This window comes from Acipenser ruthenus, chromosome 25 (genome assembly GCF_902713425.1).
Source record: "Acipenser ruthenus chromosome 25, fAciRut3.2 maternal haplotype, whole genome shotgun sequence".
Taxonomy (NCBI): Eukaryota; Metazoa; Chordata; class Actinopteri; order Acipenseriformes; family Acipenseridae; genus Acipenser; species Acipenser ruthenus.
In genome coordinates, this window is record NC_081213.1 from 18,118,757 (window position 1) to 18,394,923 (window position 276,167).

At 38.2% G+C, this 276,167-nt stretch overlaps 2 protein-coding genes across 4 annotated transcripts in view; both read right to left on the reverse strand.

Moving 5' to 3' along the window:
• Window positions 1-7,056: 7,056 nt before the first annotated feature.
• LOC117413995 (plexin-A1-like) lies at window positions 7,057-212,607 on the reverse strand. 2 transcript variants are annotated; one of them, XM_058999470.1, is made up of 32 exons: window positions 212,421-212,607; window positions 189,862-191,183; window positions 170,227-170,409; window positions 108,272-108,409; window positions 95,470-95,570; window positions 92,881-93,004; window positions 92,075-92,228; window positions 91,638-91,737; window positions 83,153-83,267; window positions 67,957-68,157; window positions 51,128-51,224; window positions 49,069-49,259; window positions 43,275-43,426; window positions 42,289-42,409; window positions 40,798-40,934; window positions 39,597-39,764; window positions 37,795-37,888; window positions 36,843-37,082; window positions 36,175-36,318; window positions 33,893-34,127; window positions 31,462-31,604; window positions 30,415-30,671; window positions 28,034-28,100; window positions 24,173-24,319; window positions 23,664-23,823; window positions 23,179-23,285; window positions 22,040-22,136; window positions 19,598-19,788; window positions 15,602-15,771; window positions 14,989-15,201; window positions 13,711-13,861; window positions 7,057-10,841 (listed from the first exon to the last, which is right to left on the reverse strand). In XM_058999470.1, exons 2-32 carry the CDS (start codon window positions 191,029-191,031, stop codon window positions 10,746-10,748), a joined length of 5,664 nt encoding a protein of 1,887 aa, XP_058855453.1. In that variant the 5' UTR covers window positions 191,032-191,183; window positions 212,421-212,607; the 3' UTR covers window positions 7,057-10,745. The 2 variants fall into 2 exon arrangements, with proteins under 2 accessions (XP_058855453.1, XP_058855454.1); XM_058999471.1 differs by having other exon boundaries at window positions 23,179-23,282; window positions 212,421-212,606.
• Window positions 212,608-271,469: 58,862 nt separating this feature from the next.
• Window positions 271,470-276,167, reverse strand: part of LOC117413862 (MICOS complex subunit mic25a-like) — a 108,293-nt gene continuing 103,595 nt past the window's right edge. For both annotated transcript variants that reach the window (XM_059000172.1, XM_059000173.1), the window contains one exon: window positions 271,470-272,325. In XM_059000172.1, coding sequence (XP_058856155.1) covers window positions 272,302-272,325 — 24 coding nt within the window. In that variant the 3' untranslated portion in view covers window positions 271,470-272,301. The remainder of the gene's footprint in view (window positions 272,326-276,167) is intronic.

Genomic DNA, 276,167 nt, shown 5'->3' on the forward strand with positions numbered 1-276,167 from the left:
AATGTCAGTTATTGATGATACAACCTGCTAGTGTGTGTTAAATATTGGTCATGTGTGTTCAGTATCCAGTGCAAAAGAACAAAATAAACATTTATACCTGTGAACGCTGCCAGTGACGGTTACCTGCATTTTAAATACCTCTGTGTTCCTTTGGAGGTGAAGTAATTGAGGGTGGGGGTAAGCTCGCACCTTTCACCCAGTTACACACACAAACAAATAAATACGGCATGAGGCCCAAAACAAATGTTCAAGCAAAACAAAATAGAGGCTGAGCATTCACCTTCACTATAAAGTTTCAAAATAATAGCAAAACTGCATGTCAATGTATAAATTAAGCGAAAATGTTAAGTGTCTGCATATTTAGTGGTATGTTCAGTGGGTATCTTCTTATGGTCAGCAGTTGATTGAATAGGGCCATGGAAGAGGACAATAACCCAGGTTGTAAGTTGTGGTATTTTTATTTTATTGAATTTAAAATTAAGTTTCTCCTTTAAGCTGTATGTAGTTCAAAATTAATGTAATGAATCATATTTTACCTACCAGAAGTAAAGAAAGCTTTATCTGTGACAATTACTTTTTATACCATTCAAGAATTATGTTGACAAATACCTCAGATATACATACACAACATTTAATATTTGCATCCTTATTGAGTTACAGAGGTCCTGCGGTATAATTTGATGCCTGTAGACGTGAGACTAATTCTTTCAGAGCCTGTCGAAATTATCTGTAGCCCATGTTGACAGCACACAATCATGGAGAAAAACTTGGGAGTTACTAAAATGACAGTGTAGTAAGATTAATTCAAGAAAGAATTAGAAAGCCAAACACTGCTGCTTGTTTCTCTACTCTCCAGTTGACAGTATATCCTAAAGAAAGACTCCGTACTGATCTCTATGGGACATAAAAAAGCTCAATTTATCAACAACTGACAGCGTAAAAGGACACAGACATCGTTAACCATGGCATAACACAACACAGGATTTATGCTGCATTTCTTCTATTTATGTTTATGTTTCTATCTTCATCGTAAATCCCTGGCTGTATTGTAGGTCACACCGCGTTCCGATATCAGATTGGGTCGTTAAACAAAACACAAAACACAAGTCAGAGATTGAATAAAGAGGCTTGTATGTCCAAATGGTTTTCGGTTGCTTATTTCTGGTTTGCGGACTTTTTCACACACATACACAAAAAATCCTTTAGGGTTCACATCAAACTGGGCAGAGACACGATAAATAAAATCTAATGTCAACAAATGGAAAGCGTTATATGCGGGTCACAAAAATGTTGGCTCCAAAGAACAAATGGGTGGTTCAGAGCTAGAACAGGCCCACCAAGTGAAATACCTTAGTGTTGTTATAGACTCATCGCTGTCAGCATCCAAACAGTGTGGGAAACAATCAAAAAGGCAAACAGAATGCTTGGGTATATACTGTAGAAGTGTAGAGTACAAATCAAAGGAGGTTATGATGAGACTATACAATGCACTGGTGAGACACACTTAGAATACTGTGTTCAATTCTAAGCACCACGTTACCAAAAGGACATTGTGGCCCTGAAGAGAGTCCAACAAAGAGCAACTTAAAGGACTGAGCTACGAAAATAGGTTGAAATAACTGAATCCGTTTATCCTACAATAAAGAAGAATTATGGGAGTTGATTGAAGTCTGTTAAATCTTAAAGGGAGTTAACCTTTAACTTTAATTGCAGCACAGAAACCAGAGGACACAGCTGGGAATTAACTGGAGATAGACTTAGGACAGAGGTTAAGAAAGTCTTTCTAAAGAGAGTGGTGAGAGTATGGAATGGGTTACCTAGTCATGTTATTAATGCTGAATCACTGGGATCCTTTAATACCCAACTTGACAAAGTTTTGAGATCAATTGGCTACCAAGAACAGAATGAGCATAGATGGGCCGAATGGCCTCATCTCAGTCATACGTTTTCTTAGGTTCTAAATCAGTTTAGACACAATCCTAACACAGGGACCTTTTTTAATATCACTTTAATGTAATTCAAATATAAATACATCATAAGTTAATATTTTCTGAATTTGGGTTTGATGGTAAAAACAGGGAGCATAGATCTCAAAACATTCCAGGTGGTAGATTAAAAGCAGCATTACTCTACTTGTTAATGATCATTAGTCATCTTGTAAAGGTAAGGTGACATTACAATCTCTATGATATAAAAATAAAACCTGCAGAGGATGCTCTTCTTTTAATTAAATATATTTAAAATGAATTAATATGGACAGTTAACCCTGTCTTTATGGTACACAATCATCTTTCTCTTGTCAAGTCTTATACCAGGGTCAGAGATGCATATTAACCTATAGGATGGTGACCCGATTGGACCTTGTTTTTTTCTTTAAAGTAGATTTCAGAATTAAATCTACTCAGCAGAGTATGCTTAACAATGCCCCGTGGCTGCTTTTCATATATGTTATGGGAAAATTAAGTTGCAATTTGAGGCTTTCCTTCAGTATGGGTTACAAGAAATTACTCTGCCTGATAATCACAGAGACATTTGCTTTGCCCACAGGAGGTCAACCCCACCTGCCAGCAAGCCACTTAACACTGGCCATGTTGAAAGCCCTTTGATTCAGTTGACTCTTGGTCCCCAGAGGTTGAAGGCAAGCACAAAGATGACTTTGTCAGTGTACCATCTTTAAGGAGTAAGATAAGCACTCTTTTACAAATTCTTGGAGAATGTATGTGTTCTGTACTGGAAACGTGGTCTATATGAGGTGTGCAGTATAGTAAGTGTTATTGCTAGGTAATAGAAAATGAGTGCATTACAAGAGATAGTTCATCTGCATGTGTATTAACAGCCCAGCCCTCCTCATGGTTGCCTTTCCACATTTTTATTCTTTTTGGCGGTGGGGGGGGGGGGTTTGGGGGTGGGGGGGGGGGGGGGGGATTAAAGGAAATATACCCTAGGAACACATTTTAATTATACTGCTGTTTTCATGCGGCTTTTCAAAAATAACTGAAAAACAAAAGCCATGATAACTGTAAAGAGGATACTTCATGGAGGCTCGCGGAGTAGTTTAGTTATTTCATGAATGACGATGGCTATATAATAAAGAGCCCCTCAGTTGTTTACAGCCATCCTCGTGAGTGAAATAAACACAACTTCAGCTCTGAAGCTGCTGGTGTTAAAAAGAGATTGTCTTGGGGATCGGAGGACGTCCATTCATTCCCTGTTCTCCTGAGCTGTTATAGGGAGTTGCTGCGCTTAGAGAACATAATTGGACATCCTAAATTGAGGTGACAAAGGGTAGGGGGGGATTGTATCACATACATCTATATAATAAATGCATGCAAGAAGAGTGCACAATAGAAATAAGTCTGTTCATGTACTGTAACACAAAATAAACATGTAGCTTCATTCCACCCTCTCAGTTCAGGCATATACCAAAATGACTTGTTTATTTTAAAACTGGAGAACACCAATTTGTTAAAACTAAACCATGTGTCATGTGACTCTTATTAACTGAGCGCTTACTCACTTTACAGCTCTATGGGGAACAATAGTGTTCGTTGTTTTGTTTTTTTTTTGATTGATGACCAGTTTGTCAAATTGATCTATCCCTTCTGGTCATTTTCATTTCTCCCTCAAATACATTTTAACTGTAATCAATGCCTTTTACTAATGGACAAGAACAACTCCAGGGAAAACATTTTACACACCATTAAATACTCTGTAATTTGGTACCGTATGTAAATGGAGCTAACCCAGGAACTGATCTCATGGAAGCAAGATCTGCTTGGGACCATATATGCTGGAGATGGGAATGTTCTGCTGCTTAGTCGATAGTGTTGGTCACTCACTTCATTTCACCCCCCCTCCCGCCCCTCCCTTATTATTTGTTTATTTAGCAGACACCTTTATCCAAGGCGACTTACAGAGACTAGGGTGTGTGAACTATGCATCAGCTGCAGAGTCACTTACAATTACGTTTCACCCGAAAGTCGGAGCACAAGGAGGTTAAGTGACTTGCTCAAGGTCACACAATGAGTCAGTGGCTGAGGTGGGATTTGAACCGGGAACCTGCTGGTTACAAGCCCCATTCTTTAACCACTGGACCACACAGCCTCCTTCTCCCTTCCCCCTTGTTGCTCTGTTCATGTCAACATGCCTATTGTTCTGTAGGACAGACAATAAGGAATGTGTATCAGTTATGTACATGTGGTGTTGACACCTTTGCATTACACGTGCACACTTGCATTTGGGCTATTAGGGTTCCTATATAGGCCTATGTTTTGGGGTTGACCTTTATATAGGGGATACAGGAAGTGGAGATAGACTCGTAAATAATAAACAACACTATGCCTTTTGCTTTGTACTCCTCCTTATACCACATACCAATAAAACCTTTTAAACCCACTTACTGTGTGTCAACAATAATACACAAGCTTTATATTACCAAGACCTATGAAGCAATACTGTCTGCTGCGGCCTGACAATTGTTTTGTTTCAAATTTGATTTCACCTTGTCTAATGAACCTAGTTTGAGCCATGATTTCATACCGTTTTATGTTTTTATTAAAGCCAAGTTAAAATCTCATTAATGAGCGGAATATCTTTTAGGCTCTTTAAATGCATTTTATAAACTTCACGGATCATTTTCCGATTGGAGTGGTCATTATCCTATGCCTTCAAAAGCAAACAGCAAGTCATACTATAGGGCTACAATTCAGAGAGCTTAGTTTGTTCGATTTAAATAATATCACACATTAATACTCTTGTGAGCAGGCATTAACCGCTTCCAGGGCCCTGGCCTAGTAATAACACACTCAATATAAAACCTTTTTTTTACTCCTACTACATTTACCGAGCCATTTCTGTAAAAGCTACTGAAAAAAAAAAGTTGACCTGTACTTATGGATTCAAAACTGAAAAATAAATGCCACTGAAAACCCCAACACTGTAGGTTGGAAAAGCATTAAGCACTCAGAAGTTTTCTAAATTAATGAGATGATGTGGTTAATGAGTGAGGTTATAAAGGAATATTTGTGGATCCTGGAGATATTGAGAAAAACTTCTAGTCGAAACGTTTGTTGCTTTTAGTATTTCTAAAGGAGATCTTGCAATGTACTGTAGTTCATGTTAGTACTTGGCTCACCTCACCTTAATAAAAAATAATTGTTTAACACAAACAGTAAATGATAGATCCTCATTCATTGCATCAGTCAGAGGTTTATGTACCCATCCTGTCTGTTAAAGTAATGAATCACATTCCCTTCCCCTGCTTGGGGTTTTTTGAACTTTAACTTTAACCTATATCAAGGATGCATTGCAGTTTGCAAAACATGGACATAGTTGCATTTACTTGTACTGACATTTGTGAAAGAACTTATGCTTTCTCCTTGAGGCCTCATTGCAGGACTACAAGATGCTGCCAAATCCACATTTGTTTCAGACTGAATCACTTGCGGATTCATTGTTGCTGTTCACTGAAGGAATTTTAATTGAAGTGATCTCTGTTCATTTTCTGGTAACATACACGTGATAACAGATGTCATGAATTAGCCCACAGAACTGTCAGTTTAAAATAGAACATACTTACTGTGTTTTGACCATGGAGTTAACACACTTCAAAAGAGGGACATGGTATCTTTAATGTCTGTCTACAAATCAGATAAGAACTGAAAGATTAACATTTCAACAGCGAGGTGGACCCTGACCCCATGCTGGGGCTGGTACGCCATCACGCCGTGTATACCGGCGTTGTTGTCCCCCCTAATGCCCTGTCCACCACAGAAACAGTTGTGTGCACATAATTTTTCCTTAAATAATGAGATCATTTAACATTTTGATTTCATTTTGCTGTTGGGTCGTTAATGGGGAATTTTACATACTGCTACAATACGTCCAGGATTTAAAAGTATTATTTGTTTATTTAGCAGACGCCTTTATCCAAGGCGACTTAGAGACCAGGGTGTGTGAACTGTGCATCAGCTGCAGTCACTTACAATTACGTCTCACCCGAAAGACGGAGCATAAGTAGGTTAAGTGACTTGCTCAGGGTCACACAATAAGTCAGTGGTCGAGGTGGGATTTGAATCGGGGACCTCCTGGTTACAAAGCCTTTTCTTTAACCACTGGACCACACAGCCTCCAATATGATTATGGGTAGTCTTTGTGTACTGTATTACAGCCGATGTGTCCACAGTCGTCTTTTGGCAAGTGATATTTTCAGAATCATATCGTTCTGAATTAAAATACTACTTCTGTTGAAAATAGTACTGTAGCAACAAAACCAATTACATGACATCTAAATGGAAGCCTTCTTATTTTAAAAACACAGTCCTTTCAGCTATGTATTTTTGACATTGTATCTTTTTTGTGTTCCATGAAAAACGGACAAGGGTTGGAATGGGCCAAAGGGAAATAATCAGATAAGCGTCACACTCGTTTAACCATCACTGTAGTCAACATTTTATAGGGTTGGATATGTGAGTGCTGACTGTAATGTAGAAAGATATGCATACCAGAGCCCGCTCCTTCTCCACCCTTGCTCCGCAGTGGTGGAATGACCTTTCTATAGATGTCAGGACTGCCCAGTCCCTGACCACATTCCGGCACCTCCTTAAGACTCACCTCTTCAAACAGCACCTGTAGAACTCTGTTTGTATCCTGGGACACTATCACCCTTCATTTAAATGTGCTTTATTATGCTCTTATCTGCCCCCTGTTTTACTGCATTTAATCCTGTACTTCAGAATACTGTAATCTGCCAAGTGTTTAACCTGTAGTATTTTATATTTAATCATATCCTGATGTAACTATCACTATTATCTGCTGTATTATTGAATTGTGTTTTGTCACACTTGTACTTTACTTGAACAAAAGTTATTGTATTTCTTGTACTGTATTACTTGAAATGTATTTGCTTACGATTGTAAGTCGCCCTGGATAAGGGCGTCTGCTAAGAAATAAATAATAATAATAATAATAATAATAATAATAATAATAATAATAATAATACTGAATTTCATCCCAGCCGGCCAATCCATTTACCCCCAAAAAAGAAAAAAAACTAAATGACAGACAAAATGCTTTATTTAGCAAAAAAAAATTTAATCTCTCCTTGATGCGTGTGTTTATTTACAAGTAGTAAATCTGCAAAATAGGAATTAGCAGGATATTTACACAACGAGCGTTAAACAGCCAACTTGTCACAGTTGCTTCAAGACTGAAACAATCTTCTACATTTAACCACTATTCTTATAGTAATAAAATCAATTTGTTTTATGTATTTTATTTTGTTTCTATGTTTAAAAAGGACTGCCGATTTCAAATAGACATGATTAAAAAAATGAAAGGATGCACACTGTTGCAAATTACATTTGTGATATGAAGACAACATGACAATAATTGTCTAAGAAACCAAATTCTGTTTCAGGTAGGATTATCAAACCCCATTGGAGAGAACAAGAGGTAATGATTTTATGGTTAGGGTTAGGAATATTTAATGTGAACATAATATGGGAGATGTGCTGTAGTTGCACACTGGGCAGAGCTAATGCTAATGCTGTAAGAAAGTGGTCAAGAAAAAAAAAATGCAACTGTGCATTGCCATTAAATGACACAATTGCTCACTACAATGGCTGCTTCTACCATGAAAACCAATATTTGTTAAAGTTGCCATGGAATTATATCTTTTGCAGTTAATCCAACAGCATTGTCCTTTCTTTTGAATCATTTCAATTTAAAAAGACATCAAAAACAGCTGTTCTTGTATTATACACAATAGTTTAGTACCATTCAATGAAATGAGTTGCACCATTAAGTCTCTTGTTTTATATAGTAGCGACAAATTAAATGAAAAAGAACTGCCTCAACACTTACATTTTTTATTATAATAATTTCTTTCAAAAGAGTAACTCTTACTAAAGTCTAAAGCATTCATGCAGTTTTCCACAGGACCTCCAAAATAAATCCTGAGACATTGAAAAATTACAATTGAACCAGTGGTTTTTTACAATCGTTAAACTGTTCTGCAATGGATAGGCAGCTAAAAAAAAAAAAAAAAAGTGAACCAGGCATTCCCAATGTCAGTTTCCATGTTAAAGATACAAAGTTTGAACTTGGTGGTGGTGGCCAGCAAAAAGCTGCACAGACGTTTTTACTGTATATGGGGAATAATAAATGTACTTTGTGTGGCTATTGTTGAAAAGCCATTTAACTCAGGCAGGTGCAGCATCCAACTATTGATTCTAGGACTACCACCACCGGCCATAGAGGGCGCTGTAGCTAACACCTGTGCTTTATTGCTGCTTAGTATGGCAGACATGCAGTTATCTTGAGGGTGTTATATCGAAACACAAAGCACAATAATGCAGCATTTTCAAAGTCACACATTTAATGATGGATGACATCATTCAATCTGGTTTGCAGCACAAAGTGGACTTTATAAAGCTGCTGTGTTTACTCTGCCCCCAACCATAATGGCTGTAAACTAATTAAAATCTGGTCTACTTGAACAGGGAGATGGCCACCACAAGAATTCTAAGAGGTCCATGGGCTACTTGGGCCTAAAGTAAATAACTACATTGACGTAATTTGAATAACAATATCAAACCAAGACTCATTCTTGTACACCCTTACTCTGTAGAAGCCTATCAGTCACAGTCTATGGCACACATTCAGCCTTTCCAAGAAGAACTGATATCAACTCATATTTTATCTACTTGTTGAACTGTAGGTCATTTGGAACTTGAGAGAAAAGCTGGGTCCAAAACCAAATGTATTTATGTAAATTTTTTGGGGGTGGTATTGTTTGAAAGCATCCCATTCTGAAGTTACTGGGTTTAAAAAAAAATCACAAGATGTAACAGCAATCTCCATTTATAACACAAACATATGATCTAAATTCTCAAAGTAAAAGCAGGATGATAAATATATTGACAGCAAGGAGAAGCAACTCAACTTCAAAAGGACCTTAATAAAGAAAACAAAAGTTGTATGCCTGCATGTGCCTATTGTTTGTGTAACTTTGTGTACCTGACATCTGAGCATCGGGATAAAAGTGGACAAATGCAGCTTCACATATTAAAGCAAAACTAAGATTCACTACTATCAACCTCAGCAAAATTTAGGCAAGGAGGATAACCTTCAAACTTTCAAGTCACAAAATGTGACTTAACCCATGACGATGAAAGTCATCCTTTTAATAATGGGCTGCTATTGAGCTTATTAAATCTCAAGTTGATAAATAGCAACTACTCTCAAAGCTTGTCCTCTTCAGATCATCCTACTTGCAATCAGAATCTCTTTATGTCTTTGACTGCACTCTGCAACCTAATCTGTATGATATCTGGAGAAAAAAAAAAAAATCACGCTCCTTTGGGATCTTCCCCTTCTGTTCAAATAAGCCAAATGCCCTATGTGACCTCATTAGATTGCTGCAGAGGAAATAATGGCTGTTGCATTCTTATGCAATAAAACTGTAAGTATCTAATGCTGGGGCCTGAGAAGAATAAGGGCAAGAAATTCATATTGAAGTAACCCTACAGCAAACTAGACTGAACATGATTCGCCAGATGATAGTATTTTCATAAGTTTAATCTTCCTCAGAAGCAGTGGTTTCTGATAGTGTTCTAGGAATGGAAAGCAAACATTGCAACACCTGGTCTTCCCAAGCATTCTCTTGTTTGTATATATATATATATCTATTTGACTCATCTTGTATTGTGCTACTGGAAAATGTTGTGCATACCAGCTTGTAAAAATGGAATGCAAAACAAATACACAACTTAAAAAGCGCTACTAATACTCGAGCATGAAGATGTTCTGAGAGATTGTCAAATAAGTTATTTTGTAATTAGAAGCACTGAATAATGTATTTAGCAATGTTGTGAAGGTGGCAACAGCATTCTTTGAAAATGATTTTCAGTTGCTGATAAAGTCACAGACATTTTAGTTCCTTCATGATGGTAATGCTCTTGCTAAGTAACAACGAAGAATTTCTAGTACCGTAATGCAGAGAGCTGCTGTAAATACAGTACAACTTACTTTACTTTTACAATTCCTACATTTTATCAAGTCAGGGCCTTACCATGTTCTCTCAACTTCCATTGTCATTTTTTGTATTCATTTTTTTATTAACTTCAGGTCACTAGGCATGTTAACATTTAAATTAAAGCACATTTTTCATCTAACAAAATGTCTTTGCACTAAACAACATTCAAATAAAACATGGCACAGGACTTTTTTTTTTTTCTTTTTTTTTTTGGAAATATCAAAGCTTATGGAACTCCTTATATTGATTTTTTTTTTTTTTTTAATTGAAAACACTATTTTTTTTAGTTTGTTTCTTTAAAAATGCATTTTTATTTTTTTTAATTCTGTAAATTGTGCAAATGTAGCAGTAACACTGGTGGCAGGAGGCAGAGAGAGTCAAGTACATTTAAAAAGAAAAGTCCTTGAGGTTAACAAAAGTCTCATCCAGAATTTGTCATGTGACAAGTCACGTGATCAGAGGAACTGCTCCTAAAGCCACAAATTTGCTGCTTCTCTGTTCCTTTTCTCTCTCTCTCTTGATTCTTCAATGTTTATATGTTTGTCCATGGTAAGTTAGTCTGTTTTTTCCAAAATGTCTTAAAACGACTTTAATTGAGACAGGCTACGCATGCCCAGTCCTGCAGGTTCCACAATGCACTGCTTCGGTCCCCCCACCCTCAATTTTTAGTTCAGAAAAACTCTCCTTTCAGTCCAGTGTCTGTGGAGCTTCAGCTGCCAAGAGCCATGGTGTCAATCACCTGCTCCAGCTTACTCCTCAGTCTCTGCCGTCTGGCTTGTTCATCTGTTTCCAAGGCAGACAGTATCTACAAGGAAAAAAGGGGGGAGAAAAGAAAAGATTAAAAAGGGAGGCTGACAAACTATTTTGTCCAGAAGAGCCATATTGATGACTAGAGTTCTTAGAGGCACAAGAACAAAAACAAATAATTACAAAGGAAAATAAATAATTGGACTTGCAAAGCTCTTAAGTAGTTTTGTGTTCATTAAACAGGTTATATTTTTAACGTTGAATTGCTTCGATCAAAAGGTACTGAGTGTCCAGCCTTCAATGCCAAATAGATGCATATTGGAGCTCAATGGGCCATACAGTGTATGGCCCAAGAACCATCAACTGGACTCTGTGCTGGAATCAATCTTTTCTGTTGCTGACTGAGGTAAGTGAGGTAAATAAGCACAGCCAGTGGAGATAAACAGTTTTATAAGAACCAGCCTCTTCAGCATATAATCAAAGAAAGAGTGTTCCTGCTTCTACATGCAGTATATGGCAATAAATTACTTCTCCAAGCTCGGTTAGGTATTCAACAACAGTCTCCTGAATTGTTAAATTTAAATAACATAACTATAAAAAGTTGAGGTTCAAGTTATGTCAGACCCTACCAGAAGAGACGACTGCCATTAGCTCTTACTGAAAGATATTTATTTGGCTTCTGTGATGATTGTTTAATATCCCCACCATTCCATCAATGTCATAACACAGTCATTTAACAGATTACCTTCCTGCTCGATGAGGATATTGTCCAATTAGAGATTGTAATGGCCCTTGGAACAGCAGTGCATTGGGTACGTGGGGGGCGCAAGCAGCAGATTATATTAACCATTTCATTAAGTCTATGATTTGAAAGCACTGGTGCATAATTATACAGATGAGATGAGATGAGAGAGACGACACAATCACACTGTGTCAGTACCAGTCTAGTGGTGAGATGTCTGCCTGCACTTGAAAAGGGTTGCACACTGCCTTGAATGATTTTAAAATTAGTTTTTACATGCAAATAGTATCAGAAGCAGGCTTGTTTGACGAACAGACTCATAATTGGGAAGCAGATTTTAAGGTGTGGCAGCAAGAGCTTAACAAATAAACCTTCCTATGGCGAACTGTATTTGGAGAAAATTATGTTTGTGTAGGACATTTCAGCTTAAAAGAAATTGGACAAGGCAGAATTTTGAGCATGTACATCTATGTCCAAAGGTTTTGCATCACCCTATAGAATTAACTAATTTTGCAAATGAAAGTCAAATGAAAGCTGATGAATTATGTTATGTTATCATATGGAATTTAACTGACAAGTGACATTTTGAAATCTAACATGAAATACTGTACTACTATTGTGGTTTCTGGTACACTTCTGCTATATAATTTTGTAGTTTTTGATTACATGACGTTAATTAAAAGACCTAAATGATGTTCTTATATATATATATATATATATATATATATATATATATATATATATATATATATACACACTATATATAAACTAGGACAAACATCAGAGTCACTTTGAAAAGAGTTCAGCATTGTTTGCAAGCCAGATGGAGCCTTGGTTTGGAATATCATGTGAATTCTGACATCCCCAGCAACCTGGTGCCCTCTCACTGCGGGGTGCTGGTAGCTTGTGTGGGGTCAGGTTGCTCCAGTCAACTGCAAGACCTACTGACCTAGAACTAAATGCCTGCTGAGCCACTGCTTGCTTTAGAAATCTCTAATTGACTGAGTATTTATTTTCTAGTTGCATTTATACATATATCAAAATGTGTGAAAACATAATAGGCTTGATTTAAAGGCTTTTGTGCCAATGCAAAACTTGTACGCATCTTTAGAGGATTCAATTTGCAAGAATTCTCTTTGCTTAAAAAAAAAAAAAAAAAAAAAAACAACAACTCTTAAATAAAAAAAAAAGTCATACAAATATATGTATTCATAATATGGACTCTTTTCCAAACACCAATAATCCATTTTTAAAATGAAGGCATACGGAAGGTGTCAGCAAAATATGGACAGCTCTCGACTGATTCAGCAACTATCAAGCTACCATTTCTGCTGTATGCATTACTAATGAGTCAGAAAATGACAGTATTCATTCAAAGATTTAAAAACTAAATTCAGCCTGGCCAATGACATGAGTGACACAGGGAGGCATCTCAGTGTGCAATTACCAAGATATGGGAATAAATGACAGTCTCCTTTCGCAAGCACCGTTGCACTAGTACAGAACGGCATCATGGAATAATCATCTCTTTCTATAATTTCTTTTGAATTTCAGCAAGAGAGGGTTGTGCTGTATCTCTGGAATTGCATTTAATGGCTATTACCCAGTAAACGGAGGCAGCTGCGATACATTAAAGAGAATAACTGATGGAGGACAGGGATGAAGGGGGAGACTAAAAGAGGAGCTGGGCAAGGGCTGGTAGTTTAGCTCTCAAGAGTGCTACGGAAAAAAATGCTTATAAAATTGCTGCACATGTATTCAAAATCAGGTCCAGTACTTTATCATCAGGATTGTGTTTTGGCTGCCAGGATTTTAAACTGTGCCAAATAGGCAACCCAAAGACACTTCACAACATTCCCCAGACATTTTCACAGCCTTCATGGGTCAATAACTCCTTCCATGGCAAGCTTTGCAAAAGCTTATTTTAAAATTTGAGTGGAGGTACAAAGCAAGTCATAAGCAGACACTAATCTTTGTGACCAATGTATAGCACTATGGCAGAGATTCGGTCATTTTTTTCTTATTTTATCTCCCCTTTTTCTAATTAGTGTTAGTTAAGTTTGACCTGGATGATTCTGATTGGGCCGTTATTCATGGTATTTGATCATTGTGATAAATTGCAACAGGCACTATAAATGTAAGAATAAATGCATAAAGCCCTTATGATACCAAAGAACATACACACCTCTTCTTTGTACTTGACAATGTAGTTGTAGATCTCATGCAGAGCACTCATGCTGTTGAACTGACTCAGGTGGAGCCGGGACTGTTCCGCTAGGTAGGCGCTCATGTCCTGGTCGCTGATTGCTGACATTCTAGAGATATCTGAATAGTACCTGCAATGGAATAATAATGGGTTTGAACAAACTGCAGAATAAAGATCAATGCTGCATACTTCACAACTGATTCGCTGGGACCATCCCTTTTTTTTTGGCTCTCTCGTGCATTTCATAATATGCCACTTGTGCAAATGTATGAAATATTACAAAATAAGAAAGGCAACATCGACAGTTTTTAATTTCTAGTCTCAGTGTTGCTTGGGGTTGGGAGCACTTCTGAAAGCATCCCAGTTCGTAGTACAATCCTATTCAACCTGGATTAAGTCACAACCATTACAAGAGGTGTTGCATCTCAAGGTGACAGCATCTGGGGACCTTATCCCAGCTCAGCCTTTTAAACCTTGTTGTTAACTTCGGAACGGCATACACTTCAAAACACTGCTGGAGTCCGGACTTGCACAGCTTCTAAGTCCATGGTGGCTGTCCGACAGCTACATGCCCTCCCTCTTAAAGACAGAAGGCAGAAGGGCTCTCCTATAGATCTGTTTACAGCACTTTGTCAGTGCTAAGCCACGCAATGACCAACTGTCCGAGAAGCTTCCCTTGAGTGCAGTAACACATTATCTTCCCATTAATGGCCTGCTGTTTGAGCCAAAAATAGTATTTCGCAATCCTAATTTCAAGTAAACCTTTGTCATATAGCAGTCTTCTCCCAGCACAGAAAGCAATAGGTAGACTCGCCGAGGAGAATGGTGCCATACTGAAGGGCTTATTAAGACTATTGGTCACTTTATTAAAGTGATGATGTGCCTTTAAGAAGGGAGCAGGAGTTGTAACTCCACCCCTGGTGATGAATTGCTGTGTATGCTAAAATTCAATTACCGGTCTATTAGCTTGTGTTAATGGCATGTGTGCCTAAGCTAGTTAAACTGATGCAGTGGCATGTTTGCCTGCTCCAGACCAGTTCAGTTTTGAAAGATGTAGGCAGGATATGCAGTTTTACTGTAACAGAGTTATCGGTTGTGAGCTGTAACGTGCAATTGAATAAAGAGATGCTTGCAACCTGTGTGTCTCCAACAATAATACTCTAACTTTCCCCTAAATATGAGAAGCTAAACCTTTCAAAGACCATTAACCAAATTGCAGCAAAAAATATAAAAAATACAATTCAATTTGAAGCATACCTCTCTACCCAGTTTTTGTAGTTGGGAATGTCTTTTGCGTACAGCAGCTTGTTGGAGGGAGAGTCCTTGCCTAGCTTGTGCTCAGACGTGGAGCAGGAGTCCATGAAGGTTTGAGCCACCACCGAGAGGCAGGCATCTGTAATACTGTTCTTGTGGATGTCAAACACGAACTGGGGGTTCTTGATGACATTCACCCAGAAACGTAGAGGTAGGCTGAAACAGAGCACAGTGCTGAGTACCGTTCTAACAAACATGACAATCTATACAGCTCTTTGTCTCTCTATCAAAACCCAAATGGCATATGAAGTTACCAAGTCAAAATGTTTGATTCAAAATCCATTCAATAAAATAAAAGATATATGCATATACTTTAGTATTTTGACGGGTTAACATGCAATTTAACCTGACAATGTCAAATAAATGCATTCATAATAAAGTAACTAATGCAGCTTACTGAAACAGTTCAACCTGCCCTGACCACCAGGTGTCACTACTGCGCCGTTGTACATGTTAAGACAATTGGATTGGGTGTAAAGGACTGCTGTGTTCACTATGGACTAGCAGTTGAAAAGCCCTGTTGCAATGGTCTGTCATGGGTGAAGAAACTGCTTACCAGTTACTCTTCCATGTATGCCGGACATCAGAGTCACTAATCTGGTGTTTGTCCGCTTGCTCGTCCAAGAAGTCGAACATGTACTTAATGGCTAGTGGAAGAGCACTGCCGCGGTGTGCGGTGCTGAATATCGTCTCGAAGAGGTCATCAACAAACTTCTGTAATGTACCCTGGGGTGACAACCAAAATAGTGATTAGATTAGGAAAGAGTGTCCGTTTTGAGCTAAAATGCCCTAGACATACCAGTGTAGAACTGAAACAGGTATTGTGACTAAATTTGAATATTAATTCAAATATAAATACAGCTTCCAAATTTTGTTAAAAATGGTGCAATATAAACAGGGATCCTAAATATCCCCCATTTTAAGATGATATTGTGGAAATTTCAAATCTTTTAGAGAAGGGAAGGGAGTTGAAAGGAAACTAGCACCACACACAGTCCCCTGGAACTCTATTTTACAAGATCTGGCGAGTGGTTTTATCAGTTCCAAGTAATTGAATAAAACCAGCATATAATAGTAAAATACTTATTAAAGAAAGAAAAAAAAAGACCCTCAAATCATTTGTGATCCATTTCTATCTCAGCGAGGGCTTGGCAGATTCATGCCAAATGGGATTATATGTATTTAAAATGCAAGGAAAGCACACATTTATTTATTTATTTATTTTTTAAATTTTGCACCAAATTAAGTGCTAACCAGACAGCCTGGGCTGATAAATGAAAAGATGGTTACTGACAAAACCATACCTTTAATGAAGCATGTTAGCACGGAGATGAGGCAAATATAAATGCCTTTTTCTAGTTCTGTAATATAAAAGCTCAAGCAAACTATTCTGTAATGTAATATCTGTGTAACTGCCATGTACCCCATGCTATTAAAAGATCATGTAGGTTCAATAGTAATTTTAATTGCTTTTCCACATTTCCCTTAATATTTTATGGTGTTTGCTATCATTTCAAATGGTTGTGGGTTCCAACATTGAGTTATAATTTCTCTCTAAATCTGCTTTTACCGGGCTTGGAGCTTGTGCGGAGAATCCTAAGTACAGGGACTGAAAGGCCTCCCTGATTAATTCAGAATAATGTGACAATGTGTCTATACAACTCTGCCAGCCCCATATACTTCCTCGGTCTGTGTGTGTGTGTGTGTGTGTAGAGTAGGTGGCAGAGTTTGAAAGATTTCAAATGGAACGAGGAAGTCTGTTCAGAGCCAGGCAGTGTCAGGCTTTCCAGAGAAGCTCAAAGCCAGGTAAAAGTGAACAATTGAATACTGGATCAACAGAACGCCTCTGTATAATTGCAAACATTGTAAAAAGACAAGGGACAAGTGATCAATAAGTGACATTTGAAGCTACTTGGTCTTTATACATAGACGTATTTACACTACAATGTACAGACGTGCTCAAATTTGTTGGTACCCCTCCACAAAAAACGAAGAATGCACAATTTTCTCTGAAATAACTTGAAACTGACAAAAGTAATTGGCATCCACCATTGTTTATTCCATATTTAATAGAAATCAGACTTTGCTTCTGATTTTTTATTCAACATAATATAGTAAATAATAAAACAAATGAAAATGGCATGGACAAAAATGATGGGACCGCTAACCTAATATTTTGTTGCACAACCTTTAGAGGCAATCACTGCAATCAAACGTTTTCTGTAGCTCTCAATGAGACTTCTGCACCTGTTAACAGGTAGTTTGGCCCACTCTTCCTGAGCAAACTGCTCCAGCTGTCTCAGGTTTGATGGGTGCCTTCTCCAGACTGCAAGTTTCAGCTCTTTCCATAGATGTTTGATAGGATTCAGATCAGGACTCATAGAAGGCCACTTCAGAATAGTCCAAAGTTTTGTTCTTATCCATTCTTGGGTGCTTTTAGCTGTGTGTTTTGGGTCATTATCCTGTTGGAGGACCCATGACCTGCGACTGAGACAGAGCTTTCTGACACTGAGCAGTACGTTTCGCTCCAGAATGCCTTGATAGTCTTGAAATTTCATTGTGCCCTGCACAGATTCAAGGCACCCTGTGCCAGGCGCAGCAAAGCAGCCCCAAAACATAACCGAGCCTCCTCCATGTTTCACTGTAGGTATGGTGTTCTTTTCTTTGAAAGCTTCATTTTTTCGTCTGTGAACATAGAGCTGATGTGACTTGCCAAAAAGCTCCAGTTTTGACTCATCTGTCCAAAGGACATTCTCCCAGAAGGATTGTGGCTTGTCAATATGCATTTTAGCAAATTCCAGTCTGGCTTTTTTATGTTTTTCTTTCAAAAGTGGAGTCCTCCTGGGTCTTCTTCCATGGAGCCCACTTTCGCTCAAAAAGCGACGGATGGTGCGATCAGAAACTGACGTACCTTCACCTTTGAGTTCAGCTTGTATCTCTTTGGCAGTTATCCTTGGTTCTTTTTCTACCATTTGCACTATCCTTCTGTTCAATCTGGGGTCGATTTTCCTCTTGCGGCCGCGCCCAGGGAGGTTGGCTACAGTTCCATGGACCTTAAACTTCTTAATAATATTTGCAACTGTTGTCACAGGAACATCAAGCTGCTTGGAGATGGTCTTGTAGCCTTTACCTTTACCATGCTTGTCTATTATTTTCTTTCTGATCTCCTCAGACAACTCTCTCCTTTGCTTTCTCTGGTCCATGTTCAGTGTGGTGCACACAATGATACCAAACAGCACAGTGACTACTTTTCTCCATTTAAATAGGCTGAATGACTGATTACAAGATTGGAGACATGTGTGATACTAATTAAAGAAACTAATTAGTTTGAAATATCACTATAATCCAATTATTTATTATCTTTTCTAAGGGGTACCAACAAATGTGTCCAGGCCATTTTAGAATATCTTTGTAGAATAAGCAATAATTCATCTATTTTCACAGCTTCTTTGCTTTATTCTATGACATACCAAAGGCATGCAAGTATACATGATAAAATAGCTTTTAATTGCATCACTTTTCAGGAGGAATGAAGCATTATTTCAATGAGCTGTAAGGGTACCAACAAATTTGAGCACGTCTGTATATCTTTGTGTGTAGAGATAGGGTGGGTATGTTTTATATTTCTGACAATTTAAACTGTTTTAGTTGAAAAATAATAACCCTCATGCCATTGTGGACTCTCTTTTGCCTAAAGAAAAAGTAAATGTAAGCAGAATAGCTAGATACTTAACATCTGCAAATTGCCCAGTGGAGCTTGGAGGCCAATAATGCAAATGACCCATTCAGGGGTAGTAAACGGTCTAGTGCACATTACCAGCAAACAGGCTTAATATCATTCCCCGGAAGCAACACAAGAACAGTAAGAGTTTTATTGACGACCATATTATAGATCCACTTCATAAAGGCTATTACAAACAATAGTGTTTAATTTGTGTCACAGGCCATTGATTGGGCAGGCTCCCCAGGTTAGTTTCAGCTGACACAGGGAATCGGTTAAAATTACAATGTCAATCTACGCAGGAACAGAGGCTCGGGAGATCCTGTTTTTCATTCCAGTTACCAGGAGCACATTTCTGCCTTGTCAATAGAGTAGACGCAGGAAGAAAATTGTGCTTGGGCTGCTCTCTGCGGGATATATTAATTTCTAAATTGCTTATTCAGATTAACATGGAGGGCCAGGCCGGCTGACGCAGTGCCAGACACTCATTTTGGCACTTTTCATTCCCACTGGTCTATGGGCATTCAAAAAAAAAAAAAAAACACTAAATATTTTTATATTTGCTTTAAGAAAACCACCCAAGAGGCTTGTAACACAATCTAATTTCATTTTTTGGAATTCAGTTATGAAGAAAGCTACTTTTCTCAGTTACAGTAACTTGCTAAACATGGGATAGAGCGAACGTCCCCCATTGCACAGCATTATAGCTGCTTTAAGCATACCATATACATTTGTTCCCCTTAAATAGGAGTGTGTGTCCAACATGGATTTAAAACACCCAAAATCCTATTTATGAAATGGGCAGTGGTGGGCGAAAAAAACCTAGCCTACCTTTGTGGCGAGTAACCGCGTCAGGTATATCTCAGAGACCATCTTGCTGCCGCGGTCGCCCTCTCGCTGGTCCGAGTGGTCGTGGTTCTTCACCAGGTGCCAGAGCTTGGTGCCGCTTTCCAGGTCTGGTGTGATCATGGGCGTACGTGACCGCAGGCTGTCTGGGCTGCTGGCTGTGCGAAGCATGCTCTCTGAAACAATGGAAAGAAAAACAGGTCTGCTTTTAAGGTACATGCAAGTCCTCTCCTTATACTGTCACAGGAGGGACGCAAACAGTTCTTTGTAGTATACCCAATACAAACATTAAGAAGCTCTTTTCTCTCAGGTCAGGGCTGAAAGTCATTTCTAAGGATATACAATTGGCAGTGTGTACTCCATGTCAAGAGTATTTTAAGGTAGTAGAAGGTTTAGAAGCAAAAGACTAAAGTATTGTTCATATGATGGATATGGGCAAACAGCCTAAAACATGGTCAAGTAACTGCTTTTATGCCAGAATATTCATTTGACCTACTTTTACTGTAGAGGCAGGTTAAATAATCTCTTATGGTGGTCTCAGACATCAGTGTCACGCAACAAGCCTGATGCCTGCATAAGCTCACACAGAGATACGTAATAGGGTCTTCTCATAATATCATACCCACTTGTTGAAATCCCTCATAGTTCTACTTTGCAAAAAACAGACTAACAGACTCATCAAATGGAGATTCCAGAATTCAGGTTTTGCGAGTGAATTCAGAAACTTTTCCCAATCTAACATGACAGAAGCTAAACTTTAGTGGTGCCTGCATGGATCAAAAGCATGTCCCTCCCACTCGGCTTAGTTTACGAAAATATCCCCATTTTCAGTTCCATACCACTCTGGCATTGTTGCTGTAGCAACCCAAAATTGATTGTAACATGCCTTGAAGGTACAAAACCAATTCTGACAGCTGAGATTTGAAGGCTTTTAGCAAGGATGCACGAGTCATAAAAGCATTCTGTACTGTATGTGTGTCTGTCATAGAATGAGTGATTTTTATTATTTTCCAAAATTAGGTGCCGGATTTAATGGTTGTCATACCAATACATGATTGAAATGGCTTTAATATTGTAGGAAGGGTATGTGTGACAGTTACAGGTTTAGTGGAATATTTCAGAACAAAGAAGTACTCAGTAGAAATGAGGGAGCAGAACGTTAGGATATTAATATAACCTGAAATAGAAATGTAACCATTACTGTATGGGTATCTAACTCTTAAAGACCCGCAATCTGAATAAGATATATCAAAGCCGCTTGCAGGCCTGCGACGCAGTCATGGCCCTGCCCCTGAGGGCATAAAAATGCAACGCTGACAAGATCTCAGTGTCACCTTGAAGGTTAATGGTTACATTTCTATTTCAGGGAACCAGGGTTATGATAATAATTAGTTAATAATATAAACGTCTCATATTTTAAAAACGAGAAAATAAATTAACTCCAGCCGAAGATATGCAGCCTGGGGGGACAGCACAAAGTCAGCCAACTTATATTGCTGGATCCCTGGGAAGGATCGACTCAAGCTGCTGGCTTCATGCGGGGCACAAGGCCACAGTGGGAGGTAAAAAGCAATAGGCTGTAGTGTACAATATATGCAAAATTAGTAATACTAACACAGCATATAATATCGCTTAACATTTGTGTAAACACAATAATTTGCGAAAAAAAAAATTAGATAGGCAACAAGTACTTATCTGAACCAGGTTCTCCTGTCAGGTCAGTCTTTAAAGGAAAAATGGCGCTGAGATCTGTGATCACAGTACTTTTATGCTGTCGGGGCGTCACAGGCTCTGCGAGTAGCTTTGATATATCTTATTCAGGTCTTTAAGAAGTAAATACCCATGCAGTACAGATTACATTTCTTACTTGAAAGGGAACTTTTAACATGACAAGCTTAAGTAAGTTCAGAGCTTCTCAGATCAACCTGACAATTGAGAACTGTATCAGTTTCTATTATTACGTTTAGTATTACTGTAATTTGAATGTTGCATGATCCAATGGTTACAACAACAAAATTGTAAGATCTATGGCAAAGCGGCATTGGCAGAAACATACCAAAGAGTATCAAACACTGAAAGGAAATTCTCACAAAACATAAATCATGTCTGAAGTAGCCTGCTAGGGGCATCACACATTACACATTACAATTCAAAATGTTTAACTGCTGCAATTGAATTGTTTTCCATGACTGATGACCACTAACATTGCAATACAACATTTGCTAAAAATCATTTTCTAATAACACATTAGTTCAGGTTTTGCACAGCTAACTGAAATAGCATCTTCGCCCGTATGGTCCCGTATGTACAAAGATCAGTGATCACGACATAAAATGTCAAAACAAATGATGTTACATGTAAAGAGACTGCAATATATAAAAGGAAATTGAAGTGCTGATAATTGGATGCAAGGAGAAAGTGGTTTACCATATCTGCTAAGTGATTTGGTGAAGGTAGAGGAGTTGGAGATGTTGTATGCAGAGTTCTGCTTGGGTACCAGAGCAATTAGAGACCCATCAGTCACCTGAAAAGAAAGGGAAATTGCAATAAATGTATTCAAATATAGGAAAACTAAATTTTAAAAAGCCTGCAATTTCATGTTAAAATAAAATTAGCAGTAACCCTTTAATCCCACCCAATATGTAAAAAAAAACAAAAAAAAAACACAACAATCCCAGATATTCTAAATATAAACCTATGATGTCATCTGCCTCAGGACACAAGAAGAGCATTAGTAGGTTCAGTGGCCTTTACTTGCTTTAGTAACTTCTACCACAAAACAATTAGTTGACCAAGCTATTGGGGCTAGTGTGTTAGGGTCCATATACATTTGGAAACCACTGTGAAAAAGATTGTCTTTGGTTCTCTCTTGCAGCATCTGATACAGATATTTATAAACAGGGCTTCATACCTCTTTCAAAATCTGGTCCCTTGAAACTCAAGCAAAAACTAGGTTTGTTTTCGTTCAATAAAGTGTATGCATTTGGTCTCTTTGGAATGGGCGTTTCATTATTTATAAAATACAAAAATAATAAATTTTTAAGGATTATGATGGTTAAGCAAACCCAAAGGTGGTGGATGTTAAATCGACCTTTACCCCCTGTACCATAATCATTACATAACTCTTCACTTTCCTGTTAATTATTATTTGTTTATTTAGCAGTCGCCTTTATCCAAGGCGACTTACAGAGACTAGGGTGTGTGAACTATGCATCAGCTGCAGAGTCACTTACAACTACGTCTCACCCGAAAGACGGAGCACAAGGAGGTTAAGTGGCTTGCTCAGGGTCACACAATGAGTCAGTGGCTGAGGTGGGATTTGAACCGGGGACCTCCTGGTTACAAGCCCTTTTCTTTAACCACTGGACCACACAGCCTCCCCAAGGAGATATTAAGGAGATATTGAGCTAGATATAGTACTCGTGTATTTTGCCCAAATCACCTTCATTGATTTTTACATGTATTATAATAAGCTACTAAAAGCAGCTGTTGTACCATGTCTAGTAATGTCCACTTCTCATAGCTGTGCACAATAAGCTCGTCTCCGGGTGAGCACCCTGGCTTACCTGGTAGTGTGCCAGGGTGTTAAGTCTCTTCCAGTCGTTGTCGATCTTGGTGGTCACATCCTCGTCCTGCAGGATGATCCTTGCCATCCGGCCCTGCCGCCACTCTGCTCGGGGGAGAAAAGCACCAGAGAAATGTGTGAAAGGAACTCTGGGAGAGGAGGGGGGGGGGTGATGATAAATGTTTCCTCAACGACACCTGGAAATCATTTCAGCCTGGGACAGACACAGGAATTAAATGGGTCTTGATCCTAAACTCTTGTTCAATCTCAAGCCAAGCCATTCCCTGCTTCCCTGTAGGACACTCTGAGTTTGGAAGTTGAGATAAATGGGGTTCTTCAATTAACTTTAATGCTAATTACAATGAATACAATTACCTGGTCTTTTATTGTTACTATTAATTATAAAACGTCAGGTCACTAATACAATGTAAACTGAGTTTTTTATTTTTATTTATTTATTTTTTTTAAACTCTCAACATGGCTTACCAAGATCCATGTCCCCTGCTTTGGGTCTCTGCGAGTATGGCATCCCTTTGTATACAGCATCTAGCAGCTTTTCCTTCACCTGGGTGACTGTGTCGCAGTTTAGACCCTTCACAGTGACTTCCGTGGCATTTTCATTCTCTGGATTCAGGCAGTGGAGAGTCTGATAGAGAGAGGAAAAAAGGATACAGACACTCAAACACACGGAAAGGGAAAACATCTGTGAAGACTTCAGTGCGCTTATAATGTATGATTGATGAACTGCCAATGACAAGGGAAAGGATTTTTGATGACAAATGGTTGTCAGCTTTCAAGTCCTTAAATTCGCCTTGGTGCTTGGCATACATTTTGTTTAACTGTTCTTTCACAAAAAAAAAAAAGGAAGCAGGACTTTGAGATCATGCTAAGCGCTATAATCAGTTTATTTTTTCAAGGTGCCTTGAGAAATCTTTACTATCAGGTTTGTCTGTATGAAAATAAGACACCATTTGTGTCAACGTTGTTCTACTGACCAGGGTCTTGTAGTCGATTTGCTGGCGGATCAGCTTGTCCTCACTCAGGGAATATCGGGCTTCGCCTGTGATGGAATCTATTGGTCCCTTCTCCATCTGCTGCTTGATGGCACAATACAGCATGAACAGAGGCTCTCCGGCACACTCCTGAGAGAAAACAGACAGAGACACACCTCCAGTTATCAGGACTAATTAGTCTTCGGATCACATGCGCCACCACCAGGAATTCAGTTCCTAATGACCTCCTTCTCTTCCCTCATATAGGGTGAAACATGTCAGTCTTTAAACAGCATTAGTAATCCATATAGCAACACTCAATGAAAACAATATTTGATAAGGATGTCTTGTACACAGTTTTGAAATTAAATCAGACTCTTCCTATCTAAAACCAATAGTATGTCAACCTTCCAAAAGACCTCAAAACACAAACCTGTCTACTTTTAGAAGTTGTGCCACAACACAGCTCATAGCCAACATCACAAACATTACAATATAATTGACATTCAAAAAGGGCAAACACTAAATTAGCAACAATGCATTACATCTTAAATATCCTGAGAATGCAACTCTGTGTCCAAGTTAAGCCTGACCATTTAGAAACCAGAAACAGATTACCATTAAAAGACAACTGAAGCAGAGGAATTGACAATTCATGTAAAAGTCAATATGGTGTTAATCATATAGAAAGACTTTGAAAGTAAGGCTAAACGGTGCCCACATACAGCACAATTGTAGTTTCATTTCGTTTGGATTGAAGATGGAGCTCTACAGTATTCTAAAAATTGTGTAAAACCTCTCAATTCTTTGCTCCCTTAAACCCAGTCATATTACACAAGTGATACACCTTAAACTTCACTTCTTGGTTGATGTCAGATTAAATTTTATCAAAGTCCCGGCCATATTGGCAACCATCCTTCCAGAGGGTAAGGTACAAATCATAAACATGCCACAGGCCCTTATATCACACAGACTGAGGAAAGAAGCGAAGTGTACAAAGCAATGCTGCTGCCCTTCTTTACTGTCAATGTATTCTTGGAAGATAGAAAAAGAAAGCCCTTTCTATACATGGAACTCCACTTTTGGCTCAACGTGCAGACTCTTCCTCTGTCACCATATGTTGTTAGCATCTCGTTAGCATCTGCAGTAATTAAAGAGACAGCTGCTAACGAGCAGGAACATGCATACATCATCCCAAGACCTTTCCGATAACACGCTTGTCTTTGAAATTATCTTTAATTTGAGATTTTGGCTTCATTAAGGCCATTTGCCAGATCTGGGATAAAGTAGGTTGTTATAACAGCCACATGTTGCTTAGCGAATGAGGATAATGACCACAGGGGTGAAAATCTTCACAGTTACCTGCCATAATTTGTTACAGAGATAGGAAGGAGGGAGAAGGAGAAAATGTGCTTTATGAACAGCCCTTGTACTGTAGGTCTAAAGTTTCACAAAAAAGTTAACGATTATTAGTAATTGTTATGATTATTAACAACACTTTCTTAATTATTTTTCTGTTGAAATATGTTCTGTAGGGCCACTGAACATTTAAAAAGAATGGGAAAGACATATGTGAATATTTTTGATAAAACTGAGTCTACAGCTTGTGATATTATATAGTGCAGAAAATCTTAACAAAACAAATGCTCTTCATTTATACCAGCAAAAAGCTGAACACATTTCAGTCCTCTTGGAGCCTGTACAACAAACTACTTTTGTCTATCTCAGAGTGCAATCTTAACATCGGGACTGCATACTCTTTTGCTGCATGTTGGACAGATTATCCCATTAGTGTACGTCTTGTTCACGTCCTACTTTAAAAGATTGGCAGTGCTTGTTGCTATTCTTTCAAACAACCAAACAGGTACTTTAACAAGATAAGGATATGCTTAGCTATTAAATCAAAACGAAACAGAAATGTTTAAACCTAATGCCAGTACTATTGTTAAAATTATTTTCCACATTTAATCTGAATTAGATTCTTAGAACAGGTCAGCACTCACATTTCCGACCCTATAAAATTTTGACTTCAGTGACGGTTAAACGCATGTGGCGCACATCTGATTATTTAATCTGATTTGACGTGTATGTAGATGAGCATGTTGTAACCTGCCCCCTACCACCCAAACAACCCCCTGTCCTGCACACACACACACACACACATTTAGTATGGAAAGAAAAAATATGACTTGGGTTTGAGGAACTGTACAGGGAGACGTTGATTCTTTGATTGAAATTTGTTAGTGCACAAGTTGGGGGAAGAACACAGCAGTAAAAGACAAAAACATGTCCATTTTTTCAGGGAACACAAAAAAGATACAATATCAAAAATGCATAGCTGAAAGGGCTGTGTTTTAAAATAAGCAGGCTTCCATTTAGATGTACTGTAATTGGTTTTGTTGGTACAGTCCTATATTTTCAACAGAAATAGTATTTTAATTCAGAACTTGCCAAGAGACGACTGGGCACAAACTGTAATACAGTATATACTTTTAAATCTGGTACGTATTGTAGCAGTATGTAAAATTCCCCATTAACGACACAATAGCAAAATGAAATCGAAATGTTACCCATGCACAGAACAGCGTAAAACATAAAAGGCAATGCAATTTAGCAAAAGAACTAAAACAGAATCCATGGGCTTTGTATCAGAAAACTGGTGACGGAGTCGGAAATCGCGTGTGACGGGTAACTGCATTAATTTGTTACATATATATATATATATATATATATAATGGGGATTGATTTTACTATTAATACATGGATGGTAAAACACGACTGACGTATATCTGAGTGTCGTACATCCGAGTGCTGACTGTAGCACTATGGTTTATATCAAACGATAGTCTGAGTCAATTTAGCGGGAAACTTACCTCAACATCGTAGGTTTTAGCCTTCATACTGGCATTAACTGTGGCTTTCAAGACAACAAGCGTACCGTCATATAAGAATCATTAAAATTTCCCTCATTTGAGAGAGTTTTCTCCCTTTTCAATTAGTTGTTCTTCCCTTTAAAAAACGTGATTGCCGAAAACATTGAAAGTGCCATGTTGTTTGGAACCGTTTCTAAGGAAGTGAGCGTCAGTGACGAAAGCACTAAGGAGCTGTATTTAGTTGGGTTAGTTGGTGTGTGTGAGGCAAAGAAATCAAAGAAAAATAAAAAGCAGTTTACTGTATTACAGTAAATTGGAGGTGTGCCTTAGGCATACGGTAGGTAAAGTAAAAAGAAATCATGGAAAGAAGTCTATTGACAAGATTTACTTCACCAGGCACCTAATATCTACATTTTTTACTTCTGCTATATTATAGTTTCCAGCACATCTCATTACCGTGTGATTAAAAACAAATAAGGGCTGCTGAAAAGGAATATGTCACAGAAATAAGATTACCAGTTTTGTCACAACCTGTATTATTGGGAATAAAACAAAGACTGCCATACAATACACAGTGATCACTGGGTCTAGGAGGTAGGGTACAGTATATAAAACACTTTAAAAAAAGTGTTAGCTTTAAAAATGGAAAGAGGACTTTACACTACATGACTAAAAAGGAATGCCATTTAGCAAAAGCGCTGATAGGAAATCCATGGGGATCTTGAATTGGAGGCTGCCTGTCTGTAAACTGTCAAGAAATTAAAGCTGTGGCAGCAAAAAGATATATATATTTTTTTTAAACCTTGTGCACGGTAAATGCTTTGCCAGGTGTAATGTAAAAATAAATAAATAAAAATGACACACAAAAATAGATTCTGCAGCATATTTTATTTTCTTTCAGCTAAGAACCCTAACATTTAATATAAAATAAAGTAAATACATTTAATAAATAAATAAATAAATGAATAAATAAAACCTTTCATGAGTTTACCTTCAAAAACTTGTAGAGCAGGAATGTAAACCAATTTGTCAGCATCTTCTCTGCAACAGACTCGGTCCTGAATGGGAATAAAGCAAAAAAAGTTGAAAAGTTTAAAAGTCAAAGACTATTAATATCTTTCACACCTAGTCCTCTTCTCAGTGAACTGTGATATATTCCTTCCCAGGAACAAAAATAAATAAATAAAACATTACAAATTAGGATCCTGTCATTGCAGACTTTCTCAGGAGCACCTGAGGCACTCTCATTTGGGGGGAAACAAGCTGTTGTTCTGCTTAAAGTTTAAAGCTGTGATGTGAAATTAAATTTAGAAATCAGTGCTGCTTGAAAGAATCTACAGCAGGTAAGACACAATCGCAGAAATCCCAGTGCTGGTGTGTCACAGCATTCCGGAAGAGCTGTCAAAGACAACCAGAGGAGAACATCTGCTGCTGTATATTTTGATTAACCCTTCTGTAGATTTGAAGTTGGTAATCTGAACAACTGACAGTTTGACCACAAAGCAATGCTTTTCAACCTCTCATCTTGCATCATTATTTGTTCTTCCAGGAATCCATAACCTCATGAGAGAACTGAACCCAAGGTGTCTATTTTGTATCTTTGCATCCCCTATTGGATTAATGTTGCCTTTATTACAGGTGGATAACATTGGTGTGTGTATGATGTATTGGGCATATGTTTGTTATTGCAGCAGTTCAAAAACTGACAAAGCAATCTTCCCCGAGCTGGTGAATTAAATTTACAGAACATTTCCTGTTTTTGAGGTTACTGTATTTTACCACCTACCACCTTCAGCTCAATTGCAGATTTCTAATCATTATACAATAAACAGGGGGTGATTGTAAGTTTCAAAATTCCGGATTCAGTGGATGGGGGTCCTAAATCAGGATACCATGGTGGGCCACGAGATAAGAATGTTTGGGAACCCGTCTTACTGTGTTCAGTGGATCCGGGGAACAAGAAAAAGGAAACACTCACAGAAGAGGGTGATATGTTAAGGCACTAAAGGATGGGGAACATGATTCAGGGGCTACCACCAAGGAGTGTTCAGCTGTAACAACTCCTATGATTGGTATAGCTTTAACTGCTTCACATTAGCACTGTTGCTTGATCAGTCTTTTATGGCATGGTTAAAAAAAAAATCACATTGGAGCTTTTCCTCATCAATTACTACTCCCCAAAGAATGCCTGCCTTTAAACAAAATAAAAACAGAACCAGAAAAAAAAACACCAATCTTCATTAAAATTCCCTAATTAACATAATTAGGTAACTTCTCTCATTAAGCATACGCTGTGCTACCTAAAACCTGGTGCATAATAATGACCTCCGTAAGGTCCCCAAGAAAAGTAATTAATCTGTTGTTATTTTTTAAGGAAAATGAACAAGGGTGCACACTTAGTATAGGTAAACTAACTATGTAATGCTTCACTACATGGTTTGTTCAAGAAGGTAAAGATTTGAACTTGGCCGCCCCAAATAAAAAAAGCTAAAATTTGTAAAAAGTCCAAAGTTTAAAGATACATTATTGCCTCAAAATGGCAGACTGGCCACTTTCTTTCTACACTACCGGTCAGGAAATCGCAGTACACCACTTGCTACTTTAAATCATTGTAACACTATAGTAAGTGTGGCTAATGGAAGTAACTGAAGGTTTGCTTAGTCACTTTGAGTCAAAAAAGCCCATCAGCCTGTAAGGAATTGGCACCTCAGCCTATTGAATGGAATGGAACGGCAAGGGCTGGACACATCTGTTAAGGGGATGCTAGAAAACAGCAACTGGAGTTCTCAGTTTGAAAAGACACTGGAGGTGATGCCAATGCAAGACTATTGCATCCTTAAGGACATGGGCTCACACTGATGAAATTAAAACAGAACCATGTACTAATCACTTGTTGGAAATCACAAAAAAGTAGGCTTTCCATAAAAGCAGACCTATATTTAGGAATAGTAAAATTATTTCAAATACTAAAAGCCATATTTAAATTAAAATCGCCAGTGAATGCATTAACATTCTCTCAAGTCTCCTCCTCCTCCCTCTTACATAAAAAAACCCTTGACTTAATGGCAAGGATAGCTTGCATGCAGCAAGGGAGTTTTGAATAGGGTGCATTTAAAAAACTGTGCTACTTTATAACCCTCATTATTACACTGGTGGCATGCAATCAAATATTTCAGGAGGTCTGTACATGCGTTTTCAATTAAGAGAATATATTACTACATGTCATACAAAAGGACATTGCAGGTATATTTACACCCCAAGTTCAAGGCATATCCTACCATGCCTGGATGACTGAATAAATAGCTCAGCAAAACAAGTAGTAAAGAGGTCATAAAAGCTGCTGTGAGCGTGATGGCATCTCTGTAGGTTTACCTTCGGAGAAGCAGCTTGGGGTGGTTCTTGCTCTCCAGGTTCTTCTCAATGAGGTCTGAGAGGAGCTGTTTGAGGACTCCGGTGGCGTACTCCATCTCGCCCTGCAGTGCTGTCATGATGAGCGATGCCACGTTGCCACGGTCCCGCATCGAGAAGCTGCGCTGGGCCTCCAGGGTCCTGATGAAGGTCAGGAGGAAGTGCTTCTTGTTCAACAGCTGCCCGAACAGTGTCAGTGCTTTCTCAACGTTGGCCTGGACCTAAACACAGAGAGAAACGAACAAAGACCTTCAGCTCTCTGAGGGAGCACAGAAAATAAAGTACAAAATCAATAACCTGTTCAGAGTAACACTCTGTTTAAAACAGACTTCTGCACAAGGGATTCATAATTCACAGGGGTCAAGTGTGCCTCTCCTAAACAATTCAGGCAAGTGTGAAAATACAAATACCAACCCAACAGCCTAATTCCCTAGGCGGGCTAAATTGAACATTAACAGCATGAGAAAGCCGAATCCAAAGGGGGTGCAGAGAGCACTGTAGCATCCTGTGCGCAATACTGAAAACATTCCTCTGCATGCCCTGCTGGTTCCTAATGCTGGCACCTGTCAGTTTTAATTGAGGGGAAGTTGTACTCTTGATCAATTTAAAATTTCCCAAGTTTGGTCTGAAAATGGAATTCAGACCAAAATATATTAGCCAGCCTTATCCTTGTCAAAAATTGCATGCTGGAAAAATGTCAAATTCACTGCATGGTTAACAGTATTCCCTGTTTTGCCTTAATGCAAGGGAGGCACCTGTTAAACATATTTCAGAGATATTTTCAAAGATTAGCCCCCACACCGCCACCTTTAATTCATAAATGTTATCGTTACTATGCAGGTTCTACTAAGAACTATTAAAAGAATTAAAACAAAAGAAATGTACTGGTTTGAACAGGCTCATGTTCTTTTATTACTTGTAGAAACACATGAAAGGGTCGGTAGGAGAAGTGCAGGGTGGATTTTGGTGAATGTACACCAGTGCTGTAAAGCTTTGTGATAGAGTTCGTACCTCCATCTCTTTAAGAACTGGATGATCTTCAATCCCTGGGAACAGCACTCTCATGGCATAGGTCCGGTAATCCAGGAAGGGAATGCCAGAGCCGTCCAGGTCATTCGTCAGCTCGTGGATATCCGTCTGAAGCTCGGCAAAAGCTGCAAAGACAGGAAGAAAGACTCCACTTATTTGCTCTGGAACATATGACAGCAATTTGTATGGATGAATTTACCGTATGCAAAAAAATATGGTGAAGATAAACGTTGATTTACAAAGAGTTCGCTGTACATAACCTTTTTTTTTTATCCTGGAAGCTCATTTTTTGTTAGCATGGAACTACAGAATGGGAAATTGGAAAAATTATACGAACACGTGTTGTACTGTACATATCTCAGACAACAGCAACTGAAACTGCAGTTAACTGAAAAAAATACTACAGCAGTGGGATCCAGGAACCAAAAAAATGGTTAAAGCATATAACAGGGCAGAGGCTGGGCACAAACCAGCAACCACGCACACCGCAAGAGAGCATGTTACCACAAACCACCGTGGTGACAATCCAGAACGCCAGTGTACCACACAACACTGCCCATTACACATACTTTAGCAGACGTTGATCTGAAAAGTATAGCACAGATACATATTCAAAATCAATAAATCCAGTGCATAGGCTTTTTATAGACATACTGGACAATTATATATAGCAGTCAAGTCAGAATAAACAATAATGATAAAAAAGATGTTCTGAATTACTGTGCCAGAACACGTTAAATGCACCAGTGCTGCAAACAAAGGTTTTTATAAACCCCTCCTGCAGCCAATGGAGATAAAACCAGGAACTGAAGATTATACCTACCCTTGGGCCATATCAATCCAAAGTCAGGTTTTTTTTTGTATCACAATAGGATAATAGCAGAACAGACAAACCAGTTGAACTAACATTACACAGATTTTTTTTCCCCCACCTCCTTTATAAAAGGTTTTTAAGAAAGGTTTAAAAAAGATTAATAAACAAAACTCAAATTTTCTTAAACATTCTTCTTTTCTCATACACTTTTTTTGTATTAAATCACTACGAGATAACAGATGCTTAGTGGCACCTGGTTCAAATTAAGCCCAGTGCTGTCAACATCAACGGGGAGATAGTAGAAAAAGGAGGGGGAAAGTCTAAATTGCAACTCTTTTTCCCCCTCTTGAGAAGTAGCAATACACTTACACAAACCCGCTGTCAGCTTGGTCATTCAAGATGCCTTTTTACAAGATGAGCATCATTGGATTATGAGGGGAAAATGGTTTTCAAAAGTAATGCTTTTCCTTGAATTGTAAAATAGACAGTAATTAAACCAGACTGAGCTCAACTATTTGTAGACATCAAAAACTGTTGCTTGAAAAATGTTCTAAATTGAATACAGAACAATAAACATGTGTTTATAATAATATTTCAAGTATAGTATACATATTAACCATGCACTTTACAGCATTGTTCTACTTCTTGAATATATATTGCTGTATTTCTAAAATGGTGATTACTCAGTTGTTGAAGTTTGAGATATGCTTTCAATATGTACTTTTGTTATTTTTCAATAAGAAAAGAAAAAATATATTTATAGATTCTGGTAACAAGCAAACTAAAGTTAGATTCCTGTGTTTCTATGGAATATAACCCATGGGAGCAAGATTCCCATGTGAAGGTAAAACATGGCTCTTGTTTTGTTAATCTGGTTCTTTTGTCGTTGCTTATTTAAATCAGATTTTTCACACCTGTCTACATGTCGTCTCCCCAGAAGGCAAGCATTAAGCCCCTTTCAGCAAAGAAAGCCCCCTACCTCAGCATGTGATCTAATAAGCCTGACCCTATATGTAGTCCTGGTTCAGAATTGCATTGGATGCTTAGTGGCAACTTGATGTTTTATTTTATGTCTCAGCTGTTCAAAACCATTAAAATGATAACATATGCATGTCTTACAGTATGTATTAAATATGTATTGTTAACTCCATCACTCCAATTTAATAAGATGTTTTATTTATTAAAAAAATATTATACCAGTTATTTGAGCTTATGCAATCAGTCATGCTTTCATATGAAGTTTAACAACGTGTTTCCATAATGATCTAATAGGTATTTTAATTGTAATCTATTATTATGCTTCCAAAAACAGGCAGAACAGTGGTGGCACAAGCTTGGCTTTGTCTTTTTCCCCTTCTGGTTTAAGAATTTAAAAAATGGGGATGGGTATTATAAACAGTAAGCCCTATCATTAGCCAACAGCAGACGACACACTACAACCCAACTAACAACCACCCCCCCTTTGTGTTTTTTTTTTTTTTTTTTGAGTGACAAAGAACAAAGCAACAAGAACTGGAATCTTTTTAAGTAAGGAATTAGAATTAATCCGAATCAATGATCTCCTCCTGTTCCGTTGCCATGGCTCTCGGTGGCTCTTACCTTCCTTGCACTCCAGAGCCACTCGGGACTCCAGGTTGTCCATCTGCAGTTGCAGGCGTTTCAGGGTACGGTCGGCGTCGCGGGACTTGCGCTTGTAGGCGATGAGGACGACGATGATGATGAGCAGCAGCAAGCCTCCGCCTCCACCGATCCCGATGATGGCCGGAAGAGTCAGTAGGCTGTCGGAGTAGATCTGCAGCGTTCCCGGAGAAAACTCGAAACCACCAGCTTTAATCTGAGTTAAAATCAGAGCAGGAACACTCATTGCATACACTCAGCATGTATTATTTGTATACAAGCAATACAATATTAAAAAAGGATGAGGTGTGAAAACCCATGTTCTTCCCTTTTATGAGCATCCTCATTGAGCCCCCTTTTCTTGTATTGTCAGGATATTTAAGTACTGTAGGTCTGTTTCTTTCTTGTATCTAATCTAAGTGGTAGGTCACATGGCCTGGTTGCAGCAAGAGCATAGGAATGAAACGGTTCTACAGCACAGGAAGTGATTTGGTACCAGGAAGTAGTAGCAGCAACTTGTATTTTTGTCATCTTGTCTTTGAAATGTCTACATATACTAAATTGAAGTATACAATACAATAACCAGAGTATCATTGACAGAAGAACGGGGACCAATGGAACATACTGTATTCCTGAAAAGGAAGGCATTGCCATGCCTCACTTCTAAACCCACCCCTTAAGTTCTTCAGCACACTTCTCATCCCAAACATCCAATATGAAATGAAGATGTGTGTTTTAGCAAGGAGGCTTGACACCACTTTCCTATCTGAATCTGCACTCCTGCAACATTTACTATCTTTCTCCATAAACAATCTACAGTTTTTTTGTCTTTACATTTACCAACTCTGACAAATGCCGCACTTCTGAGCTGAATCCAAACAGCTGTTATGGAAACTGAGTAAGCAAACCTCCCCATCGTTTCAAAACAAACAGCCCTCCGCACTGACTTGCAGCCAGAGAGAAAAGCTCTCCAGGATATTAAACCTAATATGACCACATGCAACACGTCTTTTTTTCAATGCTATGTAGGTCAGTTTTACAGAGACACAGCAAACATCTGTGCAGCTTCAGCAGTTAGTATTTGCTGTAAAAGATACCAGACTGCTTAGTAATGCAAAACATACCAGTATTTGAATTTAAAAACAAAGCTGAAATAATAAAACCTTTTTTTTTTTTTTTGCCAGTTTTAAACTGTAGCACATACCTGTTTACACAATGTACTGCAAATTCCTCAACCTTGGAAATTTAAATATGAAATATTTACTGTATGTTATCTTTAAAGCAAAAAAAAATAGGTTCATGAAATATTTATATACGGTTATAAATCACATACGAAAAATCAACCAATATCACTTAAGGGTTTGTGAGAATTCCAGTACGCAGATGTCCATCTATGCATAGAACATACACCTCAATTTGAAACTTAAAAAGTAGTTTCTGGCTACAATATCAGCTTTTGCGATTTATGATAAAAGTGAATATGTCATATCACACAGTTTGAGCAGACACAACAGAGCCCAGACTACCTATACACAGCATATTAACTTATAAAAGAAATCGGTCTTGAGCAAAACCACTCTGACAAATCAGAATGCACAATGGATATAACCTGACACAGCAGTTACACTACGTTGTATTAAGCTCTAGATTAGATTGGACCTGTTAAACTCTGCTTCTGCATTAACAGTAACTCCTAAAAATCCATCTGTCTGTGCCTTTCTTTCAATGGGTAGATAAAAGGAAAGTCTTTACTTTTAAGGAAGCAGACTCCCATTAGCCCAACAGGATTATTAAAACTGGCGAGCATCCACAATTCACTTCAAGTTAATTTTTTTTTTTTTTTAATATGCTCATTAAGGTACCTCATTCATAAAAAAAAAAAAAAGTAAAGATATATACGAGAATATTTCCTGCAACCTGGAGTTTAAACGTTGTCTTGTCCCATAACAATTAAAAGTTGATTTTACATAATTAAAAAAGTTGTTACATTGAAAATAACATCTCTGTAAGTAAGCGTTTCCTGGAAGTAGCTGCAGGAGCTGCATTTGACAGCATGTGTCATTAGAGCTGAACTACCTTTGCGGAAAGTGAGGCTGACTGAGACCAAGTTATGATTACACAGATTATTATTATTATTATTATTATTATTATTATTATTATTATTATTATTATTTTTACTTTGTGAGATACTTTGTGAGACTGCATCTTTATGAGAACGACCTACTGGATAAATCCAAGGCAGTTTCATGATTTAAAAAACTTACAGTGACTTTGTGCTGGCCGGTAAGGTTTGGCCATTCACAGAGCAGCTGTGTCTCTGATACAGTGGGAACACAGGGGGTTTCTCCAATAAAGACGGTGTAATTCAGGCGGGAGTTGCCGGGGGCAGCCGGGATCAAGTTCCGTCCCTTAAAGAACAAGAATACATATGTCCAAATTACTTACAACAATAGTACCTATTATGAACAAGTCAAAAGCACACATATCAATAAAAGTAAACATTCAAATCACATCATTGTTCGTGATAAACACCTCAAGCAGCAGAACATGGTTCAGGCATTGAAGCCAGGCCACTGGTTTATACCAATTACAAAACATTATAACATTTAACTCATCATTCTTTTCAGGGGTTAATCCCGCTTCTCAACTACTCACATCCAAAATTATCTTTAGCTATATATTATAAATGATTTAAAACACAGCAGAAAAGACAAAGAAAAAAAAAAACAACTTGGCTCAGCCATCTTGTATTCAAGAGGGAGTTAAGACAACAAATTACAATGTATTCATACAAAACTGTTGTTTTAGTCTGTAAATCACATGTTGTATTCCCAGTCAGACTGCCTCTATTGTTTGTGTGAGTAGAGTAGTAGGCTGGCTGTGATTGTGTGATTTATATATACGTAATGAAGCTGCTGTATCTTCTACCCACCTTGAGTATGAGGGGGGAGCTAGGTTTGAGCTCCAGGGTGCCAGAGGGGCTGAGTTGCTCAAAGACCGGGTTTGGAAAGAAGTTGAACCCGGTTCCATTGACGACCAGCACAGACTGCACATTGTCCATGATGAACCCAATCTCATCCGGCCGCTCTCCACTGTCCGGGATGATTTTTTCAGTTTCAGCGATGGAAGGAGCGTAACAAACCATGGTGGTGTCATTGTACACAGTGCAGTTCTATTAAAGACAAATAGTTCAATGACATTATTACAAAGACCTGACCAGCGCACTTTCAACTGATGTATTAAAATATAAATTATATATATTTTACCAACTGACCAACTGTTTACAGTGATAACAAGTGTGGTGAACTGGGTACCAACAGTAGCTATAGTTAAAATAAAATCTATCCATACTATAGGGTATGTCACAATGATATTATACATACTGTATCATAGTGTCTTAAATCTACACTCCACAAGAACCCCAACAAGGGCATGTTATTTATTTATATATATATATATATATATATATATATATATATATATATATATATATATATATATATATATATAGACATTAGATAGTTAGTTATAGTCTTATCCCATCATTCAAAGGATAATACAATGTAGTCATGTAATAAGGTTTTTACCTGACTTGGGTAAACAATTATATTCTCCTTCCTCTAGCCATCTCATATCCTTTCAATTATATAGAATTGCTCAAATAGAAAATATTCCATAAACAAAATGATACTGGCTGCCACAATCTATATGAAAATGTAGCTAAATGTTACTCAGAGCTTGACAAAAGACAGATTTCCCCATACTCGGCATATGGTCTGTTGACATTTAAAAGATAAAACTGCCAAAAAACAATTAAATGTCTTGACTAAGAAAGCACAGGCATACTGCACAGAGCATGGTTAGATAAAGCAGTCAGCACTTACATTGAAGGATTCGGCAGTGCCGTACTTAGCTCGAATCTTTGGTTCCTTAATGGTGGCCAAGTTGGTGCCTGTTATGGTCAAAGAAGTTCCACCACTATGGAAAACAAAAGAAATGGTAAACAGGTCAATGTTCACAGCTAGTATAAACCAGTGGGCAAAGACAGCTGGAGAATAAATGTGCTTTAAAATACTGTACAAAGCCTCTTCATTAGGAATAAACCTAGAATTGTATCCGAGTACCTTAAGAGTACATTCCCATGTTTTGCGAGACAATAAGATGAATCATGTTTCAGATAAAGCAGGCAGATTATAGTAGTTTGGGATGCCTGACAGCTCACCAATGCCCATCATTCAGATAAAATGTATTTATACTCCTTTCAACATTTCTGATCCCAACTCCCAGAAAAATTGGTATTGTAAGCATATTTTAGTTTTATTAACCAAAATAAAAACACAAATTTCAACAGCAACATCCAATGGGCATCCAGCACGGTACACCAACTTCCAAACATTTATCCGAAGTTGCGATCAAATCATTTTTTTTGTGTTGTAGAAGTAAATTTAGGTCAGAAAGAATTATCCTTAAATTTATCAAAATGGGGTTTTATTTAGCCAGATGGAGCAGTGTTCTGTGGATTGGGTTAAAAAGATGACCATCATCTGCTTTGAATAGCATCCCTGACTGGCCTACAAATGCCTACAAACTACTTCGATCTGATGGGAATGCACAGCTGCTCATCTGTAGAGCTTACTTGTGGGAGTTACTTTCACTTCCTATCAGTGTGTTGAGGAAGACTTTGGCTTCTTTTGACAGGGAATGCACTGGGACCAAGAAAACTGCCTCTATTGGTTTATCTGTATTGCCCAGATGCACTTTAATTTGTAGCTCTGAGTTCAGGTTGGGGTATTTTCAATAAAACTGGTTGACTAAATGTGTGACACTTAAAATACCTGCAGAAGTAATGCAGATACTGTCCACGAGGCCACTTTTCACTCAACGCCATCTTGAGGGCTAAAGCAATACTATTTCTCAATTGACCGCTGGACAGTGACAAGCAGGACCATTACATTATGCATTACTCATGCAGCATTATACTGTAGTATGTTTCACAAAGCAGCAAGTGGGAGGCAGTCTGTTATTGAACAACAATAGCATCTTCCACAGTGACTCAACCTTGAGCTTATAATGGCAACTAGATAGACAGTATCAGCTCCTTATCTAACACTAGAATCAGATGTGCGGTGATAGCCTATGCGGCAGGTTGTAATTTACTCCAGATCAATGCCAGTTGTGTGTACTTTAGCCTACCTGAACATAACTTCAGTCAACACGCAATACTATTGGATATTTGACAATAACCCCCATCACCGTTCTTTTCTACTGCACATACATATTCTACTTTATTCAATTTGTATGATGTTTTATAATTATTCATTAGTTTTTTTTTTTGTTTTTTTTTATAAAAAAATTGTAAAACTGACAAACCAAGTCAAGTATGGGAGTAGACAGTAGTTCATAGTTTCTTCAAATTTGACTTTCTGATTGAGTTTTTGAAGTTATGGATGACAAGAAAAAAAACATCTGTTGTGACAAATACACTTTAAATGTTTGTCTTATTATATAATAAATAGCTTTAGATTGAGTGTTTAAAGTTACAAACAGATTGGTTAAAAAAAAGAAAAACTATGAGTATTTATATATTAATGTTTATTTATCCAACTCAAGTCGCATTGAGATTAAAATCACTCTTCGAAGGGGACCTGACCAACGTGGCAGTCCTGTTTGGTTTGGTTGAGGTTACCTGGCAATGCTCCACTCAGGCTCTATTCTCAAGATGGTCGGGTCATCTGTGTAATTGTATTTGACCTCTGGGTTTCTCAGCTCGGCCCAGTTGATATTCACCATAACTGGGGCCCCACCTGGGATCTGTCCAGCAGGGGTCACACACACAATCTCTTTGGCACTTCTCCTAAACAAAGAAAGAAAAAAGCATCCTTTTTAACGCTTGTGTACACAGATTTAGCTTGTCATAGCATCATAAGGTTCTGCTATAAAATATTTAAGATGTCAGTTAGTGCTGGCCAGGTCCTGAAGGTGTTCCCTCTACACTAGACTACTTTTAATGCTCTCAATAAGTTATCCTTTTGTACAGTACACACTCCTATTACATCAGTGCTACAATATTGCATTAAGAAAAAAAATAATGTAAATCTTCATGAATGCTCACAATTTACTCCCAATTTACAAAACTGGTTTGCTGAGATGCACTCATTGGTTTAACTCAAAGGGCAATGAAGTGAAGACACTGCCATATGACTTGGAATGGAGGCGGAATGCTGTCTGCAGCCATCGAGAACGGTTCTCATACAGAGCTTCCCTGGGGTCACTCTGCACTGTGTTACTGTGCTTCAGACTCACCATGTGTTCTTCTGACCTGGCACACACAAACCTTTATCTAAACCACAGTGGTGTCCAATAATTCATAGTAGTTTTGGCAAATTACAGCTGCTATTTCATATATCTTTCGGTTTGGTAATATCTTAATATGGGTGATACAGTACTAGTGTGACCCATGTTTGATAACAGCCTTCCAATGACTAGCAATGAAGGCTCAGTTCCCTAAAACAACCCAATACTGGCTAAATAAATTAATTATAAATGGTAACTTTGAAACGCTACTAAACGTTAAATTTAGAAAGTTTAAGTGTGATTTTTTTAAAATGGACATTATGGAAACAGAAATGGACATTATGGGAGCTTCAGTATCTATTCTTGGTTCAGTCAGTGAAAATGCTAAACACTTCAAACTTATTAGCAGTATGTTCTAAGTGCAGTCAAATGCAGGTATCCAAGCCTCATCTTCAAGGGAGAAAAAATACTGATATCTATTCTTTAATACTGCAGTAAAAAATCAGTTTTTATTATTTAAGTCAATGCAGATAAAAAAACAAACAACAGAGAACATAAGGAATTGGGAAAACACATTGATTAAACAAATATACCTCACAAATCTGCAGGGGTGAAGCCCAATGTTAGCTGTGACGGTGCTGCCTGCATTGAGATGGTTCCCCTCGATCGTAATCTGGGTCCCCCCAGACAAGGGACCTCTTGGTGGGTTAACACGGTAGAAATTGGGGGTCTGGGAGAGGTGAAAAAATAGAAGGAAAATGACTATTGGCAGGAAGAAAGAGAGCAAAAAAGGGCAAATATAATTGAAATCACAACACTCAAACCATACTGTTGGCAGTGTTCATTAAAAATGTATTTTTAAACAGCTTGTTCTAGTATGCTATTCAAGAGGCAAATATGCCAGCTAATTCCATAAAACCTTTGTAACATATTTAATAATGTGCATTAATGATTGATGCAAGCAATTACTTGGTGCTTGTTGGGTTTATTCCAGCAAAATGTAGCTGCTGGCACCAGGCCTGAATTGATCTGTTTTGTAGATATTTCATTCAGATAATTTCACTAAAAAGCTTGCTTGCATTTGTAGCATATTCTATGTTACTGGGTTGTAAGTCTATTACTGGTGTTCGCAGAAAGTGGTAAATACTGCACATGTACTGTACTTTAAAATACTACAGTGCAAAGATCTCTACTAAAAATGTTGAACTGATAACAGTGGCTAAGCCCAGCATTACAATTACTGTATGAATGGTAGTGCTTACGAAAGGTACCAATTAGTGATATAGCATTGTAATTCATTGCAAAAGGCCCTTACTACAATGGAGTCTTTACTATGTTCTCAGTAATAACATTGATGCAGACCAGATTCCCATAATCTCTTTGAATATGCAAGCTTAGACAAATCTCTCTACTGTAAAAGAGTGTTCTTATTCAATTAGTAGATTCCTGCTAATAGCTGGGTTTCAGTCTTTGATTATAAGGTCTCCCCAGTGAACTCAAGTTCATAGTGTTATGGAACACCACATAAAAGCTACCAAATTGATTGATGTCTAAGAAGGCTAATAAAGTGGAAGTCTGTCTGAGCACCCTGGGGATCAGGGCATCCTTGCTTTACCCATCTCCATCCAATTAAATCCTTGACTTTAAAGCAGGTGTGTAGCATCTTACACAGTAGATGTGGGTTCAATCTCAGACAGTATGGACTTCAACAGATAAAGTAGGAGCGAAGTCTAGAAGGCAAATGTTTCATAAAATTGTCTTTTATAACATTGAACAGGACGCTGTAGAGATTATGAGTCAGCTGGTATGGTGTTAGAATCACGACCTAAAGTAAGCAAACAAAGGCCAAATACAGATTAAAAACCAGTCTATAAAACTCAGTCGTCGCCTCGCTCAAACCGTATCACACCATTCTACCTGCAGTCCAATCCCAGCTGATCTAGTTCTGCTGCCGATGGAAATGAACAAGGTTTGAAAAAGCTTTAAAACTCTTTACTCTAGTTTTGTTTAGGATTTTTATAATTGCAGAGTGCTTTTGATTTACCTAAAACCAAGTACTAACATAGAGTCCATGTCACACTTACCACAAAGGTGAATGGTTTAGGAGAGACGGCCTTGTAGTCTGGGTTGCAGTCTCTCACACACACTTCCACGTGTACTTCCTGGGCTCTGTACCCAGTGGCATCTCCAACCTCACACACAATCCTGAGAAGAGATAAAGAAAAGAAAGAAAGTTACCATTTAATATCGAACAGACTCATGAAAGCATGGGCAGTGGAAGAAAGACCGCAACTCTTTAATGCAAATACATATTGTTTGTATGTATGCCATGCAGACCCATCATACCACCTTGCCATTACCGGAATATATTTAACACACTTTGCTTTTAAAAAAAGTATACACCTCCATATACACCTCCCTCCCAAACATCTTTCCTTTTATATTGCACCTTTATATAGAGGTCCCCTTATTTAACGGCTCCGCTAATTTGTCTGGCACCAACAAAAAAAGCAAACCCAGGGAAGCCAACTGCATAATAAATATTAAATATGATACTTAAACCAGGCTAAATGTGGGAAAAATGATCCTACAGTTATTTAGCCATTCAGCCAATCCCCCAAGAGATCAGGAAGTGTTGGACTTATTAATATTTAATGTTATTTTTTTCTTCTTCCCATGCTTCGGATGAAATCATTTTTGAACAAGATTAGTGTTGATTCAACGACTGAAATGTATTACAGCTTTTGAAATACATGTCATTTATTCATTTGTTTAAAATACATTTTAGAATGAGAATACAAAAACTTGAGACATCTCATATTAACCTGTAAGGACTACGTTTTTCAGAGTTGTATTAAAGAATATTAATAAATAACCAAAAGCCAAAACCCTCCCCAATACCCTCCACCCAAAACAGAGTTCCTATAGCAGCAATGAGACAAGGAACATAAACTGAAATATAATGGACAGGACTTGTGACTGATTGGAAGATGTATCTAGGAGTTAAGCGATTCCTGTACTGATGAGAGTGTCAGAGTGACTTTGAAAGACAGAAAGAAACTTCACTTACTGTTCGGCACTGATGTACTCTGCTTCAATTGGGTTGCAGGGAACCTTCCCCACTCTCACACCCGATTGGATATCTCGGAACTTCAGGCCCAGATTCTCACCAATGATGGTGAGCTTGGTCCCGCCTTGCCTGGGCCCAGTTTCTGGAAACAGCTGTAACAATGAAGACAATACTAGCTGTAGAGGTGGGGGAAGTGCAAGCTGTTTTAATAATATATTGAATCCGTCTGTCTCTAAAATGCTCTAAACATACAAATGAAGTGTTTTCCCTGTGGGTTGTATCTGCTGAAAAAAGATTTGTTAAGAAAAAAAAAAAAAAAAAAAAAAACACACAACACACACATTTCAACCAAATCTCTCTTTTCAGTATTACTGCTTTGGTGTGGTTGGCCTGCAACATAACAGGATTGGGCATTCTTCAATTGCCCCAAGGTTAATACTGGGAGCTTTTTACTAATTATATTGTTGTAATTGCAAATTGTATTCATAGGGGTAGTGGGAAAAGAGACTTCTAAATGAAAAATAGTGATACTGCAAATGAATTTGCCTGTGAGGCTGCAACACCGAATTGATAACGAGGAAAGACAAATAGTAGTCATAAAAAAAAAGGATAAAAGCAGTCCAGGTTTATTTATTTATTTATTTTATTTTATTACATAAATATCATACAGTAATTAAACTAATTTACATGGAAATACATGTGTGTGACATTTAGCGATCAGCAGCGTGCTCCCAATGAAAACAGAGGGCCAACACTGCTGGCTCATTATTTACCTCTGCTGTCTTTTGATATGATCTAAATCCAATCACCTTTCCTTTAATAAAGAGAAATTACTTCATAGAAAGTAAAGCCTTCTGAGCCATCCGCAAACCCCCCCTTCCTTAATTTAAACGTATTATCCCTTTCCTCGTATTGCCTCTTTTCATTCCGCGACAGCGCGGCAGAGGGATAACATGATTTATTTACTGGAATTATTTCTAATAAAGAGGACAGGTGCGGCTTGACAAATTGAATATTGTGACTGATGTGCGGCATGGAGCAGGACTCGTAATACCAATAATGATGCAATTATAGGTAATTTCACAGCACAGCCATTTGTTTCCCTTTGTGTCCACATATAATATCCAGCTGTAAGCTCGGCAAGGCTTTGAAAGATCAGCTGATGTCGTTGCATTACCCCCTTTTAAATATTACTATCTGTCCAATTACTACAGTGGGCTCCTATTAATAGCACCGGATGTTTGCTTAACATGCGTTTGTTTATGCATCTAACAGAACAATGCAGTTAACAGGAGCAAAGTTTAATGACAAAATATAATTGTAAATACTGCTTTAAAGATGGTTATACGCTCATGTTGAAATGGCATCCATATATAATATGTGGACACACTTGGTGTGCAAGGATGATTGTTGAAACAGGACTCTCTTATAAACAAGCTGTTGCAACTCAAGAGTCTATCCTGGCTAAAACACTATTACATAAATTCAAATGAAAAAATCCTAACATTGTTGAAACCTGCTTTCCACTTTGAGTCAAAGTGGAGCAGGATGTCATGATAAATCATGTAAACAAACTGGACTCTGAACAAGGTCTGCTTTCTAATAAAACACCAGTGAAATTATATGTACTGTGTAAAATCACACGTTTGTGGGGCACGTCAATTACAAAAAAAAAAAAACACTTCAATGAAGTTTTGCTGTTATATTTTTGAACATTAATCTAAATGGAACTATGCATCTTTAAATCTAGTTTGTGGACTACATCTCTCACACACACAAGTAAATAACTTGGTTGTGACATACCAAATGTGCAACCATAAGAACATAAATCTCAGAGAGCTACCTCAGAACTCATTTATGACAGCTATAAAGGATAAACTCCTGTCCTTGGGGCTTCCATTAAATTATAATTAAGTACATTTCACCCCTTTTTTTCTGCTTGGCGTATCAATACATTTCAATGATGTATTTAATTAAAACAATTAATCCACATGAGAAGGTGATAAGCCTTGCACTAATTTGAAAATGAAAGGCCCCTGTATATACCTTAGACAGGGCTTTTCGTTGTTAACATGTCAGTTTAAAGCTGCAGTGTCACATAGCCATGTTCATTTTCACAGCCAACCCAATCCCTTGGTATTCATTAACTGCATTCACAGTTCAGTGTACTGTGCACTCTACTTCATCATCTTCAATACCTTCTTGCAAGTCCACTCCCATGCTCCTTTCCCTTTGAAACCAGTCTAAGAGCACCTAAGAGGTTCTACTACTGCAGTGGTTCCCAACTCCAGTCCTGTTCCAGTCCAGGACTTTCTTCCAATCGCCTCCTAAATTAGTTAATTGACCCTTAGCCAGTTAAATTACCTCATTCAGGGCCTGGTTGGAATAAACATCTGGACTGGAATACATCTTGGCAGGCCAGAGGAACCACTATACTACTACCTGCAGCAAGGCGGTTATAAATAATATAAAAGGTATTTTATCGATCTGGAGTGGAATTTTTCTGTTATTTCTCAGAAAACAGCTGATATTTTAAGGGGATGTTAAAGTAACCACCAAATATGTATAAAACTATATTGCACACCATTAATACCGGTTTATTTTATGTATTGAATCTAAAAGTATATTATCTTAGATAAGGGGATACTAGTACCTGTCTGGTTACCCACTGTCAAATATCTATTACAATTAAAACTCTCTCTGCATGCAACCAAGTCTCGACTTTTTCCATGAAGAAAACTGGAGGTGTGCTTTGACAGCCTTTCCCTCTCCCTTTTGCTTTCAGCTCTGAATTGTGAAAAGCCTAGTGTTTGTTTTTCTAATCCCTTCCAGTCTCTCCAAATGTCCCGGAGGTTGGACTGTCAACTAGATTTGCGCCCAACAATCACACAAACGCGAGCCGCTCAAATCTATTAACTGATTCCCACAGTCGGAGCAAGGAGGCAGCGGTGTGAGGGTGGCTATCACACGAGACAAGTCATGCCACTTACATGTGCGCTCGGCCTCTCTCAAAACAGGCTTTTCAGGGGAGTCAACAATCAGAGTGTATTAGCCAATAAGATGAAATTAAGAAAATGAAGCCTGCCCTAAGCAAAAATTCCCCATCATGTATTTTTCCCAGCTCTTGCCACAATCTGTAGATTATATGCAAACCTATAAAATACAGGTCCAGTGAGTGACCTGTTTGTCAGCTTTTCATAGTCAGACTTTAGGTACTCCATTATGCCTTGTGGTTTTTAGCAATAGGTTAATGTACAGTAGTAACATTGCTCTTTATCAGGTAATATCAGAGAAAGTAAATAAATTAAGTACAGCAGTTAAGCAAAAGGATGGTAAATACATAACTCATTTTGAGGGCTGCATTATGTCCCACGTTCCAAGGAGGGTTGAGATTTATAATACTCTCAGCCTTCAGTGAAAGAGTATAGCATGACTTTCTATCTCTGAACGATACTGTTGTGGCAACATTTTAATTACATTACTCTATCCAGAAATTCCTTTGCCAACTGGGTCACAATGAAAAGATGAGTGCATTTGGTCAATATTTAATAAGGCGAGTTTATATTTGGCTGGTGGATTCCAAGTTCATAGAATCTGACACCAATGTTTATTTTAAAAGGGGGGAAAAAAGGGCCTGTGCAGCTTTAATTTGGTGTCCGTCGGTAAGCTTCTATCTAAACAAGACTAGTGGGATTGGTGGATGGCAGGAAGATCCATGGAATCATACACAGAACAGTGCCAATGAAAAAAACCTGGCCCTTAATTGGTTTCACAGAGGTGATTTCAAATATAACACACCATCCCTGTGGACATAGATCTGTATAAACAACTGGAACTTTTAATGATTATAGAGTTTTTTTCATTTTAGTTCGGATTAATACGTGACAGAGTGCATGAAATGGATTGCTTTACTACATCGCAAAAAAAAAAAAATACTACTTGGCTTGTTTGGAAGGAATCCATTAAAATGAGTCAATAATGACTCATTTTCCAGTGTCAACACTACTGGAACTGTTCTGAGAAACACTGTTTTAACAAAGTCATTAAGTTATGTTTTGTGCTGACATGATAAACATACCTACATATCCTTGAACAATCCTTACATATTAATTGTGTATTAATTCCTAAAGCAATGTTCTGCACATTAAAGAGCAGCTTCTAATAACATAACTGCCTGCCCCCTGCCCCCTGCCCTGCCCCTCCCCTCCCCTCCCCTCCCCTCCCCTCAATAGCACACCAATAGGGCCGCTGTGTGGAGTAGTAGTTAGGGCTCTGGACTCTTGACCGGAGGATCGTGGGTTCAATCCCCGGTGGGGGACACTGCTGCTGTACCCTTGAGCAAGGTACTTTACCTAGATTGCTCCAGTAAAAACCCAACTGTATAAATGGGTAATTGTATGTAAAATAATGTGATATCTGTATAATGTTAAATAATGTATAATATGATATCTTGTAACGATTGTAAGTCGCCCTGAATAAGGGCGTCTGCTAAGAAATAAATTATAATAATAATATGTTTCCAGTATTTATCATTGCATACTGTAGGAGTCAGACCCCTATCAAGTTTAATCTTTAACTGCGCCACAAAAAAAATCATACTGGGGACTATGCCTGGAAAGGATAAAAGCCACCAATAAGTGTCTTGGTTTGACTACAATATTAATATATAACAATACATGCAAGAGCATACAAGTGATTAGGGCAACATGGTAATAGAGATTTTGTGAGAATTGATGCGGAAGCATCTGTTAAGAGTATGGCTAGATTTTTTTTTTTTATCATTTTATACAAGTACCATTTTTCACAACGTGCTCTGCGAGCTGTAAAAAAGTGATTTTACAGTATACAAATTCATTCTATTATAGTATGTTTGAACCTGCTGCAAGGTTGTGTGAAAGCACAACTGTTTCCGCTGAAGTGCTTTCCCAAAGGGTTTGTACTTCATGACCATTAAACAGCACCCTTTTTAGATTAAGAAAAACCAAATCAGAACCACCAGTGGTAGAACAAACTGCAATGCTTTGGCTTTCTGTTTCAAGAGAAGTCGTGGGCACTTAAAAAGCACAGGCAATGTGAAAAGAATAACATGGAGGAAGCAACGCATGACATGCTTCTTGACAGACTCTGTACTCTCTGCAAAAGGAATCCAAGTTGCATACTATATATGAAAAGAAATGACTTGCTAATCCCCTGCTAATGCACTGTACTCAGTGTCGACTGAGACAGACATGTCAGTATTAATAAAACGGGACCTTATTAAATGAATCTCATAAATGCTTGAGGACAAAAACTGAATAATATTCAATTTGGGGGGTGGGGAGAGACGATCATCAGGCTGGCTACATCCTATTCAAAGCCTTTTTTTATAATTACAAGCAAGAGACATTTCAGCTTTGAAATTCAGTCTATTTAAACTACCTAAAAAAGGCATATGTTCTAACAATAGTAAAGCAGTCTTTTGGATCCAGCTGTCAACTCCTTAATATACAGCACACAGTTAATGCTTGGTGAGGTGAAGAGTCTTGGGCTAGATCTGCTTCCATTCTATATTAATCTGGGGTGTGGACTCCTTTCATGCCTAGGCACCCATCCACTGAAACTAGGCTGAAAGTGGAACTAACTTCAACCCCCCTTCATGTAAAGGCAGCAGATGGCTTTCTAGTGCTACAGACCAGGGATTGTAGTGAACTGTCAACCTGAAGACAAAATGCTACATATCTCCACCTCCCAATCCACCAACCACCCGCCCCCAAGCTGTGCCAGTCTCCTCTGAGCTCCTCTGTCTCTCACATACCTTGGTGATTCTGGGATTGGTGCACCTGCTGTTCCCGGCATTGGCGTGCATCCAGCTGCTTTCTTGGGGGAGGCAGTTTTGCCGCAGGGAGCACTTCTTCTCCTGAACGCACCAGCCGCATTCAAAGTGTGGGTCGGCTTTGAGACACAGACCGCAGCTCTCCCGCAGGGCAGTGCATTTGTACAGGTGGGCTGGCATAAAGGAATGAATGACAAGGAAGTCATATAAGGTGCACAGTCATCCCTGCAGGGAACAGCTGGCAACAACAGCAATCAAGTCCCCCTTTATAAAGGATTTCATTAATGGAGTTCTCAAGCAATAGTATCATTGTGTTAAGCAAGCAAATATCAGGAGGATATTTATTGAATGCAAATCGCAAAATGCAGCTTTAAAGTTTTTGAATGAGCCCCAGGGGTGTAGTCTCTGAAAGCATGATATATTTAATACAATGTAATATCTTTATTTCTATTACATGGTTTAGAATGTTTTTTAAAAGCTTGCTTTATAAACTTAAACCACTGAAAGTGAAAATCAAGAACATTGAAAAGCATTAGTCATGTTTTTAAATATAATAAAGCAAATATGAAACTATTCAGAGTGTAATCCCTCCCTTTTTTATTCTGTGTTAAATCTGCATCATTTTAGGTCCGCAGGACTTCTGAGGAGACGAGCCTTCATCCTGCAAAGTCTACAAGTAATCTGATTTGCCAAGGTCATACTTAAAAGTAACCCTTTGCTAATTAAACTGAACTGAATTAGTGATTTAATTACATTAACATTTCCTGTTACACTGCGGTACATCTTCTGTGAGCACAGACGGATAATTCATAGTTGAGTTTGGCTCTCCTGGGCCCTCTTTCAACTGCACAGAGTTTCTAGTTATTCTGTTAAAACCACTGGATCAGAGGTCGGTCCATCTGCCCTCAAATTGTACAATACTGTGATGTGCTACAGAAGAGTCTGCACAGCGCGGCTATCATGGTAGCTTATTCACAGAGTACAAGTACAATTATACATCTATTTTTGTGCACAGCGGTTTCTAAAGGTATTCTTTCCAAAAACATTATTATCTAAGCTAGAAGTATAGAACGCCCTTCTGCACTCAGTTGCCAATTACAGCAGGGTGACCAGACTAGAAAGTCTTTGGAATTGTATTATTTGTGCATATCGCTGCACCCAGTGGGCCTTCTTAGCCAGGATACCACTGTAAGAGAGTTCCACCTGGTTAAATCATACAGGCAAAATATAGTTTTGTATATGTACAGGGTCTACCAAAGGTTTGTTGTTGTCATGAATTGAATGCATTGTTAAAAAGCATTAGCATTATATATCTGTGTTTTATTATTCGGCTTTCCCTTTGAGTATCTTGATCCAATAAGGATACAGAATAAGGGCCTTTATACTACAGTACATTAAATATTTCATTGCATCTGGTCAGCGCTTTTTTCTCCAATGTATTTTCTGAATGTACAGTACAAGGTTAATAAAAGAAACACATCCTTTAAAAAAAAAAAAAAGTGCAAAATAATATTAAGTGTTACCAAGTAGAAATGGATGGTCATGTTGTGCCTTCAGTGATTAACAGCAAGGATACAGCCCATTTCCCCAATCATCTTTCTAAGCCTTACAGGGTCTGTGGAAATTGATTTCCACAAACATTCAAAGCTGTATCACACCAAGGCTAGAGTACAGTCCCTGGTAGGGGTAGGCATCAGCCATAGAATTCTATGTTAACTTCTGTTCTTGTCACTCAGGAGTCTTGGTGCTTCCAGCTCAAACACCTCCCTGATGTATAAGGTAATAGAAAGCAATAAGCAATGCAAGTCAAAACAAAGAAACCTAAGCTTTCAGAACACCAGGTGGAAATGAAGATGCTTCAGCAAGTGAAAAGATTAAAAACGTGTTCCAGTAAACAAATACAACCATCCATAATGCTGTTGTCCCATTCTGAACAAAATACATCAGAAAAGTATTAACCAACTTGGCATGCAGAACGAGAAGCTACTGATGCAAGAAACGTGTTCTTTCATCTCGGCTTTAATGTCAAAATGAAAATTACCTTGAATATTTTGGGGATTGTCAATGACAAAGTTTCCATTCCACACCACGGAGAGGTCAACAGGAAGGTCGCTGATGTCATTTCCTTCATAGAAATACTGCAAGATTAAAAAATAAATTATCAAGAAATAGTGACTAATATATAACAGTTTATATATTTGTATTTGGCCAACAAGTTGTATTTGGTAACAAATAGAAAACTAAGTCACATAGACTTTAATTAAATGGTCTGGAAAGAAGAAAAACACAAGCTTTAAGAATACTTTGGTAGTTGGTTATTGTTGACACGTTTTACTTAATTCTGTAAAATACCCTTTAGCACGAAGACGAGGCTAGTTTCAATGATTTCAGTTTAGATGGTATCAACCTGGGACAAGTAATTTTCAACAAGTGCACCTATTACACACCTCTGATGTAATCTATTCAATCTTAACTTCAAATAGTTGTGTTATAGCACTCTATTTGAGGCTACCATCCACATTATCCTTGTTAAAATGCTCTGCTTCATAATAGCTGCTACAGATAAAACTCTACTGTTCTCACTTAATCTCCCACCATTTACTCAGGTAGGTAACCATACTTCTTCAAAGCACAACTATAAAGCTATTTCCTAAAAGGTAACCATATATGCAGTCATTACATAGCACTGCCTTTGAAAGGGCACACTAGAATAAATCTGACTGAAGTTCCACCATGTCTTACTCCAATTTGGAAATACATTGCCACATGTGGAAATACATTGTAGGCAAGTGACTTATTGGAGCTACCTGGACAAAATTACAATACTTAACCCTTATCACAAGACAATGCGCTATAAAACTTCAAACAATCAAAGTGAGAAAAGAAACACACTTTTGGCCAACACTTTGATCAGTGTGTTATTTTTTATTAATATATATACTTTGCATTAACAGTTTGTCAATAAACAACACCGTGCAACCCAGCAAGTGATTCACACCAAACGGTTGAGACTGCAAGACATGAAAAATGCCAAACCGATGCAATTCTAAGGGACTACCCATTTTCCAATTCAGAGAACCTAGCCTACATGTCTCCATCTCCTTCTGCTGATGCAATCAGTATTCTGAGCAGAGACATGGCACTACACCCTGCCTGGGTCTAGATCAATACGGTGCTGAGAGGAGCCAGAATTTTCCCTGACAGGTAACGACCTCCTTCAGAACAGAAATCCGAGAGGCTCTCAAAAGAAAATGACAGGTGTGTCAGAGGAGATTAAATGAATGATTCATGGCTTTCCCAGTTTCTCAAGGAAAACAAAACAAATGAAAAAAACAAAAAGAAAGATTTGCTACCAACTACTATTGGTACTCCAAAAATGGCTGGACAAAAGAATGGTGTGAAAATAGCACTCAGTTGCATATAGTAGCTGTATATTACACAGTACACAGGCAGGTAACCACTCCATACCAGGCTTCACTCTATATTGCAGTCAGGAGAGGAGCTCTGGTTCTTAACCAGGTGTGGCTGACGGAAGTTGGCACTATCGTGGAACTAGGTTCTAACCACGCTCACCTGGCGTGGGGCTGTTAGAAAACAAATGGTTATCATCTCCACTGGCTCAGAGACTTAACACACAATCTTAGACTAGAAAAAATAAAGTATACATTTACATGGGTCTACTGATGCGTTCTACAAAAACTGGCAACCCATTTTGAGCAATGTTGACAGCCTCAAGCCCCCAGAGCTACCATGATCATTTTGTGCTTTGTACCATGTTAATATAACCACGGTACCTTTTTTCATTTCTTTATATTTACTGTTCTCTCTAACTTTGTGTGTCTTGTTGATTTGATTGTCATGACATCTCACTTTATTTATGTATGTAATAAAAAAAACTCAAACAGAATTATCAAAAAAAGAAAACAAATGGTGCACCAATTTAACATGGAGGTTCACGCAGTGTCAAATTTCACTGAACAAAATAACCAGATTCAATTACTTATTAAGATTATGGTGTTTTGGGGGGTTATCGATGATCTGACATCTCCTTCAGCCAAAATACAGGTAAGCAGGAAAACAGTCCTTCTTTCACTCATAAATGCATCTTACATTCTAAGACATCATCCATTTCATCTCCTTGGCCACTTTGAAATTAAGTGAAGGGCTACATTTTCAAAATATCTCCTCATATGGGCTCCTACAACAGCAAATTGGCCCCCCAGTGGCTGTCAAATAGCACCCAGACTACCATCAACCAAATGAAATCCAACTACAATCAATCAAGGCCCATATCTTCCTGCTAGACCACTGCCAATTAACTGATTTCAACAGGCAAGATCTCCATCATTTCAAGTGCTGCTTGAGGACGTCTCATGTTTACTAGGCATTTGGAGACCTTAACTTAGACCTTTGGATACAGAGTTAACCTCAATTCATCAAGGCACCTGCTTCTCCGCACTGGCCCTCAGGCAGCGTTTGGAATTAATTGAAGCCCAAGGGGGAGAACTTCATCTCATCAAGTGCTGCTCAACTGGGTCAGTGCAACAGTGTCTTCCAGTGAACCTTTTATGTAGGGCTAGCACCTCCCTCACACAAGCAAACACAGCCTGCCAAAGCAGATTAATTAAGGTCTGCTTCTACCCTGATGTGAGAAAAGGAATGTCATAAAATAGCCAGTGTTCGCTGAGAAACAATTAATAGCAATATTTATTAGAATTCAAACCCACACTCATCCCAAAACGTGGGAGAGGCTCAGCCGTATTACCAAAAAAAAATAAAATTTTGCTAAACGTATTATATATCACTCTCAACACACGTGCATGCATTTCCATAACAGTACTGTTGTCCAGCACTAGTTAGTCATATTTGTGTTCATGAGTATTCTCAGGCGAAGGTGGAGAATGGCAGCGAAGCATGCATTTTAAGAGCCAAGCCAAATAGGCAATCTTAGTTTTTTTTTCCCCTCACAATTTCTTTTTAATAATCTATCACTTTGATATTTGCCTGCAAGCCGGCTTCATAGCATCACAAGATGGGGAGAATTACCAAGTGGATGCCATTCATTTACACATGAAATAACTGGCAGAATTTAGGCACGAAGAGCGATGCAGGAGTGTAAGTGAAATTGGCATTTTCAATTTGTACACTGACATGTCTCATTTGGGCCCCTCGCGTCTCCAGCACTCACCCACAGCCTGTAGCTGTCCTAACATTTATGAGCATCTTCACCCTGCTCCCCAGAATTAGCTCCTTTTTTGCAAACATGTAACCCATTCATGCTCTTCCTGAGGGGAAATGCAAAAGCAGTGAGCTCTGGGTGTAGGCAGTGTGAGATATTTGGATTTCACAATTCTATTTCAAGGGACAGTGTAAGAGTTAGTGTATGGGCATATGGGTTTAAAATGAGTTATTACATAGACATTTCAATAAAAAAAAGGCTGTAGCCCATCGGCTCTACAGCAATCAGTTTAATAATCACCTTTTTTTTAATTTTTTTATTTTTTATTTAGTAGGTCGCTGTCACAAAGACGGCCAGAGTGGGTGGCGTCAGACCAGAAAAGGAATACACAGACAGAGACGGTGGTGATGATGAGCTGAGTGCAATGGCTGCACTCAGCGTTTATTTAACAAATAAAAGGGTTGTAAACAGCACAAAACAGGACACGGCACTGGTAGCCAAAAGAAACATATAAACAAAACGGACTAAACACTTAACAAACGGTGCACGGAGACAAACAAACACGGTGAGTACAAACAACTATTATATTTACTATCTTACTTCACTTTACTTTTACTCCTCTCTCTCTCACCCGTTCTCCTCTTCCGAACACCCAACCCTGAGTGCAAGAAATGTGCGTCTATATATACTATTGTGCTGGGATTCAATTACTAATTAATTATTCACTTGAATCCCAGCACGTGAATTAATTCTGTGCAACCCCGTGCTCACATATTACATTTAACCAGCACGTGAAGTGATTTGTGCTCTCCTCGTGCCTAAATACAAATATACACTTTTTAAATACACGTGAAACACAGACCCGTTTATATCCCGTGTACCAATGACTATACACCAACATTTACACACGCAACATACAACACATAACACACAATTGCACACAGGGGCGGGGCACTTTGCCACAGTCGCCAATGGATTTTTACCCAATTTTGGAATGCCCAATTAATTATATGTATTGACCCCGGTCCACTGCTGCAACCCCCCGCGCTGACATTGCGAAACGGCGGCAGACACACGTGTCCTCCGAAACGTGCCCTGCCAAGCTGTCTTTTTTCGCACTGCAGGTCCACAGAGAAGCCATCAGACCTATAGTGCTGGAGGACAACACAGATCTGAATGGCTCCACAGCAGACCCGCAGGTGCCCTGCTGGTCACAGGAGTCGCTGGTGCGCAGTGAACCAAGGATTACCCTGCAGACCTGAGCCCTCCCTATCCGGGCAGCTCAGCCAGTTGTGCTCCGCCCCCTGGGAACTCCCGGTCGGCAAGTGACATGAACCAGCGATCTCCAGGCTATAGGGCGCATCCTGCACTCCACATGGAGCTCATTTACTGGATGTGCCATTCGGGAGCCCCCTAATAATCACCATCTTGAATGGCCATTTTAACCACCCACTGCTGAAAGAAAAAACAGTAGAAGGAGTATCGGCATGTCTATCTGACATAAAGCGTGACAGGACGTCAAGCAGGTTTCAAGGGGAAATTTGTATTCTACAACTGCAACATTCTTTGTTAACTTACCTGTTTATAAGGTCTGTTTTATGACAGAGAACAGAAGATTGTAGTGGAGACACCATGAGTCAATAAGAAGATAAATGTGTGACACTGCTGCTTAACCAGAATTACAAATAGACAAAGTAGATCCTAAATGTGCACATATTTAACATGTGTGAACCAAGCTCTTCAACTGCCAATTGAAAAAATAGGATTAAATAGGGATACCCCCAAGTGGTACCCTCAGAAAAGCAGGCTCCCAGCTAGGCCAATGGAGATCAGTTCACAAGCTTGGCTGCTAGCCACAAATCAACAGACCTTAAAAACCAACCAGTCTCATACAAATGTATGTAGTTTGTTTATGACTGTACTGTAAACTGATTTATAATCTGTCTAGCCTTATAACCACCTCCCCCCCCCCCCCTCGAGACCACCCACTTAGCCTGGGAAATGCTTTAGTTTATAACACAGAACTGTCATAGAGTTCCTTCAGGAGCATGACCTAAAGTACTCCAGAAGAACAGCATTTGTTTTATTTGTAATCACTCCACGGAGGAGCACCACAGGGTCATTTGAATTTCCCCACAAGAGCACTGGCTGCACTTGGATAGTTGGGGAGAATGACATACAATGTTCAAGGCTTGTTATTAACACACTCCAATCGCTGGTCTCCGGAAAAACAACAACAACTGCTGCTGCTGCCATGACACATTCCAGAGGAATGTTTGTTAGGGCCGTAGAGGCCTGCATTATAGTACGAATACAAGTTGTTTTTTGTTTGCTGTTTTTCCTCCATGCTTGGTTGACATACATTTTTCATGAAGGAGATAGCTTTTGGTGTTGACATAACTCTGCTTTCTGTTTAGCTGAGCTACATGGTTACAGCGTCTGGCTGCAGAGCTCAAGTGTCTTTCAGAAAACTCATGGGCACAGGAGTAAATTATGCCTCATTAGATACTCCAAATACAGTACTGTACACGCTTTATATCCCTTTTCTTCTTGTTCACTTAATTCTGAACACAAATAATTTAATAAACCCATCTGCATTGCTCCCACTGGTGGGACTTTATTGTATTTTAAGTAGAAAAATAAATAATTGAATGTTTTTTGGCAATACTTGAAGATCGTCAAACCAATTCTATGTTTGTTTTTTTTTTTTTGGTTTTGTTTTTTTTAATAAGCCACAGGCTGCTACACACACTATCATTCAGTAGCCATATGACTCGCTAGCCGCCCTTGGCATAACAGAGTCAAATCTAAATATGAAAACAGACAAACAAGAGAGCTGTGTTTATAATTTAAAAAAGGACAAGGGTCTATAACCTACAATGGAACTTTTAATGGAACTACCATAGTGTTTATCTGCAGAAATTATCTGAACAAAATTAACCAGATGTATACCTAGCCACATTCTTATTTTTCCCCATGAGTACTGAATTCTAGCTAGGCCTACTTGTGCTCTTTTTTTGTACTGTGAATCCTTTTTTAATGTGAGAGCCATCTTAAAATAATAACATCTTTTAATATTTATTAAGATGTCATAATGCTAAACAACATTCTAAACACTGAAGTGGTTAAAAGATGGCGCTCACATGAACAGTAATCCCTGTTTTTTTAACAGTGTGTATTTGAAGAAAAAAAAAGATTACTTGTGGTCTAAAGACTTCATCCAATCTGTGGAACTTAATCCAATGGCTATGTAATAGTATGCAAGCATCAAAAACACATTTCATTAAAATGACAGAAACATGACACATTACCCCTGTTAATATGCTCAGAGCCCAATGGGGCTTATTCCACACAGCCAACAACAATATTGCTTGAAACACATTGCAAATGTTACCATGGAGCACTAGACCAAGGCAGTCCAATACAGTCAAACTTTTTGGACAGGAAAAGGGTTTTCAATGGAAAGTCTACCCTATCAGGAAAATAAAGGATCACAACAAAATAGCTCAGGTTTATAGCATTTATTTAGCCAACGGCATAAGCTTGTTTTACTGTTGTTTTACCCCCCACTGTCTTCTCATTCTTACTCCTTCACCCCCCCCCCCCCCCCCAACCTGCAAACTGCTCTGCATCAGTGCCTGCCAGTTCCCTTTATGACATCACTTCCCCCTTCTATCCGTTTTACTTATGAACAGAGAACTTACCTGTCAGTGTTCTTTTTTCAGGTGTTAAGTAAAGGGCGTGGTTATGCAAATTACAGGTAGGAGAATTAAAATGGTAAGATCAAATGTAACTGTATATTTAGATTGAATACATTAATAACTTAAAAAGACAACGTTTTGTACCGAGAACCCATAACAATATTATACTGATACCGAGTGAGAAGGTGCATTTAAAAATGAACAAAAGAAAGTTCCTGTGAACACAACACTATTTTCTGTCAGCTCATTCTAACAAGCACATTACTCGGAGTCAGTGCAGAGGTTTGTGAGTAATACCTTTGAGAATGCCAGCTGAACAAAAACATTGGTTTTGAACACCCTTATTCTTATAAATGACATCTGTTGTTATCAAGCAATAACCCAAAGTACAAAATCAGCAAATCAAACCGCAAATGAGATCTAGGAAACTGGTGGCAGTCTGTACTCTGCATTCACACCCTAAAAGCAGCAATATTATTTTCATCTCGAAAGCCTGTTCCATGTTGCAAATTGGCAGCTTGCAGAAAATGACACATTTGTGTTTTGTTTCTTATAACTGTGTTCAGAACATTACTAAAAGATAAACTCCCTTTTATTTATAATAAAACTACTTCTCTTTATTCCTATCAATTTCTCATAGCTTACCAATATTTTCTTCAAATGTATAAGATATGGTTCTAACTGCTGCTTTTATAATTAACTTTGAATAAAGCTTGGGTGGCATAAAAAAAAAGTAATGGGTTGAGCAATCTTTCTGATTAAATTATTAATACGGGAGTTCACCTTTAAACAATGTGTGCACATTCTTTAGTCACTAACCCATGATCAAGAAAGCTTACCGTGGCATACAGAGGATAATCCTTTAGTCATTTTATTAATCTTGCAAATTCTTTGCGTGATCCATGCATCACCCAAGCATAAACTATGTATTTTATTGTGCAAGGCATGCAGGAAAGCTTTCCTTATCTTTGTACTAACCTCACATAATTCTTACTTTAAAATTGCATGTCTTCCTTGAGCCTGTCACCATTGTTTTGATTGGTATGGATTTGATTATTCTGGCTGTTGGATATCCATTTGTGGGTGGGAATGGTTTTTGTAAAACAGCAGCCTTAAAAGACATCACAATACTTCAAGCCATCATTGGGTTCTCTCTCAGAGGAACTTGTTCCACTGACTGCGGTGATCCTGAATGCACAACCTCATTCTCTGTAGCTCTGCCCATTGAGCCTCTGTGATGTGTGATCATGCAGCAGACAAGTAGAGGTTGAGGGGGGTTCTCATGGACCAGAGACCTCAGGCAGAGGAGCTGGGATCTGAGAATTCCCTTGTGAACTGGCCCAGCTGACAACCTCCTTTTGATGAATTGCTTACTTTTCTGGTTGTTTTTTTTTATTATTATTATTATTTTTATTTGCTGCAACTTAAAATAATTCTATACAGCGTTTACTGGTGAAACATGAATTATTCCCATAGCAAAGGATAAACTGTTTAAAGTATAGCCAGACTGTTTTTTTTTTTTTAAGATGTTCAGTGTCAGTTTCTTCTTGTTTAAGATGCAAAACATAGTGATCAAAATACACTTTATTCATGTTGCTACTCGTTCCTACTGCAATAAAAATGGGGGGTCAAGTTTGCCCCAGTTGGGTAGTGTTCAATTTTACTTTAGATTTGTACAGTTTTTTGTACGTTTTTTGTACATGTGAAATGTCTGACATATCTATCACTGCATCATTGTTTTAATAGTTGCGTGACGACTGGAACCTTTCCATAATCAATGTGCTGAAGTCAAGTGTGAAACGATAAATTGGATTAACGCCCCTGTTCTACATAGAACTGTGAAACAACATATTCGAATTGTATCTTTTGTGTGTCTGTGCCTATACTCTTTCAGGAAGACAAAGGCTCACTTCTGCAGGCCACTCAAGTTTCTCCCACAGATAAAACATACTGCTGATCTTCGGAAGATATTTCCTTTCCAAAAGCTTTGTATAATTGATTATGAATGATGCAGTACACCTTGCTGTGACTATGCACAAAACTTACTTTCTTTTTTTATAACAACATATACTTCAAAAAATCAGTGGAATCTTTAATGTTCGTTGAATAGAAACATTAGCAGCAGGTCTAATCTGTAAAACTGCAACTAAAGGATGTGATTTAGTTATGCCTCAAATAATAATAGAAACAAACAGGATTCAAGCCTGCTCTTTTGAGTCAGGAGGGGATCATTCTACCCACTGAGCCTTCAACATATATCATCACTTACAGAACCCGACTGCCCTCAAAGTATTCAACTCAATTCCTTGTTGAAGGTCATTGGAAGACTCTTGGCTTAGCTGAGAATACACAGAAAGATGCAGGTAAATTGGCAGACAGATGCCTGTAGAAATCAAATATATTTTGATGAAGAACCAGGGTTATACAATATCTGCCCACAGTCTTTCCTGGCATCCTGGCTGGAACTGAATTTCATCTGACAACCTGCTTTTACTCCAGTCAGGGGGTTTGCAGAAGTAAAGCTCTGGGGGCCTGTATGCCCATTCCTCATCCTGTAGCCTATCTGTCAAGTTAGGAGTGGCCCCGCCTACAAACTGCTTTATTTACAACCTCTGCTGCTCCCAGGAATGCCTCCTGGACAACCTTTCCCAATCAAATAAGGCTTCACTACGGAGGGATGGAAGCGATGAACTCCAATACAGGCTTGCACAAGATGCCTGTTTAAGGTACAAACTAGGCCTTCTGGGAAACAGAGGCACAGGTGTTGCTAGGCAACCACATTGCTTGATAAAACAGTTACATATTAAGGCCAGTAAAAGTACTGACAACCAGGTCAGTAAGCAGCCAACTGCAAAAGACACATCTTAACACTACTGAGGGCATTTCCAATGCTGACCTGGATAATATGGCCTGAGCCTCAGGGGACAGCCAAGGTGGTAAAAACCAAAAACAGCCATCTCAATAGGCAAGTACATTATACCACCCAGGCACTAAGTACAATAGCAGGTGCGAGAACAGGAAAAAAAAAAAAAGTGGAATGCGACTACAGCAAAAAAATATGGTCTTTTAATCAAATAAAAAAAAAAATGCCAATGTTAACAAAAAATGCAAGCTGCTGTTCTGAAATAAACCTGTGTGGGTCACATGCAGCTAATTACTCATTTTGAAAGAACGGCCTAAAGATAGTCAGCAACTCTTCCACGATGGATTCTGTACTACAGTGGAATTCAGCAGTCTTGTTTTCATATTATATATAGAGGTCTACTTAAATCGCGGTAAATTTACGTATTTCTCACAGGTACGTTGCGGAATAAAATTAGGATTTCGCGGACATTTCGCGGACCTGTTTAAACATTAAATAAACCTAAGTAGACAGTATTTCAGAGCACTATAAAAGCCTAAAAATAGCGGTACTTGCTTCCTTACTAAAACAGAGTGCTGTCATTTGTTAAAGGCGAGTATGCAGCATCCCCCTGCAGTTGACTTGCCCATACATTGAGACTGCACGTCTGCATCCACTGATTTGGTTGGAAGTTAAGGCAAAGCTTTGCCAAGTTAACAATTCTTTGGAGAATTGTTTTGTGTAAATGTTATTTGTGGACGTTTTTTGTTTGTTTGTTTGTTTTTTGCTTCAGTGCAATGCACACGGGACGGCGAAGGAATAAAAACGGGCTATCTAAACAAGGAAGATACGTAGTTTGCGTCGCTTGCATTGTGCAGTGGTTCATTTAAACGCGGTTTCTTTTTTTTTTCCTCTCCATACTTGTTTGTATGCATTGTCCCCTAAGAGGTGAATTTCGCGGTGATCCCTCAATTTAACGATTTCCGCGAAATCGCGATTTAGGTAGGTCCCTGATTAGATAGATAGATAGATAGATAGATAGATAGATAGATAGATAGATAGATAGATAGATAGATCATTGAAGACTTCTTATGAAATGATTTCTTTAAGATTCCACTGTTTGCAGTACTTCTATATAATACCGTAGACATCTAACATTATGGTGGTACAGGATGTTAGTTCGCATGCTGGATGATCTTAAATTGGACTACCAAGGGGTCAGGTGCAACTGCATTGAGGTCAACTTACAATCACTGTCAATAGTACCCAAAAATAATTCTGATAGGATTTAAATGTTACACTGAAAGATAAGTATTAACAGGAGATCAAACTAAGTCTTTACTCCTTATTAATTGACTACACTTTATGGCTGCAGTAATAGTAGATATATTTTTTGTACATGAGGCCATTTGACCAGAAAAGCTCTCTTTGTAGACCCGAGCCAAGCTCTTTAACTCTGTGTATGATACAGCTAATCAAGGAGAGCCACAAGGGAAATTTACATAAACCTGACGCAAGGGGTTTTCAAATGTACGGGACATGCATAAGGCTGCCATATGCTGATAGCGCAAGCAATTAATTTTTATTTAGACAATGTTCAACAGGACAGGAGAGGGCTGAAGCCATACAGACAGGAGGAAGCATAACATGGGAAGAATTATTGCCAGACCAAATCTAAAACAAAATGAATATCTACTCAAATAAGCACTCTGAGCCACCAGCACAAAAGAGTAGCATCTGGAAACAGTAGAGGATCCAATCTGTCAAAGACAACCTGAGCTTACAACGGTCTCTCCTCGGCAATAACCGATTTCAAGATGGGCAAACAGAGTTTTCAGCTTTAACAAAGGATTTGTGTGGAGTGAGGGGGTTGGAGATTAAGAACGGAAGAAAGTTTACAAAACGACAGGAGGCCATTCGGCCCATCTTGCTCGTTTGGTTGTTAGTAGCTTACTGATCCCAGCATCTCATCAAGCAGCTTCTTGAAGGATCCCAGGGTGTCAGCTTCAACAACATTACTGGGGAGTTAGTTCCAGACTCCCACAATACAGATTGTATCTATACACACACACTGATATGGCCAGCACAAAATAAATAATTGGGCCTCAACAATAATCCCATAGAAAAAAAAAAAAACAACAAATAGTCTGGGAATTATGCAATTAATCATTACAATCATCTTAAATAAATTCCATCTGAAGTTGGGGTAGAAAGGCTGCATGTAATTTACTAATTAATTAGGCCTGCGTACACTGTACCCAACGTTCACTGAACTGATTATGAGCTAAGCTAATAGTTTGTCTTTCAAAGCATTATTATTATTTATCCATGGTCCTAATGGGCTAAGGCAATCCATTCCACATGGGAACCATTATTATTTATTCTAATCCCATATTTCTAAAATGGGCCTCCCATTAAGCAGACACAATACTACTGTATGGGCTATATTTAGTAGCACAAACCCTGTTGACCTTGCCTATACCTGTCGGAAACCTTGATAAGCCCCAACTAAATAAAAAGGATGTTAATGTTCTTTGTCTTTAAATTGCCACAATGGGGAGCTGTTTGAATTTACAAATTGAATAGGTGCATTTTCCCCACAGAAACCATTAGGATCAAAGGGATATGTATTTTAGCCATAGCATTATGGCTGGGTTCACACACAAATCTAAGAATATTTTTTACTTTCATCATATTAGTCCAATATGAATGCTGACTGAATCATTGCCTTTAGGAGTAAGGTCAGGTCACCACAAGGAAGAGTGCTCCTATTCGTAAAGTAATAGTGTGCTTGAAAATACATTAACAACGTTGGTGTGCAAATGTAAATATAGCCCAAGAGGCTTTCCCTATAAAATCAAGAGGAATGTTTGGTTATTGCATCTATCCCTAGGCAGAATAACCTTGCCAACTGTGCTACCTACCCTACCTGTCAACATCTATAAGTCTGCTTCGTCTGGGCAAGGATTTTAGAACCCCCCACCCCCCATTCTATTACAAGAGAACAATGCCATTAGAAATATAAAGCAGGTAATAGAAGTACAACCCTGCAGCCACAATTGACTATTTTTTTTCTTCACCAAGAGAACAGCGGCGCTACAGACGCGTCCTCATTTTCCCTCTGATTTGATGACCTCAACTCCATTTTCTCCGAGTCCAGGGACAGCTGTAATGTACAGCGCGTCTCCCTGTAGCCAAACTGCAATTCATCATCATTTTATCTGCACCACTTTAATTGGACCCCCATCACACTCTCCTGATACGTTTCATTGCGGTTTAAACACAGCTGCTGGGAAGATAGATGTGGAGAACAAGCATAACAAGGTTTGTATTTTTTTCTGGTGGGGTGGAGGTTTTGAGATTGGGGAGTACTGACATTTTTCTAAAGGAATTCTGGTAAACCCTTTTAGGACATCATAATACCAGGTTTACACTTCTGTTCATCTGTTAATCTGAAAGCAACAACTGCCTTGTGTGTATATACATTTAAAAATATACATACCAGCTATAGTTCCTTCTACTTTGGTTTAGTTCAATTATTTTTGGATGGAGGGCAGATTGTGAATTAAGAATTTGAGTTTAATAAAAAAAAAAAAGTTACTAATTTCAAACTCATTCCCAACACAACCTGCTGTGGCATTAAATGATTAATTCTGAATTTATTTTATTTTTAAAATGCAAGGTAAGCTCTTACTGTATGTTTTAATGTATATAGCGTAGCTCATTATGTGATTATTCATGCACACAACTTGTTAAGTTGGTCAGCAGTCAGGCTGTCTGAGGAACCGTCCGATCTATCCTGCATGCAAACATTCCCCTGTTAAATAAAGAACGACGGCTCTATTAAGTATTAACTAGATGTTTTCTTTGTGATGGAACTGCCAGCAAACTGATCCCCTCCTCGCTTGATGAAGTCAAGGCAGTCTATTATAAAACAGTCAGGTCTATGGTGGGCCTCTCCACAAACAGCCATATGAATGCAATACCCCTATTGTAATGCATTGAGCTAATGTACTAACAACACACTTGCCAGCAGTTCACAGCAGGCTAAACCACGGATTAACATCCTCAGTTTACTTAATCAATGAGCAAACACTAGCTGGCTCTTTTTTTTCTCCTTTTTTGTTTTTATCCTAAATGTGTTTTCTACTGAAAAATGGAGACGTTATACACTGAAGTTTATCCAAGCTCCCGCCGATACAAGAAACACTACTATCAGGGGGGCAACGAATACAGCATTAGGGTTACTGTATTCACACATCTCTAGCAGTTATGAGTTCCTGTAAGAGCTGTCCTCTATGAGCAGACCACTTTCACCTGCTAGAATTACAGCACAAATAACAAACATACAGGCTGCTAAACATAACGTGACCCACACGTGAAGGTGTGCTGGAGGCCTGAGTATGCTTTCATTTGTGTAAAAGACTGTCATAACCAAGTCATAGCTGCTCTAGAGAGTCTGTGGTGCCCACAGATACACCATCTGGATTCAGATATTACAAAAAATACATAAGAACATAAGAAAGTTTACAAACGAGAGGAGGCTATTCAGCCCATCTTACTCGTTTGGTTGTTAATACCTTTCGCTGTTTGACTATACTGTTACTAGTTATATGGTTTTGATGATGAAACCTACATATTATAGATGACTTGTCAAAGCATGTACTAGCTTTTTGTACGGGGTAAAGTATGGGGTATACCATTTAACTGTTCTGAATCTTAATGTTTATACCGCAATGTTCAACTATTTCATTTAACATTGATTGCATGCTATTAAGGGCAATACTATTCAAATGAGGGTGTACATACTGCATTAAAAAATCATCCTAAAGTCATGATTGGTTACAGGCTGAAAGGTTCAGCAGGGCTTTCATAATAATGTTTTTTTGGGTTTTTTTTATATATAAATTGTAGTTGATATGACTAACTAATGTGTATTTGTTGTACAAAAGACACAATATATAATTAAGATATCACAAGGAATTGCTGTGTGAATGTTAAACCATGCACTTACATCTAAACAAAATGCTACTGATCCCCGCCTTTGTTTCTCAAAACAATACTGAATACACTACAGGTGTGTTAGAAGGTTCTTGAACAGCTTACTGTTCTATGTCATCTCCAGACAGCACAATACATGACTGACACAGCAAAACTCGCTGCAGGAAGTGAACCATACACGCTATTGCACTGAAGATGCAAATGTGAACTGTGATTCTGGAATGAAATTCTAATGGTTGCCTAAAAAGAAGTTAATGGAAAGGAAGGATGAGCTGTGAGAAACAAATGTGTAAGGATCAGGAGGGGGCTTTAACTAGCAGCCCGGCTTAAACAGTGACACACGATCCAAGCGGTGACAAGCAGTAGAGTCATTTCAGTGGCAGCTGTTTCAAAGAAGCAGGATTCGCTGCAGCACACTTTTGAAAATCCTAAAAGAAATACTGCCGAGAAAAAAAAAATGGATAAAGAAAATCTCTCAATCATTTCAGGAAATCGGTGGGGCCGTGTCAAACTTTCTTGGGGACACGGTGTGAGTTCTAATACAGTAATTACAGCAATAACAAATCTCTAAATGTGAATTTTACAAAGGTTTTTTCTTTCTTTTTTCTTCTAACCTATGATACCTGTATTAGTTTAGTCTGGAAAACAGTGTTTAATAAACCAGAGTGATTAATAAACGACAGTTCTGTTGCCGCCACATTGTACCCTTGGAGAGTACGTAAAATGGATTGGGTTCTGCAGCATGAAAAAAGAGTGATTGTGCAGGTGCATTAGCGTCGTCTACAAAACTAAATTTGGAAATATGTAGAAAGTTGCTCAGAAATTAGATTAACCTTTGTTAGCACTGCAGACGAACCTCGTCCTCAGTGTGTTGTCTGTGGTGATGTATTGGATGTATTTTTTGTTTTGTGTGGTGTTCTATGCACGGGATGACATTTGGACACAAGATGAGATGTACTGGAATTATGGCAAATACTTTCTGATATGCAATTTAGAATTCTCGTAATTGTGGTGGTGGGGGGGCAGCTCCAAGTAAAAAAAATAAATAAATAATTGCGAAGGTGTGCCCAGCTATGCCCTTGATCCATAACTTCACTCACGAAGATAAAACACCTTTAACTGACTGATCACTAGCCAAAATGGAAAAGTGGGAGGAAGAATTGTCATCAGTGTACCATTCCGGTAGATAACGGAAAGGGAAACCTCCTAATAAGCAAGACTAAATAAATCAAGGAGAAAAAAAAGAAAACAGTAGAAAGCCTACAGCTGTCGCCTTGCAGTTATAGAAATACACCACAATAAACATAGCACCGGCCCTGTATTCCTCATTTTACCAGCCGGGGGTTGTGTAAACAGGATCAATCCACTGGGCAGTCTGGCACAGGAACTTCTCCTTCAGATTAACAGCCTCAGTGAAGCCACAGCAACTAATCACACTGCACAACCCTCCTAATTCCCCACCCCAAGGGAACCTGCAGGTTAGCAGAAGGTCCAAAGGAGGGGAGCAAAAGTTTACAAAAAATAAAATAAAAAAAAGATGCGTAATCTAGATCAGCAGGGTCTAGCAAGACTGCATTTTAAACAATCCATTTTTCAAATGCAGCTAGCAGGGTAACTTGTTTGGATAACATGATCCACCTGCCAAGATGACGAAAGGGCATGCTGGAAATGGGCTGTCTGAGATACTGCCTGATAATGGAGCGGTGATGAGAATTTCCGCAGAGTGAATCTCACTCCTCCATTGTTCTTTGAGTGAGAGGTGCTTTATAAAAATGCAAAAAAAAAAAAAAAAAGCCACAACTAAAAGGGGAGTAAAAGATAAGACCTGCATAACATACAGGGGTGACATTTCTGGAATACACTGAGACTGACTGAGGGAAATGAGATTCTCCAAAATGATTTTCTAGCGTTATCCAAGAATTAAGTACTGTCCTTAACAAGGGCTTATAAATACTCACTTACCTGAAGGTTAAAATAATTAAATACAAATCAGTTCAGAATATGCACAGCACATAGCTACTGTGCTTTCAGCCTACAGCTAAAACTTTTACAGGGGATAGCAGAGCAGTCACCGAGGTGTGCCGATTCTGAAAGTGCAATAGAGACAGCTATAGAAGACGTGCAGTGTCCTGGAAAGCATGGCTCACCTGGGTGTTCTGGCACTGGATGCTGGAGCTGTTGAAGCGCAGAGCGGTGACGCTGATCACGGCTCCCTGGATGTGGAAGATGCACTCGTAGTTCCTCTGGCCAGATTGGGGCTGAGGGAGGTTCTTTGCAGCCAGGGTGATGGGTTTCACAACCCCCACTGGGATGTAGATCTGGGTGGAAGGGAGGATCTGGGGACAGTCCTGCAGGCAAAACAACAGAGAGGAACACTTAAGGAGGGGGCCATTAACATTTGTTCCACTGGGCTGCATTGTTAGCAAACAGTTCAGGGTATGACTGATTTTGAAATGTCAGTACAAACAGTGTAAAAAAAAAAAAATCTATGTATTTTAATATTTAACACCCTTTCATAATAAACCTTCACTAAAACAATGTCTTAACTGTTCCATCACTGCAGACCTGTAAAGAGGTCTAGGAAAAATAACTCATACAAGGCACACCACTCTTAATTTTGGGACAGCAGGATTAGTGCGGATAGAAAGTGGACTAAACATGGTTCAAATATCCTCCCCTTAAATATGATAGCATGACCCCCCCCCCCCCAAACACCCCCCCCCCCCCCAAAAAAAAAATCAATGGCTGAAAAGAGCCAGTTAAATATTCATATAATAAAAGGCTAGAGGTCAATAGGGTGGAATGTCCACAAGGGGTCACTACAGCATGCTGGGCAAGACTAAGACCTGTTATAATATATATTACGGGCAGCAGTGTGGAGTAGTGGTTAGGGCTTTGGACTCTTGACCGGAGGGTTGTGGGTTCAATCCCCAGTGGGGGACACTGCTGCTGTACCCTTGAGCAAGGTACTTTACCTAGATTGCTCCAGTAAAAACCCAACTGTATAAATCGGTAATTGTATGTAAAAATAATGTGATATCTTGTAACAATTGTAAGTCGCCCTGGATAAGGGCGTCTGCTAAGAAATAATTAATAATAATAAGTAATGTACAGGTCAGATTTTTCTATCCCACCTCCTCAGACAATGTTTTTTTTTTTTTTTTCTTACCAATAGCTATCACTGTAAATAGACTTGTTTAATGACTTATTTAATTAAAACAGATGTATGGCTCCCTTCTAGTTTATAAAAATCAATTACATATCTGAGGCATGAGTGCGTGGGGCCCACCAGGGGCTCCAGGCTAAAACAGGGAATATCTCTCGCTGCCAAGAATCTCCCAGCCACCCTACTGCTCCCCAAACAAGAAGCAGACCATAAAGAGAGAGTGAGTGGGATTGTGTGCAGACCTGCTCTGCACAGCAGTGCTTCCCTGTGCCTCTCTGCCTCCCTGCCTCAGGGCACTGCAGGCTCGACAGGAGAAGAATGACTGGCACAGTCATCTGGCAGTACAAACTGACATCCGTGTCCCTTCGTTGACCGGTAGTTACTCACATGGAGTTACTTATGACAGAAAACGCTTGTTGTCATGTGGATCTCACTGCGTTCCATTGTATTATAATTGAACTGAACAGTATTGTTTGCATCTCTATTTATGCAATGTACATGGCGTGGGCCCCAAATAAATCACGAGGCTGTACTAAGAAAAAGGAGCTGAATCAAGTATGACATGATTGCAAGGTCAGTATGCAAGTCCTAGAGCAGATAACTGTTAGTCATGGCAAACATTAGGACTCTCCACCCCCGCCAACAACAAAACCGGGAAATCTGTGCATGTGCTTTTAGGAATGAAGAAAGTTTTCTTCTTAAATAATGGGCTGTGAATCTAGTCTACAGTAGTCCATCGCTAACAACATTATGCTGTACATTTGGATATGCCGAACACAACACATGTACCCAAATAATATCAAATTCATTTGTGTTAATTGTGTGATAAGTAGACTACGGTTAAAAAAAACAAAAAACGCTAAAATCATTTAGTTTCAATTTAAAATAATCTTGTATTATTTTCGAATTGTACAGTAAATGTGTACAATGCAGCAGAATGATTTATTTTGTACTACTGGTAGCCTTCAGCTAAAGTAAAAAGAAAGTGCGCTTGGTATTCATTTGATTTTATCACTGCATTGTATACTGTATAGACCTTTTGTACAGATTTATATTTTTACATAATGCAGTATGTACAGAGAACACATTACTGGTATTTCGGTGCAATGATTTATACAAAAAAAAATAAAAAAACGATATATTCTTTGTTCAGCTACTTTTTATTGAAACATTCATTTACATTTTAAAACATTTTAAAAATATTTATACATGTTCTCAAAAACAAAGATGTGTGTGTGGAACTCCCACAGTGAAATCATTTGTGTGTTCCTCTCCGCAATCTCCAGCTGACATTCTTTTCTACTATTATGAACACACCTATGCTTACAACCAAATTGGCATTTTAAAAATAATAAGACAGGGCCACCATGTCATAAGAGCAACATTTACTTTGCTAATCACAATGCTATTTTCTGGTATCCAACCAATTGAGTGGCAAAACATCTTCACTCCCATGGCCTGGGTGCGGATGTAGCAACATGCTATCATTTATGCAATTACATACCCAGTCAGTACAGCCAGACTTTGGCAAAACAGCAGATTACATAAGCTATTCAAGGGGAACAATAAGCTACAGTCATATTTTATACTGTACTATATTTATTTAAGTGGGAATGGAAAGAATGTTCTGTAGTTGCTTTTTTTTCTATTATTTCTGCTTTCCCTGCTGCTAAAGTGTGGTGGAGGAGACCTGGAGATCTATCAGCTCAACACCTGTCTTCTGGAATGTGCCGCTCCGCTACACAGCTCCGGGGCTACATCTATAGCACCAGGGTACCCGTCTGCTGGCTCTTAAACCTGACAGCTGGCCTGACAGCACTGCCAAACAGCCCTGAGAATGGTGTGTGGCCAAGGTTAACCCACGCTGGTCAGGCCACAGCAAAAAACAAATAAAACTAGGCTTGGATTGGTTAGCTCAGGTATTTCAGAAATTCTTAGTTGAACAGTTTAGAACCACTGTATACTTAAAATTCAACAGTATTAAATAAAACTACTGTTAGCAAACTGTAACCGTTTAGAGATTTACTAATAGATTCCCTGTAATTATGAAGCAATACTAAAAGAAAACCATTATTTGATTTAAATTGTGTCCAGATTGGTATGACTATCCTTAAATCTACATCTTCATCCATCTTTATATATGTATTGACGACACTAGGTAAGCAAGGTTACCTCGGATCTGAACTGCCCAATTTTTCTTACTTGTAAAAAGTATATTTGAAAGTTTATTTAAAAATAAAAGTTTAATTTAGAAATTGAGCAGTATTTAGTGTTTACTAGTCACGGATGATATACAGTATCTATGGTAATCAGCCGATAACTACAATACCTCCCATTTATATGTGATCGGCGTGACAGGTTTGTGGAGGGCTTTTTCCTGAGATTAAAAAATCAATAAAAAATGGAGTAGCCTTCTGCATTACAAACTATAAAGTCATACCTTAAAAAAAACATGTAGTAACTCTGAGGAAAACTACAAGCCTGTAGGGTAGATGAAGCAGGTCCTGCTATACTATCACATGGTCTCAAACCAGTGACCTTGTAATTCACAAGAAATAAAAAAAAACTAAATGGTAAACGCCTTCCAGACTGGCATGATCCAGAGCGTTACTGCGTTTTGCACAGGGGGTAGATCAAAGTTAACCCTAATCTAGACAGGAACGAAGCTTATTTATATCAATACGAGCAACCTGCCTCTCTCTGATTTCCCTTTGGCTCCTCTTAATGAATTGCCTATGCTGTTGGAACAGTACGCATTCCAGCAAGTGATTGCTTTACATTCATCAAGAGAGCTTGCTATCAGACAATAACCTTCCCAGTCTGTGGCCACATTGTGAGTTATCAGATTTTACAGCAATCCGAGACTGGCTTTTCTTTCTGCATATTAATTCTGGGACACAGTTTCACACTCAATGCAAGGTCTTCACACTGGAGAATATTCAGCTGGCAAATACAGCGCTCTCTTCGACAGCAATATGCAGTGGAGGAGAGACTGACAGATTATAGTTCCTGACTTTGGAAACATGGGTACAATTGCAGCTTTACTAATGGGTTGCTTGCTGGACTGCAAGTATGTCCGCATATTTTAAACTTAGATTCAGCATATTGAGGTAAATTGGTTCAGTCAGGTAATTTAAGGTACAGGTGGAAAAAAGACTAGGAGGGATCCGGACAATGCGAACTGGAATGTGCACCCCTGCCTTAGTAAAAAATAATGACTAAGATCGTATGTACTGTAAAAAATAAAAATCCTATTTTTAATGTTCTTGTTTAAAAATTAAAGCGAACTGTAACCTAGACCAGGTGGTAAAGCACACAAATGTGCTGGCTGTTTTCTAAATTACACAGTGCCGTACATCTCTTGACACAGACGACAAGAGCAGACAAGTTGATCAGTTTGATTTCTTCAAAACCTCAGGTGAAACATCTGACAACAAGTGACTCTGTTTTCCTCTAAATCTGCCCTCCTTTTTACTGACCAGTAATTCAGCTTGTAGTTAGATCTTGCAATAATGCCCCCCAAAAAATAAAAATGAAAACACATTCCAGTTTCTTTACCAATCTAACGTACACTGCTTTTTTAGTAGATTTCAGTGGCAACTCTTCCGAGAATTATACTCCACTCCCGATGGTATTTAACCCAACTGTCTACACCGATTTACTCTGTGCTATATAAAGTCAGTTTTATATTACACATGGGTGTTCAGCTTCTTATAAGCCTGACCAGAAACCTTTGACATAAAACCACAGAAAGTGTAAAAAATAAAAATTAAAAAGTGCATTGTTATGACAGGTGCCAACATTTAAAGTCTGCATCCGTGAACTGCCAACTATATTGAAACAATATTTTACCAGGGGGTTCCTCTCGGGTTTACTTTCAAAACAGACGTTTCCTGCGTGTGCATTTCAGGACTGAAGGTTACTCCAAGATATACAATAAACTTGTGCAGTCAGAAGCACTTCAGGCTTGTTTAACTCTAGACTTGTTGAGGTAGTGTTTTGGGCTTGCTCCAGTTGTTTTTTGGCAACGTCAAAATTTCCAGTAAACTATTTGTCAGCACTCTTGGTGTCTTGATTGGTACCATAGGGAATTTTCATGTCAATTCCCATTAATTACAAGATACATTGACAAACATACATTGATAGTATTGGGTGTTATATCCAAGATAAGAATATATTGTTTACTACGAAAGAAGGAATCCAAGAAAATCATACAAATCTGAGAAAACACACAGAAAAAGCATAACTTTCTTTCAAATTGCCTGGAGAGAATGGAAGCTGAAAAAGTTATTAATAAGTAGTGATGGATCCCCATCACAGCTGGAGAAGCATGGCAACTGACCCCCAGCATCCTTCTGGATGTAAGATGAAAACTAGCTAAACCGGAAACACCTGGGTTGTCAAACGGCCGTCCAGATCTCCCAAAACTGGACTGAGCCTAGTGGCCAAAAACCAAGCCAAGACACTGAAATATCACCAAACTGAACACAGTTCACTTGGTGAGCACAATTGTACAATACAGCAAGATATTTTACTCACCTTATAAAATTGGAAGAGCTAGGACAAATATTTGAATATTTGAAATGTATTCCGGCAAAAAAAAAAAGTCTGTATTCATTCATACGATATAAAACTTATGTGATTGAATAAAAAAATATATCTTGGAAAGGAAACCAATGCGGAAATTACATCTGAAACTTGTGCTCTACTGAAGAGTGTTTCTCTCCCTTGCTAGCTCCTTTTATAGGGTACCATGTTTTACTGGTATATAGCATGAGTTACACTTTTAGTTTTCCAGTTCACTCAAAATTAAAGAATTTAATATTTGTTTAAAATGCTGAAGGACTCTTCATAAATGTTTTTCCTAGAATCAAGTATTTTCAGTGAAAGCTAAAAGGAACCAGCCACCAAAGGGACTGAGCAATTCAGGCTTCTTAAGACAGTGGGCTACTTATTCAAAGTGCTTCTGTTATTTGTTTGACATCTGTTCCATGGCTTACTGACTGGTACCAGGTGACAACTTCAAGTACTGCAGACATTATTATACTTATTTACTGTACTAAACAGTCCAATCTTTACAGCTGGCACTTAATCACATGAAACCTCACTTAGAAAATGTACATAGATAGAGTAGTATTACATAGGGGAAAGAAGGTGGCATGTCACTGCAGTTAATCTTTGGAGAATATTAACTGGAAACAAAATCCTTAACAAGGTTTCTGGAATAAAAAGTGCACTAGAAGACACCAATGGATTATATCTAGAGAAAAAACAGATGAACACAAGTAAAAATGTGATGGGTTAGATGTATGTGACAGCTAGGCAGATGAATGGTGATTGATAGATGCACAGATAACCAATACAGCTGATTGATACAGGACATGGTAATGAAAGACGTATCAAACAGTGAGAAGCGAATGAATGATGAATGAAACAAAAAAACAAAAACATAGAAATTGACAGACAGTTACAGTTATAGTTACAATCCGCAAAGGAGGGGACACTATGACATTACTTATTTACCAAAAACCCAGACTGAGAATGCAGGGGGGCCAAGCTTCAACGTGAACATTTCAGAAGAACAATCTTTTCTGTTGCTTCATCATAATTACCAAACTATGGAACAGCAGCAGCTCAGCAGTGTGTCGACAAACAAGGAAACACTGGTGCCACAGAACTGTGACAAGGGAGTGGTAATTTGATTGCTGTTACTTGTATTTTAAATCAGTCTGGCACTTACCTACCTTCACTATTATCATAACAATCTTAACATCTGTAAATTGGTGTGCCTGTAGCACCTACAAAATGTGATAGATAAGATTAAAGGGTTCATAAGGACCTTTTTATTTAATTGTGTTACATGTTCCCATGTGTTGCTACAACTGTTTACGTAAGGTCTGTGTGTTTTAATTTTTTTTATTTTTTTTATTTATTTTTTTTTTTTTACATTTTGATCACTTTTTTAAAATTTTAAATTGTATTCCCTGCCTCAAGATGGCTTCCCATGTACCCACATGGACCTCTCAGAACTACATTTCCCATCATCCTCCTGCTCACTGGTAAATCCATCTCAGGCAGGGACTGCAATTTAAAAGTTTTAAAAAAAAAGTGGTCAAAATGTAAAAAAAATTATAAATAAAATAAAACAATACACACCCCTTACATAAACAGTCGTAACAACACATGGGAACATGCAACACAATAAAATAAAAAGGTCCTTATGTACCCTTTAAGGCCCAAAATAAAGTCAGGTTACAGATTTTTTTGGGGGCAGTAGGTATTACATAGAGGGAAGGCAGGTAACAGTATGTACCCCAACTGCTTTAATATCAGCTGTATAGGCACAACTATTCATTATAAAACATAACTTATTCAAACCAAATTATTCTGTTTCTGCAAGTCAGGTAAAAGAATACCACAAAGTGGAGCAAGTCAGTTTTAAGGAGGGAAATGGGCAAAGGCCTCCTTTTGAATGCACAGCAGGAGAATAAACTATGGAAAACAATAAACCAAGAGAGACACCAGAAATTGATCTGCAAGAAAGCATTATTACAATGCTCTCAGTGGATCCACACCAACCATGCGCACACACGCACACACACACACACTCTCCTTGAAAGGCAAGCAAACATATTTAATGACTGCAGCCAGCCAAGGTAACAGCTGACAAGAATTCAGCTGGCCGTCCTTCTTAAAGGTCAAAGGCCAGAACGTATCGAGACACTACCTGCTGTTCCCGTGATAGTCCGGGATCAACAGGTGCGCCACAATGGAGTGCATCCCTGAAAGGAGGACTGTACACTTGCATAAATGTCAAAGTGAAGATTTCAACACTAACAGCTTCTGATAGAATCAGAGCACCGTCTCTCGAACCACCTGCAACTTAACCACCTTTGTTTCTGTAAGGATAGATCCCAGTAGCTGTTCCATAATTCCTGCAAATCTTTCAAGAATAAGTCTGCATTATTCCAGAAACGAGTTACTATATTTACATTTGTATTTTATTTTGTCAGGGGGGAAAAAAATGACATTGATATGGGTCATCGTTGTTTAACTGTATCCAGATGGCCGACAACACAGAAGCAGCTAGCATCATTGTCAGTTAAACCACATCCTCGCTGTGAATTAAAGCAACACATTTTTAATATTACTTTAAAAAAATAAAAATAATAAGTAAATAAGCTCTCAATATGGAAGGGTTAGTAATTATTTATATTTCACAAATAGAAATACATCTCAATCCATGGTTTACCTGTGGTCCACTCCCCAAACCCCATTGCCATCAACCAGCCTGAATGTCCCAGATTAAACAAAATACAGAACAATGGTTCCAACATGAATTATGAGAGAATAAATTGGCTCTGTGATGAAAACAGCAACAATAAAAAAAAAAAAAACATTGTTTGGATCTCGGGAGAAAAAAATAAAAATAAAAAATTCCCAGCTTAGAACCTAGCCAGTAGAAATGAACAGCAGCAAACGTTAATTTGCATTAACCTGTGTGAGCCTTTTGAATAATCAGATTGTTGTTTTTTTTTAGCAAAATTAAGTCTTTTATTGGTTTCCCCCTCTGGGGTGAAGCTACCGGTTGATTTCATTATCCTACGAAAGCAAGAGGCAGGTTGGGAAGAGAGGTTTCTAAACGTCTGTGCACGTGTGCAGTACTAGGGTTCGTAAAAATCTTACAATATGCACTGCTAAAATATATTCAATAGGATGGTAGTCAGGCCAACGGAAGTAGAAAACGCCAAACCCTATACAAAAATAAGTATAAGCATTGGTGTATTTAACAAAGGTATAGTTTCCCATATTGTTTTACATGTTATATGTTTTTCATATATCAGCGGTATAACACAAAACGCCATTTCACTTCTGAACTGCTTACGAAGCCAGACTGAACTTGAGAGTTTATAGCAACCTACTGATGCAAGGAGTAGCAGGCCTATTATAGGAAGCTTGATCCCCTAAAGAAACGATAAAGCTAAATGTTGACCAATATTAGTTGTCTTATAAAATACTTTACAATAGAGTTGGAGTTTAGCATGCGGAAAGTTTGACATTTAAAAACATTGAAAAATCTTGTCGAAATGTTTATCATTGAAATTAGGCTTACTTAGTATGTACAGCGGCTAAGGCTTGTATTAAAGCAGTAAGCAGACACCTACTGTAAAAGGAATTAGAATTTAGTGCAGATGTGATTGTCTTGAAAGAATCACTTCTGCTTAATGTAAAAAAAATAAAAATAAAAAACCCACCAAATACACTTTAAATAACCCTCGAGACAGAAGTAAAAGACAAAACAAGACAAACAAATATTTAATGATTCATCTGTGGCTTGAGCATTACAGCCTTTGACATGCCACATGTACTGTATTTGTTTGGAGAACCGCAGATGTAGTCTATTTATATCTGCCTCTTGCATTCCATTGGGTAACAGCTGCCAGTAGAGTAAAGCGCTTGTGTTCACATCCCTTAAAAAAAGGGGAAGTTAAAAGCCAACCGGCACAGGGAAGGAGAAATCTTTGGAATGATCACATTTCTACTTTTAACTGATGATAAAGTCACTTAAACACTGTGTAAGTGGAAAATAACTTGTCTCGCAATAAAAACACACCATATCAGGCAAATTCATCACATTTCAGAGTTCAGATCATCTCGCATCTAGCAGTCTGGAGTTTGTAAGATAAAACATGGTGATCCAATTCCAAAGCAGATGTCATTCTAAGAACACAGCTTGAGACACTTAGCAGTCACTAATTGTTAGAAGTATACCACGTGTGTGGGTGCAAATCATGGCTTGTTCCTGGTGTTGGAAACCTCCCAGGAGTCACAAGCATGGACAACAGCAGATTATTGCAAATAAAAATAAATCAATTACCGTGTCCCTGGCCTTGACCAACTCTGTACGAAACATCTTTTGGACATCATCAACCCATCCAGTCTATGTGCCGGCAATAGAAATAACTATCTTCACTTTTAACAATTAACAAGAACATTTAAATAATAATAATAATAATAATAATAATAATAATAATAATAATAATAATAATAATAGGCAGTATTGGCTTTTTGCCAGAAATAACACATGGCCATGTCTTTCATGCAACAGCTGAATAATCACCTCTCACAAAGCCAAGGTTGAATGATAAAAAGAAACAACTTAGTAAACCACATTAAATGAAATACTAAAGGACTCATTTTATCATAAAAGGCATGTGTCCTTAAAACCATCCTGGACAAACAGAGTATACCTGATTGGCTGAATTGTTTTAGTACAAGTGCACAGCTCGGCATCTCATAAGCCTCATCACAATAATATTTCATAGTCCATTTTATAAGAAAAACACTGAAGGCATTTGGGTGCACACAAGCTGCGGGCTGTCTCACTACAACCACACATCTTAGGTGTGTTTTTTTATATCAGACACAGTTTTTTATGGGCAAAATTGGCAAGGTCTGAGGCAATCCTAAAATGTCAAATTGAAGTGGCAGCGTGGTTTTAACTGAAAGTTAGAATAAGTTAGAATTAAATCGCAAAATGTCTATTGGCAGCATGCTGGCGCAAGTTTGATGACTTTCACAAATTTAACTTAAGGGCGTATGCAGTTAATGAAATGCAGTGATTGCATTTGCAATGCTGATCCCTGTGTTAAGTGACTTTAACAAGAGATGCAGATTATTATATTTAAGATTCATTTGGTCAGACAGGAGCGAATTCAAATGTTATAAAAGGACAATAGGGCAGAAAGTAGACACTGAATTGTTAAAAATACAGCTCTCCAAAGGGAAATAAAAGCACATTCATATTGCTGAATCGAATGCTTCAAGGAGTTGCTTTTATTTAACAATAGCCCTGAAATACAGCCTACAGCGCCTCACTAAAAAAAAAAAAAAAAAAATGAACATAAAAAAATTATAATATTACATGGCTTGCCAAATGTCATCACAAACTGTTGCTAAAAATCTTTTCCATCTTGAATAAAAGTTTTTAATGAGCTCAAGAATAAATTAATTACAGCCTCACGAGCCAGACAGAGAGTTAAAAGTGAAAATGTGGTTGTCTGCAGAACTGCAAGACACATGTCTTTAATATACAGATTAATATGTTAGCTGAGTGTTTGTGGGTGGGTGTAATTTTTTGTTCTGGTTAGAATCAAGACCAATTCCAACAAGAGAATCATCACAAGAAACAAGTCTTCTGATCTCGTTCGAGCAAATAAAAGCTTCAGCAGTATATTGAAGGGTCTTATCTGGTTAACATGGGCAAACTGAAAGAGAACATCCTCACTGAAGTCACTTTTGTAGTCACTTTGATGTGAATCAAAATGTGTGGCAATGCCAACACCATTGTCCAAATCTGGTAAAATCAAACTGCCAGTCCAATCTGTTTGAAAAAACATTATCAACAGTTTTTTGGGGTTTGTTAGGACAAAATTCATATTTTTTTTCGCTTTCTTCTACCAATACAGTCTTTTATGAGTTAATAGTACTGGGATAAGGCAGCCATTGCTGGCTGGGAGAACTGAGCATCTGCCCTGTTAGAAATGTGGGAAAAAAAGGGGGTCTTGGATTAGCTGTCCTAACGACTAAACCCAACAGCTGGGCAGGTAGGTCCCAGAGATGGCAAGATCAAAAGATAAATCAGAGACGTCTGGGATGCGCACAGTTGGCTGGGTAATTTTAAGAATGTAAGACAATATTGTATTAATGTTTTTGTGATGAGGTTTGACATGTTACATTATTTTGTCAGTAAGCTGATTTAAATGACTTTGGCTTTCTGCATGCTAACGTCTAAAGGTTGCACTTGAAGAACACAGGTCCCTTGATGACAGATTAGCTGGAGTACAGTGGGTGTCTGATTAACGACATAGGCCATTTTTATTTATTTTTTAAATGGACAGAGTAAAAGGCTTTGGAATGACAAAATCAGTACAGGGGTGACAAGATGGGAGTATACCTCTTAGCCAGGCATAGATTTAACCAAACAAAAAACAGTACAAAGCTTAACCATCAGGCTTTGGCTGAAGACAGTAGTTATGCCAATCATAAACTGGCCTATACAGTTTCAAGCTATTTGAGACCAACTGTCCCAGAATCCATCTTTGTTTCCCCAGTGAGAGGCAAATAAAGAGCAGAATTATTGAAGGTTTGATATATTGTTTTACCTGTAGCTCAACAAATGGTAAAAATGTCAAACACTCATTCACTGTGTTTGAGACAATAACAAATGCACACCATTTCAATGCCAAGTTGTTTTGTATTAAATAGTAGAATTCAAAGCAGAAGTATTTACTAGAGGATGTTAATGACCTCATGGCCTTGAACAAAATGGGAGAGTAAATGCCAGTGTTAACTTGACTAATCTCCCACAGTAACCAATATCTAATCTATATTGGTATGGTATCTTCAGATATTCATAGGCAGGGGTGGTTATTATTTACAATAGCTCTACAAAGCAGATCCTTAACATCAGCTTTGACAGATCTTTGCTGCTGTGAGCATGTACTGTATACATCCGTTATCTGTTCATGCAGTTTCCAAGGTAAAAAAAAAGTGTTAAGGAATGATGTTGTAGTCCTTCCTCCCGGCCAGATCTTGTCTAGATGTGGTCGTTCTTTAAAAGCAATCCTTATATTGCTCTCTCTCCCAGGACACCCTGTAAAACCCTCTCACAAAAAAATAGGCATATCTGCTTTATCCCTTATAGCCAACTAGAACATTTGAAAATAAATTGCTTTACTGGAGGAAATGTAGGATTAGTGCTGTGGGGGTGCTGTTTTGCTGATCAGTTTTAACAAGTCTATTGCTACTGTGGCTGTTTGTAGAGTCCATATTGCCAATGAAGAATGAGTTTGTGCGCCAAATTGCCTGATGCAAATGTTGGAAAATAAGATAGTCGGTGGAGGTGGGGATGGGGATTTACAGCTGCTTGGCAGGAAAGGGATTGATCCTCCAAGTTACTGTCAGATGGATGATATTTTTGCCAAACTCTGGGGCTCCATGGATTTGTATTCGAAGTGCACATCACCCTCCCCAGATCAGACCCAGGAAGACTGACTGCCTTGTTTTTTTTTCCCCTTTCTCTATATTTATAGGATTTGTTAAATAGGACTGAAGTAAATTTCTGGTGTATGGGGAGTTAGTTCACAACTTCCTGAATTTTGGTAACCCTCTCAATTCCTGGTTGATGCGTCCATGTCTATTGACTTTCGGTTATGGGGTTAGACTAGATCAGGGGTTCTCAAATCCGGTCCCAGGGACCCCCTGTGTCTTCTGGTTTTCATTCCAACTGAGCTCTCAATCACTTAACTAAACCCTCAATTGAACTAATAATTTGCTTAATTAGACATTTTAAATTGTTTTCAGCTCTTAAACAGTTGCAGAGTTCAAGTTACTAATAAAATGTTATAATGTTAAATTTTAAAATTAAGCAAATCATCAGTTCAATTAAGGGTATAGTTAAGTGATTGAAAGCTCAGTTGGAATGAAAACCAGCAGACACAGGGGGTCCCCAGGACCGAGTTTGAGAAGCCCTGGACTAGATGAATATTGAATTGCTTGAGCATGGACCCTACTGGAAGCCAGCTGAAATTGCAAATCAAACACCTGTACTCTACAGTACTTAGCTTTTCAGAACTGAAACAGAGTCTTCTAACTTAATTGTGAAAACAATGATTTGGCAAACTGCTAGCTGTTTGTGTTTGAGAGAGACACATAAAACAAAATGTCTCAAATAAAACATGAAAAAGGCTCCATATTTGTTAAATGCTTGGCATATCTGTGTATTAAACCATGCAGCAGGAAACCCAGGAAGAGTAAAGACAATACAATCTGGTTTCCACTGGGGTGCACTAACAAGTGGGAGTACCATTCATTTTTACTAATATGAAAATGAGGTGCACAAACATTACTGGATTTATTTCTTTAAATCACTATGCTTTAATTGGTTAATATATACAATACGTAAATGAAGGATGGGCTAGCATAAAGCGAGTACATAAAACTGCCTTTTTTTAAAAACAAAGTTCATAAAAAAAGGATATAGCTATTGCCTTGGTCAAGATGCTAGAGGAAGATGATATACTGAGTCTTGTGGTCCTGTATTACATCACTTTCCACAATTTCTCTCACGGGATGTGTCAAGATAAGTCCAGGTTGCTGGCTGGTTCCACTTTTAGATCAGGTACCATCTGTGCCAATGACTGCAAAAGCTTCTGCAGTAATGTTGTACTCTCTCGGTTTCAAGGTGTGTAGCCATTAACCTCCACACAGCAGAGAGAGTCACAACCTACCCCGGGCCGAAGATGATCAGAATCAAGACCTCTAATCCCAGCCTGGTGTGCGGAGGTGGGGGAGCCAGGATGAAGCAACCTATTCATAAGGAAGGTCAGCACTCCCGCTTATTAGCACGGTAAGCCGCTGTGCCAGAACAGTCATTTTACAGAAGCTAATAAGCAGAGTGTATTCGTATATAATTTTATATCATTTCTTCGGAGAAAACATTCACTTGGAGGAGGTCGACTTTATGGATCTGAAAGATCAATAAATGCAGCCATCCAATTCAGAAATCAGCACAGGGAAAGAACAAACTGTGCTACACAAATGTATAATTGATTCGCAGAGCGGTGCCTTTGAGAAGCAGTTGCGGCAATAGTGATCTATTTACTCCCCACGCATGTTAAGTTATGTACGGTATGAAGATAGTGCGGATAGGTTTGAAAAATATGGGCTTATATTCACCTTTGATTTCCCCCACCCCGAGTGCTGCTGAATGTTAAATAGTTTTCCAGCGATTAATAATTCCTGCATTTCAAGAAAAGATTTGCAACAGTAAAAGCTCTGGTAGCTGGCTATGTTAATCCTTGTAATTTGTTCTCTGAAGCAAGAAGTGGGCCTTTATAGATGGAGTCTGGGCTCAAGTAAGAAGATAAAAGTTAACACTGATTTATAAAATTGGATGATGTGGGTTACAGTTGGATGGAAGGAGAAGAGGCAACCTCTTCAGCAATTAAAAAGGAATAAACCTTGTCTTCTTAAGAGGCGGTCAATCAAAATAAATCTGAAAAGGTCTACACACAAACTTACATGCCCATTTAATATAGACTTGGTGACGGAGTGTTCATGTGCCTACCAGAACGTGAAAACGGTGAGTCACCAAGTGAACTGCTGTTCCTTACCTCTGACACATTGACACGACCCTCTTGGAATGAACAGTCTGCTGCATTCTGGGTACAAATGTGACGGTACTTGCACCAGTGGCAGGGGAAGGATCCATTAACACAAGATAGGCAACTGAAAGACATTAAAATAAGGGAGACGTTAGGACAAGTGGTTCATAATTAATAGGAGGAAGAAAGAAAACAGGCATTAAAAACTCAAGACAATAAAAAATTGATCACAAAAAAACAAACTTGCGCTACTCAAACCTCTAATGATTTTGAAACAATTCTGAAGAGCCTTAATTAACAGCAGTAGAAAAGCAACAAAAACATGGTTAGGAAAAAATACACATAAAAGCTGCCTTATCACATCTAACAAAAACAGCAAGCAGGTAATACACAATGTAATGAATTCTTTAATGAATGAATGAACAAACTCCTTTTAACTTTGACTACTGCTCTGCTACACAGATGTGTCATTTACTACACTCAGATTCAAGTGACAGTGTCCATGGAAGTGTTTAATGTACTCTCCACTTGCATTCAGTTAATATGTACAGACATTGGCATAGAAAGTCTATTTAATTTATGAGTTTATAATTAGTTCTACATCATTTGAAAGCCTTTGGCCCTGTGTGTATCTGGAAAGCAGTGTCTCAGTGATTGTCGATGACTGCTCCTCAATCTAAGATTTAGAGCAGGCAGCATAAACACTGGGAGCAGGGGATCACGGGGCCAGAGAATCTAAAACCACTGGGAAGATTACAGCTCCGGCAGTCTCCTGACAGATCTGTACAATACCTGCAGCCGCAGGGCAATGCCAGGCGCGTTTTATTTTCTTGCTGCCTTGTCTGACAAGCAGACACAGTAGATATATCAATGGGTGCACTGGAGAAATATAGATCATGCCTATATTGTGTTAGCAATAAAAATATAAGTGTGAGCAAATCACAATATCCTCCTGATCCTCTTGCATATATATATATATATATATATATATATATATATATATATATATATATATATATGCATTACACTGTACAAAAGCATTCAAGGTACAAAGGAAGTGACTGAGGATTCATTTCAAGCCTACTGACTGGACCTGTCAAAATAGCCAGAGTACACATTAATTTGCCAAACAGGCGGCATAAAATCAGGGGGAAACAACATTAAGTGGCAGGAGGTGTCAAAGCCGCAAAGAAAAAAAAGAAAAAAGCTTCCGTAGATGTAGGAAGAAGGGGATGATCAAACACTCCATGAGTTTTCCTTGTAGTGAAATGACATCTTAAGGACAGCAGGTTTCATCAAGAATGGGAATGAGATTTTATGGGGTCCACTTGTGTTAATTCACTGTAGCTGGCATTGTAAATGGGTGACATTGCATGCAGAGTTGTAACGACTCGACTCGGAAACAAGTCGCAATTTTTCGTGACTCGATTCGAGTCATTGCCATCAAATGACTCGAGTCACTGTAAGCAAAGGCTCGACTCGACTCCCTGCTCAAAAAACGTCACTCGACTCAAAAAAGTCTCCATCTGACTCGAGTAATTGTCTTTATGATAAAATCAATAACACACATTTCATTTTCAATACATGCAGCCAGGGCCGGAATAACGCAGGGGCTTTAGGGGCTGCAGCCCAGAGCCTCAGATTTTGAGGGGCCTCAAAAATATATATAATTTATAATACAATATCTAAAAAACTGAATAAGTAGCGCGTGAGACTGTATGGATCGGAACAGAGCTGTTTTACCAAGCCGTATTGTGTTGGAGGAGCAGAGACTGCCTGATCATATGACTTCACCTGCGATCAAGTCACGTGCCACTTTTATCAGGTATGCTGCGGCACGAACGTGATGCAGATCAGAACCTGTCTGACAAAACAGCACCTAGGAAGTATGAGAGTGACTCTGAAAAGCAGAAACACAACAAATGCCATCGCGAGGAAGATATGTTAAACAAAAACACCAACACTGACACACTGTTTTAATACAATACCAACAAATGTATGTGAAGGTACGACTACTTCGGAAAATATATTGGAGAGAAATCAAAATAGGGAAACGACCTTGGTTTATATGGATTACAGTGGTGCAATCTCCAAACAGTTTTCTTAAACCGGGTTTCCATTAAGTTTTTAGTTTGTCTTAAAACACAGCCTGCCTCATTTGGTGAACTCCCCCCGCCCACCAAAAAAAAAAAAAAAAAGTTCCTGTGTGTGCAGCTCTGCTAATTTTGCTGATACAAATAATAATAACAAAACAACATTACATAAGAAAGCGCTGTATACTATCCTTGTATTATTTGCTAAACATTTGTTTGGCTGCATATATATTTATTATAAACCTGTTATACACTGTGACGGGGGACTGCCCCGTCTTTATGAACATGGTTGGGACTGGCAGGGAGGGGGTTAAAATTCCTCCCTGCCAGGAAAAAATGTGAGAATGTGGGCTGGAGCCCTAATTGAATAAGCAGCAATTATTGATTAATTGGGATCCAGCCACAGGGAATAAAAGCCAGGGGAGAGGCCCTGGCTAGAGAGAGTTGTAGAGGAGAGTTCTAGAAGAGGAGGAGTGTTTTGTTTGTGCTGTGTTTTCTGTTTTTGAATCCAGTGAAGGCAATGCCCAGCCTGGAAAGCTTATTTTGTAAGTTTTGCTTTGTGTTTATTTTGTGTTTAAAACCTTTTTGTTTGGCCCTCGTGCCGGTTTATTTTGTATTTGTGTTTATTAAAAACGTTCTTTTTGAACTTTAAAACTGTCTCTGAGTCTCAAACCTCGGTCAATCCTGTCACATACACGTACATATTCGTAAGAGATAAGGACAACACATGTCCAGATAACTTGCTATTACGACAAAAGAGTCTGCAGTTTGCATTTTCCATTTTGTATTTCAAACTGCCAGTAACTAACACACTCATCTTGTCATTTTGCACATAAACAGGTTCCTGCCATGGTTGTTAAGACCATTGCTAAGGAAATAGAAAACACCTTTCTAGTCTATAGCACCGTTCTGTGATCATAACGTCACAAGCAGCAGGGAGCCCGGGAATCAAAATGTGTAGGCAGGAAGCAAAGACAGATTTCTGAGCATTGATCACAGAAAATCCTGAGGAAAATAGTGATTTTTGAGTTTTGACACAGACATGAAAACAACAACAACAACAACAACAACAACAACAACAACAACAACATCATCATCATGATGGAGAGTACACTAAACGTACCTGTGGTGGTGGAGTTCACTTTTAAAGCACAATGCAACAGCAGTATTTTTCCAAAATGAGTAGGTAGTCGATATTCGATATTTAAAATAAATAAATAAATAATGCCAGGGCAAATTAAACAACACGGCAGAAAAAGCACTGATTAGGAGTTATTTTTCAGGTTTTGTTAGCACACAAATAAAGGTAATGAATGAATGGAAAATGTTTCTGTGTGCCCAATCGATTGCTATTTTGAGGGCCTGTGACAGGCTGGCTGCAGGGAGGAACTCAGACCAGAGAGAGAAACACACATGGTGATGAGAAGCTGAGTGCAAATGGTAGAACTCAGCGTTTATTAACAAAGTAAAAGGTTTAAACAGAACTCAAAAACACAGGACACGGCAAACGTAGCCAAAACAAAAAAGACAAACAAAAACGGACTAGACAGACAAACACGGTGAGCAGATATTTTATCTATTCTTTTTAACTTCAACTTTACCTCCGTCTCCAATCCCGTTCTCCACTCTCGAACACCCAACCCCGAGTGAGTCAAACGTGCATCTATATATACTGTTGTGCTGGGATTCAATTACTAATTATTCACTTGAATCCCTGCACGTGAATTAATTCTGTGCAACCCCGTGCTCACATACTATACTTTAAATGCACATGTAGTGCAATCCCGTGCCTAAATATAATTATACAATTTAAATACTCGTGCTGCACACACCCATTTATATTCCGTGTACCAACGACTGTACTCCAACATTTAACACACCACACGCAACATACAACATATCACACACACATGCACACAGGGGTGGGGCACATTGCCACAGGGCCCTAGTGGAGATGACAGTTTGAAAGAAAGAAGCGGGATCTGGCGGTGTGAGAATTGAGAGAGAGAGAGTTGAGAGGTTGAGTTTGCGAGGGAGAGGAGAGGAATGAGAGCCATTCTTCACCAAAAGCTAAAAAAAAGAATAAAATACAGCGGTTTCCTACTGCTTTGAACCGCAACTGTTGATTGTTTCATTTTATCCTGTAAACCCTGCAGCTCAGAGCTACAATATTTATATAAATCCTGTCTGCGGGGCGTATCAACTTCAACCTCTGTCTCGATCTCCTGCCTGTCACTCAGCAGCGAATGCACGCACCCACACGGCAGACGACTACTCTGTTACAAGCATTAATACCCTGTATCTTTCTACACAAGCGATTTAGGGGAGTTCCCTAATGAATGTTGAATCTCAAAACAATAATATAGTACAGTAATTGTTACAGCTGTGTATAATGGTATTTAAAACAAGATTAATTTATCCGCCTTTTCACATATCCGCCCTTACTCTGGTCCCACGGCAGTCGGATTACGAGACGGTTTACTGTACTTTTTATTACATTCATAGGTTTTAATATATCTTTTTTATTGGTGTAATGAGTGTCTTAATAAAGAGTTTTAACCGCATACACGCTTGTACTGGCGATTCATTACTGTACGAGGGACATTTTGAATGTCAGGTTATTGTGTGAGAGTTTATACAGTCCATCAGCCAATACTGTTCCAGAGCGAGTAACGAGGCACACAACACTGTTAATCCCTACTCACTAAGCTCAGGGAGACTTTCCTGCGAGACCATCTACTGCACAACAGATGTGTAAACATGTTTATCTCTAGCAAGTTTCTTGGTCCCACTAAGGTATAATGAACAAGCCAGGGACACAGCCTCTTATCTCCACACTGCAGTGAATGGGCCTCTGTGTACTTGATCTCTTAGGCTGGAGGTTCCAGGAGGAATAGCAATATTCCAGTGAAGCGTGCAGAAAGGAAGGAGCGTATAGAAGTTTGCTGGTTGCAGCTTTTTGCCACCAGATGTTATTAATGATACAGACCTAAAAAGTGTGTGTGTGTATATATTTTTATTTTTTTTAAAGGATTTTAACCTGCAAGTTGGGCGCTGTATTTGTGTGCAATGGAATCAGATTTTGAATCTGAAAACTTTATTTGAATGCCCCAGGTTTAGCAGAAAGTGCTGTACAAGAAACTAAGTCAAGTTGTTAATTGAGCGTTGACTTCAGTTTAAAGAATTTCGATATTCTTTTTGAATAGAAAGAGTCTCGTTTTTTAAACCTAACAGTTCATGTTAACTGGCACCACACTCCCGTGACACTGAGTGAAAAAATAAGCTTTACAGTAGAGGGCTCTGTGCAAACCCAAATCAAAACATATTACCATCAACCACAAATTATTCATTCTCTAGTTTGTTCTTTCATGTCTTTGTTTGTCCAAGATTTTGTGGTTAAGAGTGCTGGCGATTCAGTTCTATATCATTTGAATGTGGGTGTCCTATTGGTTTTCTCCTCTGAGAAGCTATTCTACAGGCTGAATAAGAGCTTTTTAGTAGCTTATAAATTGCATTAATGTAATCTTTTCATATTAAAATTACCATTGTGTGGTGGTAGAAAAACTAACCTTTGAATACTATAGTGACATTATTCCCTCACAATTTAGCGTGCTCTGGTTTCTTTTATTTTTATACTTGTTAAAAATGCATTCACCATTATGTGTTTGATTAAGCTTGTTTCAAATGTAATGTATTTGATGTCAAAAAGGAGTGCTTGAAATAATTCAGTAAATTGCCTTCTGTGGAAGACCCCCATGAGCAACATCTTTATTCAGAACTTGGCTGAGTGCTCGCTGCCTAGCAACAAAGAGCAGCCCCTGCCAAGGTCAGAGTTCAGATCTCAGCAAACAATGGCAACAAGCACTTGTGCTGACCCGCTGGATTTACAGTAATGATGAACTGACAAACACAAGTAGCAATTTGCTTGCACTGTAAATGTGGGATTCTCCGCCTCTTAGATACACAGCTCAGCTACAGATCAAAGGCTTAGCTCATTTCATTCTTTATCAAAGCTTTTTCTGCAACACATCATTGACCGCGTCCATAAATTGCATTGTTTAACAAATTCAGTTCCGTTGGCTCTCCCTCAATAAACGGCTGGAAAACAACTGGAGAAGTGCAACCCAAGTCATTCACAAGCTGCCATAAATGGTGTTCCTTCATTTGACTGAATAGCTTTCTGAGGTTATCCTTGCAGCCCTGTATCTAGACAGACAGAACTGTCGCTATCCATTATAAGTACTGACCCCAATATAGTACTTGCTGCTTGTCCTGTCAGCTGAACCACTAAAACAAGTGGTAAAGCATATACACAGGTGTATAACTCCAAGCTCTTTCAAGGGGCTTGTTACTGTGGCACCAAAGGGGTATACAGAGACAGCTATTTACAAGGCTAAACTTTGACCAATCCAGAGCTGGGTTGACTTGTGGCAGGCTTCAAATAACTGTCCACATGGAGGCTCAAAGCTACAACCTTCTACACTGCTCCAACCACTAAGCCACCCACCTAAACAGAAGAGGACACAGTAAAGGTTTGGCACCAACAACGATCTTGGTGAATCTTAGAAACGATATTCAAAAGCTGCAAGGCTATTCATATATCTGTGTGTGGAGCTATGGGCCTGGGTGGTTCTTGGGGTGCAATACTGTATTGCAGTCTGAGATAAACTCAGAAAATATATATTAGCTTCCCCTCCTTTACTGTATGAAATTGCTCTGTTGTGACCCAAAGCACCAATTTCTAGAAACCTCTTCACATGCATAACAATGGAAACCCCACACCAGCACATGATTTAAGAGAATGTTTAATTAAGCTGTTATTAGGGCTGCAAGTGATTTTCTTTTTATTTTCCTTAGCTTTCGCTTAATGAGACAATGGTTAACTTGGCAAAGATATATGTTAATTAGAAAGTTATTACCATGCAAATGGAAGCAATTTTTAATAGAAGAAATAAAGGGGGGGGGGGGGGCAGATGTCCTCTTGATCCCGGTACATCTGGAGGAAGACAAATCTCAGCTCTGAGCTAATGCAAGATGTCATCTTTAGAAGATAAAAGGGATGGGATGTCAGAGACTATGGTGTTTCTTGATAGTAGACAAGTGTACGGGAGCTGTGAGGTCCATCACAATTACTCAAGCACTTCCACAACAGATATAAGACCCATGTGAACCAATTCAATTGAGGATGGGGTTTAATATAAACTACAACTAAGACAACATATTTGGTCACTCCACTAAAAAAGGAGAGAAGAGAATTTAATTCATTATAACAGCCATGCAAGTGAGATGTTTATTCATTATTTATTGTGGAGTTGTGACTTCAACATTCAGTAAACATGTATTCAGTCCTGCGCCTCTCTTGAGCACAGACTACCAATTGTCCCAAATTGTCACATTTAGTGGAGTACATGCCACTCATGTTTCTATAACTGGTGCTCGTATGTCTTAATGGACAAAATACTAATAGTATTAATGATTATCAGGAACCCCCCCCCAGTTTGGTTCGGTGCAGAGGGCCCAATGCAGAATGTCATTCGGAGATAAACTGCATTTGGCGGTTTAAACCGATCTCATTTGGCTGGGTTATTCAATGGCAGTGTTAAAGCATCACTTAACATTTAACAAGTGTGCTGACAGCTTTGAGCAACAAAGTATCCTAAATTTAACACAGAACATTTCCAGGGAAAGGCCAGCCAACACAGTTACAACCAGCATGGTGAATATGAGCAGGCTCAAATCACAACAAAAGGCTGATTCATACAGAAAACTATAAGAATGATGAAAAGGCAAGGGTGGGAGGGAAGCTGCATACATTACCCTCGATAATACACAACACAATGCTCTTTTAATGAGGTGTGTGTGTGTGTGTGTGTGTGTGTGTGTGTATGTAATTCTGGTCTTATATCACAGTCGCAAGTTAGATTTTTTGGTTTAATGGTATAAATCAGTGGTTTTCAAATTGGGGTACGCAAGCTCTTGTCGGAAGGTAAGCGAGAAATATCCTGTAATGGTTGAGCGCTGAGCACACACATGGCTAATTTACATATTTAAATAGTAGTGCATTGGTTACTGCAGTCTGTGGGCTTAAAAAAAAAAAAAAAAGAAAAAAGACTCTACTCGAGCACCCCTTTTAAGGGTACCAAGTATGGAAAGTATATATGGAAGATATGCTTTAACTTGTGCTTACTAAGGAATTTAGTGCGTTGTTAAAAACAAACACACAAAATACAACTTTACCTTATTTAGTCTCAGCTTTCTTAGAGGACCTTGGGACTTCTACAGTTTGTCCACTCAAGGATAGACAAATAATTAAGCTCACAGTAAAACCCAAAATAGGAGTCAAATTTTCATCATGATGTCCTCAGGCTCTCAACCAGGAGTTAGGGTTTAAATGTACTTACGACTGGTGAACACTGCAGTTGTAGAACACAAAGTCGACACTTGCAAACTTCTTCCCAGTCTCTTTGGATTTGAGGTACAGTTTGACTGTTCGTTTATGTCCTGGAGGAGGGGAAGTGTGCTTTAAATTACATGGCCAAAGTTATTATATAATACAATTACTTTAGGTAAGTTTTTTTTTTACTATTAACTGTACTTTAAGCCACACTTCCTAAATAAAATGTTACTTGGAGAGTAGCATTGTTTGTGGATCTATTTCTAAGCAAAACAAAAAATATATGCAATTGTTTGATTCATTAAAAACTAGCAGTTTAGGAATTGGTTTATTCCTCTCAGAAAAACATGTCTTTGCATTTATTTCAAAATAGAGCCTCAGTGTCCTCACTTAAACACCAACGACCCTTTTTGGGCATTGCCAAATACATATTTACAAACTCACCCTGGCCCCTCGTAATAGGGATGACATCTTTTGCGGTGGGAGAGAGACAGTAGATGTTCCCATTCTCGATTCTTCCCTCGCTCTCCGTCAAATCCTCAAAGGAGCAGTTGACTCCAGATGTTAGGTCAGGTACATTGCGTGCCTGGAGCACCAGCTGAAAACAAATAGACAAGCAAGACCTGTGTTATAGCAAAGGTAGCGATGGACATCCACCAAGCTCAGGTCTGCTCATGCCCATTGGGCATTTTGTAGGCCCTACATAAGCACCCATAGATATCAATATCCTTGCCTAGAGAAACGGAACAGTTCAGGGCTGCGGGTAAATCAGAAAGGAACAGCATCTTCTTTCCTGCTGGTTGAATGTCCACAAATATCATACTGGATGAATGCCATAGGCCAGTTATATGGTAGTACCCAATGCACATACAGACCTACACTGTATTACATGTAACAAATAGCATGCTTGGTCCTTAAAGGGTTAAAAGAAGTAGTAGCTAAAGGTTTTAATCATGTATTACCACTAGCAATATTACCACTGGTACTTATTTTCTTCTGTTGCTCTTTTGATTCGTTCTTTGTATTGTATATTTGGAATACGCTAATATTTCAGAAGACAACAACTCTAGAGATGAAAAGTTTCAGTTTCGTGCGGCTTCCTGGTTCCCAACAGCAACCAAACCATGTGACCTACAGGAAAGGTAGCAGCGTTGCATTTTAAATACAATGTGGAATAGGGGCTGGCTACACCATCAATCACAAGGGCCTGCGAGGGAGCTGCCTTGTAAATGACATGCCTTTGTACTGACCTGGACCTCAGACATGGTGACGGAGATGTTCTGTGGTTGGATACTCAGCTGCACACACTGGTGCAGGTCCGAGGCGAAGCGCTGGGGCTCGTCCGCTCGCTCACATTTATCCTTGCGGGAGCAGCTGCCAGGGTACAATGAGGATTCAGTGAGGGTTTGTGTTGTTCAAGCGGAGCTAGAGGGAGCAGTATGTGAGCGATGTACACAGAGAGCTTGGTTTGGGTGTTCGCTCAAGCTGCATCCCACTCATTTTAAAACCTTTTTCAGTTTTTGCATTTTCTGGATCCCATGTGTATATTCTCAGAATATCACGAAAGTACATGAGGTCACATCTCACTGGACACATACAGTCTAACTTCACTTTAACGAACCCCCTTTTTTTAACCATCCAAGCAGCAAGAACTGTTTTTTTCAATGGAAATTAGCCCGATCTTGGTAGTGACTGACACTGAACTTTCTCCAGCGTGAATGTGTTATTCTCTCAGTGAAAAGAAAGACCTTGGTAGGCTAATACAAAGATAAGGCTGATTCATAGATAACCTATTGTCGTGCGAATCATGTGTGACGTATGCAACCGTTGCCATCTTCACACAAACTGCAACCATGGCAACAGGCGTGAGGAGGTAAGAAGATTGAAACAGCTTGCATTGAGAAAAGCACGGAAAATATGAAGCAATCTGCACTGGATATGTTTTTCAAGAGAAAATGCACGTAATTACTGTATTCAGTATGTAAGTGTACTTTTTATTTTTTTCATTTCTTTAGTTTTCTTTTAAATATACAGTTTAAATGTTGATCAATGTGAAGTTGTCTTGAAAGACTTCTGTATACTGTATGAAGATGTTCAGTTCAATTTCGGCGTTTCTTCATTATTCTGATATAGCAAATTGTCAAATTTTATTTTAGTGAACAATAATAAAAGAAACATTTCTCCAGGTCCCAGGGGGGTTCATTATAATGAAGTTAGACTATATGTAAATATCTTTAAATACTGGCCAACCTGCTTATAACTACCATGCTGTTCAAGGGACTGTCTCATTTTATAGGCGATTTACCATTGGAATTCATTACTATAGGACAGGTTTGACAAATAATGGGAAACACCCAAATTCAGTGAGAGATTAAAACTATATTAATTCATCAGACATAACAGTAGGAAGCTATGATTGTAGATACATATATGGAATAATTTAAAATTATCATTTTATTATTTTAACCAAAGACTAACTTTAACTTGCAAAAAGAATTGTGAATACAAACGATTCATAATTACGGCAGTTACAATTAACAATGTAATACTTCTGTAACTTGGGCACAAAGATTTGCAAGCTGTGTTTTTATTACTGAGCTATAAAAAGTGACATTTACATAAATAGATGTGTACACACACAGAAAGCCGCACTCATTCATTCAGTACCATTGGCAGGAAAGACACACACAAACAAACAAACAGGTTTAAAGTCTTAAATCAAAAGTAGGGAAAACCTGGTTTTGGTTCCAAATTAGCAAAATAACCTTTGTTATACCACAAAGTTTTGAAGCTGTTTACAGGGAAGTTGAGTAATTGAATGAGCGATTGTAGAACATGTTCAATAAAATCTGATATAATTTAAAGAGGATGTGTACCTTTAAATAAATACATGTTTTGTCATTATATTAATATCTGCTGACTCGAGTAATTGCTAACAAAAAAAGCAAAAACGACCCATCTTTCAGCCTGGTTTTACATAGTCAGCAAAAAAAGCAACCTCTTTGTAGGATATATGTCATAATATATATTGCACTAAATTCTGAGCTGTTACAAAAACAGGGACACTTATCATCAATCATGTCAAGGCAAGAGACACCTGTGATTTCTGCCTTGTTGAGAAAGCAGCTCATTTCTTTGTAACGAAGACAAAACAGAGGTCACGGAGTGGAAAAAGGCAGAGGCCCGACTCGGATACCTTCTAGGAAGGCAGGTGTCATTCACTTGAGTAAGGGGTGGGGAATTGGATTAAACAGCATGTAATGCTGAGTGAAAGCTGCTCAGCTTGAAAGATAAGAGGCAGGCAGTCACTCAGTCGCTCTTTGTTGCGTCACTATAAAAAGTCTTGTAGCTGGCAACAAGACAACTCTTTGAAAGAGATGCTGACTTACGAGGCTTCACAAATTTAATGAAAGGCTTAAAATTCCTTTCAACAGGAGAGAATTATTATACTATTGTACTAAATTTAAAAGCAGTAAATGGATTTTGTGTTTAAAATTCTGGGTTGGGGTTCAGATTAGTAGACGACAAACCAAGCGGTTGGTGGTTAAGAGGAAATAAAAAGGGTGGTCCATAAATAAAAAAAAAATAATTAAATATGTCTTACTGTATACTGCATCCATTTGCAAAATAGTTTGATCAATTCCACATTGAAGTGTGAGCTTGATTAGCCACAAATATGGGTCTAATGATCTCATAATAAAATCTGGACTGGCTCTTGGCAATAGGAGTCGTATTAGCACTAGGTAACTGTACAGTCAACTGGAATTTTATTAGGAAACATGTCTTTCTATTAAAATGTTGAAAGTGTATATAGCCATTCCAGGCTCTGTAGTACTTACATATTATGAAGGACACACCAACCACAGTGAGGATCCTTAGAGCCCAGGCACTCTCCACAGCTCCTGTACTGCTCACAACTTTCCACTGGGACTCGGCTCACCTGTAGGGGGTGCAAAAAAACAACTTGAGCAACATATCCAACATGGTGGGGACTTGGCGATTGTAGCATATATAGCATGGGGACTGGTAGAGATGTATTTATAAATCACCAGTGTTTTCTGTATAAAATATACCTTAAAACATTAAAAGTAATGTTCACCCACGTAGATAATATTGCTGTGAATCCATCAAATGGTGCTGGTTATATAATCAAGATGAAGCAAAGCTTAAATGGCTCCCCACCATAAGAAGCCCCGAATATGGAAAGGCAGTATTTTGTTCATTATAAAACATGGTAACAGAAAAAAGATTTAAAAAGAACCCTCATTCTTAAGTACAGTTATCTCAGCACATCTGTATCAAATCAACCCTCCAGTTGCAAAGCTTATACTGCTATTTTTGGAGAAAGTTTAATTATCACAACACTAACTTATTTGCTTATCCCGAAAAGCCAAACAGAGGTGACCTATTTGCCATGCATGGCAGTTTGAGAGCAGTTTTACAGCTTGAAGGGACAGAGGCACATGGAAGTTATGTAAACTTATGTATCTCCAAGGTCACATGCCGAGATATCCTAAGAACAGCCTCCAGTGTCAACTTATACAGTTAACACGGCTACGAAGTGGGCTTAAACCATATCCAAAACACGTCTTTTCAGTCTCCCTCTATCAAGTACCATCTGTGCCTAAAAGTCAGACAGAAAGTGTGCTGTATTCTGTAACACTGCCCCTGGGAGGAAGGCGTTTTGAATGCCATTAAAATGTTTGCTCTACAATAAAAGTCATTTTCATAGGATTTAATAAATGTTGGACGACAAGGTACAGCAGTTTGAAATGTGAAATCAAGTTCTTATGAAAAGGAGTAGAGCTCATGACATACATCATCAACATAATGTTTTTGTGAAACATGAAATTCCTCATGTTGAATTTCTGTAATTCCCTACATTTGAATATGGGTAGACTGACAGTGCTGCATACGGGAGTTCCACCCTGGGCAAGGACAGTGTTTGACAGTAACTGGGCTATTTCTAAAGTAGTCTATTTCTACATCAGCACACTCAAACACCACTTTGTGACATGCTTGGAGTCTAATAAATGACAGCAAACTGTCTAGCCCTCACCTGAAAAGTTTCAGATATGTTGGTGTTTATTTCTGCAGTTGTCATGACACTTGTTTTACAAAAGAAATGCATATTCATAATATTTCTTCAAGAAAGGTCTAGTGTCTGTGAATGTGGGGTATAACAAGATAATGAAAAAGCAGGGTTTGTTACTGCGGCATGACAGAACTCTTAATTACTTCAGTAATCTCTTTCAACGTTAAAAAGTCCTTTATAGCAGGGATTATTAGATGTGTAGGTCCTCACGTAACCTAATAAGGAGCCACTAGTAAGAAATGTTGTGTTCACTATGTTAATGGCTCGTAAGCACTGTAAAATGGTATTGCTTTCCATAGCAGGTATACATAGCACCATACGGAACATCCTCACACAACTGAGAGCAAGAGATAAATAATCTGGATCAATATCAGATCGCTTTCAACTCAATCCCAGCAGCAGATGGCAATCGCAATGGTTCCCTAGTCTGGCCCCTCTACTGAATAATGTTTACTGGCCAGTTCACAGACAACTTAATGTTTATAGGTTTAGGATGACAAACCCAAAATAAAAGATGGTAAAGAGAAAATAGTTTCTTCAGACACAATGAGGGCAGTATAAACCTAACTAAGATCATGCAACAGTCTCTTGAGGATTGTACCGTCAGACTGGAGAATTGCAAATGTAATACCGATCCACAAAAAGGGAGACAAAATCAAACCAGGTAACTACAGACCAATAAGCCTGACTTCTATAATATGTAAACTTATGGAAACTATAATAAGAAGCTTTAAAAAAGGCCAACAAAATGGTCGGATATATACTGAAAAGTGTTCAATTTAAATCAAGGGAAGTAATGTTAATTTTACAATGCATTAGTAAGACCTCATCTAGAATATTGTGTTCAATTCTGGTCTTTCGACCTGAAAAAAGAAACAAAGGACCAGGGGTCACAAATGGAGATTAGTTTAAAGGGGCGTTCAGAACAGAAAATAGGAGTCACTTTTTTTACACAGAGAATTGTGGGAGTCTGGATCCAACTCCCCAGTAATGTTGTTGAAGCCGACACCCTGGGATCCTTCAAGAAGCTGCTTGATGAGATTCTGGGATCAATAAGCTACTAACAACCAAACAAGCAAGATGGGCTTAATGGCCTCCTCTCGTTTGTAATCTTTCTTATGTCAAAACACTTTATTCTGTCACAAAATCATGTAAACCCAACCAAGTTTACACTTAAGCCCGCCGCACACAGCCCAAATCAAGCCGTCCCGACTCATCTCATCTCAACTGGCCGTACAGAGTTTGGATGAATCGTATCAGTGTGCGTGCCCTTAAAACCAAGATTATGCAGATTTCAGTCGGGATGTCTTCAGATTTGAAGATTGAACATGTTGAATCTTTTTCAGACGCAGTTTTGTTCAGATGTGATCAGTCGGTCTGTGTGCAGCGGTTGCCGACCAAGACTGACTGAGACCGATTAGTCATACCAATGGTGAAGCAGGTTTAAGTGACGTAGCTTGTCATGTAACTTGTCATACAAGATGGTGGAATATTGACAGCTTTAGTTCCACAGGTAAAAATACATTAGTCTTGAATTGCTCCTAGTGTCCCGAATTCAAAAATATCAGATATGTGCACATTTGAATAGGTTTTTTTTGGCGTTTACTAATCAAAGGTAAATTATCAATTTACCTTTTTATTATCAATCTACTGGCAGCCTATATTTTCTTACTGCGCTAAAACAGAAGTAACCGGTGTGTCGATCTCCAATAGGTCACAAATCACAAGCCCCTAGATCTACACGCTGAGAAAAAAAAAAAAAACCGCCAAAATCAAATAAAAAATCAACAGGTTGGATTTTATTTACCACAGGCTAAAGTGTAGTAGACAAGCTGTACAAAAAGTCAAACACTGCCTGAAACGTTTGCACGGTGTAAATGGTCAATTAATTAAAAGGCTAAGCGCTTCTTTTGGTTGCCTCGCAGCGCTGTCTCCGTCGTCTAATCAGCGTACAATACCATTTTTGTATTAACTTAGGTATGTTGGGCTAAGTTAATACAAAAATGTGTACATGGCAGTATTAATTAAATCTGCATACATAGTAATCACCAGGATCTAGTTGTGGTCCGTCGAATTCAGTCTTTGCAGTGTGCGACACCTAGTCGGGAAAAACTCAATTGTAACATCAAACCAAAACTGAGCACAACTGATCGCAAAATCTGTGCAAACTCAGATGAGATGAGTTGGGATGGCTTGAGTCGGGCTGTGTGCAGCGGGCTTTAAGAAACCACAAACCTCCACATTAGCTTTAGAAAATCTATGCTTATATTTTTTGTGGGATGTAATTTTCTTAGTGACAACACCACCACCACATGATCCTCAGTTCAACCCTACCCAATTCACCAACTCCTTCCCGCCCTCACGTATTACATTATGACTTCAGGCAAGACTTGAATTAAATCTACCAAAAAAAGGAGAATACATACTTAATCCTTAAATTAGTACATTATCTGACACCTAAAGAATGTTAATTATATCCCAGGACATTAGGTGAAATGAGGATGATACTTTACCCAACAATACTTTTCAGCTGGCTGCCTGCCAATGAGAGATGTACGGCTAGTTTTACAAGGGGATACAAGGAGGTCCACGGCAGTGATTTCCTCAGGTGGGTTTGATTTAACGAGAGAGGAAATGGTCTAATGAACAGACAAGGTTGCCAAGAAACAAAAGAGCTCTCTTACCTGTTGGGAGTTTCTACAATACACTCAACAGACAGCATTTGAAATCTGGAGACAGTCTATACAATGCAGGTTTAACAGTGGAAACCTTCCATTAACAATGTATTATTATTATAATTTATTGTTAGTTTATAATAGCTAATACATGCCTTCACTATAATGATATGCCTTTCTTCAGTATATTAGAGTAAAACCACTTTTTCGACCACTTTTCCAGTTAATTCAGGATTTACCATGTAGCGATTTGTATATTTAGGCTGTATACGAATATCTTAAACTGTAGAAACAAAAAAGTGCCTCAAAAAGTGAGAAAACACTGTTTAAATAAAGAAAATGAAAAGCAAAATCAAAATTCCAGATGGTGTACTGGTATTTTCTGCATATTCACCACTTCCGCCCCAAACTGTGTCATAGAATATCGCTAAAGGCACCACAACAAAAAGTTAACCCATAGTTACAGTTTATAAACATGCATGTCATCAACATACAACTCCTACACTTACTTGGCCATCATTATCTGCAGGGTTTATACAAATAATACAACCGTCAGCCACAGATGTAAGGCTTCACGTTACCTTTTTAGCCTGTGACACAGGAGTGTCTGACAGGAACCGACAGGGCGGCTCCAAGATATACACCATCACCCATTAATCCCATCCAAACTGTCAAACAGTAACTAGATATCCCATAACTCATAATGACAATAACGTGCAGTGAAACTGAACCTCTTTCAGAACAACCCCAACACTTAAATCGGGGAGTTGCTGCTTTATTTCAGTTGTATGACCTAAGCAAGAGGTGAGACTTGTTTCTTTAAAAGGAGTCCTACAAGCCTTACTGTTTGCATACAGCCAGATAGCCACTAAAACTGAAAGCACTTTTCTCAGATGGAAATGTAAATCACTACCAAAAGACAGACAAACAAAAATGGGTTATATGAATAAAATGAAAGGAACCAAGTTGCACTGGGTCGGACATCTGGTCTAGAGAAGTGATAACAGATGGAGGCAATGTAACAGAACAGTGGACTAAGATATCAGATAAGGCACACGAAGAAATAGTGTGAAGACCTGACAATGTTCTCAGATGACAATGATAGTACACTGGAAACCTGGTGTCAAATTGGAGAAGCTTTTAGCAAGCAGTCAATTAAGCACAAAAGAAAGTTTACAAACGAGGAGGCCATTCGGCCCATCTTGCTCGTTTGGTTGTTAGTAGATTATTGATCCCAGAATCTCATCAAGCAGCTTCTTGAAGGATCCCAGGATGTCAGCTTCAACAACATTACAGAGGAGTTGGTTCCAGACCATCAATTCTCTGTGTAAAAGAAGTGCCTCCTATTTGACACCAAGAAAATACGTTTTGATGCATTTTATTAATAAAACCAATTATAACTACACACATCTTTCTCAAGAAAGCAACAATGTTCATAAAAAAATATAATGTTTCATATAAGTCTCACACTCTGAGAGCGTTCATTTCATCTTAGTGTTACAATAAAAGACAACACAATGGTCAGGCCTTAAAATAAATGGTCACAATGAGTTTCTTTGATTTGGTTCACAAAAGAGGACATCTTAAATCAGTCCACAAAGAAATGTAATCTTGACATTGGTATCTCATGCTGGAAGGTGGGGGTGTTTTGTAATTCCTTGATCTGTGCAATTGGAAGGGCATTAAGACAACAATGGGTTGATGGATAGCATACCAATCAGATACCAAAATCTGTGACAAGGTGTAATTTAATAGGAAGCAGCCTTCCCAATCTGGAGAAGATTTCTTCCTTTTAATCTGGCCATGTACTGTACAAGAATGGCAAATTGTGCCATACATCACTTCCAAGCCCCAGTCACGAAGAGAGAAAGCTTCCTTGACTGGCCAGACAATGACATACTCTTTGTTTTTAAAAGGACAAAATGTCAAAAGAATAAAAAAAAACGACAGACTTCTGCTCTTTCAGGGAAGAGTCTTATCAACGAAGCACCGCACCAGACTGCCATTTGTCTAAAAGGAAAGCTAGAAGCGTCCTTTCCAAATCGCAGAACAGCGAACAGGTTTGCGGAGCTTATCATTGCTGTACCCTCTAGCACTACTGTGTCTGAAGCAAGGTTCCAAATACAGCAGTGGTTACATGGATAGACTAGGCTTAAGCAGAAAATATACAATTAGCAAAAGCACAATGGCTAAGTGGGACAGAACAATCATTTACAAGTCTAGTAACGTAATACTCAAATTGTTCCATAACCAAGTTTACACCAATATATAATTCCTTGGTTTCTATGTGTACATTCTTCCATAGTTTAATCTGATTGTTTTACATTCTCCAAAGGTAGTTCAAGCAGTCCAGAAAACAGTTATCCCTTCTGGAAGCTGTTTTGTGATCAAGAAGTAGATTATTTGTTTTTACTTACTTTTTAACTCCACGGCCAAATGCCACAAAATCAGCACTTTGAGTCATAAGGAAGTTTAGTCCAAAACTGGCCCTTTATCAAAGCTGTTCCCCCACAGTCATATTGTTTTTACTAATTATCTCACTGAGGGAATACCAAGGCCCTTTAGGTTTACTCCCATTCTCATTTTTTTAAAAGCAAAATGAAAGTGAATAACTGCAGATCCAGCACTATAAAAAAAAAAAAAAAAACACCTAGTAAACCCTGGTTTAACTGCTTTATAATATACTAGCTTAGACATCTTTAAAGGCTGGAGGGGCTACTGGATCTCATAAACCTTTTAATGCTTCATTTTCCATTGCAGCAAAGACTTCCATGTGAATCCTAAATCATTGTACAGAAGCTTACTTCAACAATCTCCATGCAGTCTATTCCTGTGCTTACCCTTTTCTAAAATCAAGTTACTGCCTGAACAATTCATTTTCTGCATCATCAAAGCAAGCATTTTCACTGGTCCCATTTTCTTTTGTTGAAGATATTTTGGTTACTTGTTTACGTTATATACCAATTTGGAATGGCAGATTTTTCAAAGTCAACGCTACGGATGAACTGGTATCACTTCTAGGTTGTCATTCAATAGTCTAGCAGCAATCAGACCATGTGATCTACAGCATGGGGACCAGGATGCAGCAGTTGATCTATAAGGTAGTGTTTGAAATATTTGCATTCTCTGAATTAACAAAAACAAGAACCTAAAAGACTGACTAAAGATGGGTGGGGTAATGTTAATAAAGCTAATCTGAAAGTGTTGTTTACTACTGCACTTCAGAAAGTACTAGTACATAATTAAAAACATACAGATTCACGTTCATCGTTCCCAAATCTCACAGCACAAATATGGTTTCCAGCAATATCTTCACGTGATAAGTCAACCACCATCCCAGCAGTCAATCCTATGCCTTTATCATGCGCACACATGATCCAACCCCACAACCTTCATCTACATACCAAGAAAGGAAAGCACAGAAGGACTAATGTGGCAGAACGGTGGTCGCAGCCCAGTGAGATTGTTGGTATCAATGTTCCCACTGGTTAGGCCAGGCAAGCCATCCATCATTGCTTGACACCAAAATCATGAAGACACTGGAAACAGCTCAATGGACTTTACAGCAAGTATATTTACCCTCTCTCTCGAGATATCCCTAATGAGTTGTGCCTAAGGGCAGAGACAACTAGCCAAATGAAAACACAGAATTCCGTGAATCTTTCAAGCCATTTTGTTGGACTGTTCCAATAACATTGTAGAACTTCTTGTAAAATTAAACTACATAGTATATATTCTTAATACCATGTTATATACTGCATTCCTCGATTAAGACATCGCCTTGTAAATCAGATTCTAGTCATCTGATTTTTGGATAAGTGGTTTCCATCTGGTATGACCTTCAGACCGCTTCTTAATTGGTCGCAAGCTCTGGGAATTGAAGTAGTGTGTCACTGTGTCATTTGCATGGAGGTTACAATTGTACATGGAGTTGCAATAAAACCAAATAAAACAATAAAACCACTGTCACGGTATGCATCTCAATATACGGCATATAAAACACATTTCTTTCCAGTTATCACTTCATGTTAGGGACCGTATATCAGCTTTAAAATAAAGGTGCATTAGAAAATTGTATTACAGCTACTAATAAAGTACACTTTTATTTGGGCTATGTACATGAACATATATTCTTGCCAGTTTAATTCTCAATGTCTGGATGAAATAGTGTCTCCCTGCTACCTACAAACCCGACGTTCACTAATCAAACATTTTTATTCCAGAGTTAAACAGACAGTTTAATGTTCTCCAAAGCGCTACAGTTTTCTGTCGGGAAGTTTTAATTAACTGGTTCAGAACATGGGAAATGGTGAATTGCTCTGTCAGTTTTGTAAATTGAGTTTTTGAAATTTGAGGCACTGTACAACACAGCTCTCAGGACTGGCATTTGTTGTGTGGGAGAGAGGGCGTGTGTGCATCTCCTCCTGCTTGAAATGAACATTTAATACTTTGGAATTCATAGGCAAATCCAGTAGAAAAGATTGTTCAAATGATGAATTCTTGATTATCAGCAGTGATAACCTTTTAAAGCCACAGTAGCATTGCTTTTTTGTCTACATACCAAATCAGTGTTCTGTAACAAAAAAAAATAATTTCTCCATAACTGCTGTGACACTAAACCACCCTATACTTCAGAACAGACCTGACTTGCACAGTGGTTAATCAGCTCTCCAACAGCTCCCCTGTACAGATAACTCCCAATACAACATCCATATCTGAGTTAACTAAGCCTCTATCAGAATCGATGGCATCAATATCACCGCTTCAGAACTAGTGTTTTACACATCCCTCCAAAAAAAAATACATGAAGGACTGAGAGAAAGATGAGATTCCAAGATTCAGACAGCAGGTATAAAAATGATCCCTTGTAAAGCGCTTTTTCTGACAGACTCGCAGCATCTCTCATCCTGCAGCTGTCATTTCGATCTTTTACTCCCACAACCTTACTGGATTCCCTCCAAAGGAAACATTAGGATAGCGAGTTCCCAGTTACTGGATTGATGACCAAAGGACCAGATGCTATTTATTTAGCTTTTTGGATAGTATTTCAAAATAAAGTGGACAGGCACATTAAACTCCCTTCTTGTTTGATTGCTTTTCCTAGTCACACTCTACTGAAACGGTAACCAATCTGCCCAAGACTTCTATACCTGGCCTGTGGTCTAAGGGCATTACCAGTATTTCTGCACGCAGAAGCATAGACAACTTCAAATCACCCTGTACTGTAGCTGCCTTCAAATCTGATACAGAGAATTTTCTTTTGAGAAGCTAGCCTCTAAGCGCAAATTGCCGCCTCTAAATCTTCACAGGATATTTATTCATCTTACTGCCAGCTCACAATAGTACAAGGACAATACAATGAAATGAAATGAAAGAAGAAATGAGAAATAAATAAATAAAATAAATAAATTTAAAAAAGCCAAAATCAAAAGTAATGAAAAAAGCTTTGCCTTGAACTTCTCCGGGTGCAATATTCAGAGTAAAAAAAAAAGAAGATGTAGTGGGATAATGATAAATAAAACTGCTGCTAGATGTACTGCATAATACCGGTCTAGAAGAGCATGAGGTAAAACACAATACAAGAACAGGTCTCCCTTTTGAATAAGCACCAATTATATAGAAAACGGAACCCATTAGCACTACTGGAGTCTTGTGCAGACTTCCCTTGCCAGCAGCCAATGTCAATTCCCTGCTGACCATTATTATAGCCGCTGCTCTTGGCTGGGAGTTCTGGGGCCTGACTAATTGAATTGGTTGGCGAGTAGGCCAAATACAATGTGTTAATAGCACTACTTGTTTTGAAAGACACCCCGGATATTACATTTGCTACAAAACTATTTACATAAGAATGCCATCTCCAAGAGTGGTAGCTATTTATACTACTCAATGTAGTGTGACTTTGTAATGGTCTGTTTCTAGTGACTGTCTGGTGAGGTCTTATGATTTTCAACTGTCACTGCCACAATACACTACCACCACACACTACCACCACTTAGGACAATAGACTACTGGTAGCACCTGATGCCCAAAGCTCTTTTCCTACTTTTAAGATAGGGACTGAAATACTTCCTGAATACATACATGAATGCATACATGAATGCATACATACATACGTCACCACCCAAACCCCAACAATGTATACACTCTAAAAATCATTATTCTTGACTAATACCAAAGGCCCTGCTTTGAAGCAAATGTAAAAGCAATTTAAAACAAAAAAACACACACCTTTTAAAAATGGTATACAACTAGAAAGAAACTACTCTATATAATAATGCATCTTCTCCTTTCTGCAAAACAAAAATAAGTAATTTCTTGTTTATACTGCTACAAATGTACCTTTGCTTCAAAAGAGTGTTATTACAGTTAATTTTGGGTGTTCCCATAAATTACAGGCAGTGTTGTGTGATGCACTGCCATTTAAGATTCTAAACACTGGAAATAAAGTAGATTAAAACCTCTATAACTACTCATTTAATTGCACCTGGTTCTTTTGTACAGTGGTTTAGATGCTTGCTAGGGGAGTGGGTGGTTTGTGTCTTGCCTCTGCTCTGTTGCATATCCGGCTAAACAAAATATATTAACTGTAGTTGCCATTTATATATTTATTTAAATTGTATTCATCATCTCTAACCTGCAAGCATTACATGTTCCCTGTCGACTATAAAGCAAGATCACTTTTTGTTTTCTACTAAAATCTGAAAGAAAATTGCTGTTGATATTCAGGTCGTCACTTTCTGAATCTACCGTGTGCAATATATTTATAACTGCATGTTACATCATTAATGCAAGAGATGCTATCAGTTCTGGTTTTCTGATGCTGCAAAGTTGCTCCCAAACTGTCAAAATCTGACTTTGAGCTGGTATCTGAAGATTCATCTTGCACAATACTCCCTTTTAAAGAGATGATTGATTGTTTTCCTAAAGAATTCCTGAAAACAGATCACCGCAAAGTTTGCTTGTTTTTAAACCAATATAAAAAGGGAAACTTTTTTTTTTTTACAGCAGTAATAACATAATACAGAAAGCAGTCAGCAAAAATCGCAGTCAAAGAATTCCACTTTGTAATGTATCTTTTTTTGTAAAACACATTCAATTTCTACTCACCTTTAGGTTGCAATTTTTGGTTTTGGAGAAAAATTAATAGATTTCTGCTGTGTCCTTCTAATTTCTAGAATATAGGAGTCTTGTGGTCTCTGGTATTGGAGTTTCTGATGCAGGCTTCACATAATTGTATACTTAATGGAAGGAAAAGCTTGGACTTAATGCCTTTCTGTTAAATAAATAAATGAATCCATGAATTTCAGAATTTGCTTAGGGAGGTGGAGGAGGTCATTATGGAAATGAATAAAACTTCATAACAAAAAATGGGAGGCCTTAACTCTGTAGGTAAGGGTTAGCTACCCCCTTTCATTCAGCTCCACTGGAAATACCCAGCAAATATTCACCTCGCTTCTAACTCTAATACATTGAATTACATTTTGACGCTGTATAGCCTGCAGGGCACAGGGTCAAATCAGCTCAATAGCTGCTCGATTACTGGAATAAGAACAAGCCAATCATACCGAGTGCTTTTTTTGACAAGTCTCCTCAGTCACTCGCTCAAGAACTGATGAATATATGAACAAGATACCTGTGGGAAATGTACCGACTAAAACTGAAAACATGCTTCTTTTCTTTTATTGATAAAGTTTGGTTGAATTCCTTAGCGCTGACTTACCAAAAGGCGGCCTGCAAGTCTGTCTTTACTGCAAACAACTTCTAAAATACATAAATGCATCACCAGGAGGCTGCTTCTAGGTTCTGTTTTGCAGCAAGCATCCTGACCACAAGGCTAATAGTTTAAAATGAGGCTAGCCAACAGTTAAATTCTCCGAATTTCCATAAATATCCCAATATCCCAAGCTCCTGTCATTGTTTCTAAATAAAGCATCACTTATCGATCCGTGACATTGTAAATTGTATTACTGCCATATGTTATGTTTTAATTATTATTTTGCTTTAATTAATTATGAAAAAGGTCCCCAATGGCCATGTGCAATTACAGTTTCTCTCTGAACCAATTATTCACCAATGAGTTATTTTTTACCACAGTAGATCCATCCACCCATGTATGTACTTATTGCCCTTCTCTCATAATATCACATTTCCAATCTTTTTGTAAATCTGCACATCGAGGCGGACTAGTCTACTGGACACGGCCAACAACTTGATATATTAACTAACCCAAGATGCCCGGTATTGAATGATCATGCCATTTCTCATCCTTCAGGGCAAGGTTCAAGTCTGATAGGCTGTGCAGCTCAAAGATGGGAGGGGTTCATGCCTATTCGTTGACCCATGCAATGCAAGGTATAAGCACTACTGCCCACATCTTTCCACAAGCAATTCATCACCAAGCCACTGTTGTCGAGCACATCAAGCTTTTCTGTTCTTTCCTTTAGGACAATAGGGCTGGGGTTGTCACATTTATGAATTGTGAAGGCAAGGTATTTTAGGACAAAAGATGTGTCCCCCCCTTCCCCATCTCCCCACAAAAGCAGTCCCTACTGAGGAGCAAATGTGAAAAACCTTCCATCTTAACTGTCTAAAATATTTATTTAAACTAAATTACAAGGCAAAAGGACCCAAGATGATATTTCCTTAACTTTAAACACTAATGAAATCTGGAACAGAAATGTATTTAAAAAATAAATATATATATATACAAAAAAGAATAATTCACTGAATATGTATACAATTTACTGCCACTTTGGTCAAACAATATGCCCTTCTGGCCCTCTCATAATTGAATGAAGCCATGGAATTATTAATCTGTGAAATGATAGGGGGGGAAGGAAGGGAGGGAGGGGGTGCGGGGTGCTATTTTACCTGCTTCTCCGTCATGGTGTAGATGTACTGATAGTTCAGGCTGAAGACGAGGTCTCGCAGGATAGGGTTCCCCTCGCTTACCTCCACGTCCTCATACAGCAAAGCGGGCTGGGCCTGGTTCACAGAGTTCACCAGAATCTGGGGAAACACAAGCCAGGCACAAACCAACATTAAAACGTAGCTTGTACATTCTCACTTCAGTTATAGAGTGGAAAAGGATACCGTGTGGTTTTCACAAAAACACTTAAAAAAAAAAAAAAAAAAAAGTACGTTGTGGGGTGTAAAATAACTGCATAAAGTAAGTAGCATTTAGAATAATAATAAAAAAAAAGAAGTTAAGAAACAATAAGGATGAGCTCTGTGAGCCCTGATTTGAAAGCAAGTGCACATTTTACACACGCGTTTGCTAGAACATGCTGTACTTTGTGCCCATTTTAAAACCAGCGCCCTATATTACATACCCAAGTACAAACCTTTGAGCTAACTGTTAAAAAGGTGCAATATATTTCAGATTGAGACAAGCAGGGCAAAAAAGAGAGAAACCTGCCTCTGGGTTTAAGTGAAATTAGTACAACCTCCATTTTCTAACCCAAATATCACAACAAGCATAGTTCCTCACTTCTGAGCAGCCACTGTGAGATAAAGGATGCACCAGCCTCCATCTTCCAGAAGGGGTCAGGAGAGTACATGGCCAGATTTCAATAATAGGTTTAACCTCTAGCAGTACCTTAACCGTTCACCTCCTGGGCTTCCAGTGTCAGAAAAGCTGACATTTTCACCAAGTTCATATCAAAATGCTCTCAAAGTCTTAAATTAAGAAAAGTTGTCTGTTTAAAACTAGCCCAAGTGCTTAAGAGGTATTGACGGTTTTAAAGCCTTAAGAGCCCAAACAAAAGTCCAAGACTCCTGTGACTCAAAGCCTGTTAGCAAGTGTGAAGGTTCCCTCTCCTCCCACAGGGTCCTGTGCTGTACAATGACAGAGATTTCATTACAGAAATTCACATTTCATTATCCTGACTGTCTAAAGGCACCCGTCCGCTTCCAGGCATTGAGATTATTTTACTAGCCTGCTAACCTGGGCTATTTTTAAACACACACACCGAATGCAGGGAGAATGAAGATAAAGTGCAAAGAAAAAACACTGGAAATGTGTTTGTTTTCAATCCATTTAGGTTCCACTGAGCTCAAATGCGCTGTCAGGGGAGCTGGCAAGCGGCAGCCGGAACATATTTCCAAAACCTTAGTAAATCAAATTCTCTCCTGCCTCAGTCACCACTTCCAATCATTATGTTTTTCAACATTAATTGGTTATATATATATATATATATATATATATATATATATATATATATATATATATATATATATATATATATATACACACACAATTTTACCTCCCATAACTGAACTACATTGGATGCTTAAGGGCTGCACTGTGTACATCAGCAGACGGGTGAAGTGTACACAGAAGAAAGAATCAGAAAGCATTCAACAATTAATTACAATGGTGTAAAAAACCTAAACAGAAATATTGTGGGATACTGCAACTTTACAAAATCAAAAAGTACCACTTGTGTGTAAGTGTGAGAAAATACATCGACTTTGCGGTAGCGACCCCGAGTTCTAAGCTTCTACAAAACAAGATTATGAGGTAACATTTAAAAAAAAAAAAAAAAAATACTCGAGTCCCATGTAAGCCAATACAAAGCCACATGAGACTGCAACATTAAATAATAATCAATTTAAATAATAAATGAGAATCTTTTAAAGTAAATCAATCAAAAATTCCTAATTATCTGAGACGAACAAGGTCCCAAAATGTTGTCCCCCATAATAATTCCCTGTCATAGCAGACCAACTGCTAAACGAGCGTGCCGGCATCAATAATCTCCTTGTTAAGACTCCATGAGCGCTCCGTTAACTCAGACTACATTAAAAAAACATTTCAGATATCAAAGGAGTCTCTCTCTCTCTCTCTCGCTCTCTCTCAGTCTCTCTCTCAGTCTCTCTCTCTGCATTCACCCGACACACTGACAGCACTGATTGGTGGTAAAATCAGTGAGTGGGGGGTAAAAACAATGCATCAAAGCCAAACCAAGCCACCATGTAGGCATGCAGAGTAGTTTATATTTTATGCCTGGCTATTTAAAAAGCTTAACTCTCATACCTCTCCAATATATAGTTTAAGGCTGTTTTTGTAGAACATTGCTAGCTTTTCATCTTCCCTCCTAAAACTTTAGATCCTTCCAAATTATTGTACAGCCCCATTTGGCATGTATGTAGTACACACTTGTGTCTAAATGTGTGCCTAAAATAACAGCTTCATTTGTTAAATGACCTGGAATCTGTTCTGTAATACAGAAAAGCTGCAGGTCCCTGTGCCATAGCGGACTCTTCGATAGAGGGCTGATATCTTGGTTAGAAGTATTCTATTCAAAAACGTTGGAGACTGTAGATATTGCTCCACAGTGACCCCTACTGGAACAATAAGGAAGTCATAAGTGCTGCTTCCCCCTCCCACTACAGCAGATGAAGGAGTACAGATTTTGTTTCTCCAAAATCAAACCATGTGTGTGTCCAAGTGACAGGCGGTCCTGGGGTTACAGCCGACCCATTTCAGTGGAAAGGCAGAGTTGCGTGATGTGCTCAGGCAGTGTGTGTCAGTCGGGATTTATGAGCACACATTCTACAGTGCGGTGCATTACTGCATCTACACCAGTGTGACTGGTTGCCATGTGATGCTGCCTGCATGGATTAGGGAGATCTCTTGTAGCTCAGAATACTATAGTACAAAATTGTATATTAAGAAAACTGACAACTAAAAGATGAGCACTATTTTGTTCAAATATAAAAGATACTAATGAAATTATATCTTTACATACTGTACCAGTGCCAAATTGATTACCTCACACACGCTTACTTGCTGGGCATTCATTCACAGCTGAGACTGTTGCTGGCTTATTAAGCTCACTTTGTCATTGCTCTAACCCCCACCCCCCACCCACTGACCCGCAAATGATAATTCACATGCAATCAAATATAATTTAATTTTAAAAGAATTTACCCAAATAGCCTGCTGGGATGCAAAATCTAATTCCAGTAAAGCCATGCATCTGCCCACTTGGGAACAGAGGCATTCTGCAGACATATTTAATGTTCACCATTCAGTAAGGGCAGAACACAAACATATGTCAGAATATTGTGAATTGACTACTTTTCACCAATATCATATTATTCTATTCATTCTGTTTTCCAGGAGCACATTTCATGAACAGGCAGGCAGTCTCTTGCACCGGGGGCCCATAAACAGTAATTTCTTCACTTAAAGAAGAGCGTGCCGTTATCTGTCCTAGAACAATCAAGATACTAATCTGGGTAGTCTATGGCCCTCAGTCTATCTGTATTAAAAACTGATACAGTGTATCATAATAAGCAACACCATGGCGGATCATTGTTTTGTATCTTAAAAAGAACAGCTTATGCAGGTTAGTATGTTTCACAATGCATTGTTACGTTTAACACCCTAAAACATATCCCTTTAAGACGGAACTACAGGTTTGCAGAAATGCCCTGAAGATGAAGGTGTTTCCTGGTAATGGGAGTTCTGAGAGAGTGCCAAGAAATGAAAAAGAAGTACTTGGCTGGGATTGACCCAAGGCAACTAAAACTACAAAGCTTCACTCATACAAAAAGGTGTTCCAGATTTAAAGTAGCTGATGTACATTTAACAAGGGGATTAACAATGATTCCCTTCATTCAGGGTCCCGTGCAATAAAGACTAAGACCTATTGATTTATAAATGTTAAGGACATGAGACTTTCAGTTGTTTAAAACACAGCTAAAGGATAAAATACCAAAAGACAATCTTGATCCTAAGACAAGTTAACTGTTCAAACTTTGAAAGACCAGGGATCAAGGTAAAATGCTTATTAGGTATCTTCAGGACTCCCCTGGTGCATATGGAAAGCTGCATAGTAAAAACATTTGAGAAAAACTAATAAAAAAGAAGAAACTACAAGCTCCAGCCCCTAGCTTTTATTTGACCGAAGAAAACAAGTCACACCAGTTCACAGAAAGTTCAGTGAGCGAGACTACATCCCCCAGTATCGGAACAATGCTTAACTGAATAAAGCAAGCCTCTTAAATCCAGAAATGTAATTGTGTACCCACTAATCAGACCACAATCCCTCCTCAACAAGACCCAATAGCATTAGAAAAGGTCAAAGGGCTTGCCGTAATGTGTTGCAGTTCGTAGGTAAAACTGTTGAGGTTTATTTAGCACCAACATAACCGACAGCCAAGCCAGTAGTCATATTATCACTGCACTGGATTTGAAAAAGAGGTTACATCCACCTTGTAAAAAGACATGACCTCATGTAACCAAATACTGTATACACTTTGAAGCTCAATGATCCTTGTGGTCACACAATTCATATTGGAACAAACCATTTTGTGAATCGGCCTTAGAGCAAGAAAGTGATAGACCAACATTAAAAACAACAGATTAAAAAACTAGCACTGAAGTTTTCATTTACAAAACAAATGTCTTACAAATAAATGGCAATAACTGGAGCGATTTGTATAAAAGTGTTTGCACTCAAAGCTTAACTTTTCCAGTATTTTTATGCTACAGGAAGACTGTGCCACTTGAGCCCTAATGTAATGGGTTACTGATGGCCTAGAATCAAGCCACAATTCTGCTTGGCTACAGGTGGCTATATTATTGACTTATAATTTAAGATGTTTCCATAGCAACACATTGACATCTTCACTGCCGTTTGTTAATACCCATAAAGGCAGCAGCCTTTTTTCCCTCCCCAACTTTGTGAATGACTTTGGGAGGGGGCAGTGAGCAAGGCTTACCAAAATATATATTTTTGATGTATTATTATTGCCTAACTCCCCCGCTATGCCCAAGCGTAAAAGTTTGATGGTACATTCATATTTAGATTATTCTGTTTTAACGCCAAAGGATTTTCAGTACACTATATAGCCTACTTTCTCACTGTTTTTGCTGCTTTGCCAAGAGGAACAAATGACTCACAGCTTTAACCAGTGCTGTGTGTCTCGTTAAGATACCACTTTGTCTGGCTGTCACCCAAATCTACAGTGAAAAAAAAAGAAAACAGTAACATGACTTGCACAAGCTAAGCCTCACTGCATCATGCAGTGCCCCTTTTTCCATTTGATAGAGCAGGGATTTTTTTAAATTTTAAACTTGTGTTCTCAAGGGAGTGAACTCTTCACTAGAAGGGAGGAGAACGGATGTCAGTCTTCCATTCCATTTATCACTTAAAACAACATCTGGGAGAAAAATAAACTACAGGCAGTGATTTCAGTATAACAGAGGAGCTGCATGGAAAAACAAAAGATCAAAAGTAAATAGTTATCTATGTTTATATTATATATATATATATCTTAAAGGACAGAAGTGACTAGAGGGACATAAAAGTGAGAAGATAAGGCATGTCTAGATATGTGTAAGTAGTTCTATACAAAGGACTGATAGAAACAGACAAAACAGATTCTTCTCCCCTATGCATTACAGCATTTGTACAAAGTGGAATTTGATCCATTTAGAAACCGCTATTATACAATCTGAATAAAACACATAGAATTGTTTTGTCTCCCCCCCCCCCAAAGGTTTTTTTTGATGAAAGCTAATCTAAGTACAGAATCAGTTCTGGGAACAAATAATTGATCTATATAGGTTCCTGATTAACAAGAGACTACTGTACTTTCAACTAGAATATGCATCTTCTGTAACGCGAGTCAAAAGTAGGTCTAGCCTTTGGGTAACGCTGCATTTGTCATTTAAATCAACTTATGTCAAAGTATGTTATGAAATATTGTTACAGGTCAGCGCTCGCATATCCAACCCTATAAAATTTTGACTTCAGTGACGGTTAAACGCGTGTGACACATAACTGATTATTTCATTTAGGCCCGTTCCAACCCTTGTCCGTTTTCAGCGAACACAAAAAAGATACAATATCAAAAATACATATCTGAAAGGACTGTGTTTTAAAATAAGTAGGCTTCCATTTAGATGTACTGTATTGGTTTTGTTGGTACTGTACTATATTTTCAACAGAAGTAGTATTTTAATTCAGAACGATATGATTCTGAAAATATCACTTGCCAAAACTAGAGACAACATGTTAACTAATACAGAACATACTTTTAAATCCATATGTATTGTAAATTTCCCATTAATGATCTAACAGCAAAATGAAAATGTTATCCATGCACAGAACTGGGTAAAACGTAAAAGGCAATGCAATTTAACAAAACCAAAAGATTAAAAAAAAAAAAAAACTGGTTTCCAGAATTCAAACAGTATCCCAAGTCAGTATTCAAAATTTTAGAATATAGTGCTCGATAAGGCCCTAACGTCACAGTTCACTTGCAAATGAAAATGCACAAAAACTACATAAATAAATAAATACATCACAGTATCTAAAATTGTTTAATGATTAACTGTTACATTAGCTAGCTTGTCTCGTTTGCTTTGTTTTGGCTGCATTTTCGTCAGGTGAAACTGGAGGAAGAGCTGTGTGACTGCACAATATAAGACAGACTGATTTGGCATTGGAGAGATTAGAAAAAAACAACACGCAGGCGTTGACGGATATTCAAATAAATTGCAACATTGAAGAGATGGACTTTATCAGAAAACTGGTGTCAGAAACTGTGTGTGACGGGTAAGTGCATTAATTTGTTTATATATATATATATATATATATATATATATATATATATATATATATATATATATTATATAAAATGGGGATTGATTTTATTCTTAATACAAGGGCGGTAAAACGCGAGTGACGTGTATCTGGGTGACGGATATCTGAGTGCTGACTGTAAGGTCTTTCTTCAATGTCTATTTTTTATATGTTGATAAATCTGTCCATTTTCCAGTTCCGGATATACTTCCGCCCCCCACGCCATGACGCTTCTTAAACCAAGCTCTCTTTACTTGATTTAACTACAGTATGCCTCCCGATGTAAGCAAACAACTTGAGATCCTTAATTGCACAGCTCATTGAAATGGAAATGGATGTCTGTTTACAGCAATCAGGGGTTGATTAATTCGATCGAAGCACTGATGCTGTGTAGCATCCTCTACTGAGGCAGATTAAAGTCCCCACCGCTCCCTTCCCACTCTCTCCCAAACAACCAAAAATTGCATTTCATTAAGAAAACACTTACCATACTTGGAGCTGGAAGAGCAAAGGTTTACCATTTTTGTCAAAAACCAGGCTTGTAATGCTAAAAAGCACTTCACATATTTTATTCTGTCTCTTCAATGTAATGTGCAAGATTGCCAATGCCAGTTCTTTGCCAGTACTGACAGATCTTAATACAAAATCTACAGAAGATTGGCAGACCGGAGATCAAATCAAAGTTGTGAGAAAACTGGTTTAAAAAAAAAAAGGACATAGGCTGTTTAATTGATGAATGCTTTTCCAGGCAATATATAACCTTTTTAAATTTTTTTACTGCCGATTTTTATGATGTGGTTCTTATTGCAATTACTCAATATTGTGTTTTTTTTGTTTCTTCATAAAGCTGTGTTAAGGTGCTTTGACAGAGTTCAGGGCTACTCTTCAGTTCTAGCTGCCTTCCACAGATATATTGGTGTGTCCTTACATTAGTAAGCACCAAAACCATCTAGTGCACAGCAGTGCAAAACAAAGGGAAGCTTGTTCCAAAGCGGAGAATCACTAGAAAGTGCTAGCTTACCTCTTTAAAAGAGAATTTAGCTGATCTATCCCTTGGTTACTGTACATCCGTTCCTATCTATGGCAGGCAACTAGAACGGAAAAGCAATTTCTGAGCAGAACATTGATTAACTGCAATAAGGACCACTCTGAACGATTGTAAACGCAAAAGCTATTAAGCGCAATAAATACAGTTTAATTCAACTGTTGTCAAATAAAGAGCGATCTGGCACCAAATGTTGTCAACTACCAATGTGTTTGTTTATTTAATGTATTTGTTTTAAAGCGCCAAGATCCCTAAATTACTGAACACCATAGCAAAGGGTTGAGTTTTGTAATACTTAAACCCCCTTCCTAAAAAATACTTTTTTGCTCTGCTCTAATGTATCTGAAATGAAACAGACGTGTTTTTTGGCTTCACTTTGCTTGCTAATGGCTGATGAGGACTCCCAATCTCCAAATGCCATAAGGTAAGTTCCTGCTCTCATTTCTACAAACCCGCTAAAAAGGATGTCTTCTTCCCTTACGTCATACATCAAACTCTTCTCCTTACACTACTTTCAGGAAATCTATCTTCTAATAATAAATCATGCCACTTCAATTGTGTCATACCTAATCTCTGGGCATCTGCCAGCTCAACAGTAGAATGAGCTGGCCTGCTTCCTAGTAGCAATTTGGAAAGGCCACTGACTTTGTTCACAGGTTTTTTTGGAGGGGGTGGGGGTCATCATTAAATTATTATGATTAATTATTATTAATTGGTCATTTAGCAGATGCTCATTATTATTATTATTATTATTATTATTATTATTATTATTATTATTATTATTATTATTATTATTATTATTATTATTATTTATTTCTTAGCAGACGCCCTTATCCAGGGCGACTTACAATTGTTACAAGATATCACATTATTTTTACATACAATTACCCATTTATACAGTTGGGTTTTCACTGGAGCAATCTAGGTAAAGTACCTTGCTCAAGGGTACAGCAGCTGTGTCCCCCCACCTGGGATTGAACCCACGACCCTCTGGTCAAGAGTCCAGAGCCCGAACCACTACTCCACATTCCTACCATCCAAAGGACCGCACGCAAGGTGGTTAAGTGACTTGCTCAGGGTCGCACGCAGTCAGTCAGCGGCTGGGATTGAACTGTGAACCTCCTGGTAACAAGGCCCTTTCTTTAACCACTGAACCACCAAGCAGTTAAATACAGTAAAACAGGATTTTTTTTGCAGCAACTTAATTTCACTAATGGCCTTCAAGGTCCATTTTTTGCTGTAATAAATGTTTGCGCTTCTTTTTCTTTTAACGTACGGCACATGTACGAATAATATATTTCACGGCACATTAATTTTGCAGATTTTTAATAAACGCGAATTTAACAAACATTTCTTGTTCGTGAAATGTTCTTGTTTTACAGTAATTTAATAAATGTAGAAAGTGAAACAATACAGAACCAAAACAAACAAACAGGACTACACAATTTTAGCAACACTTGCAAAAATGTTAAGGCACAATAGTGGCTTTTATGTCCAAGATGTTGAGTTAATAAAATAGGTTACATATCCTGTTACTTAACACCTCAAAGGGTGGTTCTGTATCAAGGGTACATCATTGTGTTTTATGAGATACTTAAGCAGATAAGACTGAACCTTCCCCTGGTATTGGAGTCAAAAACCGCTCAGGCTCTTCAGTATAAGAACAGGTCAAATAATCATAACTATTGTTGTGCAGCTGTACTCTTGCCCTTTGAGGGAAGACGGCTCCGGATTGTTTTCATAACTCTGGTCATAAAATGCATCATAATGACAGCTTGTAAAAATTCACTCTCCTGCATTATCTGATCTGGATATAGGTTGTCATGCCCTGTGGGGTTCAGTGGGAAGAATATATAATTCCTTTAAAAAAAAAAAAATAGCCAAGGCAGGCTTTTAGTAGCAAGAGCTGGTGGCAGTAAGAAGTGTAGAAAGTATCAACCAGTATTGCAACGTCAGTCAGTGAGGGTCGGCCACCTAGTGAACTCCCTGACAGTTGTAAAAGAAATGCAAATAATAATAATAATAATAATAATAATAATAATAATAATAATAATAATAATAATAATAATAGAATGTAAATCAACTGCCTGAGAATGTCCCTGGTAAATTTAGCCAATTTAATTCATTGACATTTGGAGCCAGTGATTTTTGCCCCTTTTTTGAAGTGGGAAGGTGAACAGGGAATATACATAACCTCTTTGCAAATCAAAAGAGTCAAGGAGATTGGAAGGTGTTATTTGCCTACAATTATTTTTTCATATAAATAAAACCAAATCAGAAAGCACAGAATTACATTTTTTTGTAAACTATCATTTTGAGTCATGGTAGAGTAGCCAACTGTGAGACATAAAACAATTTCTATCAGTTCATTAAGAAAGCATTGTGTTATTATCCTACTAATAACTACTGTATTTAACACAGTTCTTCTGCATCTTCAGGATACTGCAACTATTTGAGCTGCTATCATATACACCCACCAATATGGTCAAGGCTGAAATAAAACAAAATAAACAAAAAAATAAATGATATACCTGGAACATGAGAAAAAAAAAAAGGATTAAAATGAAAAATAAAATCTTATTGTAGCTTCCCCAGTAGAGCTGCTGGGAATGCTCACAGTATTGGAGTGTGTATGAGATGAGAGAAATGCCTTTATGTTTGCACACTCTGCTATTGTCAACTGTCATTGTCTTCCTCCTCAGGAAAGATAGCAGAGGAAAGGTGTGGGTTCTCTGGAGTAAAATACACATTGAAACACAGCTGAGTGCATTCCTGTTCCAAACAGCAAAAACACACACCAAAGCAAGAAATATAGGTCAGGAGGCCTACAGTGCTATGGTACAATTCTCTAACGGTATTCACCATTTACCGGTCAAACGTGTAATGTTGACTTGCTGCCATATTCTCAAAACATTTACCACTTTTTTGATGATATTAACGATGATATTTAAAACAATCAAATGAATAACCCAGAAGGTTCATTTAACAGCTGCTACAGTTAGTGGTTTCTTGCTTGATCGCTTCACAAACAAAACGGTGCCAACTTAGCACAGTGGTAATTGTGTTGTGGATATTGATCTCTCAGTCTTTATCCAGCATTTTTAAGGTGGGGGTTTAAAAAGATGTAACCCTTGAAAAACATGTCCCCTAATTCGAAGGGCTAGGAATTACCGGGAGTGCCACCTGGATGTGAGATGGAATTAATGCGGTTCAAAATGTACCCCCAAGTCTTGGGAGATCAACTTCTTTCAGGTTTAAAAACAAAACAGGTTTTTCAAAATAATCCCAGTGCTCCTGTGGTTGCTATAGCAGAGGATAATCCAACCCACAACGAGTCAATCAGTAGGGTATTGAAACTACGTCAAAACAAGGCACTTTCTTGAATTAATGAATGCACCTTTAGCTTGGTCATAAATGCTTATTTACTTTGTATTTATGTTTTCCCCGATTATAGCTGGTTCATAATAGGCTGGTGTATGATGACATTGAGAAAGACTTTTAGTGGAATGTTAGTCACTGAACCACCAAACCAACCACCAAACCTCATTACCCTATTTTATCTCCTTCAGTCTCATTGGGTTTCTTTAAAACACGAATCTCCCACCTGCTGGGTGAGACGGTGCTACAGCCACAGGCACCGATTTATATCAGGTGACCTCTGTGTAGGGTTCACCGATCAATGATTCAGATCAAGGTCACATTACCACCTCCTCCTTTTCCTACATCTGGAAAGACCCTATCAAAGAAAGGTTGCACACCCATCCCCAGTAGACTTGCCTGCTCTGTCTCAAGCCAGTGGTGTGCAAAATCTGGAAGCACTTTAGAGCCTTCATGAGCAGGTTAGTCTATATCGCTATTTTAATTGGAATTGCATGTTGATGGAAGAACATTTGCCAACTTTTGCAGGTCTGTTTCAAATGTACATTTATCATAATAGTTTTAAAAGAATGTCTTCATGGTTCTGTCATACCATTTTATTAGAACACACCCAGCCTGTATTTGGCAGATCCTTTATTACATGTCTCCCATGCAAAGTCGTAAAAAATTCCTGGCACCATTGCAGAAGCTGGCCTATATAGACTGCACTGATGAGGAAACACAAAGTTCGCACAATAGGGCAGATTATAAAAAGTTTAGCCAGAGCTAGGTTTTAAGTAAGACTGCAGCAAAGAAAACTGTGGACGAGAGGGAAAAATAAACAGGTGTGCTCAAAAGACAGACCTCACCAACAGCCATCGCCCAGAACAAGTGTGCCTGGAAAGCATTCTGTGGCCTTGCAAGCTACTGATTGTCTATATGCTTAGCATGTGGTGAGCCTACAACAAAAATATGTACAGATATATCATGACAGGCCACAGAGACTTTGAAACGCTGTGCAAGCCACTTCCAACTAATAAATTCCGCTCAGTCCTCCGCCCCTCCCCCTGTTACTGTGTACCCTTATCTGCACACAGAGGTGATTAATTCTCTCCGTCTGGCAGTGGTGCGGAAAAGCTGGGTTTACGGTGCTGCCGTGATACTTCAAAGACAGGAGACTTATCTGCAAAAAACACGCGCCTGCATCCCTCCGGATTTTAACCCCTTCCCGGGCTTCTTTTCTCTGGACACAAAGCATCAGTGGAAGTGATGCTCTGGATCTGCACTGCCTCTGACTGGAAAGATATATAAGAGTGTGTTTTAGTGTAGCAATGAGAAAAGTGTTTCTGTTTGCAGCCCACTGATAAGAGAACACTCCTTGTCCTAAAACTCATTGTGCAATTGCAATGGAAATTAACTCCTCACTTTCGCCAGAATTGTATTGATGGTGCAGCGGGATAACTAGCCTTTAACCTCTGGATTCAAAATTCACATCTCTCGTAGCACTGGCCTGTATTAACAGCCATTAACCATCGCCTTTTATAAAGCACCAAAATATAAATGTATCAATGCCAAAAGAATCTCAAATGTCTTAAATACCCTTTATAATGCTAGGGAGCCATAGGTCAGAGACGTTGCTGTTTATTTTCTGCCTTATAACGAGAATACAACTGTTAGTTTAAATGGTATTATGGGGCAAATGGGAGCCATGACCATAATGCTATAGAACCTGTTCCATGGTAGAAAAGAGTAAAAACCCAGACCGATGCAAGTAAGCAGGCTGACTATTTCGTCCTTGGTTCTCCTCCCCCAAAACCCTGACACTGCAGGTCAGTTAACATCAGGTGCGATTCCTGTCTGGCTTATTCCTTAGAGTATCACAGGCCACTGATCGGCATCTGGTACCCTGGTCTCAGCCAATGAGTCGAGCAGTCAGGAAGGAGCTAGCATGTCACCCTCGCATGTGCATGTAATAGATCTCAAAAAAGTGCTGGAGGGGGTGCTTCAAGTTTCTTCAGGGGAAGGTCAAAAAAACGAAATGCTGGAGTTAATAAGAATTTTTTTTCCCCCCTCTGTGATGGAACACTGTGTAGAAAATAAGGGGAGTTGTTAAGGTGACTTTAAAGCATGTTACGAATTTATTCAGGGTGCGTTTCAATGTTAAAACATCTAATTGGTTAAAAGTAAATGGCCTCAGGACCAGCAGCTATAAACACAATTGTTGTTACAGAAGCCAAATCTGACCAAGGCAATGCCGGCTTGAGAATTAGAGTCCTTCTTTTCTAATATTTTCATCCAAACTGGATTACTGTAGTGCACAAAAAACTATTGAAGGACAGCGCAAAAAAGACAGTAGAATACATGTGGGCACTACAAAAGGGAGAGTTTATTATATGAAAAAGAATGTTAAAAATGTTGATCCTCACCCTGGTATAATATCTGCAAGGGACATGTCAGGGCATGTTGAAAAGGACAGGCGTTATCAAGGGGAAGACTACTTGACACACATTCGAGAGGACCATCTCTCTGTATAAAAGGGGAGCAGCTGTACCCCAAAGAACACAGCCATAATGACACTGAGAGCCGTGGAATTCCTTTGAACAGCAGCTGCTGGAAAGCGGGTCAAGGCCGGGCTTTGTTTCTTCTGCAATACAGTCTCCCCTCCCCTTGGAAACATGGCCTCTGTGTAGACACCCTCTCCAACTGCACATACTGCAGATTCCTACCCCTGCCAAGGCATTCCTTCATGAGCACGGCTCGGTGCCTGCGCATGAAACAGTTGGTTGTGAACAGCTGTTTGACTTCCTCTGCAAACATCGGTTGGCAAAACCATAGGTTGTGACATGACAACTTCAAGAGATAAATCACTCAGGACAAGGTGTAGTGTACCAGCAATTTCTTTCTTTGTTCAAGAAAATCAAAATGTTGTACTGCAATGCAGTTAAGTTACAGATGGTTTTGCAGACCCTTATTAGCACTAGTCATAGACTAACTTACTGCAACATTAGGTAATCCAGTGATAATTAGGGTTGCAGTTAAAAAGGGTAATAAAGCACTACCATGAAACTTCTATTGTGGCAGGATAAAAACCGCATTTAATCTGAGACAAAGGTAAAACCAGAATAAAAACAGCAGAGAAAAAAATGCTTTCCTAAAAACAAATATCTGAAAGTACAACCCACCACACTTAATGCAAAACTTGTAATGTGGCTGCAATCCCCTCTCTGACCAGCAGAGGGAAGTTCAGCAAGAACAGAGTGGGAAGATTTTCAAAGCAAGTTCCCAAAGGTTGTTCCAAGCAGGAGTGTAATAACTGTGTGTTCATTGTAAAAATGACCATTGACTGTGGCTCACTACTCTTAGAAGTCTATATATAAACAAGTGCGGCTTATTTTAAATGGCCATTAAATGAACTAGGAAAGCCTAATATTGCTCCTGTGCAAAAAACACCCCATGGCGTTTTGTGAAGAACTCTTAGTGCAAGATGGGCCCTAACTGCTTTCACCCAAGCATGAACCAGACTGGCTCATGCTTTTATTTATTTCACCAGTCAGGTGGAGTGTCATAGACTGCTTTTAAATGGCAGCCACTGCTTGAGGGCATTTGGTCGATCGCATAAACCTTCAGATTAACACTGCATTGGAGTGGCTTTTCCTTTGAAGCTTTAAAGCAATGCCACATTGCCTTATCAGATCATTTGAGTCTGTGTATATTCTTTATAACGGACTGAATCCTGAACTACCTGGTCAAACTGCACCCTATGCAACTGTAATCCCACACACCAAAAATCACTTTTAACAGAATTCGAAGCTAGATTGACATATACAAGGTCTAATAATGAATTGAATGCTGCCTGGCAGACACAGGTAGTAAATAAGCCACTGCAGCCTACTGACATTAGGATGAATATTAACTACCACCAACTTCCTTCAAGGTATGTTCCTCGGACTGAAGCAAATACATCTACAAAGTACACTACGGTTTCTAATGTGTGCCAGTGGCCGCTGAATTTGGTATTTGAAATCACACTGCATTAAAAAACGAGCTCTTTCTGGGTCATTTGTAGCCAGCTGCTTCTAATGGCAGTGCTTCATTATGCAGATGGGACCCTGCGTATCTTGCTTTGAAAAAGGAAAGCACCTGGTCTGTGCGAACATCAGGATCTGAGGCAGTTTGCAGAAGTCTTCAATTCGGATTGTTCTGTGCCCCTGCCAACTCTTCTGGGGATTTATTAACATGAAGGAGGCGGTCTCTGCAGAGCGTGAACATGGAGCTTGTTACCCTCTCAGCCTCTGCTCTTTAACTTCAAACAGCTGCTCCTGTTATTCTTCCAGGTTATTTTTCTTTTGTTTGGGGGGTTTTCTGTGCATGTTACCCTCTATCCCTTAGGAATCGGCTTATGTCGCTACAAATATTTAGTATCTAGGTCTGATTTATTGTGCATGAAATGGCATACCATAAGTATGTATTTCCATTCTACACAATGAAGACAGGAGAAGATGACCTTCAACTTTTGAACTGATAATATCTGATGTTTAGTTTTATTTAAAATCAAGGCTGACAATTGTTCAGATAAAGCCTGGTTATCTCTGAAAAAATAAACAAACAATTAACAAAGAACCTTTGATCTTAACTTTTTTTCCCCCAATGTGAGAAAATCTCAGAATGCATATATTCAGAAAGATAATCTGTGTGTTTGTGTTTGACAGAGCCAGCTAATTCATAAACCGTGTCAACAGCAATTATTTAAATTAGTTTTAATGTGAATTAAAAAAAAAAAAAAAAAAAAAAAATCCCTTAAGTGCCACCACACGCACTAAAACTATGGACAAGGAAAAGGAAAATTACAAAATCCAGCCCTGGGACACAGTATCTGGGCTCTCCCCCACTGGAGCCAGATTCCCTTCCTTCCAGTACATATTGCATTCAACATAAACCACAACCTTGCCAGCCCCCCATTAACAGGAGGTGTAATCTGTCTTCTTTTGGGAGACAGGAAAAACAGAAAACCCTGGGAAAGCTAAAAATGTCTGTGGTTTTCTAAAGAATGCCTCTACCAATTTCATCCTCAGCCAAACCCACACAATGAGACACCTACTTCCTGTTTACAATCTACTGTAACTGTCAAGAATGGCTCTCTAATTGGAAAGGTTCATGTGTCCAGAGAGCCCTTTTCTGCTCGTTTAGCACACTCAAAAAGCAGAAACAGAAGATAAACATCTATTTCAGGTGAAAATTGCATTGCCCTGCCCTTTTCCCTCTGGGGCAAAGTGTTTCCACTCCCCTCCTCTCTGTGCATTTCAATAATGTGTTGTTCTTCAGGAGTGGGTGAAGAAGCCACAAAACACACTTTAAAATAAATAGTGCTTAATGATGTTGAAGCTGACACCCTGGGATCCTTCAAGAAGCTGCTTGATGAGATTCTGGGATCAATAAGCTACTAACCAAACGAGCAAGATGGGCCAAATAGCCTCCTCTCGTTTGTAAACTTTCTTATGTTCTTATATGCTACTGCTATTCAGTCTTTTGAAACTACAGTGTCCCACTATATATAAATATTGATTAGAATTGAAGCTTCCAGTGAGCATTTAATCCTTTCACCTGAAAGGCAACTGCAGTCAATATTGGTTTTATATAAAACTTGTACTTATTAAACTCAAACTAATTTATTCAAGAGCAATCTGTGATGCTGGAGCGGCATCAGAGGGGAGTATTGAACATGACTATAGACTTTTTGCGCGAAATATTTTTGGTCATATGACCCTGCATCAGCCTACTGGGATGCGAGTTTCAATCTAATAAATACACTTAACATTAACTATATTTCTGTTAGAATACTGGTATCCTTTTCTGCAATGGTAGGATCCCCACTGGGACTATTTAAATCTTTTTGGCCTGTAAAAACACTACATTTGAAGCTCTTGGAGTACCCAATTAAAACCAGGGGCAATCCTAATCAAACTGAAGCGATCAGATATTTTGTTTACAGTATAAAAGTTCACATAATTACAACAATGGTTAATCAATTCAAATCATTTAATTGTGCTTAGCTGTAACAAAAGATCTATAAGTTGTCAGCGCCAGAAGCCACAGAGTTAGTGTGCTTACCAGCATCCTGCCCCCCCACTCCAAACAGTAGCTGTTGCCCCAATGTTAAGATGCACACAGGTGCACAAAGCAGGGGACAGAGACAGAGTGTGATATATGTTTTTTTTTTTTTTTCTGCAATGACTAAATCAATAGATAGTTAAATACAGATAGCAAAAGACATACCTATATCTAGAAGTACTGTAAATCATCATTTGAAACATGCGTTGAGAAATCTACATCTGGTTGATTGAAGTCCCAAGTGCACGGTTTTTCAGTATTTAGTTACATTTAGTTGTTACTGGAACAAGTTTGATAGTGTTTTTGTGCATTATTGGCTTAAATGAGCAGCTGTTTAATCAAAATCTTTGCATACAGTAATACTCTATTGCTTTCAAATGCACACTAAGGGACAATACATTTAGATATTGCCTTCAATGGTTTTACATTTTTAAAACCAAAGCATTACCTCATGTTCTCGATGGATCTCACTGTTATTTAAAACGTATAGTTAACATGAGATTGTTTTAAATAGATTGTCACAGGTCATAGTTTATATACTATGGCATTCTTACAGACAGGTCATAGTTTATATACCATGGTGTTCTATTAGTTTCCACTATCTCACACAGCTGTACATGAGGGTCAGTTCCAGTTCTATCAGTCCCCCATGCAGAGGGCTGAGGTCATGTGAGAAGTCAAATCTTCTATAAACCATGGAACCTGCCAGCGAGAATCACATTCACACGCTACAGTCCTTGCTCCCTGTAACCCCCGTTCTTGGCGAACTAAGATCTCTGCTCCCGAGGTAACTTTAGATCCAAGTTCACCGAATCATTTTGGCTTCCAAACAAATCACTGGGGAGGGAGCACTTGCAGCCTTTGATTGCAGAATCTGCAACTTACACAAGTGCAAACATTAAAGCATTTTTCTATTTGAATTTTCAGAATGAAATGTATTTAAAAACCTTGGCTCTTCTCAATACACATACCGGCACATAATCCTTTTCACATTGAAAGAGACCAACACCATTGCTCAAAACACCCAAGAACTTTATGGATGGAAAGCTATGGTGTTATTTATTGCAAGAAAGCTACTACATTGCTACACATCTGTCACCACCAGCTGCCTTTACTTATTAGTCAGTTATTGAAATTGGGCTCATATTTCGATACATTTTTTCAATATCGGCTTACGTACTGAATGAGGGCAGCACACCCTCGGAGAGACAAAGGCAACCCCCCCTCTCCAACACACACACACCACTGTTTTATTGGCCACACGCATGGTGTAAATGAATCTAAACTTCAAAGGGAAAGCTGCCTACAGCTACAACGCATGCCCTTCATTAATCTTGGAACGCTTTGGGGCGATAACCGAAAACTACATTAGAATTAAATAATTGAGAAAAAGAACGTTTCATTTGTCCTTCCAAAGCACTACCAAGTTTCTGCTGATGCCTGAAGACTTTCCGCCTGTGAGTTCAACCTTTTATTATTTCAGAGGGCTTTGGTGGTCCTGAAATCAAATGATTGTGCAACGTACATTATTATTATTATTATTTTTTTTAAACTGCACCACCTAACTCATTACTGCTGTTTTCTATGGGGCAGCAGTGTGGAGTAGTGGTTAGGGCTGTGGACTCTTGGCCGGAGGGTTGTGGGTTCAATCCCCAGTGGGGGACACTGCTGCTGTACCCTTGAGCAAGGTACTTTACCTAGATTGCTCCAGTAAAAACCCAACTGTATAAATGGGTAATTGTATGTAAAAAATAATGTGATATCTGTATAATGTATAATGTGATATCTTGTAACAATTGTAAGTCGCCCTGGAAAAGGGCGTCTGCTAAGAAATAAATAATAATAATAATAATAATAATAATAATAATAATAATAATAATAATAATAATAATAATAATAATAATAATAATAATAATAATAAATAATAATATGCAGATCCTTGTTAACTCAGGACAGCAAAGCCGAGATTTCAAATCTCATTCCTAATGGGCACCGGCTTGCAGACAACTTGACAACTGGCAAGGAGGACTACAAGTCACTCGTGGATTTGCCTCCAGGTAAATACAGGATGTCAGGGGCTGAACTGTACCATTAAAATGAAATGTGGCAACTCAATTGGGCTGCCCCTTACAGACACACATACATACATACATACATACATACATACATACATACATACATACATACATATAATGAAAGAATTCCACTCCACGCTTTAAACACAACCAATACGCAGCAAGTAAAATCCACTTCATGCAAAAAAGGCTGGTATTCAATGTGTGCAGTGCTGTAGGGTACTGAAGCCGAGTCAGTATATGTTTACACACACTAATGTGCCTTATTTCAATATTCAGCTGTAAACAACTCAAGCTACTTCCCTGACAGTCTGCCTTCTGTTCTTTAGCTTTCTTTTTCAATATAGAAGGCGGCAGAAGCTGAAACATCATAAATCTGTTCAACATTGCTTTCCCTTTAAATATGTTTGTGCGCTACAGGCTCGAGATACAGATGGAATTGTTTTTAATCTTTTGCTCCACTGTAATGTAATACGACCGCCCTCAACTAACCTTCACAGGGATGCGTTGTGTCCTGGTACAGAACACAACCTGCACCACACTATCAAGAGCACATCAATTATTGACTAAATCTAAAACTGCAACTTCTAAAATGAAGGCTGCCAAGATATCCCAGTGGACAAGCAAAAAAAAAAAAGGTCCATTGACAAAATGTTAGGAGAACACGCAGTATAATTCTGCAACCACGTTTTATGCCTACTTTAATCCCATATACTTTCTCTACTTTCTTCTACACCTATTATAGCAATTATCCTTCAATAAAACTTGGCCTTTTGTTGATAAGTTAAACAAATCTCCTGACATTTTTCTGAATGGGATCCATCCAGTCTAGTAAATTGGCTTAAACTGCCTTTTTATTCTGCTCAGACATGACTGGCACTCTCTGCTTGCATTCAATATTACACCCCCAACTGCTACCAGCAACAGTTCGGTCATCTCTCTCGGACCATTGTTTCAGGCCAGACGCCTGGAAAAAAAAAAAAAAAAAAAACACAACTTTGGGAAGAACAACATTCAAAAAGGCAGTCTTGGTTTGTTAAGCTAAAATAAATTAATAAAAAATACATTTAATGACAGCAATTCAATGTGTGCAATGCAGCCTGCTTCTTTTCTTTGGCAAAACGAATACAACTTTAAAACAATCCTAAATAATTCAAGTTTTACAAACTGTTAACAGTGCAGCTCTTATTAGGATTCAGATAGACTTCTGCTCAACCAGCATAACTTTAATAAGAAATAATACATAAACGCCTCCTTGTACTTCAAATTTGGCAGAAAAGAAAGACTAATGGAAACTGAAATCTAAAATAAAAATTCGATGCTGCAAAAAGTAATCCTTGAACAAAATGTGTCCCAAAGAGATACAAGGAAGAACTTCAATTTAATTGAGTAGATATGAAGAAAACCAAGAGACTGTCTACTATATTACCATCACACTAATACTGTTTAAACTCAATGGAGTATTGGATTACACCATTGCCAATAAGGAAAAATCCAATCAGGTTAATGTGATCCAAAAGTCTCTAATCTAGTTAGTGGATATAAACAGATTTTATCAAGACAGGTGAAAAAAAAGGAAGAACATTCTTCTAAATTATTGAAGTAATATATGAACCAATATTGTAGGTGACTGCAATCCCCAAGGGGGACTGACAGCAATTATAGGTACATACCTGCCAAGTCTCCCGATTTCACATTTAGATGTTTAAACTTCTAATGGGCACTCGCTTGCAGACAACTTGAATGGTCGCCAGGTACCTTACATTATGCTTCAATTCAGCAGACTGGCTGTTCCCTGTTGCTTTTTGAACAAAAGATGAACAGCAAGACTGTAAAAGTTTAAACATCTAAATGTATAAATAAAATAAAAATCCTAAATGTTTACTAGACAGCTGCCCATTATAAATATAGCACATGGGTTCAACTGTCGTTAAAATGAGGACCCAATTCAATTGACTTCATTAGTTAAATCTAAATAACAAATTGCTCCAGTTTTCTCACTTTCTTTAAGGGACTTGTGTAATCACCCCACTGAAAAACAGGCATCTATTCTAAGCAGAAGAAATAAAATCCCCCCCAACCCCCTTGAGTTGCTAACAATGATGCTCCACTTTCTCTCAATACCCCAGAGAATTTATAACCTTGCCACTCAACTGCAATTTCAGTGTGACAGCAGGCCCCCCTCACCAGCGCTTTAGTCAGCTAGTCCTCTTAAGGTATAAAGCTTGACATTCTTTATTTGGCAACACACATTTGAAGCAAGTCTGTGTAGTAAACTCCCCCTTCGGAGCTTGTATTGCTGACAAAGGCCCTTTTTCAGTGACACTGGTAATGCTTGAGTTAATCCCTCGAAGGGCTTTTGGCTCTGGCCCAACGAATAACAAAGTTAACATTTTTAAACAGTGGTCGGGTGTGTGTGTTGGGGGGGTGGCTGACTGCTTAAAATGATGTAAACAGCTTCTGCTTTGCCATTCTTGTGGGCTGTTAGCAGGTAATAGGGTGGGGATATGGGACGCAGGGTGTGACATTATAAAAAGTTTTATCTATTTTCTGGTTCCCTCAGGAGTTTACATTAAAACGGGCCAGGTTTTTCAAGCCATAAACAGCAGCACAGCAACAAATCTCATTTATGTTGTTTAACCAGTTTTTATAACATATTACAAACTCCAGCCCTTTGTCAGTAACAACAAACATTGTTGCAGAATAGTGCTGTGAAAGTTTCAAATGTATTGTGTGGGAATAAAAAAGAAGTTCAAATAAAATGCGATTAGCTGTAAATGGATTTGGGTAACCCGATTCATGAGCTTTAAATAAGCCGACACGCAAACAGCAAACTCTACAAAATGACCATTTTGATCACCTTTCTCAACCAGTGGGCAGGGTACATTGGTACCTTCACTTTCAATGACAATTATAAGAAAAACAAACATAGCCAGCCTACTTGAGTAACCTCTGCCTCAACTGCACTAAATATTCTTTATGTTGTGTAAATTGACATCTGTTTAACAGTCCTCTCGGCATCGATCTCCTGGGTCTGCTCTTCAAACTGTTGCAGTACCAAATCGACCACTGCAGTATTTATTAGCCACCGTGAAGCAAATATTTCAATGATTATCCAATCAGCAGTGTTTTTAAAATGGATTCAGCAGCTGGTTCCTTTGTGCTGAAATCAATGTCACCATCAGCCCAATGCCAAAAGTTCAAAAGGTTACCCCTGGTGACAATGAAACAATTTCAATTCAACTCAACTCAGCCCATAAGCAGTAACAAACTGCTTTCGAATGAACCTAAAGAATGAAATGTAGCAAGAATCTTTTCTCCTGATATCGATCATAACTGGCTCAAATCTCTCAACGACGTGATAAGCGTTTCGGACGTGCTTGGATAGCTTCGTACAGTATACTGTTCAGAAGTCAGTAGGACAATCAACGATGCAATTATAGACTTGCAACGACAGAAGTGATCATTGGGAAATGCATGAATAATCCAACCTATTTTTCAAAGGAACATTGGAACAGAGTAGGGATCTATATAAAGCATTTAAGTATTATACATAGTCATAGTAAAGATTAAAGCTTAAATAACCACCAAATGATCATTTCTGGGGTTAGCCCAGTGACTTGTAATCATTGTGTTGGAGACAAGTGATGCAATTAAAGCCACTTTAAGCAGCACATACCCTTTCTATCCAGAGAGAACCTTCCCAAGCCCTGTTTAAAGGAGGCAGGAGGCAGGGACACAGGAGTATTACACATCTGAGGGCACACAATAAATACGCTGCTGTGTCGTTACCAAAGCAATTGTAAAAACACTCCTCTAATTAAACTCACAAGGTATGAGTCGTTGAAGCCAAAATCCTCTTTAAAAACTGGGAATTTAAGGGAGAATTTAAAACTGAGAAGCAAACCACTTAGGCTGTACACTAAGTTTGAAAATCTTTAACATTAAAAGGTGTCTGCTAGAAAGGGTCTCCGCAGTAGAAGTGTGATATTACATAGTGTATGCATTTTACCTGGGTGTTAATGAGCATTGGTAGCTACAAATCGCTGTTCCCTGGTACAATTCAGATCACAATCAATAAGCTCTCTTACGAAAGGTGGGTCAGCTGCAGGCTTTTCATATACCTGTTTTACATGGTTGTACTGTAGGTAATCAATAAATATATTATATATATATATATATATATATATATATATATATATATATATATATATATATATATATATATATATATATATATATATATATATATATATATATATATATATATAAACTCAGCTGCTAAGTGTGTGCCCTACATTCTGACAGAAATTGCCTGTTAGAGTACCAGGGGTGCTGAAAACACCTATGAATGCAAAATTAATAAATACATAATAATAATAATAATAATAATAATAATAATAATAATAATAATAATAATAATAATAATAATAGGAAGCTACGGTAATGTCACAGATAATAAAACATTCTATTATCGGACTTGTTTGAAACAAGTTGACATATTTCAGACGCCCTGTTTTAATATGTATAATTAGTTATATGTTTAAAGGAGGGAATGGTCACTTGCCTACCTTGATTTCAACTTAAACTGCGCTGTCTAATTGTGGTTAGATAAGACCACACTACACAGTGTAAAATACATAAAAGGCTATCCTAGCATGATTTGCATTAGCAAGGTCAACAATTCAGAGTAGAAACAACAAATCTTGCCTCTGTTTAGAAGGCAGACTGTGCCCTTCTTATGAAAGCCCCCCTGTTCTCCGTGCCCCACAAGCTAGTTACAAGATAGATAACAGCTGGCATCTCCTGATAACAATGAGCACTGCCACAGTCCTGCCTAGTGGGACCAGGGCGCCTCTGCTAATTCTGTGTGTTCATCCCATCGGAGCAGCTGGTGCTGCCATGGCACTCGGAGCTGCCATCCTCGACACTGCCTTCGTCACCTTCCCCTGGTGCACAAAGCAAGATATGCACCCTGGGCAATACAGTGCATTGTACACAGTAGGGTATGTGGTTTCAAAGAAGAAAAATTACTTCAAGCATGGCAATAAGACTCTCCTTGCATCGCAGTTCTATCAATTCAAAGTTTTATTGTGAATTTAATTAGCCATAGTTGTAGGCAACAAACTGCTATCCAATGGGAGCCTTATTGCCATCTAAGGATTTCCATGTCCCAAAACCCCCATTTTGTTAAAAAAAAAAAAAAAAAATTACAAATATCACAGTAACACTTCCTGTTTCACACACAATTCTATCTGTGCTTTTGTACTGCATAAGAAAGTGTGTTTCAGTTGGTCTTTTTTAAAAGAGTTCTGCAATTCTTACATCAGATACCTAGCTAAAGCACACAGACCACTGAAATGTCAAAAGCGGGTGCTGCTCACAGAGTAAATAAGTGGAGGGCTCACTCCTTGGATTAATGGTTCTTAGCAGATAGACCTCTCGCTCTGGAAATATCACAGCTGGATTAGAGTAACTCAGGTGCTTTACAACAGACTGGATTGATTCTGGAGAGCCAGGGATCTGATTACAGATGGTGGATAATTCTTTCATTTTCATGGGATAAGATCTGCTCTGCATGTGTGGTTGGAATGAACAAAGCCACCCTGGATAAAACTAGTGCCTTAAAAACTAGCCAGTGGCATATGCAAGACTCGCCAAGTGATTTGTCCGGATTGAAATAAGGGCTCCTGCCCCTGGATGCTTGAAGGTCAATGTGATCAAAACTGTTAACAGCCACCTTACACGTCTGATTGACAATGCCTCGACGTGCAGGGGCACGTGCTGTCTTGTAATAGGATCTCTCTATATGATAAATACTGTCTTTCATACATGTGTGCCCCCTCCCCATTACTCAATACATTTGAGTTATTGCTTATTTCAAAAGGTTGGGCTGAAAATAAGAGCAAGGTATTTCCTGTAAAATGTTCTTTTGTTAGATCAAAGAATCTGGTTTCTGGTTCATATTTGTTCTTATAACAGAATGTATAAAAGAAAATAGTTTACATTTAAAAGAAGCCAATGCATACATTGAATATAAAACGCACATGCTACTGTACACAAGTGTGTTAATCCTCTTGTTTATTAGGTACTTTCTGGGGATAAAAACTTGAATGACTTTTACTAATTATACATGTCATACTTTTTCCTGCAAATTCTAAGGATATTAGAAAAATAATGAACCTGGAAACTCATACCCAACCCAGCACTAGCAGAGGGTACCGATCACCACTCACTGCTGCAATGAAAAAATGACAAACAGGACCAGGAAAAAAACGTTGGGTTTGTGTAGCTACAATGAGCAAGTGGAATAGGAGCAGATTCACTTTAAACAGGTGCAATGCTGAATATAAGGGGAGAGGGCAGGATTAATCCAAGCTCAGACATCAACTCATACAGGCACATCGGGTCATTTCTCTGTGCCTTCAAGCTGTTAAACATTTAAACGTCATCCCATTTAAAACGCAATGGGAGGTCTCTCTAATAATTCCCCAAAAAAGCCAAGACATATTTAAAAGATTAATACAAGCAGAATAACAGGTCGCCTAGATCTACATGTTTACAATTTTATTAAAAGACAATTTTAAAACCACATTAAAACTTTCTTTTCTTTGCCAAAACCATGGAAAGATGCATACAATTAAATCAAATCTCTGAATACATTTCAGCACAGATACTTTGAAGTTCAGCATAGCGACAGGGAACACAGGACTCCTAATCAGTTTACAACACACACAATATTGCTCATCCGGCAATAGTAATTAACTTTAATTACCATAATATTCTCGCCTCAAGCCTCCCTAAAAAAGTGCAAGATTTGTGTAAACAATTATTTTAAAAAAAAAAAGGTGTTAAATACCCCAAAAGTACAGTGCAGTTTTAAGTATTTTCTTCCTGGTGAATAAATTACTCTGTTAGCCAAACTGGTCACAAGGTGGCTTAAATAAATATGTTACCAAGCTCCCAGTCAAACCTTATGCTGTATACTTTAGTGCTGACTCTGGTTCTTATGCAAGGTGAGTGAGCAACACAAAGACCCGATGTGTCTTGTTTCCCACAGACATGTGATAGGCTCGGGGAAAGTTTGGTATTTCCTCCTCATTGATGTGATCTGCCAAACTTAAAAAAAAAAAAAAAAAAGAAAAAAAAAAATCGAACAAAAGAGGACAGGGACGGATATATCTTCCTCATTGCAGCCAAAAGAAATGCAAATCTAAGCAATTTCAAGCTGGTCACATTAACTTTTTTGCCTTTTTGTAAAATAAAATCAAGATTGCAAAACATATAACATCATAAAAAAAAAAAAAAAAAAAATCACATGAAGGACTTCATGCATAACCAAATGTTTGTTTCATTGAATTTAACAGAGATATTTCTACTACGTACATTTTTTATTGTACCTTGCACAACAAGTTTGTAAGTGCGGTACAGGAGCAATACTTTCATTGGGGAAGCTAAATCAATGTGATTCTGCCAATACGTGCCTTAAGTGACAACAACCCATCATATTTACTGTAGAGGAGACACCTTCATGCAAAAGTCTGGGCAGATTGTAATAGGAGCACTCCTTGTTAAATGCAATATCCTTATGAGACTATATGCTGGATTAAAAATATGGTTACAGAATAAGAATTCTTTGAGGTCAAATAACTAGTTTAAGAGACTAAGACTTTTGAAGCATCTAATCACTGCACGAGTAGACACTTTAGCACTAACTTAGCTCCACCTCAGGTTTCTAATCAAACTGCATTCCTTTCCTAGCAAATAAAATCGGTTGTGTTGCTACAGCCTCCTTGGAAGTCTGCTATCTGTTTAGTTGTGTATGCAAAAAAGACAAATCTGCTTCACTTTGCCAACCCAAAGTGGGGACAGGACATATCTGGAAAATCAAAAGTACTTTTCTGTTGAAATCCCACCCATAAAACCAAGCAATATCAAGCAGTCCTTGTGACATTAGTCATTGCATCAGGCCCATCACTAACAACTCAAACCTTTTTTTTTTTTTTTTTTGGTACATTCACATTAGTCTGCTAATGGACTTGGCAGTTATTACAATTAGACCATCATGCCCCTTAAACATCAACAAGAGAAAGGTCATTGCTATGAAAATTTAAAATGACATTTAACTCACCTACCCTTGTAAAAAGACAAGACTCCCTGCATATTACCTGTATGTAGGTAGACATTAAACAAGTCAGTAACAAGCCAACATGCTGTTGCTGTTTAACAGTCCGAGTGCCATACTACAAACTGTTAAAGATTTTAAATGACTTGTACAACCACCAGCCATCTCTGGTCTTTTTTTTTCATTTTCATTTTACTGTAAGTGGATTTCTTTGAAGGAGTATGGTATGGAGGGTGATTGTTATTTGGCTGTGCACAGCCAAATGTTTTATGAACAGTTGCTGTCTCCTGAGGTTAAGGTTGGGTTGACATACAGTATATACCTGCCAAAATCATACTGGAGATTCTTACCTATGTATTTAATTCAAGTATATATATATATATATATATATATATATATATATATATATATATATATATATATATATATATATATATATATAAACTGAAGCATAGAAAATTGTAAATCTTGCTTCTTTCTAACCAAGTCTGTCCAAAATATTAAATATCCTGGTTACACAGATCACTTAACATAATCCATGGCCTATATTATATTTGAGTTAATGAATACACACACACACGAATGGCATATATTATGCTGTACTTCAGTAAATAGATAAATCCTCCTGCCAACTCAATTCTAATAAAGCCACCACACAATTGCGTATCAATTTATTTTTCTGCATTTACTTTGTAGCGAACCAAAGCTTATTTTTAAAGTCTGTGATGTATACCAGCGGTTTTCAATCCTGTATAGACAGGCCACACTGTTTAAGAAATTACTTCCACGTCCTTCACGATCAGCTTAAAATCCTGCTTAATGATCTCCTCACTCCTTGTAAATTCTGCTCACAGCTCACCAGTGTTCTTAAACTTAAGCGACACAGAAAGCATCCAATAGAGGCTTAATCATGGTCAGATCAATAGAACTGGAGATCCAGCAACTCATTATAGACACTTCAATATTTAATATAGAAAAGGTTATTGATTAGAAGACTAAACTAAACTAAAAGCGTTATTAGTTCTAATTCAGCTTTGGTCCCAATTTCCTTTATCACCCTATTTAAAAAGTCAAACTGAAAGACAAACACTGCTGAGGGAAGGAATTCCGAAATGTTGGCTTCTTCCTGCAAAAATCCAGGTTTTGTTATTGCATTTTAAAATCTTGCCAAGTTTGTTTTGGGCATATTTTAAAGTAGTGGGGTTCTGAATATAGGAGGTACATGTCCCCACGAGTTGCTACAACTGTTTAAATAACGTACCTGTAATTGTCTTTTTGTTGACAACTTTTTACACTGATAACTTTAATGTCTGTTTCAAAGCCCTTTTCAAAATGGCTGCTCTAGTGCACTGGGGTTTGAGATCGGTCCTCTAAAACACTGCAGGAAGAGCGATTAAAAGAAAACATAACAAGTGCTCTGGCTTTTCTGTTCCATACCACATCATGGATCGTTATTGCTGTGTTATCTGTTTGACAATATGGGTAATAATCCTTACACTATCAGTGTACTAGAGTGGGCATTTTGAAAAGAGCTTGAAACAGACTTTAAAGTTATAAGTGTAAAAAAGTTGTCAGGATGTTAACAATGAAAAGAAAAATAACAAGTACAATATTTACACAGTTGTAGCACCACGTGGGGATGTGTAACGCTATATTACTCTTTAACTTCCTTCCTACTGTTAAAAACTCAACTTTCTGTGGCAGGTTAGCCTGAAAAGGCTTGCTATTGCAACCCCTGAAAATATTCTCATCCAAAGACATTGATCAGAAACAAAACAAAATACAATTTTAAATGTGGTTGTCTATGGATTGCTGACTTCCACAGAGCTGGAAGAAAGAATGTGCTAGGGAGATGTAAGTTTGCAAGTTGTTTGTTTATTGAATTCCATTTTTTTATAATTCTTAGTTGCTAATAATAATAATAATAATAATAATAATAATAATAATAATAATAGCCGATTAACTTTGTATCCATAAAGTCCCAGATGAAGGGAATCTAAAAGATGAACAAAAGGAGCTGATGGTACTACCAACTGAGCTACAAACACTCCATGAGTAAATTGCTTTTCCACAGAAGTCTTCATACCCCCAACACAGAATCAATGCTCCTACGTTTCTGCAGCAATGCACCAGTATGAGGAGATATCCTTCCGGCATGAGTGGGGAGAGCTGAATTATGCAAATACTGTATGTTTTAACCTAATTTTTATAAGGAGGAACACAAAATACAGTAATGGGGGCAAGATATGCAATGCAGAAAACAGGCATGCTGTAGTGGTGCATCAGTGACTGCACTGTGTGTGTTCTCTATAAAACAGCTTCAGAAAGCATAATTGCTTTAATGACCGACTTCTACGCCAGCACTTGAGAAGGATTTTGATTTCAGGGTTGACCAAATGAGATGGAGGAGGTTCATTAAAAGGTAGAAAAGGAGCTACCATTAGCTTGAAACGAGTTTCATTTCAAAAGATTATTGCCACATTTTTTTAAACCACAAGCTACGGTCTGATAACATAGGAAATAGGATAGGGTCAAGACTAGAGACAAAAAAAGTAAATACTGCAGTCTGTGTGGCTTTTCAAGAGGAGAGAGAGAGAGAGAGAGAGAGAGAGAGAGAGAGAGAGAGAGAGAGAGAGAGAGAGCACATCATTTTATATTGCAAACAGAAGTGTCTGGAATAAGGGCAAATCATTAAAACGTGTTACACTTGTCTGTAGCTAGCCTAGTATTTCAAATACATTAATTTATTAACCTCTGATGTATAGTTTCTTTGATAGGTAAGTACATATGCACATTGCACGAACCAAAGTTTGTAGTAAATTGTACTATTGCAGCTGACGAGATTTAAGTTAATTTAAGTCAGTAAGAACTGCTACAATAAAAATAAAGATCGCTCCAGGTCCTTTTGTGTTACTACAATTAGAAGGTCCCACAGGGGCATTAGTGAAAAAATAATCAAGTCATCACTGAAAACACTTTCCAATTCACAAATTAAACTTTGTAATTAGGCCCAGTTTTTAATAAACCTCCTTCATTACAAGTAGGGTCTGGAATTCCCTACAGCCCTCAGCCACCAAATACTGTACTATTTAGCAGCTAATAAAACATTAAATATCGATAGGCCCAGCCACACTCTTTTGTTTCAAACTCTAGGGATGCCACACACGAGCATCTTTCCAGCGTTTAAATGCCCTGAAAACATCATTAGTGTAAAATACTTAAAAAACTACTAATTAAATTCTTAAAACGTTCCGGAACTCTGCTTGTCCTACTTGATGTATTTACTTTCCCACATATTCCTTACAGAGTTATTTTTACCACTGGCTATACAGTCGCTTAAATACTTTTATTAGGGCCAGATAAATCTGGAACTGAGCGATGAAATGGAAAATGTAAAGTAAATCCACATGTCTCATTCATTGGTATTTAGTGTCAAAAGTATAATGTTGTACCAAAAAAATCTTTGAGGCCTGTAGTCATACAAGATTCTTGTCTACTATTTCAAAATGGTACAGCAGTACACAGTTACGGCCAAACAAGTTTTTTGACAACTTGCCATATGACCTACGTCTTCCTGCAAGTACAATAGGCTTGCTCTTTTCAAACCTGGCTAATCACTTTAATGGTTTTACACAGGAACACAATATAAAAACAAATCTGGCCAAATGAAATATAATGGGAAACAGCTGATGGTGGTGTTCACTTTTCTCTTTTCACTACTGAAACAAACTTGGCATACTCTTCCTTATATATAAAGTTTGTGAAAGGGCCACCCTGCCTTGCCAAAACTGGACAAGGTCCTCTGGGATCTCCCTGTAGTTCCTGGAACCCCATCAAAAAGGTTATGCCATTGGCGAGACCAATCAAGTGCAGAGAAATAGCAAGATACTGGTCATGAACCATCTACAGTGAAGACTGGTGAACTCCAAGACAAGTCTATTAAATACAATAGCCAGTAAAGGAAGCAAACTTTCAGCAATTAAAAACTTGTCTGTTAGCCTTTTGTTACCAGGGGTGCAGTATAATGCAGGGTTATTTTGCTTCTCCATCTTGGTACAGGTTGGAAGGTCTGTGTCAGAAACAGGTTTTCATTGTAGATTTTGCACTGCTGCGGACCAAACCCTACCTCTGCTTTTTTATTTCAATCTGATTCGCTTGTCTGCTACTGCAGAATATTTATTGTAACTGGAGTGCAGCTCCATTGTTCTCCCGAGTCTCTCGCCTCTGGGTTGCCCTTGAACAGGAGCTGAAGCAGTGCAATGGGATCTTTCTTTCACCTACATATTTTTGTTTCACCGCATTCCTGCGTACCCTTCCTTTCAAACATTGTAAGCAAATCTCAGAGTTCTGTCCCCTTGCTTCATGGAGCACTAAAGCTAGATTTCCAAGCTTGATAACACCGACACTGTGGGAATTACACCCAGAAATCAGAAGACTGACTGTTCTAAGCGAGACGCAATCAGAGTAACCCACATGTGTTGGTTTAAGTTATTTGACAGAAGGGAATTTTGTAATACTAATTAAACTCCGTTATCAACTTTGGTGTTTACTGTACAAGCAGTCCCATTTTCAAGTCTCAATGCATCAGGAGGTTTAAGTAAACATAAATATCACAAAAATGTACAGGCAAATACAAAGACAAACAAGGACACAATGAATACACCCAGATAGCTTATTTCAGCCATTCGAGGATTTACTACAAATTTAACATGTAGGCTTCATACCATTAAATTATATATCAAGCTCAGTAAATCTGTCAAGACATTCACCATTTTAATAAGAGAAAAGCAGGGTCCTTTCTGGAAACTAGAATTATATTTTTAAAGAGATGCCCCATGTAAATACAATACACTAAATGTATTCAAACAAACACACGTGGCTTCACAGTCCCAAATTAGAAATAAAATATCCAATAAGTTAAATATTACAAATCAGGGGCTGTGAAACCAGTAAAGTTTTAATATAAGAAATAATGAACACAAATGAATCTAAAGTTGATGTGACCTTCTCGTTTCCTGTGGGGCCACCGTTGCTGGTTTGGAACAGTGTGGTTCATTAAAATCAAGAGACATGTTCAAGATGTGAATAAGGCACAGAGATGGAATTCAAACTTATTCTTTATTGGCATTTTGGTTCAACCACTAAGCCACACCACCACTCAATTACAGCAATCAATTATGACCTGTGTACAAAACCCTGTTAATATCCACAAGTAATTGATAGGGATAAAGAAGTGATCAAAGAAAATAGATCAATAGGCACACATAAAAACACAGTCTATTGTATCCAGATGCACGCGGTATAGCATGTGTTAAGTTACCACAAAAGCAGTGGCTGCTTTAAATGGAATTCATGACATAATTAAGATACCGAGCTCTCTGACAATCAGCCCAGCACACTCTTCGAAGCAGTAACCTCTCTCTGAAATCACTCAAGACACAAGGAATTCATAAGAGAAATGATGCAACATCGTGAAGCAAAAACCCATTGGAATTAAAGATTTAGATTCTCCCCCAAGCACTTTATTTATTTTCTCAAATAATGAAATGTTATTTTAAATTCCTGGCACTACCGTCTGTGCAGCCAGTGTATCCCCCCCTTCTCCTCCTCTTTAATTTACCTCGGGAAGTCATCAAATATTCTCATCCATATGGAAAAGCAAGCCATCTCGTGGAGGGCTCTTGTCTAACATCCCACCTCCTCAAACACCATCTTTGCCTCAGGCACTGGCAGTGCTAACACCCAATGATCTAATCTTTTCCAACATTCCAGATCCTGCAGTGGTGTTACATTAGAGCCTGTGGTAACATTCATCGACGAAGGCAAAGCATTCCACCAACCAGGCCAGTTCTTATATACCTGTTCATAACCCTGACCTTTAGATTAGTAGGTTCCAGACGTAAAATCTATTAGTCTGATAGCCCACAATGGCTGAAGGCTCTCATTACAGCAGACTCCCCTACACACAGGTAGTCTGACGCCATACCTGAAAACAGGAGCCAGAAAAACAACAGGATTTAATTTAACATGTATTTGTTTCCTCTCTCTCCAACACGGATTCTAAAATATATTTACTAACAATCATACACATATATACACAGTATAGGACTAAAGTTTGCACTAGGTAAACATATGGGATGGATGTGGACTTGTCAAACATCTGTTTGTTGTTAGAAAATGCCGTTATCCATCATTTAACAAAATGGTATTCAGCAAAATGTTTTGTGACTGCCTAAGCATTCTGTTAAGTTAAGGATGTAATCACCATTATGTATTTAATTAAATTCTGGTGTTTAGATTCTGCCTGAAACACATGTATTTGGATATATAATTCCCCCCAGAATAAACCAGTTGAAAACAATGCTGTTTTTCCTATATAGGTCGAGGTTGGACACATCAAAGTAGGTCAGGTGACTTAACGATGGCTACATAGAGAGTAGGGTTGTGACAAAGAGCAACTTCAGGCTCAATATTGATTGTACACGTTCCAGCACAAAGTTAAAATCCCATTAAAAAAATACACAATATTTGACCACTGATCTAGACTCTTGGCAGGTGAAATAAAATGGTTTAGTGTGTTTTATAAAGTTGCCATACTTCTTTAAAGCACCACAACACTTTGTTTTTAATTAATGTACTGGAATAGGAAAGCAATTAGTGATTAATTAACTCATCAGCATACCCCTGAACTGGGGTGATGAATTTCAAAGCTGTTAAGGTTTATAAAGTTTACATAGTTTACCCCCATTGAAAAAAATCCTGAGAAACCTGCAGACCTTATGTTAATGATATGTTACACTTCCATGCAAATTTTGCTACAGACATTCCTTTATTATTTATTCTCCGTCACGCAAGACAGCCCATAATTTCACTGGTGACAGGTTAAGAGGTATTGCTGTCAATCATTCAAATATGTACACCCGAACAGCAGAAAACAAAACAATCTAGTCAAATAAAAAACACAAATTATTCACCCTACAAGAACAACCCTTTCAACCTCAAACAAAAAAAACATTTAGCCACTCTTCCTTTTTGACAGCTACTGTAGTTCTTCCAGGAAATGAGGACAGTGAATCTTTAAAGGTTTTGCATTAGTGTATTTCGGTCACTAGCAATTTCTGCTGTAGCGAGAGCAGAAGCCACCTTCCATGCATTTAATACATGCTAGAATGCACTGCTAGCAACATCCACCATCCAGCATTACACACAAATCACCTCATTAAAATTACATCGCATTAAGCCACTTTTATGAATTTAGCATTGTCCCTGGACTATTGTTCGCCTGCAAATTAGATTAAAACAACATTTGTTTTTCCTGCAAGTCTATCAATTAGTCCTCTTGGCCGGGTACATCAGGTTGTTAATGGGAAGGGACACTTCCTATTGCAAAACTAAAAAACACTTTAATTATTACTTATTCAATAAAGATTTAGGATATTGAAGGAGGAAGGGGGGTGAGCACAGAAAATCAAAGATTAAACAATATACCACTGTTATATTATAAATAGGGGGGGGGGGGGGGGGGGATTATAATCCAGCCAATGAAAGGTTTGCAAAGGGATTTTTAATCTCCACTTCTGAGGGTGTGAGGTTTTGGTGTAGTAAACAGGCAAGTGAGTGGGTTTTATGCACGACTAAATGCAGTCAATTAGCATCAACAAGAAAAACAGAAACCTCTCTCCCAAACAAACCAAATGTGAATGAAAACCCGGAGCCCCTCTATGCAAATGTATCCTCTCCTCCATAGCAGAGCATTTCGAAATGGAAGACTACAAGTCTCAAATTATACTTGATCACAAGAGATTGTGGCCGTTGCTCGACACGGTTTTAAGTTGACTTCCAACCACTGTCTCTCTTTCTTCTAATCAGAAGTCCCAGTGCATGTCGTGGGAATTTGAATGCAAAGTCGCCCGCACTGCGATTGGCTCCTCTGGGATTAAAATGTCAAGCAGACCTGACACTGCAGGTGGAATTTGAAATTGCTCTGGAGGAGTGAATCTAAACTTAAAGCCCTTCTGAATATGGAGGAGATACGAGCCTCAGATAGACTAGGACTAACACAGAAATGGGATATAAATAGGATGGAGGAAAACACACTAAATTTGAGCATGGCATAAAGCAATTCGTATTTTGACATAAAACATGCCATCACGGTTGTTAAATGAAAGCTAATTTGTTCTTCTATAGCAACCATTTCAACCATATTTGTTGTCCCCTCCATAGGTATTTCGTGAGGACTCATCTGTGTATGTGCTGAAAAGGTTGACTTTGACATTCCTATTTTGATTTGCTCAGATCGCCATGCTGATGCTGTAGATACTGTGTCCTGCTCCCGAGACAGAACATAACCTAGTGTGGTATTTTTTACTTGACCTTGGGTCGGTCAAGGTGGCAGAGAGAAGCTGGAGGAGTGCATTATAGCTTGAGTCAGAAAACACACACACAGAAGTAATGAGTAAGCACAACACAGTGTGCAAAGCATCTGTATTTCGTCTGTTTACAGTTCAAAACTTCAGAAGCCTGGGAGAACCCAACAAGACCCAATGTGTTGTTTGTTTATCTTCTGTTGGCATCCACACAGATATAAAAAGTAGTCAAGCAGAATAGCTACATATTGTTATCAGTTTAAGTGCTTTTTTGACCAGGCTTTGATTTTAACAGCTGATCAAACTCACACATATTGGATTATTCTTATTTTGTAAAAACATAGTCCCCTTGGCTGGTTAAAGGTGAAATCATGAGCCACTCTGTATATTCATGTTCATATAAAACAAGCCTACATTATTTCAGTTTTAAATTGGTTAAAAATGGCCCATTCGCCTTTAAAAGATCCACGCTAGAGCTCATCGTCAGGAAACTCCAGAGAAATGGACAGAAATTGCCTGTCATTGTAATCAGCGCGGTGTAGGTAAAGTCAAGCCTCACCGCAGTGCACCAGCCCCAACTCCCCAGCGAGAACCATGCAATATAAATGAGCACACAGCAAATATCAAAGGCACAACACATTATTAAAAGGAGAGCTCTTCAATTGCTGTTCCAAACCCAAATCTGTTCTTTAATATTAAACCACCTTGGTTTTTATCAGCATCCCTCTCTGGTTTCAGGAATCTATTTTGCTCCTGATTGATTATGGCTTTTATACCATTTGAGGCATTCTTTACCACTATAAAAGCCTATACTGCTTGCAGTTGCCACGGAAACTGCAAGGGTCAGACCAAAGGGGGATCAATAATGGCAAACTATTACCCCAACACTAATATTTCACTTAATCCTTTCAGCACAGTGGCACAAGTTTGTGTAGGGTCTGTTATAACCTGGTCTCAAATTTCTGAAGCCAAAATCTTTATGACCCAACTGAAAACCTCTCAGGTCGTACAGTACACTTCATAACATACACTCACTTACAGGAGATAATTTAAAAGCAGAGGTGTCAAAACACAAAGTTCCCAAGGTCCCTATGCAAGCATCATCTATTATTTAGTCTAGAGTATAACACGTTTAACCCTTTGCACTACGGAGATTCAAATTCTGCTTTGTTGACATGATAACTGAAACTAGAAAATAAATACAGTCCATGGTTCGGATCAAACGGATCAAGCAGGCCGCTACACTCAGTTTAACAATTAAAAGTTCCTTTTTCTGTAACTAAAGTTTCTCTTTTTTCATGGGAAATGCCAAGTTTGTAACAGAAGCTGAATCTAAGCCACGGGAAAAAAGGAAAAGAAAGGCCGCAACACAACAAAATTAGCTTGCTTGAAACGCATATGAAAAGAACACAAAAGCTTTGACAGAATCCGTCTTAAATCTTGGCCTCAAACTCATCTGCATATGAATGGCTTGGGAACCGGCAGTTTTTGATCCCACCAGTGCGTTGTGACACTACTCAATGGAAAATTTTGGGTGTGCTTCCACGGCTGACTTAACACGTTTTTCAAGGCAGCAGCACCACCATTAATTCAAATCAAGAACATGAACAGGTTCCAAGAGGTTCCAAAAGCTCAGAGCAGAGAGGGGGCTATGAAAGCAGATTGTAGAAAACAAACCCCGTTTGAAAATGTATTTTGATATTTTTTTAGGAAGGGGTATGACGCTTACTTAAACAAAGTCTCTATATGGAATTAAAACCTTAAGGAACAATGCCAGTTACCAAATACAGGTCTCCAAAACAATACTGGAATACTGAGGACAGGCCAACAAAGTGTCAAACTGATCAGTGGGCACTACCCCTCCAAATTAGTTAAATCCTTAAGAAATGAATGTTCAGCATAAATTCTAAATTCAGCCTAACCTGTATCTATAATAGGCCCAACAGGGGATATCTGCAGCTGCTTTAACAAAACCACACCAAGCTAATCAATAGACAACGCTGGCACTGGGATCCTGGGGGGGCATGGACTCTGCAGTTGCAGCCGGGAACAGCAGTTTTATTTTCATCCTCTCTCCGAGTCTGACAGAGCATTGCCATGTCTGATTTATGGCCCCATCCAGGCGAACAATAAAACCCTGGTTGCACATTGCGGAGAGAGAGAGAGAGAGAGAGAGAGAGAGAGAGAGAGAGAGAGAGAGAGAGAGAGAGAGAGAGGAGTGCAAACTGCTCTCTCGCGTAACCCCCAGGTCCAGCATAACGACCGTTTTATAAACTGTAAATCTGAACATAAACCCCTCCAAAGACACATCCTAGCCGCATAACCTTCTCACAGTTCCAGCGGCTTCAAATCTCAAATGTCAACCAGCATAAATGGAAAAGCTGCATTATTTTTAATATGTTGGATCTTGGCGAGTTGCTGATAGATGGACTTGGTTATACCCTTGTGTGAGAAGCAGGGAATCTGTTACACCCGGACAACCTGTTTTTTCTCAGGACAGTGAAGTAAACCAATATCTAATTCTTTATTTGTGTTTAGGAACGGATGGATGTTTATGGTTGAAGGGTCAGAAATGGAACCAAACCGGTTTGACATGATTGATAAACAGACCTAGGTTCACTTTTTTTTTTTTTTTTTTAATATATAAAGCGAATACTACACTATGAATGCAGGTAAAAACAAGGCATAGGCATTGTATGCGGAAAACAAATTATATATAAAATACAAAATAAGTAAACAGATGAAATACAAATACCATCCATGTAAAGAAGTCTCAAAACTCACAAACCAAGGAAGAACAAGCCAACCAAGATAGGTCATCTGACCCAGTGTTGTATAGTTTGTACAGTATAGTAGAAATCTCAACTTTCTTGTTTCAGTGTAACACATTTGCAACCAAGCACAGAATGGAACTGTCAAAACCTACTATTATTGTAGGCATGCAAAATGAAAGAGTCAAGCAAAAGTAATTGCTGTGACAAGACCCAATCTTCCCACAGAGCCTGGGTACTGTACATTAGTAGCTGGACGATGGGAGGTTGGACCAGCAAATGCAAACAGAATCAAAAACAAATGTATTGAACTTCTTGAATGCCAAGGCTAATGGACACTAAATTATACTTCACATTCCAATTACTTATTCAATTATACACACTCTCTTTCAACAGAAATTACTGGGTGAACAAAGAGGAAACGCTGTGTTTAGTTTGGAGTGTCGACTGGGGCCTAATTAAAAAAAAACAACATATAGGAGGGTGAGGTAAATGCACAGTATTACAAAACTGAACCCTGACCTGACACAAGCCTGTTTATTTTGTTACGGGGTCATTATGAAGAATAAGGGCTGTCAAAAATAAGCCTGTAGTTTCTCATGGAGCTTAAAAGAAATGTCCTTTTGTGGGGAGCTACAATTTCAGATTGTAAGGTCACAAAAGTATTGGAGTTATTTGAGTGTGTGACTAAGGCTCTATAAAAGATCTACCGAGTCCCAGACGAAGCTGAAAATTATATCTGGTTATAAAATAAGTAGAAAAAAAATGTTGAACTATAAATTACATTGATTAAAACGATTTGCACACACAGTGTGTATAATTTTAATAAATGCAAATCTATGTGGATTCAACATAAAATACAGTATAAAACCTGTACATAATATATTGCATATAAATATTCAAACAAACATTAGTTTAGTTTATTTTGGTTCACATGCATTCATATTTTCCTCAGCACTGATACCTATAAACATAATACATTTCAATTAACCAGTATCATTAAGAATAATTTGAAGTAGCTTTTAATTTTCACTAGGAAATCACTAACAACCATCGGGCAATCTTTAGCCACAGCAGAAAACCATACTCTGAACGAGAAGGAAAAAAAAGGTGGTTAAAGCAACAAACAAACAAACACTGTTATCACATGTAGGGATTAAAAAGGAAATGCAACACAATGGAATACCCTGGCTATGTGCAGAATTGCATACAGACCAGTATTTGTTTCTTTTCAGAGTCTTAACAAGATTACAGCAGTCATGTGATTACTAAAGATTTCAAACCCCCCACCAACACTTCCCATGAGTCTCAGCATTGGCGTAAAAAACATCTTTGTAGCACCTGGAGGAATCAAAGGGTTTGCAGGCTTTTAAATAACAGCCTGAAATTTTTAAGTCTTCAAAATTCATTATGGGTAATGATGTAATTGATGGTTGTGCCAAACACTAAAAAGAACAGTAAACACTAACACATTTTTTTTAAAGCCTTTTGTAAATAATCTCTACATCCTAAGGGATCATACATCTAGATTTGTCAGTATTCAGGTCATGAGTGAAAATAAACAATCAATTTCTGATGCGCCGTTATGCCATTGAGCATGCTTCACAGGTGAAACAGGGAATGGGAGAATGGGCTAAAGATAAAATACAAATAGAGACATTAATTACTGGGCTGGATCTGGCTGTAGAAAAGGAAAGAGATTCACGGCAACAGAAAAAAAAAAAAAAAAAAAAAAAAAATTCAAATCTCAAATGGTAAAGAAAACCGTGATGGGCACATCTACAATGTCAGTGCAATGCTAATTTAACCTCGCAATTTAATCAAACTTATAAACCTTCATGTTTATTTGATTACCGCTGTTGATGTGTATCTAGTCAGTCCCTGGGTGGTTTAAGTGGAGGCGGAGTGTGGTTGTGGGGAAGGCAGTGAACAATAAGCTCCTTGTAAAACACAGAGACAGCTGAATGTTCTCTCCCTGCAAAGGAATGCAGTTCTGTGAATATCCCTTGGGGGAAACTTTCAGTTTCCACAGGACAGCCATGTGACTCCCCCACTTTTAAAAGGCAGATCTGCTGTTTAAAACACTAAAAATACAATTTTTATATATATATATATATATATATATATATATGAGGGTGCCTATTTTAGTCCAAAAAAACAAAAAACTGAATCCCACTCCAACTTGAACCTTATCACACCGCTTTTTTAAGGTATTCAGTGATGTAAGTAAAAGGGGCCAAAAACAAACTGGATTAGGTTAGTTAATGAACATATTTTGATCACATTAAAATTAATAAACACACCACTCTTATTTTAAAATCCCTACTCTGGCTCTCTGCTAAGCCCCAAGATACCGGCTAGAGACTTGTGCTTGTAACCCAGAGGCAGCCCAAGTTCCAGTCTGGTTCTAAATTGTTTAACTGAAGCAATTGAATCTCCTTACAGGTCCTACATTAGTTCATTTTTTTCATTATACCTGTTAAACCTGGAGCGGAAAGACCCTTCAGTATTGTGTTTTACACACCGCTGTTTTAGCCTTTAGGCACATAGGCTAGTTGCATTTGTGACGTGCAGTCTGTTCTTTAAAACTATGCTCAAGATTGATGTACTTGACAAGGCCTTTTTCTCTACAGTAGTTTAGATTTTATTTGTGAAACCTTGAGATGCTTGAATGTCAAAGGTTGCTATAGAAGAATCGATTGTAAAGAATCACCAGGCAGACAAAGGGCAGATGTAATTATATTCACCGCTTTAGAGTTTAATTAAAAGTGAAAACGCACATTTATATTTAAGAACAAAAAAAAAAAAAAGATAGTGGAGGATATATGATATACTTTAACATTTACAGATATCCGAATTGTGTCAAGATCAGGTTACTAACAAATGTAACGCGGTCACTGAAAACAGTGTTTACAAGGAGGTACATATACAAAGAGATCCTGTCAATACATTTTATTTCCCAATTACACACAACTTTTCAGGGAAGAAGCCACAGAGATATATATATATATATATTTTAAGTGTAACATTCATGTTACACTTCACACTGTGTGATAAAACACTCAAAATGAGTCAGAGAGGTTAAGTGAAAGTAGAGGCCTCGTTTACAGCAGTGAACCATTGAGAACTTCCTGAGAACATTCCCAGAGAGTGAGCAGCAAGCACATTCAAAGTCTTTTCTCCCATCATTCCTTTCCCAAATAGTCATTTTTCCCTTTTTTTTAATGCATTCTAAACATCTTCAAGGCCAAGCAGTAACATCATTCAACAGAAGTAAGGGAAAAGTTGCAAAAGGGGCTCTGTGGTGCGGAAAAATTCAATGAAAATTGAAAAATAGAACAGAAGATACCAATCAGATTTCTTTGTCTTCAAAAGACAGTGACTCAGGAAAGCATTGCTTATTTTAAATGACTTCTTTACAACCTCATTGGCTTAAAATCATGGACAGTCCTCACTGACTGTACGTCAACTGTACAGTATTTAGATTCTGTTTTTTTTTTCTTTTTGTCTTCCTCAGAAGACAAAAAGAAAAAAGAAAACACACAATTTAGTCAATATGGCCTAAAGGAATGCAAAGCAGAGGGATTAGTTAACGGAAATACAATAGGTAGTGTCAGACAGGGTCAAGGGAGCCATGCAAACTTAATGCAGGCAGTACAATGGGGATGCCGCCTGACTAAAATTACTCAGTTACAGATCAAATAAAAAAACATTAAACACAAATATTCAGTGCTGTAAAAAAATCAATTTTCAATGCAAGAAAAAAAAAAAAAAAAGGAGAGAGACATATGCCATAACTGAAACATCAAATCTGCAGCTAAGGGAATATCTATTTCATATTAAAACTAGGATACTAATAAAACGAATAAAAACTAATACAATTAAAGAAAATATGTTCCAAACAAGCTGCAATTCACAAGGTGTTTAGACAACTTTCAACGTGATATGCAATTCATTTCCTCATTTAAGCATAGAGTAACTGTTAGAACTATAAATGTCATGAAACCGATGGAGGCCAAACATTACAAACATGGGTTGAGTAAATGAAGCATTGGGTTTCAAATTTGAAATGCTTTACATTGAACAGATTTTCACTTTCGCTACTAATCTCCCATGCTGATAGTGGTGTCTGTTGGATTTGAATAAGGAGATGGGGGGGGTGGATTACTGGTGTGTGTGCGTGTGCGTGTGCGATCCTTCAGCCATTCACACAGGGCACAAAGGTGGGAGGGGGAGGGCCATTAATGATTTTAACACATCGGAGGCCGGCGTCTACAGCCCTCAATCAGAGTAAACATGACTTCAGGGGTCCTGGCAGAGTGCCTAGAAACACCACTCTTGAAAGAATCAGTTACCAAAGAAAGAAAGAGGGTGACAGAGAATGAGAGACAAGGGAGACACTGAAAAGGTGAAAGAGAGAAGACTACCTCTCCCAAGCACTCACATACTGTACTACCAGAGCAGAGTAATTTTCACAAAAACCATCTCGCTCAACCGGACATTTCACACTTGACCTTTAACCCCTCACACTTGACCCTGAAATGGAAGCAGAGGGAAGCATGCTTGAGCAACAAATTAGTATTCTGTCCACCCAACTATTAGCACATGTACACGATCTGTGTAATAGACTTGCCAAATGTAGACAGAGGATTTTTGGTGTATAAATTATAATAAAAGTACATATTTAAACAACTAAGGAACAGTAGTGTTTTCTCTTCCAATGCAGCTACCATTCATGTCTGGGCAAGATACTGGCTAAATTGATTGAGCCAAATGCATGAATAGCAGTTGGGGCAGATTAATATAATTACAATTTTCAGGCCACCAATAAAAACCTGCCAGCTCTTCCAAGCAACTCGTAAATATGTCTCTTATGCAGTTATCCAAGTGTTAATTACCATTTTGATATGGATACCTGGTTTCAAATGCAGCTTTCCACTTTGAACGTCTTCACTGCTTTAATCTTTCAGTCTGTACTTGCACACATTTCGGATATACTGTATTTCTTTAAGGGTTTTTATATCACTACACAGCCTAATTCTGGATGCTGGGAGGTTGTGCCAAGCAAGAACTCTCGCTGTTCAGCAGCAAACAGGTGAATGACAGTTAACATTATGAATAGTGGAGGATTAGGCAATGCAAAACGAGGAACAGTAAGCAGAGGGATGTTCACTGTGAAATGCAACGCAAAAATACAAACAAGGGTACAATTAAAAACGGGTGCAAGCACATAAGCATGCATTTATTAGATTTAAATAATCTGCACCAAATAGCTCAGCTGCCAAAACAAGACGGTTTATCATCCCTGTGACGGACGCCTTTGCTGGAAGGGCCCTGCTGTTTCTCAGCCTGCAAATGAAGATCAGACACTCCAACTGCTACACAAATACTGTCATCAGTTTCAGAAGACTGCGTTGCGGTGCAGTCTGTAAAACACTGAATGAGAATGTGGTTGTTGCAAAACCATCAGGTGGTTTTTCTGCAGACTTAAGCTTTGCAGAAGTTTAGTTTAATTGACCCAGATCTGCAAAATTCATGCAAAGGAGGGGGTAGTTAACAATACTTCTAACAGAATACTGTAAGCATGCTCATCAAGGGTGAACACAGGATGTGCTTTACAGCAAGAGCTGATTTTATCAGCAACTTTGGAACTAACTGTGATTTTGTAACAGCACTGAAAAGCATGAATCACATCATTCAGGCTTTTTTCAAATTGTCAATTTGCATTGCTTTCATGCGATGGAAAAAAAAAGTTTGGTAGAATAGACAAATGAAGCATCTTTCAGATTTTAGTCAGATATCTAAAAAAATACCAAATGTTTTAGGTATCCACATTTTATGAGAGAGTGTTTAATTAAATTTCCATCTTAAATCATTAATAATTAAAATACAGTATTTAAAAAACAATAAAAAGGCAAGTCTGTGGGATACATATCCCAGGTCAAGGAACACTTTACAAATATTCCATAGCATATGGAGTAGCACCTCACAACAAAATACCAGAGTATAGTTTTCCTAAAATAACTCGTACCCAAGCTGTAGCGTCAAGCAAAGCCAAAAGCTTCATTCTTTGTGACATACAGGTAGAAACTGCATAGAGCGAGTCGAAATTGAGGTCACAGGTTTTTGTTCCTCTAAACCCATATACTGTAACATGCACCCCTACATTTAGTAACATTCTTTATATAAAAGGCCTCTAGTTCAAGTTAGTAAGCTGTAAGCAAGGTTTCCTTGCTTGCTACCCAAATAACCCCCAACTTCACCGCTGGTTGTATATACTACCCTCCGATCACAGTAGTAAATTAGGAACCCACTGAAGGGTTGATTATAATGGCAATAATTCTAAAAGCAATGATAGATGAACATTTCAGAGAGGGTGTATGTAATAACTATGTAGCAGGCAGTTTACAATAAAATCTTTATAAAGAATAAAATACCTTTTATTATCTGTTACATTCTACCACTCACATGTGCTTTATTAGCAGAAACCGCATTAAAATGCAGCTTATATGGAGAGATTTTTCGAATTAAGGCTGCATAAACCTGTTTTCGCTAACTGGTATTAGCCTTAAGTTTACTGCAAGTTATGTGCACAAGTGGATTGTTTACATACAGGATCTGAGAACTCGGTCAAAGGTAATTCTCCAGTGTTGCACGAACAAGAGTTAATGAATGCCCTAAAGAGCCATCCTTCCCTTATTGCTCATCCCACATGTTCATTGGGACCCAGACAAATCAATGGGTGTTTTTATATGCCAAGTGTTGTTGTCTGTGGCAGTCCCCTCCCTATCCCTAACACAGCAAGCACTGGCAGGAACTGGGAAACTTGACTCACTTCGCAAACGCTTCTTGCAAGGCAAACCTGCCAGTCTTTGGAGCAGACTGGTTTGGCAGATGGCATGGGATGCTGCTAGGGCTGTCAATTATCAATATTGAGTCAGTCAGAGTACACTTACATTTTAGAAGTTATTAGTGGTTCATATGAGAATTTTACTACTATTTGTTTGCATTGCCCCTCTTTTATAAACACATTAAAAGGGCATATGAAATCATAATATGTGACATCGTCAATTATTTATGGCTCAAGTCCTTCATGAAAATAAAAGATAACGATTTCACAGACACAGAACTGTAATGAAATCATCTTTAAAATGATAAAACAAAGGGGACTCAAGAATTGTCTCTCTAGATTTCTTGTGTAACTGCTTTGCATTGAAACTGCAGTCCCTCAGACAGCAAGCAGGATGCATTAAAAGAGAGTTTAAGCCTCGAGTCAGGAAGGCTGGCTGGGTTGGCTTTTATGGAAGCCTCCACAGTTCACCAAATAAGTTTCAGTAGCCATATTAATATCTTGGACCCCCTGTGCAAGCAAGCTCCCGGGAATAATCAATGCCCATGACTTCCAAAGGCCCCTGTATCCAAGTTTCAAATGATTGTGTAGCATGAGAATGAGAAGGTAGTAGTGTATCATTTTAGACTTGTGATAAATTAGTTTGTTAGTTTATGTTTATTCCTAGTTTCTAAAAACATGAATATGCCTCCATATTAAAAAAAATATATTGTATATATATTATATATAGACACACACACACACACACACACACACACACACACACACACACACACACACACACAACTTATCTTATTTTGAAGACAGGCTTCAAGCACAATGATGTAATTTTATTTGACAAACCATCAAGTTATTATTTTCCATGAAGGTCTTAAAGTCAAACCAAGCAAGCTGGTAGGCAGTTTCAGTGTGGAGGAGACAGCATAGTAGTCTATATACAGTACAAATGGTTAACTGTTTTTGGAATAGTCACTTTAATGCCTTCCCACAATCAATACGTTGACGTCACCTGGATACTGCCTAAATGATTAATTAACAAATCAATCCAGATCTCGACAAAGAAGAGGTCAGCACTTCTATTCAGAAGAACAGCAACCCTCTCCATGCTTTTCTGAAGTGCTGTAAACCAAACTAGACAAATACAGGAAGGAAAACTTCTGAGGGTTCTGGCATGTGACCCCTGGTTCTGAATTGTTTGAGCATTTTCAAATACTGCCTTTTTTAAAAACATACCTTAACAGTTGGAAGTGAAAAGGCAACTCTATTTTGTTGCTGAGGTTAAGTCCAGTATCCACTTGGAGGAAATGGTTCCATTCCCAAGCCACAGAGAGTAGGAGGGAGGAAGGACTTGCAAGTGGTTTTTGAGGGCTGTTCTTCACAAAAGCCTCCCTCTTTAATCCTCCTTGTTTCCTTAACCTGTGCTGACTGATGCCAGGATCTGTGAAAATGTTTACAAAACTGCACTGCTAGACTTGAACCCGTGTGTTGTAGACTTGGCCCGTGTCCAAGATGTTTTCTTTGTTTCCAAATTAAATGTTTCTTTTTTTTTTTTTTTTTTTAAATGTAGTGTACTGTATTCTGGACCAATTCAAAACGACATTGTTAATGCAATGTTGCACGCCCTCCATTTAAATCACAAGCCAGAGCTCATGAATAAGTAACCAGCCAAGAAATACATTTGATTATCCTCATGAATTTGGGCCACACCAAAATACCAACTCAGATATCTTTTTTCCATGCTAGTATCTTGAATTGTTCGAAGATTAGTGCATAGCAAGAGAAGCAGAATCATTAAACTGGTGGTGCATGCTGCTTAATTTTATTAGTTAAAAATTAAACAAGATCGGAAATATTGTCACAGACAAGTCCGATATGCAAAAGCACTGGAACACAGCTTATTGAGGCTATTCAGAGTCCATTTCTGGTTAAGTTGCAGTTTCCAGCAGCTGTATTTAATTAGGAATTATGATATGACTGCTATGTCTTCGCTTTCAACTACATTAAATCCTGTTAACAAAGCCCTTCATTACAGTACAGCCTGTGTAACGCTGGACTAGGAAGACCTGTCTTCCAATGAAACTGGATTACAGGAGGCCTGTAATAAGGCTGAATGGAGAATGTAAAAGAATATAATCGCTTTTTTTTTTTAAGCCGGTAATTAGTGAAAACTATAGAAGCATAATTCCAATATAAAAATGGCATAGCACACAGAGATAAGCAAAGGCCATTCAGCTAAAGCCAGAGCAGCATTTCTCTGAAAAACAACCTGGGGGGCTACCTTGATAATGGTCTTCCACTGCAAATACTCCACTGTATCTAATGTGAACACCCTGTATTGGGTATCATTATAGATATTTTTCATTAAACCAAGCTGGAATTTCAAAGATAAACTTGGCCTTATTTTTAAACTCTTCAACTATTTAGCAATGAAGCAATGTTAATTCATATTTTAATGTATATGCCCTATCAAAAGAACAGCTTGAGAACCTCAAATATAATAATACAGTTTATTTTTAATGCCAAGAAGGGACTGTTGCTAAATTGAAGTTAGAGATGATCAGGGAAGAATGGGATCATATCGACTGGAGAATCGAGTTCTTAATTATTGAACAGAGTGTTTATATTTTAAACATTTAAATACTTTATCATAAGTCCCTGAACAAAAGAATACATTCATCAGCAAGCAGGAAGTAAGTCCATTCCTGTATAGCCGTCGGTATGTATTTGCAGTCGACATAATCCATTATCCTGTAGTCTTCAGCGCTGTGATTCAGAGACAGATGGACATGCCCTTCCCCAAATTCATGGGAAACCCAGAAGGGAAAAGCACGGTATTGTTTATTGGAATTCAAGGGTATCATTCAGACCCGACTTCAAAGGCTGGGGGGGCAGTCATCAGTGCGTCATCATTTTTCATTAATGTGGATCAGATTGTACAACAGGACAAAAAAGCTACTGCTTTGCCAATGCAGAACCCCTTCCATCCTAGTCTTTGACCCAAAAATATGTTGATTCAGGCAGAGTCAGTTTGCCAGTGTCATGGGCTTGTACTGTATTCACCTTCAGATGCAACTACTGATCCAATGACAAAGAGCTTCTTTCACACTTTGCACATAATAGCAAACACATATAAAAGAATGTAATTAAAAACCAAAAAAAACATGTTTATTTAAAAGAGCTGTAAATTGAGTGTGTCACAATACACCGTCAATGAAGCTTCTTATCCACTTAACGGATCACATACAGGTGGTCTAAAACAAATAAGCAGATGTCACTCAAACGTTTGAGGATCCACCTACTGTGGGGAGGTTACAGTATAACAGGTGATTAAACAGAATATATACATACAGATTCAAAACTAGACAGGTGGTCCAATGTGTATTTGTCTTATTTCTTCTATATTCTACCATGCTCGCTTGTTGCAGTAATTATTCCTGTAATAAAAATACTGCGAGTCTCACTCCAGTTTGAGCTGTTGTACTAGTAGGTCGGCATGTGAATTCAGATTCTTGTGACTGATGTTTCCTGTATTAAAAATACAGGTTACAGTGAATATTGTACACTGAACAGCTGGAATTGAGAAAATATTAGCAGGGATTTATTTTCTACTGTTAATTGTAATGCAAACACTGTTGTGTGGATATGAAATTTCTGAAAATCATAAAATATATCATACCTAGTCTCTACACGTACAAAATCACAGGAAAAACACATTGAATTCACCTTCACCCATGACTACACACATCTCCAACTAAGGCAGAATTGTATAATTAAACTGGATTATAAAAAGAGACTAATAAAAGAGAATTAGAAAAAAAAAGTACAAACCAGTACAAGCCATTTTTAACCTCTACATTGAATTTTCATTTATTGCCGGTCCTTCGGTTTGATGTTTCATATAAAATATAAAAGGTCATAAAAAGGTTTGAAATGCTGTACATGTTTTGGTGTGTTTATCAATCAAGTGTGTTTGTACACAGCCTTGCGGTCTCTTAATCAACTGACTGAGAAGCAGTGCGACCCTTACACAAGCATGCTATTGCAAACAATTCTATTGAAAAAAAAAAAGTTCTTAAATGACTAAGAACGTTCAAGCAAGGATTCTACTGAAAATGCATGCGGCAATAAGACTCTCATTACCTGGCAGTTTGAATCATTTCTGGTTTTACTTTGAGCTTAAATGAATTACACCTGAGCTGAGAAAATAAGGTGTTGAGAAGAAAAATGAAGGTGTGACCAAGCTTAGAAGCTCAAACTGCTTTGCAATGGGAGGCTTATGAAACCAGAAACTCAGTCTTGTGCCAATATCAGCATACAATGTACAATGCACAATGCATTCTGCAACCTGGCGTTGCACCACGGACAGCAAATCGCCTTAGTACATCACACCAAACACCAATATTTCCCCAGTAGCATAATTAATTCAGAGCATTCCATTCTGCCAAATTGGTTTCTCCCGTACTTCACATTCTGCAATTGGGTAACTTCCACCATTAAATTAATGACTGGGCTGTTCTGTCAAAGTCCCAGTTCAAACAGTGTCAATGGCACTTGTCTGCTGATTTTACCAACTTCAATTAGAAATCAATTCAATCCCAGTGGCAAAGGGAAACAAGGCTTTACATGTATTTTATTTCAGAATTATTTCAAATTCTCTCAAAAAAAGACAATAGATTTTTGTTATAGTTAAAGTTATAGTATATTCCCTGTCAATACAGTACTAACAGGTCATCAGAGTATAAAAAGGGAAATGGTTTCATAATAATAAATCATATATACAAAGGTAAAGTACCAAGTACCATTTATCTATTTTTCTTTTTGTCTGCAATATATCAAGTCTATAGAATAAAAAGCTAATCCTTAATTCTGTGCTTTGAATTTGAAGTCTTCATTTAGGCAATATATAACAAACCTTCCTGCATTGGAACCTCATTAGAAAAGGTTACCTAAGATGAAGATCTTATGAACAGAATTGTAAGAAATACTTGTGTAACGTATTTCAGTCTATAGGTCAGAGGCCAGAAGCTAAGCATGTCACTCCACTGCTATACTTGCCTCAAGGGCCCCATGTCTGAAACTGTGAAAACTAGTGCCAGCACATTAAGCTTATTTTAATTGTTCAGCTTCCATTCATTTCACATGACCTTTATACTACAATTACATTGACAGCCATACAAGCCGATTAAGGTTAGTATCCTAGTTTAGTTAGTTACTTCGTAGCATAACTTTTTAAATATATACCTGCAATTGCACTGTAGGTTTCCAATAAAATGGGCTTATTAAGACTCTGAAGTATAACAATACATTTACTGGGTTTGTCATTTCCTTGTGATAATTATTCAGAATGAGTTTGATGTCTCACCTAAAGCAGAGACCTTTTGTGGTGTTGAAAGCTAGTGTATTTTAAATACAGATCCAGCTGATAGGTATACAGTACTACAAGTATCCACAAAAAAAAAAAACATATATAATTGAAAAACAGATCCCACAGCGATCTGTTTTTTAATACGTGATATTTTTCACCCACACATTACACAGAACGTAAGGGTGTTGAGCCTTAGGCTAGCTTGCTAACACCATATCCTGGTCCTCAAGTACAGAATGGCAAACAATCAAAACCAGACAGCCAAATGTGAGAAATGTTACTGAGCCTTCCTTCACAGTTGCCACCCAAGTCAGTGAACTGGATTTACAGCCTACAGCCAGCCCTATGGAATTAATTCCTTCCTTTATTGCATCAAACAATGAAAGCAGATACACTGGAAGCACCACCCCAAGTACCATAAAACTCAAGGAAGCCAACACACAGCAGTCATCTAAACAGGAAATATTAAGAGTTATTAAATAATTTGGAGAATGTAACAATCTGTTGCTGCAGATGGAAAGGTGTTAAAATAATTCATTGTTAATCATTGCACAAATGGATATGTATTAAAACACAGAGGTTTAATTAAGATTAAGTTGTTTTCCTGGAGCTTATCTGCTAGTTCACCTTGAATACGGTGGAACACTTGAATTGTAACTTTCTCTGAAGTTCCGGGCTCAACTGTGTTTTTTGGCAGTCTAAATTACACAAGGCGAGCTGGTTTGATTGTTTCCAATTATGTTAACATGCGACAGTTTGTTAACCCCAGGGAGGCTGAACAAACAGGGATATAGATATAGATATATATATAGATATATGTTAAGGGTGAAACCCGGTGGTCTGGTGAATCTAGTTTTGCCCGGGCCAATCTAGTTTCGCCAAGGGCATCTGGGCAAATCCCGAAGTTACCACTTTTTTCCTGCACTCGTCCGCTTCCAATCGAGTGAATCTAGATTGGCCCATAACTTGATAAAGACGACTGGGCGAAACACGTTTTTTCAACAGTTTTCACTGAATTTCGGGGCTAGCCCGGGCGAGTCTAGTTTAGTCCAACATTTCAAAATCGATGCTGGGCAAATCCGGTTCGCCCATGCCATTAATTTGGGCGAGTCTAGTTTCACCCAATGCTTCAAAATCGATGCTCGAAGAGTATGAGAAAGTTTGCAATATTAAAAAGCCAAGTACGGTAGAGGCAGGTAAAGTCCCTTGTAGTGCAGTTACTGCCTCATCTATGAGGCATTGCTACTAGGCATACAAGTTGTGTGTTCAATGATGGGGAAATTTGTGCTTGAGCGCAACCTCTTCTGTATATTAATAAAAACTGCAAGCCCCTGTAACAGCGTTCCATTCGCCCTGGGAGACATGCTCATACGATGCTCCACAGTGGGAGTTCAGGGAGTGTTGACAAAGTCCTGAACCTTTGGCTGGATAGTCAGGGAGGGGGTGTTCTCTGAACATACATCTCTCGCTAGGGTCTGTCAGGGAACCTGCCAAGTTGTTGTACAGTTTCATTAAGAAGAAACTTGTGTGCAAAAGTCACATAAGGAAAAAGAGACAAATTACCATGCATCACTGACCTAGGAAGGTTGCAGTGTTTTTGTTTGAGGTCTGCAGGTGTAATTCTCTTCTACATGAAAAAACTATTTTATTTTTAAAAATGTACTTTTATTTATTTATTTTTTTTAAAGCAGGAAGAAATATTTAATGCTACACACTAATGTACTGCCTATCTGGGAACAATTAATTCTGGCACCACTTACCACGACAGATGGAGAAATTATCAGTGGATAGAGTAGTATTTTTTTTTTTTTTTTTAGTGCAAAGGAAAAAAAACAGACTTTGGTCAAGGTCTCATGAGAGCTTGTCTATCACAACTAAAAACAACTTGACGTGCTCATGATGTATTGTACCAAGATGCTGCATGGCTCTGCATGCAAAATAAAAATCAAAACCATTAACTTTAAAGTATGTGTTTTCTTTATTCTCTTCATTCATGACACCTGGACATTGCTAAACCAGTTGGAAAAAAAATGCAACCAAATTACTCTTCCTGCAAGACCATGTACTGTAAAAGGCAACCAGCATTTCTAAATAAATTAAAAGTCGTATAGAAGACAACAGAATGAGTGAGGTTTTAGGCAGCTTGAAAGTGTTTTTTCTATGTATAAGGACACAAGAAGCTTGCCTCTGTGAGACTTTGTGCATTGCACTTCAAGAGCTTTCAAGTCCGACTGCAGCACCCTTAGGAATTTACATGAGTACTTGACAATCATAACCCCAGTAAGGAATGCATAAATAGTGACTTCATGCCAACTACAAGAAAATGGCACATCTATTTAACCCACACTGACCGATAGAGAAAATGTTGTAGTAATAAAAACAAAATCTGCTTAGCAGTGTACTTATATAAGTGTGTCCCTACAAGTCAACTTAAAAAACAGAAGGAATTTGTAAACAGGCAGTGTGTGTCCTTTATCACACCCCCCCCCTCCCCCCCCCCCCCAGCTGCATCCCTGCTTGTTGTGAGACTCACTCAGGCTGGACTGACTGGGACAGACTGGGGAGTCAGCTGGAATTATCCACCCAGCTGCTGTCTTGTGAGCAGACTCAGCAGCAGCACAGCTGAGAGGAACAGCCGTCTTTCCTGCCTTGTTGTCAGAACTAACAGAAACAAATGCACTTCCCTGCAGGAGCACTGTACTCGGTATGCTAGATTGGCCCAGAGAGCGAACAGTGAAAAGTGACATTGGATTTTGACATTTGTTCTATCAAACAAACAAAAAACAGGAAGAGGATGGGAAACATGGTCCTGTTTTGCAGTTGCTAAAAATGCTTTGTGACCCCAGCATGAAGCAGCAAGGATGAAAATAATGGGTGAATGATTGATACCAAATATAACAGAGAAAATGAACATTATATATTAGAATTTTATGTCATTTCGTCAACTGTCCACAGCCACCCGGGCTGATGGCGAAGAAAGACTTTAGTGTGCCCTGTTGTAACAAATGGAAGGCTAATGGAAAGTAACACAGCAGTGTTCATCCTCTGGGTATCTACTGCAGTTCTCAATAATAGTTTGTCAGTTGAATAACTTTATTTAATCATTAGACCGACTGAATCGTTTATATTTATTTTTATTTATTTATTTTAATGAAATTCTGAGGCAAATGTCTAATTGTCTGAGATCTGATGTCAACTAATGTTAGACATGAAATAATATTGTTTGAACGTGTAAAAAAATATTTTCTACACAATCAAAACTAAACTAAGAAAATGTTTTCTTCCGAGTCAAATTGTCATTCATATTTCCAAAGAAGAAATACAAACTTTATTAATATTGCTATGATAAATTAGTTTTGTCACTGCGTTCTTCCTGAGTTTCAGGTTTATTTAACTGGGTGTCTTACCCATTTAAACTTAACTGTGATTATTAGTCTCTTGGACACCTGTCTTAACACAGTCGATACAACCAACCATCAGATGCAAACCTCCTGCAACAAAATACATATGGGCCAATTTGCATGGCATTTACACCAACTCTAAATGAATGGTTCATGGTGAATAAACCTTAAAAAAAGAAAGACAACTCATATTCTAGGACTGGTGCATTCATTAGTCAGAATATCAGTCCTAATCAATGCACTTGTATTGTATTCCAAATGCAGCTGCCTCCACCCAGGTGATTTCAGGTACAAATTAAATGAGAAAAAAAGCCATTTCAAGTCAGAAACTAGCATTGATTTTAGACAACAGTGGGACCATCTGTTATACTATTTGTGCTGTACAAGCTGAATGCTAGTTCCAAATCTCACAATGAGATCTTCATTGACTTTTTAATGAGATCACGTGCTATGAAGCTTTTAACCACTGCCTTTCCGATGGATGACAGTAAAGGCACTATTGCCTCCCAAAATACAGTACAGGTTGCACCATACCATGGCAAACCTGGAATCCCCCCTTATAGATATTTAATCATAAAAGAATGCGCTTGGACAAATATGTACCAACATTACTTTAAATTATATTGTAGATGACTGGGTTTGCCAAATGTAATTTTTACTGTAGTATACAAAAATAAGTGAAATAAATGTTTTGCATGTTTAGTGGTTTACTAGATATCATTTTATACTTTTTTAAATTTATTCCAGATTAATTAAAAGAAATATCCCTGTTCATAAGAGTCTTGTTTGCTAAATGTATCCTTCCAACTGTACATTTTTTTTCTAGATTTAGTGTTAATAAGTGCTCATTTTTTCTTTCACGTCCACATTTGAAGTGTGTGATACTGTTTTTTTTGTATTGTTTTTTTTTTTGGGGGGGGGGGGGCTGGAGAACTACAGTATTGGGAGGGGGGGTGAGGTCAGAAACAGTTGACAGTTGAGGATAAATACAGCTGCTCAACTCCCCTCACGCGATGTCTAACACAATATATATAAAAAAAAAAAAAAATATATATATATATATATATATATATATATATATATATATATATATATATATATATATGCACAAGCCAGAACTAGAATGCCAACAGTTGTTTTGCAAGTTCACTATACAGCTGTCACTTGGAATAGGTTAAGGGATTTCGTTACTGCCTCACAGCAGTCATTGTGGTTAAACGCCACACAGCTTCGTCCACATTATCCAGCACTTGTTACCAACACAGCAAAGACTGCTGAGTGTGCAAGGTTCCAAGAATGAAAGACAGAAGTGCCTTTGTGCAGCACAGGCTCGCTCGTCTGTCAGGTTTCTTATCACTAGAGAATCAAAGACGTATGAAATATGGGGAACATTTTATTGTTTACTGTAGACACAATTTCACCCTACTTTACAGTAATGCTAAGATATGTATTTAATGAATTAAGAATTCTATAAAAGTGGTTTAAACAGTCATTGCTCCAGGGCAAATGAATGGGTGGGACAGGCAGGCTGGGCCCAGTTACTGTAGGGTGATTAGCATAAGCAATATAGCTTTGTTAGTCATAATGTACAGATAAACTGAAACATCAAACTCAGGTTTGTAATTAATCTCTAAACCTTTAAACAGCAAGTCATCAAGCCTGAAAATGCTACCCATGTCTTATTTCATCCTCGATTTAGATGCACAAACTGCCTTGGGGGACATAATCCAGGGAAGATTAATGTACTATACAAGACTACATTTAGCATAAATGTTACATACAACTCGCTCAATAAAGTCCTCAATAGCTGCTGACCTCCCTATGCTCTTCAATGACTGCTAACCACAATTTTGGACGTCATTTCAGTCCTAGCTGAACTCATGTCAACTTTTCGAAAATATTGTGTTTACTTGTAAAACCATCACAAAAAAGAAAAAATGTCAGTGCTTACAGATTCTTGACAAATGTTTTCTCCTGCAAAGATTTAGTATGAACAGACAAGATCATGTGGTCATGAACCAGAAACTCACTGTAATCTTCATCTCAAAGGCTGCTTCCCTGCCAGAACTTAAGCTTCTAGCCACAGTGTTCATTTCCATCCTCCTCCCCGAGGTATTTTTATTACCTTCCTTTGTGTACACTGCTCTCTCTCTCTCTCTCTCTGTCTCTCTATTGTTGCAGAAGCCCATCACTTCTTTTGTCAACACTGGGATACTCACAGTAGGTACATTACTTTCCACTCTGTGCCACTCGCTTTTTCACCACATTTGTGAAAAAAACAGTTACAGAGAATTCAAAGTAAAATATGCAAATACGGTTACTGGAGCTTCATTAAAATAAAACGGAATTTGGCAACAGTTCATTTCTGCAAATATACCCTAGGGTACAGTAGTTCCATGAAGGGCAAAACAACTTCTATAGTGAATAAGCTCATCCCCCACAAATACTGTCTAATATATTTCAATAATAATTTTGATCATAATTTAAAAATATATTACAGGGGGTTACTCTAATATATTTAAAAGAGAGAACACGTTCAAACTGAGCTCCAAATCTGGCCTGACATATTTATTGATTCCAGTTAATCGTAATTTAGGTCACAAAATTGACTTCATGTGCCCCAAGTTTTGCAGCCCGGGGAGTACAGAGGCCTCTTCACTGGGCACATATTGTCTATGTGGGGGCCATATATTCTGTAACATTCCCTTTTTGAGTCACCCTGTCTACACATTTAATTGTATCAATAATCTTTGATGCAATACCCTTCATTGACACAGGTAATACAGGCATGAGGGGTAGGATGGAGATTGCATAATAAATCATCCTTCTGTCAGCAGCCTCCCCAGAAACTATCAGATATCAAATGAGACAGCATTCTCTGCTTCCTGCTGCCCTCCTCTCCTCTCCCCAGCCAGATACAAGCTCTCAGAATGGCTTCTCCGCCACACTGACTGATCCACAGGTACGCTCAAGGAGAAACAGCACATCCACACTCAAAAGATCCAGGGGGCAGGGTTACAGGACAGAGGAGACTGCAGAGAGGGCTGGGGCTGGGCTGTATGTGTCTGGAATGAGGCTCCAGTATAAAGGCATTCGTTTACCTTTAAATAACCTGAACATTTAAAACTATAGGGATTTAAAACTGTAGGAATATTTGTAATCAAATCAGAAAACCACAAGACCACCTCTTATTAAGTATTAAGAAAACATCTAGGTCTTCAATATCCGGAAACCAAAGTCACATGATCTGAATATGGCAGCAATCTTAGGTCACAAATCAAGGGTATTTTACCTAATAATTTACATAAAACAGAATCTAAATTGGTTTATAAGATATTAGCAGTTGAATGGACTGCGGCAAGCCTGGCGGTGACTGGTTTACAAAAACCTTCACAGGAATACTTAACTTGTCATAATGCTATGTCATTTTACTCTTGGGAGTTGGCTCTTTTGCTCCTGACCTCTCAACTCTAAAATGAAACAGCTGATGACTTGTGAGTACAAGAGTTCTTAGTGAAGGGATAACATTGTACTGTTACATCTGACAAATACTTACCAATGAAAACTCCCATTATATACCGAGTATTCTTAAATTTCTTGTATAATACATGCTACGATATGTTCACACATTAGGCAAGTAAAATCAGAAAAGTGACCACAAAAACAAGTTTGGATAAAACAGGTATTAATATATTGATCTCATTCAAAGTGTTCATTTAATCTAATTGGACTTTTATACAGTACTTCTATTACAGGATTGTGGAAGATTTATAACACAGTCTTATACATTAATAAGAATAAATCAATAAAAGCATTTTGTGCTGATGTGGACCGAAAGAATTAGGCAAGTTACAATCCGTGCTAAAAGCACATCAATAGACTTCAGCTTAACATTTCATTGAGATTCACGCAGTCCGGCACAGTGCAAAATGCATTTATAAATAAATAAGTGAATAAAATAAATTTAAAAACATGGACCATGTAAAATACTAATTGCTGGGAAGCATTCTGAAAAGTTCTTGCATCCTTAATGTGTTAGTATCGGATCTACCATGGTCCCCTGAGCAGTCCCTAATGATGGATAATTCTCTCACTGCTCAAACATTCAGAAAACCCCACTAGGTTTGTCTACTGAAGGATGTGAAAGACGTAAAATAAAGATGAATCACAATCATGTTTTAATGAAAAGGGAACGTCTGCTCACACCAAGTACCATACGGCCACCGATTCCTCCCTCCCCTTTCCGCAGGCCACTAGCTGAGGAGCCGTTTCTGAAAAAAAAAACTGCAATTTCTATCTCAATGCAGTGCAAGCGAGACAGACACTCGATGAAATGCGATGCCAATCACCATGTGTCACTTCAAAAATCAGCTATTGATTTTTCCTCCTCATCTCTGCAGAGCTAGCACACCGCAAAAGCCAGGGCTGGATCTCCCCCCTCCCCTCTCCTCCTCTACGCTGCAAGGTCTAACTTCTACTGGGTTTCACATCAAAAGAAAAAGTGTTTGTGCCACATTCATTAACATGCTGCACACAGCATCAGTCAAAACTCACTGTAAAAAGTCCTTTATATGCATCAGTATACAGGCACTGTAGCTCAACGAATGCCACCTTTAGAAATTACATCAGAAACAGGCTTCAATGGACTCTAGGATAACCAGGAACTCTTGGATAACTAGGAACTAGTTTTAATGAAAAATACTGTAGAGGCTAAATAACCCACAAACTAATGATATAATTAGTGTGCTTTTGCATGCAACACATTAACAGCAAGTCTGTGAATGCCTGGTGTATATTCATTTTAATGATTGTGGGACAACTAACAAGATAATTGAGGGATAAATTCACTGTATGAGCTGCATGTTGTGCACCAGGGCTCAAACTACTCATCAGTTTCCTCAATGCACATGCAAGCCAAAACGGCAACATCTGCATGCATACTATCCATCATGCCAACACCACATGATGCCATTTCTCGCTGTCACGCATCACGTAATCATGAGCCGTCATGTACACAACATGATAATGTAATTGGAATCTGATGGATGACAACACAGACTGATGCCATTAGCACTGCAATACGGTTCTCTAAAGTGTGTGGAATACTTTTGTCAGAAATTACAGATCAGAACGTAAGTTAATAGTGTGTATTTAAAAAAAAAAAAAATAATAATTATATATATTGTAAAAGATTCGCACCCACTGGGGTTCGTTGCCCCTTTAAGAATAGACCCGGCACACAGAAATGGATTTTTTCCAAGCGCGTTTGCGCTATTTTTTTAATAAACAGGAAACAAACAAAATACACAAAATCAAAAATAAACACCTAGCTCCTCTTGGAGCGCTAACTAAACTTTCAGGAATCCCCTTCCTAACACGGGACAGCTAAGCTGTTTACCCGTCCTTCCTAAACACACTGGCTTTGTTACCGCACTTACTTTCTCTTCCTTTGGCTACTCGGAGACAGCACACCTCTACTGCCTCCTTCCACTCAGCAGCCCCGAGCAGACTGCTTGCACTCCTTTTAAACTCCCGCACCTGAGTCTAATTCCTTAATAGCCCAGGTGCGGATGATAATTAATAATCAAACAATTAAAGCAAACAATAAGCAAATCAATTGAAACAATAAAGCAATACAAATCAAACAAAAAGGTGCATTTCCACATGTTTTTTTTTTTCTTGCAGGGAGGTTAACCCCCTCCCTGCCGTCTCTCACAACCCGCTATATTACACATCCCCCCCCCTTGTCTTTCCAAGACACCGGCCATGAGACGGCCACCTCCTCCCCTAAAACACAACCACCCACGTCCACGTCCTGGGTCAGCCAGGTAGGGACCGCGCACCGGCGACGAGGGACCCCACCGGTTTGTCAGGGGCGACCGGCACGACAACCGGGGCACTGGAGGCTGCAGTAGCGGGCAGAGGTCTGCAGCTGGGACCCAGTGCAGCGACGTCCGGTCAGCAAGGGGGAGCGACGTAGCGACCAGGGGGAGCGTACGCGACGTCTGGGAGCAGCACAGCGACGTCTTAATGTCCGGGAGGAGCGGAGCAGGGGACCAGGTGGAGAACTGTGCCCGATCCTGCCGACTCCTGGGCTCCAGGCCAAGTGAAGGGAGGTCCAGGCTAACCGACAGGGTGTCCAGGAGCAAGGGGTAAGGGACTGGACGCAGCGACGCCGGACTGGACCGTAGGGGTGGTGGTCGGGGCTGTGGTGGAGGTACGCTTTTCACCTCCTCCCTAGGCTCCGGAAGCGGCAGCTCCTCCCCTCTGGGCTCTGGCAACGGCAGCTCCTCCCCTCTGGGCTCCGGCAGCGGCAGCTCCTCCCCTCTGGGCTCCGGCAGCGGCAGCTGCTCCCCTCTGGGCTCCGGCAGCGGCAGCTCCTCCCCTCTGGGCTCCGGCAGCGGCAGCTCCTCCCCTCTGGGCTCCGGCAGCGGCAGCTCCTCCCCTCTGGGCTCCGGCAGCGGCAGCTCCTCCCCTCTGGGCTCCGGCAGCGGCAGCTCCTCCCCTCTGGGCTCCGGCAGCGGCAGCTCCTCCCCTCTGGGCTCTGGAAGCGGCGGCTCCTCCCCTCTGGGCTCTGGCAGCGGCGGCTCCTCCCCTCTGGGCTCCGGCAGCAGCAGCTCCTCCCCCTCTGGCTCTCGGGACGGTAGCTCCACCCCCTCTGGCTCTCGGGGACGGCAGCTCCCACTTTTGTAGCAGCCGCTCCAGTTCCGTTGGCTCCCGCTCTTGTATTATCAACGGGGCCCCGCCCAGCTCCTGTCTCTGCCTCTCCATCTTTCTTAATCTGCTCCACCTGAGCAGCGGTGTTTTTATTGAACATCTCAATTAATTCTTTAAAATCCATTTGGGTCTCCAGGGGCGCCCACAATCGCTGCCACCAAATGTAAAAGATTCGCACCCACTTGGGTTCGTTGCCCCTTTAAGAATAGACCCGGCACACAGAAATGGATTTTTTCCAAGCGCGTTTGCGCTATTTTTTTAATAAACAGGAAACAAACAAAATACACAAAATCAAAAATAAACACCTAGCTCCTCTTGGAGCGCTAACTAAACTTTCAGGAATCCCCTTCCTAACACGGGACAGCTAAGCTGTTTACCCGTCCTTCCTAAACACACTGGCTTTGTTACCGCACTTACTTTCTCTTCCTTTGGCTACTCGGAGACAGCACACCTCTACTGCCTCCTTCCACTCAGCAGCCCCGAGCAGACTGCTTGCACTCCTTTTAAACTCCCGCACCTGAGTCTAATTCCTTAATAGCCCAGGTGCGGATGATAATTAATAATCAAACAATTAAAGCAAACAATAAGCAAATCAATTGAAACAATAAAGCAATACAAATCAAACAAAAAGGTGCATTTCCACATGTTTTTTTTTTCTTGCAGGGAGGTTAACCCCCTCCCTGCCGTCTCTCACAACCCGCTATATTACAATATATATATATATATATATATATGTTGTGTGTAGAGTAACCTTGATGGATATTACCATGATGATGCAACTAACTACAGTATATGCATTAGCTTTCATTATATATAATGCAATAGGACAGGGACAGGAATATTTCTACACCCCCTTAGTGTAAAGAAAGTTCTTTGAACATCAATGTCATTATGCACTGCTTTCACTCAAGCACACTAATTATGGGACTCAATATAGTGGGTTTCGTTACCAAATTTACCATCAAACCAAACAACTGCATGCCCTAAGCAGGAGGTCATTCCCATAGCCAGAAACATGAGGATGTGCCCATGCTCCTTTCCTACCTTTTTCATTTTCCCACTCCTCGTCCCTGCAAAGGCGACAGTGTTTCCTCTGTAGTCATAAGCTGCCACTGAAGTCATTCCGTCTTCTTTGTCGATAAACAAGGGTATTCCTTCAATGGTGCTTGTCCCACCCAGTGGCTGATTAAAATCCTGCCCACAGAAATTGTCATCAATCTGCAAGGGCTGCAAAAGACAGAGAGGGGAGAAATCATTTAAAACCGATTTGCAACAGTTTTACATTTCATTAGCATTGTCCACAGCACAATGCTCCCAAGAAATCCAATTAATTTATTTATCTGCGATAGGCATATATGTTCACGTGCCAGTAGATAACCGTACACACATGGACATATGTAACAAGGAGATAACTGTCACCCAGATTAGCACAGATTTTCTATTGAAATTTGAAACACTGCTAATTGTATGGGGATCAGCGAATTCATTTGGATAAGCCATTACTACAATATTGGCTAATCAAATCACCAAAAAAGCAATTTGTTCTTTGTAAATATCTATATGTGCCAAGCACAAGTATGCATTGTGGTGCTTCATGGAAAAGAGAAACTGGTTTGGGTATTTAACAGCAGAGAGGTTATTTGTAGAATCTGTAACTTATAAAAAGTCAGTTGTGAAACAAGGCACGCACTGGTTGTCTACTGAAGTGCATGTGGTGAGAGCTCCAAGATTTAAAACATGCAAGTTTCTTTCACAAGGTTAATCCAAGAAATTGCTCAGACAGCGAGTCATATTAGAAGCTGTCACAAAAAAAACTGCACACATGTTGCATTACCATCAGAGGAGTATTAACCAGGGCTTACATCCATTGGCATAACAGTCTCAAATCCCTAACTGAATCAAAGGGAATTATTATTTATTTTTAACTCAGGAAAGGGACTCAGGAGACAATTTCAAACTTCTTGCCAGCAGTCAACACTACCCCATCTGACCATTTCACTAATGTTGGGTCCCATTGTTTGTAACAGAGGAAGAGAATGGGGTGGGAGGTCAGAGAGAAAGTCTAGAAAACAAAAGCATATGTTGCAAAATAAAGGACTTGTGAGAAAGTGCTTTTTAATCTGTTAAAAGATGACCGCATTTAGAGGTGTCTCCCCCTAGGATGGCCGTGCTGGGCAAACAGAAGGCCCTCATTAGTAGTTACAAGGACAACCCCCCCACCACCACCACCACTTCCACTCACATGGCCTCTGTTGCTGACAGACGACAATCATATTTCAAACAGCATGAGGTTGGAGCAGAGACCCTGGCCCCCAAGCTGGGAGGAGTGCTCTGACCTAATGAGAATACATAAAAAAGCCATGGAATGCAACTAGGGAATTGCATCTAAAACCTGGTGGTGAGCTGAAAACTGAACCAAAAGAGAGACTCTGGTTGAAAGGCAGCAATTACTACATTTGCCCTGGAGGACAAAGCCACGTGTTTCTTTAAACAAAGAAATGGAGCTTGCCGTCTATATAGATTCAAGTGCAATGCCATTTATGGGTGTATAAAATGCTTATGTACCAGACAAAACTGTGGATGAACAGAAAAGAAAACATCACATAGGCTTTAATAAGGGACAGTCCTAATAGATTCTAAACACTTCTTGCAAACACGGAAATTATAAAGCCAGTTTAGGGATTGTGCGTTCATCTATTCTAGGATATCAAAGTGGTAGTGGTGGGACTGGAAATCCAATCACTTTCAAGCATTCCCTGGCTGTTTTATACATCGACCCATTTGAAGAACGTCAAAGCTTCTGTATTCCTCAGGTTTCCCAAAGCACTGCAATACAGAGTTTTCCCCAAGGGCCAGTTTCACAAACCACTTCAAGGAAGCTGTTTTTAAAATCCAGTTTATTTCTGTAGTTCAAAATAAATTGAAAAGATAAGGAAACATTTATTTAAATTATTTATACCATATAATATTGTAATTGTATTTGCTATATACTGTATAATCTCCAGAACAATTTTCTCGTTGGACAAAATATTATTTGTTAACTCAGATAACAACCTAGCTTGGCTACCTAATCAATTCATGCTACCTTCGCTGGATTCCTGGAAACTACTGCGTCACTCAAGGAAATTGTTAAAATGTTTAATGAGGCATTATTGATGATTTTCCGGTTAGTTTGCTTACCCCTCACCCCCCACAATGACACACAATATGTGAGAGAGACTTGCTGGACAATCTGCAATCTGCAGACTCCAGAAGACTGCCCAGCTTCCACCTCTGCAGGGCAGCTGTTATCCCAGGATCTTATCTCTACACTATCTCATTGATTGAAGTGGTAAAGAATCCTGCCTTAACCCCATGCGCTACTGAAAAGGCACTGTCAGTCAGTCACTGTTGGGAGGGTTTGAAATATATTGTTTTTTTTCTTAAAATAGTAGGCCTCTTGGAGCTTCCAGAGAAGCTCAATTAAATTAATATTAGCTCTTGTGCAGAAATTGTTTATAGCAAGATAATACTGACATGCATTATTTTTGGTGCAGGTACCAGGAATATACTTGGGTGCTACGCTGTACCAGTATTCATCTTGAGGCAGAGGAACCTTGGATAAATCAAACAGAAATATTTAGTTCAGTATACAGGTTTCACTGCAATTCAAAGAATGGCTGACTTCCTTTCCTGGGCACTAAATAAAATTCAGGTAGCTGCCATTTCATTACAAGATAGTAATTGGATGAAGTTGACAGTGTACTTGTTTAAGATGCAATAGAAGCAAGGCATTGGTCTATATGTATAAGAGTTATACATATCTGCATCCTGTTTCCTTTTTACACAAGGCAGGGGACAGGGACTGGTCAGTAGGAACAGATCTTCATTTCCATTGCCCTGTACCTGGTTTCCAATTTATAGAAGGACAGGAAACCACAGCGAATCTGACTTGCACGCTCTAGTATCATTAACTCTAACCCATGGCCTGTAGCTGATCTGAACTGAAAGGGACCACCAGACCATTAGCCAGACAAAATAAATCCTCCCGAAGCAAGAGAGGTGCATTTTCTTCAAAACTTTAGGACAGGAAGGGCTGGACATTCATCAGGTCACAGGTAAAGTGTATTAAAGTGTTTCACTGTTTTAACTGCATCTGAAATAGATCTGCTCCTGATATGTGACAGCAGCTACCAGTGCAATAAAAATCTCTTTTTTTTATGGCATGCTAATGCTGGTTTTAACTTTGAATTAATTGCTGTTCTAAGCCTGTAACTGAAGCGGATAGTGAGCTCAGCCCTGCTCTGGTGACAGGGAACCTCTGTAAATGCAACTTGCATTTCAGCAGGCTTTACCTGTGTAAATATTTGAAGAAATGAATACGCTTGCAAGCCGCAGCTCACACACAAGTGGGAATTAAAGCCGATTATCTCTGGAGTTGCAGGTTTGTTTATGTGATCGTTTGCGGTTTCATTAAATAAAGCATCTGTTACTGTGTCAGACTGACAGAGGAATTTGGTTTACTGTTCTATCTACAGAGCAGGCAAGGCACAAGTGAAACTATGCTGTCCCTAAATAGTTTGCTCATAATTAAGTTGTAACAATTTAAAAGTGTACAAGAAACAGAACTTCCCTTCCCAGGTTGTATGACCTTGAAGAGGTCCTTCATAACTATTGCTGCAAAATGTGTGCCAACATTATCTGTCTCAAAGAGCACTACAGTGACAGGGATAGTTCTAGGGATTAATAAAACTGGTCCCTCTAGACAAGTGCTTTTAAACAGGTAACCTTTACTATTTTGACAGAACTTTAGCAAATACCATTGTCTAAAACTTCAAAGTGGTCAGCACAGTAATTGTGTTGCCTGCAAAAAAATGGTTAATTAAAACCATCTGCAGGCTCAGTAAGACTCTTAGCAACAATGGCCCTCCCATCAGAAAAGCGCCTGTCTGAAATCTCCTGTAATTGCAGCAATCTTTGGACATTATTGATTAATCAGCAGTTTCTGTACTTGCATTTTATTACTTTCCTCCAGAGAATTTAATCTTTTTGGAGATTCTCATAATGCTTGCTGTAATTGCCTCCCTCGGTAACACTAGCTGTTTAAATATAGCAAAATAGCTGTCTTGAAATGTATTACAAGTCAGTAATAGAACCAAGAGGTTTTAGGTGACAAATCCCAAGAGTGAAACACAGGTATTTCATGACCTTTGCCAACATACCATTTTTACGTACCTTTTTTAAAATTTATTTTCTGTAATATATAAACATGTAACAGGGCGAGCAGCCCTGTACAGTATTTGTTTATTTTATTTTAGAACAGGGTCCCCCTCCGCCCGTGTTATTTTGTGTTTGTTTGTTTGTGTGTTTATTTATTGTGTTTAGGACGGCGAAGCGCCGCGGATATTATTATTGATGTATTTGTAACGGTGTAGCCGTGTTTGTTTTTATTATTAAACTCGTGCAGAAGGTGGCCATCTCCCAAATTAATTCGGTGATTTAATTTGTTGCTAATCGCAAGATGGTCACCTGTATAAAAAGTCTGCAGCTCTCCAGTAGGAGCGAGAGCAACGAGAGAGAGAGAGAGAGAAAAAGCTCTAAGTCCAGGAACAGTGACGGCTACAGCTCAGCCTGACCTGGACCAGTTATTGTATTTCTTTTTTGTGTTCGTGATTTGTTTTTTGTTTAACTGTTTATTTTGCTCGGTGAGCGCAGGTTTCTCTTTTTGTTAAAACATTTGGTTTATTTTTGTTGTATTTTGAATAAAGACGACGCAAACGTCATTTCACGCTACCTGCGGTATCCTTTTACAGTTCCTGCTTCTGGCCTGACGTCATCACACACGCCATCCTGTCACAGACAGCATTTAAATATTTGTAATGGCAGTGCCTCACACACTGTCCACACGTACAGAAAGATACTAAATAGTTCAAATTTCACATACGGAGTCACAGATCTCTTAATGGGTATACTCAAGAATTCTAGTTCGGAGAGGGGTTATCTTTCCTAGACTTTTGTACTAGTGTTCAGTGTTAAGTTATTCAAGTGGTCGTGGCTCTACAGGTGTCATTTTAAAGGACGTTTCAGGAAATGTGCTGCAGTTCAGTATACTGAATGAATATTTATGAGTTGCTATATATAAGGATGCACTTGTGATATTTGAACACATTAGTGATATTTGAACTAAAGAAAGTTTGGAAACTGCTCCAGACAATTAACCTGCCTCCTAGCTAGTGAGACACAGTCCCTTATGGCAAATTAATGAGCAGAAAGGGATACCCATACGATTCTGTGAAGCACCACAAGCATGCAAGCTCCTTACAGAAGTATTACAATAAATCTCAAGCTCCAGCTTCTGTGTGAATACCATTTATTTCTCTGCATTAGCAGTTTTATCCAGTGCAATTGCAATTACACTATAAAATGTCATTTGTATTTGTTTTTGAGGGGGTGTCCCTTGGAAGAACAAACGGAGCATTAGTGCAATACATGGAGGTTTGGCAATAAACAAATGGTGTCTGCCAAGACTGTGTCTATTCACAGCTCCTAAAATAAAAAGGAATCTATGTAATCCAGATCCATCACCTAAACTCGGATGGTTTGCAAAGCAGCATTTCTGGCAACGGACACATCGCAAGTATGTTATAGCTGTCCAACACAAGAAACAAGAATAAATGTTTAAAAAGCGCAGCTTAGAACTTCACCTACAATGCCAGTATATGTGTGTTTTAATACTACACAAAACATGTCATCCACATAAAAGGACAACAGTTTACGACAGTCGCTGCCATCTTTAGTGGCACACATGGAGTGGGGAAGAATTAAAGTAAAATAAAGTTGACCCCCCCCCCCCCCCCCATATCTGGAAATCTGTCTGCATTGTTTTAGTTTCTAGCTTACAGCAGCTACACCCATACTGTGATTCAAAAGCATGCAAGATGAACACACCACTTAACTAACTACTCCAGCCATCAAAAGAGCTTTTGTCTTTCAGGAAACGCTGTGATGCGCTCTTGCGTGCAGCAGATATTACATTTAAATCAATTTAACAATAAGATTACTGGCGTGCTTCCAGGTTAAGATTCTGTTTACTCATGATAGGATACTAGTGTCAAATCCACTTTGAAGAGCTGCTGTTTATAAATCGAGAGAACCATGATCAAGTAGTGTACAAGACATAGTAGAACAGATGGAGTTCAACAGCACTATCCATAAACAACAGGCAATGAGGCCCTATTTCCTGTAACTGATAACATGTCAGATAATCCAAAAACTGTATTTGACTATAACAAGGCAAAGATACCTGGCACATAACTGTGTTTTTTTTTTTCTGTTAACATAAACATTCAGCTTCTTAAATTACACATCTTGATAACAGGTTATCAAGAACCAGCTACCAACCTCATGGAAGTTGGTTTTAAGTGATACAGCATTTTTGTCTGACTCTCAAACTTCTTTCTAACCATTACAAGAGCAGTTCAAGGACAAAGCCTGAATGATGGATCAAGCTGTACTTTTGGGTGACCAAAAGGTTTAAAGCAAGCTACATCTATAACTGAACACATCTTAAATAAACAAACAATAAAAAAGTGTCTGGGGTGTACTCAATAATCACTCTGGAATTCTGAAGGCATTTTCACTAATCCCCATGTCTGTGTTTAAGAGAGAGGAGAAGCAAGGGGGATTCTCTGAACCATGAAATCACTCTATATTATTGCCCAAGGAGGAGGATGAGTGTTGTCACGACAACAGCAGGCCAACGGTGGAGTCAACTAGGCCTGAATCCTTCCTAGGGACCAGTATAGAGTGTTAAGCAGGGCTGTTCTCCTGCTCACGGAACTGTCAAAGCTAAAATCATTAGAAGGATAATGTTTGGAAGATTTAGACCAGCAACATGCATGCAGATATATATACATAAATAAATAAATAAATAAATAAATAAATAAATGAATGAATAATTAAACAAACAAACAAACAAAACACTAGGCAACAGATGTGAAGAAGCAATGACAGCTAGACCTCTTCTGATGCATACAAAGTTTGTGATATCAGCTACGGTTTAATTTAGCCGTTTGATCCTCAAGGTCATGGGGTCAAACTGTCTTTACCCCCCTCTCCCCCAGCACCCTCACCAAATTGCTGGGGTGTTTTGTTTGCCAGACATATGGATTATTACTCAATGCTCATTAAACAGGCAGCAGGCAACTCTGTATTCCACTTACAGACAGGTCTGTACTTTGTTTAGGTTTTTTTAAAATATTCATACTGATAATGGCTCATTACAAGCCATTTTTCTTCACATAAATCACATCGATGCGGTGACAGAGACAGATCGCTTTGGCTGCCTGAACGCAAGACCCTTTCTTTACATCCTCAGTTCTAAATCACCGCCTCAGAACTGACTAGGCCTCATTTAAGAACTGGACAGTCTCACACATACAAACTAGGGAACAGGCCTGTAGTGGGAACTTCTCAATCAATGCAGCTCACAGCGTGTCTCTGGAAGAAATGCCAACTTTAGGTCTAAAGCTCTACCAAGGTTTGTGCCAGTTCATAGTGTAGGCACTGTTAACAAGGGATTGTATGTGGGGCTTCATTGAAAAAGGGCTGTGGAGATGCAGCCCGACTAATACTGGAATATGATTTTGTGAGGTCCCGCTTGTTCTATTTAACAGCCCAGTCCTCCATATAACAAGATCTTACAGGGTTTAATTTTAATCCCAATATGTTTTGTCTTCTGAAATTAAATAAAAAAAACTTAGACAAACGTTTGGGTTAATACCTTCCATCTTAACCCTGCAGGCATCTACATGTTATTAATTTTGCCATATTTGATTATGGTCTTATAAAAAGTATACTTTGATATTTCCAGCCCTGAGGGACGGTTATATACAGACGTGCTCAAATATGTTGGTACCCTTACAGCTCATTGAAATAATGCTTCATTCCTCCTGAAAAGTGATGAAATTAAAAGCTATTTTTATCATGTATACTTGCATGCCTTTGGTATGTCATAGAATAAAGCAAAGAAGCTGTGAAAATAGATGAATTATTGCTTATTCTGCAAAGATATTCTAAAATGGCCTGGACACATTTGTTGGTACCCCTTAGAAAAGATAATAAATAATTGGATTATAGTGATATTTCAAACTAATTAGTTTCTTTAATTAGTATCACACATGTCACCAATCTTGTAATCAGTCATTCAGCCTATTTAAATGGAGAAAAGTAGTCACTGTGCTGTTTGGTATCATTGTGTGCACCACACTGAACATGGACCAGAGAAAGCAAAGGAGAGAGTTGTCTGAGGAGATCAGAAAGAAAAGACAAGCATGGTAAAGGTAAAGGCTACAAGACCATCTCATAGCAGCTTGATGTTCCTGTGACAACAGTTGCAAATATTATTAAGAAGTTTAAGGTCCATGGAACTGTAGCCAACCTCCCTGGGCGTGGCCGCAAGAGGAAAATCGACCACAGATTGAACAGAAGGATAGTGCGAATGGTAGAAAAAGAACCAAGGATAACTGCCAAAGAGATACAAGCTGAACTCCAAGGTGAAGATACGTCAGTTTCTGATCGCGCCATCCGTCGCTTTTTGAGCAAAAGTGGGCTCCATGGAAGAAGACCCAGGAGGACTCCACTTTTGACAGAAAAACACAAAAAAGCCAGACTGGAATTTGCTAAAATGCATATTGACAAGCCACAATCCTTCTGGGAGAATGTCCTTTGGACAGATGAGTCAAAACTGGAGCTTTTTGGCAAGTCACATCAGCTCTATGTTCACAGACGAAAAAATGAAGCTTTCAAAGAAAAGAACACCATACCTACAGTGAAACATGGAGGAGGCTCGGTTATGTTTTGGGGTTGCTTTGCTGCGCCTGGCACAGGGTGCCTTGAATCTGTGCAGGGCACAATGAAATCTCAAGACTTTCAAGGCATTCTGGAGCGAAACGTACTGCCCAGTGTCAGAAATCTGTCTCAGTCGCAGGTCATGGGTCCTCCAACAGGATAATGACCCAAAACACACAGCTAAAAGCACCCAAGAATGGATAAGAACAAAACATTAGACTATTCTGAAGTGGCCTTCTATGAGTCCTGATCTGAATCCTATCAAACATCTATGAAAAGAGCTGAAACTTGCAGTCTGGAGAAGGCACCCATCAAACCTGAGACAGCTGGAGCAGTTTGCTCAGGAAGAGTGGGCCAAACTACCTGTTAACAGGTGCAGAAGTCTCATTGAGAGCTACAGAAAACGTTTGATTGCAGCGATTGCCTCTAAAGGTTGTGCAACAACATATTAGGTTAGCGGTCCCATCATTTTTGTCCATGCCATTTTCATTTGTTTTCTTATTTACAATATTATGTTGAATAAAAAAATCAAAAGCAAAGTCTGATTTCTATTACATATGGAATAAACAATGGTGGATGCCAATTACTTTTGTCAGTTTCAAGTTATTTCAAATAAAATTGTGCATTCTTCGTTTTTTGTGGAGGGGTACCAACAAATTTGAGCACGTCTGTATATAAACACACAACAAACACTCAAGGGAGCTTGGTCAGAGAACAATAAGGAATCTACACTGGACTAATGACATGGCCAATGTTTTCAGTAGTTTAGAAATAGAAAGAAATAGAGCAAGCTGTGAAAAAAGCAAGGGCTTCATCATCTCCAGGGCCTAATGGAGTTCCGTACAGAGTGTACAAGAGTGCTTCAGGAGTTCTACGAATTCTGTGGAAATTGATGAAAGTAGCATGGGAAAAACAGGTTGTACCAAGAGCATGGCGCCGAGCAGGTGGAGTCTTTATACCTAAAGAAAAAGATTCTACAAGCATCAGTCAGTTTCATCCCATTTCCCTATTAAACGTAGAAGGCAAGATTTTCTTCAGCATTATTGCTCAGAGATTGTCAGCTTACCTATTAAAGAACTGCTTCATTGACACTTCAATACAAAAAGCGGGCATTCCAGGTTTCCCAGGTTGCTTAGAACACATCAATGTGATCTGGCAACAAATTCAATCAGCTAAAAAGGAGAGGAAGGAGCTCCATGTGACATTCCTGGATTTGGCTAATGCATATGGTTCAGTGCCACATGAACTACTTTGGGCAGCATTTGATTTTTTCAGTGTACCTATGACAATAACAAATTTAGTGAAAGCCTATTTTGGAGATTTGCAATTCAGGTTTTCAACTTCAGAATTCAGCACTACATGGCAATGCCTAGAGGTTGGTATAATGGCAGGATGCACCATTTCTCCATTGGCTTTTACCATGGCAATGGAAGTAATCATTAGGGCATCAAAATGGGTAGTAGGAGGAGAGCGCTTGGCTTCTGGAATGCGACTACCACCAATTCGAGCATACATGGATGACATGACAACCATGACTACAACAGTAGCCTGCACTAATCGATTATTGGGCAAATTAACCAATAACATTGAATGGGCACGAATGCAATTCAAGCCCACTAAATCAAGGAGCATCTCTATAATTAAAGGCAAAGTAGTAGATAAAACATTCTTCATTAATGGCGAGGCAATACCAACAGTGTCTGAGAAGCCAGTGAAGAGTCTTGGGAGATGGTACGACGGGGATCTAAAGGACACAGTTCGTGTGGGAGAAGTTAGACAACAAGCAGTGGAAGGGTTGAAGAGCATAGACAGCTGCGCTCTACCAGGTAAACTAAAACTCTGGTGCTTTCAGTTTGGTCTACTGCCGAGGTTGCTGTGGCCACTGACTGTACGAGGTTTCTTTGACAACAGTAGAGAAGCTGGAAGCTTTAATCAGTTCATACATCAGGAAATGGTTGGGAGTTCCACGCTGCCTCAGCAGAGTGGGACTTTATGGTAAAGGAATACTGCAGCTACCAGTCTCTGCTCTAACCGAGGAGTTTAAGTGCGCCAAGGGCAGACTGGAAATGACATTAGTAGAGTCACGCGACAAATGCGTAAGGGAGGCAGCACCTGTGTTGAAAACTGGAAGAAAGTGGGCGGCAAAGAAAGCTGTGGAAGATGCAAAGGCTGCCCTTCGAATTGGTGATATCATGGGGCAAGTTCAGCATGGAAGAGGGGGTCTTGGTTTCAGTTCAGCTCCTCCTACATGGCACAAGGCAGCCCCAGCTCAAAGGAGGAAGCTGGTAATCAACGAGGTGCAAAAGCAGGAGGAGAGGATGAGGTGTATATAGGCCATTTCCCAGGCCAAACAGGGAGAATGGATGAGATGGGAGAGTGTGGAACAACGCAAGATTGGCTGGCAAGACCTATGGTCAATGGAACAGAGCAGGATCAGTTTCCTCATCAGGTCAACATATGATGTTCTCCCATTACCACAGAACCTAAACCTCTGGGTAGGAGAGGATCCCTCATGTCCTTTGTGTTCATCACCTGCAACATTAAGGCACATTTTGACAGGATGTAAGGTGGCTCTTAGCCAAGGACGGTTTACTTGGCGCCATGACCAGGTGCTGCGATGTTTGGCCTTAGCATTGGAAGACAAGCGTAACATGACCAATAAGTTGTCACCTGTTCCATCAAAACATTACACACAAAAGACAACATTCCTCCGCCCAGGAGAGCAACCACCAAGAAAAGGTGTTAAAACCAATCCTCGCCCAGGACAACTGGAAGCTGCTAGAGACTGGAAAATGCTGGCAGATGTTGGTCAACGGCTTATTTTTCCACCTGAGATTGCCACCACTAACCTTCGACCAGATATTGTCTTGTGGTCTGGATCAGCACGCCTTGTTCACCTGGTAGAGGTAACAGTGCCATGGGAGGATGCTGTAGATGAGGCGTATGAGAGGAAGAAACTGCGGTATGCTCAACTAGCCACTGAAGCGGAACAGCGAGGATGGAGAGTTCGGGTTTACCCAGTGGAAGTGGGTTGTCGAGGATTTGTGGCACACTCTACAACCCGGTTTCTCAGAGACGTCGGATTCAGTGGCCAAGAGTTGCGTCGCACAGTGAAGAACTTATCTGAAGCAGCAGAGAGGAGCAGCAACTGGCTGTGGTTGAGACGGAAAGATTCTGGCTGGGGATCTCAAGCACAATAGAAAGAAAGAAACGCTGATGTACAGGTAAGTAAGCTGGGCTGAGTTGAGTGGGGGACGGAGGGGGGTGATGCTGGGACGCCAGAATCACCGTCGAGCCCTCTTGAGGTGTCATGGGCTAGTCGACGAAACACTGAGGATGGAAGGTGCCCACTTGAAGACCCCAGAGATGTACCCTACTTAGCTCAATCCAGACGGTTGTCATGCTGATGCGCTGGGGAGGCCGCACTGTGGTTGATCCCCGGAGCCAGCATCGCAGCCGTTGTGTGTGCTGATGCGCCAGGGAGGCAAAATAAGCTGATCCCTGGAGCCAGCATTACACTTCAGCCATCAACACCAGACAGAAGGATATCTACATCATCATATGGAAGGAAACGTAAATGGATGGAGACGCATATGGATCACATTAGTTTACTGTAAAGCTACGTCTTAGTTGGTGCTTATCTTGGCGAGAGCCGAGTTCAAATCAGCATGAAGTTTTAACATCTACTCTCGTGTAATGGAAATCATAAATTTGAAACTGTTTATACTCTTTCGCCATGTAGTTTCATAGCTCCTGTGGGGTACTGACAGAACAAGTACTGCTGGCACTGTATCGAACTATGTAAATGCTAACCTCTCCCTACAAAGAGCATATTTTATCCATGTGTATCTATTTATTCTTCTATATGCAACATTATCCAATCTTCTCAAAAAAAAAAAGAAAGAAAAAAAGCCCGCCTTATAAGAACACATAAGAAAGTTTACAAATGAGGGGAGGCCATTCAGCCCATCTCGTTTGGTTGTTAGTAGCTTATTGATCCCAGAATCTCATCAAGCAGCTTCTTGAAGGATCCCAGGGTGTCAGCTTCAACAACAACAACATATGACTACAGCTGGCTATGAATAAGCTTTTTATAATATATTTTTAAAAAAACCCAAAATAGGCCTGCACCCCCCCACCAAAAAAAAAACTGTCTAACAGCAAAATGATTAGCATCCTAGCACCATGCTATTCCTCCACAGAGATAATTAAAACAAGTGAGCTCCCAGAAAACAGACAGCTGTTAATCTACTATAAATCGTGTGAACCACACCGCTAACCCGACCCTTCTAAGTGACATTTGCATTCTTCTCTGGGATGCAGGAGCTTAAATGCATCTTGAGCTGATGAATATGGAAAAGATGAATGTTTATCATCATTGTTCGTTCTCGCCAGACTCTTCCGGCTCTGTTTCAGCAAACTATGAGAAACAACAAATACAGCTGTATGCATTGACTACAACAACTGCAACGGCTGCGATTGCTTCCTCAGCATCAATAAATAATTACACTGACAATTAGTTCATTTGCATCAAACCGCCTTGTTAGGGATTACTTACATCCCAAGAACATTGTTCTGAAAACTAAAATAATTATTAATAATAATAATAATAATAATAATAATAATAATAATAATAATAATAATAATAATAATAATATCTGCTACTATTACACTGTGTAACATTTTTTATTTTTTTTTTGTTCCTGGGTAGTAAGTGTTATTTCCTGATTGCTTATGCCTCAAAAGTATAGAAAATGGCTATTATTCCCCACAAACTTTGCTTTTGTGACCAGGACAGTGATATTTTGAAATGTACCTATTTCCAATGAGAAAACGGGCGAATTTGTGTCTTTTCGTTCACATAAAGTCAGAAAAAAACAACATATGAATCCAAATTAACATGTATTTATACTAAAGTAATACAAAAATGAGTACAAAAGATTTAGAAGCGAGTAGTTTTTCGAGATTTACGATTATACTGTAAATCACTTTCACGAATCAGCCCCCAAATGTAGTCTCCCATCATGTTCTCGTTATACTGTCCTTGGTAGCGGCGTTCAAAGTCCAGCATATCCTGGTGGAAGCGCTCGCCTTGCTCCTCCGAATATGCTCCCATGTTCTCCTTGAATTTATCAAGATGAGCATCAAGGATATGGCCTTTGGGACAGCAGGGACACCAAGGCGCACTACCACAGACGGGACTGGCCACAGCGGACCGAGTTCTCTGTGGGGAGGAACAACGTCAAGTGGGAGCCACTGGTGGACCCCCGGAAGGTGCTGATGCCACCAGTGCACATCAAATTGGGCCTTATGAAACAATTTGTCAGAGCTCTAGATAAGGAGTCGGCAGCCTTCAAGTACCTTCAAGACTTCTTCCCTAAGCTGTCTGAGGCAAAGGTCAAAGCCGATGTCTTCGTTGGACCACAGATAAAGAAGATCCTGGAGTGCAATGAATTCCCCAAGAAGCTCACTAGTAAGGAGAAAGCGGCTTAGAACAGCTTTGTCGCAGTGGTTGGGGGCTTCCTGGGCAATCACAAGGCCGAAAACTATGTGGAGCTGGTTGAGACTCTGGTGAAGAACTACGGCACAACAGAACATGGGAGCGTACTCGGAGGAGCAAGACAAGCGCTTCCACCAGGATATACTGGACTTTGAACTCCGCTACCAAGGACAGTATAACGAGAACATGATGGGAGACTACATTTGGGGGCTGATTCGTGAAAGTGATTTACAGTATAATCGTAAATCTCAAAAAACTACTCACTTCTAAATCTTTTGTAGTCATTTTTTATTACTTTAGTATAAATACATGTTAATTTGGATTCATATGTTGTTTTTTTCTGACTATGTGAACGAAGAGACACAAATTCGCCCGTTTTCTCATTGGAAATAGGTACATTTCAAAATATCACTGTCCTGGTCACAAAAGCAAAGTTTGTGGGGAATAATAGCCATTTTCTATACTTTTGAGGCATAAGCAATTAGGAAATAACACTTACTACCCAGGAACAAAAATTGTGTTACATAGTGTTATTTCTGTATTATAAACCAGGACCCTAGTCTAATATTCTAAATACAAAACAATTGATGGAAAGTATTGAGAAGGTACTTTAAAAAGGTTCTATGTTTCCATGTTTGGGTGCAAACCAACTTTAAGGCTATGATGTCGAGATTCACTGGACACGAAGCAGAAACAGAAGAATGAGAATAGCTGTTCTTGAGTTATATTTCTCTAGTCTTTGCAGGTAAAAATTGTAGGTCATCTGCTACAAGAACAGGCCTTAAAAATTAAACCTGTCAAAAGAGACACACAGATCATGTGGGAGACACCAATAGTTGGCAGATTGAACAGAGATCAGATACAGTCCATAGAAAGTGTTGCACAAAGTCCAAAACCAGTGACCCTTTATTCAAGTCATTTGTCCTCATTCTGAAACACTTTAGTGAGCATTACTGCAAGGCCAACTGGGGTAAGATGGGGGAGGGGGAAGGAGAGGAGAATGTTGACACTGGCTCTGCCAGTGCAGCTCAGCAGACACATTTAATAAAATGCATGAATGGAATGTCATGTCAGTAGAGGAAAAAGTTGGTTTTCCTTAACAGCAGCACCACCTCCCCTTCCCCCAGAGTGCTGTTACTAAGGACACCTGGCAGGAAAACATCCACAGATCAGGCCTTTTGGATAAAATGGAAAAATCTTGACAGACAAAAAAAGAAAAAAGTGCTTAGGAAAGCTTTTTCGTGTGCTTTTCTTCGTTTGCAAGAATATGAATTAAAGCCTCCCCCTCCCCCTCTCTCTCGTTTGCTTAGTTATTATGTTCAAATGCATGCAGTCAACTCAGTGTTCTGGCGGCCAGGAGTTCTGCTTGTGATAATAGGGTAGACAGTAGAACGAAGGTGATTCTAATTGGGTCAAACCTCGCTGCCAGCCAAAGTGTAATAGCCTTATATCCACGCCAGTGCTGAAACAGACAGCAGGATAATGAGGGCGAGTGCATTTATTGGAGCTGTTCTGTTTGCTCAGCTATTTTGATAACCAAGGCATGTCATGTGCATCTGGACCTACCAAGACATAACAAATATATTGTGTGTTGTGAAAAAAGCTAAAGACGCAGTATACCGTTTTTTTGGTACATTTCAGGCAGTGAGCCGTTATCCAGTTTATAATGTTCTTGCGCGTGTCTGATGTATTTGTGGTCAAATTTGCTACCACTCTTGTTAGATGAAATGCAGTGTATAACAATTTGAGCATGGAACTGAAAACAGAATGCTGTGTGTATGCAGCACGGAGATTCATTCTGCGCGATACACTTCATGTGTCAAGGTCCTATAAAAAGTGAAAATTGAAAATGTGATGGGTATGTGGAGTACTGAACTTGTCATGCTTGTGCCTACCTTTGCTTTTCCACCTGCAGTCCATTTGCAAGAGCAATGAGGGAGTTGACAGGGAAAAGGAAGATTAATATGGTTTGGCTGTATTAACCACACATTTATTCACGGTTTTGAAACACCTTGAAATATTATTACGCCTCCATAGCATGCAAAAACTGTTTTATAAATCACCTTCCTGGAGTTTGAGGTCTAACCTAGCAGATACCCAATACATTACCTGGGCTTGCCTAAACACACATTTGTCCCAAAAATAAAAAATAAGGAGTTTATAATTTCCTTCATTCTCGAGTGTCCCTTTAAGAGGAAATATTTAATCTGTGTCAGTAAAGCTAGATGGTGCTACAGGTGGGATTTCGAAAACCAGATTTTCTATCCAGGAAAGGATAATTAATGTCCAGTATGTGTGACCGACACGTGCTGCCCAGAATGGGGAGAAATGTTGTGTAGTGTCGAGACTTTTCAATAAGACAATGACAAAAAATAAAATCGAGGGGGGCTGTTAAAAGGGTACAAAAAATGATTTTACTGCAAAGGTTACACCATTAACAGCTTACAGTGGTAGACATCATTTTGAATTGGTGAGCAATTACATACTAAAAGGAAAACAGTCAGCCTGAGATAGCACAACTTGTACTTTTTAGTGCAGTATTGAAAAAACAGCATGACCAGTGGTCAAGAAACCAATACCCCCCCCCCCCCCCCCTCCAATATATTGCATGAAAGTCAAGGGAGCAATGCATTATCATTACTCAATCCCTAGATTTTAGAATAAAGTTGTCTCTAAAAGGCTCAAGTTCCTACCCAACAATGCCAGAGGTTTGCAAAGTGCTTTACAAATACCAGAAACGCTTAGGGTTAATGAAAAATCTCCTCACAAAGTGTAGTGACCATGACTGCGAGAGTGATGAACATGCAAGCAGAGTAGTTTGGTTTCAATAGATGACATACAAAAATAAGCCCCACAACTAGCATATGTAGCAGGTTGTGTCTTCCAAAACATAGGTCCAACTCTGCCTCCCCCTTGCTCAATGTAGAGTTGTGTCACAAATCCTCTTGCTGGCAACACCGCCATACAGATTTTACCATCTGCACCAAGGTGTTGTTTCACAAAGAAAATTCTCTCTGTAAACCCAGACCTATTCGGTTTCAATAAGCTGCTTAAATACCCTGGTATTCCCACTAGATTACCGAAGACATTAGCACTAGCTTAACTCTTTGGCATCGTTTCGGTTTTTGAAATGCAAAGATTGCTGTAGCTGCAGACTCTACTGAATTTACAGTAGCAGTACCTGTGCTGCCTGTTAGACTGTATTTCTTATTTATGCTTTATAAAACATGCCAAAAAGATACAATACATTTTAATGCAGTTTGTTATCAATTTTGAAAGAGACACATTTTGTTTCAATTCTTAAAAACGGCATATTTTAATTTGTTTTGTATATTTTTGTCTGCAAACAAAGCTTTCATTGCCTGCATTCTGTACTCCGCGATGTACATTTTACAGGTATTTCTCTGCTGTTCTTTACTAGGCAGTTCCCCTGTTTGTTCTGAATCGAACAAAAAACAGGAGCAGTCGAGTTCAGGTATCTTTAATGAGGTCTTATTTGGTCACATCTTTAACCATACTGAATATGTGCTACCGATATAAACCTGAAAAAGCAAAGCCTGCAGACACACATTCATAAACATTTATGTTTCACCCTGAAGATTGAGTCCTGTGATGAAGCCAGTCCTCCAAGTTCAAAACGCTGCAGCCAACACTTGGCAGCCAGCCAAGTCACTCAATTGCCCATTGCGGTTCTCAATACAGCCTAAGCCATTTGACAAGATAGCTGGTTAAGACAATGAAATAAAAGCTGTCTATGAAGAGTACCTTTGTACCCAGAGAGAGATGGTGTTTATATTGTGCATTTAAAATTAGTTAAACAGTCTTTCTGCTTTTTGTTTGTTTGGGGGGGGGGGGGGGGGGGGGCAGTTAGTGGGGCGGGTGTGTTTAAAGTTGATTTATGGTGCATTTTTTTATGTACATATAACCACACTGCTAGGCTCAAGTATTTATATTACACCACTTGAATTTATATGCTGCTCTGTGTGTGGATCAGTTTGGCTCCAGGGGCAATATAATGCACACACACACACACACACACACACACACACACCCCAGCTTGACAGGTATAATACACAGCAGGTTTCAATGGGATAGGAATATATCCCCATAAAAACTGCATCAGCCACAATTATAAAAAAAATAAAATAAATAAATAAATAAATAAATAAATAAATAAATAACTCTTTACTGGTAAGTAGGGGGATAAACTTTAAATTAATTTCAAACTTTCAACATCTTATAACTGCTTATATTTTATTTATGAATTTCTTGAACTGGGTGGGGTCACTGGGTCTAGGTCCCCTTTTCATATGTATATGACCATAAACCATTAACAATACATACAGTACATTTCCATAGAAGATGCATGCCTTCATACATAAATGTATGCCATGGAACATTCAAGTAAAGGCAAACACCGAGGACTCACCACAAAAGGCATAAGCAGCTAAGGCAATGTTACCCGAGTAGTTGGATCAGTGTAACTCAACTCCTCAACTTAGATTCCCATCCTTACTCACTAGGTCTGAGGCGAGGAGATAGGAAGAATAAGCCCTCATACACACTTTGTATTATGCAGCTGGTTTGCTACAGCAGCATGTCGGATGCTGTCCCACATCTCCCTGTCTGTATGCATTTCGATGGCAGAGCTTTCAAATTTCCCCTGGGATCATTGACTGAGAGACAGCATGAAGATAATATAAATTAATTAGCATGGAGGAGCAGAGAAAACTAAGTGACACACGGTAAATCCAAAGAACTTGCTAATGATGTACTATCTGAATAAATATTAAGGCTAAATCCTGGACAGATAAGCATTAACAGCTAGTCTACACCTCCTTCAGTGGATGAAATCCCTGGCCCACTGGGAGGATGCAGACATAGGGGCGTGTTACGTTACAAGACATGGGACACCAGGAACCGTCCTGTAAGGATATGACATTCGCAAGGGTAGGAATGTCCTTCACAATTAGACAGCCAGTATTGAAAAATAAATAGCAAGAGTGACTAGCTGTAATGTTATAGAACAACATTTGTTCAGAAAAATCCTCACTTGAAAAGGATCAGCTGTCAAGCAAAGAAAACAGGGGGACTACACTAGCTGTGGACCAACATGGCTCCAATATGAGACTTTGAAAGTTCAACTGCACAATAAGGGAAGTTGGGGGGGGGGGGGAGGAAATGGTACATAAGGCAATAAAGGGTAGTAAACCAGATCTGAAAAGATTCTAGGGACTATACAATTAAGTTAAGGAAGACAACAGTGCATGCCAATATTTCTTTGCTAGCACTATATTTGTAAAGTAAATGTAATAATAATAATAATAAAAAAAAATCTTTCATTCACTTACCGAGTTGATGCAGGCTAGCTCCTTGTTCAGCAGCCAGGGCAGGGACAGCTTGCCTTCTCCTCTGTAACAGGACTGAATCCGCTCCTTGATCTTTTCCTTGATTTTGCGCAAGGTGAAGAGGCACATGGCCGACTCCTTGGGTGGCTTGGCCCGGTTCTTCTGACCCTGCGAGAAGATTGTGAACAAGATGTCCTCTTTCTCCGAGATCCCCAGCGACCTAGCTAAGTGCTTGCCGGGCTTGCTAAGATAAGCATCTTGGATAAGAAAATATTCCACTCCGTCCTTCTTGCAACCGATGGGGAACTCCACGTAGGAGTAAAACTTGGGGTCGTCCACACATAGGCGAACGATCTTGGAGGTGAAAAACTGTTCCCCGCTAGCGTCTGGAGAAGTCAGCTGGGTGTCCAGCTGGAGGGTGAGGTAATAGACAAACTGTTCACTGCTGAAACTGTAGATGTAGTAGATATCGAATGCTGGAAACTTGGAAAGGGTGTCGGAGGGGATCTTGAGCTGGGAGGACACAAACTCATCCTGGTAGACGAAGCTGAACATCTCAGCGTCTTCCTCATTGACCTTGAGCTTCCGGCTGGAGAGGGTAGGGAAGTACTCCGACTTGCCATCGATGGGGGTCCCAATGAAGAGCTTGAGCTCATTGGGTCCACTGATGATAACGCCAGACATGGTGCCAGACTCATTGACGCTGGAGAGGTAGTGTTCCTTGCGGTGGTGGGGCTCCCCAAGCTTGAAGAGGTCGTCCAGCCGCAGAAACTGGCAGATTCCCTGAGAGGCGCTACCACATGCAATGATGCGATTTTGAGTGTAGTCCACTAGCAAGAGTTTGTTGACATTGTTGGTGACTACCAAACCATGTGGACACGACTGGACACTGGGAGGAGGATAGCACTTCTCATTGTCATCTACCGGGCCAGTCATGTGAGTCCTCAAGAGAGTGAGGTCGTCTGAAAGCTTATAAATCCTGTTGACGGCTCCTATATAGACTTCCCCAGTTTTATTGTGGATCACCAAGTGCGTCAGGCCCCAGTCTTGGGTGAAGAAAGTTTTGAAAAGTGATGGGGTCCCCTCTGCCACTGCCGAGGCTATCACCCCTAAAATTAAAAGACTCCACAGGTACGAGAATGGCCAGGGATTTTTGTCAAAAAGTGTCTTCATTTTCTCTGGGTGTTTTATGGGTGAGCAGTTCTCTCCCTTCTGCTGCTTAATTTTAAATTAAATAAAATAAATAACTTATTGATCCAACGTCTTTTTCTCTTTATCTGGATCTGTTATCTATCGCATCGTCTGCAGTGGCCAAACGAAGATACCTGCAAGGGAAAAAGCACATAATGAAATATGATGGAACATGTCATATTGATTATGCATTGTCGATTTAAAAGCCTGGGCTGTTGTGCCAAAAACAAAAATAAACCGACTGGGCCTTAAGGGAAATTCTTAACAGCTTTTAATTTGGAGAATAGATGGCTAGCCTGGGACGCCATGTAGATTCCCATTAAGCAAAATGGAAAAATATGCAAAAAACACTAGGTGCAACCAAGAAATGACTAGAAGGTATATCTTCAATTCTGATTAAGGCAGTGAAACCATTATTATTTGTCATTAATTTATTTGTCTGATGCCTTTATCCAAACCATATCATACCATAAAAAACAGCCACCCTCAAGAGAAAAATAACCGCCATCCAAAGGTTATTGAGAGTCTTAAACCAGAAAGAAAGATGTTCTAAATCTGTCCTTATGGCAACATCAGCCCTACATCATGAAAATGTCACATTTAAAAATAAATACTAAACATGCTGTTTCAAAGGAAGGAAATATTTAAATTTGAGTTCCCATATTAACCCTTTAAGGATCGGGAGTGTGTTAACACGATAAAAAAAGTATTGTGTTTTTTTGACTTACAGGGCCACCATACTTTGAAGTACAGGCTTGAAACACACATCAGTGGATAGGGGAGGGAATGACATTCAATTCCTGATAGATTTTTGTTTTCGTGTGACATCACTGAGAGGGGCATTTGGTGTCTAAAGGGTGGAGACAGTTTACAGCAGCCCGCAGAGACAAAAGCAGAAACAAGACATCACAGGAACTTCTTTGGAGCGAAAAAAAAGGGGCAAACACTGTGTTTGACTTAGAATTATATTAGAACATTCATTCTGTCAACATTTGTAAATATCAAGAAACAAGTGGATATAAGCATATACTATTTTAATGCACTAAACATATCAGGTACGTTTTTTCCCCCTTATTACAGATAATAATGAAAAGAGTAGCTATTATTTTATTTATAAATATTTATTTTGAGAAGAAAAAGAGTAGTGTCCAATATTGCTTATAAAGACCCTGAGAATAAACGTGTATTATGTCTTTGAAATCACATCAATATTTTTCAACAAAACTTTACAGTATTGTAAGGTCCCTCGGGTCATAGAATAACGCATTTTTATACATGTATCTCTAAGCAGAATAGATAATAAAAATGACTTAACTTAAAAAAATAATATTGTCTTGGAAAAAAAAAGCAAAAAGTTTGTATGGTTTCAGAAGTACTTTATAATGTTCCCCAGAGTGTTCTGAAAAAAGGACACCATTTGCAAGATGCTACTGTAAAATATTAATTTTTATAGGAAGAGAGTCAACTACAGCCAAAAAGCGTATGGTCCTGGGGGAGCATCCCACTGAAATGCTTGGTCCTGAACTGGTTAAAAAAAAAAAAAAAAAAAAAAGGATAAAAATGAAAGCCACACTGCCCGATTCTTTTACACCCATCAAATGGCAAGTGGAAAGTCATTACAGTGAAAAGCATCAAGTCTGCTCTCTAGACTCCAGAATCTTATCTGAATAGAACAAAACATTTACTGTATGAGCTGGCATTTGTCACATGATGTAATTTTTTTAAAATTTTAAACTGCAGTTCCCCTAATTTGTCCTTGTTTGTGAAGCTAAAGCTGGCAAGACAAAAAGGCTTCTTGAAAACATTGCTGGACTCATTTAATTAAAACCGTAAAATTGTATTTACATTCCACCAAATACATGCTGCATAACAGCACACACACAGACAGAGACATCCTCTATTATCTAGCCCCAGGTACCAAGATAGAGTCCTGCATCGAATCGGGTCCAGTACCCACGGGTGACCTTCCTGCACTAAAGTAGGAGGCGATTAGGGAGGAGTCAGCTGACTAAGCAGTGTTGTTCTCGCTTGTTTGATATGTTGCAAGATCTTTTTATCACGTCTGCTTGGTGATATTAAAAATGTTTGTGAATGAAGTGAAACAAAAGATAGCGCAGGGTTTATATCATGTAGTGGATAATAGTTTGAGATGTAAATCAGAAGCGTGGAATTATTTTGGAATCATAACGAATTAAAATAATGAACGGGACTGGATTTGTTGCTTGTAAAAGCTGTCATTATGTTTTTGTGAACGACAGCCACAAAACTGGTACATCATCTCTGTGAAAGCACAACTGGTGACACGAAAGGAATAGACAGGTATTTTATTGTAAAGTAAGTAGAGATAGTTAATATGTTAAAATATATCCAGACCACTAGAGAAAGCTACCACGCTGTATAGCCTATTGTGTAAACTCAATCTGTGGAGAATGGCAGAGATATCTGTGTGTTAATGTGGGAGTGTGAGAGTCAGTGGACGCAGGCAGTAGGTAAAGGACAAACACTTACGGGTTTGGGTCGGGTTGCAGGTCTTATTAAAAGTGGGTCGGGTCGGGTTGGGTTGTGGGTAAGAAGACAGTGTTGCAGCGGGTTGCGGGTGCGGGTCAGGTCCTGGTCGGAAGCGGGTCGTAAAAATCGGACCCGCGCAGGTTAAGTAATACTGTAGAGCTCTATGGCCAAATATGACTCACCATCATATTGTGGCACCATAGTTAGATATGCATTTGACTTGCATGCAAATGCTACAGAACCTATGAAACACTGGAATGATTACCAAATCCTTAATGGATCATATGCACTATTTAAATCCGACCCCCCCAACAGTGTCATTATCACTGACCTATACTATACCTAAACTACACATTTCAATGTTTGTGCTTCGTATTAGAGCCAACGGGGAACTGATACAATGACCCTATTCAGGGTTTTTTTATGTGAAAGTTTAGTTTTGTTCATAAAAATGACTGCAAATATATGTTCCTCCTTGGGCAAAACAGAATTTGACTGACTGACTGACTGAAAACCGGTTGTAAACTCCCACCAACTCGAAGGAGCAGCCAGCCATTTCCCCCCCAAATTATCCAAAAAGTGTGTCTAGGCCAAAACAACGTCAAGCTAGAAAACTTGGAGTACCTGCGGGTGCTAAAGAAACACTGTTTGGCTAGCTTACAGACCCGCGGATTGAATTTGGATTGAGCAAAACCACAGGTTCCAGACACCATCAGTAAACCTGTCTACTGGGAGAATAGCTTGAATACTATAGCAATGCCATGATTTATTGCACATGGCATATCAATTACAGCACCCGCACAAAAAGTGACTTGTACTTAAGCAAATTTATATACATTACATTTTTAACATGTAGGTCACATCTGGGACGGGTTTTGCTTTTCTCCATTAGCATTCTGCAGTGGGGCCTGTCTTTTATAAAGGTGCAGAGAACAAGAAACTGAATTTTATAGGTTTGTTTACAGGCACACAGTTTTAATGAATCCCTCAAAATGCATACACTTTAAATACTGCCAGCAGACCTGGCCAAAAAGAAAACTGGTTACTTGATATTTTCCCCAAAATTGACTATGCTAAGCAGCCATTTGCTGTCCAGACAGAAGCAACAATCTGTTTTTCAGATAAGATCAGCGAGATTGAAGCGCCGAATTCACAGGCCATTCAATTCTGTACATTTCAGTGGTGTTCAACAGAGGTTGTTAAAGCAAATAATGGCTAGTGTTTTCTAAAGGAATTACCTGAACACGGCTGTTGACATGGATTGACTGCTGCAATATTTAGCCGTCAGTTTATTTCAAGGTTTGAAGCACTTTAGTTTTTATTTTATGATACTGTTCTGCTATTATAATGACATGTGTTTTTTTCTACACTTTGCTTTATGAAAAAGCATGTGCGCTTGGAGAGTAATGTTTAATGGCTCAGGCGCTGGGAATGTGGGTTACCCTCTAGAAATAAATGTTATAAATAAATCAGTATAAATGCATGCAGTTTCTGGTAACATGGCACCACAGCAAAATAGAGTATTGTGTCATTCTGTATCCAAAATACCTGGGGGAAAAAAATGGCACACAATTCAGCATTTCATTAGTTCACAGCTGGTTTAATACTAGAGTAATACGAAGTCAGTTTGTCAATTAGCTGTTTTTATATAGAGATATAGAGAGAGAGAGATAGATATATCCTACAGTTAACACCAGAGTAAAAGAAAAAAAAACCTGCATGTATGCATCTGAAAATAAGAAAGCAAGTCAGCAAGACATCGCAAATGTTCTCGCCTAAGTGAGGCATATACTGTTAATGGAAGGACAATTATTGCCTGTTTTTGCCCATGGCCTTACCTGGTGGTATAAAGGAAGGTTGACTGTGTATGTAATATATATATATATATTATATGCTCAGAGGAGATGCTCCAGAAGAATGATTTTGGACATCGGCAGTGTGGCATTATGCAAATGTTTGGACTCATACCGATTACTATACAATGACCAAATACATTCGGAATAGGAAGGTGGGATAGTTTATGTTTTATTTTTCATGTAGTGCTGATGTACCTTTTAAAGCTTTTTACGGGACCATTTTTGAAATCTGGCTCTTAGGACATTCGTATATCTGTGATATTGGGACTGTCTAAGACCACCTTGGTGTTTTGATGGCTGATTTCTCATATATATAGCAATACAGATACACACACACACACACACACACAATTTTGGTGGATGCCAGGTTGTGTTGTGTGTTCCTGTGAAAATGCTGCATTCCATGGTTAGTGTTCTCAATAATGGAACCCCATTTCACAACAACTGGTGTCCATAGTAAAATTTATATTTCCACTTGTAGAGCGCAAAGTGGGAAACTGGCTATTAAAATCCTGCATACACGAGCAAATGACCAACTAGATACATACTAAACGCAACTAAATTCATATAGCAAGCCAGCAGCAAATCAACCAAGCTATATCAGTTTAGTAAACATCCCTCAAAGGAGCTGTATATGCAGGCCCAAAACCAGACTATGTGCAGCATTATGTTACTACAAATAAAGATCAACTGTTACTACAAATAAAGATACAGGTCTTTCCAGACTTAACTGGAATTGATTCTGTTGTTAGGTAGACTAGGATAGCCTGATAAACAGGTTCTAAAACTACAAGAAAAAAAATGAAAGCCACAGGACAGAGAGGTTTAAAAGAACTTTAAAAACATTAAGCCAAATAAACAGACGTGTATTGGAAATGTGATACTTGGATTGTAAGAACAGACTTAAGGACCAGAGGATTAGTATTTAAAAGTAACTACACATTGCACAACAGGTGCATAGTCTCAACATCAATGGCAGCTGGGGTGTGGGTCTTTGGAAGTCAATACTAAATGAGCACCTCTCCATGCCACAAGTGATGTCAGGCATTGAACATGCCTCACAGCTCCCACTTGTGGGGCTTGTTCAGGAAGTGAGTCCAGAGTATTTGAAGCGAGGGCTGATGGAGGCAGAAAGAATACCAGAAAGCCCTCAGGGAAAATGGCACGGATAAGCCAGAAAAACAGCTAAGTTTTAAACAAACTCAAATCAGGACATCTAATCTAATCTAATTTGCATCCTCAGTTAACTGTACTATCATCTGTAACATTAAATGCTGAAACTTCTCATCCGAAACAGGCCAAGCAGATAAAGGTTTGAACGAGAGGTCACACAGATGAAGGCATTAGCCGAACTCTCTTCTGAATTGTATACTTGTATAAAAAAGCATTTATAAAATGGCATGGGAGACACAACAGTCAGTCAGTCTAACACTTCATAGACAACCAAATCAACACACAGTTAAAAAGGGCTACTTCAATAGAAAGCACAAAGCAGCAATTACAAGAGAGCTTAATTGGAGCATTTAAAATTAAAAGGTGCAGTTAAATCCAATCCGAATTTGATGTTGGCTGCAGTTGCTCAACTGTTGGAGGAACACAGGTCTGTTAACCCATAGCTGGAGTCCTTCAGTTGTGAAGGGAAACAGGAGACCCATTTACAGAGATACCTCTTCCACATTCCGGAGCACAAACGGCATAATTACTAGCACAGATGTCTTTTGCTAGTGATGCTGTGCGATTGGTCTTGGTCTTGACTCAGCGTAGATGCATGTCTAATATGAGTACTCTGGGGCCGGTTGACCACCTGCCTGTTTGAATTACCAGAGCATGCATTGCACACCACAGCTATTACAGCAATTTGTGTTTGATGTGCATTTTCTTTACACAGCTAAAACACTTAGGAATCTATCAAGTAGAGAGCAAAAAGACACACCCAATATGGCAGCCATCATAGGTCACAGGTCAAAGTGAAGGAAACAGTTAAATTTTGTTAGAGGTGTTTCCAGAACAATGACTTTGCCATGTAAAAGGAAACGCATGAGGGATTTCAACTTGAAGCTTTAAAAATCAGAAGAGTCACGCACAATTTATTGTCGTAATTAAAAGCATAGTTATATGGGAGACTTCTACCAAACATGGGTTAAAAACCATTCTTTCTGCTATTAGTCCATCTGTGAAACAATACTGGCATCCTGCGTGTTCAGTTTTATAACTGGAATACCGTCAATGGAAACCAATTAAAAAGACTTGTTTTAGTAAGTCTTTTTTTCTTATTGTTCGGGTTCATTAAACTTTGGGTTTGCAATAACAGAAACATAACCAACAATCACCAGGGGGTATCACTTAAAATCAGCCAACACATTAAGTTATATAAAATAACCCCAATATAATTAAAAGCCAAACAGGAACTAGTAAAACTCCATTAACGGGTACTCGCACAGCCAGAGCAGGAGTCAATGACATCACAGCGGGTTTCTTATCCTGGATTTCCAGTCTGAAAGCGAGACGGCAGACCGGTTTCTCTGTGGAAGATGTCATCTATCACACAATTTATTTCTCCAAGAAGAAACTCAATCACCTGCTGTCTTCAAGCTGAAAGCTTTACGTATCGTACATAACAGGGGAAAGATGACAGACAGGAGAAGACTCCCTATTCATTCGTTTTGAAGCACATGCATGCAAATTAACATTTTACTAGCAAAAAAACAAGCTCTTACTCTAGAGTGAAACTAATTTACTAGATGTCCTGACCACGCTTTTTTAACCAAGCAGAACAATAAGAACAATCTAGGTAATTGCCAATAATTGCCTCTGTGTATTGGATTTGGGATAACCATACCAGATTAGTTGTAGATTAAGTGCTACAGTAATAAAATACATAACTTACACTTGTCAGGGTCAAACCAAATATGACTAATATCCTTAAAACAAAACTTGGCAAAAGAGGAATAGACAGTACAGCATTCAGGCTCAGTGTTACCTGTTATTTACACACTTTCTTCTTTAGTTTAGCCTTCTGTGCAGTCTTTTTACAAAGATGTCCTTTAGTCCAGTTTGTTTACATTCTCAAAAGGCAATCTTAGTTGTAATTTCTCCTATTTTAACCTATAAATATTGGTGCAGTAGAGTGTATGACCTTGGCTGTGGAAACAAATGGTTGCAGTTTCCTTCTAAAAGCTATTGTAGTCCAGAGCCTTTAGAAACATGGAGAGACACACACACACACACATATTGTTTTGGAACCGGCCGACAGCCTACATGCCAAGCTGGAAGGCCATCAGATTTATCAGAGTCTCCTGCTCTTCCTTGTGCATTCCAGCTGTGAATAACAGCACAAAAACGTCACTGGTTTCAAACAAACAAGTGCTCCAGGGACTTCACATATAATTTGTGTAAATTTTCCAATCATCATGCAACCCTCCCGACAGCCGTCCTGTTTTGTATGCTAACCAATTACTGTACACACATTCCTAACTGTGGAATCATGTCAAAGGCCCAAAATTCAGTAAGTTGTTTGGACTCATTTTTTTTGGAGGGGGATTTGAAACAAAATTCTTGTTTAATCTTTGAGAACCTTTAGGACTTTGCATTTCAGAAATAAACCCCAGCACTTCAATTAAATTGAACCCGAAAGGACTAAGCTACCACCTTTAGTCCGCTGTCTCTGAAATCTATAAATATTTAAATACATTTCACATCCATGAAGGCTTTACACTACATAATAACATTAAAATATTGTATTAAACTACAAAAGACCAACGAAATTACCACACACATTAACCAAGAGAAGAGATGGAATCAATAATATGCAGCTCAATACATAAATACTTGAGGTGAAAGGCTTCATATTTCAAGCAAAATGTCTTTCATGGGGGGACAGATTTTGTTCTCATACCTTTCCCAATTAGTTGTACATTAGAAATCTCTCCTAGGTACCTTGTGGTTGAAACTGACATTAAGTGGTGCAAAATGTTCTCCCAATCAAGTCACGTGACTCGTCTGCATGTTTGCGGTCTTCTAGTAAAACAAATAAAGTCCAAGGAAACTGGAGCTTTGGGTCAACTGTAAAGTGCTGAGTGTATACAAGAGGAGAGAAACAGCACATCTCCCGTAACACATGTATTTTCTGGCTGTGCAACACAATTGATTAGCCATTCCCTCAAAGCAGTGATGTCAGACTTTGCGTCTCATTTGCAGCTTTATTTATACAGTTACTACGTTACAGGGGCAAGGGCATGGGGAGGGCCGCTTGTGAAACGCAATAGCAGATTTCCTGGATTAAAAGACCAAAGTGCCTCACAGTTTACTGTTACTCAGGACAGGAACACACTTTTGTCCTCTTGGTTTAGTAAAGTTTTCCTCTATTTAAACAAATCAGGGTGATGGATTTAAAATGATTCATAAAACAGAGGGAGCTTCCAAACTAACAAGCAAAACTGAGGTCATCGTTCTGATTTATATAGTGTTTCAATGGGGGTCTCTCCAGAAACTTTCTGTTTCCAACTGAAGTGCTACACTTGTTTAACTGTTTAATAGCAGCTGTGGCTGGTGGTATTAAGGTGTAATCTTTAAGAGAGATTGCTCTAAAATGTATCCTTAGTTCAGCTGCTAGGCTTCAGAGTTCCAAGTGGAATGTTTTAACACAGAAGCTGCATGAAGTGGTCGAAGGACTTGAGGCTAGATAAAGTGACAATGTACGCAGAACAATTGATGTTCTCCACTTCAATTATCATGGCAGAGCAGAAGGGAGAAGACACATTTCCCTGGAAGTCAGCCAAACTAATCAAATTCCTCAAACCTTTGGTCATAAAAATGTTGTTTTGCTTCAATTGGCTTTAATTTACAACCCTCAAAATATTTGTTAATAAAAAGAAAAACACTTTCAAAAGAGAAAGGATTGGTTCAAGCACTTAATGCAATAGGAAATTGATATAAAAAAATGTATAGAATGCACATTTACTGTCTGCTTCTTCAGAATGCTTCAAATTGAAAATTGAACAATTAGGGGTTGTGGTAGTGGTCTTAACTGAGAACTTTCAACTTTTTTAAATGTCAACATTTGGGCTTGGGGTGGTTTGAATAGCAACACTTACTGTAGTTTGCTATACCTTTTTTATATGCTTGACCTTAAAAGCCTGACGGTTTCCCCCAAGGGCCTAGCCAGCTGAATAACTTTGAATTTCAAATATTCGTCAACATATTAGTTAAATAGCTGAAGGTTTTTCTGTATAGTAAATCACTCCTCTTAGCAAATCAAATCTTACAATATCCACTCTTGTTTAATTTGTATGAAGAACTACTAATATGATACATGTGCAAAAAGAGAAACTTGTGTGTTTACAAACAATGCAAATCGCTTGTCATATCTGGATACACAGAATCTATTTCAAGTGATTGGTAAGTTAATTTGCATTCAATTTAAAAGTCATAATGGAAGCATTTACTCATCAATCTCAATGTTGCTTCTTGATGTGGTGTACCATTTTAAATATCTGCCTCATATTCCTCTGACCAGTTAGTCATTTAAATTGTGATTTGCAAGTGTTTATGCAAATACAATTTATTATATATCTCCCCTAATGCGAAAAAAAATACATTCTGAATTCTGAAAGGCAGTGTGGCACAAAGTCATACCAGATGAATTCCTGAAATCCCTTTACTGTGATATTTAAAGATATTTCCATGTGGTTTCCATTTCCAGACTCCCTCATCTCATGCTAAGGGTGCACAGATAATGTGGGACTTGAGATACAACCGCTATGTATTTAGCTGCTCCCCATATATTCCATGAACCATGTCTATTACTGTGGTCTTAATTGTTTTCTAACAATGTGGATTAAATCCTAGAAATGTTGAAAGTTGGATTTCCATCTTCATTGTGCAAGATGTTGCCCATTTCATATGTCTTGGTTGTTTTTATACCAGGAAATGCCCATCTTGTTTTAGACTGGTTCCAACCCTTTCTGATGTTGGCGGCAATCTGAACAATAAGAATGAGAGACAGCGGTTTTAACTAATTTTAAAACACTCAAAGTTACAAATTTGAAATCTATCTTTTCACAAAAGTAATGGCTATTCCATCACATCCCTAAAATATCCTTCCGAGTCTTGACATCCCCTCTCTCTGGTCATATCCTATTGCAGGAAAGACTGGACCGCACTCAGGTCAGAGCAGAACACTCCTGTCTCTATTTCCCACCCTTCAGACACAGACAACAGCCACTGATAAGACACTTCAGCAAACAATTGGAGGGAAATAATCTCCAGTAAACAATTAGGAAGAAACAGTCTGAGAAAGACATGTTTAATTGCCTTTTAATATATTTACAATCGTACTTACTTCAAACAAAATGGGCATTGCTTACACATGTAAACATTTCAGTTTAGTATAAATCTATCTAATCAATGCATGGTGGAAAAAAAAAGACAAGACATTTCCTGTACTTTTTAACACATGGGTGGAAAAAACTTTGATTTGTTCCTCATTTTTGTTTTGCTTCCCTGGGGTACAACAGTGCTTGCAGGTTACATGCATAAATCACCTGCTGCTGCAGGAAATGGCAGAATCTGGAAAGAGAAATATAGAAAAATGCCGTAACCAGTGACCGTTGAAAAATATTTTAGTGTAAATCTAAAAACTGTGGAAGAATTAGAGAGGTAGGATTCATTCTTTTTGCAAATCTCACATTCTTACTAGAAAAGACATTTTGTGTGTTTCACGTTTGCCAGCAATCAGCCTCAATGGTAAAGAAACACCTCACACACAAAGAAGACATCTGTGCCAAATTATCAGAGTCGGACGCTTCGCCTGCCTAAGGTTGGGCTTCGTCAGAGACAACAGGCAATCAACACAGACGACAATGCTGTATCCCTTACCATTAGCATAACAAGGCCCTGTCTCTATCCAGTTAATTCACAATGCAGCCGAGGTTCTCTTCCACTAGTTCTGTTTACAGGGACACACAATCATGCATTTTTACTGCCGCTTGTAAAACAAGGGTCAAGGGAGAACGGGATGAATGCTGGAAGGGGTTGGGACAGCTAGAGTCCACTGAAGGAAACCTGAAGTGTCAATCCAGGAGGGAACAGCCCAATGGGGTATTGATCCGCATAGGCAGCTCGAGATCTGAAGGTTGTGGGTTCAAGCCTGTGGGAATTGGGCTCACTGCATTGACAAGGCTGGTGGAGAGAAGACAACTTAATCTCTGCAAGTACTGGGCTGGATCCAGTGGAGGAAGGGAAGTAACTTCAGTCATGGAAGACTGGAAATCTACACTTGGTTTATTTATTTGTTTTTGCAATAGATGTTGCATGGGAGAAATAAAGGCAGCCACAATGGCACTGTGTGTGCCAATTGCCGTTAAAGAATTTGATGCTGGCTCGGACTATGTGAATTCATACTCCCTAAACAAACACATACAATGGAATACTGATCTTTGTTTGTTTTTGCAAACAGGATCTATCAACACCAGCAGGCTTGTTTTGTGCAAAGCCAATAGTGAGAAATACACTGTGTCCACCTTGGCAATCTCATGGAAATTACAATGAAAATGCATAATGTAATGCTTACTGGCAAATATGCCAAAATAGGAGCTCAGAAGAGTTACAAAACACTAAGGATATACATGGCATTTCATTTTAACCGGCTTGTATCAATCCTATGCACCTAGGCCACATCAAAATAACCAAACAAACAATCTACCAGTACTGAATTCTTTAATTGCCACAGTAAAACATCTGCCGATTTCCTTATTGACTGAATTGGGGGTAAAGAGATACATTATGGAGCCATTTAAAATGATTACGCTTGCTAACATTTCAGCAGGAAATATTAAAAACACTTTGGCCGAGATAACATACTAACCATTTGCTTTCTGTTGGTACTAACTCAACTTAACTTGCCACCGTTGAAAGAATCCCACAATCAGAGTTGCCTTGGCACTGCGATTAGGTCTGAATGCTGAGTGACTAGTGATAGACTTCTTAACACACAAGGGTATGCAAATCAATGGCATGAGCAGCAGGGAAAGGCAGATGGCATTATGGAGCAGGAGAATTGATTGAAAAGAGATCAAAAGCAGCCAAAAGAAAGGTAGAGGGCACAGTGACGGAGGCACAAAATGAGCTTCTATTGCATTAGCAAATGCTGACGATTTTTTGGTGCTAATTAACAAGGAAGACAGGACCCTGCTCAATGCCCGTTCCCACCGAACAATCCAAGCAGTGTGCAAGAACAAAACTCAGCATACAGGGTGCTCACCACCACTAGAACTCGATTTCTGTCACTTTACTGTAATGCTTTGCAGGAGGAGCTTGCACACTGTACACTGTTTGAGACAATGAGGATAAGATGACACACCAGTGGCATTCAGACACTGAAATGCAGTGACTTAGTGAAGAGTCTAGAGCAGCAGGAAAAGTGCTTGACTTCAGTTCATTAGGTTTATAGATACATATCCACTCAATTTAAGTTTCCTTTTGCGTTTCAGATACTATTTATTTGTAAGAGGGGAGACTGGTAAACGTGCCATTGTGGAGCGGAAAATCCCCCCACCCCCCAATGTTGCTGCTGCAACATGTTTTATTGCCTGTAATGTAATCCGATCTCCAAGCTGACCATGTGAAAACAATCTTCTCTGGTGCACACTGATGACATCCCACAGAGCAGCGCATCCTGCCATAACAAGCCAGCAAAGTGGGAGATCCTTCATTGGGTTTAAAAAAAGAAACAAAACCAAAACACTTCCGGTGGGAAAAGCAACAGGAGGAAAGGCCATAAATAAGGCCAGTATTTATCTTGCTCCTAATTGTATTATTACTTGCACTGTGATGCTTGAAATGTATTTTTGTTTACGACTGTAAGTCGCCTTGGATAAGGGTGTCTGCTAAAAAATAAATAGTAATAATAAAAACAATTAAAGACATGGCTGAAGTGTAATGCTGGCTCCACGGATGTATATACATATATGTGGATTTGCACAGCTCTCATTCAAAATCAATGAATTGCAATTGTTGACAGATTCACAGATAGACTTGTTACATGGAACTGCTAACATGCAAGTCATTGCATGAACGAATGCAGCTAGAGAGCTAGAGATATCTGCTATGATCTAAAAACTAAAAAAATAACCACCACGCAATAAAAAACACACGCTTAAAATTGCTCTGTGCCCTGGGTCACTGCAGCTGATGCAAAGCTACTGCAGCCCTAACTGGCCTAATCAAAATCATCTGTCAAAACACAGGGAACGACAGCAGAATCCCCAGTACACAGCAGCAAGAATACCTGCTCTCATTGAAAAACATCTTATATATATATATATATATATATATATATATATATATATATATATATATGCTTTTTCCTACATTTGAGAAGCAAATCTCTATGCTAATCCAGATATTTCCTGGAGGTCAAAATCTTTTAAGCATCCAATTTGAGCGAGGAATGTGAATTAAGCACAATCTTGATGAACCTTTCCGATAACTCCAAAGCTTTGATGTTATTGACATTTCCATTCAAACTAGCATTTAGCTCTTTAATCTCGCATCATCATCTTCACAGGAGGACATTTCACTACATCAGTTTAGTAGGCTCCAGTGTCTTCTTGTAAATCCATTTATATTAACGATGCAGAATACGCCTAGCTTTTTCAGCATACCCACAAAACCCAAAGCTTTACCAGGTTTCTCAAGTAGCTTTTAAATATTAGTGTTCTCTTTAGAATATGCTGCAAAACCAATGAAGGTCTTCCCAATAAAAAAAAAAAAAAAGTATTGGATAGTATTGATATCAGACAAGCCCAAAACTTACCCTTAAGGTATACACCCAGCTAAGATTAACATTTGTAATATGTTAAGTTGTCTAACTCTCTAGAACATTGCTGTTGCTCACAAATATACATGCAGCCGTGCTCTTTCTTTACAACTAAGTTATTTTGTTACAAGACAGAAAAGGTCTAACGTATCTTTAAAAGTGAAAACTGTACCCCCCTTCCACCTGCCCCACAAGGAAACATTGTCTGGGTATGATTATTCCCAGAGCAGCACTCTATACCCTAGAGGTAGTTAAGGGGGGGGGCCTAGGAGAGGAACAAGGGACTGACTTGAAAGACACTGGGGATGAAAGTCCCGCTGCTACATGAGGTCTGTAAAAAGTACTACCCGTCAAAGGTTCTGCCGAGGTATATTTTCTATGCTAGGATCAGAGAGAATCTGATTTCAATTTAGTGTTTAACCCGATATAACACATAAACACTGTTATTATTATTATTATTATTTATTTCTTAGCAGACGCCCTTATCCAGGGCGACTTACAATTGTTACAAGATATCACATTTTTACATTATTTCACATTATACAGATTCACATTATTTTACATACAATTACCCATTTATACAGTTGGGTTTTTACTGGAGCAATCTAGGTAAAGTACCTTGCTCAAGGGTACAACAGCAGTGTCCCCCACTGGGGATTGAACCCACAACCCTCCGGTCAGGAGTCCAGAGCCCTAACCACTACTCCACACTGCTGCCTAATAAACCAACAGGCATCTTCAATAAGGACTTTCAGCCTTTCTGAATTAAGGTGGTTTTTGGTTTTGTTTTTTTAACAATGATGAGTATGATTTTGTTTTTACTATAAATAACTTGATTTTTGCACGATTCCACCACACCCACCCTCCAGTCCCTTCATGTGTTAAAATAAAGTCAAACTGATTTATATTAGGTGAAAACACACAAAGTCAGAACCCCCTTTCACAATATTAAAGGCAGAAAAAGAATGACAGCTTGCACAGGGCTTGTGTGTTAACAGGTAAAACCAGTTAAAGCAGATACACCTTATGGCAAACAGACACGTGCAAAAAAAGGAGGCGACTGCAAATGAATCACGACAACACAATGTATTAAGTTTCTCCTCCTTGTAATAATTTACCCGCTGGAAATCAGAAACCTGTGAAACACAGGTTCCATCTGACGACATGCAAAATATGACTGCTGTCCAAAGCTGTTATGAATGCTGGAAGCACTTCAATGTAGAAATAAAACAGGCACTTTAGCTCAAGAGACGGTTGGATTCATATCAATTAAAATGATTCTGTTGTTCGTTACACAACTGAACTGCATTCGATTTGTGCTCCATGGAAATTAGTCTTTTTAAAAATCAGATTCAGCAGATACTGACTATAGTATAAATACAATTGTGATTCATGGATAATATATCAACCAAGATGATGAATTTAAAAAAGCACATTTATTGTGCTCCCAATACAAGTATATAAATGTAAACTGTGCACATACATACATAGGGCCCTTGCAATCACACAGTACCTGAAACATCTATAAAGCCCCTTTCCCACTGGCATGATCTACCCGGGTCAGAACCTACCCGGGCAGGACCCGGTGTCATGCGGGTCGGGTATGCGATTTCACACTGCCTTTGATAAAGCAGGGTTGACCTGGGTGACAGACGCAAGTAAAGAATATGCATATCAATGTCCCGGAAGCAGCTTGTTACCAGCGCTTCCATCCAAGCTTCTCGGGATATTAACTGTCCGCCCAAAGCAAATGTTTCTTCATCCCCGCTGCAATCTGGCTCATGCTGGCTAAACAGAATAAACGGAAATGTTCCTTGCGGAAGAGGAACCTTCACGCAGCTGTGGCTGTTTGTTATTGCATCGGCTCAGGAACGGCCGTCATGCATTTTGTCTCTCAATCCAGGTCACAGCATGTCGACCCACATCCTGAGGTGGGTCGCTGGGACCCGGGTCCACCCGGGTACGACCCAGGTACGTGGTTTCACACTACGCAGGATTGTGACCCGGGCAGCCAGGACCCAGGTCCGGACCCGGGTAGGTGTACCAGTGTGAAAGGGGCTTAAGAGGCTAGGAGTGTATGATAAAAATGTGTTGAAGACGGGTACAAAATTAATGTAGGTTGTTTAAAATAAAACTTCTCTCTTACAGTAGTAGTCAAGGACTTTGATAAATGTTACAAAACTTTAAATGAAACCCATCTCTCCCTTGCGAAAGAACTATATTGCTCTCTGCCAGAATCAATATATTATTTAGAACCTCTTAATGAGATATTAATTAGAAGATTACTGCAATCACCACCACCCCCCCCCCCCCCCCCCCAATGAAAAATAAGTACTCATTCAAAACAGATAATGGAGGGGATTAGAAGCCGTTGTCTTGTTAGAGGAAATACTCCAAGTTAAATGCTGTAGACAGTTTTCAAACTGAGAAATCCATCAGCTTTGCTGCTGCATGAAGCTCTCTCCTACGGCATTGACCAGGTTTCTTGTAAACTAAGCACGTTGGCTACAATGAAATCTCTTTCCTCAGTTCAATAAGATCTCTCTCGACTACGAACCCATTTTCCAACACCCCTGGAGCCTTGGAAAATCTTCTCACTAGCAATTCAGCAACCCTCTATCCAGTCAGCTCAAGAAACCTGGGGAGAGGAGCCTTATTGTGGAGCTTCTTAAACACACACACACACACACACACACACACACACACACACACACAAACCTGTTTTTTCTAAGTTGAAATGCACATCTCTTTCCTACCAAGCAATTTTTAAAACATATTGCCAAACAAGTCTATGACATTCTTCAAATAATGTTTCCTCTACAGCTCGACGTTGCGTTAACAAAATACCTGATTTTGTTGTTTCCTCACTGACGTGTTCTCCCTCCTCAAGGTTGTCTCCTAAACTGTGCTTTCTATTAGTCTTACTTAAAAACAAGGAGCACATACTAGACACAACTGTATTACAGTATCTGCTGAAACTCTCATTTATAAAATAGTTGTGTGAATCATTATTATTATTTTTTTTTTGCTATAGCAGGAGCAATATATTTTATCCATCCACAGAGAAAGACAATCATACGCATGTTTTGAAATACAACATTTTAATAAAAAGACCGACTCACAAGTGCAGTGGAACTCCAAAAGGATAAATTTTCTAAGCAATTCAGGATTTTGCCCCACTCAGATTTCAGTCAGGTTGGTGGGGTGCTAAAAAAAAATACATGCTTTAGAACTGACCCAGTTTGTATCAAAATGAGTTTCATTGGTGTTACCACTGTTAACAGATTTCTCACACACTGGTTTTCCCCATTCAGTGAACAGATGTTCTCATATAATCATAATACAGTGCAAGCCCACAAACATCTTGCCTAGTAAAGACTTGATAATGATTCACAGCATTTTGGATTCCCAGAGCATTCTCTTTTGATTGTCTGACCCTTCTATACAAATGGATGACAGAACTGTTTTACAAGTATAAAAAAGTGTTGCTGTGTGAATCTGTTTATTTCTTGTACAATCAAAAGCCAGTAACCTAAATGTTATATTGTATGCATTATTATATTATTATTAAATGTACATGTATGCTGATTTGTATTTACTTTTCACTGAAGTTATTTAATGAATAGTCTCAGGGTAGCAGTCAAGATACTTGGTTGATTTGATCGTATCGTAAGTGTAAGCCACAACTGGGAACATTCAGTGTAACACACATTGGGAAATTTACTGTATTTATATAGAATACATGTATTTCACATCTAATCAAAAACAGCCTGTGTGGGACTTAATTTTGTAGAAACTATGGTATTGCCAAAGGAAACAGCAAACAGATCAAATGTTACATTTTTGGAAGCCACGTGCAGAGATATCTGGCCAATTCCCTGGGCTGTAAATATGACCCCATTGTAGGAGAGAGGGAAGCAATGAAAAAAACATGATAAACCACTCCCAGTCTTGCTGAACAGACACTGCACAAGCTCTTGATCTCTGTCTGAATTGCAAAACTGTTTTCCCAAAGAACGACAGGTATGTTTCTAGCCACAGAGTGTCCGAGCAGCTGGTCCAGCGGTAAGGCAATGGAAGTTTTCCAACTGCTCTGAGGATACAACTCCAAATAAGGGATCTCCCCTCCTCACAATAATAGGACCTGTAAATAATGACATGCTCCAACAGGAGAATTTCTAAACACAGTGGTTCAGAGGAAGATGAATTTAGAAGACACCAGCCAGAATTACTTCATTTAGATTACAGTAGGCAACTCAGCAGGTGCCAAAAGAATCAACTATATTGCAGACCTCCTACTAGCAAACTGATTGGTTTGAACAATACTGCATGTTTGGGCTTAAAGCTGCATTGTCACACAATCTTTCAGTTATATATATATATATACATACATACACACATACACACACATACACATACATACATACACACACACCTTTTGTATCTATGTGGCGACAAAGGTTATTTATTTTGTTGCTGCGAGTGATTTTAAAATGTATAGAGGTAGTAATGCAAATAACATGAACATATTATAACATGTTCTTGTATTTGTAATATTTACTAAGCTTTTTGCTAAATAATCTGGCTGCCTCGGATTTCTCATGTAAATAAGATTTTAAAAAGCCGAATAGTCAGAAACGACCACTAGTGCAATACATTGCCAGAGAAATGACTGACTGGCAGAGTACACACACACACAAAAAGCATAATTTGCCTATGAGGTGGTCAGGAATAACATGCAACGTTACTTCACTACACATAATTTAAATACCATACAAAACACCGTATAATCCATTCCCAGCACATTCCGATATGCTGTTTCAGACTACAAAACACTTTCCAGACCACACCAGTTTGTATTAGTTATCAATAACACCGGTTCTGTTAACCTTCATTTAGTAAGTAGTATTATTTTACACGAGGTCTAAAGATAGCTATTTTGGCTCGTCAAATAAAGCCGAGAACGCGCAGGTGGAAGCTGTTAAATATTATTATATTTTAGAAGCATCTCTAGTTGTAGAGCTAAGCTTGCTTAACCACATTAGACAGACAGAGCTGCCACAAGCTGAGAGCAGACCCTGTCAATTAACCGTGGTATTTCTCTTTGCGGAGATTTGAAAGCTTGTGTACATCATGTTTTGTCGTCTTGATAGCGAGTAGGCTTCTGTTTAATCTAATTTCCATCTTGATTATTTAATTTGGAGGGAGGTGGGTGGGCTACTTCGTTCCACAGTATGTTACTCGCTCCATTGAATTGGACCTTGTTAAAACTTTGCACATGGCTACACATACCAGAATCATTTGTGTTATTATTATTATTATTATTATTATTATTATTATTATTATTATTATGTAAAGAAAAATGTATGCATAAACTGGTAAAATGTATTCAATACGTTAAATCCAATGTAACAAAACAAATGCAGGATTTCTATTTCATATTCGGAACACAATTTAGAAACAATTTCAAATGCGAAGAGAACAGTCTATCCATTATTACATGTGAATATTACACACCCAGAATGGTATTTAAATGATCCGCTTCTCCTACTCAAACAGGCTATGAGAGTTTCCCTTGCTGTACTGTACTGCACTACAGGCTGTAATCACCGGGTCGCAGTTTGAGAGATGTATTTATAATCTGGTTTAACATACCTTAAGTCTTAAAGAGCTGCATGTGAATTGTGTTGCGTCTCTCAGTTTGCTTAATCTATAGGGAAATTATGCTTCAAAAGAATTAGGCAGAAGATCCCTTGATGTAAAGTAATAACAATGGTAGGGTGCTGATGTAGGTCCAGTTTAAAACATTTAGGTATGTACCACACAGGCAGTACACAATTACATTTTACTAAAGATTTTTAAAAAAAGTTAAAATATTAAGTATTCCTACTGTGTTTGTAAAATTATTTTTATAGGCGATCTATAAGGATTGTTACCCAATTGAAGGCTAGAGTTCCTTATCTTTGAGGGGAAATGTATCAATTTTTAATAAGCCACGATCAAAAAACGTCCCGTAAGAAATAAAATCGCTCCGCTCCCCCCAAAAAAAACACACACACAACCCCCCTCCTTCCTCCTCAAGAAACAGCTGCAACATACTAGTCTAAATAATAATAATAATAATAATAATAATAATAATAATAATAATGCAGCTAGCGATAGACAAAAAAAAAGATTTGCAGACCGATCTTTCTTACAACCGGTATCTTCCTCATCCATTTCAATCAATGATAAATACATATTCATCAATATTCAACTTTAACATGACCAATAATACATTCCATGAAACATTCCTGTCGACAGTCATCCTCAAACCAATAAAAATAAGACTTTTAAACAGCAATGAATGTTAATTGGTGGTACCGTCGAATCACTTCGAAACTGGAATGCGGGCTACAGACAGTAACACTTACTTACTACCCAATACCAATTGTTACATGTAACAATTGTATCTGTTTGTTTCTCTTTGGTGTGATGCTTGCTATGAATGCCGTGATGCAACAAATGTAACCAGTTTGTTATTATGACATCTTTACATTTTAAACAAGAACGAGTATAGAGTTTCTACTAGTGTGCGGCTCCGCTCGTGTATAGCACCGTTCCGAGCTCAATTCTTCCAGCTATGAAAGGTTGTATGCCAGAAGAGCAAAACGAGTAAGCTGTTTCTAATTAAACTACAACATGTATAAACCCATCACAGGCTTTCCAGACAGCTTTGTGTTTAAATAACAAATCACGTATGTTTTCCTTTTTAAAAACTAGTGTTTTGTAATTATTTTAAATCGTGTAGATTGTATATTTGCGCTGGAAGCCTTTTTGTAAGGGGAAAAACATTCTCGTAAGGACGACCCCGCATGCGAGATGCGAGTCCGTACACCCAATCACTACCTACAAAACATAAGAATCTGCAGCCTATTCCTGACTTGAACAGGACAAGTTAAGTTAAAAAAAAAACTGCTCCATGCTTTGCAAACTTTAATACACATCTTAGGAACCATACTGAAAACTGCATTCCTACACTTCAGCCCCTGAAAGACCATGCCTTGTACCATCCCCAAGAAATGCAGAACATTTCAGGATTACAACTGTGGGAGACACCGGCGGAAAGAGGAAGGCTGATCTCCCAGTGCTTAAAAAAAACACTAAATACTTTAATAGACGGGGAACAAAAGGTAAACCATGATACTCACCGATTAAAACTGATCCTGAATTGGTTATCCTTGCCATAATTACATTCCCAAACTCATGGATATTTCTTTTCCTAGTCTGTGTACTCGCTCCCTGCTACAGTGTATCTACTGCTGCTTCTCAGCATGAATGAAGTGGAATGCAGTGAAGACTTTCAATGGAAACCCAGCCTCGTTCTGGGGGAGGTCTGGCACTGCGCTGAAACAACACCGAGTTGGCCTTTAGGGGGCGTCCCTGATTGCATTGTGTGCCAGCAAAGTCTGCAAAGTCTTAAATGGGCAATGGCACGGCGTTGGAGTTTAGGATCAATGGGGATTCAGCTGCTGAGACTTTCAGACACGAGCTCACAATTCATCCAGTAAATGTGATAGAAAATTCATAGAAAAAAAAAAAAAAACTGCCATTAGCCTCGTATTATCATAAATGCTCGAGACTGGCATACCTATTTTGTATCCAGAAGAGGGAGACCTTATCCAAACGTTCAGCCCAATAAATGAATAAAAATGAATACAAATTGATAACAAATAAATAAATAAATAAATAGGAGGGTACATGTAATGTTATCTTGCTGGAATTGTAATAAGGGATATTTTAATCTAGTAAATTATAAGGGTAGAAACATAATGCACATAACAGTAAAGGGCAGAGATTCAGAGGTGCAGTGTATGTTGTAATATGGAAACTATTCACCCTTTTAAGTTAATATAGTCTAGGTGCTGCACAAGACCGGTGTAGGGACAGACAGTTGTACATTGTCAGAATGTGGTATACATACCAAAACGTGACCCGTGTAAGGTTAGAAAATGGTACCTTGTCAAAAAGTGGTATGTTTGTATTTCAAGTACTTAATGAATGTGGCAGTTCTGTTTTTTTGTTTTTTGTTTTTTTTTGGTTCTTTTTTTTTCAATATATAAACTCTGCACTGGCTTTCTGTTCTGTAGCACATCATAGATTGCTGTGTTACCTGACAATGTGGTCAATAATCCTTATACTAGCAGTGTACTAGAGCGGGTATTTTGAAAACAGCTTTGAAATCAATTTGAAAGTTATACATGTAAACAGTTGTCAGGATGTCAACAATGAAAAGAGACATTACAGGTACGATATTTAAACAGTTGTAGCAACACGTGGGAACGTGTAAAGCTATATTTTCCAGAACACCACTAATTACTCTAATTAATATATAATAATTGTATTAAATGAGGTGCATATGCATGCTGCCAGACTCCGCATTGGGTATGTTATGTTGGCTATAGTTTGGCGATGAAATAGTTTGTGGCATACCTCTTCACTCTATATAGGAATGTTACCAGGTAAATGTAAACAATATTAGGAGGCTCTGTGGTCCAGTGGTTAAAGAAAAGGGCTTGTAACCAGGAGGTCCCCGGTTCAAATCCCACCTCAGCCACTGACTCATTGCGTGACCCTGAGCATGTCACTTAACCTCCTTGTGCTCCGTCTTTCAGGTGAGACGTAGTTGTAAGTGACTCTGCAGCTGATGCATAGTTCACCCTAGTCTCTGTAAGTTGCCTTGGATAAAGGTGTCTGAAAAAAAAAGCATTAATGTGTAGCCTACAGTTGACTCTGGCAATGGTATAAGAGTGCGACAAAGTGCCATTCGTTTTTCATCAGGGAAGTCTAGTGGGTATATTTGGCAATGAGTACACAAGGGAGACAGGAGTTGCAAAAGTTAAAAAGGTATTTTTTTAACGAAAAATAAACAAATAAGAAAACACAAAACTAACAGTTATCGTTGTGATCTTAGTACAGCAGCCCTATACATTTAAAGCCTATTGCACTTAAAATACACGTCGCTTATGATAATAATGTTGCGTGCACGGGTGTATGGGATCAGGGCTTGGTAGTTGACGATATCTGCTCCTGCAAAGGGAGCCCGGCTCTTTTCTACAACGGTGTATCGGCTCTATGCTTCAAAGCGCGAGGTCCAGCGTTCGCGTCCGACATCCGCCTGTACGAAGCCCCTGCTTGCGGGAACCAAGGTTCGCCACAATAATTTAAAAAGTTATATTAACACCTTTTAAAATGAGATCTCAAGCCACACAAGCAGATGTCTAATTAAGTCCACAATGATTCTGAAGTGCTGTGATTGACCATTACATAAAAAACTACGAACAAGGCAAACTATATGTTTACAATGCATAGGCAACCCAATGCGTTGGCCATCAGTTAAAGTCACATACATTTGCTGAATTGTGAAAAAAAAAATCATATTAAAAAGAGCTTTAATTCGGTGCATTGCACCTAGTTTTCTGAGCTAAAATCATTTGCGCATGCCCGGGCAAGCGCAGTACACGACGTACCAGGTTTTAATGCATACCGCAAAATAACACTACACATGTAGCATTAATAAAACCACAAATCAAAGCAGTCGCTGTAAAAACATGTATGAGTTTTATTTTGATATATTTATTAACACAATTTTAGCATGCAATTTCTTACACCATCCTTAAAAGGGCAATGCCATTAGCTCAAACAGTAAAAGAGATATTACACAAATATATATATATTATATAAATGTACCAGTAATCAAAACCACATTTAAAAATTAGGTTACAGTACTTTTTTTCTTTCTGTTTCAGTAAACTGCAGTTCTTTGAAGTGAAATACCAGTAGTGCAAATTATAACTGCAGTTAAAGGTTTAGCCTTTAATGATTAGCACTTTATAATGCATTTTTTTATTTTATTTTTTTAAAGGACAACTAAAATAACACTGAGTGTGTCTTTTAACACTGCTTGTTTGTTTGGTGTGAAGATTGTTTATTAAATAAAATGTGTTTCTTTCAAAACTACACCTGTGTGTAATACTTTTCTAAAACCTGCTATTAAAGGCCTTTTTGGAAATTGATTTCCTTTAAGTCGACTGAGCTGAAAATACCAGTTTGATAAGATACTGAAAACCATTCTAACAAGAGCCTATGGAATGGCATTTAAGAACCTTTTCACATGCAGGTCAAATTTTTCCTGATTGTGAGACGAACTTCGGCTACAGCCGCAGGAAAAGATCTTGACATCTCTGTTAGTCTGATGCTTTCATAGGTGTAGGAGAACATGTTTTTCACATGTCCAGATTACTGGTGTTTTATACGGTAGTTAGTTTACTTATTGAGAGGTAATTTAACAGAGGCTTGGCATTTTTGATGCTGCAGATTGTGATCTTAATACTGAATCTGGCTGTAATATTGCACTTTATACTGCCATTGACATTGCTAGGAACAATTCAAGACTGTAAGTGGCCTTCATTTTGTGGTCTTTTACACTGGACTTAAGCAAAATCTTTCTGTATCTGTTTCTGTTAAGTTCCTGAACCAGCAGAACGAAGACATGTTAACTTCCTGTGTTACGCAGGAAACCATTCAGTGTCAGTACTACCATGAACTTTACAATGAGTTCACCAAATGTTTAAGAATTATAGCATGGGGCGTATTATAAATATATATTGCATGTTTATTGCATTTGTTTTAAATATTAGACACACAAACAGACCAAAATAAACAAAATAAAACTTTACAGTGACGCATAAGAAAAGAGCTGCCCCAGTGAAAAAACAACAAAGAAAGAGGATGTTGTACTAATGAGATGAAATTTTTAAAGCCTTTGTTATAACACACTTATTGTGATAACATCTCACACAGCACTGTGAACATTACAATATGACAAGCACAGGAGTTTGTGACATTTGCATATTTGTTTTTTTTACCAAATAAACATTGCTACAGTTGCACTTGCAGGCTTTGTATGCTACATGTGATGCTTAAGTGTAGGTAAACCACACAAAGAAAAGTGAGACCTAACCCAGGCTATTACAGTCAACCACTGACAGCACAAACCACAGGCCTAAATCACAAACATTTAGCAAGGTGGAATGTGTTAAGACATGTAGAACCTATTTGAAACATGCCCTAAACAATGACACCACGAAAACATTTTCGGTATTTAGTACCTGACATAGAGTTGTCTTTCACCCATGCAGTATGTGTCTTGTATTTTTTTAAGAACTACTTAATGTTTTATTAACTGAATGACGACTTTAATATCTGTCACCGTAAGGCTTATCATTGGTCCTCCTTACTTCATTCTCCTGACAAATCACATTCTGCTACATTAACATTAACAATAAACGATATACTATTTCATGAAGGATTTAAACACAGCCTTATTAGTCCTCACACAAATAAATAAACATTAGTGGCATGTTACCAATGTTGTCTCCCTAGCGGCCTATAATGCCTCCCCTTCTCCCCATAATTCCTTCTTACTCTGATGTACCTGCACAGGCAAGAACAAAATCTGACATTCTGTTTCACACTAAAATGACTTGTGTACAGTCTACGTTATCAGACTTGTATGTTGACAGTCCAGTTTGTTTACCTTCTGTGACAGTCATCTGGAGAGGTAGGAAAGGGTTTTTCCCTGGAGCACAACTCATTAATAAGCACATTAAGGCTTCAGGGCTCCAGTATAAAGGAGGCAGAGAGCAAGCTCAGATCACTCTATCTACACATATCTCCCCTGTTGACCGTAGCTGTCCATCTGCCACTGCTCAAACAGGTGCTCAGATTTGTGGACAAATAGGTCTGATTCAGTTTTTGCTTGCTTAGGCTGTTTTTGTAGTCCTGTCTTGGTAAGAAGGGCTGAGGCAAGACAACTGTTGCACTGGACTTTTCTCTGTTTTGTGAAACCTCTGAACAAAAGAACTGTTGTGCATTCAACACAAATTCTAATCTCCTCTCTTTCATCAAACCGCTGATCCTGTCTACCACACACCCTTAGGTAGTTTTACCACCCCAGTGGAAAACCTGCTGCTCACAACTCCACTCTAAACCAAATAGGCCTACAGTATAACAAGGTTATACATGACATGATTGAATTCTATTTAGGCAGGTGAACACTGATTTAACATCAGATTAATACTAAGTAGTACTTTGTATGTTTATGAAGAGTAAGCACACGTGTTTTAAGACTTAGATATTACCCCTTTAAACTTTCTTAAACAAGGAAATACTATTGTAGAACAATACACCTAGAAAATAGCTAAAGCAGACTAATTATATTTGGACAAATTATAACTATCAAAAACATAAAACAAAGATAAAACAAGGCATAAATATGGTAAAGATTACAACTAATATTCCCAACAAATTAATCTGAACCATGTTTAGTCCTGACTGGTTCGGAGTATATTTCAAATATTGAATGTTAAAAACACACACACACACACACACACACACACACACACACACACACACACACACACACTTTTAAAATTCTTACTTTATGTCAAAGACAGCACTCATACATGCCAGCTAAGGAAAATCACAAGACTGTGGTTATTCAGAACTAGTAGTCCCATTTATATAAGCATTTCATGTCCTGTTCTGCTGCACAACTGCATACAAAATACAAAAAAATACTAAACTTTGCAAAGAAATACAATACACTGATACACTGCTTGGCTATGTTACTGGTGGTGAAAAATTCTACCTTTATTAACAAATTCTTTTATTACCCTGCCTTAAACACTGATTTACAAAATGGTTCTAATCAGCACTGTACGTTTTAGCAAAATGCCATAGCTCTGTCCTACATGTAGAACAAAATGGAGCCCATACAATGTTATCCTCATTAGTTTAATGTGTAGGACTTGCTCAATGTTTGGGTCAAGAGGGTTATTTCACTGATTGGTGGGGTATGAAATCCAAAAGATAATTGGTCCCAGTTTGCCTCAGTTTTAGGTTCATTTTTTTCACATAGATCAATTGATAACATACCATTTGCAGCTCTGAGATATGCATTTGAGTATTTCAGAGTCTGACCTGTTGCAACCTATTGAATCAAAAGCAGTCCATGTTATATTCAAAAGGCAGCTCACAATCTCAGTGGTGAGAATCAAAGTCATGTTGTAAAATATAAATGGGCACAACGTTCTCTACACGGTGTCAAAGATTTACAATATTGTTAAGCTTTCTGCATATTTTATGATAAAAAAGCTATAGTAAATTAATACAATAGACAGCAGAACTAAACAGCACTGTTATCTAACTACTCTAAGATGTGGCCCCCATCGTTAGTATAAAATAACATTATACATTGACTGGCCTAATAATAAGAGGTGACCCACAGTACCTGACTCTGTGCACATTATTCAAGTGCAAACAGGAATCCCCAGTATTGAAGGTTTGTGATTTGGGCCACTGGTGCTTGTCACAATAAGTTACACATGTCTGCAGGCCTGACCCATCAAGACATGCTTGTGATCATGCTTTCCCATGGTTTAGATCATTACATCAATGTGTAATAATGTGCAGATTTCATGTTACTTACACAATTTTATAGTTAACTTGAAATCTCCAATTGATTAAGAGCTGAAAACAATTAAAAAGGCCTCATTTAGCAAATTATTATTTAAATTACGGGTTTAGTTAAGTAATTGATAGCTCAGCTGGAATGAAAACCATGAAGGCACTGGGGTCCCGTGGACCGGGTTTGAGAAGCCTTGGTTTAGATGGACATGCTGGTCAATGAAGCCACTCTGTTGAATGATGAAATGGTTTCATGGGCACCCTCTATCCCTTCTGGTTACAGAGATCCCTCCGCTTTTTCCATTATTGCTGTTACAAATGTTACATAGATATCATACAGTACATAGTGGATCACATGATACGGTCTCCTCATTTTATAATTTTGCTTACATTTTGAAACGTACAGTCTGTGTAATATCAATGTATAACCCTAATGAAACCCTAGAACAACTATTAGCAGTTATCGCAACACAATGGTTGTGATAGGGCTACTTGCTGGTACTGATAAGGCATGTGTGGGTATAAAGGTAAAGCATTGTAGTTTGGTCACGAGAGTCCCTGTACTCAGGCATAAATTGGCCTAATTTGCTTACCTATAAATCCAATCCGGTTTGCATTTTTAGAGTCAGGCTCCTGAAAAATTGAAATGCCATGAAATACCAGGCCTCTTTTTCAGGCATTTGTTGAAGAAACAAGTTGAACGTGACAGTTTGTCATATAAAAATTGATGTTATATATTTGCTTGATGTCATCACAGAGAAAATTGTTGCAATTTGACAATTGGTCAATTGGTAAAGGGGGCCGTCTCTATTCCAACCAATCTCAAAAGAGCATTTAATAGAAACATTAAAGGGTACATAAGGACCTTTTTATTTTAATGTGTTACATGTTCCCATGTGTTGCTAAAACTGTTTATGTAAGGTGTGTGTATTGTTTTAATATATATATATATATATACACACAGTATATATTGACCACTTTTTTACAAAATTTAATTGCATTCCCTGCCTCAAGATGGCTTCCCATGTACCTTCATGGACCTCTCATAACTACATTTCCCTCACATATATAACTAAGATGGATTTACCAGTGAGCAGGAGGATGGGAAATGTAGTTCTGAGAGGTCCATTTAAAAAAAAAATAGTGATAGCTCAGTACTGGGCTACCATAGGGTTAAAATGTCCATATTACATTCTCGGCTCTTTAAAACTTCATAATGGATGTATTATTTCCTTCAGGGATTTGCATAGCCATTTGTTTTCATTTTCCTGCGCTTTCACTGAAACATGAGGAGGGAAAAAAAACGTCTAAAGAATGCGTTCTCCCCAAAGGCAAAGCATAACTTCCTGTAAATCTGCAGCTATTTTATTATTACATGTCTGAAAAGAGTATTTATGAAGAGAGACATGAGAAAATCCTAGGGACTTAGCTACCAGTTTATCCGTGTAACATTTTTCATCACGCCTACAAAATGAAGTCATTATTTTCAGGCATCAACGTGCAGTAAAAAGTGATTCTGTGTATAACACATTTATAAAGATGAATGTGAATGTCCTGCTTTCATGCTTGAATGTATTAATATGCCACTCTCAGTCTAGTTCTAGCACTCTGCCTACCTACCACCTTGCCTTTTTGAAGTTGTATTGGTTACTATGGCAACCTTGCACTGACAGTTGCTGTCAGCCTCCATATACTGGTTCTGGTACGAGGAAAGGCATTATATGGGCCTAATTAGTGAGAAAAGCACCGGCTAGAGAGAAAGGATTAAAAATACCCTTTTGAAACATTCTGTGAAACCCGCATTCCCAGGTCACCGAAGAGGACAGAACATGTGTGATTATAATTGCCTGCTTATTCAAGCACCTTGTCATTTACTTGTATTTAAAAAAAATCCTTTACTGACTGGTAATATCAATAAACACATTATTAAATCTAGTTCTCAGTCAATTGCAGTTTGTCATTTACACAACAAGTTTTACCATCAGTTTTTGGTATCACTTTAAATTATAGGGCATGAATAGACACGTAATTCCAAAGTAATAACAGGATAGATAACAATGGTCACTGCTCTTACACGGTAACTACTGGGTAAATAAATGTCTTTGTGAACAACATTTCTTTACTTGACGTAATTCCATCGTAAAGACCATTGCATGGTAAAGGCAATTTCCATCTAATTACACAGTCATTCCACAATAAGTTACCTAAGTGCAAAGGGCCATTGGCAGTTGCCCAGTTATTACCTTGGTATTACACGTTTGTGTCCTGTAATTAAAAGTGCAGCTGTGTATTTTAATAATGTGGCAGTAAAATTTCCAGAAAGCTGCTGCTGCAGTAACCAGAACTATTTATGACTGTTGTGTAATTGGGAAGGCTCCATTATTAAAACAATGCAAAACGGCTCATGACTCAATAAAATAATACATCACTTTTACATCAAGTGAACACAGCTAGACACGGAACATATACAGTGAAACTGAATGATAACGTTTATAGATAACAAAATAATTACAGATTGTCTTGCACTTCCTTGGCCATCTCATCTGGAGAGAGATATTGTCCTCACCTCTTCAGTGTCTTCTGTCCTGTCATAACCAGCTGCTTCATCTAATAACTGACATGCTTTGCAGCCATTGACATGCTTTGATCAGTTCTGCTGAAGTGAGATAGACAACAACAGACAACCTGCAAAGTGACAGCTGTCTTTTAACTTAGTAAGCACTATACACATAGAATGGGAGCGCACAACAGTTGTGATTTATGGAACTATTTCATTGAGTTGAATTCAAAGCTTATGACACCAATACTATAGCTTTTTTATATAATGGTTATACTGGTACCTTTATTTTCAGGCCCGTAAAAACATCACTTGTTATTAATGTTTGTTTCTGGACACATTTAATTTATGATCATCAATTCATATAGGGTGTTAGATAGCTATGTAACACCAACATAACCCACATACATTTTAAGAATATATTAATAATAATTAAAAAAAAAAAATCTGTGCCATCTTTGTGTACATTCATCAGGGAAAGTCATATTAACACAATATCTTGGTTTCACTCATGGTAATGTTGTACAGCAAACCATTGGTTTAATATTGCCAGATGTTAGTATTTAAAAGAATAGATATTAGTATTGTTCCAAACTTAACATTTTTTTTAAAAATTATATTCCCACACTGCAGCAAAGCCCCGCAAACAGCTCAGGAAAACTGAAGGTCAGTGGGCTTCCTCCAATCCCACGACCAAGCCAATTGCCTCTTACAGTGAGGTAGAGCTACCGCACCCTGTGTAATCCCCTCTGTAATCAGCAACTTGGCAAAGCCAAGACACTAACCTGTGCTCTATTCATTTATGGCACGCTAAATAAAGTGTCACTGCTTTTTTAACATGTTGCTTTTCATGTCTGAAGCTTTTCTTAATGTATGCATTTGTGTAATTGCATTAAGAAAGAGCTTCATTTTAGTTCATTTTTCTAGATAATGAGTAGAAAATCCTTTGATCAAGAGATTATAGGAAAAACAAGTCTGAAACAATTTTCTCCACCCAAAGGCTTTCTTTTGAACAGCTTCTTGGCTGTTTGTGATAATGACATAGATGGCATGTATGAAAACAGAGTGTGATTTATTATTGGCACTGCTTACTAATTGCAAGTGATTTAATTGATGATTAATTTTGGTGGAGTTGTCATTGTGTACAAATTGGCAGCGAGTAGGGATTTAAATACAATAATCACTGGAGACTCAAGTTCTCCACTTATCCATCATCCGATTTGGAGGCTGCAATCATCATTTTTTTTCTTCTAACGGCTGAAGTGGGCTGAAGACTTGCCTCATTATTACCACTTGATACACATAATAGAAAAAAATAACCTTACAAGTAATATACTGTACAGTACAGTAGTAATACTGCTATGGATACTGTAGCGTTGCAGCATGATATTACTGCCTTATTGTACTAGTGATATACAGCCTTCACAGTATTTTCATCTTTGGCGACATTAAAAGATTTGGTTGAAGCTACTTTCTCTTTAATGCTCCTTTTGTCTAAATCCTGTTGATTAGGTTCAGGGCACTGCAGAGAAATCATAAAGAAAATTAGAAGCATCTCAGCATCCTTATGTGCTCGCAGCTTAAGTAACTGTGGTTAACACCTAAGCGAGCAAGGCAGTTAGCAGAAACATGTATTTTGTATTAAATTCATCAGTGTATTTATACTCTGGATATCATGTACTTCCAACTTAATACAGTAAAACGTTAGATATAAGCTCTACCCTTTTTTTTAAACTGAACAAAAAATATCGATGTTTGAAGTCATTAGCTGAGGTGCTGTGCCACTGGCACTGGTAGGTTTTACTTACAGAGTCTTTCAGCTCTCAAGTTCTCGTTTTCTACTACATTTAACCTCAAGCAGATTTCCTCTATTCATTTGCTTTCATACTGACTGTGCTTTCCTGTTGCTTTGGAATCTGCCGCCAGCTTTACCAACACAAGACTAATGAACCTGTTTAGTGGTTTACAGTTGCTACTGTATTTTTAGAATTATTTAGAATTACTGTAGCTCTGTGATTAATGGAGTTTCACATTGTGCTATTGATTTACATACACTGTGGGCTATATTAGGTGTTTCAGTGGCTTAATGAGAGATTATTATTATTATTATTATTATTATTATTATTATTATTATTATTATTATTATTATTCCCTAACCATATTCCATGCATGTACCACATTTTGGTGAGTAAATTATAATATCAGAATATGGTACCGTTATATTACCTGCATATTAAATTCTAATCGGCATGACCCTTTCCAAGGAAAAAAGATATTAAAGCTGGGCAAGGTTAGTGAAGCAGTGTACCAAAATGTGTATCTAAAAACGACGTGACACCGGTACCAATTCTCATTTGAATTAAATGCTTGGATTTTAAAACGCCTCAAATTTTCTTTCAGCAGTTTAACAGAATAACCTTTCACCATTCTGATAGCAGTACTGGTGTATGATATAAATAACAACATATGATGACATTATTAAGAAAATAATAATAATAATAATAATAATAATAATAATAATAATAATAATAATAATAATAATAATAATAATAATAATAATGTCTTAGATATCAATAAAGTGAAGATGCCTGAGACATTGTTGTTCTAGGTTGTAAAACACAATAATGCTTGAGTTAAAGTACCTATTTTTATGCCACTTTACAAAATCTGATTTCTGGTGTTGGTCTCTACTCCCTATTGACAATAATGTTGTTTGCAGAAATCAATCCCAAATTGAAAAACAAAAAACATTTTTGTATGGTAAAAAGAAGATGACAATTATATGCTGGACTAAGTGGCAGACTCTCTGACTCTTGCTAATATTTAATAACTGAAATTGCTAGTAAACAATACAAACAAAATCTTTAAAGTTCCATTATGTTCTTCACTGCTTGGGCCCAGAGGAAGCACATGTAAACAGTAATAAAAACAGATCGGATGTTGCAGAGGGAGTTTTCAGCCCCTTTTTACATTGAGAAAGAAATGCTGTGCTTTCAGAATCTAGGCCATTGACATGATTTACTAATCCCAGAACGTCAGAAGTCCACTCTCAAAGAGTTGTCATTAACATAATCCTTGGGTATATATAGCCAAAAGTGTAGAGGGGTTATGACAAGGTTGTATAATACGCTGGTGATACCACAGCACCAAGGGACATTGTGGCCCTGGAGAGAGTCCAACGAAGAGCAACCAAACTAATCCCAGGGTTTAAAGGAACAAGCTTTGAAGACAACAACTGAATCTATTTAGCCTCAAATTAAGAAGAAGGGGGGGGGGGGGGGGGGGGGGTGACTGAAGTCTTTAAAATGTGAAAAGGAGCTGACAAAGTTAACCCAAGCCAATACTTTAAACTCAGCACAGAAAGCAAGACCAGAGGACACTGTTGGAAAGTAAGTGGAAACAGATTTAGAACATTTCTCTGTCCTCAGTTAACCGCGGTATAAATATTTCAGTTACCAGTTTATTTAGGTTTTTATCAGTTTATGTTCAAGCCTACCTTGTTGTAATTCATTGTAAATCCTAATATTGATGGGATACAGTGGCATGGCTGTATCCCATCAATATTAGGGTCTAATATCTATCTATCTATCTATCTATCTCTCTCTCTCTCTCTCTCTCTCTCTTTATATATATATATATATATATATATATATATATATATATTGTGAGACAGCAGGGAGGGGGTTAAAACCTCCCTGCGCAGAAAACAGGTGAAAATGCACACTGGTTTTAGTTTAATTGTATTTGTTTATTGTTAATTTAAATTGGTTAATTGTTTTATTGTTTAATTATCCCCTGCACCTGGTGGTTGTTATTAAATTAGGACCAGGTGCAGGGTATTTAAGGAGTGAAGCCAGAATGCTGCTGAGTAGAAGGAAGCAGGAGAGGTGCTCTGCTTCTGAGCAGTCAGGAGAAAGAGGTACGGTTTAAACCTGTGAAGGTTTGGGGCAGGTAAACGGCTTAGCCGTCCTGCGAGTGAGTCAGGTTCCAGTGTGTATAGTAAGCGCTCCAAAAACGGAGTTAGGTTTTTGTTTTGTGTTTATTTTGTTTCTGTTTAATAAAAATAGCGCAGCCGCGCTTTAAACCTCCATTTCTCTGTCCTGGGTCGCAGTTCTTAAAGGGGCACGAACCCGAGTGAGTGGTAAGCTCGCTCACAATATATATATGTGTGTGTGTGTGTGTGTATGTATCCATATACAAGAATGGCATTTTATATTTCATAAAAAAAAAAAAATATGTATTTGGATCAATTGAACAAGATGACATTCAATTTATTCTAGTAGAAAGAGTTTGACAGCATTTTAAACCCAGAGCTCATTTCAGCAGCATCGCTGCCGACTACTAACTTATTCCAAATGGAAGCAGCCATGGCCAGAAATGTCCCTAGCACTATAATGTCATTCTCATGGAAAGCTAAGTGAATTTCAATTGGGGATATCCCTGTAGTCCGTTAAGCTGGATGACAAAGAAGTGTGGCTTGGTATGTATGAAGCTGTCAGGACGTAAATGAATTCAGCTGCCAGTTTCCTCTAGTGAAAAGGAAAAGAGACAAAGAACTGAGAAATCCTGAGTTCAAATCTCAGCTCAGTTCAACCCCCAAAGTCAACCCAAGAGTAGCTATGCACTTATCCATACCATCTCCAACCATACAGAATGACTAATATTCAGTTCAGGAGAAATAGTACAATAATATGACATTTAATTACTAACTAATGTCAGTGGTCAGGGACTAACATAAAGAGCTAGTAAAATAATATAATTGACATTGAATTAGTGATGTAATATGCATTAGGCAATATTGACTGGCATTTCTTTGTTAGCTATACAAAAATGTAATTTTAATAGTGTGACAGGATGGCTGATGTGTGTGATGTAAGGTTTCAGGAAAGCAGTACACAAAAGACAGGAATGCAGAGCAAAAAAACTACCTGGCTGTGCAGTATTTTATTAAACAAAATAAAGACTTCTTCAAAACATAAAATAAATGGGCACAAGGGCCAAAGCAACAAAACACAAATCATTGCATACAACGAGTACCTACTGTATATATACATTACAGGTAGCAATCGTAATCTCTCGCTCTCGCTCTCTCAACCACTGCACCCAGACAAAGGATTCCTCCTGACTTTTATAGCTTGTGGCTGGAGCCCAATTAATCACTAATTAACAATCAGCTCCAGCCACAATCCCAATAATGAAAACCACAATAATTACAATGAAAATCATAATGAAAATACGTTTTTAATTAGCCCTGATATTTACATTTTTGTCTGTCTAATTGGGATACCATATTTGTGTTTTGTTTTGTCTTGTTTCTTTGATTCCAGGTTCCTGATGAAACTTGTGATCTTTCAACTCTGCCAGTTAGATAGGCTAGATGAGTGTGAAGGACTGTTAGCCCTTTAAAGGGTTCCAATACTGCTTTGGGTCAATTACCTTCTCTTCAGTGAAGCATTGAAACCATTTCAAGGTGGTCAGCATTGTGCAGCCAAGCGATTTAAAGTAGTTCTGTCTGCGCTTTGGTGTCGTCTGGGGAACTAGTTGTCTAAATGCAACATTTTGAATAAAAGCCCATCAGGTGAGGCTTGATGCAACAGAAAATGAATAGATATGAAATCTTGTAGACGGGATTTGAGTCATTCAGAAACTATGTGGGTTGTCATATGCCAAACAAAAACAGAGAAACAAATAATAATTACTCTGATATGCTGAGGTGTGATCCACCCTTTCAGGTATGTTATACGACAGTCCCCTCCAACACACCTTACACTTCAATGTGTACAGTTTGACATAGTTTTTTACTGGGTCATTTCAGCTGAAGAGGACCAGATTCTGAGCAGGTGTTTCCTCCATTTGTGGTACTTGAATACATTGTGTGTAGGGTGTAACTCTCTTGTAACAAGAGATGCGCTACCCACAACATATTAATATACATCTTATTATAAATAACTTAGTATCAATTACAAAACTGAATATTGTACTTGGGAATTACAATTAAACATAAACAAAGTGTTGTTTTTTAGCTTTAGAATCTTGCTCTACGTTATATGCAGGGGATGGCATCTTTACACAGGAAAAAATGTATTGCAATTTTGACAGATCTGTAACAGCATCGATTTCTCATTCATGATTTATAATTGATGATATAAGAGCCTTCCAGGGTATATGATGTGTGCACAGGAGGGCCCTCAGAAATGTTTCACATGGTATGCAAAACTGAACCACACTGACATCCCATCTCATGTCGATAATGACTCTGCATCACCATGCTGGAAAGTGTTCCAGCCTATCAGATTGCTGCATTTTTGTTTTTTTCCTGAGTTTCACAGCACCTACACTGTCTCATTAGAAAACTGCAATCCCTCTGACATTCTGGGTCATCAAAAGAAAGATTTTTGCTCTTTTTCGAGGCTTCAACCAAACTGATCTGCTTCCGTTTGCTCATTACTAGCACTAAATAAACAGTACAATCCTATAAGCTTAAAATGATACACAGAGTGCGTAACGTGTGTACGACTGCGGGCACCAATGTGTGTGCATACAAGACAAGGGCTGTCTAATTCATGCCCTACATGGTGAAAAAGTGTCAATTTTGATTACCTTTGATCTGGTTTTCTCTGTGTGTATGACGACCGAGGCTAATGAGCTTAATATCATTTTAAGTCTTATCTCAACAAAGAAGAACTGACACAAGGGCCACTTACAGTAACACTGTATCCCTATCGATTTGTTTAGCCCTGTTCAAACACAACACTGACGCAGTTGTGTTTGTTTGCTTTTGTTATCCTGTACTACACTGTATTTGCAAGACTGCACTGTAACTTCAGGGTTGCTCTTGTCATTTGTGATCTGCTTCAAGAGATAGCCAGTTTCAGATTATTATCTTGACATCAGCTGCATGTTTATTATCACCAAAATACCCCACACCAGCGAGGATATAAAAGGAAACGCAAGTGGCATCAGTATCAGGGCAACATCCTCACTATGGTATCAGTTTTGATCAACCAGAATAACGCAACCCCTTTATTTGCTGCATGTCAGTTTATTAGGCAGTCTAGCTTTATTTGCTAAACAAACCCAAGCAAACACCTGCTTGAAATGTCTAACGCTGATAGATCTTGTATGTTGCTAATGCTAAGAAAGACACCAAGGGCAAAATTCTCAGAAGGTCATTATGCCAAAAGTAACAGTAATATTTCGAATATCTCAATTTACTCCTGATTTCGTTTTCTCAGTAGGTTGTTATAGGTATTCATAAGGCGTAGGACACCAATGAACAAATTAAAACTCAATGGATATATAATATATTTATGAAAAAGAAAAGTTTAATTTGTAGCACCTACATTATTTTAAAAAAATGTGTATATAATGATTAACAATAGTAGGCTATGTAATGCTGCTAGAATACATAGGCCTATTTGTTTTTCTTATTTAAGCGATAGTGCCCGTCGATGAAGATTCTACCGTATCGTATTTCACCATGACTGCAGTTATGCTTCCTGAGCCGAAGGCGACAAACAACAACAAACCGACACATGGACAGTCCAGTAATTTTGATAAATTCAGATATCTGGCACAGTTTAGATAAACTATAAGTAACTCTGACAAGTAAAAAGTTATTTGCTTGTTTTTATGTATGTGATCCTTTATGAACATTTTCGAGACTATTTTTCTAAAACTTTTCTCAGCACAAGGCTACCGGAAGAATCATTACAAGTTCAAGGTAAATCTATATTTTAAAGTGTTGTTTTACAGAAAATAATGTGAAAAATCGTTTTCTAATAGCGATAGTGCCCTCTCGATAAAGGCGTTACCATTAGCGCCTTTGCTTTCATTTACCACATGGTAGAGCCTTCATCGACAGGCAATATTACTTAAACAGGACTGGCTTTCGTGTGACCTAACCATACATGTAATATTAAGCCCTGTCAGTTGATAAGTATGATCATTCTTCAAGAAAAGGATTTGTAGATCAAACTCTAGTTGTGATGCAATCAGATCATGTGACCTACAGCGAGGGTACCAGAATGCAGCAGTTTGTTATAGCATTGTAATTTGAAATATATATATCTTGAATCAATGTAAAATAATCTAAATATTCTCTGTACAAAGGGGACGAGTAATGTTATTAAAGCTAATAAGGGGTAGGAAAATGGATTGTAAAGAGTTTGTTGGAACTCATTTAAGCTACAACTAACAGACACTGACATCCTGTTTTACTCTAAAAGTAATATCTAAAAAAAACAAAACTTAGATTTAACAATGCCTTAAAACAATTGAAAGGACATTGAAGTTAATTAAGGTTGGGAATATTGATTTTAAACCTTAGTTATTTTTTAATTGCACATTTGGTTCTGTGCAGTCTTGAGATTTACAGTCAAACCTCTTTATAACGACATCTCAAGGGACTGTGAAAATGGTGTTTGTTCCAAGTGAGTTTGAAAATATATACATACAGGGATTCAAGGTGACCGACTCGCACCCACGCTTTATTCTGAGTGGCATAAATAACTATAAATGTATATGTTAATTAAAAATGATTTTTTTTTTTTGCTCATATCTATGTTCAGTATGTTCATGAAGATATTGGTTGTTTCCAATTGCATAATATATTTAAGACATAAATAACCACTATCTAAAACACTGAATAATAAGGGCTAGATTCTCAAAGCTATTTACTCCTAAGCATCATTAGTGCAATTTGTGATTGAAGGAAAAAATAAACAGCATTTGCTTTTCTAAACTGAATAATAAATAATTTTAGACTTATCACACTTGTTTTCTGGTTTGGTAGCTGGGTAAGTTGCCACCAGTTCCAAATTTCAGCTAGAAATAATTTTTACTAGCTGAAATTTGGTAATTATGATTTGGACTAAATAGCATTGAAAAGCTACCCCTAAGTTTTAATACTTATATCATCAAGTCATTTTCATATAGTTATGTTTCACAAATCTATCTGTAGTAGTTGTTTCGTAACTGGTAATTAAACTTCATTAAATGGGTGATTGAACATCAATTTATGTAAGCCAACAGCACTCCTGCTAACATTAACATCCCTCCACCTCCTCCTTCTCCACCTCTACAGCTGCACCATGAGGTCTCCGATCGCCCTGAAATACCTATATGGCAATTATCTCACTAAGCCCAGCGAGCAAGAAGTCAAATACTGTATGTTACATGGTCTGATTAAATCCAAAGCATTTTCTCTGAAATATCTGCATATCCTGAAATTCAGTATAAAAAACAAGCAAAGAAACACAAGATATTCAACACAAAAGGGAGACAAGTAATAATGGTGCTAGTTCCAACACAAGGTAAGAAAATAGATTTTAAAATCTTGGTTGACACTGTTTTATGGCCCATGTATATATATTTGCATTGAAAAACAGCTTTACAATACACACTGCAATACATACAAAATAAATGAAATAAAAAAGGTTAAACAAATATATCATTAATACCCCAGCATAGATTTACCAGACAACATTTTTTAAATGAGGCATTAAAAGGATTGCTTCCTAGTCATTAATCTTGTGCTTTCTTAAATTTTCACTGTTCTTTCCATGAGCAGTTCTTTGATCTCCATGTGTTTCAAATATTTTCTGTTGTTCATTTTGGTTCTGTACTATATTATGAGAGTGAGACTGGCATTTTCTTGATAGTTTGAATGAGAAAATAACCTCCTTTAAGATTCAAACCAGGAAAAGAGACCAGAAATACTGGGGTTCCAAGATTGTTTTAAATGATTATCATAATTCCACCTAATATGAATTACTAATGCCTATGTTATTGATTTCTGTAGTTGCAAATTAAATTAACCAATGGTTTCTTCCTGATATTTAAAGCTGCACTTCAATGCATTGAAAACACAAGAGTCATTGGAAAACCATTTGTTAGTGAGGAACTAAGTTGCTTTTGGCAGTTTTACAAGAACTCAAACTCCCAGGAGCCTCACACTTTGGTTCTCCTTAATAACCAATGGCTGCTTTTCCAATGACTCACTTGTTTTCAATGTCTTTAAGTAGCTTCACGTGACACGGATGCAGCAGAAGTGTAACATTTCAATACCAGGACGGAACGATTGCTAAACAACGTTCATAAGCTATTTTGAATCCTACGAAATTTGGGTTAAAATTAGATAACTAGAATTATTCTGTTAACTCTATATATAAACAATGTTAGAATTATTTTTCTAAGGATGACACAAACAAATCTAATTAACATTGACCAATCAGTGTCACACGTTGTTTACTATTCCCAGCACGTTTCAAATTAATTGTGACTCTTACTGCTGGGGGGGACTGTTCATTCCTGTTCATTATAACCTCACAAGCCCCAACCTCAAAAAAGAAAACATTTGAGCACTGAGCATTGCAATATTGGCTTTAATATTCTACAGGCTCAATTCAATTAATATTTATGAAACTGAAGGTTTTTTGATCAACCTATACCCTGCCAAGAAAATTTACAGCTGGATTTTATAAGAGTATTTTACAAGATGTCCCTCTGGATTGCATCACCACCTATCCTTACCACTGAAATAAAACCCCAGTTGTGGTTTATCTTGGCAGGGTAACGTTTACACAGACATGGGGTCTATTCAATGAATCCAGTCTGTGGCGGATCTCTATACCACCACGGTTTAAATAATTAATAAAGTTCTCAATGTTATAATAGCCAAACATCCAATCGTGTGTGTTAGTCTCTTTACTTTATTTCCTTCTGCACAAATATGAAAAAAAGGTAGGTGTACATTGCAATGATACATGATGGCTGTATTTAGATTCCCTAATGTTTAGATTATTTGAATAGACCTCATTGAGTGTTTAGTCTAGAAAAGTTCCATCCGTTCAAAATTATATTTAATGAATCTTTAAAAGAAAAAAAAAAACGCTTCAGTTAACATTGAAAATAAGATTCCCAACAGACTCACTAAAATTCGTAAAATATTATCTCTTGGTATCTGTTTCATACATTTGTTCATAGCCTCTTTTGTACACCATTTCATCAAAAAGCAGATCATGCTGAAAGTCCAGTTTCTTTACAGTCCAATAGCTAAAGGAACTGTTCGAAACATTTCTTGAAATGTGTCTGAACCAAAAGGAAATAATTGCTGGGGCAGCAGGTTATGTTTTTTTTTTTTTGTGGTCAGCATATAGCTTCCTGCAATGGTTATTTTCTTTTCTAACAGTGTTATTTTTGCATTTTCTCTGTGAAGCCAAAGTGGATATCAGCCTGTTGTATCAAACAGACCTTGCCACAAAACTGTGAAGAATATACATCAGTGTGAGAGCAATCCATCCCCCAAACATTTCCTTTTGTCTCCCTTAATAAATGGTCTGCCCTTACTTGGAACATCAGAACAGCAGCGGCATAGAGAAAGGTTATCTCAGATCTGCGGGGGAAGAATCAGCCTAATAGAAAATGGCTGTGTTGTCTCCAGTAGTGTTTGAAAGGTACTTTGTTTGCACAGCTTTATAGCTGCTTTTGGTTATAGAGACACTTCAGCTCTGTCTCTTGACTGGTCGAAGGAAAAGATTCCGAATTGAAAGCAGTGAAAAGACAAAAACTGTATCACATGGCAGGATAATATATTACACTGCTGTGATGGATAGGACTATTTTCCACCTTTTCTTTTGTTGGCACCTCCTAATCCATATTCTTAATTAAAATGTAATTGCATATTAAAGAGCTACTGATACTTGTACAACATACAACATATATATATATAGACAGATTTCTTGGGTCATTATTCAAATACGGATTGCATTGCTCCCATTTCAGAGCCCATATTTCTGCATTATTTCAATGCAACCATGTTGCCTTGCTCCAATAGTTGGAGTGGGATCATTTCAGGTGGGACACAGAATGCATCGTACTGTCTATGCGTTATTTTGTGGTCAGAGGGGAGTTTAAAAACCTGTCTTAAAGTGTCCTGGAATCAAGGGGCCAGGTGGCCTTCATGTTACTTTTTGGAATAGAACATTACAATGATTCAGAATGTTTGCAAGCCAATGTAGTGAAAATGTTTCACATAATGAGTGCTCTTAAGATGAGAAATCTGTTGCATTTGTAAATTGGAAGCATTCAACCGTGTCAGATTTTGACTGCCACAGGATAAACCATTTCATCATTGTTTTGCAATCCTGAGCTCTGTAGATTCCCTGGCCAGGTTCAATGCTGCCTGTTAGGTTCAAGTAAGGCTGACGGATCTAAAAAAAAAAAAAAAAAACAGGCCATTTTTTTATTATAGAGGGAATCAAATCAAATAATGTAAAGCCCCCTTTTCTCTGTGCGAGGGAAAACAGGAAATATGTTTCCTTTAAAGAGCTCTCACTATTCTACTCTTGAAAAACATATTCTGGTTTAGAATCCAAACTTTGTTTCCAAAGCTGTTAATATAAGAACATTTTAAATTGCCAAATTATTTTAAGTACTCTAAGTGGATTAAACAGCATTGTATCAAGGTAGTGTTGTGTCCTTAAAAAAGCCAATTTTGGGCTCAACAAATTACAACTTAAAACACCAGAATTCAAGAGACATGGCTACAGTTATGAATGGGTTACATGAATAGACATTAGGTTTGGCCAAGGGGTCCCCCTTTCTCAGCAGAGGTGAGACCAGGCCTCCAAGATGGGGTAGAAAATATTATCAGCATTCTTACACTAAGACACAAAAGAGTAACAAGTTGGAGTTCTTTCTAGCTTTAAACGTTCATTATTTTTTTTATAGGAATATGGACATTAACTTTGAAACAGGATCCTCCTGTTTGGATAATAAAACAAAAAAATTAACCAGGATTTTGTGATAAAATGGGCAATAGGGTATTTCTTCTGGACAACTCCCAAAAAGTTTTGGAATTTAAAACTACCAGAACAGGAAAATAGTCATACACTGAATTTTAAAAAAAAAGGTTTCAATAAATAAACCATGTTGTCAAAGAGGAAGTGAGGATTTAGGGGATGAAACACGCCTAACATATCTAAAAATACCTCAGCTGGAGTCACGCAACAGTGGCATTTTGACTGTCCATTGTGACCGTGGGAAGAAACAAGACAGAACTGCCATGATTGATACTCGATGACAGCCAAGTTTGAGTTCCAATTCTCTGAACAAAACACATTCCTGACAGACTTATCATCTAGTAGCTGGACAACTTTGTACCCTTGAGCAATGTACTTTACCTAGATTGCTCCAGTAAAAACCCAACTGTATAAATGGGTAATTGTATGTAAAATAATGTGATATCTGTATAATGTGAAATAATGTATAATGTGATATCTTGTAACAATTGTAAGTCGCCCTGGATAAGGGTGTCTGCTAAGAAATAAATAATAAATAAATAAATAAATAAACTTTGGCAGGTGCCACCTGAGAAAGTCAGAGCCAAATGTTCAGAACCTGGCAGTTAAACTGATACCTCCTTGGAGGCCCAGCAGACAGCTTGTTGGGTAGAAAATCACAATCAGGAGGGCTTTAGGTGTAGAATACACATCTACATGCACATGAGTGTGTCTCACAATCCATCTGGGCACTGATTGAACTGAAATTGTACATGGAAATGCTTCCAAAAAATCACATCAGAAACTGTAAGCAAAGTTGAAAAATATCCTGGTTTGCAAATTCACATGATCCAATGAGGCTACACAGGCTGAGTAGGAGTCGTGTAAAACTATTCAGCCGCACACAGAGCATCAAATTGGCTCTTGCGATCCTTCGGGTAAGGGAAGAAAATGGTCAGGGACTGTTTCTCCTTGTCATGCTACAGCGGACTTTAATGACTAAGCACCCGGTGAACTCAAAGCCAGGTGCAGGTCACCTGTTCCAATGTTTTATGGTCATCAAATATATACTTTTATTGATGCATGTAAAATCTGAAACCTTTCACATTGCCCAGCCTTATTGCAGCTCTCAAATGACTACTGGTGGTGACAGAGTGTGACAAAAGAAGTTAAAGAACCAGTGGGGTTTGGGAAGTCACCACTGATACTGGGTGTGTCCTCTGTTTGTATTAATGTGGGCTGTGTTACAACATTACATGCCTGTGATGTGCTTCTGTAACTGACAAAGCAGAATGGTATTCTCTCCACCCACAGATTGTCCTATAGGTGTTGGATTGGGGCCTGTTTGGTATAGTGAGTTGTGAAGGGGCGTTGTTTATGTGTCAGATAGGGTGAGGCCTGTCTGTGATGCTGCTGGAAGGAAACAGTAGGCCGAAGCACTTCAGTGTGGCATGACAAACATTTGAATTGTTCTTCAGAGCAACAGTCACGGTCAGCTAAAAAGGTAATAGAATGCTTCAATTGCCAGCACTATTGATCCAGTCACCTTTCACAGGTTTCACATTTATGAGCAGAAACGATAGTGAAAAAAAGCACCACCACTTCCTGTTATATTTATTACTATTTCAAATGGGACAGTTCATTATTAGGGGCCCAGTGAGGCAAGAAAAACAACTTTGCCTAGAAATTCTTGACAGATTTGGAATTAATAACAACACAAATGTAACACGGAAAGGAGAAGTGAGTATTGTTTTCTGGAGAATTAGTTTTTAAGTAACAGAGAGTTCTTTTCACTTTAAAGTGTTGAAAATTATATTGTAATGCCCCAGGGGACACAAACAATGCGCACACCAGCAACTAGAATACCTGTGTCAGTGCACTTGCATGAACTTGAAATTTAGTAACCAGTTTGAATCCGGCTCTTATTTAATTACATATTATACTCCACCAACTTAATAATTTCAATGTATATAAAGTAAATAACTAACAATTTAGAATATGGGCTACGACTGATTTTCCGCTTTCCCTTAAGTTGTGTTGAAAATAGTAAGGACAAGGAATATTTGAAACGGAAAATATGTATTACAGTTCAGTTATCAATGTAAAAAAGGGCCGATAGTGTCATTATAAGATAGAAACACTGGGTTGGTACCGAGCTTGGCATCTCCAGTTAGGTCTTGCAAAGCGGCATAGCACTGATCACTATTTGGAGGGATTAAATGGTGCCACTGTGGTAAGCAGTGATCTGAACACAAGCTTGATCTAACATGGCCTGTGGTATAGATTCAAACCTGCCCACAACCCTGGGCCTTACTAACCCCTGTTCTGATGTGATCAGCATGAACTGGAGTGGAATAAAGGATACTTACTTCCTAGATAACAAGTCCTAACCATTGCAACCTTATAAACTTTTTAAAATGATGAGGTTAAAGGTTACATGAGCAACAACAGCAAAATCCCAGGTTGGGGAGGGAGCCCCAGAGTCAGGTAGCAGGCTCTGGAAGTGTAGCTTGCTGGTCATGCTTCAGTTCTCTGGTGTGTTGAGGAACAGTAGAGAGAGTAAACAGTACTGCTGAGCAGCTGTCTGAGAGAAATGGATCTGAAGCGAGAGAACATCCATCTCCCGCTATCTCTCTGAGCAAGAAGGGTTTTTTTTTTGAGGCAACAGCACACAGAATTTCTTTTTGTTTGTGTTTGTATGTGTGTTGCGACAACTCTGCTACATAAAATTATACCAGTCTACGGGTAATTCATTCTCCCCTGAAAACCTATAATCACTTTAAAAATAATGGCAGCAAATTCGAATGTATTCATTGGAATCATTGTGTACACTGTAGTCATTTTCTTACATTTTTTTATAGTTTCTGAATGAATTTAAGTGGAACACCATTGGAGAAGCAGACATTCTACTGGAATAAGGAACCCATTGCTGTATTTCAGGGGTTCTCAGACAAGGGCTTGTGACCCCGGGGGACACAGAAAGGTTTCAGGCAGTTGTGAAAGAACCATATCACAAACAGAGCAATTTAGAGAGTTGTGTTATGAAGATGTATGTGATATACATTTTTTTAATGTTAATAATTGACATATAGATGTATTCTGTAATATACTGTATTAATAAGGCAGTATACCTGTTCCAACAGGTGTTTAATTCTTAAAATATTTTCTGTACTATTTATAATAGAAAAATAATATTACTGGGTAAAGATTTACAGGAATTACAATATAATTATTAAGGGTTTTCTTGGTTTCCCAATTTTTTTTAATACAAAGATAAGAAGGTTGGGGCTAGGGTTAGGTTAATAAGATGAAATAACACTAAATAATATTTAGATGTATCGTTATATTACCAGACAGCAATAATTCTGTTGATTGTTTCATGGTTAAAGCTTTAACCAAAATAATAAAAAACAGAAACCAAAAATGATATTACTGGGTATTTAAATAAGGATTCTTAGTGCTAAGTTGTTTGATACGTAAAGCAAGCATTTTTGTTTTATGCAATAGCTTTGCAATTGTAAGGTACTATTTTAAGGTATAAATTCATGTGTCAGACAGCTACAGTGTGGCAACTTTTCAGATCTTGTGCAAACAATCCATCTGGAACGCTACAGACCAGCAATTAACTTTTTGTTTTTCTCAATAATTTATATCAATATGTTTCTCAATCGTTTGTTATTCATGTTAATGGAACTGTGAATTCATGTGCAGAGTTCTAATTATTTAGTCAAATACAATAACTGCAAGAGCTAGTTTGCAAAAAAAAAAAAAAAAAGGAATATTTAATCAGCTTGTTTGTTGTTGATCAATTCGTTACCCTTGCAGCGTGTAAATGAAAATGTTTGTGTTGGTGAACTTTAATTTCAAGCTAAATAAAAAGATTTGGAATCCAAAGTTAATATTCAAATTTGCAAAGCCAATATCAGCATTAATGATTTTCAATGCAAGTGCAAACTCAAATCCAAAACTGATGCATCTCGACACTCAGCTTGCTAAATTACCTGTGACATTGCAGGACAGCCTGGAGATTTCACAAGGCTCTGAAGCTCTGTCCCAGGATAAACAGGTACATCAAAAGCATACATGCTCCAACAAGTGACCTTTAGAAACAGTTTCAGCTGAATAAATGCTGATGAACAGGGGCAGTGACCTACACACCTACACACTAAAACATGCTGCCCTAACAGGTAGACTGTACAGAACCTCCTGCTTGAGCCTATCTCTGGTTTGGCTGCATGACGTGATGGATGCTTCCAGAAATGTATTGCCTTGTCTTTAACAGGACTTTTTTTAACATTCTAAAGCTCCCCATTGTTTAAAAACTCCCAAACATTCTATTTACTGTAAACGATGTAACTTTTGACACAAATCAGCTACTTTGACCACTTTCCCAAGAAGCTAGACAAAAGGTTAGAGGGTATGACATCTTCCTCTACTTCTCTGCTATTCAAATATGAAATAAAAACTGAAATAACTTTTACCAATCAAGAGGTACACCTGTTTTAGTAACCGCACCAACTACGTTTTCTGCGGACTTTTAGAAATAACTGCCGTTTTGACCACTTTCCCAACAAGTTAGACAAATACTTAGAGAAAATGAAATCTTCCTCTACTTCTCAGCTATTCAAATATGAAATCAAAATAGGAATGGTGTCTACCAATCAAGAGGTACAGCTGTTTTAGTAACCGCATCAACTTCTTTCAGTAGGCTACTTCCCACTGTTGAATTAACTGTCATAGAACTTTGAGAAATTTCAAATTATAGCACATTCTAAGCATGAGACAATTAGTAAACAATGTGACTTTTGACACAAATCAGCTACTTTGACCGCTTTCCCAATAAAGCAAGCCCCACAACTGTACTTGTAAAGTTACCATCTAGTTGTATACAAAGAGCTGTGGAGTAACACATTACCTGTAACATATTACTGTAATCTGATTACATTTTTCAGCAACTGTAATGGTAGGAGGGAACAAGTGGGTTCGATAGCTGGATCTTCATAGAATATGTCGATCTGCAGTCTCTTTAAAACTGTGCCTGAGAAATAGCTATTTGTAAGTTCATTTTTTTCAAAGTAATATGTTACTGTAACTAGTTACAATTTTGCTCAACTGTAACAAATTACTTTTTAAAAGCAAGTTCCCCAACACTGTGTGTGCTGAATTGATGTGTTTTTAGATCTCTGTGCTGGACTCATTTGTAAATTAAAGAACAAGTTGGTATGGGTGTTATATTCGTCCTGTGTTTAGATTCCCTTTGAATTATTTTCTGTTTAGGTCACCTGTACACCTGCAACTCCAGCTGATGTAAGAAAAACATAGAAATACCATATGGAGCAATGCGGAACTCCTTACATCTTCTAGGGACAACGTGTTGCAGAGGGACAGGTTAATGGTTACACTGGTGAACTAGATGGATTACAAATGATTCTGATAATTAGGGGTGCTTTACATTTCTGAGTATTCTAAACAGCAAGGGTACAGTACATTCCTTAAGATAACCATGGTAGTTTATACCTATAACAAGTTGATCTTTAAACAGTTGCTAACTGTGCTGTGAACTACACATTAGAAACCTAACAACTTTCATCCACCATTCAAATAGCTCCATTGCAGATCAACATCTGACTTTCAGATAGAACTTTAAAAAAAGAAGACATTGAAATAAACTTTTAAGAGCACGCTGAGGATTAAAACCGTTATTGCATAGTGTTGAATTGAACCAGCACATGCATTTGATTTAAAACTTGAAGCTGCTTCCGTCTCTCATAGCTGGCCTCTCTGGTAGTGGTGGTTACAAAGTTAGATAATGGTGAATGTGACAGACCAGAAAGGTTGCTGTCGGCACTGTGTGACTGAAGCCAGTAGAAAGTAGAAAGTATAGTAGAAAGCATTGCTCTGTTAAAATCTTCAACGCAGTTTATTAACCCTCACACACAACCCTGCAGTCGAATATAACCACACCCCTGTTTATTTAACTTTCAAAGATATATTGTTTTAGCTTGAAAGGGCTATTATAAGCGAGAGAAGAATTAGTAATTGATTTGAATTAGCAGCCAGGAGGCATTTCGTTCTTTATGCAACATTTTACAAACTACACCCCAGTTCATTTAAATTATTATCCCAGACTTCAAAGACCAGACACATGACAAACAAAAGAGAAACTGTTTGCAGGGTTAAAAATAGATCTTACAGAGTCAGCTGATTTAACCCCTACTGAATCTGTTTCCACAGGGAAAAGTGACCTTCACTGCCACCGAAGTTACAGTAAAATGCACGCCCACCCAATTGCAGCTGGGTAAAGGCCGTTTTAGAGAAAAATACTGGTGCAACCTAGAATTAAAATGACATTTGAAGGTACTTACTTTTTAAAACTACTTACAACTAAGCACACTGCTGTTGCTTCTGAACTTGAATGCTTACAAAAAGGAGGTACGCCAGAACAGTCATGTGGCTGCTATGGTTACAGCTGAATGCCTGCTTTTTAACCCACATATTATGTTCAGAATTTAGGTACATCTGTTATGTTTGGGTCATATTGACCCGATGCAATTTCAAACTAATTTAAACAGCCTTAAATTGATTAAATGTTTTTATTTGCAAGTGTTTTACTCTTTTATGCTCTTTTAGTCCAGGAGTTGTGATAAAACTTATTTGACTGCCAACCTGGGAGCTTCTCATTTTGGAATGTCTTTACCAGTGAGATGCTGTTGCAATACTGAGGCTAATAGGCTCTGTCTTGTAGAAAAATATATATATTTTTTTTTTATAAATATCTCCATACAGGTGCAGCCATTTCCAGAAATAATAATACAAATATAATAATAATAAAATAACAAATTAAAGAAGTTTGTTTTATTCCTGCACACAAATCTACATAGATAAATGCCATGGGTCACAATGACCCGAAGCATCTTATTTGTATACATGACCTGTTCTAAAATAAACATCTCAAAGGTTCTGTTTTCTGTATATAAGTTCATGACCCCAACTTAGGAAAATTCATAAAATATTATACAGAAAATGAAAATAAAAATAGCATTTAAGCTAATTGGAAACTAGAGTCGGATCAAATAGACCCGAAACCTAATAGGAGGGTTAAAAAAAAAAAATTCTGCCTTGAGAAATTTCAGAGAAGTATACTTTTTCAGTTCCTTCTGTAATTCCATTCCATGTAACACAATGGTTACATTATATATTTCCCAAACAGGCCTACGGAATGTAGTTATTGAATTAAACTAATTTGTTAATTATGGCAACCCTTAACTGTGATATTCCTATCTTCCAATTGCACTTGAGAAATATACAGATGCATTTGGCAAAATTGATCTTTCTCAATTTGAATATGATGCCAAATAAGCTGGAGTTGGGACCATTTCAAACCTGATATTGCAGCATGTTTGCACAGCACTGTAAAACAATAGCCAGAGCACAAAAGGAACTAGACAGTCATGCAGGTTTGACTTGCATGCTGCCAACTCAAACATAACAGCTGGCAGGGAAACTGAAGTCACATTTATTAGTTCCTTTAAAGTAATGATTTTCAACCTGTGGGTCACTGCCTGTTAGCGGTTTGTAGTGCCAGTTCTAACTTTTGTTAAGCAGAGACCATTAAAAAAGAGTTTGATCATGAAGGGTTCAAAAGGCTGTCCCTGCTTCACATACGTTGGGTGTAGTTTAATAAAAGATACTCTCTTGGAGTTTGGAGTCAGTTTGTCTGAGTAACAAACATGCATTTTTCATTAAAGGTAAGCGTAATAGGGGATTTGAGTTATACAGACAGGGAGAGACACAGAGGTGACGTTGACAACTCAGCTCAGGCAAGTAGGATTTATTTAAAGAAACACAGCAGTGCTAGTGCCTGGGGGACATACAAAATGTGTACAAGCGGCAAAAGAAAACACTGCAAAACAAAACTACAAACAAATGGTGCTGTGAACATGGCGAGCATTACTCCACTATAAAGTCGACATACCTTGCTATACTTCTGGGACTTAAAATCCCTAAAATAATCCCTGTTCCTTATAACAAGGAGTTATGCAAACTCTTTTGCAGTTGGTGGTTGTTTTCAAAAACAAAAAATCAGATGAATTACATTATTTTTGCTTCCAAGTTTTCTGATGTAGTTTACTGCATGTTGGTTATTTGGAAGTTTATTGATGTGTTTGTGACTGTGGTTGTCTGTAAAAAAAGAGGCCCTAATTGTGAAGTGGTTTTAGTGAGTGAGGTTTATTGTATTTTACCTGACACTGCAGTACTTACAACCATGTTGAAGTGTTGACATTCATTAAAGGTGGTTTCTGCAGCAGACAGACAAGCCTTCCTTGCAACCTTGTTGCTTTGGGAACAAAGCAAGCAATGACCTGCAGTACCACCAGCAGCAACTGGTTCTGAATGTCAAACCAGCCTCTGTAGTTCAGGGAAGCAAATCTCTTTCCCTATACTTTTTACAACTATAGACCTTATATTTTCACCATCGGTTTATAATACTATTTGTCAAAAGTATGTAAAACAAATTCAACTTTATTGCATCTTAGCACCAAACTGCAGCTCTATGGTACTACTAAAAATGCTCCGACAGCCTCACTCAGTGTGGCGTGTTCCAAATACACTTGCTAAACCAGCTGTATCCTGCAAGTATTAATAAAAAACTACATCCTGTTAAAAGGCAAAGATTTCAGTCGGGTTATGACAGGTTTTAAAGCAGTCTCTCTGATTTCTGCACCCCTAATGGATTCCCCTACATCAAAGGCAACTATCTACTATCTACCAGCGATTGTAATAGAAATTACCTTGACATGACATAAAAGCCTACCTCTTCCATTTTCAACCTGTCACTCAGAACACATTAGCGGGTCTAGAAAGCTCCCAGTGGGTTTGGTTTGGGTTTGGATACTGTCCCGCTGATTCTACGTGGTCTGTGTGGATTTCCGTCCAGTTGAGATAATGATGAAGGCTAAACTAGCTCCGTCTGCAGCTGTTGTCATGGTAGCTGGTATCATCGTTTTACAAAGCAAGTCCTTTTCCTTTGAATATATAATTCGTGAAAGAAGCCGTCCTTGTAGAAAGAAGTAAAACCACCTTTTATCAAACAAATCACTTCCAAGAGGAGGAGCCAGCAAGTTAAAGGTACTGCACTTTAAAACAATGGGCAAGATGTTGTTTTTAAAGTTTTGTACCAATAATGTTAATAAGTGGGTCAATAAATTGTGAAAGATTTCACTTGTTTTCAGGTTTGTTTGCCCTTTTGATGCAGACCCAGACACAGAAATTGAAGTTTTTAAACAAAAACCTAACTCCCACATGGAGTACTAACTGAATTTTTTTTTTTATACTGTCAGACGGCTAAGCCGTTTACAGATAAACAAAACAATGTTTGACACAAACAAACAAAAAGGTTTTCACACTACCTTTTCGCAAACTATACAGGTCTCTTCACAAAATGACAGCCTCTCTCTTCACACAGGCAGGTAGCATTCATTAATAATTAGAGCCAGGTGAACCTCATCCTGGCTCCTTCCCATGGCATTCTGGGGGATGTAGTCCTTTAGCCCATCCTGGACTACATTTTTTTCTCCTCCTCTCCTTAGTCTACCACAATATATATATATATATATATATATATATATATATATATATATATATATATATAAGAGCAACTCGGTATGGGAATAAAACATCACATTTATATGAACTAATGTATTTTTCTTCTTGTGTCAGTCATCACATCCTGGACCTTGTGTCTATGTAAAACACAGAAGCTCAAAAGCCCTGCTATGTTTTTAACACAGCTCTCAAACATGTTCAAACTTCACAAGATCAAACTTCACAAGTTATATAAATGTGTTTCTGGACAGGACACAAAATGTCATGAATGCAAGATTAAGACGGAACGAGACATACATGCGTCTTGGTTTTGTATGGAAATTAACATGTATTTGGCATCAGATTCATGACTGAATTTACCAACATACAAATCATATTACATAGTAATGTCTGTTTACTGCCTTTTAGGAATAACCTCTCAAGGTCTTCCTTTCCCTAAAAATGAATACAACATTATGTTAAGCTGCTCATCTATAATACTAATAAATCAAGCTCTGAAATATTGGAAAGGGGAAAGGACCACATTTCTCAGAGTGGAAACATCTTCTGCTTCACATTTCACACATGGAAACAGTTTGAATCTTCTTCATAAAAACATACATACATCCCCTTAGTAGGGTCAACTTTCTATTTTATGTCTTACGGTAATCACCAGTATTTTAAACATGCCATGATATTTTAAACTATATATTTTAAATGATATATTTTTAAATTACTAAATATCATTTGGAGGGTACTCCTATCATTACAGCACACAGAAATGTAGAAAATGTACATTCAAACTTATATGGTGTCCCTCACATTTGTTATTTGTAATTACAAATACTGTATAGAGTGGATCGCTATAAAAAGATTCAGTAAAATATTACGAGTTTTAAAATACTTTTTACAGTATATAGCATAATTGTGCATCATTAGGCAGCTATTAGTTCAGGATATCAGATTCTGTGCTGGTAGCTCCATTTCACCTCAAGGGTTTTGCCCACACATCCTCTCAACCTGCACAGATGTTCAGTCATTATTTTTTTTTACCCGTGGTTCTGAAAAGGTTTTTTTTTTTTTGCAAATAGCAATCTGCTGTATACTTATAGGCAGTCTGTAATGCTACCCCATAAAGCTGACAACTGAACAATATGTGATGTTACGCTAATAGATTCTGATGGAGTAAAGCATGTGAAACACTGCATTCGAGAGCAGTGTTCTGAATCTAGTTTTCTTGAACACTTTAAAGTGACCAAATGCAGGGAAGAAGGAAAAAAGAGAAAGAGAAACATTTTAAAATTAAAATACATTTAGTACATTGCATTTGTATTCCTGTTGAAATGTTACCTCTAGATCCAGTAATGTGCTTCTCACATAAAACATACTTTAGTGTATAAAACCAAAAAAGTATAGCACAACAAACTGTCAGTTTCGACAACCAAGCGTGCTATACTTAAAATGATCCCATAATCACTGCCTCTGACTGGTACCATTGCAGAAAGAGCTGCATATTAGAATCTATAAGCTTGGTGATAAACTAGATACATGCAAGGAAATATAGGAACCATTTTTGGTTTATGGTATGTTCATTTGGGAAAGGGGATCCTGATACAGCAATCATCCAATGAAGTGGATATGTATCATAAAATGCATCCTTCATTTATACTTGCTTGTCACAATGTTAATATGTATAATTAGAATGTGCTTAACATGTAAATTGTTTTGCACGATATATGTAAAGTACACAATTGTATCAGAAAAGGGTTCGGGTTAGGTTTAGAGTTAGGGCTAGGGTTAGGGTTAGGGTACACATTTAGTACATTGTAACTATGCATAATAACATGTATTTACTAAGTAACTACTATGTAAATACTCAGTAATTAGAGCCACTTAATACAAAGTGTTACCCAAAGAAAATACAAATTGAAAAAATGTGAAGTAAAAAAAGCTGTGTATTCAGTAGCTGTATACCAATTAGTGATAGTTAGGCAAGAGCATTTTACTCAATACACATTTAATAATGTGAAAAGCTGGCAATCTATTTGCACCATTTTCTGTGAAAGAAAAAACAACCCTACTAATAAAAAATAAAAAACTATAACTTTTATAAACATTAACATTTAATTCTCATTGAATTAAACAATATGCAAATTAGGCTCAACGTGCCAGAGATATGTTTGTGTTTGTGTTTGAACCACGATCAGCGCGCGTTGAAAACACTTGATTTTCATTACCTTCATTCTTATGATTGTGGATTATGTAGGTAATGAAGAGGCTATAATAGTAAAACAAGGGCTTTTTAAATGATGGTATTGATTGTGCAATTGCCTGCAGGCCTACCAGTTAATGTACAGAAGTTAATTAGAACAAAACAATTGCATGGTTATTGAGAACGGTGTTTAGAACATGGAGACAGTAAATTGTTGCATCTGAGACTTTCACTTTAATCTCTAAACAAATTGGCAAGATATACATCCCTGTCCCTTTAAATGAAAATAACAAAGTCCTTTTGCTCTGCACCTGAGACAATCAGGTAACTGGCAAGGTCAGGTCAGAAGTGCGGCCAAGCTGAAAAAAAAGAAAGAGTTTGCTTTTCTATTTGGAAGGCTGCTGTTTTGTTTTTGAAAGGTTTGTGGAGGAATTGAAATGAGCTGTATAACGTGGACTAGGAGGACAGTAGCTGCTTTTCATTTGTTTATTTTTACAGTGTGTGCTGTGCTTTATAAATGTACTGCTGAGGAGTGAGAAAGAAGGTTGAGACTTAGACTGAACTTTTGTATTTATGAATATCAAAGATGTTTTCTTATTAAGCATGGGAAACAATCAACATTCAAAACTGCTATGACTGGGGGATAATTCATTGTAGATTCAAAAATGTAATTATCAACCAATATGCATGGTCTTTAACTAAAAATACATGAAAATAAATGAATAATGCTTTATTCTGCAGTGCTGACCCTGCTTCTTATTGTGTATCTTGTCGGGCGGTTGTGACAGAATTAAGTAAAACCTTCAGCTGGAACTGTGTTGCTGTTTGCATGCATTCTGAGTGATACTGAGCTCTGTTGTTCTGGTACTGACTTCATCTAAATTCACTTCAGATCTGTTGAAAGCTAAGTATGCAGACAGTCTTTTATCATTGTGAAATATTGCGATGCTTTTACCTTTCAACTCTGTTAGCTTCACAGAGTCTATACTATAGTACTATGCTGGCTGTCCTTCAAGACATAGTGAAATCTTATGTCCTGCTTCAGCTATTCCATACTTCAGTGTTTCTGAACATGCACGAATTTCACAAGAAAAATGTTCTGCTCAATAAAATCATTCCAAAATGATCACGTTAAACATTAACATCTGTGAAGCAGTGCTGTTTTGAAGTTTTCACTTAGCCAGTTGCATCTTGGTTAACTTTGTAAAGAGCTGACCCATAACCTACTAATATTTGTAATGACACATCTTTATACAAATGATCGATTGTTGTAACGGGGCTCTTTTTGAAGATATCTCCCATCTTTGGCTTATCCTTTTACAGTAATCTACCTTGGCTGTTTTTTTATCTTGTGTATAGGGTTGGCACTTAGAAGTAGTGTAAAATAATAACACAAATGTGCAAAGTAAGTAGGACAACTTAAAGGAGAGCAGGAATTTTAAAGAGCATAATAACAACAGAATTGCATACTCTAGACCTCCGGTGTCAGTTGAAAACTTCTGTCAAACAGTTTATATTTTTTAACAGGTCTCGAGGGGGTTGTCAAAGTCAAGTCTGTGTAGAATAGTAATCATACTCTATGTGTTTGTATTTCTTTTGGTTACTGTATATGCACTGTGGAACAATAAATAGATGCTGTTACTTTACTTCAGCAACCTTGGAGAGCTCATGTACATTCAGGAACAGTTGACATGTAATGCACCTATTATATTAGACTTCTTTAACAACAGCATAAAATAGCGTCATCCATTCAAAATGCTATTTAATACCTGAAAACAGACTTTCTTTAAAGGGAGTACTTACCGATGCATTAAAATCTATTTTCTTACTTCTTTAATAGCTTTATTACTGCCACCTTTTATTATACTGACAATGGGGATTCTTCTCATTTTACGTTCATTTAGGGTATATACAGTGCCTTGTGAAAGTATTCGGCCCCCTTGAACTTTGCGACCTTTTGCCACATTTCAGGCTTCAAACATAAAGATATGAAACTGTAATTTTTTGTGAAGAATCAACAACAAGTGGGACACAATCATGAAATGGAACGAAATTTATTGGATATTTCAAACTTTTTTAACAAATAAAAAACTGAAAAATTGGGCGTGCAAAATTATTCAGCCCCCTTAAGTTAATACTTTGTAGCGCCACCTTTTGCTGCGATTACAGCTGTAAGTCGCTTGGGGTATGTCTCTATCAGTTTTGCACATCGAGAGACTGAAATTTTTGCCCATTCCTCCTTGCAAAACAGCTCGAGCTCAGTGAGGTTGGATGGAGAGCATTTGTGAACAGCAGTTTTCAGTTCTTTCCACAGATTCTTTTCATGAAGTGCAGTCATTTCCAGCTACTGAGAGACTTAACCCATCCCCCCCTCCCCCCCCCCCCACCTCCCCAACACAGACACATACACACAGACACACACACACACACACACTTTTCTACCAGCAGGGCCACTCAAATGATAAACAAATGGAACTGTAAAATTAGGCTTTTGGAGGAATGCCTCTGCATTCTCTGTACAAGTAACTGTATGTAAACTTTTAATTTTGCAGTCAAATAAAGTACAGCTAGTTTATACGCTTTTTAAAGCATAGGGAATGTTTCTACACACTGCTTTATCATATTTTTCTCACATACTGTATGTAAAAACCTTGGATGTAAAAAGCATTGCGATTGGTGTTTGACAGCAAAAGGTCACAAATTGCGATGCTTTTTTCATTATCATTATCAAAGCTTCAAAGGTTTCCATGATTCTCTGCTTTTCAGATATGTGAGAGACAATGGCCCAGATATTACAGAACGGTATCATGGTACACACCGTCGATATGCAAAAGGTGCTCATTTCTTATTCCACTGCCCATTCAACCTGTTTTATTTAAGTTGAATTAATTGCCCCCAAGTTTGTCATATATATAGACTATAAAAAAAACAGATGATTCTAGCTGGATTATTAATATTATTAATTATTGTTGTTGTCATTGTTGTTAATGTATGTATGTATTTTCTTATAACAGATGCCCTTATCCAGGGTGACTTACAGTTCTTACAATAAAACACATTGTAGATGTTCAGACACGGTGCAATAGCGGTTTGATAAGCGGGATCACGGCTAATACTGAGAAATAAAAAAAGGATGGTACTGTAACAGAAAACAAGAGAGTCAAAAAATGTGAATGAATTAGAATAGGTAACATGTATATTTGTGTGACACCTGTCAAACTAATGGAGACAGAAGTAGAGAAATCATAAACTCATTTCCCAGCACAGATACATCTGTTTGAATTCCGTAGAATCTGTGATTGCCCTTTAAATATTTAGCTTATTAGCCATGCTAATGTCTGTAATAATGATAAACATTAGATACAAATGTATGCATGTGCGCAAATTTCATATGCTTAAGCACACAATTATTTGAATTGCTCGGAATGCCAAAATTTGAATGAAAATGGCTAAGTTTCGCAATAAGCGTGACAGGCTTGCAATGTGCAGAATGTTTCCATTACATGCGTTTAGCTAAGTGCCCTATCCTCAGCAACATTGGCAAAGGGCCGCAGTGCCTAAGGACCCAATCCGTAAAATATCCCTACAGTTGCATTCTCCAAAGGCTCCCTTTCCTTTTCATGCCCCTCACCTGGTAATTCCACACTCAGGTATAAAGACACAGCTGCCTTTTTTTAAGTATTGTTATTTATTTCTCACTGATATCAGAAGCATACTTTGACACCCACGATCTGCATTCCATGCTATTGACTATGCCATACAGGTGTGGTAGGAGCAGGGGGCGTGGTGAGTGGGGGGCAGTTGGAAGCAGGAGTATGAGTAAGGGATACACATGTGCAGACTGCATCCACAGGCAGCGTTCTTGGCTGGCTCCATGTTGAGATTCCTGTCTTCGGGGCTTCTGAATAGTGTTTTCAGCACTGTGGGATTGTTTAACAGTCCACACTTCTATAAATATGCTGATGTATAGTGTAAGGAGCACGGGTTGGAGCTACTCAGAACACCGGCTGACAGGCGCGTTTCTGTAAAATAAAGACTGGAGTTTGATGCTACAGAGATATTTTGTCCGTCTCCTTCATGTTGACACTTATCCAGTTATCAAGTCGCTACAATATATTTTTATTTAAGCCTACACTGTCCTGTGGTCCATTGTTTCATTTCTCCATTTAGTAGCTCAAGATAATCCACACATAGCAGACTGTGTTTAATAATACTACTGTACATGTTGGCTGCAAGTATTTGCTTTAACCAACCCTCAGGAATTCATGTTCTCCCATTGCCTTACTAATACTGGGCAGAACAAGCTCTGCTTTAAGGATGACTGTGAGTGCAAGAGTGCCATCTATTGGGCTAAATACCTAAACTTGCAGCTGTGTTGTCATTCAAATATAAAATAAAGCTGCATTTTGAAAAACGCATGCAATGTAATATAGGTGCAGCCGTTGATATTCAATTTAAATGGGTGAAATCCGATGGCAGCTTTTGCAATAACGGAGAAGAATGAAGTAGAAATGAAATTTGGCAGTTGATGTATCCTGTATTATCAGTTTTTTCAGCCATGTGTGAAAGATTTACTGCTCACTCCCTGTATTCAGTGTCTGTATATATTAATTCATGTATATCAGATATCTGAATTCTCTTTCTGTTGAGGTTACAAGCGCACTAGTCAAACTTGCTACATTTTTGTTTCTGCTCTTTAGCACTCTTTAACTGCTCTAGGTCCTCTATAATGTCAACAAAAATGTGAATATGTACATGGTGTAGCTCTCTTGCATAACTGAAGATCACTTGTACATACTGGTAATGACATATAATTGGGATAGCATTAAAATAACCACAATACTTAATGTGTTGGTTCATAACACATGGCTTTAGTGATAATGTAAGCTGTAACACTTGTAAGGTAATCTTATTGTATTAGTGGTGTCACCTCGTGCAGTTTGATAAAGCAAAGCTGAGACATTCTGGCTGCTGAAACTGCTAAATGATATGTCTTATAATAGAAAAACTCAACAAACAACAAATTAACTTATTATAAATCACAGAAACAAAGATTGTTTTCAGTGCTATTAAACAATGCATTGTTTTTCAACTTTAGGATTGTGCTGTGGGCTTTCTGCATGGAATGACATCTACACACAGGAGAAGATGTATTGGAATTTTGAGAAGTCTTTAAGTCTAGCAACAATGTCATGGCATCAACACTAATTATCAAGTGAATTATATTTTCTCAGCTTGTGCTCTGTTTAGTATCTTCACCCTGTGCATGTGTTTCCCCATCTTGCTGCTGAATTCTGTGCTTGGAAGGTGCAAACGAGATTTTCATCGAAATATGTGAATGCTTCAAGGCCAGTACTGTTTAGTGTTTTATAAGGAAACCCTAGCATTTGAACCTACAACCCTATGATTGAGATAAACTGTCAAAGTTGCTAAAACTGTATTTTTATTTATTGATGTCTTTATTTTTTAATTTACACACACCAGGACAACCTCATTAGGTTGAAGTGTTCTTTTCAAAAACAGTCTTCTGAAAGAATACATGTACATTTACATTGCAGTACAAAGAAAGTACCAAAACAAATAACGCCCACAAGGTCAAGTTTATATAATAACTTGAATAAAGCTCTAGAGAATCCTATAGAACCCTCTTGTTCAATACAGTCTTGTAGTCTCCGATGGTGCTTTAAACTAGGAAATGACTATAAATACCATATTTAAATGTATGCAGTGAACCTGCATTTCGAATATACAATGGCAACTGATTCCAGAAATCAGGAGCACTGTTTATAAAAGCCGTCTAGCCTCAGTTTGTTCTCATTAGGGGAAGTTTCCAATCAATAACTATAAAGCCTCATCTCCTAACATGGATTATATGCGTACATTCAACAGTGAGGTGCCTATTGAAAATGTTAGCAACTGCCAGTGAGGAGCTGGAACAAAATGCCCTTAGTCTCTTACTGATCAGGAAGCGTGTATATAAAATCCCAGATAGTGGTTTTTAATGGATCTTTTTTTGGACCAGTTTAACCAACCTCTAAACTAGCACCAAGTCTCCTGTACCAGCATGGCCAACTGAAATCCAGGAAACCTGGGATTTCCCTGAGGGTCAAACGCAAAAGCCTAAATGTAAACCACAATGTCAATTGTCCAGCTGATTGAAACATATTTTTCTCCAATATGTAAATTACATCTCTGTAGTGAAAAATAGGCAACAGTATCTGTAGAACAAGATTTTTCTCAATGCGTGCTACAAAACAAAACAAGTTTATTATCCAGAAGCCACTGTTGCACTTACAAAACATGCATTTGTAACAGAATGAATGAATACATACGCCATGGGGCAGAGACTCGAATCATGTTTATAGTAAATTATTATTATTAATTTCTTAGCAGACACCTTTATTCAGGGCGACTTACAATTGTTACAAGATATCACATTATTTTTTCCATACAATTACATTATTTTATTTATAGTATTCATGCAGGTTAAACAAATACATATAAATGAGAAGAAACACGTGTCATGTAAAATATATGAATGTTTATTGTAAATGGAATGAATGTTAAATAATAGTTTATTTTTGTATAAAGTGATTCCAGGTGTAACTGGTTATTGAATAATTAATTCATTATTATTTAATGCGGTGTCTTTCTTGTGAATGTCAGTCATTGTATGTACAACCTGTTAGTCATTTGCAAGAAGTAACCATTATGAAAATAAATATTTGTACCTGTTAACACTAGCAGGTTGCTGTTTCCTGCGTTCTAAATACCTCCGTGTTCTTGAGAGAATAATGTGATTGTGATTGGGGGTAAGGTCAGACTGTCACCTCGTTACACACCATAACATTACGTCAAAATAGTCAATAATAGTTTTTTTTTTTTTTTTTAAATATACCATAAAATTGCTACTGTGCTGCATTGAAAAATATATATATTAATAAGAAATATCTGCTACAAAAGGATTACTGTATATCCCGGTAGCAGGCTAAAGTAAAAAAAAAAAAAAAAAAAAAAAAAAAGCAATTCACCACATTTTAGGCCTGCTTTTCAGTCACATATGTGAATGTGCAAAGGCGACCGACCCCTGGGCCAGCTCAGTAGTGTGAACGGGGTCTTAGATGAGATGTTTTGTCTATTTTAAGAAGAACAACTTCAACTAGTTTACTAGCAGAGCTACAGTAGTTTTCCATTTTTTTAAAACATTTTTTATATTACATTTTAGTTTTACCAAGTATTTTTATTGGTAATGCTTTATTTAGGTAAAGCCTGGAATTGTTGCATTACCTGGCATTACATTTGAACAGTCTACAGAATGTATCATTCAGTCCATAGAACTGGTGCAATAAAGCCACCTTATTACAGCATTTAACAATAGTACCAGTATGGAACTTGCTTTGTCTGGAGATACACAAGGCTCTTTCAATTTGATTGGCAGCTATCTTGGATATTTAATATGAGTTATTTTAAGTACAGTTATAATTCTTATTTATAATTAAAGGCATTATTTGACTTGATCATTTGGACTTTGTACACTGCAGTATAAAAGCTTTGCAAAATAAATTATGCAGATTGTGTTCCGATCAGTCTTCAGAAATAATGTATACAAGGTCAATTCCATACATGAACGTGAATAAAGCTCTACTACATAAGTACTGTTTTGCTTCAGTGTAAGGTTCAATAGAAACCTGTTTTTAAGAATTCAAACTCCTCTTGTTCAATACACTATAAAAGAGGAAATGGGGATCGAACAGCAAACAGTAGAGAGGATTGGTTTATAATTATGCCGGGTCATTTTCCGGTAGGTCCATTGTACTATTGTGGCTAGTAAGATTGCTAAAGTAAAATGTATTTAAACCTTGTGTGTGCTATAATAATACACCATAAATAATCTATATAATTACAAAAAATTGAGTCTTTAAATTGAATGCAATTTTCATTTTGAGCAAGCACTACCCTCTAATGGTGGCTGCAATTGTGTGGAATTGAGCGATTTAAACTTAGAAAAAGATCATTCAGTAAACTCAAGCAAGAAAGTGAAATATTCCAGGAGCAAGGTTTTAGAGTGTAGGGCGCTTGTATGTGTTTTACCTGTCTTTGTAAGATTCTGCAAGAACATGATTTCTTAGTGACACAGACATTGAAATATTTAAGAGAGCTACTTCAATGCACAACAGAGGTAACCAAGACTGGTACGATGTTAAGTGTGTTACTTGCCTTGGCGGTCACCATTACAGAAACATTTTTTGGGAGTTAATGAAGAACAAATAGCCATCACAGTCATTATGCATTGGTAGTAAATGGATACCATTTTAAATGCCTCTGCACTTGTGGGACATCTTGCTCATTAAAATGATTTATTCTGGGATACCAAGATATTTAGTAAGAAAGGGGTCTGAGTGGTGTAAAACAGGTAACAAATGTTCCACCCCCATCACAGGTCTTAAATGATTTGGTAGGCCAGGGTATATTACATCCAAAAGAAACACTGACGGCATTAGTTGTAACATGTGACTACATGTTTCTTATGGTTTTACTTTAGTGTTTTACTTGGTTGCCTGTTCTTTTTTATAATGTTGGTTAAATTGTGCTTCAAACTGGCAACAGAAAAAAAGTTTCTGTTTTTGCCCCCACGGAACCCAGTCTGAAACGAGGCAGCTCACCTCATTACTCTGCTACCCCAGTGGGTAACATTTTAATAAATAAATAAAATGAATTAATAAATAAATAAACTGCCCTCCCCGCCACTGAAGATGACCCCCAGGCCAATTTAATCAAGATCCAGTCACCCCCCTCTTTCTCATTACGATTTCAGTGCTGGCTGACATGTAGTCACCACCAATAGAGTGCACAAGGTCGACACACAAAGACAAAGCACTAGACACCTGAACGGAGCCACAGCGTCGATGTGCATGCATTTTAATTATTTTTGCTTAATTCAAATTGATAAAAATGCTGGCAAATGACATAGCCATTGGTGAACTGCAGATAGCAATTCAAATAAACTGTTTCAATTAATTATCATTTCAGACTGGCAACCCAGGTTATGCTAGCTGCAGGCCATGGGTTTTCCAAATTGCTTTTATTATGGGTCCATACACTGTTTAAACATGGCAAATACACAAACAAGAATGCACCACAGCTGGTCTTTAATACTCTTTAATATTAACTGTGGCTTACAGCAGTAAAAAGAAACCTAGTGGCATCTTGGAGGCATGTTTCTTTTATCAATGTTTTGAAAGCATTAGATAAGAGCACTACATTGGTCTACTTGATCAGCTTCTATTCAATGTTCTCATAACAGGACTGTTATATATTTTTTAGGATTTCCCAGAAAGTTATAAACCTGATTATTTTTTGTTGTTGTTGGAGAGTTAGCTTCAAATGACCTTGTGTACTGTTCCCTTATCCTTTATGAAATTTGTATTCATTCTGAGAGGTCAAATGTGCCGTATGTTTTGATAAGTAAGGTGCTTTGACTAGGATTTCAGGAGCAGCTCTTAAGTTCTTTTTGCCTGCCTTAGACATATGTTTTCAATCAGCCAAAGTGTCTTTAGAGATGTAAACGCCAGCCTAAGTTACATATGCAGTAGAACAGAATAGCAGCTACTGAACTCAGACGAAAGCACCTTTTTAAAACTGACATATTAAAAGAAAACCATTATTTGAGTAATTGCAGTAAGAATGAGTGCAAACATCACACATCTATAAGGGGCAGAAAGAGTTTGAAGCTACTTCCTCTTTAAAGCAGGGAGCTATAAATCATGATTGGTACAGTTCATACAGTTAAACAGTAGTATTTAGGTAACACTGTTTAGATCATTAAAAAAAAAATACTTGAACCTAAAAATAACCCAAAGCTACATTAAGCATCCAGGTATGAACCTCACACTAATTATGGAATTCACAAATGAATTATAATAGCAAATGGAGTAGTCCTTGAAAGCAGTCACCAGAAATTCTAGTGTTTTTTTTTTTTTTAATCCAGAATCCTACCCACAGTTCCTGAAAAGTGAATATTACATTGTCAAGGCTAATAATCGTTCAGTGCCAGAAAATGCTTTGACAAGTCTAAAATATGCAATATTCTGAAAAAAAGAGGGCCCTGCAATTAGGAGATACTTCATGTTCTGACAATCATAGTCGGATTGTAGCAACTGCGTATAGCAACCTTTACAAGAGAAGACAAAAGCTGGGGTTTCAACCTGTCATCACATCAGTAGATTATTAGATTGGCCAGACTCGGTCTAGTGAGAACCACTCCATAAAACATGATGATTTGTCTGCTGCATATTTATGAGATTGCAGGTTTTTTGCAGGTGGGTGGTCGGGGTGTAATAATGCTAACATAAGAATCCTTTTTGCCATTTAATTAAAGAGTAACTCTCTTTAATTAAATTAGTGGTTCTGTTATTCTCTAAACGAGCTCTGAGCTTGACCGGGACTGAACAGACTTATTCCATTCAAATCATGTAACAGCTTGACCTTTCAACTCTACAAGTCCCACCTACATGATTGTTACATGATTTGAATGTATGTCAGTTCCGGCACTTAGGATTCTACAGACAACCTCAAAACAAGCATGAGACCAGGTATAGTAAAAACCCTTTTAGAGAAAAAAGATAACGACTCAATACTGGAGCAACGACAGCACTCAGAATGATAGCAAACATTGTTAAACAGAAAGGAAAATGTAAAAAAAAAACAATTGACATGTAAAGCTACTATAGGATGGTAAAGTTATGCGCTCTCTTCAGAGGAGCCGTCTGGCTTTGTGAAGTGTATAAACAATGTCCAAACGAGATTTCTCTGTTTAATATTCTTTATTTCCTTGGCTATTAGTTCCAGCATTAGAATACACAGCTCAATGAAACTTGCTTAATGTACCCTGTGGTTACAATCTCTCTCTCTCTCCAGCCCCCAGTCTCAGGCACAACCACACTCCAAAACAGTTCAGCAGCAACATCACAGTGCGGAAGGTCTTCCAGTTATAGCTATGGTAGCATTAGCTGCGCAGAACAAAACAGTACCAACTAATCATTTTTGCTATATTAATTCTAACAACATTAATAAAATAATCTAAAAAGTGCAAATTCCACAACCTGGCCAAAACAATAGAAAATACATTCCAACGTTACACTACTGTACTTTTCCCATTGCTTGCTTGTTTTTTTATTATTAGTTGTTTTCTCTATTGGAAACACAGTGACCCTGTTGAAATACTCACTGCTCTGCAATGACTAAGACACAGAACATGAGAAATTGCTCTTTCCAAAGCAGGGCATGAATATGAATGAAATGAAAGGGTTTTCTCCTATACGAGAGATGCTGTGACTAATTTAAATGAATGTGCTCTCGGGCACTTCTACAGTGTAGTCAATATAGTCGACATGAGCAAGATAGTTTTGGAGTGTAATTTCATTTGCAAAACTCAATTTGGTATATATGGAGAATATAATCATATAAAAAAATATACAGTGCTCTTTTACCATTCTTTATGTGTGATGAAGTAGGCCTACGTGCTGGTGACAGCTGCTAGACAGACCAATAGAGATTGAAGTCCCTTATTTATTGCACAGGTAATTGCAGTATGAGCTTCCCTTGTCCATTCTCTGTACCCATACTGTCAATGACCACTATGAAAGATGTCCAATGTGGGTGAATATCGGCGTTGTGATGGGCTTGTGATGTCCACAAGGACATTTTCTCTACAATACACTAAAAATGAACTGGTAAGAGCAATAACATTGAAGCTAACACAAAAGTTTTAGATAAGCCTTTGAAACTTCAATCATTTCTTTTTTTTCCTGTTTGGGGAATTTTGCAGTAGTGATGTTCTTGGCCCTTAGTTAGGGATGTTGTTTTTTTATGTTGAGAGAGTGGATATATATATATTCCTCTGAGAGTATTGTGAAGGTCTTGTTATAGTATTTTGGTATTGAATGTTGCATCCAGTTTGCCTGGCACTTTTGAAATCTGTATTAAAACCCTTCTGTAGATGATTTGCATTACATAAGCTTTTCATGTTACAGATGTTGAACAAATATCGCCTCATTCTAACTTTTCTTGAGGCAGACTAGGTGGACACTGTGTTACCAATACAATATTGACAGGTGCCATAATAAATGAAGGCTTTAATATGGCTCTATTGTGAATGTATATTTCTTCAACCTCTTGACATTTTAGGATAAAAAAATCAAAGCAACTCAACAACCATAACAGAAGATGCATTCTGCAGCCTATGCAACAGTCCCTGGTACTATTTATAAAATGCCCCTGCCAAACCTAGTGAAATCCACTTCAACAGCCAAAAGCTCTGAAGATTCGTGATGATGTGAACAGAAAACAACTATATATTAATGAATAAGTTAACAAAGAACAAATGAAAAATAAGGGAACATTCCAGGACAAAATTAGGGCAGAATGCACCCAAATCACAGTTGACATAATCCTAGCTAAGTGCAAAGAAATACGGCCAGTGGCGAAACCTAATTCAGACATGTTCATATGGAGCATTGCTGATGAATCACCCTCCCTGTGTGCGTGGATTTTGGAATTTTGTTTACTGCCACATGCTTGCATGCTTACACCTCTCAATTGGAAGCTCATTTCAAAGGCTTTCTACTTGCTGCATCTCATTGTGTGAGCTGCGGGTCTGCTCTGTCAAGGCTTGGATGCCACCCGACATGCCGGTGTTATTATGCCGTGCATGCTGCTAGCTCCTTCTGATCCACATGGCTGGCTGCCTCTGCTCCTTCTCTGTAATTGGGAAGTTCTGCCTGATTTCCTTGCTGCTGCAAGCGAAAGCCTCTCAACTTGTTTATTTTTTTTTCTGATGCCGTATCTTTTAAAGCCCCTATTCTTAAATGAAAGAGGGAGCAACTGGGTCATTCATACATGCAGGTCCAGAAAATTATTTCTGAAATTGACTTATGCAGTAATGATAAGATGCCCCTATGATGTATGAGCATGCTAGGCTTTGATCATGTAAATCAAAAGCATTTGTTGCAAGAGAGCAACAGTTTGCACAAAAAAATTTGCATTATTCAATGCGCAATTAAGCTTTTTGAGTTTGGAGAATACAGTTTTTTTTAATATATTTTCCTTGCTTGTTTATAGTGTTGGTAATGATTCATCGTGGTTCTGTCGCTCAAATATTGAAGGATTATCATTTTTCTCTAAATCTGTCTTCACATGGCTTTGAGCTGCATTGATCTTATCTGGAGAATACTAGGACTGAACATCCTTCCTCATCTCATTCACATCATGTGACATTTCACCTATTCCGCATTTATATTTATATAGACAGAGGTTGAGTTGAAAGTCCATATTAACACATGATTTAAATGGCATGAAGAAGGCTGTTCAGCAATGGAATCCTGAGACAAGCTCAAAGCAACTCAAAGCCAGGAAAAGGCAGTTTTTAAAACTTAATATTGGAGCCCAAAACCCCTCAATAATTGTAAACACCATACAATCGTAAGGGGAATGTAAAACAGAGCAATTAAAATGACATTTGAAGTTACTTAAACTTTATCAACCATTGTTGTCTTAAATATCTGTTAGAGTAGGACACTTCCAATTTTAATCTTCAACATTATGGTAGTCTAATGGTGGATATGCACAAGCGTCGCATAACAATTGACCATTTATTAACATGGAACTGAACTGTATATTGAATATCAATGAAACACCTCTGTGTGTGACAAACTACATCTTTAATGCCTCAGCCTCATCTTGGAGTATCCTTGTTTTGGCCACTCACTGGTCTTCCTGAATCCTTTGACCTTTCAACTCTGTTTGGCCCCACTTGCACTTTGGTAAGGCACACACCAGTGGCGCCAACAGAGTTTAAAGGTCAAAACCTTACATGGTTATAATAGAATTTGATACATGCAAAGTTATCCATCTTATATATCATACTTCTGAAATGCGTGATTGTGTCGTAGTATACACTTTGACAGGCTTGCACCTGTGACTTCATTCGATAGAGCTAGTAGGGGATGCAGAAAATACAGGTTTCACCGTCTCAATACAGTATGATAGAAAAGGGGTACTTCAAGAAGGGAGAGATTTAGGCAGCAATATCAGACTGACTTGCAATAAAATGACAATGAGTTAAAAAGGGAGCTATTATGCTCTTTTTATTTACAGTATTCATATCCATTATTTTACATTCATGACACAGAAAATAAGGATAACAGGCTTGATTCTGGGTTTTAATAAGATTTCTGATAACGCTATAACACAGATTGCTGTATGTATGTGACAACTCCAGGTTGCTATGCAACACTTGGCTGGAATTGAAAGGGAGAAGGGGAGAGGGGAGGTTTAATTATAAAAGAAATCACATTCCTTTCTCTTCTCCTTTTATTTTTCACATTACAAGCAGAACACATGTACAAACCAATGTATAACCGTCTGGCAAATTGGTTCTAGTATAAAATATCCTCTCTTATCAAGCCTGTCCGGGTTTTCAATTTTTTCTGTCTTTCTCTCTTCAAACGTTTTTTTTTTCTTCAGATGGTAATGGAATTTAAATCTAAAGGAGTGTATATGTGATGATTACAAAAACGGTAGAACATAGAGAGGATTTGCAAGAATTATTCATAACAAAACAACAAAAAAAAATGAACAGCTCTGTGCAAAAACACATATCCTATACGCTTAAGTAACCTTTTATTACCACAATATAATGTCCATTGTCGTGGCTCTTTGCCAAGTGGATAAATTAGAATAGATATTTCTGGACCAGCATATCTTCTCATTTGCATCTTTTAATACATTGTTAGTTGCAGTGCAAAATTGGAGCGGAACTGTAAGATTTGACTGTTAGGGTGGTTGTCAAATAAACACTAGGGCAGCTGTCTTAATACTGTATGTGAATACAATGTCTTATTTTATAATGGCATCTTTCATAAGAACTGCAATAATGATTCGATCCCATTTGAGAACCAGAATGGGCTGAACTGGCACACATTCATTACATCTAGAATAGATTTTGTTTACTGGTATTTATGCAACTGAAAGGAATTTTACAGTACCATTGTCCTAATTATTATTATTATTATTCCTGCAACTACTTCTAAAAGCTGAAGTGAAGTGTTTTGAGAAATTACCAAGAGGGGTGTGCAGCAATAAATGATTCCCCCTCTGCCCTTATAGAAATGTACCATAGTAAAAGCATAGCAAAGTGTAACAAAGCGTAGTGAGATCTTAGTAAAGCATAGTTAAGCATTGTAAAGCCCAGAGAGGTATGGTAAAGCATATTAATCATGGCAAACTATGGTAAATGTATAGTATAAGCAGTTCTTCCGGATCTGCTGGTGGTGTCTTTCACAGAAGAAAGCTATGTCCAATAAGAGGACCAGCCCTTCTGGGTAGATTATACACCCATGGCCAAACGTTTTGCATCACCCTATAAAAAGTCGAATAAAGCCTTCTGAATAATGTGACGTTAACATATTGAATTGCATACCACTGTAGTTGTCATAAAACTGACACAAATGGAAAAATGTGACTGTAGCAGGGTAGCGTTGTGGTAAAAGCTGGTCAGAGGCAGGAAAGCAGACCCAGAGACAGAAGCTGCAGTTTAAAAGCGCGGTTGCACACTTATTTAACACACAAACAAAGACCCAAAGAAAAGGTTTAAACAAAAACACTTTAAGTAAAAACACCTGTTCACACACAGTTTCCAGCTGAGCAGCCACCTTCACTGAAAGGCATATATTCATTCTGCCAAACTCCACTCTCCAAACAAAGCATTTGGTTCTCCTTTTATAGCATGTGGCTGGGTTTAATTGATCCTCAATGAATCAATTAGGCTCCAGCCACATTCTGCACAAGGATTAGGCAGAGATTAGATTTTAACCCCATCCTTGCCAAACTTAAATAAAAAATGCACCCCCCACACTATTTACATCGCCCTGCCACAGTGACATTGTTAAATCTAACATTAAATACTGTACTACTACTTTTGCAATATAATTTTGTAGTTTGATTACATGATGTTAAATCAGGGGTGGCCTTTCCAGTCCTGGTCTTTGTTCCAACCCTGTTCTAAATTGTTTAATTGAACCAATTAAACCTCCATCCAGACATTGAAGTAGTTCATGATCTCATTTTACCTGTTAAACCTGGAGTGGAATGACCCTCCAGGACCGGGATTGGCCATTAAATAAAATATCTACATTATGTTCATACAGTTTTAAACTAAGTCTCAATCCTAAAATTCTAGGTTATGCAAAACTTTTGGCAATAGCTGTAGGTTCAAATATATAACAAAGGGATTCTTTTAACATTAAAGATGCATGCCATGGACGTGAAACTCCATTTGTAATGCAGATCTTGCATCTTTCAGTTTTGAAATAACTTATTACAGCAAATACGTTATTTCCATTTGTTTTTATATATCTTGCACCACAGTTTGCATGCCTTATTTTTCAAGTCTGTTACACATGGATTTCATCTCACATCAGTGAGCTTTGGGGACCCAACATCTCACTGCAAAGCATGTTAATATAAGGGCACCTGCTGGTTGTTTAATGACAGGAACAAAAGCATTGAAGAAGTAGAGAGGTCAGGTGAAATAACCTAGGAAGTGCAAGCATAACAGACGACCTGAACAAACGGCATGCAAAGCTTTCTTAAACACAGCCAGGTTTCAAGCATTATTGTTTTTTAAATGGAACTACATGTTTGCTTTCAAAACTGCTCATGTGGGAGGTGAAATATCAGAGATATCTGAACAAATGTATTTTTCTTCTTCCTATTTTTTTTATGTTTTTCTATTTCAGTCATCACATTGTCCACACTGGTGACTTTTAAAGCTGAAAGACCGCCTGTAGCTTCACTAGAGCTGTCAAAATCGTGTCTAAATTCAAAGTACATCAGGTACACCAGGGTGAAACCAGTTGGACTGAACAATTGAGAATATATTATAGTCGCATCGCTTAGGCACTGCTATTTAAGACCCCTTGAGAACTCAATAGGTTGTCAAGTTGCTCAAATTTGAATCCTCAAGAAACTTGTTACCAAATACTGGGGAGCTACAAGGACTTACATAACAAGCACTGCTGAAAAAGAAAACCCTCCTATCCTAAAATGATCTCTGATAAAAATTCTCAAAAATGTGTTATTATACTGTAGTCAATGCCAGGGGTGTACAAAAACAGGGATGACAATGATGCTTAAGAAAAGGAGAAAGAAGATAACGGCAGCCGAATAATCCTAACTACTCATTGAGGGATTACTGTGTTCTTATTTCCAGCAAGCAAGAGGGTTTAGGCTTTTGGCTTGCTTGAGTTTCTTGTTATTCTGCCTTAATCAGATTAGCCAATGTCGAATTTCTTTATCCATAAATGTAATGTCATAAGAGAGGCCCATTGTTAATGTTTATACAGGCACACTAAGGCCGAAGCTGATGGATGTTTTTTTGCTGTCTAATCTGATAGAAAATTTGATAAAACACTAAGAATCAGAGTCTTCATTTCCCAGGTGGTGGGTAGGGTGGGGGAGGGGGAGGCTATGGTTTTCTCCAGCCAAAGATCTGATTTCAGTATTATGAGAGTCTGGATTCGATCTTGGTTACTTCATTGGGTTAGTGTGTTGTTAACGTGTTTGGAAACAGAATAGAAATGTCGAAAGCATTTTGTTTCCTGGCATCTGTATCAGCAAATTCTAAACACATGTGTCTGGAGGAAAGGTATGTGCAGCAGTGTGTAAATAGATGGCGAGATTGGACAGTCTGAATAGCACCACCGTTCTGTTCAGTTAAAATAGAGAAAATTGGGAAAGAAAAGGCAATTCACAGTACAATCTTAAGGGACATGGTTTTGGCGGACGGAAGATATGTGTTGCATTCTTTAAGCCCATTCAACCAACACTTTGCTAGTTTTTATTGGCACCTTAAAGTCAATATTTCTGCAGTTATCATTTATAAATAATACACACGGTCTGTCCACTTTATTAGATCCTGCACATATACAGTTTGCCTGATGCCAGTCTTAACATGGACTCCACAAGGTGCTGTCTTAAGTGTCTTAAGGGATGTTAATCCATTCAGTCAATACTTTTCCACACAATTGGTACAGAGAGGTAAGCAGCGGGTTGTGATGATGAATGGGTCATTCAAGTTCATCCAAATATGGTCAATTGAATCCAGGGATTGTAAGGCCATAGAATATGGCGCACAATTTTGACTCAGCAGATAGGTGTATTATTATCTTGAAAGTAGCCATGGTCATACACACGCTTAAGTAAACAAAGGTTTTTATGCTGCACTCCAAAAAGTTATCAAAAGACCCAGGCTATACCTGGAGAACATTCCCCACAGCAAGGCAATGTCAAATTCAATTGGTTAGGCATTCTTAATAAAATGGCCAGGAAGTGTATATATATTTTACACACAAACCAATTTTTGGGTGTACAGTAAAGAATAAATGTACCTCACAGTCATTCTTCATTGGTAGTAAATTAATAATATTTGGAGTGCCGGTTCACATCACAAAACCACCATTTATTGGTACAGTCAGTCCAGCAAATAGGGCATGAGGGACTGGTGTAGAGCCCAACATCGTGCAACATTTTTTTTAAACAGAGAAAAAATTAGTTCTAAATGACACATTTTATTAAAGGAATTGAACTAAGGTAGGCAATGGATTTTAAAACCTTCGTTACTGGGACATTTCTATTAACACCCATGACCCTGTTCCTCCATAATGGCACAGACTTAAACACAGAAAAGGGACATTAGTCTTCAGAGCTGTCAACCCTGTGGTCTGCAGCGGACAGTACATTTACCTGAATCTCCATTTCCAGCAGATGTCAGGGACAATTAACTCTGAATTTTTTTTTAAAATAAGCACGGCGGCGATTAAGCCTCTTTTTCCTCTCCGTTGCTGCTCTGGAAATCAAATGTGTCTTTACTGAAGAGATATCTGATTTTATTCAATTAGGCTCCAGTCAGTTTGGACCGAATTAACACGAATTTAATCAAATGAAATTAAATTACTGAAACAAGCTGGATATGAAATGAGACATGAAGTAGAATGTCTTCTGTCAAAATAAGTCACAGTTTAATTAAAGTCATTTCAGCCTGACATCTGGTGAATAAGAAACCTTGAAAGATCCAAGTTAGAAGAAGCCCCATTGTGAAGCGATGGAGCAACTGTATGTTTGAATGTACGAACAGGAGGCAGTTATATTTAAGACAATACTAGTTCGCTGCAATGGGTTTCAGGACTGACACCGAACATGAAAAACAGATTCATATCAATCTAGATTTCAGTGAAAAAAAGTATCAAGGTTTTATTAAAAGAATACAATACATTATTAATAATTATTATTAATGCTGAAGTAGCGGATTGCAATGTATTTGGCATTGATGACTTCTTTACAGGTTGCTAGGCAGCAAAGACAAATTTACAGTGATGTGCATAGTGTAGGTGAAGTGATGATCTGATGATTCTTTCAGTATTGATTGAAAACATTGAAAGAATTAGTTTATCTGTACCTTTTAGAATGCCAACCAAATAGTGTAGTATTTGATATAAATCACTTATCTTCTGTTGAATAAAGAAGAATTTGCAAATGGAAAGCAGGGTTGGGATCAATTCCTGTTTTTCAATTCCAATTCCATTTTCAAGAATTAATATTTTAGAGAGATGTTAATTGTTGTGATTGTTCAACTGCTTCCATTTGAAGCCAATTTAATTGACTAACAGTGACTTCAATTTGAATAATTTAATGCCACTGCAAGAAGCTCATTTGAACAGAATACTGCTAATTGCAATTTTGATCAATGATTAAAAGGGAATTGGAATTGGGAATTGATTTTAAAAAGGAATTGGAATTAAAAAACTGGAATTGACCCCAACCCTGATGGAAAGCAATGCCGTCAGTTTTGCTATCAAATTAGCAACTAAAAACCAAAAATGAATCCAGAAGTAATAGGAAGCACTGCATAGTAAATTTCTGTCCGGTTTGTACTTACTGTACTATGGCATCCACTAAAATTTTTCAATGTGTTGTGTTTCATGCTAAAGTATAGTGTGATAGTTACTGTGCTATCATTTGTAAATTGTTTGAATGATTTTGATAGTACAGTAGATACCAATGCTTCTTTAAACAACAACAATTATTTACTTTAACAGTATTCTAAAACTATTGTATTAATTGTTCCTTCCAATATTTTAGTTTTGCTTCCCTGAGTTACGGTAGAAGACATTCATAACCTCCAGGGTTGCAACACTTCTCTCCAAACACTTCTTTTCACTTCTCACCTGAAGAGGAGACCTTTGTGGTCTTGACAGCATTCTGACAAGACAGGAAAGACACCTTGTGGAAATACTTGTAGAAATGAGATACACGCATTACCTAGTACAGGTGTTACTAGAAGTCCAGTATAAAGAACAAATAAAATTTGAATTTGTATGATGATTCTTGTTTAAGAAAATCTGTATTTTAGTGGCGTTCCGGTACCTTCAGATTTCGGACCACAGCACCGATAAAATGGTGTGACAAAAAACTTTTTTGTACATTTTCAATATTTATTATACATATTAGGGTAAAAGCAGTGCATAGTAAAAAGAAAAATCCTAGAGACCTTGGATAGCTGACATGATCTTAGAGGTCCAATCAAATGGCCACCAAGGTGTTGGAAAGGCTACCAAATTTTATGCTGGCAGACTACGTTTTCTTGACTGGCCAAGGCAAACTTACAGGCAAACAGAATGGCTGACTGTGCTGAACTCTCGTCAGGCAATGCATTCCATTTAAATGGTGAATGTATCATTCGAGCCCCGTGTTTTTCGCAAACATAGAATCTAATTTTTAAATTGGGAGGTTTATACAAAAAGTACTTTAAATAAATATTTGCAATCGTAGTTGTCAAGGCTCAGATAGGTGTCCTTTAATGTCACACAGTTGTGGTTTTCAAACCACCTTTTTTATTTTTTAGACAGAACAGCAATAATTACTCACACAGTTGCACTATACAACTTGATATTTCAAAGTAAATGTCAGCAAAAAATATAGCTGGAATATTGCTTATGGATCTATGTATATAGTTAACGCTCGTCCAGCCTCCCGACCGCTATGAAATTGCAATTGATGGACACACAGGCCACTTTTAATAACTGAGAACAGGGAAGGAATGACGGCTGTATTTGTCAAGGAGTTATCTTTCAAATGTCAGAAGCGCAGGGTGGTTCTTTGAAGGTGCTGTTAAATTAAAATTGCTGCTTAGAACAAGCAAAAAAAACCTCCTTTCCTCCCATTTTATTTAAACATTTTACAGGTTTTAAGGCAATTTTTGGTATTAGCTGCCAGGCTACAGCAGCCATCTTTCCCCCACCACACTGCAAGTGACTGTGGCTACACTGAAGAGCTATAGTTGTACGTATTCCCTGTGGCAATGCAATATGTTATAATATAAAGCGATAGGATGGAGGACATTATAGGACCCAAAGGGCAAACGTTTTGCTGGATACATTGAAGATAACTCCTGATTTAAAGGCAACATTTCAAATGAATGGACTTTAAGGAACTATTTATGTGACACGTTATGAGACCATCAGTCTTTATTATCTGCTGATTGATTGGGTGTAATTTTAACCTTTTAACTACAGCTTGTTTTGTTATGTTGTCACTACTGATTTATACAGATTTGGATTTTTCAACACTTTTTATCATTCATTGTTGTCAGGTAAAAATGCTAAGAATCAAACAGACAAATGTTTCAGTTGATGTCTCCATCTACCGAATGTTTGTCTACTTGACTTATTCAGCCAGGATAAGCCACATAAAAAAGGTATTTTATAATACTGAGGAATTACCCTTTATTGCCCCAAGAGCCAATCAATGATTATACTGGGATTACCCCTAAAATTACATGATTCAAGACAAGCTGGACTCCCTGATGCTTCAAAATGATTTAAAACAAATCCAGCTACATTATGGCTTATTTTAGCAGGGTATGGGTTGGTCAAATCCACCCATTGTTTTGTTGTAGTTTTATATTGACTGTTATGGAAAAGTTTAAATATTTATATTTTTTTTATGTCCTTTAAAAAAAAAAAAAAAAAGATACTAATTTCTGTCAAGTGGTGCTTGAAAACTCAACATTCAATGTTCTATGGTGGAAAAATTGCATGTGTCACGGAAGATTATATTTTTATGTGGGGAAGTGTCTCTACATTTTAATAGTAAAAGAAACTTCAAATAAATGAAATGACCTGCCTTCAAAAGATCAGCACTATTTCATATTTATAGATGAGAGCATATTAATAGTACAAACTGACAGAATAGCCCATGATGGCCACCTTTAAATAGATGTGTTGTTTTTAAACAGAGCTTTAAGGGCTGATGTAAGGAAACGTGCAAAGTGATTTGTGGCTGCAAAACACCCATATTGCTGCCAAAATTGGCGTTTTGCACACGCAAGCCGTGTTTTGTGGTCGTAAAGTGGGACTTTAGCGACCACTAAAAATGCGACATATGTAAAGAATGGTTTTCACCTGGAGTTCTGCACCCGCCATCAGATTAGCACCATCGTTAAGTCATTTAAATTATATTGCTGACCCTCCAAAAACTCATCTCCTATTACAAGATGCAAACCATTGTAGAATCGAGTAATTAAGAACTGTATAAAACCAGACACCTTCAGAGACCTGTCATTGGCCTCAGGATGGCTGCTGTGCAACAATTCCTGATGGCAGGAAAATTTTCAGAGAAGGACAAGACAGAGAAGGGCCACATTCTTTGTGATGCCGGAGCATGCGGCGGTAAGGCATTATCATCTCACTCCACAGGTCATCCTAGACCTAATATCTGAATTTCACCTTTTCATTGCCTGGTTCTCTGTTGTCCTGGTAACACAGACAGCATTGGCTTTCTCCACTATAGAGGACCATATGGCCTTTTTGGTAGCATAACTGATGTTGGCTGAGGCTTTTCCAAATAACTCAATTTCATGGTAAGTGACCTCAGCCGTAAGGGCTCTCAGCTCTTCAGAAAAATGTTCTCTTCTGTGCACCAAGAGGACTTTGTTGCTCTTCCTCTGACATTTTTTTTGTTTGGTTTGATTTTCGTGCTCCACAAATCTCATGCAGCACCTCCGTACTCCTAACTCACCTCACCTCTAGGCTGTACGTGCGTCCGCTAAATAGCCTGATGCACAGGTGGCGCTCAATGCGACCCTCATTATCATGATTGCAGCTCATTATTTGTGTGTGTTGAGTAATTTGCATTGCGCTTAAGCTTACATAGGCTGCAGTGCAAAATAATTGCCTGGCTGCTAGGCAATTTGGATTTTGCAGCCACAATTGTTTGCACTACACCTATCCTTACATCAGCCCCTTAATGAGAAGCCACATCACCAAGTCATATTTCATGCACTGTTGCAGAAAAAAATAAAAACTATAAGAAAGCATCAGCAGTGTGGAGTAGTGGTTAGGGTTCTGGACTCTTGACCGGATTCTGGACTCTTGACCGGAGGGTTGTGGGTTCAATCCCCAGCTAGGGGACACTGCTGCTGTACCCTTGAGCAAGGTACTTTACCTAGATTGCTCCAGTAAAAACCCAACTGTATAAATGGGTAATTGTATGTAAAATAATGTGATATCTGTATAATGTGAAATAATGTATAATGTGATATCTTGTAACAATTGTAAGTCGCCCTGGATAAGGGCGTCTGCTAAGAAATAAATAATAATAATAATCAAATATTTATTTTCTGTGGCATGAAGTCAGCTAAACTGATGTAATTATTTAAACTTTTACAGAATTTTTTTTTTCATATCAACCAGTAGCCAAACACGTTCCCTGTAACCACTATTATTTTTCCAGTTTTGTCCCCTCTCTGTTTAGACTACAATGGCACTTGTATTGGGCAGGCCTGTCTTTGTCTTTTGTGTTTGCTTATTGCTGGTCTGGAAAAAACATTTTATTAATTTGTTAAGTAATTTGTTCATGTGGTCAAAGAATGTGAGTATGGTGGCCAAAAAACTATAATGGTTCTAGTGTTAGAAATGTGTCCCTTAATTGGAATGTGAAATTCAAATATTCAGCCCATTCCTTATATTAATCAGTCTAATCCTCAGTAACAGTAGTCTGTTCTACAAAACAATTGCAACACCTGTGATGCCACTGTCAGTTAGATATAGAGTAGGACAGTGCTAATTCAATGTGCTATGGAGGGGTATGCAGGTGGACATCTTCGGTAAAGTTTGCTCTTTGATCTTGAGACTGTTTTTTGTGAAACAGTCATTTTTGCAGTTTATACTGAAGCATCTGAAATTCTGTTTCATATTTTATTTTTATGACCAAATTACACAACTTATTTTTTCTTAATAAGGGAAAGTGGAAAATCCAACCTGTGTATTAAATGTGTGCTTTTTCATTTTCTTTTCACTCTTGCAAATGAAATCTGTTTTGTTTGACTAGCGTATGCATACACAAACATACAGTTATATACTATAATCCATTACACATGGCATACAGTGCAAGATCAGAATTCAACATTTTGATGGACTGTGCAACAGGCCTGAAGCTTAACAATGGTTAATAATCAGGACTCCACATAAGAGAAATCAGTGGAATATCAACCCAGTGATGTGCCCATCAAAGTGACAGACAGCTTATACCCTTGTCGGTGGTAAATAAGCAGCCTCGCAATTTACAATGTGGGGGTCCCATTCTAATTTGTGTGGTGTGATTTTTACAAACCTTGCCCCGATTCTGAACGACCCAAAGGAAAGTACAATAATTATACACCCTGGTGTGCAAGCTGTTTGTAGAATCTAACAGCAAGGTTACAGTCTTAAACAAGCTTTTTCATTTAGCTAGTGACGAACTGATCTAGAACCATATTTGAAACCCAATATTAACTTGGGCCAATATTTACTTCCAAGATGGTTTAAGTTTTGTATCTGGAGAACATCCCACACCAGGTCAATAGCAAATCCAATTGGGTAGAAAGGTCCTAATAAAGTAGCCAGGCAGTTTGTATAGCACACAATTACTTGTTCTTAGAATATGCTGTGTCTCACCTTTGCTACTACGTTAAATTAACTGCAAAGGAATATTCTTCAGAGATTACCTGGCTCCAGATAATGTATGTGGTGAAATTAGGTTTTACATGTTGCTTAAAAGCTCATGTTGAAACTTGGCGAGTTACTCATAGTGGAGTTGTCTGCAGTCAGCAATACCACTTTAGACTCAGTGGGATATTACATAGCCAAACTGCACAGTACACTGTTTGTCCTTTGTAAATATACAGCGAATGATACTCAACACGGCCATGGAGAAAACTCAATGGCTTTTGAAAGTGTGTTCAAGAATTCTTTATATTTCCACAAAGTCAGCAATCCTGAGAGATTAGTAGGTGATAAGGGAATCTATTTGTCTAACGTGAATCAACACAACACTCACCCCACACATAGGACTGGGCAAGACATCTGAATATTATGGCTAAAACACATATTGTTTCTATAATTATAATGGTTTTAATATACAGATTCTGTAATGGCCATTGCATTTACTTACTTTTAAATAGTAAATGTCAGTTCTTCTCGTAAAGGGAATGTTAGTCAGGTTTTCACTACTATCTATGCATATTTTTAATTTTATTAACAAGCAATCAAACAACATAACACTTCAAGTATATTTTACATGTTACAGTGCAGCAAACAATGTCTTTGTTGTATGACAGTATATCCACATTCAGGTCAGGCACCAGGTTTTTTATAGATACTTTTAGCTGTTAGCTGGAACTGGGAAGCTTTAGTCCTTTGGCTCAATTACTAAATATGCTTCGCACCTATGTTGGTATGACCTAAATGTTAAAGAGTAAGTTGTATGTAATGTCATTTGTATTGCTTTTTTTTTTTTTTTTAACATTTGCCTTACTATATAATGTGTTTTGCTATCATTCAATATCGAACCCAGAACCACTCAGAATGAATGCAAACTCTATGGAATGGTAAGGGAACTGACATTTGAATCTTCTTACTTTTTAATGTCATTGAGTATTTGAAGGCCAGTAATTAAAATAAAAATGACTCACCTGGAATTGATAGCAGACATTACTTTTACTGTTTTCATGCCTGCTGCACAATTGTTTTTGTAATTGAGTAAATTATGAAACAAAAAGGTACTCTGGTATTTACTGATCGGTTCAGAATTGACTTTATTTAAATATGGAGGGATTATTTTGAGCCCAAAGGGCATAGTTAAATTAATAAAGCTAAAGCATATAATGAAATAATAATTTTTTTAAAAAGGCAGTTGTCCTCATGCTATAAACAACCATCTACTCCTTCTTGCAATACAAATTGGTATAATATTTATTGTAGATGGTTTCCAGTCAGGTTAAAGTTGCTCCCGATGTATGGACCCCAGGTTTGACTCTCAATTCCTGGAGGTTTTCATCCGTGATTCACCATCAGGTTCTGCAAACAAAAGACAGTACCGGTAAGCAGTCATTTTTCAAACGCAATGAGGTTCCACCTTTGTGTAAGCCACAAAACTGGCCTCCTGTTTTACATTATTTTTGGGCATTCTAAGGTGAAATATTAAAAGATATGACTGCAGTTTAATTCAAGCATGGCAATGAAGTTAATTGAAACAAACCTTTATATTGATATATATATATAAAACTTTGAATTTAATGTAGATAAAGAACAAAAGGTATGGTAGGGCTTTAGTAAATTCTAGTTCAACAGCACCACACTATAGAACATACCATTAGGCACACCCTGGTAATACAATACTGACCGGTTTTATAAACCATGTTCTTATATGAGTTATTTACTGCATCTGAGTTGTGGTATCAAACTAAGTAGTTATTATACAATATCACCTGAGCAATTTCCGTCAGGAGACATTCTTAGATCATACTGCAGACAAAATATCACTACCACCATGGGTTTGATTTTCATAGACTTTGCTCTACAAATGTTTTCTTAAAAGTAGCAATACAACTAAGTGAGAAGTAAAGATCATGAACAAATTCATTCAATACACAGCTATTAACAGCTGACAGAGATGCAATAACAAAAGTTTTGCTGATTTTAATACCAACAACTATTCTGGAATTGTACTCAATAACCCATTCAGCGGCCTGAATATTACATAAACGTATAACAAACTTGAAAACACTAACATTGTCTATATTTTAATAATAAATTCATAGCTCCAAAAATCAGCTTTGTAGACCATAATTAAGATTAAAACCAAAAGCACTGTGACACTTTACATTTATTAATTGGTAGTAGAAACTATTTAGTATTCTAAAACACTTTTATACTGTACCCTAACTTACAATGGAGAAACAATTCCCCTTTGTTTTGGAAGTCACTTGACCTCCGATCTCAGCAGTGGATTTTAGTTACAGCAGATTAATGCGCCGCATTATCACAACTAATGAAGGGAACTGAGGTCACGATCGATCACCGACGCTCAGGGAGTCTGCACTGCTCAAACAAGTTTCATCAAGTTCAAAAAATCTGCGCCAGGACTAATGATGTGTGTGAGATGAGATATTTCCAGATCCATCAAAGTTTCTGTGCCATTAAGACCAGGCCAGCTGAACCAATTTAACAGGGACCTGAAGCAACATCCTCATACAGTCAAAACTGTATCAAAGAAGACTACTTGCATGGATGGGCCATCTATCTACTGTGACACTGAAGAATCCCCAGATATTTACCCCCATGTTACAGACAGCCCCTTGATCTATTACCTTATATAGGTTCCACTGTTGCCTAAGCACCTTTTGCTCAAGAGCTGTACACATTTGGACATACTAAGAAATGAAAAGAAATTGAAGTTCTTTCAGAAAGCGGAAGTGAGAGGCGTCACAGAGGTCCCTTCATTGACCCCCACTACATTACATAATGCTTTAGAAATCATTAAAATCCTCTCATCCAAACATTTCAGTACATTTCATTTTTCCCCATGAGTGCTGTCTCATCACAACAATCAACTGTCACGATTTTAACAACAAGCATTGTGAAAGTAACTAAATTGATACTCTGATATTCTCTTAACTAAACATGATAATAACATGCAGTAACATGCAATATTAGAGCCATCAGTGTCATGGAAAAAAGAGATCCACCAGCACCTACAGGTGTATCCACAGATGTGTACACGTATTCAAGTGTTCAACATACAGACAGCTCAATATAAAAAGGAAAAAACGATTGTTTTGCATGGCTCCAATGTTAGTACAGGCACAGTCTTGAGGAAGTGGAAGTAGACAACTAGATTTATACTGTACATACTGTTTGAATGGGCTTTGAAAGTGTAGAACTGGAGTCAATCTAAATTTTAAAACTGTAACACCCTAAGTTGTACAACAGCCTATATGTTATGCTTTCACAGTTTGTATTACTCTAACTATTAAGAGCTATCCTTAGCTTAAAACAATGTAGTGCTGCAAGTCTAGCCTTTTTATTTTTTTAAGGATTAGATGAATTTGTTATAGAAACTTTCTGACACACAAAAAACAAATAATAATAACAAAAGCGTATTTAGTTGATGGTAAGCAGAATTAGGAAATGATCGGTCATATTGCTTAAAACACAAAGTAGTATTAATACAGGTTAATATTTAAGAGCAGAGAATTCATTTTTGGCATGGAGCCCTAATAAGTATAGCAAAACCACACAAATGTATTTAACAGTAAGACGTATGTTATTGGACTGAGAGTAAGGTAGAAGTGGTTGGAATGTGCAAGTGTGAGGTGACGGTGAGTAAGGTAGAAGTGGTTGGAATGTGCAAGTGTGAGGTGACGGTGAGAAGTCTGAGCAGTACTTGAGACTTGAGTTTTGTACAGGATGTTAAATAAAAAGGTGTTCAAATGAAAATGGCCTTTTCCTTCACTTTGTTCATAAGAACATGAACATAACATTATTTACTGTATACTGTAATTACAATATATGGAGTGCAGCATAACAGGACTGGTGTCAATATGTACCTATACCATAGTAAACTGCAAACCAATATACCAACTAACCCCAAACACAGTGAAGGGGTGCTGTTGAATAACCTGGTTCCACACAAGCAAGTGCCTGAGCAAAAGGCCATATATCAGGGGCTTTCAACACAACATAATTGACTTACTTGTGGCTCTCTCAATTAGACTGGCTCCCTAGTCCCTCTCAATGCCGTGTCCATTCAGCATGCTTTTAGAAAGAATTACGGCACTGTGCAAAAGACTTATAATCATGTTTTGCTTCGTTTCACTATGATTTGATTGGATGGAGTGTGTTTTGCATGCCGGCTGCGTTTACCCTGTACGAATCCTGCATTAACCATAATTCAACAGTGCTTTTTAACAAATAAATACCTACATACTGCAGGGAATGAGGATCTGCAGAATTGGAGCCTTTTCAATCAGTGTCCGAGTCTTGTTAAAGGTCAACAGGGAAATTCACTGCTATTGCAACCCCCTGACCTTTTGCACTAATAGCTGGTACGCAATCCCATGTTACAAGGGGAGGGGTTCAATACAATGCTGGCTAATCAAAGGTCAAAGTTGTTAATGTTGATTGCAGCTTTGTAAGGAGCAGCACTGCTAAGCCAGTGATCAGGTTCCGCTTCAAGTATTTTAATTGAGTGCTTCTGGCTTTGTACAAAATATAAAGACGCATTTATTTTAGTGCACTTCTGAGTTCAAATAAAGAAGTCATAATGTATTTACTACATCAAATGGCAAGTAACATGTTGGGGGGTGTAACAGGGTAGTTCTGCTGATAGATGTTAGGAGAGAGATGGAGGTTGTCTTTGAAACTCAGGTGCCTATGTATAAACTGGAGGCCATGGTTGTATATTTTGGTGATGGTGGAATCTTGCATGTGAGTAAAAATATAGTTGAAAAACAGCTGTATCAATGGCGTTTTAGAGCCTAAGCATGGTTGTAGGGTGGGCAGAAAGCCAAGACACATCTCTTTTAGACCCCATTATTCCTTAATGATGACTCCAGTCATCTGGTTAAGATGAGACAGCACTCAATCACCCACAACTACATTTACACTTATATGTGTTACGGTAACTCTATGGATTAAAAACCTTGTGGTCTTTTCAGTTATTTAAAACAGCATAAACAGCAATCTGGATGCCTTTAAAAGACAAAAACAAACCAAGCAGTCGGTTTTAAAAAAGCAGGGACTTATTATTTTTTTTTTTAAATTAAAGGTTTTTATTTTAGTTCTATGAAGGGGTATGTGACCATTCCGCAAAAAATATTTTAATTTAATCAACAGAACAACTCCCACAAATAATCTCA

What these genes read in the sequence shown, in the direction of transcription:
- LOC117413995 (XM_058999470.1), bottom strand. Translation starts at nt 191,031, where the DNA reads ATGAAGACACTTTTTGACAAAAATCCCTGGCCATTCTCGTACCTGTGG. An exon ending in AGCTAGCCTGCATCAACTCG is followed by an intron (nt 170,410 to 189,861) that starts GTAAGTGAATGA and finishes TGTCTTTTGCAG; the next exon opens with CCCTTGCAGATTGATGACAA. An exon ending in CCCTATTACGAGGGGCCAGG is followed by an intron (nt 91,738 to 92,074) that starts GTGAGTTTGTAA and finishes CCCCTCCTCCAG; the next exon opens with GACATAAACGAACAGTCAAA.